We start from the raw sequence: 268,573 nt of genomic DNA on the forward strand, positions 1-268,573 counted from the left end.
CAATTAGAGACTTAGAAAAGGTCATTGCCTCGTGCGTCGATGCTTAAAACGTCGGCCTTAGTAACAGCTCAGGTCCAACTTTTCTCCATTTTAATCTGAAGAAAAACCTGGTTCAGGAACAGATGAAAAGTTTCCTCAGACTTTAGCTCTCAGTCACGACTGACATCCATCAGTGAAATGAGTGCAAAAGCTGAAGCAGAGGTAATTGATGGCAGAATTTATACATGAGCTATCAGTGAAATCGCAAATAACATTTTTATGAAGTTAATTGCTGCAGGCTGATAGCGTGAGAGAGCGAGTTCAGCAGTGGATCATTCCCTTGATCAACGATAATGTGAAGGAGCACGAAGGGAGCCTGATAACATCCCAACAAAGAGGAATGAAAGTCCGCGTCATCACAGACACAAAGCATCAGAGAAGATCTCAAACCTAATCATGCAGACAGAAGCACCAACACAAGGAGATTCATTCTGAAAAGCTTGATGAAACAACATCCACTGGAGAAACCACGATCACCAACAACCTGCCCAGAGATTTCAACAAATTAATCAAGTGATGTGCAGAAAATGAATTCAGCATTTCAGACATTTCTATATTTTTTTTGATCAATTCAGGCTATGTTTAGTACTAATTAGCAACAATTAGCATGCTAACAGGCTAAACTGAGACAGCGAGCGATGATATACATTATTCCTACGAAACATCAGCATGTTAACATTGTCAGTGTGCGTATGTTAGCATGTTATCGTTAGCATTTGGCTCAAGGCAAAGCTGTGTCTAAGTACAGCCTCACAGCGCTGTTAGCGTCACTGTGGACTCGCAAAACAATTTTTTTTTAAAATTTCAAACATGCAGCTTCTCATTTCCAAACGGGTTGAAATGACAGACTGACATGACATCGTATCAGCTGTAGCTAGCTTGTTAGCTCCTTAAGTTAACGTCCATTACTTGGTTGAAGACGCTGTCTCCAGCTGACTTTTTAACATTTCCAGCTGATTTGTTTTTGGATGCTAACCCTGCAAAAGCATCATGAATATGCACTTGGATGCTACATACAGCGTGTGATGTCATGCTAACAGATTAATGCTAAAGCTAACACACCAGGTGAAAAGTCAGCACCCTCATGAGCTGATGATTCCTGTGTAAGACAAGGACATTATACTGAGGTGTAATTTAGTAAATAGGAAATTGCTCTTTCAGTGAGTAAAGTAATTGCTTGTTGCGCCACAGTATCTCATTTTCTGTCACCTTTGAGGGAGCAGTGTTACCGAGCTTACAGCTGCGTGTGTTCTGAGCATACACATGAACAGATGTTGACTTCTAATTCAGTCGTCTAAATGTAAGTGATGATGGAGAGGAATGTGCTGAAGCTGCTTGAACACTGCAGTAATCCTCCACATGGCGATCACTGATGGAGAAAACCGTCATGATGCTCTGTTATCCCCACAAACTGCACCATTCTCCACATTTCTGTCATAAAGCACAGATGAAACGCGTCCTCCACGCTGCTGTTGCTGCAATGAATCCTTAACTGTGATTCAACAAGCGAAGAGTGAACACAAGGATTCACAAGCGCCAGAACTCTAAAGACTGTCCTGACAAGACAAAGAGAGAAATCTAGTGAATTGCATATATTACGTATATTTGTCTCTCTTTCTGCACAGGGACCTGATTCCAGTCCATCTTCCCTTCAGGTTCAGCACTTCAAAGTCTGAGAGGCCTGGCTGCTGTCCAGCAGCTGCAGCAGCTATAGGTGAGTAACTGTACATCATCAGTTGCTGCTTAAAGAGCGAGTCCGTGCTCAGCAGACCTTCCTGTGGTAATAAAGGTTTACAGAAGAGCAGTGACCGTTAGCACTCTCTCCTGTGGCTTCCTGCTGTGTCGACACCTCGTCCTCAGAGAGTCATTATTGTGAGCGGCAGGCCGGCAGGAGGCCTCGGGATGAAACAAGCCTGGTCTTTACAAGCTGCTGCAGGACCAGAGGTGCGGATATAACGAGATCGAGGAGATGGATCATTATGGACTGTGTGAAGTGTGAGTGGGTGTATGACGGGGGATTTGACAGCAGTGGAGTGCTGTGTCGAGGCCTCCGGACAGACAGCGATGGTTAGTTAAATGTGTTTAAGTCTCCAGAGTGTAGGCCAAGAGCTGAAGACTTCAGCTGGTAATCACACCACAGTCAGTCTTCACATTTAGAGACAGCATGGTGTTATACAGCGTTCACGCGACTGAATGTGCACCAATTCATTCATTCTGTCGCTCAAACTAATTATAGATCACTTTGCTGGCGGTTCGGTTCAAACACATCCTCGTTCATACGTGTGTGACGATCTGCTCTGATTCTGTCCTCAGCTCAGGGGTACGTTCACTCTGGTGCTGGTTCAAGCACAGTTCATGAGGTTGACAGAGTACACTGCATTGCTTTTATCACTGCTCTCCTATGACATCCCAGTTTGGTTGCAACATTCAATACTGATGCAACAGAACCAGAGATGCTTTCTTCTTCCTTGTCAAGACTCATGACTGCATTTCCCATAATGCAACACTACGGCCAACAGTTCATTTGGAGATTTGAGTGTGTTATGCTAGAATCAGCTGATGTAACCTTGAGCTGCCACCCTCGAGCAGCGAGTGGGCGGACGTCTGATTAACTCCACACGCGCTGGTATTTGGTTTTTGGATCTTGGCAAACGTCTCAGAGGTACCACCAAAACGTGGTGCCTCTCAGATCAGGATCATAGCAAGAACTTCAGGGACACTGAGGTCAGAAGTCTACCAATACGTCAGGACGCGTCCTCCTGTTCACTGGGTGTTGTTTTAATGTGAAAAAGCTGCATATTAAACCCTAAATCAGTGTGATAACAGCTTACTTTTGCGAGCTGCAGCAGCTGAGCTGAGCTGCGCCGCCTGCTTGTCCTAATGACGCTCTGTGGACACAGACGGGAGCTTTGTTTTGGCAGCTCCATCATCAGCACCATTACAGAAGCTGCAGTATTTATTTAGTTGTTTAATTAAAATTGCGTGTTTGATGGGGATGCTCCTCTCAGTTTGATAAGACTCGGAGAACGTTATTTGTCCGGACGCTCTTATTGGGTTTCATGTGAAAGATGAAAGCTATTCACCTCGTACAGCATCTCAATTATCATACTTCAACAGTGGAGCTGTGCTAAGAAAGAAAAATGACTCATTATTGAAACTGTTGTGGTGTAAACATTTGATTAAAGACACTCTGCATTCTGCTCTGCTGCCCAATAACCTGCAGCGGCCTAACATGAATCCTGGAGGAGCTTCACACCAGCTCCATCTGATAATCTGAGAAGCTCATTCGTTCAGAACGTTAAATAACTTAAATAAGGAAAAAATGTGAGGAGAGGTTTCTGGAGCTAAACAATTCTTCATCGTGAAATATTTTACAATTACAGCAGTGCTGCTGCACACAACTGTGTTTGGCTTTTTGCATAATGACTACAAGTGTGCTGAATCCAGAGAGAGAACCGCTCGTCTTCTGTCAGATCACAGAGTTTAAAACAGAACGTGACGACGCTTAAGCACCTTGAAATCTGTGCAGCGGAAATTAAAGTCGGTTAACATCATGTATGCAGTGAAACACCTCTGGAGATGGAAAATATCACAACACACTGTGTTCACATAAGAAGGGCGGCCGGGTTTCTACATGCGTGAAGCACAACACAAACAGAGCTAATTTAAAGAATTTTAAGCATTAGCACACACCAGACCTGCCAGGCTGAAGGAGTAATCAAGGTACTACAGGATGTCCACTGGGAAGCGTGTGCGATAACATTTCAGCTCGTCCTCACCTGAGAAACAGACGTAAGAAGGTTATTAATGACCTGTTTACCTTTACTCTTTGGCAGCGACCTCTGGTGGCCGTAGGAATTATGACAGGATCAAAGGAGGAGGTCAGTGACGTAGCATAAAGAGCAATAAGGTCAGCGGGGTGGGGGAGGTCGGGTCAAACAAACACTCGGGAGACCGCTGCTCGTTGTAACAAATGTTGTAACAATGACGTTTTGGTGCTTAAACCGAAGGAAACTGTGACTGTTTCACAACATTCACCACATGAGGCCGAAGGTCCAGTATGACGAAGGTCTGGAAGTCTGTGGCTGGCGCTCTCCAGCAGTCATAGGTGTCGTTTGAGAGTCACTGCCAGTCGACCTATTCAGTCGTTTCGGTGTGAGGGTGCTTTGGGCTTTTTGAATGACACACTGAACGTGCCACCAGTGTGTGGGCTCACGTGCAGATGTTTGACGTCCTTCGTCTTGTGCACCTTTAAGACGTTCAACAGTAAAGCAGCCCCTCCACCATCAGATGCTGTGAAATCCTTGTGAGCTGTTGGAAGCTCAACAAGCCCTCCTGCTCCGCGTGTAATTGAGGCCTTTCTTGGTTCGGACAGAACAGGATTTTTGTTGCTTTGGAAACTGCCTGAAATCATTTCTGGATCTGCCCTCCAGTGTGACACGTCAGCGTTTCCTGATGGAACGCCGCCATCAGCAGGACCACATCGTTTGTCATTGCTTTCCAAAACTGTGGCGAATCACTGTCAGCAAAATAAATCAGTTCCACGGAGTGACAAGGCTCTGGTTAAGGATTGTTTAGGTTTAGACACCACATAACTTCATCAGGTCTATGGAGGCGCTGTGGTTTGGGTTGAAATGATCGGAGTGACTGTTCTGGGGCGCTGGCTGAAATGACTGATGGTGCTGCTGTTCTCAGGAGGAAGACATCACACCACCTCCTCCTGTGCTCCCACAGATGGCCTCTGTCACCTCAACAACATGTTGTTTTTGGCCATTTCCTGAAATACTCTGTTGCTTTTCTTGAAAGTCGCTCTCTGTTGTGAAGAAAAGCTTTGTGTTAACAGTGAAAGTTTGCTCCAGTCACAGCACAGAAAAGGTCGACGTAGAGCCCTGACGAGGAAAGTCCTCGACCTCCAACACAACTACAACCTGACGTGGGTCACGCCAACTCTTTCCATGTCCACAGTTTAATCTGTCTAAATATTTCAGTTTCCGAAATCCTCCAGACTTCAACCTGAACTGATTTTCGTGTTTTCATCTCAGCTGAAGGTTCCCAGGCTCCTTTGCAGGTGCAGAAACTCACTCAAACGTCTGTTGGCTGTTTTACTTCTTTGCAGCTTTAAATCACTCTGCAGTTTTATATCAGTAGTTAAAAGAGGAAAGATTTTCCCGAGCCTGCAGAGAGTTATGACAGAACTCAGAGTCTGAACTCCGCCGTACTGCAGAGAAAACTCCTCTATAACCTGCAGGTAATCTGCAGGAGACATTTTATCAGCATCATACAGATGTTCATGTTTGATTCGACTCCTTTTACATGCTTGATTGCCCTTTTACTCTCTGCCGTTCAGTCCTCAGTGAACTCACTTTCTTCGCCTCTGAAGTGACCCCGTCCCGTCCGCATTAATATTTCACGTCGCCTAAAAACTTTAAATGGGACTGAGGCGTGCCAGTCTTTAATTCCAACACGTTAAATAATTGATGGTGCTGGATTGTGATGCACTGCAGAGCTTCAGCAGCGTCTCCACTGGAGGAAATTTACATCCACTTACCCACTGATCTACATTTCCCATCAGGCTTAGAGAGCGGCTGCCAAATTCCTCACTAAACAGAGAGAAACATGAACAGTATCGAGTTAATTCTTTGTTCAAGTGCTGCGGTTCTTCGTGTGACTGCTGAACACTTGTGTTTTATCATCTGTGGGCGTTTTTGTGTGCAGACAGATTTCAGTAATCTGCAGATCAACTGTGAAACTCGACTGCTCAGATACGTTGATGGAAAAATTAGGAAAACCAGCAGAGGTCTGTGACAGGAAGTCTGGCGGTGACCTTCTGGATTTTTCCTCTTGTCAATCATCCTCACGTGCAGACCCAAACCGACGCTGAATGCATCTCCTAACAAGCGCTGTGTGTTTATCACAGGCTGATAGATCGTCTCCTCTGAGCCGCTGAGCTCCACTGTCCAAAAACTATTAAAAACACATCATTAAGCCTCAGTGTTGCTCTGACATGTTCCTTCATCACCATGAACACACACACACACACACACACGCACGCACACACACACACACACACACACCTCCTGTTTGAGTAAAGTTTGATAAAATCTTCAGTGACCAGCTGTTTCAGAAAATCACTGAAGCTTTTTAAAAGTTTATATTTGTGAGAGATTTTACAGATTTCAATCTCAGAGGGAACAGAATGAATGAGTAGTGAAGAGCATCGATGGACGGACTCAATCAGAATAACAGCAGATTCATCCTTTAAACCTTTAAACCGGTGATTTTGCCGACTTTAAGGACAGAAGAAGGGAGGCGGTTCACACTGGATGAGGGACGCTCCCCTTAATGTTTTCAGCACTTCATCCTTAAAGCACTTCATCCTGATGACGAAGGAGATTCTCATCTGCAGGATTGTGCTTCAGACTTTTAATGGCTGCAGGTTCACCCTGAAATTTGTTGACATGGTGTCTTTGATTTCAGTCAGACAAAAGCTCCCGAAACATTTCATCACGTTTGCCAAACGCACTGATTTATTTCTGCTTTTCCAAAATAAATCTTAATTCCTGGAAGTTAAATCACCTGCAGCTTTAAACCCAAACACTGATAATAAAGGTGTTTTTTGGGGGGCGGTCGTGGATTTGGATCTCTGGTTTCTCTCTCTGTTTACTTCTAACGTTCATATTTTTAATACACCACTTCTTACTGTGCAGCTTGGATTTTCTGCTCCCTTCAAAGGACGTTTGAACAGCCCTGAACCTGTTGCACTTCTTAGAAATGCTCTGAAATCTTATCTTGACACCTCATCTCTGTTTGCTCCAGATCATTCCTCTCTGCTTTAGAAGTAAAAAGATCGCTCACTCCAACCTTCTTCCACTATCGAATCATCTCTGCCAACATGTGATTGTGTGCAGCAGCTAATTTTATCACTGCAGAATATCTTTGGCCTTCAGAAAGAGGCTTACACAAGCTGATTATGTTCAGTTTTTTGACTGTGCCAGAGAGAAGCTGATTGAGCTCTGCGCTCATACTGAGCATGCAGGGAGTTGTGCTGTTGTGGTAGTTTGCATTATATTAAGCTCCAGAACTCAATAAACCTTGTGGTGAGATTGTTTTTGACAATGAAGGACTTTCTGTGTCACTTCCCTCCAAAACAACACGTCCTCACACCTAAACGACTGCATCGATTGGCAATGAGAGAACCAACGACAGGCGACCTTCGTCATCACATGACTGAAGGTGTGAAATGGTCACAGTTTCCTGAGGTTTGCGCATCTACGGCTACTTTGTTGTGGAGTATTTGGTTAGATTTCAGAAAACATCATGTTTTGGGTTAAAAACATTACTGTTACAGCGAATCAGTGCTTCACACGGGACATGACAGCCGTCCTCTGGAGGAACGTCCCGTGTTTCTTTGAGCCGTCCATCCACCCCACCCTCCTCCATCTGCAGACTTCAGGTACATCTCCAGGCTCTAATTTGATATTTCCTCGCTTGAACTGGAAGTTGTTCTCGTCCGCCATCTTGCAGCCTGTTTCGAAGCTGCTGTTTTCGGTCCGAGGAGTGAGAAGCTACGAGCCTTCACAGCCCGACGCGCCGCCTTTGCTGGATACCAGCTGTTGATTTGACGCTGTAGCATCACAGCGTCAGAGCACTTTCATCTGGAGAAAAGACAGATAATAAATGAAACTCGGGTGCGTCACTTGTGTTGAATCTCTGTGTGAACAACGGAAGGACCACAAACAACTTTCCTCATTATCTGTTACAAGTCAGACAGGAGAGAGTCTGTCAGTCAGAAAGAAACAGCTCATACATCATTAACTGTCATTTCCATTCAGTCACGTGAGCCTGATAACACGTGATTTCAATTTCCCTGAAACATTTAGTCTAATAAATAATTCCTCGTGTTCAAAAGACACCATAATCACATCCTGGGTTAATAAATGATGATTCCACACTTGGAATATCAATAAATACAGATGCAAATGATGAATAAATAATATCAAGGCGTTCTCCTGGCAGAAATGCTTCCTGTGCCTCTGAGCAGTATAAATACAGAGCGCAGGTTGTAATTCACGTGCAGGTGTTTGTTAAACAGCTAACAGGCTTCAGAGGGAAAACACTGCTGCTGTGCCGCTGATAACTGTGTCTGTACGAGTATTAGCAGGGTTCACGTGCATGCAGACACACTGAAGAGTCTCTGCAGCTGTTAAAGCCGACTGACAGCTGATCCAGCTGTGATCAGGCATGAGGGTCCAACTTCAACAGAAACAACGGCTCATTTCTCTAAAAACGAATTTCCTTCTATGGTTTCCGAGGAAAAGATGCGAGTGACATTTAAGGGATGTTCCCTTTTGCTCTTTACACTACATCACCTCACTCGCAGTCTAACAATAAATGTAAATACGGGTCAAAATCAAGGCTTAAACATAGAAGTGACAAAAACTACAGTTCCTCGAATGGCCACTGGAGGCTCCAAAAGCCAGTCAGTCCCCATAGACCCCCATATTAAACTTTACAGCAGAAACTGGTACAAAAACTATTTTGCTTGCTAATTTTCTAATTCGTGACAACTGAATTTGTATCTAACTCACTTGTTTAAATTATTTTAAGGCTTAAAGTTAAGCAGAATTAGGGGCATGGCTGCTTTGAGTGACAGTTAGCTGGTAGGTTTCAGCGACCTGGCCTCATTCAGCCCACCTCAGCTCCACCCACGCTCCACCTCTTCGTCCATTTCTGGACGAGCCAGAACAAAACAAAACACAGTGAGTTACTTAGTGAGCATTTTTACAAAGCTGAAAACACCTTTGTGTTCCAAAAGTTGAGCTTAATGAAGACTCATACAAAGCCTCAAGTGATGTCACTTGAGTCTGCATCAGTTGGGGCTGAAGACTTACCAAACCTCTGTCGAGGTCAGCAGCTTCAGGCTACTGGCAAAGCACACCTGAATCGCTCATACTGTTGCCGAGCTGCATCATGGGTAATGTAGGCATCAGGTATTGATAAGGAAGACACCCCCCCCCCCCCCCCCCCCCCCCCCGAAATATCCGCTATGCAAAGTTATGTTTCTAATTTCAATGTGAATCACTGAAGTTTTACCCACTCAGGACTGGAACCATCAGAATCATTGAGGATGACCCTGATGAAGGCCACGATCCAAAACATGCTGGTCTGACAATGAAATCATTAATACAATTAATTAATACACACACCAATCACTGGAGGATGTTTCTTGGTTTTATGCAGATGATCCCAGTGCTGATGCAAATATAAGAGAACTGCTGTCATCTAAGAATGATGAGTGGAGGCGAGGAATCGAGATCGCATTCCTGATACGATCAATCGTGCAGCCCTACCGTCACGACCATTGATTCGGTCATTTTACCGTCGGCCTCATTTGATCTGGGTCTTCATATTGAGTCGGCTTTGCAGATCTTTGGGATCAATGCACTTCCATTTCTTTCCAAAAATCTCTGCGTTTCGCTACCTTTGGATCTTCTGAACGGCGTCCCAAGAAGTCTTGTTTGTCGTAACATCAGGTCTTTTTCAAACAACTCTGTGGAAACTACACAGTGTAAAACACCTCGCCCTGCTCTCTCCACACACATCTGCTCCCATTATGTGTTTTGTTCTCGGAGAATGAAATGATTCAGGTTCCTGCTTTGATGCACGCTCGTGTTTTCTGTCTGTGAAATCATTTGAGGAGCTCCAGAGGTATTCCGACGTATCGGCAGGAAGCTGCTGTTCTACCTCCAGCGGGGCAGAAAATGTGAAACGCTTCAGGGAGTTTCAACAGGCTCTGAACTGAGACACAAACTCCTAAAGTGCTTTCATCACTCCAGGGACAAACAGGATTTCACAGCTTTCTGCAGCGAAGCCTGCCGCCTGGGACTGAAAATGGCTTTCTGCTGTGAAATACCTGTAAGAGCAGCAATAAAGGGAACAATGATGATGCACCTGCCTCAATACGAGTGACACAGATGTTAAAGCGTAGACATAAAAAGGCTCTGTGAAGTTAAAAATCAATAGATGCTGGATTCTGAATGCATTTGCCGATTATGTCGATCCTAAACGTTGTGGCCCATTTACTCAACGACACTCACTAACCTGCTGATTTCCAATCAAACAAAAGTCTCTCCATCGACATGAACTCAGTCGGTGAGTTAAAGTTTGGTTTGGGAGCTTCGGTCACATGTTACCGTTCAAAGAGCATTTAAACTACATTCAATCATGAATCAACTACCTGAAGTGGAACAAAGTACATTTACTCACTTACTGTACTTCAGTACAATTTTGAGGTACTTGCGGCCGATCACATTTCGTTTGATGTTACTTTATACTTTTACTCCAGTGCATCTATTTTACTGCAGGATCCAAATAAAATGACAGTTCATGACAGAAATCCGACAGTTTCTTGGGAAGACATTTGCTGTGAAGTTGACTGATTGTGTTTTTTCCTCAGGCTGTTAAATTAAAGTATTATGATATGGAAACTTCCAGCAGCTTGCAGCACCACGACCTCCCAGAGCCAGAATCTCATCATCGCCACGTGGAACCAACTGCTGGAGTCCAAACTTTCACCGTCTTCTTTTGTGCTTTTGGCTGATTCTTTTCTCGACTGCACTTTTTTCCTAATTGAATTTGGGGAAATGAAGAAGTCATTACTGGACTGTAGCTGCACTCCTCAGCTGGCCTCAATAATTCCATACCTGTCAACACTGGGATTTGAAAATAAGGGACATTTTCTGGCGCCCCCTACTGGATCATCGCACCACCCCATACCACTGTCCACATGACGTTTAGACAAGGGGGGCACACATTAAACCCCAAAATCCCCAAAGGGAAACCACTTGCTTTAAACTATCAGACCAACAAGGACGGGGTTTACTCGGTCCTCCATTCCATCAGTGGCTGCAGTGACATGGTCAAAATCAGATGCTTCCTCGTCTCTTGGATGCTCTGATGTTGGTATATTTGTTGTTTTTCCCCCCATGTGATTCACTAAAATCCTTCATTCAGTACAGGTAAGCCTCCTCCCATTGGATGAGACACCTGCACAGACTTCAGGTACTCCATCGCTCTCATGTTCATCCTTCTTCTTCTTCTTCTTCTTCTTCTTCTTCTTCTTCTTTTACTGCAGATGCCCTTTGACTGAATGATTTCTCATCACTACCAGCTTATGTCCAACATACTGCCACCAGCATTATGTATGAACGTAGGAATCACATCAAATGTGCTGGGCAGTTATGCTTCCTGTCAATATTACAACCTTTCCCTCTTTAGAAAGGTTAAAAATTTATGGGGAAATATTTAAAAGGGAGGTCAGAGAACAGAGGAGGGTGAAATACAGGAGAATCCTGGGAAGGATTGACGGGGTTGATGCTGTATTGCCACATATGCTGAACAGTATTTACATGATTCCACTCATGTAGATGGATGGGATGCAACTGTGTCCAAATTCTGAATCTTTTTTTGGACACAGCTAGAGGAGATGGACTGAGCTTCCACCTCTGAACAGAAACACGAACAGATAAATACACACTCTCACACTAATGCACACATGCACTGCATAAATAAACACACACGCTCTGAGCCACCCACAGACAATTACAGTATAATTACAGAGCTCATTATTCGTCTCTGCAGGAGGTTCAGATGGTTTCTCCGTTAAAGGAACATTTTTAAATCAGCAGCTGGAACGCAGAGAAAGAGACCTGCAGAGTGTTTACCACAGCTCAGAGTCACCAGAAGCAAGTCAAATCCTCGAGGAAGAGGCTCAGAGGTCAGAGCTGTAGGCGACAGAACTGCGCTCATGTGAGGAGCATCTACTCGTGTGATGAGCTCTGTGGAGCAGTGCTGAGTTAGATGGGGACACACATGCATGTGCATGACCATGCAGGTGGTGCAAAATACATTAGCTCCAACGGTTTCACCCAATTTCACTGATCTACAGGTGGGGATAACATACAAACAGCACACAGCAACACGCCGGCAGAGGCAGTGAAGAAGAAGCAGGAAGCAAGTAAACAACATGTAAACAATGCAGGTTTCAAAATGCGTCTCTGAATGGATCAATACACGCTGAACTTTTCTTTGTTTACAAGAAAACTCCACAGAACCCTTTAAGATCCTCCATCCATAAATGAGCTGCTCAGAGCCGCCAGGTACTGCCAGTATTTGTGCACTTGAAGTATTTTGTACTATGAGTTAGTAATTTACATCCTCAAATGAATAATTCCTTTGCATAATCAGCGTCTGCAAACGCTCAATGTGCCGCTTTGTAGGCTGCTGATTTAAATAAGAGGAGCTTTTAACTTGAACGCTGGTCTGCAGAGTCTATATTTCCATTCAGCTCAAACAAGACAAACGACAGAAAAACTCAAACAGAAGAAAAGCTCGCTGTGAAACAGTCAGCAGGAATGTAAAATAAAGCAGATTTACACCAAAATGTTCTTTTGTTTTCTGCTTGTTTTCAGCCTGAAGCTCTGTGGCTCTTCAGCTGACTCGTGTCTGACCAGAGCCTCAGCGTCCTTGAGGAGCTGCAGGACTTCAACCGTCCTCTCACTTCTCTCTGAAACAACAATTTCCTTTGTGTCAGTCGCGGGCTGCGTCACTGTTTTGACACCCCAAATTGAATTTCCACCTCTCGTCTGGCTCGAGGTTTTTCCCCATCAGAGGACTTATTGAAGTGTCACTCTGAGCGGCAGCACTGAACATTTATTTTTTCATTCCTCCTGATGATGAATATTTTGATCTCTGTTGTTGCGACACTTAACATTTAGTTTTAACAGACACGCTTCTAATCTGACTCAAAGCAAAGTCATTTGAGTGCAGCTGACACAAACAGTTAACAGTGTTTGACATCAGGCTTCATTACAAACAACACGTGGTCACTTTTAAATATCAGGGTTGCATTATTTATTTAGGAAAAAAGGTCAAATGAGATGCATCATTTCTTAATTCTTTTGTGAAAAGCAGCGATTACCACCAAGCTGCAGTTTCTCTAATGTCCACTGGATGCTACAGAAAACACGAAATGAAACTGAAATGAAGTCAGTTTCTGTCCTGGAACAGAATTATGGAAATTTTAACGTCTCTGTTCAGGGGCCGTTGGTTCATCGGTTCATTTAGTTGGCTGCTTGACTGGATGTTTGGTTCATCAGTTAGTTGGTTGGTTGGTTGGTTGGTTGGTTGGTTGGTTGGTTGGTTGATTGGATATTTGGTGCACTGGTTGGAGCTGTAAGTCAGGTGACATCGTTTTCTAGGCTGCATCGTTTAATTCTCCGGAGTCTGTATGTGTCTAATCTCATGATCACAACCATTAGTTTAGTTTCCTTTTGTGTTCTGAGCATCACATCCTCAAAGGGCTGCCAGCAGTTCACAGCAGTGACGGTATCACCTGTATGAAGTCTGACAGGATGTGAGTCTCATTCACTGCTCTCCATTATGGACTCATCAGGGTGGACGTGTTCCTGAATGTGCAGCTGGATGATCTTAATGCCCGATGGCACGAGAGGATTAAACTTTCAAAATTTGAACTTCCGAAGCGTAAATCATCAACACTTAAGTACGTAATTCCCTCCAGCGAATGTTCAGTGTTGTGATATCTGGTTCTGTTACAGTCAGTGATGGTTGTCAGGAGATGAAGCCCGAGAGCTCGAGCGGAGGGATTCCTCCTGACTTACCGCTGCATGTGACACAACTGTATTTACAGAGGTGCGTTTGATTTTTATGTACACGGACAAGACGATGAGGTTCAGCAGCTCCGTCTCAGCGTGAGGCGACGTCTGAAGACAACATGTCGGATGACAGCAGGAGACGACTGATGACTAACAGCTGAGCTAAAGGCTGCAGCGCAGCTCCACGTCTCATCTGCACTGACAGATTCAGGACGGCAACATCGCAGCGCATTGCGATCTGCATCAGCACGACGGGACAAAACAACAATAACTGCACGTTATTTTGGGATTGCAGAGTTCAGGTTGTGATAAGCACATTGCATAATGTTGAACTTGCCAGGTATAATAAGTGCAGTGAAAGTCACGCCGGTGACGCTGTGTAAAGACACCATTCACCACTTTTCTCTGCTAATTTTAGATTCAATTTTAGAAATGACAACACAAGAACTGAAATGATTATTTCAAGGAAACTCCAGAATATCTGTGGCTTCAGGACCTGAAGTTTCTTGCCTGAGTGTTTTTGGGTTTTGGACTGTTTGTTGTACAAAACAAGCGATTCCAGGATGTCACCTTTGACTGTTTGTCGTACAAAACCATGAATCCATGAATTGACAAAGTACTGGGAGATTCATCAAAACACTCATCTGTTATGTCTCTTTGTTTAAAGGAATATTTCGGGGTTTTACAACATTTGGTGCTCTTCTTCTGTTGATGTGCTGTCGCTCTCCAGACACACATCCAGATAATATTTGCCTACAGTTTTGAATCAGAGCTGAAGGGAGGGGAATGCTGTGCAAAGGCATGATGAGAGGGAGCATCACTGCCTTAATTTAGCAATCGCACTAAGAAAGTGAAGCAGGCCTGAAGGAGGCGGTCTGGAGCAGTTTGTCTACAGTCACAATGCACATGTTGGAATTTCAACAACATAAACACAACTACAACAATCGGCAGTACACGCTGCCGATGCTCCGTAATGAGGAGGGTAATATTTCTGACCATGAGATCAATTATTTACAACTTCTGGAGCTTTAACGTTCCTGAACGAGCAAAAACCAGCCAAGAGATGCATGAAACAAATAAAAAAATCCCTGAATCCGAGCTAAACAAATGAACCTCAGGTCTGAAAACGCTGTTAGATCGTCTTCTTTCATTCTACAGTTCAACCGGAGAGCTAAACTATTTTTAGTCTGGTACCAGGGGAGACTGTCCTACCATAAGACATGAGACATCCGTCCTCTTAACCCAAACATGACACTTGTTAACATGCAAGTCCGCAGAGGGAGGACGGCCGGGACGGATGAGTGGGTCAGCAAAGTGTTGGACTTTAACTCAGAGACTGCTGTTTGCTTCCTGTTTCTGCCCCAGACCTGAACCAAGAGGGTCACCATGAAAATGAAGGTGCTCTAAGCTGAAGGAGCTGTTCCATCACGTGTTGATCAAGGTGCAAAGAACATCCACGTTGTCTCCTCTTTGAGTGGACGTCCAAGGGAAAGAAACGCTTTGTGCTGCGGCTGCAGACACGAGACGTTAGCTGTAACTCAGACTGATCTGAGATCAGACTGAGCCGAAGTCCGTCTGTTTTTGGACGTCCTCGAGACGGACGACTGAAGAGCAGCTGAAACCAGCAGACGGCCTGTAAAGTCGTTTTTCCAGGTGTGCGACAATTATCATGATGACGCAATTTCCACATCACACTTTTTTTTTTTTTTTCCATCACAGTGACAGAAGATGAAGCTGCTTTGAAAACAAACTGCTCGTTGGATCTACAGTAAAAGTGTCCTGTCAGTGTGTTTCTATCTGCTGACTGTGGATTCATGTCCCTGCTGCATTCATGTGTTTGCTGCATTTTACTGCTGTAGATGTTTCAGCTTGAGCTCATTGTAATCACTTTATATCCTGTTGGCTGCTTAAATCTACAGCAATGCATCATATTCTATGAGAGGCAAAGCAAGACAACTTTATTTACACAGCACATGTCCTGCAGAGACGCGGCTCCAGGTGCTTTATAGTATGAATATTAAAACGTTGCTGATGCTATCGTGTTGACCTTCATTACACTATAATTCAACCTGGATCCTTTTTAATTAGCTGCTTCAGCTAACGTTGCTAATGAGTGAGAGAAATGGTGGGATGGGGGGTGTGAGCTTTTCACAGTCTCTGCCGGGGGGCGTGACAGTGAACGCAGCAGCCGCTGATCTGGAAGAAGTCAGAAATGAATTTAGGCCTGAAGCCACGAAACGATCTGAGGACGACGGGCAGAAATCTGAGAACGGGTCGAATCCGATTTCTTGGTCTTTGTGAGAATTTGTTAAGATCATCATATGTTTGGAGCGCGGCCGTCCTGTGAGAACCACGTATCTAAAAAGTTTGATGAGCTCAGAAAAAGAGCCTGTTTTCAGCTTTGGGACGATGAATTTTCAGCTTTTTAAGGAGTTTACTGAGCTGAGGAAGGAGGACGTCTTGTCTCCAGACATAAACCTTCAGTTCAGAACAAACAGTCAACATCAACACATCTGGAGATACGTGGTTTTCACTGGGCCAGGGAGGGAATAAAAAACTGTAATCTGAACAGTAACTAGTAACTAAATAAAGTACCTCAAATTTGTACTCGAAGGATCTCTCTTACTGCACATTTCACCGCTGTGACACTGACAAGCGTCTTTCGTCCGACGGAGACGTGAGACATTTTGACATCCTCCTGAATTAAAGACTGTAAAGTTTGTTTTTGTCTCGTTCTCTGGAGCTCTTTGTCCTCATTTGTCCTCTTCCTGTGGTCTTCTGTCTTCCCTCCTCCTGCTCATGGCGTTCTGAGACGTCGTCCTCGTCTGTCTCCTCAGCCTTCAGATTTAGCACACTCGGATCCTGATGTAGGCCAGCGTGCAGGAGCTGCGCTGAATGGCTGCGAAGGTGTAGCTGCAGCGTGTCGGCGGCGTCTCGCTGGGACTCCCATGATCCTCTGCTGGATTTCTGCACAATCACAAAAGCGTTTCTTTGTTGAATCTGTTTAGGTGTTACTCATCGCACTTATCTGTCCACAGCATGTGTTCTTCCGTCTCCTGCCTCATTCTGAATGCATTACACCAGAAACATTCAGCCCCTGTCAAACAGCACACCTGTACGCCCAGATACACTTCACTGATTCTCTTCTATCCCCGCTGTCCTATTTACATTCCCTCCACTGCTCATCTGCTGAGGAGGGAGAACAAGCTGCTGGAAGGCCTGCAGCCCAGAATTATTTAAGTGTTTCTGCCGGCAAAAATCAAAACACACAAGAAAACTGTGGAGGAATGCTGAGCAGCGAAACAAACGGCGCACATCAGCACCCTCATCGTGTTTGACTTGCAGTCACGTTGATCCGTCACTGAGCTGCAGGAGGGTTTCCGACCTGGTGCATCGCTCGGAAAGTTTCCTTTAAACTGTGTTTCCGACCATCTGCAGTATCAGGAGGTCGATTCATTTTACTGAACGCTCACAGAATCAGTTACTGAGTCACACGAGCAGCAGCTGCTGCAGAAGTGGTATTAAAGGCAAACTGTGCAGGATTTTTCTGAAAAACAGCGTATAGATACTAAAGTGATCCCTCTCAACCAGCACTTATGGCCCTCCAGAAGTGTGTGGTGGTGTATTTACCTGCAGAGATGCTTCTAGGCTGCAGCACAGGTGAAGTCAGGACTTGATAGAAAGCAGCACAGCAGCATCCAGGCAGGTGGCAGCGGTTAGCTTAGTTAGCTTGCTGACGTGTCTTACATTATCTTCAGATTACGTCACACTGAAGGTTTCTACAGTTGCAGCTTGTGGTGTACGTTCACACCAAGTCCTGAAATCAACTAATGCAAATAACGTTGTGAAAAAATAACCCCTGAGGTCTGCAGCGCTGAGTCTCAGACGCAACACATGTTGCTAAACTCTTAAAGTAGGAAGTTGACCGTCGGAGACTCCGTGATCGTGCTGGTTTTGTAAATTTGTGCGTTGACGTTTGTTCCAGTAAATTCAGCGCTGGAAGCTTTCAAACACTGCAGGCTGAACGTTTCGGTTTCGGCTGCAGACGAGGGAACAGTTCCTGCACCGGTTTCCAGAAATTTTGAGAAAAAGCAAATGAATGCACGTTGTCATGTGAACTCCATCAGCTACACCCGCTTCTCATGTTGGGAGGCTGCGGGGGCCGAGCTGATCCCAGGTGACTTTATGCTGCAGGTGGAAGCCCCCCTGGACTGGGTGGAGCAGCATAACATACAAATAATCACTCCATTCATCCGTTAATACAAGCCCATCGGCTGGAGGCTTGAACGCAGCATGAAACTGGTTGGAGGCGTCTCTAAAACTCCATTCTGCTCGTCCACGCCTTCCCTCGGTTTTTTTGACTTTTTTTTTGGTGTCTCAGGAAGACTTTGACCTCAGAGGAACAAATTACCTTGGTTTTTATCTGAAGGATCTGCAGGAGACTCGGAGGAAGCCTCGGCTCAAACCCTCTGAGTCTAAATCAATAACAGCAATGATGTGGAAAAGAAATGAAAGTGAGGGTCCTCGTGTTACGAGAAGGTTATCTTAATCAGAGGCGGTCAGGCTGGCTGCTGAGAGGCGGGTTCAGGAGGGTAAACGCTGTCATCTTCATCATCCTCTTCACCTTCTGTCCGTCTCTGTGAAGTCTGTCAATGCGTTTTTGGATGTATTGAGCGTATTAACATTTGAATAGAGCTTGTGGGGCCTGTGACACCGTGCTGTGGGAAGCTAACACCTAAACGAAGCTTAACACAGCTGATTTATTGAGTTTATTCTGCATTTTATCAACTTTATTTCATCATTTTGACCAGCAGGTTGTTGTTCAATGAGCCGGAAAGATAACATGAGGATGAATTCCTCACTGAAATGCTGCCAGTTGGTTTTCTTCTGCAGGTCCAGAGTCTCTGTTATCTGTCTGAATTTGGCATTTTCAACAACGCCGACGGCTCTTTGTGAATTAAAAAGCGAATGTCACTTGCAGCCTTTAGGGCTTCTGTGTCACTTTGGAAGCAGACTGACCTGCTAACACTCAGGCCTCCGTCTGTAAATCCACCATCAGCTCCCACATCACAAAAATTTAGCCAGTCAGATCAGCAGCCAGCTGCCCGCCTGTCACATGAAGCCACACTTCACCATTGACTGCCTGAACTCACGAATGGGCAAAAACAAGTTGATCACACGGCTCTTAGAGACTTTCCAAATGTTATGGGCCAGAATGGATCTAATTCGGACGATAACGAGTCGTTTCAGGAGGTTTGTGATGCTCGCAGCTGTTTCTTTTCCACTGATTGTACCAAACTTAGCTCCATAATCACCTCGCAGCCCAGCTCGGCTCCTGCAGGCTCGTTTGCAGTTAATAACAGAGCGATCGAGGCTCAGAGGTGTGTTTTCAGATGCCAGTCTGCAAAGAACGAGAGGTTTTCGAGCTTTAGAGGCCTCATCATCATCTGAGTAGGAAAAGCCTTTTCAGCTTAGTTACAAAGAACAGAGGAGTCATTGAACGCAGCGCTTTGTCTCCCTCATGTTCATCTGAGCAGAGGAGAGAAAAATTCATTCAGATTCACAGGAATGAACTCAAGTTCACGCTCGAACATGACAGATAGAGAACTTGAACTGGAGATGGTAATTCATTCAAATTTCATTCAAAAAAACAACAAAAAGTCGCCTCATTATCACAAACATCCTCCAACCGTCTGACCTGCTCGATCAAATAAAAACAAACGATGAAAAACAAAAAGTGAGCAGGAGACGAACGTGCAGAGAAAGTGACTGAACAGACTGTGGATCAGCTCTGTGTTACTGACGCAGACATAAAGCTTCTCTGAGTCAGTGCGTCCGATTGATTATTGCAGCTTTCAAGGTGAGTTCACCTGTGAAATCACATCCAGTCAGTCCTGTTCGTCACTGGTTTCACACCAGTTTGAAAGAGCAGCGTCTGCAGACAGATGGAGGACGGAGACCAAACCCACAGCCGTTAAGGCTGACGTCATGCTCGGATCCAGAGCCGGCGTCTGTCCCACAATCCTCGGGGTGTGTTTGTGAATAAACATTGTGCCTCAAAGCGACGCCGTGATGAAGAAAAAAGCAAAGCAGCGAAAGTTAACAGTAAATAAAGCACCGGGAGCGTGACAGGACAGCATGTGGATCATTAATTGCAGAGCATCCAGGATGGGTCATCTGCGCCTGCAGGGGCCCCAGGGGGCCGCCGTTAATTATAGCCTCCGCCCAGGAGGGAGATGATGAAGAGGAGGCTGCTGGAGAGACTGTGTGTGTGTGTGTGTGTGTGCAGGTGTGTATCAGCAGCAGTGTGTCTGTGTGTCTGCTGTGAGTTCAGCACCTGTGTGTATTTTTAGTGGCTCTCCATGTGAGGTGTTGGTTTTACTGTAAATCACCGTCATCATGAGCAGAATAACATCCCACCGCGGGCTGGCAGCTGTGTGCGCTCACTGTGACCCTGCTGACGTGCTGATGATCACGTCAACCTCACGGCGGCGCTGCAGGAAAACCAGAGGATCACTCAGCAGCACTGAAGGGTTCATCCTCTGGGCACCAAGAGTGTGCCTGCTCAGAGCTTCCTGTCCACCCCCCCAGCAGCTGATCAGACGGTTCAGTCTGGACCAACATGGCGGATCGACCAGCAGACGTTGACGTCTGAGTCGCCTCACTGGCGTGGCTAAAGACAAACACGCAGTCTTCTTATGTTTTCAGCTTTCATTCATGGCAAATATGTCAATGAATGAATGAATTTCCAGCAAAATGGAAATGAAGGTTCACTGCAGGGAGACAAAGGTGCACTCACAGCGTTCAGCAGACAGAGCTTCACTGGAAAAACACACTTTAAATCATCACTGATGAAGCGCCTCATAAAGCAAACACTTCCTGCTGCTAAATGTTGTGCTAGCTTGTGCCTGTTAGCAGCCTGAAATGTTGCGTATCCCATGTCTGGAAAGGGTCTCGTGTTCGAGAACAAGCGATGAAGAAACTGATGAACATTTAGCAGCTAAAGCCTGATTTCTGACCTGGTGGAGACCAAAACTGAGCTGACAGGAGCTGAAATTCAGACAGTAATCACTGATGCTCTCAGAGACGTTCTCGCCTTCCGGCTTCACGTCTGTCAGGAGAAGCTGCACTGACACACCTGACTTAGAGTCGGTCCTTCAGTCCAACAGACACCTCAGGGACCAAACTGCTCCTCTGCAGGTGAGCCCGCTGCTCCTCTGCAGGTGAGCCCGCTGCCCCTCTGCAGGTGAGCCCGCTGCCCCTCTGCAGGTGAGCCCGCTGCTCCTCTGCACCGCCTGCCAGGCTCATGTTTATGCATGAGTTTACGTTCTGAAAAAGTCAATTTGCTAAAACCATTTTTTTTCATTGTGCAGTTTATAAATAGTCGACGCCTGAGAGATGCAAACAGCAGATCTCACATGCTAATCATCCATCTGATTTACATGTTAATATCACATGAGATTCAGCTGATCGGCCTTATCTGAATATGAATGTGTTCAATCTGCGGAGACGAAGCATTCAGCCAGCGAGCGCCTCCTCCAGCATGTGCGCAGGCATTATGCTCCGAAATGTCAACGTGTTTGCGAAAATGAAATAAATAAGGACGGAAAACAAAACGTGGCAGCGGCTTCGTTTGGAGAGCAGAAACAGACGAGCTGCCATTTCAGGCACGACTGCAGTTTGATTTCTTCAACTTCATTTGTAGCTTCTGGAAAGTTCAGAGCTGGAAGTCACTCCTGCAGCTTCATCACAGGTGACATTTACAGTTCAGGCTCAGGTGGATCTTCTCTGCTCTGCTCATAAATGTGTGAAAACGCAAAACTCAGCTCTTTGGGATTCACTTCGTCCAGCTTCATACGCTTGAAATTCTCCGTTCAGGCCTGTTAAAAAAGTCAAAAACTGGGATTAATGACGACGATTTGAGTTATTATTTGTGAAAACATGGCTTCAGGTCGTATTAAATGACCTCATGTACCTTTAGCTGCTGTGACTTTAGGCAGACTTTCACTCATGATTTCATTTTTCATCACGTGAACGAACATTAAGCAGCAAAGTGAAGCTTCGTCCCTGCTCGTCTGTCTGAGAGACAATCTGACAATTTGGCTTTGATTTCTTAAAGTTTCCTCGTCATCTTTTAAAACAGCCCTTTGATCCAGTCCTTCACTCATCAATCAATCAATCAGTTTTCTGAACTAAACGCGGTGAACTTTCCTCACCAGCGTTCAGTCCTGTGCAGCTTCACCTCCGCTCATGTTTGATAATGTGAATCCAGTCCAGGTGGATGATGAGCAGGTGTTTCTGAACAGGATCAGTGTTTTCTGGATGAAAGTGAAGCTGGAATCGTTCACGGTGACGAGTTTTTTTTTGCAGCCGCGGAGCGACAGGAGAGCAGAGTGAGGATGGAGCTCCAGGACGGAGCTGAAGTCAACAGCCGGAGTCGAGTCGTAAACATTATAATGAAGCAGGAGACGACCTTTCCTTTAATTCGTCACACGGTGCAGTGACAGAGGGGCCCTTCAGGGGCCAATGCTTTCATTATAACACTCAGAGTGACACACGGTTCAAGCTCTGCTGCTTCCATTTCAGCATCATGACGCTGACTCGGATGTAAAATCAACCTGCGTCCATCTCCACCTTCACCTGACCTCCGTCTGTCTGAGGGCCTTTCAGACCCTCAGAGTGAATTCACTTAAAGAGTGAGAAGGTCTGTGTGGACGGATCGAGGGTCAAACACAGGATTTCCATCCAGGAGACCGAACTCATGTGAAACCAGAAGTCAACACGGACTCATTTTAACGTTCGTACAGAAGCTAACATCAAACGCCACGTTTGTAACGTCACACACGCACACAAACTAACCTGAGTTTTGACGCCCGCACCTCGTTACCAGGTGTTTGAGATGAAAGGCTTCCTCACACCGATGAAGACAAGACGTCACGAGAACAGATCAGCTGACTGACCTCCTCTGAACCGCAGCCGCTGAAAGTGCCCCCGCAGCGCAGAGACCACCTGGGACTGAACCCACCTGCAGCCAATTAAAACCTGCAAGAGTCAGAGTCACTGCGACCCCCTCCAACACACACACACACACACACACACACACACACACACACACACACACACACAGATCCTCGGAGCTGTGAATCGATGCCTGCGAGGTTAAAAATAACCTTTGTTTTGCGGCGAGTCGTGGAATCAGCTGACGGGTCGGATCCTGTGAAAACGGAGGAAACGTGGGATCAATAGTTTCAACGACGGTTGGAATAAATGTGGATTATTGAAGATGACGAAGAGTGAGCTGCAGATTTGATGACGTTATGATTCCTGCTTTGGGCGGCAGTTTGGAGGATGCTCGGCTGATGAAGCCTGTAAAGAAACCTGTGCTCGTGTTCAGAGCAAACAGCCTCGCGCTCCACGATTAAAACGCTTCACTGAATTAACTTTTTAATACTTTGTGTGATTCCAGACGTGTTTCTTCACGCGGCCTGAATGAACTGAATGAACACTGTTAATCTGCAGATCTTCACTCTGTGTCAAATATGAATACTGATGCAAACTGAACTTCTGGTTAACACGAGTTTAATGAAGACAAGTTACTGCTCAATTCCTGAAATCTGTGAATGAAATCTATTCAAATCAACAGACTGGAGGACATTTTAATTATCAGACAACAAACGTCATTTATGTGATGATTTCCTCCTGAAATGTTTCTCAAACAGAAACCCGCAGTCAGTGTGGTCGATGGGATCAGTCACAGGTTAGCAGTGAACATGCTAGCATGTTAGCAGAGCTAGCTCGGCCACCCTCTGGGGTCATGTGACCCTCACCTTGCAGGTCGTAGCGTTGTGACGGGACACAACGTAACTCCCACATTCACGTTTGATTCCGCTCGTGTTGTCGGGAAACATGAAATGAAACCATGATTTGCGGCTGTGGATCAAACATTTTGCGATCGTGTCGTGACCCAAACGTTTATTTAACGAAGAACGTTTGTGGTGTCGCGTAAACACGACACGCCAACAACGACCGACCCGGTGTGTGAAGGAAACCGTCTGTGGACGCTCCGTCAGCACTGAAGCAGAACAAAGAGCCTGACATGAAGCGGAGCTGCTCCCAGCTGTCCTTTAATACTGATGCTAATTTGACTGAAGGGCGGCTTCGTGTTCAAACAGCGCAGCTCCTCTCTGTCAAACTGTAACTGACGCCAGTCGATGTTAATCACATCAAACGCTTCTTAACATTTTGCCATTCGAGGATAAAACTTGAAAGCTTCTCTTTGCGGCTGATTGACCGCGGCCCCTCGTGTCTCCTCGTCTCTGGGATGCAGATTCGTTAGAACAATGTAAACTCTCAGAGAGTAATTGGCCCCGGGGCCACCTACAGCGGCTGGATGAAAGTGAAGAGAAAAAGCTGCATGGCGTCTGTCAAAGAGTCCAATTAAGCTGATGCGGCAGGATTTCCTGTCGGCGGCGGGCAGGTTTGCTGGAGACGAGCTGCAGAAGAAGAAGAAGAAGAAGCTGAACCTGCTGTATCGACTGCGATCCGTCAGAAAGCCAGCGAGCTGCAGACGCTTCCTGTCTGCTGCTCCAGCGCCGGGAGGCTGCGGCGTCTGCGTTACTGTCGCATGTACAGCCAATCAAAGATGCCTCAAACAGACTTGACTGTCGCTGATTCTGCAGTCTGAGCTCAGTCAGGTATTTGTTCTTCAGCAGCCAGACCTGCTTTGATATAACCTGCATGTTTCGGTGGCATTATGATATTTTTATTCAAAATTTGACCTTAAAATGACTTAATTTAGTTGTCAAATTGACTCTAAAATGTCTCCAAACTCCCAGAGACAGCACAGAGGACACAGCTCAGTGTTTAAGATGCAGCAGGGGTTTTCACAGGACGACGCTGCAGAGAATGACAGTGATAAACATCATGTGATGGAAACGGTTTCAGTCAGCGCAGCAGAGTTTAGTCAGAAGTTCGTCCTCCCGCTCAGATCAGTGGTTTAAGTGAGCGAGCGGTCGGCTTTATTTAAATTCTTATTTTGGACACCTCAGTGGGATGAACTTCATTTTCCTTTTGTTGATTATTCTGGCAGTGTCAGCCCTGGAGCTGATTACTTCCTGGCAGCCACTTCATAAATACAAGCAGTGTGTTCTGCCAACCTGCTCGCTGATTCTCCCTCTGTGGGAACAGATTCAGGCCGGTCTGTCACATTCCTGCTTCAGACGGCGGTCCCTCAGCCGAGCCCGGCCCGCTGCAGACCCAGGCGCTGCTGATTATTATTGATTATTGCTGCTGGATAAATTTGAGACTGTGACACGCTGGCTGCAGGATGTTCATCCAGCGGCTCGGTGTCGAGTCTGCAGAGGAAAGCAGAGAGGTCGTAGCTTTTCTCCTGCAGCTTTGCAAGCTGCCAGATTCTCCTCGGTGTCAGACTCTTTGATGTATTTTGGCATAAAATAATTGTTGTGTTACTTTATAACATTTGCTGTAAAATCAAGGCAACAGAACAAAAAGTAAGAATAATTTTCTTTTTTTGAGGCTGTTTTGACTCCTTATATTCACTTTGGACGCCTTCAGAGGACACACTGTATGCACACCACACCAGGAGCACCTGAAAGATGACGATGCAGCCTAACGTTAAAAACTTACAAGAGTAAGAGTCGTGAGAACGGCTCGAGATGACTGCAGACGTCCTGAAGCAGGAAATACAAACTCTCACCTGAAGGCTGTTCAGCTGTTAAACAGCCGAGGACAGAAAACACCTGAGAAAACAGAAAAGCAAAAATCAAAACCTGGAGAAATTCAGATGAGCCGTCTCATCTTCAGTGTATTTATTTCAGCGTGAAGATGGAGCTTCTTCGCTTTCAGTTGGCTGCGAGTGCGAGAAACGGGAGCTGTGTCGGGGGAAATAAAAGCAGGATGCCCGCAGGCTTCATCACTCAGAGTATACCTGTCCTCTTCTTCTCTGCCAGGAGATGCAGGAATATTCATTACATGCATGAGGAGCTCTGTGTGGCAGCTCGTATTGATCCCGCCTCTCCTGTTCCACAGCACGTATTGATCACATCGACTGCCTTTTCTTTCCAGCCCTGTAATGAGCTGCACACTGTGCTAAGTTTCCTGCCACACTCAGGTTTGTATGATGTTAAAGGTCAAATCCAGCATGGATGGAGTTTGTGCTCCGTTCCTGCTCTGCAGATTCATCATGTTGGGACGTGGAGACTGATGATGAGACAAAGAATAAACTTGCATTTAAACAGCTCGTCTTCGTGTGGATGCTGGAGTTGTCGTTTACTTGTAGTTTACTTGCTTCACTTCAATTTCTCCAGAATTACAAGACGTCCCAGTTTGTCTGGGATTGTCCCAGTTTCAAGTGGGGTGACCCGACAAATATCTGTAAAACACTCAGTTTGTCCTGGTTTTCACCACAATCAAAATAGTAATTTTAACATTATATTTGCACCACACATAATTCAGCACTGATGTGTGCGTATGTGTGTCTGTCAATCAATGCGTTAGTTAGTCAAGGCTGTGGCTGGCCTGTGAGTCATAGGCTACGACGCTCCTTCAGTGTTTATGCTAACAGTTAGCTGCCACGCCGGAAAGAAAGCTGCTCTCTTCTACCCGGCAATGAAGATGCTGCGTTCATGGTGTTGGACGTTGCTCTCCGTAGTTGTGCCAAGCGATAAAATAATTATCGCCTGTATTGACAAAAAAGGGGCAGCGAGCAGAAGTGCATATATGTGTGCATGCTTGAACATGAGGTACACTTACAGGTCCTGGTCTGAAGGTCTGAAAATATGATCACTCTATCCAGAATGAACGACTTCTGTTCACGCTGCTTTTTAATTTTATAGTGCAGGAGCACCAACAACCACCAGGAGGCCTCTGTGAGGTCCACCATCCCATCGTCTACCTTCACTACAGTGAAATTCAGAGTGAGACCACTTCTAGAATCAGTTCAATCAGTGGATTTGCTCTCAGGGAAGAAGCAAGTTTTTGGGCGAACTTCTAGAATAACAATGAAAAACTGTTCTGGCAGCGCCGACCTTCGAGGAAACAGTGACCTGTGGACTCCAAAATGGAGGCCGCTACCACGTTTCGCTACACGCCAACACCTAAAACAAAACAGCGCTAAGGTTTCCCGCCTCGAACAGAAAGCAGCACGGCACCGACGTGTGAAACATTCCTTTATTATAAATAGATCATTTGTATAAAAAACGGGCATGCGTCAATTCAACCATGGCATTTAGACATTTCACAACCAACAGCTACCGTTCAGTTAGCCGAAAACAGCGACGGACTCGTCTCTTAATGCAGGTCGACGGACGGACGACATGAGACAAGAATCAGAAATTTTCACAACCACAAGATTTTTTTTTTTTTTTTCAAACGTACAATTAGAATAACAACAAATATGGTTGGTCCCCACAATTTCTTTTTTGTATTTCTTTTTGAAGACTTGTTTTAATTCTTATTTTTTATCTCTCGGGTTGCCATCCTCCTGCTTCCTCAGCGTTTCTCGGATAGTTTTGACTTGTGATCCTTTCAGGTTTTTGGTGCCGTTCAGGCCTGTTTGCTGCTGTCTGTAAACATAAAAACACCACAGATGCGTTCAGTTTGATCAGTTCTGATCCTTCAGAGTGCCTCCTTTCCGTTTTGGGTTCTGGTGGCGTCTCCTCTGAGTCTGACAGAAATCGGCTTGTTCAATGTCCCAGGATGTCCTTGTGTCAAAGGTGGATTTTCACATGGCGTGGTTGGTGTAGCTGACGTAGGTGTTTTTTGTTGGCGGCACTAAGGAGAGAAAAACAAACAGCAGTTTTGGTAAATTACCTTCTTACTTCCACTTACCTTCAGTCCCCTGCAGGTCAAAGTGTAATCTACTGAGCAGACACACTAACATGAGACTCTAACAATTCTTACAAAGGTCTAGCGCCACCCTCAGGACAAACTTTACACTCTTTAAGCTCCACTAACGGTAAGCCTCTAAGAATAGCTGACACATCCCGGCGTTTGCATCAAAGTTCATTCATTACCTTTTGAACAGTATGTCTAAAGCCATGTGCAACGTCAGTGTACGTCATCGACCCTGTTGGCCCTCGTGAACACAGATCATGCAGTGAGCATGACAGAGGTTCTACGTGTCTTATTCCTATTGAAGAAGGGTCTGGAAGAATCCTGGTCCAAAAATCCTGTCTGAACCTTCTGGACCTTACGGTCTTGTGCAGGAAAGCCCTTGAAGTGTGGTGGACCAACGGTTTCACTTTGAACAAACTGGACTAAATTTGCTGAAGTGGGAATGAGGCCAGATTCATCAATCACCAAAGTGCTGGAGACAGTGGGAGGGGAGTTTCAGACTCTGAGGGAACAGGGACTGCCACATTGCCACCTCATGTTCTGCAGGTAATACTGGCCATGGAGCTCGAAATCATCCTAACAAAGCCCCAGCAGGCTGAGCGGGGCGTCATCTGGCCTGGAGGAGTCTAAATGTTTACGAAGAACCGTGAGGTCACCCTGGAAGGTGTGTCTGAATAGGTAGCAGTGAGCAGGATCAGTGTTGTGTCTTGCAGCTTGGCTGAAGTTAAGCTGGTACATATGAGGTGGAACCATTTCAGAAAGAGGCCAGATCCTCCAGATGACACTGAGGTTTGTCTGTGCACAAGCTTTTCCACATCAACTTGCTTACGCTTTTAGAGCCTCACCAGTCGTGGAGCAAGTAATGGTAAGTTTGTCCTCAGGAGGTGCTCGAGTAAAGTTCGTGGGAACACCAAAAACATCAGGACTCGTAATTTAAATGTAAAGGTAGGAGATCTTATGAAGTCTCACGAGCGTTTTCATCTCACCTAGTTTTTCGTCTCTGAACCTTGTGACGTCCTCACCTCGCACTGAGCAGTCTGCAGTACTGACAAGGACGTTCAGCCTCGTGTGAGGTTGGGACAATAAAACGGATGCGAGAGCTGCTGCTTGTTAGATTAAGCAGATCAGTTCAGTCAGCACGTTTCTGATGAGTAAACAATTTGACGTCTCCCGCTTTTCTGCTGACGGGCCGAGAAGTAGCTTTGAAGTGAAGCTCTGAGCTGTAAACAGTTTGGCTTCATCAGATCTGGTCTCAGGTGACGTCTAAACAAACTCAAGTCAACTTCCTGTTAAATCCTCATTACTGCGGAGAGGCTTCGCTCTGAATTCACCTCCACATGGTGGACTCCACAGAGGAGCTCCTTCTTACCTTTGTTCACAGAATAATTAACAGTATTTATTAGCAGCTTCTTCTCGTTCATCAGTACTTCAGCGTCTCTGAGGCACCTTAAAGAATCATTCCCACAGGATGAAATTTTTTTCCTCATTTTTGTCCTCAATGTTTTTTTCTTTTTCTCTGCGAGTGCATTGAGTGCAATGTTTAAACCGCAGTCAAACTCCTTGTATGTGCACACCAAAAAAAAACTTAAGCGTCTCATTAGAGTTCTCTAACGCATGACCCCAAACGCTGGTGGACACCCAGAGACCTGGTTCCACCATTTTGAAACATAATAAGAGGCTCCTCAGCCCACTCACCGCTGGCGTCCACGCCCTCGCACAGCTCCGTCTTCACCTCGCCGTTGGGCCGCTCCGCCGCCAGCTGGGACAGCTTGCTGGTCATGGTGGCCGCGGTGACGATGGCCTTGAAGCTGCGTTTGCGTTTGGGGACGTTCTGCTCGGGGTGGAAGATGATGATGTAGACCTTCGGCATGTAGAGCATGCCCAGAGAGACGGAGGCGCTGAGGCTGAGGGAGACGGTCAGCGTGGCCGTCTGGATGTACATCTGAGGAGGAAACAGAGGGAGGCGAGTGACGGGACGAGACGAGGCGCCGCCATGAAAATAATAATGCATACCATCAAACAGTCAGTTAACAGACTGGGTGCGTCTTTCAAACTGACTGGAGTAGAAACAACACCGGTAACTTTAGTTCCTCTGTGTGCCATTAAAAAAACCAACTTCCTCAAAATATTGATTTTTGTTTGCCTTAATGCTTCTGAAAAGATTTCAATTGAATTATGTCATGTTCTTATATTTACATTTTGTTTACTCTAAATGATTTAATTATTAATTGATAATTTAATAAAACATCTCCTGTGTCAGGCCGTCACCTTCCACATGTTCAGCTCCTTCTGGGCTTCAGTTTGATTTTCATCTCACTATCATGTCGATTCACTTTAGGTTTGTGCCATTAAACACAACACTGTTTCATCTTTGATGTCCATGAAATGTATTCTACAGAGAAAAGCATTAAATATATCAGATACAACTTTGATTCAGTTGTGTCTTGTGCTAAGATCTCAGTCTGATGAGTCAAGTATGTGTCATTGAAATGCTTCTTTTCTTTTATTCAGCTGACTGAAGGACTGTACCAGCAGTCATAATTCTATCAGCCTTCATTAAACCAACAGATGGTCGACTCTGCTCGGTTCATTTACTGGAATCAATCTAGTGACTCATGTTTGTGGCTGATAATACTGTCTGCTCAGGCAGATACTCTGGCTCAAAACCAGCCATCGTTTAGAGTTTTTTCTCTCCAGCTGACTGGTGGAAAAGTAAAAGTGGTGAATGTTGGGTTGCAGTTTCCTGTGGTGTCGTAGCGATGGAACTGATGTGCTGGAACACCGATTTTTCACATTAAAAACCAGGAAAGGAAGGGATTTAGATTCTGCCCTTTGAGACTCCAGAAGACTTTTAATGTGAAATATCTGCAGGAAGTGATAAGTTTCACTGACAGGCATCAGTCACGAGGCTTTTTAGGGTTATCGACTCATCTTTGGACTATGAGAGAAAACCCCCACAGATATTTTACACAATGATCAATATAAACAAGGGGAAGGAAGAAATAAAGGCCGGTCTCTAATAGAAGTCTCTTCTCATGAAGGCCGGATTCTGTCTGCAATCAAACAACTGACGTGAAAAAATATGCAAAAAAATTGCTCAGTGGAGGAAAAAAAATCTCATTATTTATCCGATTTTAAACCATTTACACAGTAAGAGTGAACTTACGAGGGCTCTTGCAGCTCCTCTAGGCTCATTAGCTGAGCACTGTTGGAGCTCCGTCCTGTGAGAAGCTGGACGATGATTAACTGATAATCTCTGTCTCTTTAAACAGGATTAACAGCAGAGAAAAGAAACACCAGGACTTTCTCTCCTCATCGCAGTTTGACAGATGACCCTGAATGCATCATTAGGCTCTGTGCTGCGTTTGTGAGCCGGTTTGGGACTATTGATTCTCTGTGTGGTTATCTTTGGCTGCGGCGTACTGTGAAAGCTCTCAACTACGTGTTTACTGACAGAAGGAGGCGTTTGCAGGGTCACACTAAACAGAAATATCAGTCACTTTATTCTCACAAACAGCCATCAGTACTCATGATTTAGCATCTTTTAATGCCATTTACGGTCACAGCGGCCACTGCTCAGTAATATTAGAGTCTCACTTTAAATTATGAAATGAATGAACATTTAGTCATTCAGAAAAACAGATCAAAGCAACTAATGAGCAACTGAACTGACTAATAAAACAACATTTCAGGTGTAAGCACTCTATTTAACTGTATTCGAAGCTATTCGATGATTGGACTGTCAATAAGATATTCCAGATGTTTCTTCCACGACATGCACGTACTCCAGGTTTCAGTCCTGACCTCTCATGTCCACTGGAGACGAACCGAAAACGTGTCTGCAGTTTGCTCCTGATGGACGTGGTAACAGACGCTTTGTGTTTGTACTTTACTGGTTTGAATGACTGTATGTAGAATGATGATTAATGATTATTAGCAGAGGAAAAATGAGTTCAATAACTAATGATATGCATTAAATAATCTACGCAGTGAGTATTGATTTCATGTCACTTATCGATCAGCCGGGACGGAACCAAAGCGAGACGCTGCTGCAGCGTCATGGCGGCTGAGGGTGAAAGGCAGAGAGCATCTGTGTGCGTTCAGCTGTAACAGGAAGCACTGACGTCGTTTGTGTGCTCTCCTCTCGCCACCGCTGACGCTGATAAAACTCGTTTTGAGGTGAAAAACAACCTTCTGCTGCGGCAGGAAGAGCCATCGACTCAGCTGAGTTATTGGAGATTCAAGCTCGCTCAACCACGCACACACACAGCAGGCAGAGCCCAACCAGGCAGCTCAGACCCGTGTTTCCTCCGCCCACCCTCCAGCATCTGTCACAACACACCTGTCCATACGCTCCCACGCGCCACCTCACAGAAGTCGGGACCCGGGTTAATGGTCCTCTGACTGAGTGGCAAACTGACAGCAGGGAATCCTCGACGGGGCCTCGCTCAGCCACCAGGACGGGGAGCGAGAGGAAGGAGGGGAAAGTGGCGACAGATGGCGAGCGTCCCCCCAAGAGCCCCAAACAACGGCGGCGGTGTTTCCAGCGACACATCAAGGAATCATTATGAAAATGTATGACAGACAGCGAAGCATAAACTCATTTGTGGGCCTGAGAGGAAAAAACACGCGCCGGAGTGATTTATGTGGTCTCTGCGACACAAGCTGTTAATACGAAACCAAGGTGACGAAGAGTGTGAAGGTCGGAGGAGTCTGAAAACACCTTTTAGGAAAGAGTGACGAAGAACGTGCTGTTGGCCCTGATCCCGATCTCAGTCCCTTAACCTTCGCTGTTAGCATCGTAGTTAGCATGCTAACATCAGGGAGTGGACGGTGAGCGGGCGTGTGCGTCTACATCTCAGTGACCCCCTGGATACTCCGAGGATCAATGAGTGGAACGGAAATGAATATTTCTTCAAAATTTCTCAGTTCAAATTTGGATCCAGTTCCAAATCAGGAAGATGGTTGTGAACATATGGAGCAAACCAGGGCAGCAAACAGGTGGATTATTATCATTATTATCACTATTATCTAAAACGATGCACAGAACAGAATATTTCCATCTAACGAAGTCTCCCGTTTCACTTGGTGGAAGACTCATCAAACTTTAAATCCTCCAAAAGGGGAAGTTTGTGAAGGTTGGAGAGGTTAATGGAGGCTGAATCCTGTGACCACACAGCTCTCCGTCTCCGTGACCTGGACGCCACCTTCCTGCCTGATCAAAGCAGAGCTGCTTTAAAGCTCTGGACTGTGGGAGTCTGATCTGAGACCAGCGGAGGCCCGAGTGAAACTGGAGCATCTGTAATCTGAAAGTCAACAGCAGCTGCAGGACAGAAGAGAGCAGGTGGATGAACCAGGCTGGATCATACAACGCCAGTATATTCAGTATAACTATGATATTTAGTCTTTTCAGAAGATAAGAATCGACTGGTTAAGCATCACCACTGCAGGATGTTCATCTGAAGGGATTGTGAGCCCACTGCAGCCCAAAGGTTCTCCATGTTCTGCTCCAATTACGAGGCAAAGAATCTGGATGTTCCCGCAGTTTTAACGTCACTCAGCTGTTATTTGTTGGAGTGAAGCCAAAGTGCCTCGAACCCCCTGAAACTGCAGGTTCATCAAGTTCTTTAGAAAAAAAAAAAAAATGCCTGCAGCACCATTGATGGCACACCAATCTGATCCGATTTTGATGCTTGTTGAGCACATCGACCGACCAGTTGACCAGAGGAAGTCAGCCCGACGGTTTAAGGTGAAAAACCTGGTTGCGTCCATACGATTCACGGTTCATCACAGTGGGAATTAAACCACCAACCGTGGCAGTGTTAGTGCCTTGCCCGAGAGCAACTGAAGGAATAAAACTCCTGACTGGAGTCACTGGTCCAGTTGGAGGTTGTCTGATGTATAATCCCTGAGACGCTTCAGCTTTTGTCGACATTAGCATCCAGTGCATCCCTGTTCACCTGTGACTGTTGTCAACTGGTAATATTTTCTCTTCGTTTGGCCTGTAGCCGCCTTTCCCCTCACACGAGATTAAAAAAATGCCTCTTAAACGACAGCTATGGATGGTGGCCAATAACACCGAGGTTAGTATTGACTTTCTCTCCACCAGTCTGAGGCTCGTGAAGAAGATGAGCAGCGGAGCAAAGCTAATGGCCGCTCACACAAACAGTTTTTAGAAAGAGAAGCGGGATGAATTGGAAGCATTGAAAAGGCATCAACAGCAGGTTTTTATGTTGTTCATCACCCAGAAAACATCTCCGAGCTTCATGGTCGACTCGACAGCTGAGACTGGAGTGATGGTGTGACGACAAGCTTTACAGAGGCCTCAACAAACTATCAGAGAAATTAGACTTCATCAAATCATCAAATCCATACGTAAACCAGTAAATTAATACTTTGATATTCAGCATAAACAGCCTTTTTTCTGATGTGCAGCCACAGAAGTGACTCAGCACATTATTAAGTTTATTAAAAGATCTTTTGTAGTGTTTGTAATATAGTGAAGATCATTATTAACATCATTCCAAATGTCTGCTGGACAAAAGCAACGTGCTTGACGTCATGTAATGATTTTGACTTCCTGTGACTGTTTTTATTTGTCCCGTGTGTTTTTCTGTCCCTGGCAGGAATGGACTTCTGTTCATACCAGTGTGAATTTCATATTCAAAACTCTTTATTGATTCATTTTTAAATTTTCCGACTGAAGTTTTAGTTGTGAAGATTCGATGCAACCGGCACATCCTGCTACTGCTGCTCCTTCACAATAAAAGCCACCCCGAGTCCTTCCAGGTTTTTCTGTAGCGCCTTCAGAACCTGAACGTTTCTGGTCATTGGTCATTTCAACGTCACCGAGCAGAACTTAACGCGGCGTGTCAGCTGAAGGGGGAGAATACGGTGCAGCGCCTAACCAGACGTGCTGAACAGGCCATGGACGCAGCTCTCATAAGACCTTTCAGCGTTTGCGTGGCTTCAGTCAGCAGAGGACTGCAGCTCACTCCATTTTAATGCATTTTGCTTTTACTTTTCTACAGTATCGTTCTGATAACATAATGTCCTGGACTGTCCACTAAGGCTGGTCTGAAACAAGTGCGATTAATCTCTGAATCTTACAACAGTGTCGTTCAGGTGTCATTGAATGCACCACAGACACATCAGCCCTGTTGTTGCGTTGGTCGTCTGTAGCTGTGCGTCAGATTATTTCCTTTGAGTCTGTCGAACGCCTGCAGCGTCACACAGCAGCTGAAGCGATGCTGCGCTCAGATTCCACCGGCGTCACGAATCCTTCAGCTTTAAATGAATCAAAGTGATCCATGTGCTTTAATATCATCGCATCACCTCCGAAAGGCGGCTGAGTGAGTCCAAAGACATGGCGCGCTGAGTTTAAAGACGAGGCTTTGAGTCAGCACTGTTCCACCTTGAAGAACAGTCCAGAGCGGCTCCACTCGGATCTCGGGGGTCTTCTCCAGTCATCTTGTGTGGCTTGTTGAATCTGCATCTGGAGATATTTCTTACACGTGTTACAGAGCAGTGAAGCATTTTTTTGTGGGGTTTTTACTCTCCAAGATAAATCCTGGCTGCAGACGTTGATAATAACACCACTAATGACACCGTTAGCGCATTAATATGATAAAGCAGCTCGTCAGCTGGGGTCAGAGGAGCTGGGTTCCCCGGAGGAACGGCTGAGGGCGGAGGCTGCATCTTAATCTTCTCTGGGATCCTCCGCCTGAATATCAAAGCCTGTTTCATTATGTATGGAGGCAGCGTGAGTCTCTCCCAGCGGCCCTGACTCCTCTCTCTCTACCTGTGAATGTGAACGCCTCCTCGGGCAGCCGGTGCAGCGTTCAGGGCCCGGCCCCTCAGATGTGCTTATCAGTCATTCTCTGGCTTCAGCTGCAGCTGGCACGCCATCGAGCGCCGCTGCTGCTGTAAATGTGAGCGTCCTGCTCCAGATTCACGAGCTGACCTACAAGATCAGCTGATCGGTCGAGGTTCACCACATTTTATGTGGAGTGTAACTGTCCTTGGGTTTACTTTGACCAGGTCTGCCCGTCTGTTCAGGTCAGGTCTCTTTCTTTGAAATTTAATTTGTGGACGTCAGAGTCAGGGAAGTTTCTGGATTGGATCCACAGTGAGTAGACCGGCACTTCGTGGTCAGAGCAGTGGAAACTGGAGCCTGTGTGACTGCAAACACTTCAAAAACATTCACCGTGCTTCGCTATGAAATCCACCTGAGATTAATTTGACTGTGATTGTCTCAAAGCAGACAGTGAATATTTTACCGAGCGTTCGTCACACGCTGAAGTTCTCACTCCACAAATAGACATTCGGCTGGATAAATGAAGCGGTGAGAGTCTGACGAAGTGACAGGTGAGCGTATGAGGAGTTAATGACACCGACACAAACCCTCTGCTGTCATCTTCATCGACTGCGAGGCGCAAACCCCTGAAAACTTCAAGTAGGAATGAAGATCTGCGGCGGGGACAGGATCAATGAATGTTTCACAGCACTGTTTTAATAAGCCAGTTTAATGGAGGCTCTCATTAAGTCACTCTCGCTGCCACAAAGTGACAGAGAGGAGGCTTAAAGCGGAGACGCTTTGGCTTTGATATGATCGGCCTGCTCGTCGCTGGTCGCACTGACTTCACCATTAGCTAGACGATTAGCAGCTAATGGCTACAGATACGCACTGATGCTTCAATTCCTCTTCTAGCTTAAATACATATAAGTTATCACTGCACACCTGAACTCCCTCATTACCAAACATGTTTGACATTCAAACATCTCAGTGAGCATTCCTACAGAAAAACAGGGGAAGTGAAGGATTCACAGGAAAAACCTTGAAGCTGACTCTTTTCTGCTGCCTCACATCTTCCTGAAGGCGGAACAGACAATCCACCAATCACCTCCACTGTGTGCAGCGATTGGCCGGCTGCACGGAGGTGTGAAACGACGCGTGGTTTGAACATCTCCAGAGCAGCCAAGTCCAACAACATAAAAGACTCCTGTTGCAGGGAGCGATCAGGGAGGCGGTGGGATGCATCCAGGAGGAGGCGAGGACAGCAGCTTTTCACTGTGTGGACACTCAGAACAGGCAGAAACCCCACCTTCCTCCACCTTCCTCCACCTTCCTCCACCTTCCCCCACCTTCCTCCACCTTCCCCCACCTTCGCCTGGACCTCAGGACAGCAGTGGGACAGATAACGATGAAGGACGTATTCAGATGTTTTAGGTTGAAGTAACTACAACTGCAGGCTTCTCCTGAGTGCAACCAAAGTCATGTTAAGGCTCTGAGGTCGGACACTGGGCCTCAGTCTGAGGCAGAACGGCCCCTTCAGAGCGTTCAGTGTTATCACATGATCAATTCTAATGCATTAACGTTAAAACAAGTTTTAACACATTTTTTTTCTTTTGGGATGTTCATTCAAAAACATTTCATATCTTAGTGACTCATGATTCATTCTGTGTGTCAAATATTAATCTGCAAAGTAAAGATAAACTCCAGCTGTCAGATAGAAGCTGCAGAATAACAATTAGAAATATTAGCATCTGAAATGCAGCAGAAAGGAAGACGAACGTAATGAAAGTACTCGAGTAAATGTACTTAGTTACTTTCCATCTGCTCGGGGCACAAACTGATGAAAATGACTGCATTCATGGGAATCAGTAACGTCTTTAGTGTCAGGATCAATACGCTAAGATGGAGACTGCAGTGAAATCAGCACATCTGCATTTTCAGAGGCTGATGTGATGAAAGGGGAGAAATGCTCGACTCGACATCAATCTGCGTAATCCTCCTCAGCACTCACAGACGATCGGTTTAAAATCAAAGCTTCGTCTCAAACCGACATCCAGCCCCAAACTTTCCCCGTCAGGAAAGCAGCGACGCGCAGAGCAGAGGAGCTGAGCTCGCCTTGACAAAGCGCCACTTTCACCTTCAGCTCTGCAGTCTGTATGTTCCACAATGATGATGATGAAACTCCAGGAAATTATTTTCCTCCAAAGAGGATACATGGCATTGTGGAGTGAAGCTTTTCTGTTGATAGATGAAATAAAAAAACAGTCAAATGAGTGTGGAGGAGGCTGGCAGAGAGACGAAGAGCTGCGGGTGCCGAGAGGAAAGAAAAAGTGTCTGCAGAATTCACCAGAGAGCGGAAACTTCGCCGGCGCTCTCACTGTTTGCATAAAGTTTTTCCCGAGACACGTTCGAGTGCAGCTCGTGGATAAATTCTCACCTGTGAGTCCGATTCCATCTGGATCATTAAGAACACGCTCATGCATCTACAACACTTCTGACAGCTTCATGATTGGATTTTTTCGCCAGCAGCTGCAGATTTTATGCGAAGACGCCGAAGCGAACCTGGCCGAGGCTCTCTGAGCTGCCGAGTGGGAGGCAGAAGGGCTGAAAAGGCCAAACCGACAGTCGATCAACAGCGCTGATCCCCCACTAAATGAACAGGCTGACCTCTGACTTCCCACGTATTTCTAGCCCTGAATGAAGTCTGTGATCTGTCTGTTGACATTAAGCTTTAAGAGCAACTCCAACATGAATTCAGTCTTTTCTTACCTTTGATTTCTGAGCTAAGATTTTCAGCTGGTTTTCTCTACAACACCTGAAACTAGAGTACAAACAAACTGTCGGCATCACAGGCGCCTGAGCAGTGGAGCGAACGCAGCCCCAGAGTTCAATTAGAAATAAACGTATCGCTGCACAGTCCCCGCAGTCAGGTGATCACTTTACCGTTTCATCACGTGACAAAAACCAGTCGCAAAGAGAAAAAAAGAGTCCGACTGCCTGCAAAGGTCAGAAAACCAGTTAGCTTAACCACGAACGCAGGAAAAGATCAGCTAGCGTGTGTTAAATGAACGGAGCTTTAAATTAGCTGAAAGCAGGATCGTGCTGACGCTGGATGGATTTACAGGTCAACGTTAGCTAACGCTGCCGGCCCGCCCGCCATCGCTAGCTCAGCCGTGGAGATGAGACGTTCGCGAAGGAATCGGACCAAAGAATTGGCGGTTAGCATTTTGGGCTAGCTCTGCTGAGTTTCTTATCTGGGATGTTGGTGGAGGGTTAAACATGGTTTACCCTCCTTTCAGCCTTTTTGCAAAGCTTGTCCTTTGCTGGGATTTAGTCACTTCATCGCCTGAGCTCGCCTCCCCACGTGCAAAGATCCCACCAAAACCAAACACAGGAGCACCGTCGCTGCATCCTGGGCTTCGTGCCGCCCAAGACGATTGTGATTGGTTTAAAGGACAAACAGACAAAGCAGAGCGTTTGATGATGGTCACGGGTGCAGACAGACCTCTGTGGCAGTGTGAGACTCAGAGGTGGACGAAGAGTCGAACGGCAGACACAACAGACAGCCTGAAGTGTTGAACAGCGTGGATGGCAGAACAAACACTTTGTCTGCTGTGTGACTACAGAAAAATATAAAACACATTTCATTTTTCTCTGTTTAATGAACTTGGAAAATGTTTTCTCTTTCTTTTGGCTGCAGATTTTCAGTAAAAACCTGAGCTCTGCTGCAGAGGAAGAGAAGCAGCTTCTGCCTGCAGACTTCTGTTCTCTGATGCCTCGGGGGGGTTGGGGGGGGGGGGGGGTCACCGGCTGCTTGCTGTGACACCTCAGTCTGTTTGAGGACAATGATGTAATCTTCATCTGAGCATGTGCGATCGTTCAGTCGAAATCTGCTGCTTCAGTCGTTTCTCTGGGTAAAAATAAGCAAACCTGAAACTGCTGTCGGCCGTTTCTCGTCCTCATCAGAGAACCTTGAACAGATCTGATCCTCAGTTACTCTTCAGACTGTGTAACAAAATAGCCTCAATTCAAAGGTCCACTTCGTCAGCAAATGGACCTGGCTCAGGTGGGACTCAGGTATGGTGCTGTGCGATTCATGGTGGTGGTGGTGGTGGGGGGGTTGTCAGACGGCTGCAAGTGTTTCACCTGAGCGAAACGTTGACGTGAATCCCTGAGATTTCTGCTTCTACCAGGAGGACGGAGAGAAACGGGGGGGAATAACAGGAAGAAGTGGAGTTCGTGGTCTGAGGTTTCGTTCAGAGGCTGAGAGAGACACAAACACACAGATCTCAGGTCAGTGTGTCAATTGCTAGCTGGCCTGCAGCTAACGTGCAGCAGAACACGACATTGGCTCAAAGTGAAGGAAGATGCTTTGTCAACTGTTGTTTTCAAGGTCAACAAAGAAGAAGCAAACACGACGTTTAAGTCACTGCGGACAGCGAGTCCGTTTGACCTGCTTCCAGCTGGGAAACAGCAGTTTGCTGAAGCGCAGAACGTTACAGCTCTCCTTGTTGTTGTGCATTGTCCCTGTTCGAATACAGACAGATGATGATGATGATGAAGATGCAGTCGTACAGGTGCTCAGAATCATGCAGAGTTTGAACATCTACATTTTCATCTCGGCAGAGCAAAATCCACCTGGTCTGAGCAAGATTTCACGTCGATCTATCGGATAGTTATTGACGTATTTCATCAAAAACAAACCTTTGAACGTCACAGTGGCGCTTTAGGAAAAGTCCACCGGACGCCATGAATGTACCTACAAAAACTCACGGCACTGCATCAAACAGCCGACCTCCAGACGGACTGACAGCCGCCATTTTAATAACGTACATGTGGAACCAGGAGAGGGAAACGTGCATCAAAGCCTCAGAAGGCTCTCAGACATTCAGGCCATGATCAGGTCACAGCTTACGTTCCTGCCGGAAGACGTGATAACTGCTGCTGGACCAGCTGTCAATCTAACGTGCACACAGAGGTTTGCAGGCCCATTTTTATGCCTCGATGACGACTCTGAGAGCAGAGAGATGGAACACACGAAGGACGAACGACGGGCAACAAAAGTCAGACACGACGCTCAGGATCACTCTGAGAAGATGTTCACGATGACTTCTGCCGCTTCGTAACTTTAGTTTGAGGCTGAGATTCAAAGCTCCATGTTTGCGTTATCAGAGAGCAGAGTGCTCCCGGTTTCAACCTAAAACAACTCCTCAAATTCTTAGGAACTGAACAGTAGCAGCAGAAAAAAACCCTTAAACTATATTTAGAGGAGATCTCAGTGAATCACTCCACCTGTCCTCTAGATCTCCCCACAGACATGGTAATGAGCAAAATCCTCCATCTGGCAGCTCGCTTACAGCAAACTCAACCCAAAACTGTTGTCTGAATGTGCTAAATTTAATTCTGCTCTAATTAGTTTTGTGTCGAGAGGCTGCAGAGCAGACCGGGCTCTGCCTGTGGTGATCAGAAACTAATCAATCATCAATCAGTCAGTGAGAACAGAGAGAGAGTTCCGGTTCGCAGGCTTTGTTTTTAACGCGTGTGCAGGCAGAGAACGAGACACTGTCTGAAGTTCACTACAGCAGCTTGATGTTCGCGAGTTTCAGCCTCAGAAATGACGGGATTTCAACACGCCATCATCAGTGTGTGTGTGTGTGTGTGTGTGTGTGTGTGTGTGTGTGTGTGTGTGTGTGTGTGTGGATTGTGCTGACAGTGTGTGTTTCCATTTATAAACTGTGCTGGAGGGCTGAACATTACATAAAACATGTGAGTACATTATTTATCAGAGAAGAACACTCACCCGCTCCTCCGACTGCGCCGTGCCAAAGAAGATGGGGATGAAGGCGAGCCAGATGATGCAGGTTGTGTACATAGTAAATCCAATGGGTTTGGCCTCGTTGAAGGTCTCTGGCACGCCGCGCGTCTTGATGGCGTAAACAGTGCATGTGACCATCAAGAGGATGCTGTATCCCAGCGAGCAGATGAGCGACAGGTCGGAGATGTCACACTTGAGGACGCCGCGGGCGTTCTCGGGATCCTGCGTGCGCTGCTCGCCGTAGTCCACGAAAGTGTGCGGCGGGTCGGCGGCGAACCACACGAGGACGCCCAGCAGCTGGACGGAGATGAGCGAGAAGGTGATGACCAGCTGGGAGGCCGGTGAGATGAAGCGCGGCGCCGTCACCGCCTTCTTGCCCTGCTCGAAGATGCGGTGGATGCGGTTGGTCTTGGTGAGCAGCGCGGCGTAGCTGAAGCACATGCCGAGGCCCAGGAAGATGCGGCGGAAGGAGCAGACGACGATATCAGGTGCGGCGATCATGGGGAAGGTGATGATGTAACACAGGAAGATGCCTGTCAGCAGCACATAGCTCATCTCCCGCCCTGAGGCGCGAACAATAGGCGTGTCGTTGTAGCGGACGAAGGTGACGATGACGAAGGTGGTGGCGATGATGCCCAGGATGGAGATGAAGACGGGCAGCAGCGCCCAGGGCGAGTGCCACTCCAGCTTGATGATGGGGATGGCCTGGCAGCCCGTGCGGTTCCGGTCGGGTCTCTTCTCGTAGGGGCAGAGCTCGCAGGTGAACTCGCTGGCCTGGAAGTGGTAACCCTCGCAGCGCTCGCAGTGCCAGCAGCACGGGACGCCCTTCACCACCTTCTTCCTCTCGCCGGTCCGGCAGGGCAGGCTGCACACCGAGGCCGGCAGGGAGGAGTCGCCGCTGGTCCACTGCAGGGCCTCCATCTGAGGGGAGGGAGAACCAGGCCGGTCAGCATCAGCATCCACCTTCAAACCGAGCAGCTGAACGAAGAGCTCAGCGACATCATGATGAAGATTATACAATGACTTCTTAGTTTGACCAGCTTTAAATCAGAGCTCAGGATATATTCAACTGCAAGTATCCACAGCAAGAGCACTGATGCTTCTGAGGGTTAAACTGACACAAACACACTCTAAAGCGTCCTTTTGTTAAGAGACAGCCAGCTGTTTGTGACAAAAGTCACAGTGGATTCATGGACTTTATAAAACATGGACGCAGTCTCTGTGACGTCACCTCACAGGTCTCCGAAGAGTCACCGTGGAGCTCAGCGACAGCGTCCGAATGAAGCCTGGTTGCTGAAACTAGCATCTAGCCGTCATTCAAAGCAGCCACGGCCATAGGTATGCCTATTTTTAATCCTTAATATAATCTAAATGAGTGAGTTAATAAAAACTCTCCCCTGAAAAGTTGTCATTAGCTCTAGAGAGAAAAACTTTTTTGTACCAGGGCGTAAACATTTCTGCTGGACAGTTTTAATATGGAGGTCTATGGGGATTTTGGAGCCAGCCTCATGTGATCATTGGAGGAACCTTGCTGGTCAAGAGTCAAGTTACAAATGTGAAGAATTAAACATGAGTGAACTGCATGTTGGGTCTCAACACCGCCGCCGTGTTTATTAACTTCATTGATTACATTATGAAAAATGAGACCAAAATATGTTTCAGACATTAATTTAAATAACGAAAGTTTTTCACAGTCATGATTTGACTCCTGACCAGCAGGGGGCGGCTCTGCCGGCTTTTCTCTGAAGTGAAAAAAACCCCCCAAAATTTTGGCATCGCTGGCTTTAAAACTCACTCCTCATGTGTTTGGTGCAGAACAAATCAGTGCCGCAGGGCTTCAGACATGACTGCACACCAGGAAATCATTTCCGTCTCTTATGGAACAAACGTGTGTCGTTTAGTCAGCGGACCTTGACTTGAGATTGTTCTGTTGAGCTGCAGAAGTTAATGCATCGAGTCTCCTAAGCGGCTTCTTTTGGTTTGCTAATGAAGAGGATAACTTCACGAACCGACTGGGAGGAGCTGGATTTGGATCTGGAGCATCATTCAGGGTGATGACTCACTCTGGTCGACTTCACTGTTTGACAGATTATTGGTCCTTACGTTCAGATGCAGCTGATTGGTCCAGTGTCCGATGACCTTGTACTCTGCCGTCGACCTGTTGTTGATCTGATACTGGAAGATGTCGTAGCGTCCGGGAGCGTCGCCGTTCTCGTTGAAGGTGACCGGAGTCCCTGCGCTTCCTGTGAAAACACAAAGAAAAGAACAGGCTCAGACGTGGCCGACACGTATTTATTGAGGCTGGAACAGTAATTCCACCTCAGCACAGCTGCCTCCACCGGGCTGCGTGGCACAGCTGTAATAAAGGAAATTGATATCTTTGTTATTGTGCGATCACGCTGTTTTTCAGCCTGAGAGCAGCAGTTTCTAGATGCTGGACCACTCGTCTCCTCTTCCATTTGTCAGAACTGCTCTGTCATAAATCACTCACAGAAAAGTGTGATGAAGGTCTGTCTGAGCCGCAGCTCTCAGACTGACTGACTCAAAGTTTCCTCTGCAGTTTCAACCAGCGAAGGTGGGCGATGAACTGCACTCCAACATGTTCGACCATGTTTTGTAAAGCACGTTATACAGCAGAAGGTTTTACAAGAGTTACATCCATTTTTCTACCACATGCACACATCTGGAACAATTTGCAGTTCAGCGTCTTGCTCCGGGACACTTCTTTGATCAGCTGTTTGGCATTCAAGCCGAGAACAGCCCTGCTTTGTTTGAACCCACCACCGCAGCCCCCGAGTTGATTCAACGCATGCGCCGTGTTGTTTGAGGGACTGATGAACAAAATCGACCCAGGACGTTGAGTGGGAGTTTAAAGGTTTCTATCCCGTGTTAAAGCCTGACTGACTGTCATTGTTCTTGGGAGGACGACCTTAACGGTACAAGTGCTAAAGGACTATCTAGAACCATCACAGTTTTATTTCCACGTAGAGTCCCAGGAGCCCTGAGGGCCTCCAAGGGTCGATGGCCTGCTTTGCCTTGTTGGTACTCCAGCCTTGCCTTGACTCCTTCGACTGAAGGAGCAGCATGAGTCCAGATGTGGATGTGATGCAAACAGTATGTTTTTTACTTTGTTGACCAAAATCGGACAAAAGTGTTTCCTCTCAGTTTGAATCATCTTGTCACAGTTTCCTCGTTGTCTCATCACAAAACAACATAATAATAATAAGAATAATAATATAAAAAAAAAAACATCTGAAAGCAAATGTAAAAAAAACATTTTCAACTCAACAGGGGACCTCGGTCGGACCTCAAAGTTCTGGTTTCCATCATCAGTTCAGATTTCCATTTAACTGTGATTTCACATGAATTTTGAGTGATAACAGCTAGCTTAGCTAGCTGATAGCTGCAGTGAACAGCAGCGAGGACAGCGAGGGAAAAGCTCGTGCTCAAACACTGAGGGGAAAATGTGAAGGAGCTGTTGGACATCCTTAAATGTAAATGCACATGATGTTGATTTTAATGTCACGTTTTTCTAATTAAGCTCAGTGCAAATGCGTCCAAGAAGCCACGTTTACATCTGATGGTTGAAACACCTCCGGAGGTGGTTTGAGACAAAATCTATCTTTCTATATAACCTGTTACTTCATTCACGGCTGCGACACAATGAGGACTCGAATCTTCCAGAAGAAAGCGCTCGATGTTGTCGTGTTTTAACGCTCAGATGTTCCGTTAATCCTCCTGAACTTGACGTTTTGTTTTCAGATTCAGTCTCTGGGTCTTACTTCCTTCCCGCTGCTGTATTCTCTGTATTGAGTTGTTCTTGTACAGTCGTGCTGTATTCCTCGCCGCAGGGCAAATTTAACATTGGACACAGCGGAGTCTCGAACTTGAAGTGGATTAGTTTGGAGCTGCTGAAGCCGAGAGGAAGAGCAGCAGATTGGAGTTAAAGAGCAGAACAACAACAACAACAAAGAGAGAGCACATTTATAATGAAGTGAGTGGGCGCTGGTTTGATTCTATCCTGCCCCGATTTCCTTCTTCAACATGAATAAAAGCATCACAAATCACATCAGCATGGCGATGAATCACCAAAGCTCGCCTCGGGGCGTAGATCCCCAGCCCCCCTCCCACCACCACCACCTCGCTCTTTCCACCCCCCACTTCACTTCAGAGAATCTGTGTTGATACAGAATTAACATCCTCGCTCGGCATTATTTCCAAACACGGTAATCATGGTAAGTCTGTGGTGGCACAAGCTGCAGCTTTGTCATTTAACACAATGAGACGACCCACAAACAAAAGATCCGCTTTGTCGGACAAAACACAGACGTTCCAGTCAAATCCAGGACAAAGACCTCTTCGAGTGTCTTAAAGGGCCACTCCGATGGTTTCACATCCTTATCTCTTTTGCTTTAAATAACACATACTTTACAAGCAGTAGCTGCTAACTAAGGTTCAAACCATGAGGCGTAAACCCCCCCGGCCTCTGAGGGAGTGAGGCAAAGACACTGTGTGAGTATTCTGACAGGAAGAGAGTTATTGTGGTTGATGGGAATGAATAAATGTCCATAAATTAGCTTAGAAATCAGCAAAAGATGTTTCACAATGTGCCTGAGAATCATCACGTAATCCAGTAATCCAGTAATCCAGTGACAGTCGTCTGAGCGTACATGAGTACATGGACGGGATCCACCCCAACTCATAATTCCACACAAGAAATATCCAAATTCATTGGTCAGCTTTCCATAAAACATGGTGTCATCTCTATTTGGGTCCGTTCAGATCCACCACCACACAATCTGGACTAATTATCAGAGGACTTCTTCACATCAGGGGCCTCGTTTATAAACCAAACTTATGACCTATTTTGATCTGAAGTTTCAGAAATCCATGTGAAAGTGGTTATTTGTAAAACCTCACTTTTACCTCTAATCAAAGTCTGGACTTGACCGAAGGGATTTTCCAGGGTTAGGATCAGGGTCAGGGTTATGGAGGGGTACTGCAGTCTGCCTGTGGTGAACTTCACCTGGAAATTACCTTTAGTTTGGGGTAAATTTTCCACCACTCATGAACATCTCTCTTACCACTGATGCACCACCTCCAGAGCACTGACCCATGGAAAACTTACCCAAACTCAAGGTACATGAAGTAAACCTGCATTAATCGAATCTTGCTTATAAAGTAGTTGTGGCTAACATGTTATGGAGTCCGTCATACTGCACCACCAGGTTTCTACAGTAGCCCAGAATGGACAAAGCAGCCTCACTACTAGACGCCTCTAAATCATACACACTGGTCATTTAAATCCCATTCCTGCTCCCCTGAAGTTGAACATTTGAATATTTTCTCTAAGTTGACACCAGACCTCGCAGTTCTCAGTGCTACAGATCTTTGCTGCCTCGTTAAGCTTCTTCTTTTAGTTTCATGGCACATTTACTGTCTGTTTCAGCGTGAGTTTGGGAAAGTTGTCCATGGGTTTGTTCTGCATCAGGTCCAGCTCTGACGCTGGTGTCAGGTTGGGTTTTGGAGTAGTAACAAAGCGGAGATGAAGACCTTTAGTCAGGAAGTGATTGAAATTGTTTGGAATCAGAGAACTCTAAAAATCCAATGTAGATACAATGGAAATCAGCCTGTAGTTGGAACAGACCAAAGCGTCGTTCTGGTGGATGGACGTCACCACTCTCAGGCAGCAGAAACAAATACTGGAAGAACCAGCTGTGAGATGGAAACAGCTGGAAGAGGTCTGGTACAGGTTCCACTTCAGAACCACCAGGAATGACACTTTCGTCGGCCTCTCTTACGTTCCCTCCGTCCACACTCCACTGAGATTTAAACCATAAATACTCAGTCTGGGTGTTCTTGAATTTGATTTCCAGGCTATTGATTCTTTGCTGCCATCAGTGATGTCACAGCTGCAGTTTGTCATCAAATCAGAGCAGAGGGAGTCCCGACGCTCCATTAATCCACCTGTTTGATGTGAATGGATCGGACAGCAGCGGCTGTTCTTCACCCCTCTGATGGGAGGCGTGTCGCGCTGAAACACAGCGGGGCGAGCCATCAGTTATTGAACCAGTCTCCTGTATCTGTTGTTTCCTGAGACCTTGGCGGACGGCGTGGGCGGTCAGAGCTGCAGCCTGGCAGCTCGTCTATTCTTCGGTGCGATAAAGCCTCCGAACATGCACATTCACTCCGCTCTTACCTGCATCCTCCCCCTGACTGCAGCTTTACATTTATTCAGGTTCGGTCACACCTCGTTCAGCGGTTCAGCTGTTCTCAGTGAGTTTCGACCATTTTTGATTTCACACCGAACTGACGTGTTTGTCCGTAATTCCCTCCAGATGCTTTGATCTCACATCGATGGGTCTGAATTCTAATTCTGGTGCATGACAGTGTGTGATTGTTGATAACAAACAGTCAAAAATGAAGTTTCTCATTTTCAGAAAGAGTGATAGAAGAAACCCTCTATGTGAATACACACAGAGAGCTGAAAGGTGTGCGAGCAGAAGGTAACCTGGAGGAAGCTGCGTGTCACTAAAATGGTTATGGATCACCTCATGCAATGATGTCCGTATGCAGTACATACAAACTGGTGACATTTTTTAAGAACTGTTTCTGCTTCAGCCTTCAGTTCACACTGTAAACTGGCATTTTCTCACCCAGAAGCAAGAGAGAAAATGCATCTTAAAGGCCCAGCTGGGTGTTTTCATTGGGCGAATGGTTAAAAAAGTCAGAGAAGAACTTTTGCTGTGATCTCATTAAAATGTCGGTATATCTGATCACGCAGGGCAGCTTCTCATTATCCTGCATTTCTGCTGATTGTGTCCGACGACGTCGTGATCATAAAATAAAGATTTAATCGTTGCAGAAGAGCAGCTTGGGGGTGACTGCTGGTTAACAGGTAGTATTTATGAGACATGATTAAATCCTTATTTACATCACACTTTCACACTTGGCTGCATTACGACAGGACGGAGGTGATCACAGAGAGCAGGAGGGGACTGATCAGAGGCTTAACCAGCTGAGGCCCAATCTGAATCAGATTTTGGCTGCGATTTGCAGTTTTGCTGTTTGCCAACTGAAAGGAGAATGAAGAGGAGGGAGAGAATGAACACAGAAGTAACACAGATCTTTACGAAAGAACCTGGAAACTGTTGTCACAAACGAAAACCGTGTGTGGACGTAAATCTGCAAGCAGCTCTTATATTCAAGCTGCTATCAACTCGTTCAGATGCACCAAAATCTCCCTGTAATTTCACAAAGCGTTCACGGAAGCTGCTGCAAAAAGAGGAAGAAAACTCATTCAGAACAAAAGCAAAGGAGAAGTTTGAGCAGGGAGGGTCGGTGGTTGGTTTCCAGGTGGTCACACTCGCAGTAATCTGTGAGCTGGTGGTGGCCTCGGCGCTCGCGGCAGCCTCCGCCGCTCGCCGTGAGGTCGGCTCACTGAGAGGCATCGCGGTGTTTCCCCAGATGTTGAGCTGCTGCTTTCATCCTGAAGTTCACACAGTGCGCGAACAAACAGCTGAGCGCTCGCTGGTTGTTTCCTGCTTTGTTCAGCAGTTTATAAAAAGCTGCATATTTGAGGTGAAGTCGCAGCGGGAGAAGAGCTCTTCACATATTCATCACTTCGCTCACCTACAGTATCTGCTCCTCCTCCTCCTCCTCCTCCTCCTCCTCCTCCTCCTCCTCCTCCCTCCATTGCTGATCTGAGTGTACAGGGTTTCTCGTGCTGTGGCTCCACAGGGTCAGTCCTGATGCATCCCTCTTAAAAACGGCAACAACAAGCTTTTATCGCCTCTTAGTAAGCATCCGCTGTCAAAATGAATTGGGGGGGTCTCCCTGATGTGCTCCCCCCTCTGCCCCCCCTCTGCTGCTCGTGTTCAAACAGGACTTGAAGATGGCTTTAGTACAGCAAACGCTAACATTAGTACGAGCGTCTCGATTAGACTCCTAACGCTCCTCTAAAAATAAGCGCACGGGCGAGGAGCGCACGGGTGAGTTAGCGATTAGCCCCCCGGCTGCTGCCGCCACGGAGCCACGCTTCGTCCTGGATTTCATACATGGAATTATGGGTAACCACGCTGGCCCGTGTTCAGAGAAGTGAAGCGTAAAAAACAGAGAAGCCGCCCGAGTTTGATTTATGTCAACGTTTGATGTATGTGAAGGTCCAACCGAGCATGCTGTTCACAGATTTACACAGGAAAGCCCCAAACACAGTGTGACACGAGCGTGTGTGTGTGCGTGTGTGTGTGTGTGTGTGTGTGTGCGTGTGTGCGTGAGGGCCCTAATAAGCTCAATCAGGCACAAACCACATGAGCCACATGCTGAGGCAGGACTCAGCGATGATGCACGTGAGCTGATGCGGCGCTTCAAAGCTGCAACCTGGACCTTCAGCGAGGAGACGTTTTCTGAGGCTGCAGCTGCGCTCATGTCATCAGAATATCAGAAACATCGTCACCGAGCTGATCAATGACGGCTTGAAACTCTGCAGGCGTCACTTTAAAAAAAAAAAGATCAAATCCAACATGTGAAGCTTCAACAGTCAGCAAAGGAATAAAGCAGATTTCTGTTCTTTCTAAACCGTTCTTCTGTTTCATGGCGACAGTGATGGTTTTCTGACATCCGCTGGGCTGAAGGATAGAGAGCAGGCTCGAAACAGAGCCTCTGAGTCACATGACAAAACACGTCGAAGCCCTCCAAGGTTTGGTTATGTTGAGGGACAAAAGCAGTTGGTCCTGGTTTGGGTGAAAGAAACCAGCTGGAAGCAGTCTGAGGTTTCGATTTCTCCTCTGAGGACTTCCCAGGTTAAAGAAAGACTGATTCTCCAAATCACGTATTTACTTACAGCAGTTCTGCACTTCATTTTTAATAAAGTTCTACATATTTTATTCATTTTGACAGAGCTGAAGGAGACATGATGTCTGAATCAGCTGTGATCCTGAGAAGAGACCACGAGGTTCCCGCTTTGTAAAAACGTCCTGAGAATCAAACTCTGGTCCTCACAAAGCCGCGAGAAGACGAACGCACGAACGCATCGCGCTCCTCCACAGTGAGGTTCCTCCTCCAGGCTTTAATCTGAAAGACGACTGACTAATCTTCCTGTTTGTGACACGTTTCCTGTTTCTGCCCTTGTTTGCTTAATTCACTGAACGAGGCAACAAACTGTTTAATGTTTAAAAACCACGCCTTGCAGCCATGAAGCGGCTTTAACTGAGCACAGATTTACTGTTTCAGCCCTGCAGCTCGAATTCGCTGCTGATTCAGTGTTTAATGTCTCTCCTCCTCCTCCTGAAGAAATAACATCCAGCAGCTCCTCACATCCATCAGGTACCACCAGATGAATCCCTGAGAGCGCATCAGCCACAAAATCTGCTCCAATCTCCTCCTCTCTGTGTTTTATTTCTGTCCTGCATCTCTCTGTGCTGAGCTGGTAGATAGAAAAATTATTCAAATTGAATCCCTGCAGGTAGGAGGCTGGAGGGAGGGAGGAGGGAGAGGGGAGGAGGGAGAGGGGAGGAGGGAGAGGGGAGGAGAGGGGAGGAGGGAGAGGGGAGGAGAGGAGAGGGGAGGAGAGGGGAGGAGGGAGAGGGGAGGAGAGGGGAGGAGGGAGAGGGGAGGAGAGGGGAGGAGAGGGGAGGAGGGCGAGGGGAGGAGGGAGAGGGGAGGAGAGGGGAGGAGAGGGGAGGAAGGAGGGGAGGAGGGAGAGGGGAGGAGAGGGGAGGAGAGGGGAGGAAGGAGAGGGGAGGAGGGAGAGGGGAGGAGGGAGAGGGGAGGAGAGGGGAGGAGGGAGAGGGGAGGAGAGGGGAGGAGGGCGGGGAGACGTATGGAGATACGAGGGAAGATCTCCTGTCTGAAGTATTAAAGTTTACAGGAGGATCGTGGAAAGAAAAGGTGCTTTCAGCAGATCTTCTGGGCACAGGTGACGGCTGTGCTGAGGAAACTGGCTGAATCACACTGAATTTAAAGGGAACATTTACTGCAGAACGTGACTGCAAAATATTTCATGAGCTCTGCAGAGCTCGTCCCGTTTTCCTATTTAAAATTACATAAACTGGAGTAAAACCATTTTCTAAAGATCCAGACTGAAACAAATGACTGAGATGAAGGTAGAAAGTAATTTAAAGGTTTGCTCTGGTTTAAATCCCAGCAGGCTCCATCATTTTTTAGGTGTGATTGGAGGTAATTTCCTTTATTTTCACACTTCTCTCTGTTATGAATGATTCACGGCCTTTGATTTGATTAGATTTGTGAAGGAGTTATATCATGTGATGGTGTGATTGGTCCCTGAGAGGAGATTAACAAACACGCTCACCTTGACGAACAAAAGGAAAAGTCACATTGAGCGTCGGCCTTCAGCGGGAGGAGAAACTGAACACGCGTTCTGCTTTTCCACTTTAAATGGGAGAAATTCTCTTTGCAGAGTCGTGAAAAGGAAGTCAGCCTTGGCCATAAATGCCTGCGCTCAGACGCCAGAGAGGGAAAATGAGCTTCATCAAAGCTTTTGTGAGACCGACAGACGGCCTTGATTCGACCGGGGAGAAAAGGTTCATCTGACACGTTCGAACGCAGGACGCTGCAGAGGAAAAGCAAACAATCACCGATGATCCTTTTCATCGGAGCTCCGGTCGTTCTTCGCGGTCCAGACCCGGCACGCCGCCCTGGAAGGTTTATTTTTCTTTTCACTTGCTGCCTCGCAGAAGTGAGAATGTGTGCGTTAACACCTGCTGCTTGTGGTCGCTTCACACCTCCAGAGATTTTTGTTCCTCCTCGCGCTCAACCAGGTGCTTCTGCTTGAGGTGGAGAGATGAGTTTGTCATATCGTCCCCTTTGGTTGTTGCAGTCTTCATGCACTTTTTGTAAATAACCACATAAAATGACAAAGCTACAATATCATATTGTTTTGGATGCGTACGTGTTCCTCACAGCTGCTGCAGCACACTGAGCTCGCTGGAAGCTAGTCAACGCTGAATCTTCTTATCTGATATCTGCGGTGTATGAGCTGTTTCCAGGCCAGACGACCTCCGAAGAGCTGTGTGTTCTCAACTTTAACAAATGCATAGCAGGCTGTCTGAGCCAATCAGGACAGCGGCTTTTTACCCGTCTTTACTAAAGTCACCCGCAGCCAGAAGCTCGCAGATAAAAGCAGAAACAAAGTAAAAAAGGGTCCGAGGTCAGTAAGAAGAGGCATAAAACTCCAAAAACAAATATTTAAAGTATTCAAAATGAGTGACTGGCGTGTTCTGACCCGTCAGTGAACACAGTGTTACTATTACTGATGAAGACGAGGACAAAACTACCCGAACGAGACATCGAGACGTCGTAATACAGTGGAATTATCCTTTAAAAACATCCACCACCACATACGAGGAGCGTGAGCTGTGTGTGTGCGTGTGCGTGTGTGTGTGTGTGTGTGTGTGTGTGTGTGTGTGAGGTTTGTGCTTATTAAGGTTACGTGAAAGCAGACGGGTCGTCGGACTGCAGCAGCCCCCGCTGAGCTGAGTTTAATGAACGTGGAAACAGGAGGAAATAAACGCCGGCGACCGTATTTGTTTAATAACGAGCGGAGGATTCCCTGATGACGGCGTCAGCGTTCTCGCTTCCTGCTGACAAAGGCCTTCACCGGGAGGTCGACCGCCACGAGAGGGGCTCGGACCGTGATGACGAGGAAGATGAAGAAGATGGGGAGGGGGAGGAAGAAAGGGGAGAAATAAAAGAAGGGTTAATGAGGGGTTGACTCCTCCTGTTGGGTGAGGCTGCAAACAGCTGCGCCGACAAAAACAAAGATGATGAAGGACGAGGCGGTTTGTATCTTCTTCTTCACGTCCTCTTTCTGCCTTTGTCTTCTCTTTTCCAACATTTTTCACTTCCTGTTTCACCATCACACATCAGAGAAACTGCAGCCAATCGCCTCGTCTTGGTTTGGTAGTTCTCCCTTTTTGTTTGACGTTCTGACGTTCTTGACGCCTCATGAGAATTCAGGGATTCATGGCCTCCACACAGGTCCAGCACAGGTGAAGAAAGAGTCCACGCGTGGAGCTGCTCTGCCCTGATCTCATTTCCATGATAGATGCTCGATTCGCAAACCTTTGTCCTGCTGCTGAACAATGAACAGAACGCCTCACCTGACAATATGAGGTTTGTGGCTCCTCCGCTGATTTCGCCTTTGAATCGGACCTCATTGTTATCACTGATTCATTTTTAGCAGATGTTCCTCAGACAGTTGATGAGAATAAATTTGACTTATGCTCAGTGTTCTTGCTTTTGCTTGTGTGCATGTGTTGTGAAAGGAACAGTTTAATTCCTATAATCCCTGAAAGCCACATTAAAATAAACGTTAACAAGCTCAAACACACTGCAACTGATGACGATGGTGATGAAGATGCTGAGAATCACCCGGCGGCAGCTCTTACCGTTGAAGCTGACGGCGCGGATGTGGGCCAGCAGCTCCTTGCCGTCGATGTTGGCCATGCGGGGGCACAGGCCGGGGTACCCGGCGCAGAGCTCGCGGTGCATGTGGTGCAGAGCGTGGGCCATGGCGTACACGGCGTCCATCACGAACTGAACCTTCCCCTCCTGCTCGTAGGTCGAGTCCCGGCCAACTTTCTCCAACCCTGGAACAGAAACAGTGTCAGGTGACCAAACACGTGACAACACACCGTGGGCTGAGACTGAACGCTCAGTCAGCCTCTGACCTCCAGCGTGAGACACGGTCGACGTGGACCTCATGGTGAGAAGACTCCACCTGCTGATGAAGGTCATGTGTTGTCACAGATTTTACAGATAATAAGAAAAATGAGATAATACTTTAATCATTTCAAGGTACTTAAAGGACACTTCTCTCATAATCATTATGATATACAGACCTGAAATGATGAGCTAATTTTCTCATGATTTTTTGATACTGAAGTCATAATTATGAGACACAAACCTTGTAATTAAACGTGGGTTTTCCATATTTATGAAGAAGTGATATTGGAAATGTGACATCTCTTATTGTAATTCCAGTTTTCTCAGTATGTGGATCTCAATCGTGGAACTAAAAAACAAAAGTCACAGTTGAAAGATGACTTCTTGTCTTCTTCTTTTGAAGCACCTGAAAACGTTCCTCTGTAGGATTCATCCTCGGGGGATCGCAGACATGAGATCTGACTGGATTTCATAACAATGTGAACAGTGTTGACATTAAAGTGATGGACGGACTAATTGATGGACGTCATCATCTCCAGAAAACATCACGTTCAGAGGATAAAGGGAAGAACAGTTAACGAACTTCACTTCATTTCTGGCTTTTTCAGACCAAAGGCCTCAGAGTTTGTCCTTGCCGCCAGGCAGAAAGTAACTCACAAAGGATTATGGGATTGTAAAATGAAACACATTTCCTATAACTAACCCATTAACACGAAAAAAAATTACACTTGGCTCCATCTCATTAGATGTGATTAAATAACATCGTGGAGAAGACATCGTCATCTTTTATTTGAAAACTCTGTAAAGTCCTTCCAAAAATTTTCACTGAGTAATTACCATTATTAGAGCGGCGGCGCTCTGCGCTCACGCCGCCGGCCGGAGAGCAGGGAGGAGGAGGAGGAGGAGGAGGAGGAAACTAACTGCCAGACTGGACCCTCCATCAACAGACAAGACTTCTCTGAATTAATAGGAGCTTAGAAATGAAATCCAATTTAATTTTAATAGCAGGCGGGCAGTGGGGGATCTGTCCGAGGGGAGACATTTGCTCCGGCAGTAAAGACTGATTACACGTCTGCACGGCGGTAATGAACGAGCCTCAGACGGCGGGCGGAGAGCCGGAGATGTCAAACAGCCGAGGCAGAGAGGAGATGTACGGCGGAGCGGCAGATGATCGCTGCTGCTGCAGATGATGAGTGTCTCCTCAATATTTAAAGAAAACAAATGTCGGGTGGTGGAAATTCAAATGGAGCCTGAACGCAGCGCTTCGAACCTACGAGAAGCTCAGCGGCTCCCAGGCCGAGTCCGACGTCTGAGGAAGAAGCTTCTCCGAGCTGGAGAACAGTCCAGTTCACAAACAGGCATCAAGGCAAAAACTAGATGTAGATCTAAATCTCGTTCTTGGAGCAGCTTGATCATCTAACACTGATTAAAGCAACGTTATCTGACTTTAATTATCACCTGAGTCTGCAGCTTCCCTCGGCCTGACTGAGCTTTGCAGCGAGTTTCAGCTCATTGTTTGTCTGTCCGGTTCTGGTTCTCGCTCAGTCCTCTCTGAGCGTCGCTTCTCGGCTGCAACAGGCAGAGAAAAAGCTGAGAAACACCACTGTTCACTACCTGCTCAGTCAGAGATCAGCTGGTGAACATCGTGGACCAATGAGCAGCGAAAGAGTCAGATACTTCCCACGGGGGGTTGGTGGAGCCCAAAAACAAAGCTAAAGAGAGAGAATATTGAACTTTTATTGATCACGTGGACACACAGAAAACTCCAAACGAACGCTAATGTCGCTCCATCACTGCTGGATGTGGAAATCAGCAACTGTTTATGATGATAAAACGATGTAAAGACTTAATAAAAATGGACCAACGTTGATCTAACTCATGGTTATTGGTCAGAGGCGTCATCAGGAGGTGGCAGACTAAGAGTCTCCATGGCGATCCCTCCAACAGCTCTGAAGATACTTCAGTCTGGATGTCTCCTAATACAAACACCGTCCTCTCAACATGCCAGTGTTCATAACTTCCTATCAGTGACAGCCAATCAGGTTGGAGCACTTCCAGAACTTTTAGTTTACTGAGGCGTGAGATGATTAAGAAGCCGTGTGTTCAATGAGCAGAAGAGCTGGACTCTACGTTTCTGCAGCTGAAGACAGAATTCATTCGGAGTATTAAGAAGATGCTCGCTGCTGGTGTCACATGTTTCTGTTTGTATGCGTGTTTACGTTCAATATGCAAATATTCTACGTGCAGCCCACAGAGGTCGATTAATGCTTTAATTGTTTGACACTGCTTGGAGAGCAAATGTTGAGTAAGACTTTCTGTCACTGGACCAAAGGGATGCTGGTTCAGTGGTGAACTCACACACCTCCCATGTGTGCGAACATGGAGATATCATCAACACTATCGATACCGTCCACCCTGTGGTCCCATTGGCCTCCTGGTTAAGGTGGACGCCACATAAAAGCAGCGTCCTCTCTTTGATGACCTCCATCTCTCTCCAAGTCACTATTGAATGAAGACAAAAATGTCCAAGAAGAAGAAAGTATAAAAATTCAGCTCTATAGTTGTCCTGCTATCGGACAACTGGTGTTAGAGGAGGGGTCATGGCATCGTTAGAGTTCATCCTCTAAGGACCATGAGTGTCTCTGTTCGTTAACGCAGCCTGATGACCGCTGATGACGGTGATGATGATGAAACTCTAACAGCGACTGAGGTGAGGCATCGCACTTGACAGACAGCTTCATCATGGCCGCTGGCATTTCAATTACACGTCACTTAGAGGGCGAGTTTAATTCCCTCCCGACAGGACAAACGCGTTTCTGTTCTCCCTCTTTCTCTCTCGCAGGCGTCCTTCTGTTTCAATTAGATTTGGAAATTAGATAAACAGCAAACTAATTACAGAGGTTAGCGGTGATGAGTTCAGGGGTAAACCAGCCAAACTGTTGCGTCTCACACACCTGAATGTGTTTACACTAATGGTTTTTTCATGGGCTCTGTCGTCGATCAGGAGCGTCTGTGTCAGACTGAGCAGGATTAATAACGTTTCCTCGCCACAGAGATTCTGACTGAGAGTCATAAAACATGACAGGCACGTCCGAGCTGCTCAAACATTCATGAGTTGCTCCTGCGTCCATGTCAGAGCCGAAGACTATTTCTTACAATCAAACAGCGTGTCACATGGAAACAAGTGACCCACAGCACATGAGAGGAGAAGTGACATAAATCATCTCAGCAGTCACTCAAACGTCCGGCAGCAGGAGATTTCTCTGCTCTGTGACATTTATTACTCAGACTGTGACGTCTGCTTGTCGTTTCGGGTTTTTCTTATTAAAAAACTGCATGACGTAGTGATTCAAGTTCAAAGTCAGAGCCAGCAAGTCGTGACCTGTAAGCACCAGGTTCCAAGTCCAGACAGGTCAAGACAGGTGAGCGCCTGCAGTAGCTCCAAGTCAAGATGAGTAAATCCAGAGACTGGTCTCAAGTCAAGACCAACAATTCCTAAATCATGACCAACAAGATCCAAATCAAAACCAGTCCTGAGTCAAGCTCCAAGTCAAGACAGCAAACCAAAGTCAAGGCTGACAAGTCCTGCTCCAAGTCAAGACCAACAAGTCCAGAAACAAGGCCCAAACAAGACAAACAAGACCAAATTCAAGGCCAACAAGTCCCAAGTCAAGTCAACTGAAAAGTCTCATGTCAAGACCAATAACTCAAAGCCAACAAGTCCTGAAACAAGTCCCAAGTCCCCAGTCATTGCAGGTCACTTTTCCCATCAGGGTTCTGTGATTCGGCTGCTGGTCAGACCTCCTGATTGTGACTGAGCACAAACAGCAGATGCTTCAGCTATCGTGTGGTTTTTTGATGATAAAGTTCAGATCAGATCAGCCTTTTCAGAAACCAACAGCTCTGCAGCTCTGTTCACTGAAAAGGTAAGAGAGCTGCTCACAGCCTCTTCCTCCTCTTCAAAGCAAAGTGTTGACACAAAAAAAGTTCTGCTGCTGAGCGCGAAACAGCTGCTGCATCCCGACGTGGAAGCAGCTTTTCCCTCAGAGATCCCTGCTGCGTTCAAGCAGAGGGGAGACGCCCGGCCTCTGCCGACATCACCTCTTCATCTGCTGACGTTTCGAACCAAACCAACTGCAGCGCGACGAGAAAACACACACCAGACAACACACAGAGGTGTTCCAATGCAAATCCGGCTTTCATCCCCACTCAGAGGAGCACGACGGGAGGGAGCGGTGGTGAAGAAAGGTGAGGAAACAATGAGGCTCTTAACTCAGCAAACACGACATTCAGGAGAACAGACTCAAATATTCATGTTTTCTGGTGAAACTGTTTGTGGAGTCCCCAGGTGAAAGAAATTATCCTCGGAGCGAAAGACGAGGTTTCACCTGAATTCAAGAAACTCAACATCCTGCACAGCTGCATCCCTGCTGCTGAGGGAGCAGTTAGACCGCGAAGAGGTTTCGTCTTCTTTCCTTAAAGCGGCCGAAATGTTGGCTGCAACCGCACACAGCATCCCGATGAGTTAGCTTACAGCTTGACAGCAGTGCAGCTAAATATGCTAACAAAGTTTGCTCTGAAGTGGCGCTAAAGGAAATCAAACCTAGATATTTTACAGAAACTAATTTATGTGTTGAAATCAATTCTCTCGTCTTCTTAAATGTATTTTATACTGTATATTGTCTATGAAGCGGGAGGTAAACTGCCTCTGTGCAGCGTTTTGAGGTCAAAGCCGTGATCTCTGTTTCTCAAACTGGACTTCATGGACCATTTTTAATCTTATCAAAGTACCTGAAACAACAGGACAGCTTGAGCTTTTATGTTAGCTTATTTTCGCTGTTTTCGGTATAAATGGTCAGACATTAACTGATACTTGTACTGGATATTTTAGGGTAGTATTGATGTTTCTGGGTACTTCAACTGCTGCTCGGACTCAAGAAACTGCAAAGTCTGAAAACAACAAACCTGACTAAGTTTTTAGAGCCAACGTGACGGAAACTTTTGGAAGATAATAATAATTTCAGAGGAATTGACTTTACGGCACCTTTCATACAAGACTGCACTGCAATCAACTTGCAGCTCAAAGAAATCACAAGAAGACATCATTAACTCTGATTGTCTGTGAACAAACGTCCATAAATCTACTCAGAAATCAGAGAAAAGGAACAGATATGAGCTTACTAACATGTTTCAGTGGTGCAGATTTATCAAAATGTGTTGCCTAAAAGAAGCAGCATGCAGATCATCATCTATATATTCATAATCAGATACACACAGACATTAATCAGGATGTCCGAGGTTTAATCTGATCGAAGCAGTTTGATCGCTGAGCATCCTGTCAATGACCAAAGTGCTTGTCAGGTGGAGGTTTTGTCGTGATTCATGTCAGACGAAAGGTCAGGGGGTCACCGAGATGATCAGTGGACTTTATGTAGATCAGTCCTCTGAGGTCAAACATGAGGATAAATAAGCTGTCAGGACTTTGTTCTGCGCCACAGCTACAGCCAATCAGAAAGCGGCCCGCTGTCATCAGGATCTCAACCGCTAAATCAGGTGTTCAAACGACAAACGTGTCTCCATTATCCAAACAAGCCTCTCTGCCGGCAGCTCACGCAAAAACAAGCACAACACTAATTATAGATCTGAATCGATGGAGGGCTGACAGGGAATCCATCGGTTGGAGGCTGCAGAGGCGCGAAGGTTTCACATCGCGACCTTCAGAGAGGAAGAGGAGCTCGGCTGTGAAACGGAGACGGAGCTCCTCAGACCGATGCAGATGATCTGTCCGTGTCAGCAGCTGGAGGGGCGTGTCACCGCCTGCGTCTGATCGACAGCAGCAGAGCGAGAACCAGACAAACGGACTTGCTCAGCGGCTTCGACGTCACGAGCCGACAGCGTGTCGTTAGCGGTGCTGAAGAGCGAGGACGACGACGGCGGCGTCGAACTGAACCAAAGGGACATCTGCAGCTACGTTTGCATCCTGTTCAACGTGCTGCTCGTGAGCAGTCGACCTGTTTGAACGCTGCTCAACGCTGGTTTGGTTCAATAAGTGCACGAGACCTGAGTGCAAGACTTCAGCAGGAAAGCCAGCATGGGATGATGTTCAGGGTGACCTCCTGCTACGATTCAACGCTGACATCACGGCCTCATCAAAGATTTGATTGGCTCAATCAAAATAAGGCCTCCATCCACACAGACTGGTGCTGCGTTCTTTAAGACAGGGATTCAATAATGCCCATAATGCCATCTGTTAATAAAATAAAACCTATTGTGCACGCAGAAATCTAATTTAACGAATCCATTGATGAATCTGAGTGAATCTATCAAATTCTATAAGAATTCCTGAAGAGTTGATTATTTCATTCAGAGCTCTGACACGAAGCAAAATCCAAACCTCAATGACACCTTAAACGAACCGTCAGTGGATTTCTCAAATATTTCAAATGAGAGTGTAAATTAGAGGATCTCTGGCCACCAAACCCAGATTCAGACGAAGGGGTTTGCTGTTTAAAGGGGTAAATTAAGGATGATTCAAGGGTATTTTGGGGATTATCGTTTCACAGCGACAGTCTCAGTTGTGAGGCGGCGATTATGACGTGAAAGTGTGACAGAAGGAAGAGAAGGAGGAAGAAAAATTGATTTTCTAATTTACTCTCATCCCAGCGTTCGGGAGGAGCGAGGGGCTGCTGGTGGAGTGAGGTGGGGGGGGGGGGCAGTATTGGATTTCTTTTTAAAGCGACACACTCTATCTGGCAGGAAATGAGGTGCTCAGAGGTGGCGGCGGCGTGGCGGAGCGGCAACATCATCCCCGGGCGGAGGGTGATGGAACGTCACCCTCAGACCTCAGGCCTCCGCGTCTCATGGATATCTAATCATCCTAATTAATTACCATTAATGTGCAGGCTTTCCCGACTGCCCTCTGGAGGGATCGCACCGAGCGCGCTAATACGTGTCAGCTGGTGAGACGCTCCCGAGGCGGCGGCGTCTTCTCTGATGGAGGGTGGAAGCCTCGCAGCTGGAGGCACATGAAGGCAGACGTTTCGGGGTTCACAGACGTGTCCGGGGTTTCAGGTCCATCATAACTGTTCCTATGATGACGAATGTTTCACAAAAACACTGACGTGCGAGCCAACAGGTCCAACAGCTGTCAGGACATTTCACTCAGAACCACACGTCAACATCATCAGTACAGGTCACCTGACAGACCAAGCGTCCATACAGCTGCTAGCATCAATCAAAACACCACACGTTCACAAATGTGGCTGTTTTTTCCCTTTTTGTCTCAGAAGCGAATCAACAGGACTACAGAGCTCCTAATTCCATCTGATTGTGCAGACGGCAGGTCAGAGCTAAATGTTCAGACTGACAGCAGAGACAGAAATGTGTTTGTGTGCAAGACGCTGTAATTTTCCTTGATTACTACCAGACCCTCCCCAACACTGAACATCATCATCATCATCATCATCATCACGAAGGTCTGATGATCAGAGTCCACGTCTGGAAGTGACATATAATCCAGCAAAGACGTGCACGTGCTAAAGTTAGCGAGCAGCCGCTCATCTGCCATCTTTGGTTGAGCACCAGAAAAAAAGGTCACTCATCAAGTTTTAAACCCTCGTCTGGAACAACACACGTTTTAATTTGGCGGTGTGGCTTTGGTCACGTGACACAGACGCTCACAAACGCCTCCTCGGCAGAGCCTGAGACCCTCTGGGGGAGCTGAAACATGGACATGAGCAGCTGGAGGATGGAGAACACTCTCATGTGTCCACAGCCAGCAGCCGGTTAGCTTAGCAGGTAATAAAATAAAATCTGCCTTCCAGCACCTCGAAAAGTCTCTAATTAACACGTTATATCTTGTTTGTGTAATTCAAACAAAAGCAGAAGCCAAAAATGCTCCGGTACAAACCCCCATGAGTCCGCTTGGTGGATTCTATCATCACTGGACAGAACCAGGCCAGACGATTACCTCAGTCTCCCTTCTTTCAGCTGAGCGAACATCATGTCTGGAGCATCATGTTTGACAGACATGTGAGCGTAGCATCAATGTCCATCTGACTCTTTCCCAAATGTCAAAGTATTCCTTTAAGTTCATTTCCTGTTCTTTATCAAACACATTTCATTTCATCGAGGTGTGCAGACGACGAACCAGCATGAACTTCATTTGTCTTCTTACATTTCTGTGTTTGTTTCTTGAGCTCCGCCTCCGTCAGGTGACACCGATGTACAGTTTCATTTGCATCTTTATCATCTTTATGTAAATGAAAAGCGATGTAATGCATGAAAATAGATTACAGTGTCGCAGTGTGATACACACACACAGGCAGACACACACACACACACACACACACACACACACACACCTGCAGCCTTTCAGCATTCTGAGCTCACATCTTCACAGCTGTGAAAGACACTGCGACGACACAAACATCTGTCTCAGCACTCGCACGCACACACACACACACACACACACACACACACACACACACACACACACACACACACACACACACACACACACACACACACACAGGAGGATGCTGACCTGCTGACTCAGCTGTTTGTTGGTGTGATGACTCTCCTGCAGCTCCTGAACCACAGGCTGTTAAGACATTTTAGACTCCTTTTAGGGGCGTTCACACACCCTGAATTTCATATCAGCACCCCGAAAATAACAAGATTTTTTTTCCACACACACAAACAGTGGAGCAAAGAAGACAGGTGAAGACAGGATGGACAGACGTCGACCACAAATGTCTGAAATGCACTTGACCTGAACATGGTGACAGCGAGGCTGCTGATGGGAGGGAAGCTCGTCCTGGTCAGAGAGCTAACAGCTAACAGCTAACAGCTAGCAGCTAGCAGCTGATGCAGTCACGCACAAGCACAGGAGGACAGACATGATCCTTCTCCATGTCGAACAGGAGACACTCCTGGCTCGACAAGTCCAATACTGGTCAGGTTACATGCAAGTGTTCGTATTACTGTAATTCACCGGGTTAGCAGTTGATTTATTTCATCAGATTTGATGAAAATCACATTTTCTAGCTGCATTCAACATGTTTGTGAGTGTTCAGCCCGTCCACAGTATTATTTCACATGTACAGAGCCTGAGCCCCCCTGAAGGTCTGATCCTGGAATCGCTCCCATCCGAAACTCAGTCTGGAGCTTCCTGCAGTTGTTTGAGAGATGCGTCCTGACAGCAGCCGACCAATCGAAGCCGTCCACTGAGCTCAAGACTCGCAGCTTCATCAGCAGTCGGGATGGAGCGGCTATTCTCAGAGCGCTGACGCTGTTGTTCTGTTGTTTCAGCTCTTTCTACACACTCATCTGTGTTTACCCAAAACCTCCCGCAAATCCTGTTTCGTGTGTCGGACATGTTTGTAAAGGATGTGGCCCTCAGTGGCCCCCTGTTCTCCAGAGAAAGTCCTCCCGAATCAGGGAGGATTAAACCCTCTGCAGGGGTTCTGAGTCAGCACAGAGGGACTCAGCAGACGAGAGCTGGACTGGATTCATTCAGATCAAACAGCTTCTCATTTACATCTGCTTTCAGTTCAGGTCTGAATCCACAGTGACTTCAAACAAGCAGAGAAAGTCACTTTTTGTTCAACTGCAGAAACCACCAGAATCAGTCGAACTGACGGGTCACTGTTCCCCTGAGCTCCAGGTGTTCTTGTTGCATTCGAGTTCCAGAGTTAAACTTTCATTTTTCTGAAATCTAAATCTCTTAAAAAGCCCAGATGTTTGGTGAACCAAGGACTCATCCAGAGCTGCATGTATCCTCTGATTTTGCTATGACTGGTTTCACCTCTACACAGCCCTGGACCCTGTGTTGTCTCTGATGAGCCACTTTTTATGTAAAGTTCAAAGTAACGTTCATTCTATTCAACGGTCCACTTTAAATAGTCCGTTAAGACCAGCGAGACATGACATGAGGTCCAGGAGGTCCAGTTTGAGGAACACATTCAGAACTCTGAAGCTTAACAAATGCTAAAATAGACCTTTCTAACAATCTAACACCGGATTTTACAACTTTGCAGGCAAGTACTACATCTTTAAGCCCTGACGATCACGAGGTGAACAGCAGAAACACTTTGCTCAGGCCGCAAACTGATTTCCTATGAATGTGCACTGACATGTCCCTGATTCACTTCAGCAACGTTTTGACTAATACTGAGCCTGCTTCGGCGTTTTTTGCCAGACTGGCCTGCAGCACCTCTGCAGCGTCGCCGGACCCTGTTCATAAGGGGCTTCACCCTCGGCTTAAGGGCCGGCTCATGCTGAGGTGGACCACAGAGGTGAGCCGGTCCCTTCACAGCCCCACAGCTAAAGAAAGCGAGTTAATGTTTATAATTCTGATGCCACTGAAGCAGCATTGTTATTTGAGATGTTGTTTTTGAATCATTTTGTTGGTTTTTAGTTTGAGGTTGTGTGACTTTCAGTTTCCACTGCAGGTTGTGACTGTTTGCAGTTTCATGTGTAAAGTCTGTTTGCTCGTTCTCAGACTTTGTATTTGGCTTGTATTGTACGTTTCTGTTGACACGATGGGACTACGATTTTTGTTTTTTTTATTGTTGTTGCTTTGAACGCACCCCAGGTAGACTTGCAACCACTTGTGGAAGCTAATGGGGATCTGAATAACAAATAAAGAATCAGATGTATTTCTCAGACTGCCTGGCCGTTGTGGAACTGGTTTGTTTTGGCATAATTCAGCTCCAGCTGGGCAAAATGGGCACAACAACAGCACTTCTGCTCATTTGGAGAGCTTTTATCGAATGTGTACTTTTCGTTTTGCATCACTTTGAATTAAATCCTATTGTTGTTCTTCTTTTTTCCTCCAAATTCTTGTTTCATTTCTGTTCTGCCAGCTTCGTAGATGCGAGTGAGAAAAGGTGACGCTTTGCTTTCAGGCTTCCTTGGAAATTCAATAGATCTTTGTACCCAAGAAAATCATAAATCCCAAACGGTCTGGCAGAAAGTTCAAGAAAGCGCTGCCCTCTTCTCTTCCAGCCGACTGTAGTCACTACAAGATCATTCATCAGTGTCAGGTGGGAGCTGCGAGTTAAACTACAAACTCTTTCTTCATATTCACTCTTACACTCAGCGGGATTGAGCAAATGCTGGATTAATCACCGGCAGAGGATGTCAGAGATGCTCAGAGTCGCGAGGTCGAGAGCTCAGGCCACGAAATGATTATCCAGCGTGTTAATTGGCACTCGGCGCCGGTCAGGAATCCATCTCATGAATACAAATGGAGGAGAGGTTGAGTGTCGGAGCGCTCCAAAGAGACAACAGACCCGTTAACCCTCCAACATGGAGAAGATCCTGGACCGCCGAGATGAACTCACACAGCAACGGCGTTTCAGCTTCTGTGGATTTTCACTCACACCATCCCATTCTGCTTCAGGAAAATATGTGGAAACAAATGGAGTAAATGATCTAGAAGTCAAGAAGACGCCATCTTCATGTCTCGTTTGAGGAAAGGCTCAATATTAAAACTCTTTCATATCAAAACGGCGATTTGAAACAGTGCGGCGTCTTCACTGATTAACGGTGACTGGCGAGTTCAGCCAGCTGTACTAACTACACATACATATGATGAAGAGCAGAAGCTCCACACGCTGCACCTACAGCAGAGTTTTCTTTCTGTCTCTGCCCCTAAAATCGCTCTCAGCCTCCTCAGAACAGCTGAGTCATGAACGGAGGATTTAACCTCATCGTGGTCCTGTAGTTCGAGGCTTTTGAGAGCAGAATGAAAGCAGAGGAACACATTTGATCTTCATGATATGATTTTGGCTTTTGCTTCGGGGAGATTAGAGGGGTGTGTGTTTGTGTGTGTGTGTGTGTGTGTGTGTGTGTGTGTGTGTGTGTTTGTGTGTGTGTGTGTGTGTGTGTGTGTGTGTTTGTGTGTGTGTGTGTGTGTGTCTGGATGCCACGGAGAGTTTTTGAGGCGTCTGAAAAAATGATTAGAAGGAAAATAAATGACTTTCTGAGTGAAGTCAGTTTTATTTCGTCACCCAAGATCACAAATCAGCCTCAGAGGAGTCAGAGAAGGAAAGGAGGAGGCAGAGGAAGGAAGCAGAATGAAAGGAAGATGTAGTCAAGGAAAGAAGGAGTCAGAAGAGGAAGGGAGGAGGTGGAGAAGGGAGAAAGACAGAAGGACACAGAGGAGGGAACAAGGAGTTATTGAAGGTAGAGAAGGAGATAGAGAAGGACATGATGAGGTGAAGAGGGCAGGAGGAGGAGTTAGAGAAGTTTGTGCTGCTGTGTAACAAAACTAGTTCCTTCCCTGATATAATAACATCTGTGTTGACCTTTGACCTCGCTGTTTCCACCTGTGGTTCTTACCTGTGCATTTCTTGGGGCTCCCGGGTCTCTTGCCGTGCATCCCCAACTTGCAGCCGAAGTTCTCCTCCCAGAACTCGGCGAACCAGACGTTCCTGCGGTTGTTGGAGAGGGAGCGGCTCTTGAAGTAACGGTCAAACGCTGTGGAAAGAAGGGAACTCTTCATCTTCATCTTCATCATCATCATCATCATCATCACCGTCGTCTCCTTCAAAATGTCCTCACACGACGTGCTGCTCTGAGCTGTTTCTTGACTCACCGTCCACGGACGCCCTCTTGGGGAGGATGGTGACGGCGCCCTCGGCCACCCGCTCCTGCTGCACCACCGGAGAGATCTTGGAGCCCCAGCTGTCAGAGCCCACCCACAGGAAGTGACCCGTCAGGTTGTTGTGTTTCGCCGCATCCAAGATCCGCCTGTCAGGGTCACAGGTGACACAGCCGAGACAGCCAATGAGAAAGAGCAGAGGATTGTCACGTCCTCCTGAATGTAAACTACATGGATATGGTTTGAGCTAATGCTAATGTCAGGATGCTAACATGCTAGCAGGTGTCATGTTTAGCATGTTCACCGTCTCCATTCAGCCAGCCTCAGCTCCACCCACGCTCCACCTCTTTGCTGTTTTTGGATTTGAAAAGTCGAACAGTAACAGCCATCGATCAGCTGAGACACTTCACCAACAACACAAATCCACTGTGTGTTTCCTGCACATGAATATTAGTTTTCATCGTGCGAGTTCAAACAGGAGAGATGATCCGTCTGGTCCTTTACGTCCTCGTCCTCTGCTGTCTGTGAGGTCTCAGGATGAGCCAGTTCCCTCTGTGTGTGTGAATCAGAGCTGCAGACTAACGTCAGCTGTTACACTGATATCGAGTGTGTGTGTGTGTGTGTGTGTGTGTGTGTGATGCTCTCAGTTCACTGAGATAATTGGAAGCTTGTTATCTTAATCTGCACTCAACAGTTGGTGGATGTACTGATTAAATACATGGAGAACGTACAGATACAGAATGTGTGTGTGTTTATACTGAAGTCTCACAGTCAGTGAGTGTGCGTGTGTGTGTGTGTGTGTGTGTGTGTGAGCCCAGTGTTATATTTGGATGCTCATGGCTTGTACTCAGTGACCTTCAGAAGACGATCGACAGATTATTTTCAGTCTTTTTTTCCCCAAAAAGTGAACAAAAGTCCTGCTCGTGACTTCGTGGAGCTGCATGTCTGAACAGATGTGTTTGAGCTAAATGCTAACATTAGCCTGCTCACAATGACAATGCTAACATGCTGATGCTAAGCAGATATAATATTTACCATGTTCACCATGTTAGTGTAGCATGTTAGCATGCTAAAATTTGCAAATTAGCACGAAACAATGAGAGCAGCTGGCTGAAGGGGACAAAAATGTAAGTTCCAAATTTCATGGAAATCCAGCAGTTCAGACGTTTTGCTCAAAACCACAAACCTGATGGTGGCGCTAGAGGAGGACAAGTCTACATGTGCATTTTTTTTTTTTTTTTTACCGGATGTCGTCCTCGTTTGCGAACATGATGACAGCGCGGGCGTTGGGCGTCTCCAACAGACGCAGGACGATCTTGTTGAACTCGCCGGGTCTCGGCTCCCGAGGAATCTTCAGAGACTGAGCGATACAAACACCACCTGAGAGAGAGAGAGAGAGAGAGAGAGAGAGAGAGAGAGAGAGAGAGAGAGAGAGAGAGAGAGAGCGATAGAGAGAGAGAGAGACAGAGAGAGAGAGAGACAGAGAGACACAGAGAGAGAGAGAGAGAGAGAGACAGAGACTTAAACCAGCATGAGTTCAAAGGGTTTCTGAGCCGTCATTGGTCAGATCAGTCGATCACACAGTCATACTTTGTTGCTGTGCATCCAGCAGTGACACGTCAAACCCCTGGTGGTGGTGGTGTTGTTTGAAAAGTCACGGGATCACCGAAGCGATGAGGATTCATCCTGTGGGCACCATGAAGGGAAATCCACTGCAGATATTTTAGTTCAAATTCTGGACGAAGGTCACTCCTACAGCCGTTCGGCCTACGATGCTAAAAACACGCTTCCTGTCCTGAGCGCTGATGCTTGACGTGGAGCTCCGCTGTGTGTTCAGCAGTGCGAACACGTTAACACGTCTGTTAATGAACACGCTTCACCCTCGCTCCTGTTCGTCTGATGTCATTTCCTCTGTGCGCTTCGTTGTGACTCAGCTTTAATGTTTTAATTATCGTCACTGTTTGTCTTGTTCTTATCTTCACTCGGCTGCTGTGACGTGTCACCGCAGGGATCATTAAACTTTCATCTGCAGTCACTGAAACAAAGGTCGGGGGGGGGGGGGGGGGCTTATTAATGCTGTCAAATTATCACTAACATCTTACTATTGACACTGAGTAGGATCCCTTCATGCAGCACTAACTGCAAAACAGATCAAATACTCCGAGTCTGAAAACTAATTTTTCTCAAAAAACGAAGGAAAAGAATAAAGAAACAGGCTTTCAGCTGAGTTTACTAAGACATATTGTTTCGATCGGCTTTACTCGGTCTTGTCAGGCTTCAGGGCAGCTGAAGAGGAAGACGAGGAAGTGGAAGAAGCAAGTTGATGGTGAGAAAGACGAAGAAGTCAAATTTATTCGTTTGGTTTCATGCGCTTCACACGTATGATGAACCAAATAAAAAAGAACATAAATACATATTCAAACACACATAAAGAAAGAAAATTATTCATCCCCCGCCCACCAACATGAAAACACCCACACAGGCAGCGGGGGGCCATCGGCCTGACAGCGGCGACGGTCTTAAAGCTGTTAAAGAGCTGTGGTTCATCTGACATCATCAGGCAGGTTGTTCCAGAGAGTGGGCGCACAGCACTGAACGCACCTTCACAGAGTCACCTGTGATCAGCTCGGACAGCAGTGTCTGCTGATCTGAGAGCAGGTCGCAGACGTATTCAAGAGCTCCACCACTAAATGATTCCTGGACGGCGAGCGACCTTTTGAAATCAATCCTGCATTTAATCCGAAGCCGGTGAAGGGATCTGAGCGTGGGAGCGATGGGTTCTCCGAGAAGGAGGGCCGGTAAGGTGAGGAAGAGGAGGAGGACAGAGTGGAAGAAGAGGAGAGAGGGAAGAAGGAGCAATGGGAGGATAAAAGGTGCAAAAACTACTCAGACTGACATGTCTGACCTCCAAAAACACTGGATCCTACATTTCCCATAATGCAACTGGATGCCATCCTTCATCAGACCTTCCCTGGTAAATGTCTTTCAAACTCTTCACCTCCAGCTGTAATAAATCTGCCACTTTAATTCCAGTTTTTCGTTGTTGTTGTGCCTCTGCAACTTTTACAATCGCGTCTTGAAAAAGACTGATCTGAGAGCAGGCTTTGTGTTTGTGGAGCAGATGTTATCTGGACAGCTGAAGCCACAGGAGGAGACCATTATTAATATGAACAGGTCTAACAGCAGCTTTGACAGTTTGACAGCAAAGATTTTCACATGAAAACAACAGAGTTCGATCCGACGGTTTTCTTCTTTGTTATGTTTTTATTCGTGTCCTCGAGTGTTACGATTGGTCGTTCTGCTTCGTCCTCGCTGAAAACACACCGGGAGCTTGTGGTGCTGCTCCTGCAGCGTCGTCCCCGGGAGAGACAAACCAGAGCCGTGCTCCTGAAGACCAACTCCGTGTCTCTGATGGAAGTGAAGTACAGTGGAGGCTGCAGAGGAACAAACCTCGCACTGTAAGCTCCTCAACTTTAATTGGCTCTTTGGTTCTGAAAAGATGGAGCAGCTCTCGAGGGGGGAAGAAAACAGGAGTCCCAGCTGGAAATAATCACGGCAGTTCGGTCTGACCTCTGTAGTTTAAAAAGTGGACTGAGAGCGTTTTGAAGGAGAACTGCAGCTGCAGAGTTTAAAGATTACCTCAGCAAAAAGAGGAAAAACGTAAAACTATTTCCAAGACAGACTGATGGCATCTCTCGTCTGACCTTCCACCTGAGCAGGTAGTTAAACCTCGTGTTTCTGTCGCCTGTGATGTGATTTCGTGTGTTTGACAAATGAAAGCTTTGTTTGTTAAAGACTGAGAGGAAGACAGCAGAATGAGTTTGTCATCGTGTGTCCTCCTGCCATCCACTCAAACTCACCATCCTCTCCTCAGTGCTGACATCACCGCTGGCACTTGGACCTTTTCGGAGAAGTTGTGTGGAAACCAGAATATGTCAGAATGTCAGAATATGACTTCTTACTCGGTGTGAGATTACAGCCAAACTGGAGGCTCTGAGGTGTGCTCTGAGCTAAACGCTAATGTCAGCATGCTAACATGCTGCAGGTGTAATACTCACCCCGTTCAACATCTGAGTTTAGCGTTAGCATGCTAACAACTGTTAATTAGCACTGAACACAGAGCAGCTGCACCTGCGGCTGATGGAAAGCCATCAGTTTTGCAGGTTTTGGTCATAAAACAAAGTGTTGGAAATTTAGATCTGATGAAAAGTTTAGAGGCTCATCAAAGTCATTAGAGTTCATCCTGAGGAGGACGTGAATGTGTGGAAGAACTTTAATGGCAACACATTCAATAGTTATTGAGCCATTTCAAGCAAAACCACAGATGTGAACCTGCCAAACAGCTGCTGGTTCCAGATTTTTAAATATAAAGATTTGCTGCTTTTCTTTGTCTTTATGATGGTAAATGAAGATTATTTGGGTTTTGGCCTGAAGACGTGACTTTGGGCTCTGTGACGTCGATTAATCATGAAATGATTGAATGATTAGAAATCATATGTTCTTGGGTTTGAATGGAGCAGTCTTCAAACAAAACATTCCTCTAAATTATCCTGAAAATTAAATTAAATCCTTCCAGGAAACTTCAGAATAAATTATTCAGAAATGACAGACCTGTAGAATAAAGCCGGACCCTCACTGTAAAGACACTACATCAAACTCCAGAAATGTCACAGAGTTGAAGTTTTATCTGTGAAGAAAGAGGAGCCGTGTGAGTTCAGGCTGCTCTCAGAGGCTTCAGGCCTGGATGGAGATAAAAACATTTAAGACCCTGCTGCCATTATCATCATCACGCCATCCACAGCGAGCTGAGAGGCCGTCCTCACTCTCTCCCCCAAGACCCGGCTTCTATCAGACGCTTTCAGGGTAAAATTGATTCCATTGTGAGCTCATTTCTACATTACACAGGCCCGTCAGGCCATCAGGATGGAGCTGCAGCATCTCCCGTACAGGCGCTTTTGTTAGGGAGGGTTTGGGATTGTGTATCTGAAGATTTGAGGGTCGGGCTGCTGAGAGCATGACGGCAGCATCATCACCTCTTTACTCTTCATTCAGCTCAGGTTTTCTTGACACTTGAAGGTCGTTAATTTCAAAACCACAAGAAACAGCTGGTGGAAAAACCAGTCAGTGAGTTTACCATGAGGTGTGTGTGTGTGTGTGTGTGTGTGTGTGTGTGTGTGTTTGAGAGAGAGAGACTTGATTATTGTCACCAACAAGTCCAAACCATGACAGAGTTCTGTCCAATACCTGCACGTTAAAATGCTAACATTAGCATTGGCTAAGCTCTGTTGGCATGTTCGCGTGCGCTCAGACTGAAACAACTCTCGGCTCTGTGCTGGTGTTGTTTCAGGTACAGGTGAGACGCGACGTGCAGGGCAGGCAGTCTACTCTGAGTGACAGATCCATCAGTCTGCAGGCTTATCAGACACCAAACAACCTCATCCACGTTAGGCCTTCTTCACTGAACACATTTTGTCCTTGTCACTGTGGGGAAAGCACTGGTGGAGATAACAAAGGGTCCTGGTGCATGTTGGCTCTCTGTCACACTGTCATGACTTACTGAGACACTTGAATAGAAGTAAGGCGTCGTTAATGTGATCATCAGCACCTGCTGGCTGCTTATTTTTCATTTACTCTGCTGTGAAATAAACATCAGAGCCTCAAAAAATACGTGTTGGTAAAATAAGGCAGCTCATTTGACTTATCAGAAGAAACGAGTAGAGGTCTGCAGCCACATTAGCAGCTCAGTGCTAACTGCTAACATGCTAACCTGCTAATGTTTAGCAGGTTAGCATGTTGACTGTTATTTTCATCATCTTAGTTTAACATGTTAGCATCTAGTGAGCACAGCTGAAACATGAATGTCCATGAAAAATCCACCGGACAGTTGTTTCAGAGTTATTTCAGTTTGGACCAAAGTGGTGGACGGATGGACGGACAGACGGACAGATGGACAGGCAGGCAGGCAGGCAGGCAGGCAGGCAGACAGACAGACAGACAGACAGACAGACAGACAGACAGGCAGGCATCCTTGAATGACAATAAAACTGAAAGATGCTACAACAACAACAAAGCTCTTCAGCACTTTAACATCTCTGGCGACATCTTTGCTCAGAGCCCGTTTTCGCTCTTCGCGTCACGTTCGTTGACATCTGCTCCTCTGCGGGTTCAACAGCTGCTTTTCTCATCTGCAGCCAAATGACTTGAAGCTCCTCTCCTGTTTGACCTTATTGTTTTCAGCTCTCCTTTGTGTTGAAGCTGCATCCATCCATCTGCTCCTGTGTCGTACCTGATAACTGCTCCAGAGTGCAGATTTTAATTTGAAAGTGCTGCTGCGGCGAGCTGCTCAGCAAAGTCAGGCACCTCTCATTTGTATGCAAATATGAACGTGCAGAGTGCAGAGTGAGACAATGTTCACCTCAGTGTGAGGAGTTCATACAGAAGCCTGACATGTTCAGATGGAGACGCGAACACATGATGGCAGGTTTAAGACGAGCTGTGACCAAACTTCACGAGTGGCTGAATGCTGCTGTCACTGCCCTGAAAATCATCCGCGATGTCACCTTTTACTTCCCCAAAAACACTTTTCTGGCATTTTACTTTGTCCTGTGAAGCCATCAGGATTCATCCTCTGGGTACCATGAAAGTCTGTCAGTGTCTAACTCACTGATGTTGTCGAAGGTGCCTACTCACTCCTTCTCGTACTCCTGAGTATGTTTTAGTGTATAATGGCCTGAAAATGGAACTGTTTGAATGTTTTTTCGGTTTACAGCGACTCCTTCCTGTTCCTGTCACCTTCATCTGACGCCCTTTGTTGTTATGGTGCTGCGACTTCATCAGTGCTGATGACTGACATCCTTCACTTAACATGGTTTGGTTGAAGCAGCTCACAACATCATCAAACACGCACAGATGTTATTGGACACACAGAGCTGCATCAGCAGAAACACAAACATTCGTCTGCCTGTGTGGTAAAAGCTTTATTTTGACAGTTCTGTCAGTCATTTCTATCAGTTATACTGCTGCTCACCAAAATAAAAGCCTTCTGACTGTCCCGCTTATGTTTCTTGGACAGCTTTCTCAAAATAAGACCGAAGTTGTAATAAACCTGAATTACCCCTTTAACTCTTTTCTCGTTTTTCCTCTTTAATTTCGAATGTTTATCTTTATTTGTCATCTTTTGTGAAGCATTTTTCGGTATAAACTGAATGATTCTTCTCGTTTGGGCCAATTTAAATCACTGGATTTTCTCTCAGAACATCTTTGAGATGATTCCCGCTCAGATGTGAGCTGGTTATTTATATTCTATGAAAGACTGAAGGGCATCTCTGCTGATACACAACCATGTGCTGTTATTGCATCAGGTATCACTGACAGCTCCACGGTGGACTTCACAGCAGGCAGCTAACGCCCCTTTAACATCTGTCAATCATCTGTCTGTTAAACAGCACTGATGTTTTCCTTATGATTCTCCTGCTGCTCCGTGACGTCAACATGATGAAAACTTTTAACTCCTCAATCTCTGCTGAGGTAAGATAAGACTTTACTGATCCCACGCCGGGAACATTAAGTCGTTACAGGCGGCAAGTATGACAAAAAGCAAAAACAGTGGCACAGAAGGGTCCAGACAAAAAGCATACAGGACACAGAATAAAGAAACTGTGGATATAAAACTACTAACTGCCATAAAAATACTACTGCCGATACTCTAATGAGAAAACCACCAAGGTCACATGTTGTATTTCACTTTAGAAATACTGTTGGACAAAAGGACAAATCTGTTATTCTAAACTGATATCACTGTCACCAAACTGAACGTGTGTGTCCATGGAGGTGAAGGAAAATGTCATCCAGTGCGACAGTGTGGTTCATCGGCGTGTTTTAATTGAGCAGCCCTTCAAAATAAAGGTCGTGTGCGGCCCTCTGTCTGCGCTGCCTCTGTGACTGCTGACGTCTTTTAAAATGTCCACAAAAATCAGTAAAGAATGCACGCAGACATTTCACATGAACTTTATCCTCAGAGATCTCACTGATGATGATGATGATGATGATGATGATGAGTGTGGCGGCTCTGTTGACCTTCACTCTCCTGAGCTGACTTTATCTTAACACAACAGACCTCTAAACTCTCTATTTTCACTCCGTTGTCACAGCAGGTTTTTGACTATTAGAATAGACAAAGAGCACTCTGAGATCTTCATCCCTCCAAAACAGATCTGTCTCCCCAGGACTTCTGTATTTTATCATTTGTTTTTTCACCTTTGTCCTTCAACACCCTTTTTCACGCTCTATGAAATACGATGCAGGTTTGTAGCAATTAGCACACAGTGTTTCCCCAACACAGAGGCACCGAAGCACAAAGGAATTGCCTTTCTGAAAGGTTAAGTGGATTAAAAACAAGAACCAGGTCGTCCACGAGAGGACGGAGCTGCTTTCAGAGACATCCGTGGAAATAACCTGCATCTATCCATTATATCTACAGGTTTCTGAGAGGGTTTTACCAAGAAAGATGGCCCTTTAAGATCATTAGGACAGAATTCAGCCAGAGGACAAAAGCCAAGAGTGTCCAGCTGCAGCCCTTCAGACCTCCATCCTCAGACCTCCATCCTCAGACCTCCATCCTCAGACCTCCATCCTCAGGCCCCTCAAACCTCCATCCTCAGGCCCCTCAGACCTCCATCCTCAGGCCCCTCAGACCTCCATCCTCAGGCCCCTCACACCTCCATCCTCAGGCCCCTCAGACCTCCATCCATGGGCACCCTTCATGTGGGTAGTATCGCCCCCTGCTGGTCAGAGAGTGACCATGTTGGTGACTTTTGGCGTAATGGTTGCTCATATGGAGGGCAGGTGGTGTTGTTTTTTTAAATTTACATAATATAAAGACTAAAGACTCAGACTGTGAGTAACACATTCTTGGCAACCACAGATGTAAAGTCACTGGTTGACACGGTGACTCGTTACCAGCACACCTTACGAAAGTCGGACCAAGCGTTTAAATAAGACCTTGTTGATCTGAGTGAAAATTCAGTGACCAGATTGCTTATTTCCTGTTTGAATTTGTTCAGGAACAGACTTTCATGGACTGCTAAGGTGACGTGAATGTTTATGAAGCCTACTTCTGACAGGACGTGGTCTCAAACAGCACTAAGGAGCCTCAGCGATGCCCACACTCCTCATCCTGAAGGCCATTTTATACACTGGAAAAAGGGGATTGTGGTACACAACACACGATCCATTAAGCCATCAGATCAGTTCTATGAGGGCAGCTAACCCTGCAGCCTGGATACAGATCTGGCCTTTAGCTTCCATTACAACAGCGCGGTTAGCTCGCAGGTTCCTCACCTCATCTAGTTTGTCTTTGTCGGCTACATTCAGGCTTCCAGTTGTCTGTGTGTTGGTGTAAATGGGTTTATATTTATCAGGTTTGGCAAAACACAGAAAGAGCGTCGAGCTGGCAAATTTTCCACCCAATCACCAAACAGAACCGATATTGGACAATTCTGCAAAGCCCCAGATTGCATTCAATTATATTTTATTACTGAACTGTGTGTGATAATAAACGCATTTATCTGTATAAAGGAAGCCAAGGAGAGTGTGAAAAACCAGGTTGGCGCTTCCCGAGGGAGCCACCGCAGATAAATGTGGAAATAATAAAGATGGACACACAAGGCAGGATTTTAATGAGGTTTAGCTTCGGCTGAGATTTTTCCAATAGAGGAAAAACAAAGCGGAGAAGCAGCCGCCGAGGATTCTCCCGCTGCGCTCAAATCCACCAAATTAACTTTGGGTGACAAAGTGGGAAATAATCACTTAACAGACCCTGCATGAAATGTTGTCATCTACAATTTACACTCCAGTGTACAGCACTGTCCCACAAACACACACACACACACACACACACACACACACAGATGTGATAATGTGGGAATATGTTCCCATTTCCTGGGAACAGATAAGGAAATCCCTGCTGCTTCTAACAGGATGAGGATTTACTTTAAGCTCTGCCGGGAACGTCTCCGCTGTAAGCTGCTGCTCTGAGCTGAAGGAGTTAATTCACTAAACGCTCGAGGTATATACGTCTTTTAGAGAAGACAATGGAAAGTCAGTACCTGGAGCTTATCCTTCAGCATCTCTTCATGAGGATCATTTAAGGTACGTTATTGAAATACTTTGTTGGAGCTGGTGTCGCCTCTTTGACAGGCAATGTCAGTCTTTACCAACGCTGTTTAACTCATTCAAGGAAAACGAAGGGAAGACTTTTTGGAGATGTTTCTTGTGATGTTGATGTTTCATCAAAGCGAGTGGAGACAATCAGGGATACAGGTGGTGAAATACAGTAACGGCTTGAGCTCATGGGAGAATATTGAAAATGCTCTGAAATATCACATCATGGCCACGTTAAAACACTCTGCTGGTGATATGGAGGAAGTGTCAGGTTTGCATCAACAGCGAATGAAAAACAGGAAGGTTTCTTACTAAAATATGATCAGAAAACAGGAAATTAGAAGGTCTGTCCGTGATATAAGCCTGTTCAAACACAGGCCTGGTACCCCTGCAGTCGAGATAAAAAACAGCCACTACTTAACAGTTTCGAGTCGTAGTCAGACGTTGGACATGTGTGAGTCTTTTCTGAATTACGGCAGCTGAGAGGACGTCGTGTATGAGCAATATGTCAAAATGACAAAGTCTGAGCAAGAAGCCTGGATTTCTCAAGCCGATGCCTTTGTCTCTGACACACGAACACAAGCTGCGACGCGGCACAGTTTTAATGATGTGGAATCAAATAAAGCGCATCAGAGGGACCAATGAGAGGAAATAATACAATTTCACTTTGACTTTCAACTCGGTCGAGGAAAGTCACAGCGGGAGTCACTGAACTCAAAGGCGACCAAATAAACATGGCCGGAACATTCAAAGGCTCGCCGAGTAATGGAATTATGGGTAATAACAGATGTCATTAAAGCTAGCCTCTGGCAGAGCCTTTACACTGACCTTTCAATTAACAGTTCACCATGGCAGCGACTGTTTATCGCTGTGTAACTCCCACTGCTCCTCCTCCAAATACTGAGCCCGAGTGACGGATAGAAACAGGACGTATGCGCCCACTCGCCTCTTTCATTCCTCGCCTTTGAACAGCTGAACGCCGGACCATGAATGGTTTCCCGGGTAACACATGCACAGCCTCGACTTGAAAGCCAGATGAAACAAGCGAAGCAGTGTGCCCACAAAGCTCTCAGTCCACCTTAAAGGCAGCATCAGCCTTACACTTCAAAGCGTCCTCCTGGCGTCTTCGTGAGTCTTCTCCAGCGTCACTTTCATGAGTTGGAATCTCTCAGTTCAGCTCTGATTCATATAAAATCAACAATCAATAATTCTGAACAGCTCGTTCAGAGGAAGTGCCAAAGTAACAGGGCTGCATCTGCCATGTCAACGTCAGACAGGATTGACGCCGTTTTAATGGGACACCTAAAAAAACTGTTGTGTTTCTTCCTTCTCAGGCAGCAGAAGGCGACGTCTTGACAGAAATGTGGTTACTTAAACGTTTTAAAAGCTAAATGTAGGCTGGTTACATTCAATAAGGAACAGCAAGGAACAGTGAGAGGACTGTGGATTTGATCAGAGTCAAACCCAGAGGAACTGGTCAAACCATTACCTGATTTGCATAAAATTGCAGAGTCCAAAATGGAAAAATAAACTCTGTTAGCTGAGCCGAAGGCACCTACTGGTTAGTTTCGAGAGCTACTGTTGTCCTGGGTGGTTAGCATGTTAGAGGCTAGCTCATTAACTACAGCAGTGCATCCAACTAGACGTGTGAGCAGTTGCTAAGTCACCAAGCTTTTAGCTGTGGAACTCACACTGCTGGAACAACATACAACTAATTAGCAACAGCAAACACATTTGGAAGGAAATGTAAAGCAGGTTTCGATGCACTATCCACTTGTAGCGTCTACAGCGTTACTACACTTCTTTATGGTTACGTGTGGGCACTGTCAGTGTGTGGTTCATGACAGGAAAAAGAAAAGATCAGCACTGACTCCAGACATAACATTTAAACAAAACCATCTTTCCCTAAGCCAAACCAAAGCGCCTAAACCTGACCTCAGACAGGAGCCTGGACGTGGATCCTGGACTCTGGTGTCACCGTCCTGCACTTTGTTCATCCACCATCCACCCCCCTGCGACTCCAGCACAGTACATAAATGTAGTGTTTCATATATACTCCACAAACACTAGCTCTACTTTGATGTAAACTCTACCGCTCAGCTATGGATCAGGTATCATGAGACACAGGAACTCTGGGCTGGAACTTCACACAGCTCTAAAAATATCCACGGCACAGAAGAAAAGTCAGAATTGGGACACTTTCAGCTGCAGTGTGAAAGGTCTTCTTTTAGTCAGACTCTGGGCTCTTTATTAAGGGGAGCAGAAATTCTGGCTCAGGCTTTGGCTCGGACCCAGTGGCCCACATACAAAACTGCTTACAGTGTTATAAGTCCTCCGAGTGGTGCCAGAGGCAGGCCGCCCTGCCAAAATGAGCATCATGTCTTAATATGCAAATGAGAAGGAGAGTAGTGCATTTCACCTGCAGCGGATTTAGTGGAAGCAGCTTGTAGGTGAAAGTGAGACGAAAACTCTACTTTCAACTCTGACAATCAAAGTTCATAAAATAATTCAGGACAGGTTATCTGCTGGGAGTCACCGAGTTCACCACGAAAGCCCAAAATTACCCACAACCACGTTGACGGACTGAACCTTGGCTGACCCGAATTTAACTGTTTTAGCTGCTAAATGTCACAACTGTGCAGACGGGGAAACAAAGAAGCAAGGGGTCAGACCCAAATACGGTGTCAGAGCAGGAGCAGCTCAAATATTTATTTACTTATTCACTGCAGAGAAAAATGGCGATTCACAAAAGGCTTATGCAAAGACGAGGTGAACAAAACCCAAAAAGGGAGCAGAATGCATCCAGAGTCCAGAACCAAGCGAGGCCCAAAACACTGTGAAACACTGGGGAGGGCTGGAACTCTGCACAAACAAGGTCCAAGGACGAACTGGCACAGACTGAGGGGAAAACAGACTTCAATACTCTGAGGAGGGAAAACTAATGAGGCACAGGTGAAACGAATCAACAATCACAAAGGCGGGAAAACACAAGAAGTCGAGCAAAAGATGATATGTGAGGAAAACTTTCAACATAAAACAGGAGATAACAAAACTAACAACACTGAACTCGTACACTCAGGGCTCCACTGGTCAAAAACCTGGAATTCACTGCATATTAAAATCTCATTTTCCAGGCCTGCAAGGTCATGAAATTAAACGAAATCATCAAAAGTTTTGGAAAAGTCATGGAATTTAATTTGTTGTCTGAAGTGATATTAATCAATATCAAACAACCAATAAAGAAAAAGATGCTGGATGTGCTACATGAAGAAGGCAGTAAGTGGACCCGAGTCTGCTGCAACCAGAGTACAGCGGGTGCAAACAGAGGCACCCAGAGCCTGTCCACAGGGGTGGACAGACGGGGGTGGACAGACGGGGATGGACGTCTGTCCACAGGGGTGGACAGACAGGGGTGGACAGACGGGGGTGGACGTCTGTCCACAGGGGTGGACAGACAGGGGTGGACAGACGGGGGTGGACGTCTGTCCACAGGGGTGGACAGACAGGGGCACACAGCGCGGGGTCAGTCACTGATTGATCAGGGTGCATCACAGGGTTCTCCTGTTGCTTTTGGGTCCTCGTCCACAGACGGGACAGTATGTTTCTGTCCAATAATGTGAAATGACAAAGGGTTTCTCATGCATCACTGAATGTGCTGCAGCTCGACTTGCAGGAGCTTGAAGTCGTTAATATCCAGCTTATGAGCACAGAGGAGAACAAGTCTGTGTCCAGGTTTCTGCAGTAATCCACGTTTTTAAACCAAACTGTCCAAATATGAATTTCAAACTTCATCTAAAGGACATAAGAAAGTATGTTAAGGTCCTGCAAACTTTGCATCTGCTTGAAATATTAATCAGAGGAAGCGAGGCAGCTAACTTTTCTTTCCCCATTAAAGTTCACTTTCCTTCAGGTTTCACCTAATAACTCTAACGAGCTCATTTAGAGCATCATTATATGAGTAGTGAAGCAAATGAGGAGGAGGAGGATGGTGGTGGTCCATATGTCTGCTGGCTCTGGCTCTGTCTCCCAGCCTGCCTCCACATCTGTCCAACCTGCTGACAAACGGGGAAATTGGACGAATAAGAAGAAAGCAATCAGACCGAGAGCCGCATCCTGGCATGTATAGGTGCCAGTGGGGGGGGGGGGGGGCAGCGTCCAAGGGAAACACACAAAAGGCAGTTTGCAGAGGAAGAAGCCCCCGAAGCTGCCAGCTGATTGTGTTCATTGTGGGTTTCTGCCTGCTCAGACTGGTGCGGTCAGGGTCGGGTTAAAGTCGTGTAATTCCGACACCATCTTCTTTCATGGGAGAGAAAAAATTGGGGAAAAAAAGCTCTGATTTGTGTGTCTTTCATCGTTTCCAGAGGCTTTTCTGTTTGTTTGAAGCCTGCGAGCGTCCTGCAGCATCGCACTCATTACACTCGTCACCCTCCATCTGCGCTTCAGATGCTGCGGCGGCTGGATGAAGCGTCAGGGCGGCGTGAGGCGGGTCTGTCCTCTCGCAGCGGGAATGGGTGATGAAATCCCCCGAAACAGCTCAGCACTGTGACTCAGTCAGGACCTGCGTGAGACTCCTCAAGGTTGTTCCGTGTGTCCGTCACAGGAGGTGAAAATCATTCATCTCAGTTGAAACACAAGAAGCTGCCTGCTGATGGAGCGAAATCCCGTCCTTTGATTCACAAGTTTCTGACGTGCTGCAACAAGGACTCGTCCACCGTGTTTCATAACGCTGTCACAACTCCTTCAAAGGCAGCTGACGCGTGTTGGTGGTGGGAAACAGATCAAGTGGTTTAGCCCAACGCAAGGAGTCACGTCAACCCTTAAAGTCATGTCGACAGCAGTTTGGGCTCACGCAGAATACACGTCATGCACTGCAGCTTATCCTGCGTGAAAAACAGTATTCAGCAAAGCTGTAATTAAAAACCTGACAACATTTAGGTGCTTGAATAAATGTCACGACCTCAAAAAGCTTTTTAATGACTTGACTATAAACTCTTGTTTGTGCCATTTGCTCTGGAAGCTAACGTTTTTCAGTGGATGCTGGCTGATAACTGTCGTCAATTTCTGTTGAATTTCAACCCAGAAGATACAGATAGAAGATACAACCAACTGCCTGGTCATTCAGACGTCGCATTCACAAGTATAGACATACAGCTTATGTGTTAGCGGTTGGGACCTCAGTCGTAAGGTGCTCCGGGATGACTGGCCTTTTGTTTTTCCTCAGGTGTGTAGCTTTTATTGTCCTGAGGATCAACTGAGCAGCCGGACCGCAGACAGTTAACGAGACATTTTTTCTGTCATTTTTCGGTCAATTTCTTGCATTTTTCACCCTTATGAGCAACAACTTTTGGACCTTGATGAAAGCTCGTTGTGGTTTCTCGGTTAGATCGATTTGAGTGACAGTAAATGATGCAAAACACCCGCATTTTACTGTGTTATCGTGTTTCCTGTGCAGAAAATCACCTCCTGCCCTCCATCTGCAGTTCACGCCACAACAAAAGAGTGACATGACATCATACACAAGCAACCTACAGTAAAACATTCTTATTTGTATTTTGTTGTGAATGATGTGTCTTCTCATGATTAATAAAGACACGATCATCTTAATTAGAAGCCATGAGGAGTTTTAACGGGACAAAAAGATGTGAACAGTGAAACCTGTGATTTGTGGGAGAAACACATTTCCCTGTTTCTGCTGTTGACAGAGGCGGACAAAACGAAACCTTTGTGCCAGTTTGCCTTTCAGTGCTTCATCGTTAACGAGCTCGGGATAATTGGAGCACTCGCGGTTTCCTGCAGCTGATGATGCTCGTCCCTCGCTCCGAGGACTCGGATACACAGAGAAAGATCCTTGGCTTACATTTGTTTCTGCCACAAAGAGGCCTCAGATTCTGATCTTTCACTTCCTGTCATTGCTGCAGACGCGTCACTGAGAAGCTGAAGAGCAGAGGTGAAGCTCTGAACGTTGGTATCTCAGCACCGTTTGACCAAAGCGTTTGCACCATTGTGGTGGGGTCAATGCACGCCAAGCTGAAGGGTATAACGATGATATTTAGCTTCTTAAAAGAAAGAAAGAAAAGAAAGAAAACCGCGACAGACCCGTGCTGCCTTCTTGTTCTCCGTCTTTCAAAGTCTTTGAACAGAAACTGATTTCTTTTCTGACAGAGAAACACTTTTTTTCCACTGCATGAAATTACATGTTTGGTGTGCAGGACGCAGCAGAAACGCCAGGATTTAACTACCTGTTTGGTTTCATACAAACATTTCTCTGGAAAACAAGGTCAGTCTGTTCCAGGAGGAACCTCCTGAACGAGAAGCTTCTTCCTCTCATCGGCCCCTCACCTCGCCGTGTTCGATTGGCCACCCCTAATGGACGGCTTTATTCGTGTCACGAAAGGTGAGCTGCTGACTACTGATGAGCTGTTGTCCTCTGTTAACTTGTCCTCAGGGGAGGAGAGAGGAAGGAATCCCTCACCATGAAATATTCATCCTCATACTGTATGCGGAGCAGGAGGTCGGGGGGGGGGGGGGGCTGCTGACCCGAAAAATAAGAAGAAATAAATAACAGATAACAAGAAAATCTGGGAAAAAGTCACAATGATGGAGGACCGGAACGAGAAATAACACCTTCCTTCATGTGCAGACAAAAGTAAATGTCAAAAATGAAAATCAGCAACTTAACAGAGGCAGGTGAGGTGAGACAGAGAGTATTTATGTCTCATTGGCGAGAGAAAGAAATAGTTTCAGGGATAAAGAAGTACAGAAGGAAAGATGGAAGAGGATGAGGAGCTGAGAGAAAGAAGAGAAAGGAAAGCAGATTATCTCCTGCGAGCTTTCACACTTCTGAGGGAGAGTTTCTCCACAGCGACTGATCCGACAGAACGTCAGCGAAAATACAACACCATCACCTCCTCCATTTAATCTGCTGCACACACACTCAGGACCACACCGAGGAAAGTCTGCTGCCGAGTTCAGAGGCAGAAAAGACCTGCATCCTGTCACGCTCTGTCTTCATTAAAGCATCAAACGCTCAGTCTGAGTCTGACAGCAGGTAAATAAAGTCCCTCAGCTGTTTCTGCGTCTTTCCGTTGGCTGACAGACGGCTCAGGCTCTCGCTTCCTGTCCACCTCTGCTGCGCGTTCAAGGTGACAAATCTAGATTACATCAAGACTTTGGAGTTCAATTATGGAAACTAACGGTTCTTCGTGTTCTTAAAGAACTTTTCTGGACACCAGAACTGCTGTAACACAAAAGAGTTCTCTGAAAAACTAACCTGGCACCGCTGGCTGACTCTTAATTCAACGCATGCATGTCACCATCAGGGCTGGAAAAACACGGCCTTCACTCAGTGTAACTACAGTTTTATCACTGTGCAATGAGGGCGAGACATCCAGTATAAGTCCCTCTAAAGGCCAACAACAGCAATTTAAATAAAAACGGTAAAAATAGTATGAATTACCACAAGATATTAAATCTTACGAGCCTCTGGAGGCTCTTTTTACCAACTTTCAAGGCAATGATTTTTGTCTTTGATGTCAACTTTTAACTGTCCTAACTCACGTGCTCGGTTTCTTTTTTTAATCACAAGCTCAGCTGGAAATCTGATTCTCATTTTGTCAATTTGACAAAGCGCAAAGTTGCCAAAAATACAAGAAAAATGACACCATAAAAAGTTACGCATCCATCCGTTTTCTCCCGCCTGTCAGAGGTCACTGTCAGATCCTTCTCCGGAGCGGCGTTTTCCAGATCCTCGTGCAGGATCCCGAGGCGTTCCCCGGCCGCAGGAGGTTTATAATCTCTCCGGCACGTTCCGGGTCTGCCCTGGAGTCTCCCACCAGTTAGACGTGCCCAGAAAAGGCGCCCAGGATGCATACTGATCACATCCACCTCAACTGCAATGTTTCAATGCAAATTTACAAAGCTTCAGTTCTAATCATGTCACTGAATGTAATTACAAAACTGTTTGTGAAACATACGGTTTTATGCACGACTCTGAGCATTTCCACTGACATACAGCAGAAATATGTTCTGTAGCTATAATGCAGTGAATGTACATGTAGAGAGTTCAGTGTGAAAGGCTCATTTCAGCACTTTTAACTGGTTTTTCTCAGCTTGATATTTAAATAAAATTCTGTTCCTGTTAATAAAACATGTTCAGTGAATTCACTGATGAATAGACAGACTCCAGAGGGAAAAGCTGAATATTAAAAACTGCCATGACAGTGCAAAAACTACAAAACTCTTTCCTTTCAATAAACTTTAAACATCACTTTAAAACGCCTTGAATACTGAAGTCTTGGTTCATTTCTCTCAGACTCACATTTCTAAGATTAAAAATACAAAAGCCTTCAGTTTGTTTCTTACGGGAGTGAATAATTTACTGGTTGGAGTCATTTATTCAGAGACAATGTTAGGTGAGTCACAGAGCACCTCTACAGCTGGGATCAGGTGACACTCCTGGCTCAGTCCTCCTTTATGTGAATAAATCTCCCTACATGGCGGCCTAAATCTTGTTAAGCAAGTTTCATTTGAATATTTTTACTGTAGAGAAACTTCCCTCGATGAAGGCTGCGTGACGATAATGTGTTTGATGTAATCCCTTCATTGTTCAGAGGTTCTTCTGTTTCCAGGTCTTAAACTTTTGAACTCCTCGCAGAGCTCCTCCAGTCATAAAGCAGCTGTGATTGTCACGAACCATTCAGCCTCAAGACGACGACGAACGACACTCGGGAGACAAACAAACAAAAGGCAGCTCCCCGGAGAGCCGAGACGAGTCGCGGTATCAGCCGACAGACGCCGCCGCAGCCTTTCAAACCGGCACCTGCTCGTAGGTTTTGAAGACCAACGTATAATTAACAGCTGCGCGGCTGAATTCAGCTTCGTAGGCGGCGGAGCGTCGTCTCGGTCTGATGCGAGTTCAAACAGGAGTCAGCCCGCTGTCGGCCCAGAGTTCCCACGGAGAGAGCAGGAAGATCCCGGTCCTCCTGCTGAGGAAGCTCTCAGCTCGAGTGAACGGCGGCGAGACGGCGACAACGTGCAGAACGACTGCTTTGTTTCTGTTCTGTCAGAGATCAGTTAGCCCTGCTGCTCCCCCTCTCCTCCTTCACTCAACACTCTGCAGGAGAAATTCTCTGATTGTTTTAACTTTCACTTCACTGTCGCTTTGTTGAATCATCATCATCAGCACTGGCAGTTTCACCTCCGGTTAGCATCATTAGCGGCTGTATCTGGAAACATCTCGAAGACTGACATAAGACTTCCAACAAACACACAACGCAGTTAAATTTCACTGTGAAGAAATCTCATAAAAAGACCCAAACAAACAACGTCGCCGTCTGCTTCTCTGTACTTCGACTTCCTGCTCTGGTCGTGGCTCTCAGCTCCAAGCCCATTGGCTCTCACCGAAGACGTTCGTCTTGAAAACACCTCACAGATCTATCCTGAAACTCACTGTAGTTTCTGTCTGACAAACAGGAGGAAAAGGGGACTATTTTCAGCAGCGGATGAATCCATTTGGTACCCCGGTGAGTATTTGAGGCAGCAGGACTGTGTGTGTGTGTGTGTGTGTGTGTGTGTGAGACTGACTCAAAGTAACCTGAAGTGTGTGTTCATGGTAATGAAGGAACATGTCAGCCGATGCATCAAAAGAACTCCAAAGGGTCCAGATAAGGCTGAGGGGTTGTGAGATGATTAACGAGGAAGAAGAAAAACGCAAAGTCAGATTTGGTTCTTGGACCTTTTCTGTAATCTTTGCTTTCGTTGTGAAATATTGGATCATTTGATGAACGTCTGACATGGACAACAACCCCAACTACACGCTGTTTTTCTGTAAAGAGTTACGTCCCGATAAATCACAGGAACATGGTGAGAGTCTCAAATACGAGCATCAGAGAAGGTCATGACCACGAGGCCACGAAGGCCTCCAAATGGATTCTGGTCCAGCAGAGTGGCTCCTGGCTGTCAGCACTGCAGGAGTAAAGCTTAAATATTGATGATGTTTATTAATAACAGTCGCAGCGGTCCACGGCTGCCTCTGTCAGTGTTTGTTTACCTGCTTCATCAACTTTCTCGACCTCCTGATTGAGAGCGAAAAGCCACGTGTCGGGTCTGCGCAGCGTCCGAGAGAAAGCACTTCTCCCAGCTGACAGTGGGTCCCTGAACGCATCCTGAAGCCATTTTCCTCCTGTGTGGTTCCTGCTGTTTTCTTCGACACGACACCTGACTTCACAAAGAGGACAGCAAAACCTTTCCTGCGATGGAACGAGAGGATTCACTTCCTGAAATCAAACTCTTGGGCTTTGGCGGAGTTACATCCCAACGTTAGACGAGCTTCCACTGGATGAAGAGTATTTCTGTTTCACTTAAATTATCCAGGAGGCTAAGTTTCCTCACCTCCACCTCAAGGCTGGAACATGATTTTCCAGGCAGACACACTATTTTGCAGCGTTGTGCTTCACAAACGACTCGTGCATTTGAGAGCATGCCGTTTGCTTTCAGCCAGGCGAGCAGCGTACAGCTCTGCGGTCGGTCCCCCCACCGTGAGCGTGTTAGCAGGCCGACGTTAGCGTTTAGCTAGTACGTCCTGGCATGTCTGTAGACTCTGACTTTTCCTCGCAGCACAGCCATGACAAAGTTTGATTCTAGAGTCAAAAGTCTGAAGAAGTAGTTTGTTGGATTGCTGTGAAACTGGTTTCAGGGATCATCTGGTCGAAACCTCAACATGTCCAGCACGTTGATTTATGACATTAATAACTAAAGACATTCAGCCTGAGCTGCTCTTCTGCTGTACAGACTGTGTTTAAGTTGTAAACCCACGTTTGATGTTTAGAATTTGCTTCAAGAGAGAAATGAAACTTAACGATCGTTCGCCTCGTTTGCAAAAAGGTTGGAAGTGACACACTGTGACATCTGCTGCTCTATAAAAAGCTCAGCCTTCATTTTCACTTTTCAAAATAGAAAGTGTTTTTCTCTCCTTTCAAAGTGTCCATTGAAAACCACATTAACATTTATTTTTCACGTCACAAAAATCAGTCACGGAGCCGAGAGCAGGTCACCTCAGCAGAAAACCGTCGCTGTGAATCAACGGCAACGAGCGGCACAGCGACTGAAACAGGAAGCGAAGGGACGACAAAGGGAAGCAGACTGCACTGATGGAGCTGTGCGATGCCGTCTTTCTGTTAAGGACAGTATCAATAAAGCCAACATAAAGCAGCTGAAGGTATCGTGTGGCGGTGACTCAGCCGAGCGCGCAGAAGGTCGGCGCTTTCTGGAGTCCAGGCCTCGGAGGAAAAACCCTGCGGCTGATGGCAGACAGACTTCAAAGACTTCAAAGGCTGGCGGACAAGAAAAGATATTTAATCTATGGCTGATAGGATTACCCAGCCGGGGAAATGATTACTTAAAGACATTTTAATATTTCCTCCATAATGTCAGTGAAGTGCGATCGGGGGCAGCTCAGACGAGGAAGTTCCAGGAGTGATGAAGACTCCGATCCTTCGGCGGTGACATTATGTAAATGCTCCTTTAATCTGTGACAGCTCCTCTCTGCCAATGAGGTCACTGACTCTGCTCCCCGGGAAACTCTGCTGTCATGTGCCAGCTGGCCCGGCTCAGCACGGCTCGGCTCGGCTCGGCTCGGCTCGGCTCGGCTCGGCACGGCTCGGCTCGGCTCGGCTCGGCTCGGCTCGGCTCGGCTCGGCTCGGCGCGGCGCGGCGCGGCGCGGCTCGGCTCGGCTCGGCTCGGCTCGGCTCGGCTCGGCACGGCTCGGCTCGGCTCGGCTCGGCTCGGCTCGGCTCGGCTCGGCGGAAAGCGCCACCTACAAGTCAACCCACCTGGGCTCATTACAGAAACACGCCACGAGGAAGGCTGGCTGCGGCTCGGAGACGTTTTCTGGGGGAACGAGCCGCCGCGGGGATCCGGTCCAGGTGTCAGCGGTTGATTACGAGTTGGGTCGATGCTCCGAGCAGCTGTTTTCTTCTGGAGGATGAAAAGAGGTGAGCGGGCGCAAACGACGGCGTGCCGGAGAGCATCAGGACGAGATTTAACAATGTCTGCGTTTAGATGGAAATAAAGAACGAGTATCGGGAGGATAAACGAGCTGTTTGCTTAATGCGGGTTTGTTCTGTGGATGTTCGACAGATTAAACAACGCTGTTATCTCTGACAGCCAATCAGAACGCTCCGATGTTCATCCTGTTTGTCCACCTTCTGTTACAGCTGGAGAAACATCGTCCTCTTTGTTAAAGTCCTCGAGTGTCAAATTATTTGTCGCTGTGAAACAACCTCCCAGCAGCCCAGAGGACCGGGTGGTGACATCGCTGATGGCGAGCATTTCGCTCCACCTGTCAGCTGTCTCAGAGCCCCGCCCCCTGCAGGTTAACGCACACCTTAAGCTGCTGACAGGCTCGGCTCGGGGGGAGGTCACAGTGTTTGAATCCATCTGTCGCCGGGCCGCTCGGCACGACGCAGGTGGGCCTCAGGTTACAAACATCACAACATCTGTTCGCGTCTCAGCAGCTGGATCGTCACACGGCGCAGTGACATCATCAGAGGACGCAGGACGTGACCTCAGAGATGTACTTCCTCCTTTACTCCACCACCTCCTCCTTTCCTTTCTTTCACACTTCTTACCTAGCTCCTTCCCTTCCTCCTTCCACTCTCCTCGTTTTATCCATTACATCTCATTTCCTCCTTTTCTCCTCCTCCTCTATGTCCTCCTTCATTCTTGTTACCTTCAGTTCTTCCTCCTTCTGTTCATTGCCTCCCTCTCTTTTACCTCATCCATCTTTTCTTTCACCTCCTCTTCCTTTCAACGTTCCTTTTTGTCCTCCTCTACCCCTTGTTTCCTCTTTTACTTGCTCCTTTCCTTCTCTCCTTCCTCTCCCATATCCTCCTTTTCTCTTTTACACTTCTTTTATTTTTTTCTCCATCCTTTTCTACCACTTCTTTGCCTCTTCTACCCCCTCGTTCCCCTCCTCCTCTCCTCCTCCCTTCATCACATGTTCATCACCTCTTTTACTGCATCATCAAATCCTGTTCCACCACCTCTTCTCTTCTCCCACCTCCTCCTTTTCTCCACACACCTTTTCTTTCCTTTACTGCCTCTTCATTACCTCCTCCTCTCCTTCATGATTTCCTCCTTTCATTTTCTAATTTCTTTCTTTACTACCTCCTTGTTTTTTTTTACCTCCATCCATTCACTGCCTCCTCCTTTCCAACAATTGCCCCTTTACTTGACGACCTCCTCTGCCTCCTCCTTCCTCCTTTCCTGATGTCTTGAAGGAAAAAACACAACACCAACACAAAACACGGCCGCCATCAACCCAAAAACCTTGCAATGAGCCCGACCCATAAGGGGCACCACAAACACCTCAAAACGCAGCGAACAGAACTTCATGTTTTGTGATCACTGCTTGTTTAAACAAAATGAAACTGCCTGAAGTGACGTCGCTCACCGCTGTGACGTCTGAAAGTCGCTTGTCGCTGCTCGTCACTTTCATTTTGGTCCATCGAGAGCAAAAGGGCTCAAACCCAGAATCAGTGAGTTCAGTGCGCCGTGAGAACCACGTGTCTCCAAACGTGTCACCTGTTCAGTTTCCAGCTTTGTGACGACGCACTTCCCAGCTCCTCTGAAAACTCCATCCTTCAGTTTAGTGGAATACAAGGTATAAAAGTACAAGTACCTTGAATTTGTATGTACTTAGTTACATTCCACCACTGCGCCGGCATCATATCAGGACACACTGCGTTTTAATTACATCCCCATACAAACTTGCTTGCAGTCTGTCCTCCACAGAGCGGGGGCTGCAGTGAACAGATGGTTTGCAGATCTCTTTGTTAGATTTGTGTTTGTGAAAAGCAGAAGATAACAGAGCCTTTCTTTCATCTGCCTTCATGTTTTCTTCACTCTCAGCGCTCTGCACCAGTATCACGAGCTTGCAGGAGAAAACACAAGCAGGCCGAGCTACGCTATCACAGTTTGTGCTGCCTCTATGTGGCATCTCTGTAGCAGCTGGAGCCCATCTCTCCAGCTACAGCAGCTATGTGCACGTAGGCTCCAGAGCTACGCTTTAACCCCTAAATGCACGACCATAAATCAAAGTTTATGCATAAATCAAACGCCTTAATGTCCTTGGTATCTGTAGAAGGTGTCTGATTTGTTTGATGGATGGAGAACTGGGTGTGTTATGCTACTAGCGGCTAATGTAGCCTCGAGCTGCTGACCTGCAGAGACGAGGAGGGGGCGACAGAGTTCATTTCTTTCTCCACACATTCATTTTACTCTTAAAGTTTTCAGACCCAAGCGAGGCAGATTCACACAGCTCCTCCTGAAGGCTTTACACACCACTTGTGACAGCAGCAGCGAGACCAGCAAACAGACTACGATGTGCAAAACGTGTGGAACAACGCTGCCTTTAAACAGCACAGTGAGGCTTCTTCGCACCAGCAGTTTAAAAAGTCACCGTAATGAGTCTCCTTCTGTTGGGCAGACATAAAACGTGAGGTAATTTAATCAAGATTACTGTATACTCCACCAAGAAGCGCTTTCCCAAAATCTGCTCATTAGAAGCTCATCAGCTATCAGCTCTAATTAATACATCCTCCGCTCACGGTGACTCTGTGAACTGTGCAGCCTGTGTTTCCTGCAGCAGCTGAGCGGCCTCACACTATCAGAACGCACTCCTGTTGGTATAAATACATCTTTGAGCTGCTAATGAAGCCATTTCCACGAGCAGCAGTGAGTGTGTGTGTGTGTGTGTGTGGACATGCATTACTCATAGTGTGTGGACATAAATCTCTTTACGCTGTCACAGCATGGGGACAAAATCTAATTTATCGATACTGTAAATCGTTCAGTTTTAGGGTGAAGACTCAGGTTAAGGTCAGGGTCAGACTGATGGTTACGGTAAGTCTCCAGGAAATGAATGCAAGTCCATGTAATGTTCCCAAAAGTGATGGAAGCGTGCCTGTGTGTGTGTGTGTGTGTGTGTGTGTGTGTGTGTGTGTGTGTGTGTGTGTGTGTGTGCGCAGAGACATCAGCAGCAGAGATGAAAGCTCACTGATCCCACAGAGGAGCCACAGCTGCTCTCTGCACAGCGTCTCGTTATTAATCTGAAGCCCTTAAACGCCTCGATCACAGCCATTCTTCACGATTACCGCTTCTGCCGCCATTTACACACAGATTACAGCGGTGTTGCAGGCGCAGGTAACTATGTTGGCATTACAGCAGCTTACAGTGACGGAGAGGACAAGAGAGCGTGGCGGGCAGGCGATGAAAAATCCGATTTCGTTTTGCATGTTGTTGCGTTTCTGTTTTTTAAACTGTAAGCTCACGTGAGTAACTCAGCTCAGAGTTGCTGGTTGGAAGAGGAAACATGAGCTGCAACATGATGCTCATCAGAGCTCAGGTAAGTGCGTTATATACGTGTGGCCGACGAATTGAATGCAGAATTGATTTTTCCTAATAACCCATTAATGAATGTAAATTACAGCATGTAACTGATCTGTTCTGGACACATTTTAGGCAAAGTGATGGAATTATGTTCCATTTAAAGCAGCTAGTAACTGAATCTGTTTCCCTCTGACATGCAGTGGAGTCGAAGTACGACATGGAGGAACTCCAGTAAAGAACAAGTATCTCAGATCTGCACATTCGCAGTGGATCATTTGAGCAAATGGACTTCCTGTCTTTAAAGTTCCATTGTTCTTCGTTTGGTGCCCCATCAGAGCCTGAACCTGGACTCAAACAGCACACACACATACACACGGCTGATCTGAACATACATGTTACCGCTGATGAATTTCAACACGCCTCGTACGGTCTAATTAATGTCGCAGCTCGACCGGCTGCGATAACGTTTTAATCAGCGAGAGCCGGCTCTGATTGCCTCACGGTGACCAGCCGAGGAGAACAACATCGTCGACCTGTGCTGTAATTAAATCAAGAGTCAATTACACGACCTCTCCTCCTGCTCGCTCGTCAACACGCATCGAGCAGGAGTACGGCCACTTCAGCAACCGGCAGCTTAAAAACCTCAGCGGCCGTTCACTCGGCCGGTCCTGCATCACTCTGCAGTCTGTCATGTCGGGAGATATTTGAGCATTTACGGGTTTTAACTCGTCTCAGGTGACTTTCACAGTGGAACTAACTCACATCTCACTGATGTTGTGGCGAACATCCAGCTCTCGAGGCTTCTTACCTGACTCTCTGGAGATCTGGACGAAGGCCTCGACGCCGCTCTCGCCGTAGTTTCCCTCGGAGGCGAGCGTGGACACATAGTTCCAGCCCATCGCGGTGACGATGTCCAGCATGGCCTGAGCCTGGTAGGAGTCTGGAGGGACCACGCGGGAGAAGAAGTCGTAGCGCGTGTTGTCGCTGAGCTCCGGAGCCGTCGAGGCATAGCTGATCTGAGGAATCTGTGGAGACACGGAGGGTCGAGCGTTAGCGTCACAGCAGCCATGTTTACGCACTGATTCAAGGTCAAACAACAGCAACACATCGGACCCATCAGACTGTGGTGCCTCATTTAGAAGACGACACAAAAACACAGAAGAGTCTGACATAGAAAACAGTCGTCCAATGAGTCAGTGACCCTGAACGCTTCCTGCACACGTTTCACTTTAAAAGCCTACAAAGAGGGAGAGTATTCAGATCCACGTGTGAATATATGAATGCGGAAATACTCGATTACAGGCAGAAAACTGAGCCAGTGTGTTTTAAAAAACATTCGCTTCAGTCAAAACGTGTTTGCCGTAAAAATCATTTATAGAAGGGAAGCTGAAAACCAGCCAGAGGAAGAAAAAACATCTTCGCTTTGGAAAAGCACTTTTTCTTTTTGCATTCTTAGAATTACTGTTTGTTGACCGTCTGAAGTCTGACACCCAACCTGGAGGCAGGGAGGTTGGAAACATCACCAGCAGCTGCTTGCTGAAGTGTCTTCACTCTGATTCTTCAGTGTTGTTCAGCGTCGCTCTCAAACATCCTGCAGTGTATTTGTGAGATTTAAACAGCTCGAGTTTGAACCTTAAATCCTGACCTTCTTCGGCTTCCTGTTGTTCAGTTTCTTGTCAGAGTCGAGTTAGCGAGCTGTGCTGTGTGAATTAGAGAGGCGGATCAGGTCATAGATCCTGCAGCAGACAGGCCGACGGGCCCGGCGGGGCTGGATAATGGTCCTTTAGAGAAGGATTGAAGGGCTGATTGATTTCGCTTCAGTCAGAGGCCGGCGTGTTGGACCGAGCGCCGCCGGACGCCTCATCAGGATTCACAGAGGAGGAGGGAAGACGGACGGCCTGAGGGCCTGACAGCAATACAAATGTCACTCAGCCAAACTCGCTCAGCGACAGGCGGCAAATTAAAGGCCTGTACTGTAAATACAAGCCTGCGCCAGAGCTGACGTTATCGGAGCGCTGCAGGCCGAACCGCCGGAGAGGAGCTCAGGTTTATTCCTGCTGCGCTGAACACAAAGAGTACGTCTGAGTCCTTCCAGGTTAGACTTTAAACGCTTCAGAACGACGCCTAAGTGTTCTCTGATTGGACGCCTTTTCTACAGGAAACACATAATAACGTGTACTTGTATTTCACTTTACTTCTTTGTTTTAATTCGTGCGTTTTAAGTCGTCCACTCATGACTCCCTTATGAGATCCTCAGAAACTGCTCTTACAGTTTTCAACTGGACGTATCACCTGATTCGGCAGAAAATAAAGTCAAACATGTTATTTGGAGACAGACTAAAGCTACAAAAACAGCGGTGAAATAATGGGGTCAGGGAAGTATTGCAATATTAATTACTGCATTCAGGCAAAAAGCATGTAAGCACCAGCCTGCTGCTCTGCATCTCAAGCTGCTTCTGTCACAGCGCTGACAGGTAGATCAGACGTCCAGGAGATTCACAGAGGTGACCCAGAGGTGAACTATGATATAACACACACACACACACACACACACACACACACACACACACACACAGGGTTAAGGCTAAAATAAGTGCAGCTGCATGAGAAAATAATGGGGACCCTGCATTAGCATTAATGATGCATTGTGGGCTGAACAAACAGCTGCATCCGTTATTGAAGCTCCGTCAGCTGCGGCAGCGTTTTCACACGTCGGCTCCTCGAATCAACACGCAGCTGTTTCTCAGCGTTTCAGCCCATTTCATGTGAATCATGTGAAGAACATCGGTACCTGTATTCAGGACAGATCTGACCACCCTGTGATTTGTCAAGTGAACGAGGACTCTGTCATTTCATTGATCCAGTCTGACCCATCGAATCCCAATTGGCCGTGACTGGAAAACCTCCAGCAGCTGGCTGCGTTCTCTGCAGCGTGACGCATCGCAGCATCACCACAGATTAAAAAAAAACATTAGGAGTTGAGCTTTGTGCGTAAGAAAACTGACATAATAACGGCTGTGATGCGCTTTGTGAAATGATTAGTCACACAGAGTTCCAAATGTGTTTTCAAAGAAATCGAGACTGAGATGGAGAAACCAAACTTGTGCCCTGCTGGCGGCTCCTGAAGGAGTCCCCGCCACGACCGGAGGACTGTAATTTTAATTAGAAGCCTTAATTGGACACCCTGCCGATCAGCCCGCCTCCAGCTCACGTCTCCATCCTCACAACAACGAATGGCCAGCTCAAAAACATCACTGTGGATGACACCGAGGGCAGTGAGGGCTTTTACTTTGCCAGCCACTGCTCAACTCTGCCGCTTTTATTTTGAAAAACGGACAGAAGCGTCTCTTTTCTGCAGGTCTTGAGCCAAAATTCACTCTTCTCACTGAATTCATGTTAGATTTTGGACTTCAATTCAAGACTGAAAACAAAAACAACTCACAAAAGCTTTATTTAAAATCCTGGTGGTCTCAAAATTTCCAAAGATACTGAATCTCTGGACCACCAAAACACAGCAGATCTGTGTGGAAACTGACCTCACGGAGTCATTTCAGCATAAAAAAAACATTTCGTGGAACCCTTAAAAAAATAATCAGAAATATTAGAATAAATCACGACACACATCGAGCTCTAAAACGTCAGATCTGAGCAGCGAAGAAGAGATTCAACCTTTTAATTAATTCACAGAAACGTGGATTAATTCACGTTTTCTTCTGCCACTTTCTGTGCTACGTTTGGATGAGACCTGGCTCACGAGAAATGACCTGAACGACGTTCAGGCGGCTAAACGCAGTTTAGATCGACTTTGTGAAGTGTCAGATTAGCGAACATGGAGATCAGGCTGAAGCTGGATTTACGGGGAGATAAACTCGACGTCTCAGCGGACCTCCACACTGAAGGGTGTTCTGGGTAATGGCAGCAGGCAGAGGCTCAAACAACCTCCCACATCTCAACACAACCTGTGAATCTGCAAGCTGATTGGCTGATTCACCTCCAGTCCAGAGAAAAAAATGAAATGTTACAGAAGGTGTTAATATGAAAGAGTATAAAAGGAAAGAAACGTCTCCAAATGACCAAAGTGCACATCTGACGACGTCCACCAGCCCTGAGACGTCCTTACGCTCTTCTGTCTTTATTACGGATGAACAACGTGTAAATTTGGAGATTGTTTGCAACGTGGAGGTGCCCGAAGGGTCTCGGTAAACGCTCTGCACAGTCAGGAGGGACCAGGACGCCGGCCTGCCGTGAAGCGACAGCAGCAGCTGATGGACGTGTCATCTCCCGGCAGGCGAGCGGCGTGCTGATAGATGGCGTCCTGACAGCACTCATTAGCCTCCACACCAGACCTTTACTTTGAGACCCGGTGAGCCGCATCAGGCCTGGTCTCACGCCGAGGACAGGTTTCTGCGTGGGGACGTGTTTGCACACCTTTACCTCTGAGGACGTTCGCAGGTTTCTGCCGTCTCAGTGCGTTTGCTGCGACAGTGACTGATGCTCATCATCCTGCGACAGCCTCAAGCTTTCTGCCCGGCTGAACGATGAAAGAGGAAATCCATCTGAGGTGACAGCACACGTCCATCGTGGTTCCCTCCGCGCTCTGATTGTCTTATTTAAAGTTAAGCTCTATTTACTGTCATCTGTCTCCTTCCTGGACAAGAAACAGCTTCGCCCTGGAGGTGAAATCCTGCGACTCCTGCTGTCACGGCTCTGTTTCTCGAACGTTTCTCTCTCGCTGAGATCAAATTCAATTCACTAAGAAGTCAGAATGACTCACTGCCGCGCTGAAAAGCTCCTGCTGCAAACAAAATAACAACGACCAGATTTTGGTTTTCTTTTTTAATTAAACATGTAAAAACTGCAAAATAAAGATGTGTCATTTATGCTCTCTGGGTCTCTGATTTCCCAGTGATTCTCTAGAAGGAGCTTATTCCGTACTGTGTCACCTCCAAGTACATTTACTGATTTCTGACCCAGGATCAGTCAAAAATACATGCTTTGTGTTTATGAAGCACCTCAGAGTCAGAAATCAGCCCTAAGCTGCAGTGACACATGTTAAGTGCTGCCTTTAAGAGCAGCAGGTCACCACTTTATCAACACTGTTAATATTTCATATTTGGGAGAGCTCAGAGGATTCTTAGCCTGTTGGGAGTCACCAGAGATGGAGGTCATGATGCTGAATCAAACACATCGCTTCGTTTCTGACTGACTTTGTGCAAGATGCTAAAGATCGTCCATGATTTCTCTCCAACAACTGAGGCCGTTCTGTTTTTTGGCAGAAAATGCAGCTTTGCATCAGTGAAGATTCTGTCACAATCAATAACTTCAGCAATAATAAATGAAACTGATCACACTGACAGAGCGTCAGATAATTCACAAATGGCTCTTTGTGATGTTCTGGAAAAACGAGCTGCATTCATGCCAATCATGGCTTCATTCATTCATTTGAAACTGACGATGGCTGATGGATATTTGAGGTGTTGTTATGGTGTGTTTCCCAACACTGGATGATATTACAGTATTAACCTCGAACTTAAATTCAATGTCCTTTCTATGCAACAGCATTTCTCAAGTGCAATCCAACATGTGACAATAATCAATAAAGTCTTATCTTTTCTGTAAAGACATGTAAGTTAACAGGTGCAGCTGAAGTTTGATTGGACAGTGGAAGAAAATATTCAGCATGCAGCATCATGACTGTGTGAAAGACATGATGACACATCTACATTTATCGTAAAAGTCTTTTATACAGCAGACTATAAAAGCAATTATGGAAATATCAGGATGAGTTCGAAGCTTTCTATTCACTCCACGGCAAAGCTAATCAATTTTGTCCACAAACCTCGATAAGCAGTTTGTCAAATGGTTAGTTCAGGTATTTTCTTTTCTTTCTGGACGTTTCACAGCTTCCCCTGAACTCATCGCCACACATTGATAATTGATTCAAATATTAAATAAAATCAAAAGCAGGTACGTGTTAACTAAAGCAGCAGACCTGTTTCTCAGGTGTTACCTCATACATGACTAATCCAAGCAGAGGAGCATTTTTCACTGAGTGACCCCATCACCTTTCCTACAGCACCACCCTCAGGACAAGCCTTTCCCTCCGCTGTTGGCTGGATATCGGCACAGAATCAGCCTGATTCGGTTAAAAATAGACTCATCAAACTATTTTAAAAGGCTTTCAGTACAAATCACAGCCTCAACTGTGAACACGTTCTACAGTTGTAAAATTCTGAGATAAAGAAAATAAAACTGTGCCAATTATAATAATTACACTGATAAACAGCCATGAAAATGTAGGCTAATGGAAGGCGGGGAATATTAATGATTTATGTCACGGGACGACAAAATCCCTGCTGCTCCAAATTCAGTCAAGTTTCAATGCTTTAAAGTCAAATTTTCCAAATCTAAGGGTGGATACAACATTAAGTCAACGGCTGAGGGAAAAAAGGAAAGTCTGAAGCTCTTAAGAGGAAATCAGATCCTCAGAGGCGTCTGATTTAAGAGGTGAAAACACACTTCCTGTAATGCAGCCTGACATCAGCCGGGGTCACGCGTCTGATGGAGGAAACAAGGTGAGCTGAAGTTCAGGTGTGATTAGAGAGAAGCTCAAACAAGACCCGACCCTCCGTCAACATCAGATGAGGGAAATAAACTTCTGTTTGTGTTATTATCCCTGTCTGAAGAGACTGGAGGCGTCTCTGAACTGTTTCAGACGGCACAGAAACTCCTGAGCGTCTGCAGTCAGATCACAGTTCAGACTAAACTCAGTTCAAGTTTCAGCAGCACAAACTCTGAAAGTCCAAGTGCAGACAGTTACATGTCAGCCATGTTTTAATAAGGCTGCCAGCTGACTGAACGGGTGATCCCGTATTCTTAGAGGAGAACAAGCAACAGTCACGAAGGCAACAACACATGAAATCCCTCATTAGGCTAGCAGCTATGCGCCGCAGACGCACACACCCACACAAACAAACAAACAAACAAACAAACAAACAAAAACGCTTCAGTATTCATTTGGAAAGTCGCTAACTTTACAGCTAGAAGGCCTGAACCGCTCCAACACGGCGCCAGCGGGCTGGAGGAGAAGTTACGGTTGTTTATTTTTCTTCCGGTATATTGACACAAACGCGACGTTCACGTTAACGCTCATATACGCACCGCTCGAAAGCTAAGACTCTCCAGAATCGATCCGCGCAAACCATGAAACGCAATCACAACATGAGGTTCAATAAACGCCAACAGCAGACAAACAACCGTTTACAACATGGACGCAACTCACCCATCAGGTCTCTTGGTGATTCAGAGTGAAAACACCCCGACCAAAACGGACTGGTTACGTCGACAGAAGTCCAGAAAACCCACTGCAGTGAAAATATTTAGTCCAAAACATGATAATAATCCACAGAAAGTTGTTTTCTCCTGTCAAATTATCAAGCGACGTCCTCTCTTCTGTGCTTTCTCTCACAACCAGAGACATACACAGCCAGCCGCCATATTGTCTCCAATTACTTCGTAGAGTCTCCTGTTGCACGTGAGACCTCACTTGACCAATCACGATCTGCCATATTTAGCCTAGCAACCAGAGAAGCCAATAAGAGTCTATATTGCTCAAAGGAACTTCTCTTCCATTGAGCCAATCGTAACCAATTTTGCAGATGACTGACGCTTTGAATGGCCAATGAAAATCTGAATATGCCGATATGCCACTTCAGTGGATTATTTACTGCTCAGTCACCTCAAATCAAGGATTTCAGTGTAAATAGTGACATTAAACACAGTTCCAAGTCATAAATGTAGTAAATGGCCCCAATACAAACATACATGCACAAAATATGAGTATACATACCTTAAATGTGGATATCATGCCCAAAATTTAAATGTAGATATTTATGTAGATAGATATCTAGTAAATTACCTGTTTTTTAGGGAGAACGCCTAAATATATCATTAAAGAAAACATGAAAATATTCAGTTTCTGTGGCATTGTTATTAGTTTGTATTGAACTTGGACTAAGGTAAGGCATCATGCTGTGGTCCCATTGTGTTTTCCAGCTAATAAGGCCCAGACATAGTCATCTACAAGCATCGATTTGAAAAAGAAATGGCAGAAAAAAGATATTGAGGCAGAAAAAAAGCCTTTCTACTTCAGGGTGTTCAAACTAATATTACTCAATGCCAGCAGCACTTACAGTGACTCTGACTGTTACCTTTGAAAAGAGACCAAAACCGTGCATGAACTCCACGTGGTTCAACAACAGCTATCAGTTTACTTTGGGTCTGCCTTGATAGGCTGCAGATACAGCTGGACTGGTATGGGGTTTATTATTTCTATTGCATCCAAGATTCTGTGCTATTGCCACTAGGGGGGCTGCAGACCTGGCGGCCCCCCACCCCTTCCCTCGGCTATGTATTCAGGTCTTTATTGCTAACAAATCCCAAAACTTTTTTGTATTTACATGTCCAGAGAGAATTTGAACCTATAACCTCACGTAGGGATGTCAGTTTCAGTGAATTTGTGCTGTGCTTTGTCTTGATAAGCTGACAACCATTAGCAGTCACCAACAACTCTGATTTGGCTGAAATAAAAAGAGTATTTTCACATTTAATTCTGGAAATGATTTTCATTATGACTGGCGAGTTATTTTCCTTAAACAAAACATAATTACTAGATAACAAAATCTCTGCTCCCAGTCAGCACTGATGAAGTGACGGATAGTTGTGATGTTGCGTCGGTGGTCGGAGTTAGCTTGTGTGCGCTGGCTAGCTTCACTTTGAGCTCATCTTTCTTCTCAAAGTGTTTTAAATGCACTCAGTCATAGTAACTCTCAGGCTCAAGGTACCAAACTAGCTCTTTGAATCTTTTGTCCTCTACCACACAGATTGGCAACGGAGGGTCAACCTGATGTCTCCCAGAAAGTACACTTATATTCTACTCCTTTGGAGCATCAAATACATTTTGGGCCCATCCACTCATCATCACTAAGCATCCAGGAAGCATTCGAGATGGATTTAACTGTGATTGCTCACAACACCTCAGCACCTGGTTTTGACGGATTCCAGCCAAATGTTAAAAGGTGTAAATGAACATGAAGTATGTGACAGAAACAGCTTCTGAAGAGACGAAACATCAGATCCCTGTGAGGGGATGAGGAGGCTCATGAAACCAACAGATGCCATATTTCCATCATGTTTTCCATATTGTTTTCCACTATCTGAGGTTTGACTGTTGCTGCTTTGATGATCTTCTGCAATGACACAACGTTACTTGTAGTTCATAAACACGATTCATGCATGTGTTTCTTTATGGATAGTGTTTAGCTAACTGGACTGTTATCATTGTAATTCAAGTTATTCTTCTTCTTCTTCTTCTTCTAAGACTCCTTCTGGACTGCAGTGGATCTGACTCTGATTTACATGTTGCCAGGAGAGACCAATACAATCAGATCATGATCTGGCCTATGGGGACAGATACAGCGTCTGTGGATGCGTGTAGATTGTGTGTCTTAAAATCTTATCTGGATTTCAAACAAGACACTAGAAATCCAAAGTATAAAGGTTCATGAGCTTCATCCGATACAACACAGAGAATAATTAGATCTGGAGTTCAGATAACAACGTCCAACCTATTGTTTATGTGCAGTGTACCATTTCAGAACATCCACCATCATCGTATGTGCAAAATGTTCACTGATAATGTATTTAATTTGTTTTTCGACATTCTCCCATGAAATGTTTCTAAGATCTGTTTAAAAAAGCCAAATAACTCCCTTTTGTTGTCTAAGGCAAACCACAGGCAGGACGCATCATCCAGGCCGCACATTTCCCTCAAACTGTATTTGGCAAAACAAATTAGATATAAAGACAGTTTCTAGGAGACCAGCTTGGACCATCAGCTGATCAGAATGCAAATCAGAATCATGTTTCCACCGACTGAAAGATCTGAAATATCGGCATCATTCCATCACATGGAGATATTTGACATGTCCGCTGCATAATTTAGACTCATTCCCCCAAATTCAGCCTGACAGATTTAGAATATTCAGAAACTTTTGGATCTCCACTCGAATTTAAAATAGAGTTTGTAAAGATGTTGAAAAGTCTGAAATAAATATCAGAGCGAACATTCTGGTTTTCTCCTCAAAGACAGCCAGAAAACAGTTGACTGAACTGTCCTCCTGCCGACTCTCTGAGCTCCGTCCAGTGCCGTCTCGGGCCCGTCTGAAGACACCGTGTGACGTGTCCGTCCTGCTGCTGACTCAGTGGTCACAGCCAGCTGGTCCTGACGCAGCCGGCTGGCTTTTTGGCCTCCAAAAACCAGCAGGCACCAGCCCTCACCTGGTGTCAGCAGTGAGGAGCTGGAGCCTCTTAAAACTGCAAATGATGCCCGGTCTCAGCTGGCTGGTCAGCGTCCAGCCTGCCCGCTGCGGACACAAACAAACACACCATCCTCTCAACATCTCAGACCCAACTTCTCCCTTCAGATTCTGTCCTTGTCCTGCCGAAGACGCCGAGCACTCATCTCATTTCCGCCCTGTGGGGATTATGTAAAGTGCTCAGCTTTAAGCACGGTCCTTCAGTTCAGAAACACTGTCTCCACTCGTGTTCAGCGCATCAGCTCAGTGGAGTGTGGAGAGGAGCTGCTGCATTATGGATATACAGTCAGATGTGGAAGCATGTACGTGGGTGTTTTACGCCCTCAGACGGTGTTGAATGCAGTGGTGTTTGAGGAGACGTGAACCCGAGCAGGAGACTGTGTGTGAACAGCTGTTGTGCAGATTGTCCTCACTGTGTTAACGCACTCGATCTATTTGGATTTTGGAGATATTTAGCTCTCTGAAGGTATTCAAACTAGAGATCTGCATCGAAATCTGAACCTAATCTGAACCAGACCTCTGGACAACCTACCAAAATACAAAGTGCATGAATTTTCATGAGAAAAGGGAACAGAGGAAACTCAGAAGCAGTAAATAAGAGTCCAGGATCATCAGACTGGATCCAAACTGCAGGATATAAGAGGTGCCATGAAGACCTCTGATCCAAACCGACATGACAGAACTAAAACCAGACACACAGGAATCAACACGTCCTCCAAATTAACACCACTTCTGTTCAGCTTTGGTTTAAGAACAACAACATTGTGGTTTGGGCTCATGTTACGACTTTGTTAAGAATAAGAGACCTTTGTAATCATGGTTACAACCACTTGGTTAAGCTGCCTCCCTCTGTGATAGTTTGTCTAACTATTTTCAGATCTGCATAATAAATGGTCTTTTTTGTCCTAAATTGTCTGACTGACTGGCAGGTTGTCTGACTCCTAAAGGGTCGATCCATTAAATGGTTAAAGTGGAGACTGTTTTGCTCTCGTGGTCAGTTTTTCTCACAGCGTGTTGAGTCGACAGGGAATAACCAACAGAAACAGTCTCTCTGACAGCAGCTGACAGCGGAAAGAAGCTCCAGCAGCCTTTTCTGCATTGTAAGTATATTTTTACATATTTTTTTATTTGGGCTGTCCCACTTTAACACACCAGGCCTCAGACGCTGACTGACCCGCTTGCTGCTGTGAAGCCTGAAACACTTTTTCATTTATTCAGATGATTCTGATGATCGGACAGAGGACAGAATGTTGTGGCATCAGACCTGTGAGCTGTGAGTCTTCTTACTTAAATATTGGTTTGTACACCAACACACACTCAGTATTCACTTCGTCCAGTCAGAATAACTTTCACATTCATAGCATCCTCAAATGCACCCTGAAAGAAAGATGAGGACAGTAAATAAAACAACAAGACTGAGTCTGCAGCCATGTTAGCGACTGTGTGAGGCTGAACTTTGGCACAGCAGTACGTTGTGCCAAAGTTCAGTATAACAACAATGCTAACACACTGATGCCGAGCAGGTGTAATATTTACCGTGTTCGCCGTCTTTGCTGAGCTTGTTAACATGCAAACATTTGTCTGTTAGCTCTAAAAACAGAGAAGGCTGATGGGAATGTCATTAGCGTAGCAGGTATGCGGTCAATAAACAAACTATTGGGCAAACAACATTTTAACCTGATGATGGCGCTCAACAAAAAGGTAAGTGATCACCAAAGTTATTGCATTTCCTCCTGAAGGTGACATGAATGTCTAAAAATTTAAGTCGACAGGCGAGGGAGCAAAAGAGCTTGAAAGGGGCTGTTTCATGAAGTCATACCAACTTCATAACATAGTTTTTAGAATAAATCAGGATTTGATCATTATTCTTGATGGACGTTAATGGTTTGAACATATTGATCACAGCTGTGTTGGAATGTGGGCAGATAAAGTGTCAGTGCTGCAGAGAGGAAGGATTACAGCCCAGCTGAGTCAGCATCGAGCAACAAACAGGATTACAAGAGCTGAAACAAACACCGAAGTTCTGCTGACGACAATTAGTTTCAGTCACCGCGTGAGGACGAGCGGCTTCGCAGATGTCTCACTTCATCCGAGAGTGAGACAGTTCATCAGAGAGACAAATCATCGACACAGAGTCAGCAGGTATGAAGCCACAGGCTCCCCATTTCTTCTTTCTTTGACAGATGGATGCACAAACCTTCAGTCGGCCTAATTGGAAACGTGCTGAGGCTCAGAAAACATTAACATATGAAAGAATCATCTCTCAGCACTGAGGTGAAAACATCAGGAAAATACAGTTTAACCATTTCAGCACCTTTTCATGCTCATCACACAGCCCGTGTACAATTCTGAAGAGGCCTAAATGAGATGTTGTCGGTTTTTCTATCCGTTCACCTTCACACGAGGCGGGCATGTTTTCAGCATCTATCTTCATCCCTGCCACTCATTAGCTCCAGCGTTAGCGTCTCCATGACAATTTTAATTTATGAGCTTGTGAAGCACCTGCCTGCCTGCTCATTCTCTCTCCCTCTTCTTCCTCCTGAAATCCATCCATCCTGCTGATGGAAACCTCTCTGTCAGGTCAGATTGTTTCCCTGCTGAAATGATTATCTGGAGCTGCTGCTTTGGCTCGTCTCAACAGGAAGTCATTCAACAAAGTCCAGACTTTTCCTCCTTTTGGCAAATGTGACCAGTTTAGAAAAACTTGTCCATGATGCCTGTTGCTATTTAAGCATTGGAGCATTTTTGCACAGTTAACCTCATTTACTATAAAATTATGTCCTGTTCAGTCTCAAATAGTTCATCTCAACTGTGGAGAAAACCAGGCTTCTATTTGAAACAGACTTACATTAAAGGTTAGGCTGCAGGTAATACTGAGAAGTCTGCCAATTATTTTCTCGATGAATTGATTGATCTTTGGTCAACATGGGTTTTCAAAGTCTGATTCTGGGTTGGAAGTTTTGGAACTACAGCTCCCATAATGCTTTGAGAGATATGAGAAAGAGATATAATGCTGCCATGGAGCCAGTTAGCGCTGGGCTACAATTTGAACCATTCAATTTATCAGTGAGGGTTGGCAAAATATTAAAAACACTTGTCATTAGAATATACTTAAGGATGGATTTAAAAAAAAAAAATGTCAAGACGAGACAAAGATGTTTCACTTATCAAGTTGTCTGGAACTGTTTTGTCAATTAGCGAGGAAATCATTGGGAAACTATTTTGATAATTGAGTCATCATTTCAATCTTGATTGCTCAAAATGCTGAACATTCTCTGGTTCCACCTTCTCAAAGGTGAGAATTTAATGTTTTTTGTTGTCAAATAGGACAATAAAATAAATAGATTACTTATCAGCTGATTGGCTTACTCCAATGTATTGTATCAGTCAACGTGTCAGTGAATAAATACATTTAGAAACAGCGTCTCCATTACAGCTGTAAAACATCCAGCTCAATGTATTTTTAAAACATTACAGTCAGCACATATATCGTTCCCAGATTGGTTTTTAGCTGCCAAATATCGATCAATATCAGCCTCGGTTGAGTGATGGTCCAACAACACAAGCAGTTTTACTTGAGCTGTGGGGAATTCTAATGATTATTGTTCACTATTTCCTACATTTTACAGGCCAAACGAGTAGTTGATTAATTGAGAAGACAGTCGGTAGATAATCAGGAATGAGGTGAATCGTGACTTGTAGCCCTAAAGCTCTGCTGGGTGAAGATTAGGATTTTGGTTTCCACTATGTGGTATCTTCGGCAGTGAAGTACGCCTTGGTCTCCAGAGGAAACAGGCAGTTTCTCTGAAAGCTTGGTTCAATGCAGCTAATTACTGACCATTCTTTAAATGACAATAGGCTCCAACCACAGGCAGATTTAATTGTGGGGTTTTTGGGGCGACTGTGAGACAGAGCAGAGGCTTATTATGTGTGGGCGATCACTGGATTTCAGCAGGTTTGGAGGATTTACAGAGGAAGAAAATTAGCACCTTTTAGAGAGAAACAAGGAAATGTTAAGTGCAGCTGTGGGGTGTTTCACATTTTCAAGTAAAAATAACTTGCAGGAAAACTTCCCCTGAAACGCTCAGTCTTTTAAACTGATCTGATTTCAGTCTGTACTCAGGATTTGTTGTCTACTCCTTCTTCACATGACTAAAAAGATCAGTGCTGTGATCAGATCACAATGGCCATTTATTTCCACATTTCAAAATGTCTCATCAAATTGGCGGGAAATGTGTCAGTCCTGAACTAAAGAGTGAAGAGCCGCTAACGATCAGAGAGAAATCCGTCAGAGGAAACACAAAGGAGTTAGCCGGGAGAGCTAAAACCCAGCAACAAGAGGAGATGAGTCTCGACAAACATTCACTTGTCTTGACAATAAATTGGTGGAAAAACACCAAATTCATCACTGAATCCAAAGTGGACAGACTGACTGACATCTCTAGAGATTCATAGCCGACTTTCCACTTTACTACAAATGTTCACTCTTTGCCTTTACTGTGAATATAATTTTCTTCAACAAGAACACCCAAAGCATCCCAATTTTCTAAAGCAACAAAAGTATTATTTTATTATTGAGCACTTTTTTCATCATTTCCTTTAATTTCTTAAATGCTAGCCAAAAACGTTTTCTTCCTTCTTTCTTGGTCTACTGTTAGCCAAACCTATGCTAGCAACAAATGCCCTGTTAGCTAAAACGATCCTTGTGTTAGCAAAACCTTCACTCCTTTCTTGTTAGCTAAGCGTTCCTGTATGCTAGTCAAACCTCGTTGTTCCTATTTTACTCTTTACTCTTGTATGTCAGAGCAGCCAATAAAATAGCCAAACCTTCTTTCCTGTTAGCTGAACATTCCTCGTGTTAGCAAAAATGTCCTGTTAGCTAAACTTTTCTTTATGCTAGCAAAACTTTACCGTTCCCCTATTATGTTCTCTTTCATTATTGTATGTGAAACATCCCTTATTTTCCTCCCTGTCCAGACTAGCAAACCATTAGCCAAGACTTAACTCTTTGAAGTAAAACCTGCCCTATCTTCTCCAAGTTTAGCGGTTTGCAAACAGTACAATGCACTAAAATTAAAGATGCCTTTGTTACAGGTTAAGGTTAGCATTTTTGTATCCTGGCATCATCAGTGTGTAATTAGTCAATGCACACATTTCCATGACAAAGTTCATTAAGTTTGAATTCAACACTAAAAATTCTGCATGAATTTGTGTTGCCCTGCGAGCAAATGTATTAATTTTGGCAGTTTCACCTGAATCAAGCAGGTGTGACCAGGTCTTTTCTCTTTTTTTCATATGCTTCTGATTTAATTTCCTCCACATATTAAACTCTCGCTGTGACATTATGGTCCAACACAACAGATTTTAAATTCAGTTATCTTCCAGTCTGAGCCTGATCCATTACACCACACTGAGACCCTGTTCGACAAGTTTCCATCTTCCTGCAGTCGGTCTCCATTTGATCCAACATCTCATCGCTTCCTGGGAGGCAGTTTAACTGGATTTATGGGATACTTTTTGTCCTGCTGATATTTTTTGGCCAGCTCGATGGCTTTCTAAAGCTGGGCTTCTCCTCCTCAAGGACTCTTTGAAGTGGGCTCTCCATCCTCCATCATTTTGTAATTATCAGGGAGGAGTTTGATGGCCGAACATAAAGTGATGTTGCCCTGCTGTAAATCCTGCTGGATAGAGATCGACAGACAGAACAAGCGAAGAGGGAAAACAAGACGGTCGGTGGGATCACTGGTCTACAGAAGTGTCAGTTTGCCTTTGAAGTCATTACGAAATTCATCTGGAGGAGTCAGATGATGAGTGATCGTCCATCAGCCGAGGAACTGGAGAGGCAGGACGGATTCACACATCCAGGCTGACAAGCACAGGCAGCAGGACAGAGTTTAATCTAAAGTCATTTAAAAGCAATAATAATCAGCAGATAGAAGACAGAAACCAGGCAGATGCAGAAGAGGACGAAGACGCTCACCTACTTGACACAGAAAACTGAAAATCATAAGCACTAAAACAATAAACAGCTGTGTTGTCAATGTAGTTGAAAAAACAAATAGAGGAGGAGAAGCTGGACAAATGAGATTTTCTCTTTATGTAAAACCTTTAACGTTCTTCTCGCACTTCGTTCCCCGTCAAACCAACACTTTGCTTCTTCTGCAGCACTGCTTTCCATTCCCGCTGAGCCGTGTGACCTCCCACCGCACCGGTTTTAAAGGATGTTTGAGTTGAACACGACTCACAGCTTCACACCTCTTACAGAACACACAACAAAGCTGAAGTGGAATATAATATAATACAAGAGGAAGCTGCCAAATGGCTGCACATGTTTTCAGTGCGTGGAGGCGTGAGTGTAGGGTGCTGAGGGGGCCGCAGACCCCCCTAAATCATGCATGATTGAAAACATTGGCTAATACTTAACGCTTATGTTTCCCCCAGTTTTTACTTGGATATATACGTGTAGCTTACTCGTATTTGGGACTGTTTTTTCTCCGTTAATGTAAAGTGATGCAGCAGGTCGTTTCTATTGCTCGCCAACACACTGAGGTTTAGTTCAGGTGAATGAGGGCACTGATTAACGAGAGAGAGAGTGATGTGATACAAAACCTTCATCTGATGATGAAACCTAATGTAGCTCAGCGTAATCTCAGGTTTAGCAGCGAAGCGACTGAACTCGGCTGCAGACTGAGGCCTCAAGTCCTTCATGAACTCCTCACTGTGCTGCGTCACATAACCTCCTGTATGTTGGTCACTATAAACAAACAAAAAAACATTTCAAAAGGAAAATATTGTACTTTTTACTTACATTACAGCTTTAGTTACTCATTAATTTACAGATTTTACATTAAAAAAAACATTTTAGGCTATTAAATTGAAAAAGTAGTGGCTTCCAGCCTTTTATCAGGTCTTATAATAAGTTTCCTTGGAGTCCCTCACAGTCCCTTCAAAGAGACCTTTCCCCCTTTGAATTCCTCACCTGGTTTCATTTAAACAGTTTGAGACACAAAGAATTCAAACTCTACAAAATGTTTCCCAACCCATCAAAAATTGGAGAAATATCCACAAAGTGGAAACAGCTTTTTGTATCAGAGCTCTGTTTTTTGTTCTTGTCTCTCATTAATCTCAAGCAGAGTCAAGCAGTTTAAACAGTAAAATGCTGTTTACACACTGACTCATTAGTGTTAATAATGTGATTTATTAGATCAGTCAGACGAGCTGATTACTTTTACTTTTTATTGCTTTAGGTAAATCTAGGTGATAATATTTCTACACTTTTAGCTAAGTATGATTTTGAAGGCATCACTTTTGTTAATGTTTGGGAAAGATGGTCATAAAATCAACACGGTCCTTCAAGCCACTGTTGATGTTTTACATGGACCAATTATTCCTGAAGCTCAGCCGAGACCTTTGAGCGTCTAAACAGAACCGTGAAGAAGTTTCATCACCATCGTAAGTTCAGTATGAACATTTCACATTTATATGTCTTTATGTTGATAAAAAATGGTGAAAATGTGGTTGAATAGAAATGTAATTTCTACATTTCTATGCTGCAGACACACTGTCTGTTACCTCCTGTTCCATATGTGACCTGAAAGTCTTTTTTTGCAGGTTGTGCGTCTGACTAAAACTCATTTATCACAGGAATGAGGACATTAACGTCTCTGTCGAATGAACCTGATCTGAGTCAGTCTGCAGGTTTTGCTGAAGGTCTAAAAATGTTTTTATCCTGAAGAACAAACTGAAATGCCACTGAAATGCCACCGCTCTGCTCTTTATATTCGGCTCGTCATTTAGAACGCTGAAGGAAAACGGCGCCTCGTCCTCGTCCTGACTTCGTCTCTTAATGATGTGTTTTAAATGAGCGGCAGTGGCGTGCAGGTCAGAGGTCAGCTTGAAGGAAAAAATCCACGAAAAGCTGTGTGATCTCCGCAGATTGTTAGCGTGACTCACGTTAGGAGCTGTTGAGGAAGTGACATCATGTACAGGTAAAGTGCCTTTTAGCAACTTACTGATGTGATTGATCAGAGCTTCAGGTAGAAGAATAAAAGGTCACCTGTCTTCTGTGTTCAGCTTTAGATGCATGTTTTAACTTTCAGTGACAAGCAAAAATCTACCAAAACAGTCAGACTTTGATTAAAGTTGCTCTCCAGTTATTGACTGAACCCCTAAACACTCATCTCTGTTCATCAAATCCAGCCTTTCACTGGCTTACATGTACCTCCACACCTTTGCTTACCTGTAGTTTTCTCCCCGACTCACCTGCAGCTTCGACTCAACTCATCCAACACACAGACCTCATCAGCAGCTTCGCTGTCTGGCAAACGCCTCCAAGAAACGGTTGTGTCTTTCTTCGTCAACACCCCCGAAGCCATATGAAATGTCCTGTCAACATTTGTCATGAATCATCACGTAACTTGGCAGGCTAATGTTGGCTAACATCATCCGCAGCTTTGTTTGGACACAGTCAACAGGCAGAAAAACAAACCGACATGCTGGCTCTGACTCGCTGTGTGTGCCCCAACACCAGGTGAGGCGTCCTCCCCGGCTGCAGATACCTGTGCGACAGCTTCACACGGCCACTGAGCCAAACACTGATTCTGTGCCAGGCTAGCTGTTTCCCTCTGTTTCCACTGATTATGCTAAGCTAGGATAACCACATCCTGACTCCAGCTCCATACCAAACTCACAGACATGAGACTGGCATCCATCTACTCATCTCACGCTCAGAAATAAAGACAATGGGAGCAAAAAATTGAACCATTCCCTTAAATTAAAACAGTTTTTCCTACTTCTGTTTTTTCAAACGTGCTGGAGACGGCAGAAGCCGAACCCTCCTCTGCTCTGGCTCACTGTGAAGTTGTTCCTGGTGCTTCCTGTCTATAATCTGGGATAAATGAGGATCCACTGCTGGACCGGGCCGACGTCGACTGACGTGAATGTGAACTGTTGGTACATTCAGTGTCTCTTGCTGTGTGACAGTGACAGTGTGATGACAGGCGGCAGGTTTACAACTGATCTGCAGTCAGGCGGGAGGATCGCCCCCAGGAGGGGGAGGAGGGTTAGCAGACCAATCAGCAGCGGGGAGCTGTCAGGACCAATGAGCATCAGTGCTGAGGGAGAGCTGCAGAGGATGATGGGACAGAGAACAGATTTGACCTACGATCAGCAGTGAATCCTCATCACTGAGACACGTCCGAAAACGTCAAAGACGCAGCTTCCTGAGCTCAAATTAGGAAACCAGGGACCGGTCAATTTAATCTGAGCCTCTCTGAAGGTTACAGCCTGAAACAGATGATTCACGTCTACTTCAATATTTCACACTTTATATTCTTCAGAGCTGCAACGTTTTTGTGAAGGGACGACAATTTGGGACCCTTGTCAACCAATAGGAGAGCCTTTCATCACTGTCTAAATTGCAGAGTTGAAGATTTTCACCTTCTGAAACCTCAAAGTTTGAGTGATCAAACATCTCGTTAGCTGTCAGTCTGAGCTGTGATCAGACCTGTGCAGACAGACAGTCGATGACCAGCTGCTGATACTCGGATAGTACTCAGTTTTTTCCTGATGATGTGAAATTATGTGAGAATAATCCTCAAAAGTCAGAGGTAATATTTTCTGGAATAAAAGTTGGTATTCGCTCTCAACAGCCTTGAACAGACTGAAATGATCCTCTAAAGTTTAGAATCACCCTGAAAAGTCCAGACTAAGGCTGGGAAAAGAGTTAGAAACAACCCAGAAAGTGTGAAATAATCCTTCCAAAGTCTGGGAAAAAAGTCAAAGCTAACCTTGAAACGCCTGGGAAAACCATAACCCTGAGAAGACAGCCATGATAGAAGATTTAGGAATAACCATGGAAATTCCAAAAACTCAAAAAGTCTGGGATTAAACTATGAAGTCTAGAACAGCAGTGAAACACTGATCACTGCTCTTGATCTGTGGCCTTTGCTCTGCAGATTAAATACAGTATTTTTGCAGACTCGGTGAAACACCCAAAGCCTGTAAAATCCAGCTCAGATTTTCAGCTCCTGGGGACCAGTGACCGTGTCTCCGTCCACCAGGCGGTCCAGTTTGTGAACAGTGAGCTTCTGCTGAACCGGACGTGAACGGCGGCTCAGTGTCGGCAGACGCCTGTCAGCGAGCATCACGTCCTGCGGCGCGCGGGGAGCGTCGTCCTCCCACAGCTTAACCCCAAAATGTCACGCTGACGCGCGCCTGCCACAGAGAGACGCGAAAGACGATCCGAGGAGCCGGTTGACGATAATCTGGAAGAACAACGGTTGCGACGACATGCTGTGACATCATCATCCCGAGGCTCGGACAGAAACGACGCAACGCGTTTTGATTTTGACCTGTGACCATCTGCAGCCTGCAGCAGGAAACATCAGGATTCATGTGTTCACAGCTCGGTCCAGCACACACACGTCGTGTGACTGGTGCTGCGTTCAAGACCAAAGAAATCCAGACCAGATCTTCTGTCAACAAGCTGGAACAAAGCAGGAATGAATGTGTCTGACAAACTGATGGAACCTCTGAGGGGAAGGAAACACAGGACCAATCAAAAAAATCCAAATTACATTATGGATCAAAAACACAAAAGAAAATCTCACAGTGCAGCACACTGTCTGTACACTGAATGCTAGGAAGTCAGGAACGGCCCTGAAATGTAAGAAATAAGCCTGAAAAGTCAGGAATGACTCTGAAAAGTGATGTAAGAGGACGAAAATCCAGAATAAACCCAAAAGAAAGCAGAAATGTCGAAATAATCCAAAGAAGACATTAATGACAAAGAAGTCCAGAATGAGCATAAAAAGTCAAGAACAGCCCTGAAATCACTCAATTTAAACTGTCAGGAATGAAGCAGCCACGACTCTGGAAACACAGAATAAACCTGATAAGAACACACCTGAGAGGTCAGAAATAAACCCGATAACTCTGAACAGTCCAGAGGAAGTCAAACACAGCCAGAGAATTTAGGGATCATCCCAAAATGTGAAAAACAAACCCTGAAAAATCCCAAATAACAATGAAAAGTCTTAGATAGCTCTAACGAGTCCACCATGTCTGTAAAATAACATTCATATCACATTTAAAATAGGAATGGAAAGTCCAGAATAAACAATTAAATCCAATCCGACAATACTGACAAAATGAAGCCATTTAAGGAAACAGAAAAAAAATTTCAATATAATAATAAGTAGCAGGAGTCTGATGTGCGAGAAAGCGTCTGGTGAAAAAAAAAACGGGGGGACACGGTGATTAGACCGTCACTGAAGGACCGTCCAGGTAATAGCCTCCTCCGCACAGGAAGAAAACCATTTAGCTGAAAGCCGGAGGCGCGGCGGGGCGAGCGGTGATTTGTTTGGAAGCTCGGGAAAATGCTGTTAAAAGGTTTTGTCTCTGTTGTTGAATTACTTTGTCTTTTCTTTCCCCGAAGCATTTTTTAATAAAAAAGAATCAAAGGACAGACGTGGAAAGGTCTGTTTAACAACCACCAGAGCTGCTGTCAAAACCCACATCGTGTGTGTGTGTGTGTGTGTGTGTGTGTGTGTGTGTGTGTGTGTGTGTGTGTGTGTGTGCGCACGCGCGTGTGGAGTCTCGTTTGGTGAAGACACATGAACCCTGACGTCCTGCAGAGACGTTCAGACCTGCAGCTGTTCACTTCAGCCTTCAGATGTTAATCTGCTGCTGTCAGACCGTCGTGTCTTCAGTTTGCAGCGTTTTCTAAAAACATGAAGGAGTCTTCTTCAGAAAACCGGCAGGGACCTGAACCTCAAACTGTCCGAAGTCGAGTCAGAAATGATCACAAAGTGCTGCAAAGTGTCCACGTGTCAGGAGGGTTTCAGCTCAATCTGCCACCAGGGGGCGTCCAAACAAGGCGATTAACCGGAGTGAGAGGCTACAGCGATGCTAGTGGCACTGTGAGGCTTTGCTTCGAGCTAAATGCTAACAGGCTAACAGTGCTAACATGATGACGGTAAGCAGATTCACAATCTTTAGCATGTTAGCATGCTAATGTTGGCTAATTAGCACCAACCACAGAGTATGAGGCTGATGTGAGCGTCATTAATTCAGCAGGTAACGGGTCATAAACCCTCTGATGGCGCCTGACGAAAAGTAACGGGTTCACAAAAGTGAGTGCGATTTATCCTCCGATAGGCAAGCTGAGCATTAGCGAGAAAATAAACCAAAAGTAAAAGTACCACAGAGCAGTCTGTGTCACTGCTGTATTAATACATGATTGACTACTCAGATTACTTATTTGATTACCTCAGAGACTCTCAGCAGTGAGTCGAGTAAAAACACCCGTCGTTAGCCCGGCTGGTTGTTGTGACCACTCAGCGCTATGCATTGTGGGACACAACTGCTCTGATGTGTACTGCAGATGTTTTGCTGAATCATCCAGGTATTTTGGCATACTTTACGTACTGCATATTACAAGATACATTTTGGCCAAATCAGTATGGACTGCTTATATAGTTGGCGGATTCGAATATGGCGTAAGACAAGATGGCCTCCAGGTACAAACGCTAGTCATTGCTGCCCTCTGGTAGTGATAACATATAAATCAGTGTCTCTTTGAACACTGTGCGACAATACACTAAAAAAATCTAGCTACGTGTGCATTAATAATAACTAATTACTTTCAGATGCAATAATTAAAATATTTCTGTTACTTAGAGAGAAATAACTAGTAACTGTAACTTATTGCTAATTTTCCATTTCTCTAAGAGGATCTGCAGCTTCTCTGTTTTACATCATCGTGAACTGAACAGCATATCTTTGGGTTTTGGATTGTTGGTCAGACGAAACAAGCCGTGAAGACTTTGGACTCTGGGTGAACATGTTTTCAGACATTTCGTAGACTGATTATATACAGATAATGAAAATAACCACCCCCGGCTCGGCGTGTCCCGCCCCCTCACTCGGACACACCTGGCAGCACCGAGTGCAGAATAAAAAGCTTCTCCCACAGCAGTCTGAGCCTCTGACACGCTGAGACGTGACAGCAGCAGCAGAGAGGAAGAGATGAGTGTAGGAGTGTGGAGGAAACACAAATGAAGCATGAAGTGTGTACAGAGGCAGGAGAAGAAGAAGAAGATGGCTCCTCCACTTATGAACGAGCCTCCCGAGATGACAGCTCCTCCTCTGACCGACTCATTCATGCAAAAAACGATTTCCATCTGCAGCCAAATAAATGTCAGGTTACCGTCTGCACTCGTCAGCGTCGCTTCACGCCGTGACTCAACGCGCCGCACGTCACCGACGCGTTTCACAACATGTCAGCGAGGACGGGCGGGACGAGAGCGAGGCCTCAGGGTGACCTGAAAAATCAGGGAGCAAAGACGACGACAAACAACCAACCAGCACAAAAACTGCTGCTCGTGAGCCTCTGAGGAGCTGCCTTGCTCAGAGGCTCAGTTCGAGGCTACGTTTAAACCAGCTGTCTTATACATTTGGCCTTGATTGATGCGTCCAAACGTTTCTCTCATAGTGCTGATCTGAGCTCTGAACGTTTTCAGAAACATCTCCAGCTGTTCTGTCACTCAACACATTAGCATCCCAACAGCCACAGTGCTAATGTGGCTAAGAAAAAAAAAATCTGTGAGAGGGTCACAAAAAGGTCAAGGGTTCTTCCACTTCATTTATTAAGTACATATTTATCAGCCTAATAACACATTATGGTGAAATTGGTTATCATATCTACCACAATTATGATAAACGTCTGACAAAAAAATGCTTTAATAATGCATGAAGCCTGCTGATAGAGACCCAGTACATGATGATAGATAATGTTTTTGCATCTTTATGAATAATAAAACCGTCCTTTGCATTATCTCGATCAGCGCTTCACTGGTGTCTTTGTCAGAGATTATAATCACACGATTATCTGTAAATCAGATACAGGTTTAAGAATTGTCCCCTAAAACACACAGAGCCTGCAGATCTTCTGAATCCTCAGTCCCTCTTCTGTTAATTCTGCCTGTTTTCATCTGCACGTACAGCTGAATACACCGTTAAATCAGTGCATCCACACCTTCGGTTCATTCAGTTCCATGCAGCTATAAAGAGCAGGAAAATAACTGAGGCTTTATATTCAGTCCCGAAAGCTGATTTGTCCCGTAAACACAGATCAGGATTGAAGCTTCTTTAACTTCTCATGCAGGAATTTTACACGACAGACAAGAAACGATGAAACAGTTGTGCAAAGTAGGGCAGCTGGAGCAACGTTAAATATCAGCATGTGAGGATAATGTGCATGAGAGGAAATGGTTATTTTATTTTCTAAGGACGACTGACTGGGGAGACGGCGCTAAGGGGACGCTACAGTATGTCCCCTTAAAACGGATAAAGACGGAGAATAAAACCTGAAGGTGTCAGCAATGCAACAAGATGGACGCCAGCTGCCGTAAAACCTCAAAGAAGAAGTTTCTTAAACTTTTCTTCTGTCTGCACCAACTGACTGAAACCAAAACACGACTAACAAGACGAAACACGTCCAGCTTGAGACTGCTGCTCGTCTTCAGCGTTTGTTAGCAAACATCTGCTAACGTTAAACATCTGCTAAAAGTCTGCAGACGTGCTAGTAGCTCCATTGGCCAGACATTAGCATGCTAGCATGCTCATAAATTATAAGCTAAGCTGCTTACGTTTTCTATTCCTCTTAGTTTAGCTTGTTACTAGCAGGCTAACATTCGCTGATTGTTGTCAGTTTTGCAGGTGTTTGATTGAGAAAGTTCATGTCTGGACAAAATCTAATGTATTTAAAATTCAGTTGATTCACAAAACCACAAAATCTGTCCAAGAGTTCAGTCTGAACCAAAGTCTGGTGAACACTGCTATCCCTTAGCCACAACATGGCTAAAAAGCTGGAAAACTGAGAATGATGGAGAACAGACTGCAGATCAAAAACAGCTCGGAGCTGTCCTTCATCATATCAAACAGTGACGAAGCTGAGTTGTTTTATCATCTCTTTATCCTGCAGCACAGACGCTCAGTGACTGACAGGACCCACCGCGGGAACAACGCCACCGACTGTAACCACAGAGCAGATCCACGAGGCAGAGGGGGACGGCCTGAGACGGATCGGTCGGTGGTGATGAATGAGCCACAGCAGCTTTGACATTGACAAGGACGAGAGACAAAGCATGTTCAAGTCCCACAGGAGGAAGAGGAGGAGGAGGAGGGGGAAGAAGAGGAGGAGGAGGAGGAGTCAAGTTCATCGTGACCGAACAATGAGAAATAAAATATTGTGTCCTGGATGTGAAGAATTAAATGCAAACTAAAAAGCGTGAAGCAAACAGTTGGTTTCACCAGAGCTTCAATCAACCAATCAGCTCTGGCGAGCGACGGCATCGCATAGCATCACAGGTGAAAGGTCGGTTCCAGACGGTTAAACCACCTGTGAGCGCCAACAGTGTTTGAACTTCTGCCCATGAGGCTGAAGCAGGTCAAAGGTCGCCATCTCTGCCCCGACTGCTGTGAGTCACAGCAGAGGGATTCTCCTCCTTCACCGTGTCCTGAACCAAATCCAAAATAACAGTCTGAGGAGACGGAGGGGGGTCGCGATTATTCGCGTTACGTAAGCGGACGCCTGTAGGGCTCCCGTCCACCGATCCGCCAATCAGGAGCCGAGAAGGTTTTTAGTGACGCTTAGATTCACCGCAGCTGGCCGGGCGGCGAGATCTGCAGGAAACCAACGCTGCTGAGGGTGGAGGAGGAGGAGAGGCGACTGGTGCTGCTGTCCGGTCGAGATGAAACAACAACCTGAGAGACGGAGACGTTCACAGCCGAGGAGGGAGGAGACGTGACCCCCCCGTCCTCCTCCAGCCTCCGTTTGTCTTCATCCACACTGAACCAGGAGCAACGAATCTCCACATCTGCTCCAACAGCTCATCTATGCACAAATAATGTAATCAAAGCAATAAAAGGACATAAAAAGAGGGCTAGAAAAGGAATACAAAGTAAGATTAGACAGAGAATAATTATGAGAAGAAGAGGAGGAGGAAGAAGAGGAGGAAGATTAAACTAAGGGTGAAAACAGAAGCATCAAAGGTCTCCAGAATCTTATAAATAAAATATATTTATTACTATTTCTTAGTAGTTCTTTTCTTAATTTATGCATATTATTGTTAATATACACATATATTATCAACCACTACCATATATTCATAAATATATAATCACTGTATACACATTGTTATTATACACATAAACCTTCTTATACTGCTGCATTATTGGTCATATTTATATTATTATAGCAGTCGCCCACTCAGAGTCTGGTTCTGTTCGAGGCTCCGTGCTTCCCTCGGGGGGTTGTGTGTCGACCTGATCTATATGTGAAAAGTGTCACGACATGACTTTAGTTTTAGAAAATAAGATTGAATTGAAACTGAGATTGACCAGAACAGATCAGAGGGAACAATAAAAACAGCCTGAAATGTTCAACAATGAACCTCTAACCCGGCAGAACACGGGCCGCGTTCCGAGGCCTGACCGCCGCGACCCGGCTCGGTTCCAGCCCGGGGCCTTCGCTGCATGTCATCCTGTCTCCCTCCAGCTGTCGCCATCAAAAACAAAGCAGGAGTGCTCTGAAAATAAAACCTCTGATCAGTCGTCAGACGTCCTTTTCGTGCTCAGGCTGATATTTTACAGCTGATAGTGAAAACTGTTTATTTATTAGATTTATTATCTTCCAGGAGCTCAGAACAGAAGTGTTACAATCATACAATATCATTAATATTTTAGTGAAGCAGCCTGGCCTCACATCAGACCAGCTAACCAATCAATAAGCAGCTTTCAACTGAAAGGGCGTTACATATGTATTCCTCACGACGAGGCCTTCTGGGAGCCTCCTCGCTCCTCATCCCCTCCAAGACGCATTTGGGGGAACATCCTCGATGATGCCTGACCTTGATTGATTTCTGGTCACGGGTCGCAGGGCGAGGAGGAAACGTAATTAGCATAAGGGAAAGCACCGAGGGGGGCTGACGATGACAGAGGAGACGGCTCGCCACTTCCTGTCGAGTACTGTGAATTTCTCTCGGGAATGAAAAAAGTATCTATCCACCAACACTGGCGTCTATTATCCACCATAACCTCTCTAATGTACCCAAAACCTGACAGCAGCTTAACCTCTCAGGAGTCGCATTTGTTGTTTGGGTTTGAGGCTGAGGATCAGGGTAAGGCATCATCATATAAAAAAAAAAAAAAAAAAAAAAAAAAACACCTGACAGCCAATCGGGCTATAATCTACTTTCTGCTCTGTCAGTGGTTCTGGAAACGGGGCACCAGACTACATGCAGAGTCCAGGAGAGGGGTGACACCTGATAACAGGTGACCCCCCCCCCCCCCCCCATGAAGAGACGATACAAACACTTCCTGTTTCGTCTCGTCTGTAATCACTCAGCAGCAGCACGTTGCACTGAATGAAAGATGGAGTAATTTCTCGAGTGTGATAAATGATGTGAACACATAAACCTCCATTTTCCTCCGTGATTAATGGAGTCTGTCGGTAATGAAACCAGCTGACCTCTGACCTTTCTCACCACTGACTCCACAGCAGAGTATTATCTGACCTCCAGTCTGGACTTCTCTCATCTCAGATTTCTCATCTGGTGGCAGAACGACCTTTTTTCTCACAGCACAGAAATAAACCAAAGGAGGAGATGAACCGAGAGCCAGCTGAGCGCCTTCGCCGTGAGGCCGCGAAGGTCCGAACACACGACGGCCAAGAGAAGCTCCAGCAAGTCTCAGGTCATTTGAGACAAGCACGAGTCAAGTGTCAGGCTGTTTAAGACTCGCCTCGTGTCACTGGACAGAAGTTTCTCATCATTTGACAGTATTCCAAGTCCACATCGAGTCTCATCCAGCGCAGAAAGAAAGCCGATGAAGATATTTTCTGAGATGGTGAACTTCAGGAAAGAACTGGACAAGAAGAAACCTCCTCCACCGTTTTCATGTTTTAACATCATTTTGAGTTGAGTCATGTTCTCACAGCTTAGTCAGTCTGAAATTTCCAATGAAAGAGTGGATTATTGAAAACTGGATGGATTACAAACTGAGGCCTTCAAAGTGGGCAAAAAGCACAAAAAGCTTTATTAACACTGACAAAAAAACAAAGAGGACGATGACTTCAGACAGCTTAACGAGGTCGTTGTGATCAGACGCGCTAATGAATTGCCGCTACAATGTGCAAATTCTCCTCAATTGGATTCCATTATCCGCCCTCTCCTCCATCCTTTCCATGCGGAGGGAAATTACATTTGTTAGCCAACAATAGAACAGTCAGGTAGCAGAGACGGATCAGGCGGCGGACGCCTCCGGCTCACATTCATTTTGGACGATAACGTGAGATGAGTTTGCTGATTGGACGTGATGCCGCTGCTCGGACCGAGACGTTCAGGTCACGCTGTCAGTTAACGAGATACGGGAGGATGCGTGCAGTGACATCACCTGCCAAGTGATCAGGTGAAGTCAGGAGTAAAGTCACGTGAGACGAGTGTCAAATCGTTTGAGTCGGTCTCAAAATCTCAAGTGATTTGAGACAAAGACGAGTCAAATCTTAATTGACTGGAGTTTCATGTTATTTGAGACTGTTTGAGACAAAGCTGAGGACACTCAAGTCAAGTCATGTCTCAAGTCATTCGAGACGAGTGTGATTCAAATCTCGCCTCAATGGAGACAATTCAGCAGGCAATCTGAGACAAGTCTCAGTTAAGATTCAAGGCTCAGATTATTTTAAACAAGTCCAAGTCATGTCTCAAGTCAGGTCAGAGTTAAGTAATTAAGACATTAACCAAGTAACTGGTGACATGTCTAAGACAAGTCTCGGGTCTTTTGAGATGTATTTGCGTGGTAAAGCTTTGGGAAAATGCCTCTGAACACGTCTTCAGACTGAAGATCAGCTGCAAATAGTGAATATTTCTGAACGTTTTCCAGAGATGTCTCCGACTCACACCACAGGACTCTGTCTCCTTCTCGACCTGGAAACTTTTTGTATCATCAAGCACAATAATGTCCACCTGTCTGATCTTCATCACTTCAGCCTGTCTCTGAGGATGAGGCGCATCAGATGTGCCGGATCAATAATCTATCACAGTACAGAACGATTCGGTCTGCAGTGAAACACAATAAATCAGACGGAGAAAGAAAACCAGGAAACAAGAGAATCAAAGGCCGGGAAGATAAAGATCCGCAGGAGGTAAGAAAAGCTTCACATCAGCGATGTCCTCTTACTGAGAGGTCTTTGAGGAAAGCAGAGATGACTGGAAACACTCTGCAGCTGAGCTGTCAACAACATCTGACTGGCCAGGCTTTCAGCATACAGCAGGATGCCCGTTCACCCCAAAACCATCAGCTGTGAGTCACTACAGATCTACACTCAGCCGCATCAGGCTAAAACTACTGCAGCAATACAACCGTCCTGAAGTGAACGCTCCCTTCACAAAACGTTCAGGTTTTGTTCCACAGAGCCGCTGATTCAACAGTGCCATCATTTATAGTGCTGAGAGGCGTTTCTAATATTTTGTCCGCCCCCCTGAACGAGCGCTGATGATAAACTTTGTGAAGGTAGAATTAAGTGCAGGGTCGTCGTCGCAGACTGCTTCACCTCAGACTGGAGCCTGTGAAATCTGTGGCTCAGCAGGTGATGAGCTGGGTCGGTGCTTCGTCTGATGGAGGAACACAGTCAGACCGAACGACAGCTGGACGTCTTGTATTTATCAAACGGGTCCATTTTCTCTCATTGAACTCTGGGTAAGTGGCTATAATCGGTCTTTTTTTATTGCCAATGAATCACATGACTCCGTGTACGTGGAAGTCGTCACTCAGAGGCTGAAAAGCTCAGCAGAGCTGCAGAGTTGGACAGATTTCTCTGTGGGTTTGTCACTCTTTCAGCTCCTCCTGTTGCTTCTCTGCCATGTTTCCTGTTCAGTTAACGTGGCGCCGCCATGTTGTTGGGGAGCGCGATGTCCCAGGCAATGTCACGGATGATACTGACTGACAGCGATACTTTTCTTCTTCTGTGATTTGAGGCGATCGTTCTGCCGGAGTTCTCCTCCTCTCTGACAGTTTATCAGGGACGGTGTAGGAAGGTTCCCTCTGTTTTCATCCCTCCCTCTGTTATTTTCTCACCTCTTTCATTTCTTATTTTGTGTTTTTGGCTGAGCCGGCAGCGAGCTCATAAACAGACACTCGGCGGCTCTGCCTCTCCCACGCAGAGATGGAAATATAACGCAGCAGCGTGAGCGACTGTCGCAGCAGAGCATCCTCCTGAAGACCAGGCCATCCTCAGACTGTGCAACACTGTGTGAAATGGATGTGCAAATATTATGCAAATGCTCTCGGAGCATATCACAGTTTCAGATGGAGTATCTCACCTCTGACAGCCTCTGTGAAGCTTCTGAAGAGGGAGGAGAGAGTTTTATTAACAGCAGAACTCCTCCGAGTGAATAGGACAGACGTGGAGGATTTGTCTGTTCTCGGCTCTCCCACTCCTAAAAAAAAACCTGCTCTTTGTTTCTCGACGCTGCTGATTAAACAGCTCCATGCAAATGTGCGATGGCATCGATCAATCAATCTCCTGCTGAGCTGAAAACACAGATCCTGACACGTCGCATCTTATCACTGATAATTGTAAACTTTTACCTCATTAAACGCAGTATATGACCTTTGCAGTGTGATGGTTTTCCCTGAAGGTTAACTTTTCAGAAAAATGCAGCAATTTGTTGTGACGTTAGCGTGGGCAGTATTTATTTAAGGTGAGGATCAGTGTAAAGCACCGCGGGAGAACGTGACAGTTCGAACAGGAGAAATGTGGACAAACCTTCAGAAAAGGCCTGCTGTGAATCTGCTCGCCATGAACGTCACTTCTCTCTGATCGAGTCAGGACAGAAACCAGCGTTTAACTTCAAATACAGCAAAATCATTCATGTCAGAGCACTTTTTAAAACACACAGGTCCAAAGTGCTTCACACACGAAAAGACACATTGGTGGATAAAACACAGCACGATGAGAGACAAACAAAAAAGAAAATGTTTGTCATATCGGGAGGTGTTTTTTTTGTGGGCGGGGGAGTTAAAATATCTGGTGTTCTTGAAACCTGAAGCTGCTCTCAGAACCAGTGACACACAGTAGCTGCAGTCAGCGCGATTCATTAGTTCATATTAAATAAATCACAAGCGCAAATGTGTGAAAATCACATTTGTCTTTCACACAGCGTCAACCCGATGAAGCCTGTGGCGATAAGCACTTGTGATTTAATTCATGTGAACATATGAATCATACTAACACGACGCTCCCACTGCATGAACATTTTCCGTGCTGCAGCTTTTGTCTCAGAAGAAATAAGAACCAAACTTAAACATCACGCTGGGTGACCGCTCACAATGCACCTCAGTGGAAACTGTTTCAGGACAAAACATGAAGCTTCGCTTTGATAATCATCTATTCAGAAGATATATAAAAGCATAACACTCGCTGCATTTCTCTGCATCATGACTGCTTTTACTGAAGGGACATTTTCAAATGCAGAACTTAAAATCAGGTGTTTACGTTGAGGTACGGCTACTTTTACTTCAGGTCACAGCCCGTGAAAATGTTGTTTCAGCCTCTCACTCTGCTGCAGTGATGTGCAGGTGTACTCCAGCTGTGGTTATGGAGGTGCATCAGTGGTGCCGACCGTGTTCAATGGTGAAACTGGAGAGAAAATGTCAACCGAGAACAGCGAAACACTGCTTTTAAACTGGGTGTTAAGTCACTCTATTAGATCAGGGTCTGTCTCAGGGAGTGATGACACCAGAGCCCCCCAGACAGGAAGAGCTGTCCTGTTCAGCCCACTTGAGTGTGAATATTTTAATTAGATGAAATGCTCCCACCATAAAAAAACAGGGCTCCGGGAGTTTCTTCGGCGAGATGTTTGTATTACGTTACCTCAGCTGAGATCATGCTGCAGACCAAAAACCAACTCTGGCAGTCAGTCCCTCAGAGTCCCGACAGCAGCTGAAGCTTGCGAGCAGCGTCACGGGGAGGAAACCTCGGCATCAGCAAAAATCTGGCTGCCCCCACCCCTCCCGCCTCCTCCCACCCGGAGGCATCTCCAGCTAATTTTAGATAAGTGATGTTGTTGGGCCTTTCTGTCCTCATTAAGCTGGCCGTGCTCTAACACATACACATGAATCATACAGCTCATCACTAATTTAACAGAGTGGAATTTGTTTGCTGCTGCTCACAGCAACACGCCGCCTCCGGACGCAGTTTGTCTGCACGCGGCGAAGAAGACGAGGCAACAGCCGGGATCATCTTCTTGTGTCAACGCACTGCGAGAAAATCCACCTGATAACGTAATCTTTGCTGCGCTAGCTCAGAGCTAACGAAGAACTAATGACTTCACGCGGTTCCTCCAGCGCTAAATGACTCTTATGGCCGCCAGTCAGGTCCGTCTCAAGTCAAATCCTCAAAGGACTCGTGACTAAAACCATGGAGAGGAAAAAAAAAGTCACGGACTCCCAACAATGACAGAGCGTGGTAAAGGCAGCAGAGTGTCGTACTGATGGAATCTGTGCTGTGGATCAGGTCGGATCATCCAATGTTTGCATCATCAGCAAACGAAAACTGAAGCAGATCAGAAGAGGATCATCCAAAATATGATCAAATGCAAAACAGCTTGAGCTACAGTATAATTATACTTAAGTGTAACCTCGGTGACTGTTGAATAGAGATCTTCAATGCGAACCGACTCTCGGCCTCACTGGGTTGGGTAGGTTCTCGTTGTTGTTCAGTTTAGCACCGGTCTGTGGTGAAATCCTGAATCATACTGCCGCCACGTTCCTCTGATTCTGACTGTGTTCAGCGGTGCGTTCAGTCCTTTGCTGGTTCAGGTCCATGAAAGCACGACACATGAGGTGAATAGCTCAGCAGTCAACTATCACTACAGAAATCAGAAATCATGTTTGTTTCTGTGGCTTTCATCTCTAAATAAGCAAACCACATACAGACTGTGGCACTGGTATTGAAAACTGTAAGACCCAGCTTTAAGTGACGGCTTCGTGATTCAAACTGAATGTTTTCTCAGCTACGAGTTAACCAGCTAAGGTCACTGCGCTGTGCTACACTAACAGCAGACAGACGGTTTACATTCACTCGTGTTGTCAGAGCATCACCGCCAAGAAAGCGGTTCACCTCTTTTCAGTTTGGCTCGAGCAGCTTCAGGATTTTTTAATCCTCTGAACACAATATTTATCCAGACTGAGGAAACATCCACCGTCTGCTCACACTGATTAAACACTCCATATTGACATCTGTCTCCTTTACATCGCTCCTGTCTGTCTTTGTTGGGTTAGAGCTGCTGTTCTGCTGCCGGAGAAACAAAAGATGCTGTCATAATAATGAAGATGTGGTGAAATTGGAACGTGGGGAAAGGAGGAACGTTAATGATGATTCCAGAGCGAGGAGACTGAAAAGCTCTGAAACTCCTCCTGCAGCTTCAGAGACACAGTTAATAAAGCTGACAATTCCAACCGCAGCCACAGTAATAAAGAGCGCATCAACACGCCAACCCAGCGAGTGACAACACCTTGAGAAGACACAGCACACGACCACACCTGCTCTTCAACGGGCTGTGATCGACCAGGTTTTCTCCACCTTCACAGCTTGAAAAACAAACTTCCTGTGTGACCATTTTGCAAAAGGTTTGTGCTTTTTATCTTTGCACAGGCTCTACTGTCCTGATCAACTGTCAGGTTCAATGTACTCATTTTACAGCTGCTAACGGACGAGAAGTCCTGGGACTCCTCTGGCAAAACAACAGAAAGAGAGAGACGTTAGCAGCTGCGTCTCTGATCGTTCATCATTGATCACGGCTGCGGCGACAAACCAGATGTTGACCAGTTTAGTACAAAGGAGCTGCAGTGCAGCAGCAAGCTCACGATTCTAACCACAGACAGCAGAAACGTCAGCTGACAGCATTCTCTTACCTTGAACAGTCGCAGGATGTTGGCCACCATGATCGACACAGAGCTCGCCGACGCCCCGATGACGCCCACCACTTTATCCGGCTTGGCAAAGATGGGGGGGTCTCCGTTAGCACAGCGGACATCAGAGCCATCCCTCTCAATGAGCGCCTGGACGAAGGTGAGCGACTGCTCGAGGGCGTAGGTGTCACGTGAACAGGTGTCCAGGATTCGCGCCCCGAGCGTCACGTTGGGCAGCAGCTCCGGGTCCTTGTTGATGAGGTCGATGGCGAACAGCATGGCCTCCAGCCGATGGATGCCCTTCTCCTTCTTCAGTTCGCCGCAGGCAACACCCCTCTCGCCACGAGCATGGACTGGGAACAAGCCGCCCAGGATGATGTCACCATCCAGCCGGATGGAGTGCGCGTACTCCTGCAGGGGCTGCTGGGAGTCCGTCAAAACAGCAGGCTTCTGGGAGGTGGCGCCTAGCAGCCAGCAGCTCTTAAGCATCAGCAGAGAGAGGAAGCAGTGGCCGGTGATGCTCGGGGGCTTCGAACCCCTCGCCATTTTACGGTGAGTCGAGCTGCAGGGAAAGGGAGCGGTGATATGATCGCACAGTCGACGGGCAGGTGGCTGCAGCGGTGATGTGGCGAGGACGGGACGAGCCAGACCATGGAGTCTCCCGTCACTCAAGGCAGGGTCAACCACGGCGGACAGTCCCACCTACGAACAATGGCCCCGGGGTTTTCCTGCGGTACAGGTTCCTCGGTCGGACATAGCTGTTTGAGGCGGCGAAGGAGGCGGAGCTTCAGGGTCTCAGCAGCTCCAGTTTCACATTCTTCCAGAAACCTGTTGGAGATTCAGACAGAGGAGGAAACAAGATGATCAATAAACCAGAGTTCCCACAGGGCTGCTGTGTCAGTCCTCTGCTTTACACATTCATTTACACATAACACGAACCAGAAGAACCATTTTATTAAGTCTGCAGATGACCTCACACAAGTCGAATCGATGAATGAAAAGATCAAAGAGTGAAACAGGACTGAGCTCAGAGAGCTGAAACCACCTCTTAAAGTGCCCAAAACCACTGATGGTGAATCTTCAACACTCTTACTCAGCCTGAAAACACCAACTGTGTGTTGAACAAGACACCACGAAGGTTATTTTTCTCGAACATGTTTTAAGAAGTTTGTCATGTCGTCCAAAACTTTGGTTCATTTTCATCGGTTCTGGACCTGAAACTTTCCAGTTTCTGTCTGTCGTACCTGTTTATGCTTCCTGGCTTCATGCTTGACTCCTCAACAGACCAAAAGCTGCACAATTAGTTAAGATGGCCTCTTATGTACTCTCCAAGCAGGAAGTGGAACAGACCAACTGTCTTTGTTCAGGAGGGGGGTTCACCACCTGGAATCCTTTTCAATCTGACAGCTTCAGACTCCCAGTGTTTCATCTTTTGATCATAGTGATCGAGGTGTAAATTCTCTCTATTTTCTGAATTAAGTTTCAATCTTGTGGCAGGTAAATGTGCAGTAAAGTCCAATAAGCATGCATGTTAATCCCTTTTGACATATAAAAAATATATTTAATATTTAATACTTGACCTCATCAGCTTCACTGATTTCTGTAAATATCTGCTTATTGTGAATCTGATGCAGCAACACGTTTCACAGACTGAAAGATGTGGAACGCTCCAAAAACACCTGTTTGGATCATTCCACAGGTAAACAGGCTGATTGGTCACAGGTGAGAGGATCATGACTGGGTATGAAAGGGGCATCCTGGAAAGGCTCAGTCGATCACAGAGGATGGAGCGAGTTCACCACTTTGTGAACGCATGACTGGATGAAGGAGATGAACACATGAGCTCAGAGACACTTCAGGAAACTGTTTGTTTGTTTGACACAGTTTGTTTGTGTGTTTGTTTTTATTTACACTTCACACAGCGCTCCAGCTTTTCTGGAATCTAATCCAGGTGTTCAAAGGGGGCTCATTTATTTGAACTTCAGGGTCGACATTTCTGAATGTCACCTGATTAACATTCACTAAAATATTACTTGGTATGCGGGAAAATGTTGCCATACTTATGCTAATGATATTTACTGTATCTTAATGACTTTGGTGACGCTCTGACTTTTCCTTTACAGATGGTGAACATAGTAAACATTACATCAACTAAACATCTGTCCACGTACAGTCTCCTGGTATTGTCATATTATCATGTCCATCACCTGCATCCACCCATCATCATCGATATGACAGAGAGTTGGACTTCACCTCCTCACTGAGGTGAGAGGAGGAGACGATGGTCATGTGATGAAGGTTGTGTTGATGCTGTTAAACAAAGCAACGTTGGCTCTCCGGGAGTGAACAGCTGCCTCTGGTCTTTTGGCCTTTTGTGGAGCCATCCCTCCGACCCGACCTCCTCTCACTGACTGTTACTCTAACTGGAGGAGAGGAAACATGTTCTGGAGGGATGAAGCCCGTGTGGTCCATCTATCTGAGCCACCTTTGACCGGAGCGTTCAGGTGTCCACATACTTTTGGCCATGTAGTGTATCGAGATGCAGGTTGAGCTCTGAGTTTCTGTATGTCTGATCTTCGACACTTATTTCTCCACATCTCTCTCAGATCTTCCTTATTGCTTCTCTATTTCTCAAACACACACTCTTAATCAGGCAAACACAATTAAAAAAAAAAAAACCGAACATTGGCAATAAATAAATAAATAAATACTTACAGACCACGATGTCAAACACACCCGCGCGCACACATGGACCCTCCTCTTAGGTGCGCGTGGTCAGACATTTGGTTCAGTTTCTTATCCACACCCCGCGAGCACGCATACACACACACAAACACACACGCACGCACGCACGCACACGAGCCACTCAGCACGAGCTCAAGTTGCATTCCAGCAGACTCAGCTGGAATCAGAAAATCCTGAACCTGATCTGAAACCAGCCGAAACGCACAACCTGAGATCCACCCCGCAGCCTCATGATTGATTGACAGCCCTCTGATCGATAAATGAATTAATTTATTTTACAGATGGAAGACAATAATCTGAGGGATATGACAGTGAAAGCTCGTATCTCCAACATGGTCCCATCCCAAGAAATCAGGAACGACACAGATCAATAATAATAATAATAATAATAATAATAATAATAATAATAATAATAATAATAATAACATGCAACCTGCAATCTATAATTGCTATAACTGGAACCAAATGAGTTTTTAAACCTGGTATATCTTGTGAATGGTGAATGTTGCGTTCAGGTACCTTCTCTCTCCGCTGCAGGTGTTTCCTCTGTCAGTGTCACAGGTCAGACAGATGTTTTCTGTCTCCAGCTGTTTGTCACATCACACAAACATTTTCCACTGAATTCCTCCGCGGGGACTCGATCCCGTTCCGCATCAGCATCCATCAACCAAAAGATAAGATTTAATCCAAATCCACTTTTTCTGTCCCGCAGTTACAGAGGAGAGCTGTTCCCGATCCTGACTCAGAGGCGGTAAATTCCTCTGAACAGCGGGTTTCTGACGCTCCGGATCACCTGCAGGCGTCGGTTCGACTCCCCGCCGCTCAGTCAGGGATGAAGGCTCCGGAGCCCGGGTCCCTGTCCTCCCACAGACAGCACTCTCAGATCAGTGTGTCGGGCCGGTCACCACAGTAAAGACATGTTCACTACAGGTTCGAGTGATCACAGAGGACCGAAGTCACGGACGCGCTTTTTTTCCGCTTCTCGCAGCTCTCCGAAGTGCGCGGTGCGGCTGTCCTGCGTCACAGGAAACACGGGAGGCTCTCGGGCTCATCACACCAGCAGAGTCCAGGCTGATGGGAGTCTAGGGGTCTCATCAAGTTCCCCGGCCACGCAGACGGTCTAAGGTCTGAGCGGGAACAGCATGATCCCGGTCCCGATGGAGAGGAAAGTGCGCCTGAAACGCATGAAACCCGAGAGGAAGAGCGTGTGCGCGGTGAGTGCAGTAACATGTGAAGTTCATGAGCTTCATCATGCAGCCTGTCAGGGAGACGCGGCTCAGAGTGAAAGCAGCACAAGTGGAGGCAGGACGTCCCCCAGCGGACGAACACCGCAACTACACCCAAACCGCCGCATCAAAGGTCAGTTTTCCTCTGATCTTCATCGTCTGTCCAGGTTGGATTTGAAGATTTGTTACATTGCAAATTCTTTAAAGGATGGGTTCAAATCAAAACTTAAAATAATCCTCATATGGATCATATTTTGCTGACTATCACTTAAAATTGAGGAGTTTAAGTTCAAAAAACATAACCTTCTATAATACCTCCTATTTAATTCAGTCACTGATGTTTTTCCTCAAGCAGACAACGTTTGGATCTTCACACAAGCTTTAGGCTGTTTGGTGCTCCACTGCCTTCCAGAAATCTTGAAGCTCAGCATAGATCTGATCATAATTTGCAGGAGCATTGGTTGGAATATGAATGTCCTTCTCCTTCATGAATAGAGGCTTGCAGGGGAGCCGACACACACCTTCCTCTGTGGACATGAGACCAACCAAACTGACTGAATGACTGACTGCATACCAACATTGTAGCGTTTCAACAGTGATGGATCACCTCACGGTTCATGTGTGGAAGCTGCCTGGACTCTTTGATCACCGTCATCAGAGGGAAAAAAAAAATCTTCAGACATTTAGATAAACATTAAAACATTCGCAATAAGGATAAAGAAGTTAAAAGTCTACTTGATCTTAAAAAACCACCCGTCAGTGGTACAAACTTTCAAAGAAATCAGGTGATCCAGTTTGAGATCCTGCTGCTGTTTATTCCGCCTTTAAAGCCGAAAAACAGCTGTGTGTGAGATATGTAAAAACATGCTGTATGTTGGGTCAGGGGGCTCTAACGCTCCTTTTACAGACCCCACCATCGGTCAAAAGATGAGCTATAGAGCTATACAGAGATGGAGAATCCTTCTGATTGGCCCACAGCAGAAGGTCAACAGGCTTCTCTGTGATTCTCCCTTTTTATAAGTACTTAAAGTACAACCCTTTCAAAGTAAAAGTCTTCATCAGTTGCAGTAAAGTTGCTGATTTTAGAATCAGATCAAACACAGAAACATGTTGTCAGTCATCTGCTTCAGACTGCAGTGATTCATGAAGAGCTTTCCTCATGTGGCCACAGGCTGCAGTTTGTCATGAGCTCCACTAGAGGGCGTCCTCAGACGTCACTTTCAAACCAGCAGCACTGGTTTGGTCTTTATATCAGAGGCTCAGACACAACTCAAACCTTAAAAAACACCACATTCACTTACTACAAATCATCTCAAAGGTGATTGGCTGTTGGTGAACAGCTGATGGTGTTTTTAATCACGTGATTCTGTGGTCATTAGAAACACTGTCAGCTCTCCATGTCAACAACAACAAAACAAACAAATCAGACACAGAGCAAACTTTATTTTGATGCTTTTATTTGACACGAAAGCAGAGAAAAGTCCATGATTTCAGTCTCGTTCCTAAAATGCTCTTCAGTGATTTTTATCAGAACGCAACACGTCTCATATGAACAATGATTAGACAGTGAAAGGTTTGACTTTGACACTGAAGGAAGGTGCAAATGCTTCTTGTTTCTGACTACGTTGTTTTCTGGTGATTTAACGGTCTTGAAGGCAGGTGATGCAGTTACTAGAATAAGTCAGACGAGATTCATTAACATCAGTCGACAATCACATGAGAAGCATCAAACAAAACATCAAGTGAGAAAAGAGAAAGAAATGTATTGATCAGAAAATGAAAAACAACAGTGTACAAACAGAGTACATCACCGTTAAATATGTATTTCTCACATGAAATGATGGTGAATCGTTCTGGAGAAAATCAGCTTGTTCTACTCAGCGTGGCTGACAGCAGAGATGATCAGAGGGGCAGAGTTTTTACCTTTATCATTAGGACAGGGACTGAAGTATGGGTGGAGTTTCTCAGTGAAGCAGCAGCCAGTGAAGGAGTAGAGAAGAGCTGCAGCATCAACGTCATAAAAGGAGACCAGACCCTCCTCATAGTCCACAAACACCCCCACCTTCTCAGGCTGAGACTTCAAAGAGAGACAGACTGAAGGGTTAGCAAGAGCTTCATACTCATTTTCATTTCTCAACCAAATCGTCCAGTAACCTTTCTGAGGACTCAGAATGATTTTTCCCTTCCTGTTGATCGACTCTCTGGCGACTCCTACATCCCAGTCAGTCTTCCCTTTGACCTGAACCTCGAAGTAAAACTTTCCTGAAGAGAAACTCTGCTTTGCTAAAACATTTAAACAATAATTAAATCTCTCTGGATTGTCTGGGAGATTCTTCTTCACATCACTTGTATACACTTGTTTCCCATCATCAGACAGGATGAGCCAAGGATTTGCTGTATCAGGATCAAGTGTCACATCTGCTGCATACTGCTGGACCCTCTTCAGCTCGGCCTCAAACAGCTTCTTCATCTGTTCACTGAGCGTCTCCTCCAGCTCATTCAAAGCTCTCCTCACAGTCCCCTCATAGGAAGGTGGACGGACGCTGACTTCTGTCCAGTCCTTGGTGGGTGGAGCAGCGTTCATGGACGGGAAGCTTTGGAGGAGGAGGAGGTGGTCTTCAGACTGTGAGAGCTGCTCCACCTCAGTGCTCCTCTGCGTCAGCTCAGAGATTTCCTGCTCCAGCTCTTTGATGAAGCCTTCAGCCTGTTTCTCCGTCTTCCTCTGCTTCTCTGTGATCGTCTCCATGAACTCGGTCTGGCTTCTCTCAACAGACGCCTTCAGAGCTCTGAAGACCTGAACGCCGTCTGCTGTCTCTCTGTCTGCGTCTTTCTTGCTGAGCTCCACTGAGCGTCTGACCTCCTCAATCTTCAGTCGTCTCTCCTGGATCATCTGCTGGATGTCAGCCTCTGTCTTCCTCAGCTCGGCCTTCTTTCCTTCAGATTCTTCTCTCAGAGGAACAACATCGTGTGTCTTGTGGTCTGTAACACTGCAGAGCATGCAGACACACATCTGGTCGGTCTTACAGAACAGCTCCAGCAGTTTATCGTGCTTCGTACACATCCTGCCTTCCAGGTCCTCCACAGGGTCCATCAGCTGATGTCTCTTCAGGCCTGACTTTGTCCGGTGAGGCTCCAGGTGAGTCTCACAGTAGGAGGTCAGACAGACCAGGCAGGACTTCAGGGCCTTCAGTTTGGTTCCAGTGCAGACGTCACAGGGAACTTCTCCTGGTTTGGACGCTTGTTGCTCTGAGCTGCTGCTGCTGGCGTTCTGTTGAGCTGACTGTCTGAACTGAGCAGCCATCTCACGGATGAAAGTGTTGACCTGCAGCTCAGGTCTGGTGCTGAAAACCTTTTTACAGTTGGGACACTGACACAGGACGTTAATATTCCAGTGTTCAGTGATGCAGCTTTTACAGAAGTTGTGTCCACATGGTGTGCTGACTGGATCAGTGAACACATCCAGACAGATGGAGCACAGAAGCTGATCTTCAGTCAGCAGACAGCTGGCAGCAGACATATCTACACTCTGAGGACAAAAGGTGGACAAAAGACAATAAATTACACATCTTCAGATCATATGTTGGATGTGACTCTTAGGTTATGAAGACGAGCAATTTTTCACCTGAACTGAAAGATAAAACAACTATCTGCTCATTCAGACATCATTCGGCTCTATAAACCAAATGAAAGCAGACAGAAGTATGGAGACAAGCAACATTCCATTAGCGGTTGGGTCCAAGATGCACCAGGACGAAGCGTAGCTTTTATTGTCCTGTGGATTAACTGAGCAACAAATGTTCAGTGAAACGCCACTGAAGACGCAGGTCATCGCAAAAAATACAAGGTTCATTATTTATGTTCATCTGTCTGATGTGAATCTGTTCACACTGACTTCCTGTCTCAGTTAAATCACTTTAAGCTAACGCTAGCTGTAGCCATCGAACCTTAACTAACCAGAGTGCAGTGACTGTGGTTTGGTTTTCACCTCTGCTGTGTAGTTCTGGCAAAATATACATGTTTTTAATCAAAAATGAAACATTTCTATGACATAATATTGTTCACAGCTCATGTAGATAAAAGTCAGAGTCTGGTTTGAACTAAATTTTGATCCAGTATTGTCTTCTTGTCTTTGTAGGACAGTGGACTCACCAGCGTTTGGATGTTTTGTTGAGAAAGACGGGAATGATCGAGCTGAATTTTCCCTGAAAGAGAATCAGTGTCTTGCCTCGTCTGCAGCTCTGCTGTCACTCAGAAACATTTTCACTTTCTCTTTTGAATAAACGTCACGTTGAAGCTCTTCCTCTTGGTGTTGCTCCTCCTCTGAACTGGGCTCCAGTCAAACCTTAAATAACACCACAGTATCTGACACTGCAGCCTCAAACCTGGTGGAGTGTTGGAGCTCCTCACGTCTGAGATCAGCTGATGGTGTTTTTAATCACATTATTTGATCATGTGATACACCATCAGCTGTTTTGTCAGCTTTGATATCAATCAAAACAAAAAAACAAACAGACATTGTAAAAAGAAAATGAGAAATCGTCATAGCCAATAAAAGTACAACCCTTTCAAAGTAAAAGTCTTCATCAGCTGCAGTAAAGTTGCTGATTTTAGAATCAGATCAAACACAGAAACATGTTGTCAGTCATCTGCTTCAGACTGCAGTGATTCATGAAGAGCTTTCCTCATGTGGCCACAGGCTGCAGTTTGTCATGAGCTCCACTAGAGGGCGTCCTCAGACGTCACTTTCAAACCAGCAGCACTGGTTTGGTCTTTATATCAGAGGCTCAGACACAACTCAAACCTTAAAAAACACCACATTCACTTACTACAAATCATCTCAAAGGTGATTGGCTGTTGGTGAACAGCTGATGGTGTTTTTAATCACGTGATTCTGTGGTCATTAGAAACACTGTCAGCTCTCCATGTCAACAACAACAAAACAAACAAATCAGACACAGAGCAAACTTTATTTTGATGCTTTTATTTGACACGAAAGCAGAGAAAAGTCCATGATTTCAGTCTCGTTCCTAAAATGCTCTTCAGTGATTTTTATCAGAACGCAACACGTCTCATATGAACAATGATTAGACAGTGAAAGGTTTGACTTTGACACTGAAGGAAGGTGCAAATGCTTCTTGTTTCTGACTACGTTGTTTTCTGGTGATTTAACGGTCTTGAAGGCAGGTGATGCAGTTACTAGAATAAGTCAGACGAGATTCATTAACATCAGTCGACAATCACATGAGAAGCATCAAACAAAACATCAAGTGAGAAAAGAGAAAGAAATGTATTGATCAGAAAATGAAAAACAACAGTGTACAAACAGAGTACATCACTGTTAAATATGTATTTCTCACATGAAATGATGGTGAATCGTTCTGGAGAAAATCAGCTTGTTCTACTCAGTGTGGCTGACAGCAGAGATGATCAGAGGGGCAGAGTTTTTTCCACCATGATTAAGAAATGGACCACAGTATGGGTAGAGTTTCTCAGTGAAGCAGCAGCCAGTGAAGGAGTAGAGAAGAGCTGCAGCATCAACGTCATAAAAGGAGACCAGACCCTCCTCATAGTCCACAAACACCCCCACCTTCTCAGGCCGAGACTTCAGAGAGAGACAGACTGAAGGGTTAGCAAGAGCTTCATACTCATTTTCATTTCTCAAACAAATCGTCCAGTAACCTTTCTGAGGACTCACTGTGATTGTTCCCTTCCTGTTGATCGACTCTCTGGCGACTCCTAAAGTCCAGTCAGTCTTCCCTTTGACCTGAACCTCGAAGTAAAACCTTCCTGAAGAGAAACTCTGCTTTGCTAAGACACAAGGAGAAGTATCAAATCTCTCTGGATTGTCTGGGAGATTCTTCTTCACATCACTTGTATACACTTGTTTCCCATCATCAGACAGGATGAGCCAAGGATTTGCTGTATCAGGATCAAGTGTCACATCTGCTGCATACTGCTGGACCCTCTTCAGCTCGGCCTCAAACAGCTTCTTCATCTGTTCACTGAGCGTCTCCTCCAGCTCATTCAAAGCTCTCCTCACAGTCCCCTCATAGGAAGGTGGACGGACGCTGACTTCTGTCCAGTCCTTGGTGGGTGGAGCAGCGTTCATGGACGGGAAGCTTTGGAGGAGGAGGAGGTGGTCTTCAGACTGTGAGAGCTGCTCCACCTCAGTGCTCCTCTGCGTCAGCTCAGAGATTTCCTGCTCCAGCTCTTTGATGAAGCCTTCAGCCTGTTTCTCCGTCTTCCTCTGCTTCTCTGTGATCGTCTCCATGAACTCGGTCTGGCTTCTCTCAACAGACGCCTTCAGAGCTCTGAAGACCTGAACGCCGTCTGCTGTCTCTCTGTCTGCGTCTTTCTTACTGAGCTCCACTGAGCGTCTGACCTCCTCAATCTTCAGTCGTCTCTCCTGGATCATCTGCTGGATGTCAGCCTCTGTCTTCCTCAGCTCGGCCTTCTTTCCTTCAGATTCTTCTCTCAGAGGAACAACATTGTGCGTCTTGTGTTCTAAAACAGTGCAGAGCATGCAGACACACATCTGGTCGGTCTTACAGAACAGCTCCAGCAGTTTATCGTGCTTCGTACACATCCTGGCTTCCAGGTCCTCCACAGGGTCCATCAGCTGATGTCTCTTCAGGCCTGACTTTGTCCGGTGAGGCTCCAGGTGAGTCTCACAGTAGGAGGCCAGACAGACCAGGCAGGACTTCAGGGCCTTCAGTTTGGTTCCAGTGCAGACGTCACAGGGAACTTCTCCTGGTTTGGACGCTTGTTGCTCTGAGCTGCTGCTGCTGGCGTTCTGTTGAGCTGACTGTCTGAACTGAGCAGCCATCTCACGGATGAAAGTGTTGACCTGCAGCTCAGGTCTGGTGCTGAAAACCTTTTGACAGTTGGGACACTGACACTGGACGTTAATATTCCAGTGTTCAGTGATGCAGGTTTTACAGAAGTTGTGTCCACATGGTGTGCTGACTGGATCAGTGAACACATCCAGACAGATGGAGCACAGAAGCTGATCTTCAGTCAGCAGACAGCTGGCAGCAGACATATCTACACTCTGAGGACAAAAGGTGGACAAAAGACAATAAATTACACATCTTCAGATCATATGTTGGATGTGACTCTTAGGTTATGAAGACGAGCAATTTTTCACCTGAACTGAAAGATTTGCTGCTCTTGAAGCAGCAGATAAAACAACTATCTGCTCATTCAGACATCATTCGGCTCTATAAACCAAATGAAAGCAGACAGAAGTATGGAGACAAACAACTTCCCGTTAGCGGTTGGGTCCAAGGTGCACCAGGATGACGAGTAGCTTTTATTGTCCTGTGAATTAACTGAGCAACAAATGTTCAGTGAAACGCCACTGAAGACGCAGGTCATCACAAATAATACAAGGTTCATTACTTATGTTCATCTGTCTGATGTGAGTCTGTTCACACTGACTTCCTGTCTCAGTTAAATCACTTTAAGCTAACGCTAGCTGTAGCCGTCTAACCTTAACTAACCAGAGTGCAGTGACTGTGGTTTGGTTTTCACCTCTGCTGTGTAGTTCTGGCAAAATATACATGTTTTTAATCAAAAATGAAACATTTCTGTGACATAATATTGTTCACAGTTCATGTAGATAAAAAGTCAGAGTCTGGTTTGAACTAAATTTTGATCCAGTATTGTCTTCTTGTCTTTGTAGGACAGTGGACTCACCAGTGTTTGGATGTTTTGTTGAGAAAGACGGGAATGATCGAGCTGAATTTTCCCTGAAAGAGAATCAGTGTCTTGCCTCGTCTGCAGCTCTGCTGTCACTCAGAAACACTTTCACTTTCTCTGTTGAATAAACGTCACGTTGAAGCTCTTCCTCTTGGTGTTGCTCCTCCTCTGAACTGGGCTCCAGTCAAACCTTAAATAACACCACAGTATCTGACACTGCAGCCTCAAACCTGGTGGAGTGTTGGAGCTCCTCACGTCTGAGAACAGCTGATGGTGTTTTTAATCACATCATGTGATTAAAAACACCATCAGCTGTTTTGTCAGCTTTGATATCAATAAAAAAAAACAGACATTATAAAAAGAAAATGAGAAATAGTCATAGCCAATAAAAGTACAAACCTTTCAAAGTAAAAGTCTTCATCAGTTGCAGTAAAGTTGCTGATTTTAGAATCAGATCAAACACAGAAACATGTTGTCAGTCATCTGCTTCAGACTGCAGTGATTCATGAAGAGCTTTCCTCATGTGGCCACAGGCTGCAGTTTGTCATGAGCTCCACTAGAGGGCGTCCTCAGACGTCACTTTCAAACCAGCAGCACTGGTTTGGTCTTTATATCAGAGGCTCAGACACAACTCAAACCTTAAAAAACACCACATTCACTTACTACAAATCATCTCAAAGGTGATTGGCTGTTGGTGAACAGCTGATGGTGTTTTTAATCACGTGATTCTGTGGTCATTAGAAACACTGTCAGCTCTCCAGATCAACAACAACAAAACAAACAAATCGGACACAGAGCAAACTTTATTTTGATGCTTTTATTTGACACGAAAGCAGAGAAAAGTCCATGATTTCAGTCTCGTTCCTAAAATGCTCTTCAGTGATTTTTATCAGAACGCAACACGTCTCATATGAACAATGATTAGACAGTGAAAGGTTTGACTTTGACACTGAAGGAAGGTGCAAATGCTTCTTGTTTCTGAATACGTTGTTTTCTGGTGATTTAACGGTCTTGAAGGCAGGTGATGCAGTTACTAGAATAAGTCAGACGAGATTCATTAACATCAGTCGACAATCACATGAGAAGCATCAAACAAAACATCAAGTGAGAAAAGAGAAAGAAATGTATTGATCAGAAAATGAAAAACAACAGTGTACAAACAGAGTACATCACCGTTAAATATGTATTTCTCTCATGAAATGATGGTGAATCGTTCTGGAGAAAATCAGCTTGTTCTACTCAGCGTGGCTGACAGCAGAGATGATCAGAGGGGCAGAGATTTTACCTTTATCATTAGGACAGGGACTGAAGTATGGGTAGAGTTTCTCAGTGAAGCAGCAGCCAGTGAAGGAGTAGAGAAGAGCTGCAGCATCAACGTCATAAAAGGAGACCAGACCCTCCTCATAGTCCACAAACACCCCCACCTTCTCAGGCCGAGACTTCAGAGAGAGACAGACTGAAGGGTTAGCAAGAGCTTCATACTCATTTTCATTTCTCAACCAAATCGTCCAGTAACCTTTCTGAGGACTCACTGTGATTTGTCCCTTCCTGTTGATCGACTCTCTGGCGACTCCTACATCCCAGTCAGTCTTCCCTTTGACCTGAACCTCGAAGTAAAACCTTCCTGAAGAGAAACTCTGCTTTGCTAAAACATTTACACAAGTATTAAATCTCTCTGGATTGTCTGGGAGATTCTTCTTCACATCACTTGTATACACTTGTTTCCCATCATCAGACAGGATGAGCCAAGGATTTGCTGTATCAGGATCAAGTGTCACATCTGCTGCATACTGCTGGACCCTCTTCAGCTTTGCCTCAAACAGCTTCTTCATCTGTTCACTGAGCGTCTCCTCCAGCTCATTCAAAGCTCTCCTCACAGTCCCCTCATAGGAAGGTGGACGGACGCTGACTTCTGTCCAGTCCTTGGTGGGTGGAGCAGCGTTCATGGACGGGAAGCTTTGGAGGAGGAGGAGGTGGTCTTCAGACTGTGAGAGCTGCTCCACCTCAGTGCTCCTCTGCGTCAGCTCAGAGATTTCCTGCTCCAGCTCTTTGATGAAGCCTTCAGCCTGTTTCTCCGTCTTCCTCTGCTTCTCTGTGATCGTCTCCATGAACTCGGTCTGGCTTCTCTCAACAGACGCCTTCAGAGCTCTGAAGACCTGAACGCCGTCTGCTGTCTCTCTGTCTGCGTCTTTCTTACTGAGCTCCACTGAGCGTCTGACCTCCTCAATCTTCAGTCGTCTCTCCTGGATCATCTGCTGGATGTCAGCCTCTGTCTTCCTCAGCTTTGCCTTCTTTCCTTCAGATTCTTCTCTCAGAGGAACAACATCGTGTGTTTTGTGCTCTAAAACACTGCAGAGTCCGCAGACACACATCTGGTCGGTCTTACAGAACAGCTCCAGCAGTTTATTGTGCTTCATACACATCCTGCCTTCCAGGTCCTCCACAGGGTCCATCAGCTGATGTCTCTTCAGGCCTGACTGCAGTGACTGTGGTTTGGTTTTCACCTCTGCTGTGTAGTTCTGGCAAAATATACATGTCTTTAATCAAAATGAGACATTTGTATGACATAATATTGTTCACAGCTCATGTAGATAAAAGTCAGAGTCTGGTTTGAACTAAATTTTGATCCAGTATTGTCTTCTTGTCTTTGTAGGACAGTGGACTCACCAGTGTTTGGATGTTTTGTTGAGAAAGACGGGAATGATTGAATTTTCCCTGAAGGAGAATCAGTGTCTTGCCTCGTCTGCAGCTCTGCTGTCACTCAGAAACACTTTTACTTTCTCTTTTGAATAAACGTCACGTTGAAGCTCTTCCTCTTGGTGTTGCTCCTCCTCTGAACTGGGCTCCAGTCAAACCTTAAATAACACCACAGTATCTGACACTGCAGCCTCAAACCTCGTGGAGTGTTGGAGCTCCTCACGTCTGAGATCAGCTGATGGTGTTTTTAATCACATGATCAAATCATGTGATTAAAAACACCATCAGCTGTTTTGTCAGCTTTGATATCCATCAAAAACAATGAAAACAGACATTATAAAAACTTTATTTTTCTTTCATTTCCACAAACACCTCCACCTTCTCAGACTGAGACCTCACAGAGACGGACTGGATGGCCGGCGTCACAGCTGCAGAGGAATCTGCTGATTGGAGCTGCAGTTTTTTCTCTGTTCCAGGAACAAGCTTCAGGAAGACAGATGAACGCAGCGCTGAACGAACTGAACTGAGTTACAGAAGCTTGTGGAACAGAGGCAAGACAGGAAGTGATGTCATGACTTTAGCACTCTATTCACAACCATTTACAGCAACAACGTGCTTTCTACTGTAATAGATGCATGCATAGAAATGTGATTCACGGAGACATTTTGGTTCATTTTGAGCTTTATTCATGCAGTAACATGTTGTGATGGTACATTATGACAGTTAGAGAGTAAGAATTAAAGAAAGACTGGACGACAGTTTCACAAACAGGTCTGTCTTCATGAATCCATCCACAGAAAAGGTTTGGCAATGTATGAGTTTGAGCCTTTAATCAATCAGTAACTCCACCTGGTCACTGGCTTCTCCTGTGAGGATTTCATGCTTTTCTGCTTTGTATCAGTTAGAGAACATCTGAAAGGAATCTGTGAGCCATGTCAAGGTGGAGGACAGTAAACTTTCACTGTGAGGGCATCTCACCTCTCACCAACTGTGATCATGCACCATTGCCTGTGGGGACCATGAATGGCACGTTCCCTTCCTCGACCTCTAATTCTCCACAGTCATTGTACCGCCGTACAGATGCTCCCTCAGAAAGACCAGCGTCTTCCTCCAGGCGTCTTCCTGAGCGCGAGAATGAGCCACCGTCTCTCCGCCCCACAGAGCCACCACTGCAAAGACAACAGGAAGCTGAAACATCTGCCAAAAGTCGAACCTGCAGCTTCAGATCAGTTTCTGGTCTGAAGGTGAACCTACGCTCCTGATGGGAGTTGGCTGGTACGAAGGTGCTGGCTCGGGCGTGCGGCGAGTACGGAGGTTCGATCAGGTGACCGGCCTTCGGATACAACAGGACGGTCAGCAGGTGGCTATTCCCCGCCCGCTCCATCATGTCCTTCATCTGGAACACAGGAAGTAAGATGATGATGATGATGATGCAAGAACAGGCACTAAATTTCAAGACCTAAGACCTAAATTACAGGCAGATATTTTTCAAGTTCTAGAAATCAATTGTCTTTAATCTGGAAAAACATCCTCTGAGCATTGATGGAGTCTGACAACCAGAAGCCAGAAAACTCAAAGAACTATGGGAAATGACCATCTGAGTAGTAACCTCTAAAAAATCAAGAAGTCTATGGGATCACTACATAAATAAATGTTGTCGAAAATGAAGCAGGACACCTTTGGCTCCAGTACCAACGAGCTGTTTCATGAGTTTAATGCCTGACATTAAAACTAAACTTATTACTGACAGTGTGTGAGAATTCAATACGTTATTTTTTACATGAGATCAGCATAAACAACCCCAAATATTTGGTCCTTGAAGAAAATGCATATTTTATTGGACGTTTTTATTGAAGTTGCATAATGTCCAGAACTGACTTTTAGTGTCATTCTCTTTATTTAATATTGGTCATTTTGGAACTCCACAGGTCATAAGCTTGTTCTTCTCAGAGGACGCTGTCCTGTCAGTAAACTCACGTCCATTGCAGACTCTTGGGCGGGCCAGTTCTCATCGTCGTCACCGACAACCAGCAGCAGAGGACACTGGAGTCGACCCACCTGCTCAGAGACAAACAGCAGCAGCATTCAGCAGCTTCAGATATTTACATTTATCTGTGGATTTTGAAAATCAAGAATCAAAATAGGTGACGTGACACAGCTGTTAACCACGTCTGCTGTAAGACACCAAAAATGGGCGATGTTGGCTGAAAAAAAGAAATCCTGGCTGGTGATACTCACGTCCACTTTGAGGGCAGGATCAGTGGGGATGGGCAGCAGCAGATCTCGAAAGATCACCTGGTTCTCCTCGCTGATGCGAGTCTTCCCAGCATTTCTGTACATGTACACACATGCGCACACACATTATATGTGTGTGTGTATCGTTAGCCATTAAAATCTGAAGGGTTCCTTCTCTGGGAAGCAGGATCAGTACTGGCTGAGATCAACTTACTCTCTGCAGAAATTCAGCATTTCTTCCACAGATCCGTCAACCGGCTGCACGTGAGTCCCACTGATACACACTGCACACCTGAGCTGAGAGACCACACACACAAACACACACACACACACACACACACACACACACACACATTTAAGATATGCAGAGGATTACACAGGACCAGCTGTGAGAGAAACAAGCACCATCGCTCCTGGAAAGGCATGGAAGGAACTGAGCAGCTGAATTTTATTGAGTCCCTTTTCTGGTCTGACTCGTACTTACCTCCATTTTAAAGCCGTAGCTCCATTGAGCCACGTCAAGACGATGAAAGTAACTTTCAGCTCTGTTGGTCTTACCTTGATAACTTGAGAGTAAACAGCCATTTTGAGGGTCATACTGGTACCCAAGGAAAGACCCATCATACCGATCCTGCTGCCCAGGACCTCGGGATGCTGCTCCAGGACTCTGTAGGCCGTCTGCAGCAGGAAAACCCGTCAGAAAACAACCTGCTGTCGCACAGAGGCCGTGCTCTGGACATTTTGTGATACAGTTCGTTTTTGGTTCGGGTGGATTTTCATGTTATATACAAACATCCATATCAACCAACACTGCCTTCCTGTGATGGTGACTGTATTTCGGTAATTTTAACTGATATTCAGTGTTAGATGTCACAGAAAGTCTTGGCAAAATGGAAGCTGACTGGATGTGACTCCACTACTATCAGTGCATGTGTAGTCACTTAACATCACAAACTGAAGTACAACAGTTCAGTCTGCTCACATACAGCACGGATCGACGGGTGGAATGAAATGCTGAACTGAACATCTGAAACTAAGTCGTGACTCCTATTAGCCCCTTCTGTCAAGCAGAAATCCAGCATTAGTGTCATTAAATGGAGGAATGCGTACATATGGAATTTTAGGTCTTCAGCTTCAAAAACTTGCAAGGACATGATCTCCGTATTTCCAAAGTCTTGTTTATGGCCCTTTGATTGAGGCACAGATGAACAGTGTGATTGATGACTCCTGTTCAGGTTCTGCTCATGTCCCTAAAGAATTTTGGCCCAGGGCAGTCACTGCCTGAACAAAGTCTAAGTGTGGTGAAAGCAGGAGTGGCTGTTTTGCTCGAGGCTGTAGAAGAGACTCTGAGAGCTGAAAGACTGTCAGGACCCCATTAAGTCTGAGCTCCTCTATTTATTTTCCATACATCTGAACATATACGTCAAGGTTCGGAAACTGTTGAATCTCGTGTTTTAGCATACCTTTTCACATACCTGTGGCTGCTCAGCCAGACTGCACCTCAGGCTGCGACATTCTTAAATGTGCAGACTTTTATGTTCAGAGTGAAGATCACGTTTGTCAGGTGGACAAAAACAGCTTTGCAATGGGGACCACGTTGCCCTGCATGTGCTGCACATGGAACCAGGCAGATGTCTGCTAACCTGTTGGCCTCAGCTACTTTATAAGACGTCAGATCTGCGTGTCCGGAGTTTTCTGAATGAACATCTTTCAGATTTTCTTTACCTCAAAGTAGCTGTTGTCCACTATTTTCCCAGTTTCTATGGTGATTTTAGGTGTCAGGTAGTCGAGGGTCAGGGAGGCGAAGCCGTGGGAGGCCAGCAGCGCTGCACGGTACTCCACCAACTTCCCTCCACCCCCCCACAGATCCAGGAGGCCGGGGAAAGGTCCTGGTCCTTGAGACGAGTCAAAACACCAGAAACAGTTGACAGTTTAGACAGTGATAGGGTGTATTTCTGATGTTCCTAAAACTCCTGCACTACTTTCCTTACTGCCTTTTGCTTTGTTTTAATTTGTTGTGTCCTCGTTGGCAATGAGTGCTTGTTTATACCGCAGTCAAATTTCTTTAATGTGTAAACATCCTTGGCCAATAAAGCCAATTCTCATCAATCAATCAATTCTGACATTTGATGAAACCTTTTTGAGTGTTTACTGCCTTTTTTTTTCACTTGGCTATTCCAACAGTACCGACCAGTTACAGGCAACTTAAAGTGAACTATATTGAATTTAACTTTCATGGTCAATGGTAGTCCACTGGTCAGTGTTGCTCAGACTGTCACACCTGACCTTCACCCACAGGACATCTTCCTCCAGACTCTCCTCTGGTCCTACCTGAGGGCAGGAAGAGGGTTGCAGTGAGTCCGCCCTCTGTGATCGGGACCCTGCGGACGCCGGGCGCCATGTACCAGCGCTCCACCACTGTACCAGCAAGTCGCACCTGATCCGTGAAGCCCTCAGTCTGGTGACCTTGATATACTGAGATTGTGACCTCCATGGGAGTCTGGACGTTCTCCTTCCTTATCCTGGGGGATGATGGGAAAGAGTCAACTTTAATAATTGATTCAGTATTGATTTATATCATCTGAACAGCTCCGTCCTTATTGGCCTACCTGAGCCCAGGTTTGCTGCCAGGAACTGGTCTGAGGCTCCACAGCAGACCCATCTGCTCAACTCCAGAATATGTCCCACCAAGACTGGGATCCTCTGAAACTGTCAAGTAAAAGGCATGAAAAATTATTTCTCATTTTAATCATTTCCATGATGTGCCATTATTTTATTAAAACCTGTTTTTTCCCCAGAATTTTCCAAATTTAGACATTGAACCATGTACCATTCACAGTCCCGACGGCATTGGCGGTGTAGTGAGCAAACGCCTCCCAGCTGTGTCCATCCTCACACTTGTGGAGAGCGTGGATGGTCAGCTGGAAACCTGGTGGGGTGTTCTGGACCAGGACAATAAACTTCTCATCCATGAGTCCTCTGGACGGCTGGACCGACAGCTTCACACAATACTGTGTCCTGTTCATCCTGGACTGAGCGGACAGCAATGCCGTTAACATCAAGCTTAAAGAGTAAGTTCACACCAGGCTTGAAAACATGGTTTCCTTGCCCTCGCTGGCCGAAGGTTTCTTGAACAATCTCAGCAAAGACTCGACGAAGCAGGTGAGATCACACAAGCTGTAGCTGAATTTACGTTTATTTTACATAAGTGAAAGGGAAATGAAGGCAAAGACAAACTCAACACGGCAAAATCAAACAAAGGGGAAGCCAGGAGGGACGGGACGACTGGCTCACTGCCAACATCTTATAGTTTTCAGTCAGACCAGTTGAGCCGAATCTCTAATGACCAAACTCCGCCGAGCAGGCTCCTGGTGGGAGGGTCCTGATCGCTGACTCTGCATTCTTCACTGACTCTGAATGGCTTGTTGGGTTCTTACATTGGAAACAAGTTGAGACAATAAGTCTTAAATGTACCGGGGTGAATATACCACCTTAACAAACTACCTGCTGAACGACGAATCCTCCGCATTTAAACAGACGTGTGCATCCTGGCGAGACTTCTGTGGAAACTTTCACAATACTAATTCAATTACAGACATATTATTGGGGTAGTATTCCACACCTGTTAATATTTAAATGTAGAATGGTGCTCATTACATAATCTGACTTACTTTTCTTCCTCCACCGTGTCCTTACAAAGTCAACATATTTTTCTTTCTTTAGCTGTGCTCATTCTCAACCTAACCAATAGAGATTTACTACATCAGAGTTGATATGCATGTTTGATCGTACCTAAAAACAATTAAAATATATGAATCTTCCGAAAAGAAGGCAACAAATTAAACAGTTCAACGACACAAAGAATCAACATAAAAACGGCAAGAAATTTCTTCCCCTTAATTTCCAAGTTAAGCTAACTTATCCCAGCAAAAGGCAAACAAAAAGGAAACACAACATTAGTTTTAGTCCGGTTATACATCAGTTCGATGCTGAAAATGACATCCACCATCATCACTCTTCTTAGACTTTTACATGACAAGAGAGATTGATTTGTATTATTCAGAAAGCAACTTGCAGCTCTAAGTTATTTATGTTCTCTGTGTAACCCAGCTGACACACTGGATATACTGTAGAGTTTGAACATAATGTCTGACTTGGAAATGGAAACTGAAATGGAAACTAACAAGTGAATATGTCACCGGAAATGTACTGAAAAACACAAATGTGAAGCCTGCCAAAAATCTTATTTTTCCTTTAGTGTTTGTTGTAATGATGTGAAAATTTTAAACAAAGTTATATCAATGCAGCCAGTTCAGCCTACACGCAGTAATTATCGTGATAATAAAGAATAAACTTAGAAACTAGTCACACAGACTGGCTTCTTCTTGACGAATGTCGCACAGTACAGCACTCTGAGTTCAGCAAATTACTGCAGTTTGATGGTGAAATAAACCTAAAACCATTTATCCATTATTACAAACCATTATTTCTGATTTAAAATACGTTGAAAAACTTACTGTACAAGCAGATTGAGAACAGATGCAGACCTCACAGTTGTTTTCTTCAGCTTTGGTGACGTGACACTTGCAGTGCATCTGCATTTTATTGGATCTTCTGGAGTTCAGCCTCATTGGGTGGAGCTCCTCTCGAGGCAACGCCACTCTGTGTGGACACAAGATGACGCCATCAAGTTGGCAGCTCCTCACTGGATCTCACGTGGGAGAAAAGCATTGGTGCACTGACCTCTGCAGGACGAAAGGTAGAAGTGCCTTTAACTTCTGACCTCACACAGCTGGATGTGCTCAGTTGTAGTTTGTGGTACTTGTAAAGTGACATTTTGTGACTGCATCTGACACAAATGTGACACTACTGCATTGACAAAATCTGTCCACAGACAGACAGACAGACAGACAGACATATATTCATGTTCTTGCCCAACAACTAATGGTTTCTCTTGCCAACAATGACACTTTTTGTGGTCATGAGAAACTGTGTCTGTCTCATCCATGAAGGGTTGAATCGAGGGCATCTGGACTTGGTTGTAAATTGAAATGTTTTGCCTCTCATCCGAGTGGCATCTTCATTTCTGACTGGGAGTCTCTTGTATTTTACCTTGGTGGGGTTGTTATCAGACAGTCGATGGAGCTGTCACATGAGGCCAAGTGTGAGTGGCTGTCATTCACCTCCTCCTCTGCTGAGGGATCGTTTCCACCGCTTTGATGTTAACAGCCTCCGATGAGTGTCCCTTATCTTTCAGGTAGACTGCCTCCTCTGTGCACTCCTCACTGCACTGGACTGCATTCACTAGATTATTTTTCCAGTGTTTGATGAATGGCGATGCTGTTGCATGTATTCTTCTTTGACACGTCCACACAGAGCAGCGTTGCCTCGAGAGGAGCTCCACCCAATGAGGCTGAGCTGCATTTGTACTGCACTAAATGTATGCAAAGGTATTAAATTCTGCAATACATGTTTATTCATTGTGAATTTTATTCACAGAGTGACATGTTACGATGGTACAGTCAGAATGAAATAAAGACGGATGACTGTTTCCTGAAGAAACCTGTCTTTATGAACTGGTACAAAGACAATTTATCTACATTTCAATCAAAACTTCAGCGTCTTCGTTTGATTCTTTCTCTGTTTGTATCACTGTAAACTCAATATGTTTGGGTTTTGGACTGTCGATGGGGACAATACAAGACAACTGAAGACGTCATCTGGGACTCTGGGATAAGCTTTTAATTTTTTTTTACTATTTTATGACATTTGTTTATACTAAACGATCAACCACAATCAATTAATTAAAGAATACATTCATCAATAACTGCACTTTGTTATCTGTAGTTTTAAGGTGCTGCATAAATAAAGTTTATTACTATTATTGTCAGATATTTCTTAACGCAGTTATTGATCTCTTCTCTCTATGATTCAAGTTGGAAAATGTGACAACAATTCAAGCTGCTTCAACTCCGATCACACAACATTGTCTGTGGGCAAAAATTAATGAGACTTTTACATCCTGAATCTCTTATAATCACTAGTTGTTGCCTTGGTTATTGGTGGAAAATGAGGCTGCACCAGGGTTTGTGCTGTACAAATGTTCCCTCAGAAAGACCAGCGTCTTCCTCCAGGCGTCTTCCTGAGCGCGAGAATGAGCCACCATCTCTCCGCCCCACAGAGCCACCACTGCAAAGACAACAGGAAGCTGAAACAGCTGGAAAAACTCAAGCCTGAAGTCCTGATTTTAGTGTCTAAACCTCGAATCATTCAGTTTCAGATCAGTTTCTGTCTCCAGCTTCCAGGTCTGAAGGTGAACCTACCCTTCTCACGAGTGTTGACTGTTCTGAAGGCACCGAATCGGGTGTGCGGCGAGTACGGAGGTTCAATCAGGTGACCGGCGTTCGGATACAACAGGATAGTCAGCAGGTGGCTATTCCCCGCCCGCTCCATCATGTCCTTCATCTGGAAAACAGGAAGCCAAAAAAACTCATGTTTGTCAGGTGGTTTCATTTATTTTTATGTTTGCACTCACACCCCAAAAATCGTGAGCGGTTCCTTGCAGCATTTTGCAAAGAGTGGCCTCAGCATCGGGTGGGGCAGAGGGTGCAGGGCTGAGAAGTCTTCACATTTCCAAAGAAACGTCAGAAAGATGCGTTCTGACTGGTGCTTTCACTTTCTGTAGTTCTGCTGAATATCAGACTGAGCTGGGCACATGAGCTCCCCCTCACGACAACATGGGTACATGGTAGACTAAAACCTTGGCCAATGAACGTCGAATATGGGACATTTCCTTGGACAGTGCACCAATACTGCTTGTACAGTTTGCTAACTCTCACTGATTTGGCTCAGGGCCAGTTTATGGTGACACCGAGCTGTGAGCTGCACAGTGGAGCAGAGTCTCCACTGCTTCTTTCTGAGTGACTCACTGGCCCCCCCTTGTGGTGACTGTCTTCAGTCTGCTCCACCTCATCAGCTGTCTTGTTTCTGCTGATTGGTTGGGTGTGTCCTCTGTTTTTTTCAATGGGAATCAATGGGTGACCCAGCTCAGAACCTCCACACTGCTCCACTTTCAACAAGGATTACTTTGTCCCTTTATCACTTGCTTTTTTGTCAATTTCTGTCTGTCTGTCACTAAACTTACTGTTCTGACAGCGTGTGGGAACTCAACACATTCTCCATCGTCAGAATATGAAATAATATGAAGGCATGCCAACAGAAAACATTTGGTCTTTGAAGGTAACATTTTTTGGAGTTTCTCATCTGCATAATTTTGTAAAAACAGCAGATTAGCTGGTGGGCAAAAAGAACAGAAACTGTTGCAACACCAGTTTGCTTTATTCCTTGTTGCATCCTTTTTTGAGTTTGCTGTTTGGGAAATTTAAGCATTCATCCTGATAATGATTAAAACAAATATGAATAAAACTTTTACTATATAAATAAATGGTTGAGTGTTAATAAGCTGATTTAAGAATTTTGCAGTGTTCATTTACAAGTAGCACCTGATCAAATGATTTATTGTTTGTTTGTTTGTTTTTTAATATTAGTCGCTTTAAATTTCCATAAATAAAAAAAAATTCAGCAAAGTTGAATCCTGCAAACCTTTGCTTATTTGGCTTGTTATTCTCACAGGATGTTGTCATGTCAGTAAACTCACGTCCATTGCAGCCTCGTAGGCGGGCCAGTTCTGATCGTCCTCACCGACAACCAGCAGCAGAGGACACTGGAGTCGACCCACCTGCTCAGAGACAAACAGCAGCAGCATTCAGCAGCTTCAGATATTTATGCATCACCAGACATCACCTGCAGAACCATTACTCAAAGCTGGAGAGCCACATTTATCTCCAAATACTTCTTGTAGATTCAGCAGAAAATGAAAGAAAATCCATCCACTTTGCTGTTAAGCCTCCGATCAAACATGTTTGTTAATGACGAAAAACAGCCATTAATCTGACAGAGAACTGTTCTGATTCAGAGAAAATTAAACTCATCTATTCTTGTTCTATAAAAGGTCTCGTAAATAAACTGAATCTTGCACAAATAAAATTCACAAATGTGTTTTGTATCTTACAGACGAATTAACCGAGAAGCAAATGAATACCTATGGAAGCCCAGAGCAGAAACGTTTCCGATCATTTGTTTTTCACCTCACTTTTTACGGTTAAGTATCACCGGCTTGAAGTTTTATTTGACAATAAAGGAAAATAGAAATTGCTGTTTTTACTCAAATAAACAAATAAATCCCACAGACAGCCGACTTGAAGCAGTCGTTAACCTGTTTTGTCTGATTCATGATGATGATATGCACATATTAAAAACTGTATGTATCTAAAGTGTGAAACACATCATTTATAATTTATGTAGAAAAATTAACTATATAAGAAAGAGACAGAGAGAAATTGTGTCCGGTGATACTCACGTCCACTTTGAACGCAGGGTCAGTGGGGATGGGCAACATCAGATTTCGATAGATCACCTGGTTGTCCTCGTTGATGCGAGTCTTACCGGCGTTTCTGATTGGACAACAAAAAGAAGTTTATTTTCAGTCTGAAAACAGCGTTCAAGCTCATCATCAGCGGTTCAGCTGTTGAGCTAAAATTATAAGGCGGCTGACGGCAGATCAGCTTACTTCTGAGAGTAATCCAGTAATTCTTGCACAGATCCGACAACGGGCTGAACATGACTCGCACCAACACACACCACACACCTGAGCTGGGAGACCCCACACACACACACACACACACACACACACACACACACACACACACATCCAATGAATGATGCAGAACTCTTAATATATCTATAATTGGGGAAAACAGAGAAATATGAGAATGAAAGCAGCTCATTTCAGTGGAATCAGCTGCGGAGCCACAGTGAACTGTTGCAGAGCTTTAGTTTGCAGTTCAGCTTTGGTGAACTCTGACATCATTGACCAGCTGGCGACTGCTTCTGGTTTGTCTTAGATGTCCCCTTGTTTCCCTCATTTGCTTCATTTCCTCACGTCTTAGTGCCTCCAACATCCTTTCCTCTCAGGTTTCATCTGAAGAGATGTGTTTCTGATGACCACGGGACATCTGGATCAACCGTCAGTCCACAGCTCTGCGATGTAATGTCCAAATGATCACATGGAAACACAGCTACTGCTGCCTGAGCTATTTGTTTTTATATTGTTCTCACATAAAAATCAATTGTGTGAGGAACGTCCACATATGCATCACCACTTTATGCTGTGTCCAACCACAGTGCAAAAATACATAAATTATTTGCATTCAGCATGCTGGAGAATAAACTGCTCAGCATGGTCTCCAGTCAGTCATCAGACGGGAGTCCATGGAACAAATAAGTTCAGCTCAGTTGACAATTTTAAATTATTGTCCCATTAGGGATCAAGCTAACTAGCTTGCTAACTGGCAGTTGACTGAGTGGTTGCAAACCAGCTAGCTTGGCAAGCTATGTTGCGGAATTAGCTGCAGAATGTTACTGCTAACTAGCATGTTTTCAGTTGTATCTCAGAAGCATTTTGCTATGAGCAAAGGTAGCCACACCCAACAGTAGCTACTGCACCACCCGACAGGTGGTTAATGTCACCAAGCTCCTAGCACCAACTATTGAATGAGGACGAGCAACTTGAGTGACGTTTCTGGTCTGACCACGGACTCATCTGACTGTTAGCTTCAAATGACCTTCATTAAAGTAGAGGAGTTTTGTCGTCTTACCTTCATAACTTTGGAGTAAGCAGCCATTTTGAGGGTCATACTGGTACCCAAGGAGAGACCAAACATGGCGATCCTGCTGCCGATGATCTGAGGATGCTGCTCCAGGACTCTGTAGGCCGTCTGCCGCAGGAAAACATGTCAGAAAACAGGCTGTCACAGCTGCAACACTGACGCCATACACGTCCCTAAAGCATAATGTGTTGGCCATTGAAGCAGCTCTACGCAAGTTCTCTCTTAAGTTTGGTTGCAAAGCCAACACTAAACAAAGCACTGACACAAGTTAGTTTGATACTAAAGCTGTGTCGATGGCATAAGGTTCTTAGCTTCCTGTGGCTTCACTTTGCTAAGCAGCATCAAAGAGGCTAACAGCTACATGTAGCTAATGTTAATCACCAAACAAGAAAAAGGTGGCGTATGTAAACTAGGTCAAAGCATTAGGTGATAACTATACAACCTTCCTATACCAATACCTGCTCACTACTACGGAGGAATGTACCTGTTTCTGCATTTCTAGCAATACTAGAAAGTCTGAAATCTTTTTCATTGGCAACACATTCCCAAAAAGCTTGTTCATCGGTATAAAGCAGACTGCTGGGTGTGATCTTTGACTCTCAGCTTTCCTCTCACTGTCAGGTGAGAGGAAATGCATGATAAAAAAAAAAAAAAGCTGTGCATGTTAAAGACTATCAGGTGTCTTTGCTTTATCAACATCTGGAAAAAGTAAAATAGGGTTTTCTTGTATGGGATAGAGGTCGTCATCTGTTGGACAGATTTTAAAGTCTTCTGAGTAATTTGTGTGTCTCCTGTCTCCTGTTACAGCTCCAGCCAGATCATAACATTCATGCTGGCTACTGATTCTTATTCTCTTTCATTCAGATCCTGCCACTCCCTCGTGTCCTGCAGTAACCCCCCTCCTACTGTTTCCACCACTTGACCTTTCCCATCCACTCAGTAATCAGCCCACCAGTATGTACCGTATACACCGATTCACTTCCATGAGGGCTCCACAAGGTTGGCTCCTTTGTATCTGCCCTGTCTTTAAAACCGTTATCAGTTCTGAATCCCTGATCCTACCTGTTCCCAGGTTTATGATTGATCACCTGGTCCTGCTCCAGTTTGCCTTGTCTGATTCATCTCCTGGTTTTGATCTTACCTCACTTTCAGGTTAAACATGTGAGAACTTTTCAGTGCCACAGTATTTAAACGTGCAGCCAACTGAGACTGCAACTGCTGCCAGGCTGTCAACCCAGTTAAGCTACAACTATATTACACCATGGAGGTTAATTGTTGATTTTAAGATTTTATTGTTTAATATCAAAGCCCTAGAGGGTCAGGCCATGGGTCACATTTTTAGTAGAAATGTATTCACAATAATAACTCTCTAACTGATGGTGAATGAACCTCTGAACCAGTTTTCATGGCTTTATTGACACATAAACACACAGAGATAACAGACACATATACTGGAGTGTGCGGCAAAGACTTTTAACCTACACAACTCAACACAATACTTAGGAAACATGACTCTATGTCACACCCAAAATGAATGATTATTACCAGTATGCAGGGTGCAGTTAATGATCTGCAACCCGACCCTGGGGCCCCTCATGTCTCCTGTGTTTTTATTGTGGAGTTTTTTTTATTGAGGAATCAAGGAGTCATGAGAGATTTAGTTTGAACAGGGATAAGACAAGTTACTAGCTGTAACTCCAATAGTATAAGTATGTGCGTAGCCCAATGTCACCCAATAAAAAGTGAAACAGTTACTGTGAGGAGTAAAAGTAAAGTACAATACTATTTGACCATGTACAACATACATTATATTGACAGGTGAAAACTGATCAATCAAAAAATATAAACCAATGCAGCTCTTTGCTAACATGTTAGCCACAGCCAGTTTATCAGGTTAACTGCTCCTTATTGGCCATAATATAAAGGTTTTTATGAAATCCTTGAGTTATTTTGAGATATTCTGAATGGACATTGGTCAGATTTTTTTTTTTTTTTTGGAATTTAGACACTTATTGGGTTTACCTCAAAGTAGTCATTGGTCACCATCTTCCCAGTTTCCATGGTGATTTTAGGTGTCAGGTAGTCGAGGGCCAGAGAGGCGATACCGTGGGAGGCCAGCAGTGCTGCACGATACTCCACCAACTTCCCTGCACCACCCCACAGATCCAAGAGCCCGGGGAAGGGTCCTGGTCCTTGAGATGAGTTATTACACCAAAAACAGTTCACAGGTTACACAATGATGAGGTATATTTCTGATGATGAAACCTTTTTGAGTGTTTCCTGCATTCATTTTTCACTTGGCTATTCCAACAGTACCGACCAGTTGCAGGCAACTTAAAGTGAACTATCCTGGAGTTAACTTTCATGGTCAATGGTAGTCCACTGGTCAGTGTTGCTCAGACTGTCACACCTGACCTTCACCCACAGGACATCTTCCTCCAGACTCTCCTCCGGTCCTACCTGAGGGCAGGAAGAGGGTTGCAGTGAGTCCGCCCTCTGTGATCGGGACCCTGCGGACGCCGGGCGCCATGTACCAGCGCTCCACCACTGTACCAGCAAGCTGCACCTGATCCATGAAGCCCTCAGTCTGGTGACCTTGATACACTGAGATTGTGACCTCCATGGGAGTCTGGACGTTCACCTTCCTCAACCTGAGGGATGATGGGAAAAAGTCAACTCTGATACTGATGATTGTTTCAGTACTGATTAGTATCATCTGATCAGCTCTGTGCTTATTAGCCTACCTGAGAGCTGGACTGCTGCCAGGAACTGGTCTGAGGCTCCACAGCAGACCCATCTGCTCAACTCCAGAATATGTCCCGCCCAGACTGGGATCCTCTGAAACTGTAAAGTAAAAGGCATAAAAAATTATTTCTCATTTTGATGATCATTCTTTTCATGTACTGGCATCATTTTTTTAGTGTTTTCTTCTGCGTTTCTCAAACTTTTCAACATCTGTATTAATTGAATTCATTTTCCTGAATTTTCCAAGTTTAGGCATTGAACCATATGTACCATTCACAGTCCCGGTGGCACTGGTGGTATAGTGAGCAAACGCCTCCCAGCTGTGTCCATCGTCACTTTTGTGGAGGGCGTGAATGGTCAACCGGAAACCAGGTGGGGCATACTGGACCAGGATGGTAAACTTCTCATCCACGAGTCCTCTGGACGGCTGGACCGACAGCTTCATACAATACTGTGTCTTGTCCATCCTGGACTGAGTGGAAAGATAAAATAATTGATATGTCAAAACATGGAAAACAATAAAAACAAGACTGTGTGACTGGACTGATGCCACTAGAGGGAGAATCGTTTCTTTCCTAACAATGTAAAATGGTGAATTCAGTTCAGACAGCATTTTTTGTTTTTTCACATTCGTAACGCCAACGTTACCAAGTCTCTCACTTGGTGTGTGGGACACTTTCAGGCTTCCTGTCTTGCTTTCACACCACCCACACAAATCCCACACCCAATAAGATAAAGCTACAAAGCTACTCTTTGATGAAAAGTTATGTATGTTCAATAACTTTTTGTTCACATTTTGGCACCAACATTTGTACATAAACTTTAGTGCATAAAACATTATTTGCATGTCTTTAGTTGATGCTTTAGCAGATTTTTAAGTATTTAATTTTTTTCTTTTTCATTTTGATGAACAATTTAACATTTATAACAGACTGAAATATCCATAAAAATACAACTCTGAAACATTTGAATAGCCTTCTTACCTGTAATTGGAAATATTAAAATATATTTCACATATTTATGCCAGGAATCTTTGTGTTGCATGAATCTTGCAGCATGATTTCAGTCACCTCTAAAGTGGACCATACCATTTCAAGTGGCTAGGTACCTAGCTAGTCCAGTGGTCGCCTGGGCTGGGCATTCGGGGCTGTATCCCCAAAGATTTTTTCTTTGGCCCTGAATAATTATCCACAGTGCACTTGGAGCGGTTTGTCACTACATAAGATGGCCGTGTTGAAATTTTGTACATTCTGGGAACGCAACAGAGGCCGCACCAATCAGACAGTGTTTACAGGTAAATGCATGGAAATACTTGTGTCTTATTGGCTGACGGGTCTGTCAGTTCTTCAGTTGACGGGTTTATCACCAAATGTTAGCTCAGTCCACCAAGAAAGAAACACAAGTAAATTGAAACAAAATGGCAGAATGTTCTGACAGAGAATGCAGATTATATGGTAAATCAAATCCAAACCCTTCCTTCTCCATTTTTCATATTTTTAATGTAGCCTCTCACATGCAAGAAAAAAAGCATTGAAACAATCTACTGCTAAGTATGTTTCAAAAAGGTTTTGATTGAGAAGGATCTGGGCTCATGGTTAACAGTCCGACCAACACCCCTGAGCTAGTCTAGTTTTTACCGTCAGAGTTTCTGAATTGGATTGTGTCAAGTGTCTATGAATGAATGCTAATCTTAGCTAGTTTATAACCTTTGCCTTTAGTTACAGTTTAGCTAATGTTAACTAGCTAAACCTGGCTGTTGTCTTTCAGCATCATGAGTAACAGGGAAGAAAGCCGAGGAGTGTTTACCAAATGTAAACCCACCGTGACGTCCTCCATTGGTTTGTGGACGGGAGGGTGAAGCTGGGGGCTGTGATTGTCATCTACCTAAGGTTAAAATTTTGAGGGTTCAGATTTGGAGAGATAAATTCGATGGAGAACCTTAAACTGGATTGGACCCAGATGGGCACAGAAGGAGGACTACATCAAGCTCTTACACACTTAATATTACAAGTATTGGCTTTTTTCAGTGCACCTAACAGTGCATCTAATATTTCTGGTACACAGGCAACAGGGTCAGTGACACACATTAATAGGTCATCTGCATATAAAGACAAACTGTGTGGAAGAATGTGGGTGGATTGCTCAGCTCAGGACACGATTTTGGTGTTCAGGTGAGAGTGGAATCCACGTGTTTCATGAAGGATGTTTATCAGTCCAAAACAAATTATACAGAGTCACACTGAAAGAGTCCAACAAATGTTGCGTAGATGTGTGTGTGTGGTTTTGCAACATAATTGAACACAGAGGCTGATTAGAATTCAAGTCAAAATCTAATTTCAACAAGTAAGCTCAACATAAATGTAGACATTGAGGCAATTAAAGACTATCAAACACAGAAAAGTGGTCAAACTGCACCGTAATAAACCACAGTCGCTGTAATAATCTCTAGTCAACAGGTATACACCGTATGAACAACATAAAAATAGCAACCAAATACACAGAACAGCAGTTCACAGACTGCAGTAACACAACTCTCATTCGAGCTGCTGGCTCTAAATCACGTCATATAAACAACTTAAAAACAACCTGTAACTTAGAAATACACTCTAATTGCTAACTTTAATGAGCGTAACGAGCATGACAGAAGACTCACATTATTATGGACGCACACATTAGGGGAAATCGGACGTAACCACTGAGAGAGGTGAGAGCCGCTGTCAGCGGTTTATTTCTCACCGAGATGCGTTGAGGGCACTCGCGGTGTAGGAAATCTGAGTTACATGCGCTGACTGAGTCCTGACCTTTTTTTTTTTACACAAACGAGGCTCAGTCCTCAACAACGAATGACTTGTTGAATGACGAGTGACAGTGGGAACGTATGAGTCTTACTGTGTGTATGATCTGTTTCCTTCTCTTAAACTAAAGGGTACAGAGAAATGTTCAGCAGCTGGGATGACGATACATTATCCAGTCAGAAATATAAGTAACCTCCTCCAACTGTATATAAGCACAATAACTGCAGTTAAGCAGATAGCAGCACTCAAAGTTTTATTGGTCATATACTCAACATAACTCTACATTGTGCAGTGAAATGCTCCTCCAACTGTGCTTGACATAATAAAAACATAAAATATTCAAACATCAATATATATGTATATAGCTACTGTATATATATGCAAAATATACATATAAGTGTTAAAGCTGTGGTCCTGAGTTGTCTTTTCCCCTGTTCGCATGCCCTTTTTTTCCTTTTCCTTCTCTCAGCAGGTCGGAGCGAGAGAGAGAGGCGGAGCCAGGTCATTCAGGTTGCGAGCGTCATGAGACGCACCTGCACCTCATCATTAATTACGGGGCTTCTCAAGCCAGCTCATGCTCTGCCCCGGTGCCGGACTATTCCTAGCTCCAGGTCGAACACCGCTCGCACTGAGTTCTTGCGCTTCTCTCGTCTCGCTCCTCCTGTCTCCTGTGAATTACCTGTGGTTTTCGCTGTGGTTGTTTTTTCACAGTCGCCTTTTGTTCTGCATTTTGATTGCTCGTTCCAGCTTAGCTGAGTTTTAAGTTATTTATTTGTTACTTTGTGCTTGCTTAGTTTTTTACTTTTGGTACCTTTTTCCCGTAGCGGTGAATTTCAGTTCTGCTTGCAAGCAGTCATTCCCTGGTTCAGGTGATTTTTTTGTTGGACATTCGTTAATAAACTTTGTTTTGCTGCCTCTGCATTTGGGTCCAGGCCTTGTCTCTTCTCAAGCCGAAACAATAAGGGCCATGTGCATGATGTAGTTTATGGCGTACTGGCAGTTATGGCAAACTGAAGACAGTTTAGGGTACTGGCTCATGAGGAGCAAATGTGGTCAAGGCACTTCATGGCAGTAGGTGCCAGTGGACACTAGTTCAGACAGGCTGGGCGGCTGATTTTCAGCACTGGTTCAGTGGTGGGCTTTTTGAGGGAAGAAAGACATTGAGAGGTTGAAGATGATCGTAACACCAGAGCTCGCTGGTCGGATCAGGCACTGAGTTTGAGTCTGGCCTTCAGAACGGTTCTGGGTGCGCTAAAATAGTTTGAATTCAACAGGCCCAGCATGATTGTTTGAGTGTTTGAAATTATTTTTGCATTCCCTGTGCATGAAGATGTTTGCTTAAACAAAGGTTGCGTGGACAGAAACTTTTTAAACAGAGGGGGAAACATCTGTTTTCCAAAATATCCGTATACAGATGGATAATAGCTTCTGTGGAAGGGTATCACATCAACCCTGTTATAACCAGTTAGCTCATGTAGAGACAGAGTACTGCAAATATTCATGGAGAAAATCAAGGCAGCATTTAGTTAATAAGGCAGATGATGAATATTGGCTGGCAATAAGCATCTGAAAAATGAGGCTGACCATAGCTAAATGAATTTGGTACTTTCTGTAAGTTAAATACTTCACAACTGTAATATAATACCTACTAAACTACACATTCTTGACATGTAATACACAAGTACTTGTGCACCTTATTGTTTTCTGAAACAGAGCTTCAACCAGGCTGAGCTGAAACTGAAATGTCGTTGGGCAGGTGGACAGCATCAACAGCACTAAAGCACGCACACCTCTGTGGCTAAAAGTGTGTATCCGACATAATAAAACCCATGCGTGCTTTGTAAAAAAAAAAAAAAGAAGTAAATTACAGCCTCGTTACCTCCCAGGTTTTGTAGAATCAGTCATTTCGAAAGTTGGAAAGTTATTTCTACTGGGTGACAACGGCAAAATAAATCATCTGGATCTCTGTGTCACCTCTGTGCTCAATAAGGTCCACAAAAACTTCTCATTTCCTCCCAAAGTACGTAATTATCCCTTTATTTACATAAAACTGTACTTACTGTCTGAACAGAGTGAGAACAGACCAAAGAGTTGCTGTCTTCGGGTTTGTTGCTTGTCTGTTGTTGTTTTTCTGTACTCATCACAGTAAAGACTGTGACTGAATCCTTATTTGACCGTCTAAAGTTCAGGTTCAGTCTCCTCCCACACCAACATAAAATTAGAGGAGATAATCCTTTATTGACCCCCCAGAGGTGAAATTTGGGTGTTACAGCAGCAAAGAGACAGAAAAAGAACAGATTAAACTTAACCAATAAGTAATTAAATCGTACATAAAATAAAAATAACAGATTAAGATAGAAACTACACAGAGCAATGAAAGTCCAAACTCAAAATCACAATGGTCAACAGGCAACAGCAGTACACATACATAGAGGTCAGAGCCAGGTGCAGTCAACGCCATAGCTGAGCATTTCCTCCCTGGGGCTGCAGGGATCAATTCAGAATTCAGGCAGCCAGGCTCTCATTTGTCACATACTTCAGCAACCAATCCCATCAACTCGGTATTTGCAAGCTAAGTTTTACCATTTTCACTATGACAGAGGCAGAGACATGCACTGTTTTCCACTTCAAAGTTGCAAAAGGAGAAATGGTGAGCCTTCGTGTACAACCAATGGACCTGAAATTCCAAGACAGGGAAAACTGAGTTTTGCTGAATCCATGTCCAAGAGCACTGTTTTGACAATTTCACATAAAATCAGATGGATTTTTCTGCAAAGCTTATATTGAAGCCATTTGCTGTTCCATTCATTGATCCTGGGGACACAGGGAGCATGAACCAGCATGTTGGTCGGTGTCCAGCAAATCTGCAGTGTGCTAGATGACATTGGCCTGTCAAGTGACATGATAATGCTTGTTGCTGACAGGACATTTTATATGACTATTGAATATAACCATCATCTGACAGTTATTGCTCACAAAGAAAAATGTCACGATAAAGGTCGTCCTCTATACCATCTGCTGGTATAGTTGTAATAGATGTATGTATTTAATAGATTTATATTTCACAACAAACCCATTACTGTTCACATTTTGTCGTTTTTCAATGTTTGCACCTATTTTTATGTGTTTATTTTGGGGAGCTTTTGTTTTGTTAATTAACTTTATTTTGATGCGTGACGTTTTACACTTTGATGACGTCACTTCCTCTATTCGCGCCGTTCTCCTCAGGAGACGCTGAGGAGAGGTAGAGTGATCTAGTCATTTGGGTGTAAAACAGAGTAACAGTGCTCAACTAAAGTGGTATTATTACTGTGTATAGGTCACAAATATTGTCTATTGTTGTTGTGATGTTTATTAAAGTGTGTATATGTGTTTAATATCGTGTACAGCACCGTAGTGTAACATGCTAGCTAGCCGACGTAGAATAAGGCTAACAGCATTAGTCTACATGCAATGTGGTCTCCGTGTGACTGTGTCCCTTGTAGCAACCCCAACGGATATGGACGAAACCAAGCTGCGATAACTTAAGGATCCATGCTACTGCACTGAAATACTGAATGAGGTCATGACTTTGGCTCTCTATTCATAACAATTTACCACAAGATAACACTAATATGCTTTGACTGTGTTTGTACTGCAGTAAATGCACGCATTGGAATTTGATTAAATTTGTATTTTGTACATGTAATGACATGTTATGGTGGTACAGTCAGAATGCAAAATAAAGACAGATTTCCTGAACAGATAATCGATACAAAACAATTTATAAACATTTTGGTAACTGATGAATCACTTGAGTCGTATATCAGTCAAGACTTCTAACTATTCTTTGCCATGTTTGTGTTTTGGACTGTTGGTGGGACAACACAAGACAACTGAAGACGTCACTTTGGACTCTGGGATGAGCATTTTTTAATATTTTCGAAGAGTTAATCACAAACAATTAATTTAAGAGAACATTAATCAATAATTGCATGACACCACATTCATATGGCAGGTGCAGAACATTCAAACTAAGATGGAACAAGAGCTAAATGTCACCAAAAACTCACCCTGCAAAATATTTAGCTAATGGTGGTGTGTTTCCACCCTTACTGCAAAGATGTGGCAAGGGAGTGCTATTATGGGGTGTCAAGATGTGAAAAGGTTGGTGGTTTTCAGCCTGCAGAGGAAGATGGGCACTGACTCTGCTGTCCTGCCTCTTTAGGGAACTTGTCCACAAAGGAAGCACAGATGTAATCAATAGCATTTATAATGGCTGCGTTCCATTTTGGTGAACCGCTTTGAGGGTACTGTATGAATGGATCCATCGTTAATGTGATTATTTACACTAGTGCTTTTCCTGCTTTGACGGGTCAAAATGTCTGCCGTGAAAAGTCTTGATGCAGAGGCAGGGGAGTGTAATGGTCTCGCCATGGTATGTGGTGTGACCACGGCTTGGAGGTAGAACGGAGCAGGTCCTGTCAGGGCCTTGTAGGCAATTACAATTAGTCTTTTGGCAGACGCTGTTATTCAAAGGGACGTACATATGAATTCACAGCATCGGGAGCAGTTTTGGGGTTCAGTATCTTGCCCAATCTTGCCAAGACCAAAACTGGACTTGAATCTTGACATTGAGTGCATGTTTCTTACGGAATCAACTTTAAAATTCTAAAGCTTTCAAAGCACTCCACAGCCAGGCTCCAGATTTTATCTCTGTATTATTGTGCTTGGATAAACCCGCACAGTCTGAGGTCGTCAGGCAGGCCATGTTGAAGTGTAAGATTGTATGGGACCGACCTTTTGCAGAAAGGGCAGCTGAACTCTGGAACAAACTGCCCCACCTACTCAGGCGTGCAAAATCATCTACTTTTAAAACACCTCTGAAACTTAAAATAGTCTGCATACTGTAAAAACAGTATGTGTGGACATACTGTGTGTATGTATTGATTAGTGATATAAAAATAAACTTGATTTACTGGTCTTCTGCTGATTGTAGCAGGAAAATTTAATGTCTGTTCAAGCTGCAAGTGCTCCAACTGTGATCATGCACCATTGCCTGCGGGGAACATGAATGGGACTTTCCCTTCCTCAACCTCCAATGCTCTATTGCAATGTGTCTCAAGTGGTGGGTCGCGACACAAAAGTGGGTTGCAGACCCATTTTCAGTGGGGTTGCGGGCCTTTTGCCTTGGCAAAAAAACAAAAATATTTCTAAGAAGAAAAAAAAATCCTGTGCTTTTATTTTAAAGAGGATTTTTTATGCAGTGTAGTGCCGTCTTTTTTTCCTCGATTTGGGTTGCGGCTTGTCATGAAGGGGTGATGGTGGGTCTCAAAGCCAGACCACTTGAGAACCACTGCTCTATAGTTTTAGCAGTTGCCTTGCTTTACAGGTGGGATAATGAAGTTGCACCAGGGTTTCTGCCGCCGTACAGATGCTCCCTCAGAAAGACCAGCGTCTTCCTCCAGGCGTCTTCCTGAGCGCGAGAATGAGCCACCGTCTCTCCGCCCCACAGAGCCACTACTGCAAAGACAACAGGAAGCTGAAACAGCTGGAAAAACTCAAGCCTGAAGTCCTGATTTTAGCGTCTTAACCTCAGTTTCTTTCTACAGCTTCCAGATCTGAAGGTGAACCTACTCTTCTCATGAGTGTTGACTGATCTATAGGCACTGGCTCGCACATGCGGCGTGTACGGCGGTTCAATCAGGTGACCAGCGTTCGGATACGACAGAATAGTTAGCAGGTGGCTGTTCCCCGCCCGCTCCATCATGTCCTTTATCTGGAAAAGCAACAAACTTTTTACATTTAAGTTTTTGACAATCAGCCAGCCTGTGGCGCAAGCAGATGACAGATAATTGGAGAGATTAAAAGGAGCTCTTAAGAAAGCATCATGTCCTGTGTTGTACTTCCCTTTCCGATATTCTACAGTGACGATGCATTCTTGCAGCTTGAGTTCACAACAAATTATTCACATTCCGTATTTTGAAGATCCAGTGGTCAGTGATGACAAACAGCATTCTCCCATTGTACAAATTGTTGGTTCCTTTACATATATCACCCTATCTACTCACATGATCAACTTGTTTTTAGTGTCTTGCTTTTTTATTAATTATTGGCCATTTTGGAAGTCCACACGCTCCAGTAACTATTTGATTTCCTCTCAGTTTCAGTGAAGTTTAATCCTGCGAGCGTTTGGACTGAGCCTGTTATTCTCACAGGATGTTGTCATGTCAGTAAACTCACGTCCATTGCAGCCTCGTAGGCGGCCCAGTTCTGATCGTCCTCACCGACAACCAGCAGCAGAGGACACTGGAGTCGTCCCACCTGCTCAGAGACAAACAGCAGCAGCATTCAGCAGCTTCAGATATTTATGCATCACCAGACATCACCTGCAGAACCATTACTCAAAGCTGGAGAGCCACATTTATCTCCAAATGCTTCTTTTTTGTAGATTCAGCAGAAAATGAAAGAATATTAATTTATCCACTTCGCTGTTAAGCCTCCAATCAAACGTGACTGTTAATAATGAAAAACACCTGTTAATTTGACAAAGATTCAACTCATATTTGGTCTATAAAAGCCTCATAATAAACTGAATCTTGCACAATTTTCAGAAATTGTGGGCACTGGCTGGTTAATTAAGATGTGTGCCATGTAGCTGCTACAGGAGTGCACATAACTTTTTTCATGTTAAAAAACGTTAAATGTTAAAAAACAATGCATTTAATCTATAAAATGTAGAATTAATCATTTTCAGGGAAAACGTTCTATCAAAAGCAAATTTGCCATAAAAAACAAAACAACAAAGACACTTTTGAGACCAGAAACACAATTACAAAATTGAATAACAGTAATTAATAATAGTAATTTCCGGCAGAGACTGAGAGAAATTGTGTCTGGTGATACTCACGTCTACTTTGAGTGCAGGCTCAGTTGGGATGGGCAGCGTCAGATCTCGACAGATCACCTGGTTCTCCTCGTTGATGCGAATCTTACTGGCATTTCTGATTGGACAACAAAAAATGTAACAAAGTCTTCATCTTCCCCAGGTCTGCCTGATGATGACTCCATTATTGGCAATTCAGACTTTGGCCAAAATGAGACTGACGTCTGTTTGCATCGTTATGTTTCCTTCCTTGACTTTATATGAAATCCCTCCACAACATGTTTCCCTTTAGATTCAGTCTGAAAACAACGTTCGAGCTGATCAGCAGCATTGAGTTGTTACACAACACAGTTTCTCCTTTTGTCTGATTGGACAACAGAAACACTGAAGATTCTTCATCTTCCTCAAGTCTGACCGATGATGACTCAACTCAGACTTTGGCCAAAACCAAAAGCAGATTCACGCTGTTTGCCTCTTTTCTTTCAATAATAATAATAACACACACACACACACACACACACACACACACACACACACACACACAGCAGGAATCATAAAGTAACTGGCAGTAACTTACTCATTGAAGGCATTCAGCATTTGTTCCACTGATCCATGAATTGGCTGCACATGACTCCCACTAATACTCACTGCACACCTGAGCTGAGAGACCAAACGCACACACACACATTTTGAATACAGGTTTCACACAGGATCAGCTCTGACAGAAACCTGATCAGAATTCATTTCAGTGTACAACCAAGATGCAACAAGTGACTCACAGAAAATCTGCTCAAGATAACAACCCTGCTAGAAAAACCAGCATAGACCAGCATGGAAATAATGCTGGTCTATGCTGGTCTATGCTGGTTTATGCTGGTTTGGTGCTGGTTTATGCTGGTGGACCAGCATGGTGATGCTGGTGATGCTGGTGGACCAGCATGGTGATGCTGGTGCCCATCCTGTGCCATATCCCATCCCATGCTGGTCACCAGCATAGACCAGCATAGACCAGCATAGACCAGCATCAAAACACAACAAATGCTGGTTTTTGCTGGTGACCTGCTATGCTGGTCTATGCTGGTTTTTCTAGCAGGGAAAGTAGATGATGTGATCGTCAGCTTAGAGCTTCATGAGAAGACATTAACTAAGTGTCACAGAGCCTTTGTGTGCAGTTCAGCTTGGGCCACACCCAACAGTAGCCAGTGCACCACCCTACAGGCTGTTCCTGTCAACGAGCTTCTAGCACCAACTATCGAACGAGGACAAGCAACTGAACTGACTTTTTCACTTATTGGGTCTCCACGTTCTCAACTGAAGCTCCATTTTAGACCGTTGGCTTCAATTAACCTTTGTTAAAGTAATGGAGCTTCGTTATGCTATGTGAAGATGATGGAAGTAACTTTCAGCTAGATATCTTACCTTCATCACTTTAGAGTAAACAGCCATTTTGAGGGTAATACTGGTGCCAAAGGAAAGACCCAACATGGCGATCCTGCTGCCGAGGATTTGAGGATGCTGCTCCAGGACTCTGTAGGCCGTCTGCAGCACGAAGATGTGAGAAAACAAACTGTTACAAGAGCTGAATGTTTTGTGAGCTTAAATACTGCACTCATTGCTATGAGCCTCAGGTGTGTGATCAGGTGAGTGGGCAGGTAGTACTGAGGGCACAGGTGAGCCGATGAGGAGACGATGGCAGCAGGTAAGACACCTGAATATACTGTGACAGAAGAGCAAACAGACGGGACTGAATATATTTCCTGCGCTGTTTAATGTGGAACCAGCTGATTTGCCTGAGAGTCTACGACATGAAATCACTGAGCTGGGCAGCTGTTTGTGAGCATGTTGGCTACAAATATTTGATATGGTGGTAATAGGTTTTTAAAAATCCTTGAGTTAGTCTGAGGTTGATTAGATTTTTTTTGTAATTCAGATGCTTATTGGGTTTACCTCAAAGTAGCTGTTGTCCACCATCTTCCCAGTTTCTATGGTGATTTTAGGTGTCAGGTAGTCAAGGGCCAAGGAGGCAAAGCCGTGGGAGGCCAGTAGCGCTGCACGGTACTCCACCAACTTCCCTCCACCACCCCACAGATCCAAGAGGCCGGGGAAAGGTCCTGGTCCTTGAGACAAGTTAAAACATCAGAAACAGTTCACGGTTTACACCAAGATGGGTATATTTCTGATGTCCCTGCAACTAAGATTACATTTGATGGAAGCCGTTTTGAGTGTTTCCTGCATTCATTTTTCACTTGGTTATTCCAACAGTGCCAACCAGTCACAACTAACTTATACTGAACTATATTGAATTTAACTTTCATGGTCAATGGTAGTCCACTGGTGATTGTTGTTCGGACTGTCACACCTGACCTTCACCCACAGGACATCTTCCTCCAGACTCTCCTCTGGTCCTACCTGGGGGCAGGAAGAGGGTTGCAGTGAGTCCGCCCTCTGTGATCGGGACCCTGCGGACGCCGGGCGCCATGTACCAGCGCTCCACCACTGTACCAGCAAGCTGCACCTGATCCGTGAAGCCCTCAGTCTGGTGACCTTGATATCCTGAGATTGCGACTTCCATGGGGGTCTGGACGTTCTCCTTCCTCATCCTGAGGGATGATGGGAAGGAGTCAGTGACTAATAATTGATTTAGTATTGATTGATATTATCTGAACAGCTCCATCCTTGTTGGGCTACCTGAGTGCAGGTTTGCTGCCGGGAACTGGTCTGAGGCTCCACAGCAGACCCATCTGCTCAACCCCAGAAAATGTCCCGCCCAGACTGGGATCCTCTGAAACTGTAAAGTAAAAGGCATAAAAAATAATTTCTCATTTTGATGTTTAATCATTTCTATGATGTGCCATCATTTTATTAAAACATGTTTTTCCCAGAATTTTCCAAATTTAGGCATTCAACCATGTACCATTCACAGTCCCGGCGGCATTGGCGGTGTAGTGAGCAAACGCCTCCCAGCTGTGTCCATCCTCACACTTGTGCAGAGCGTGGATGGTCAGCTGGAAACCTGGTGGGACATTCTGGACCAGGACAATAAACTTCTCATCCATGAGTCCTCTGGACGGCTTGACCGACAGCTTCACACAGCAATGTCCCCTGTCCATCCTGGACTGAGCAGACAGATAAAATAACTGATATGTCAAAACGTGCAAAATAATACAACCAAAAGTATATGACTGGACAGATGCCATTAGAGGGAGAATCGTTTCTTTTCTAACAGTGCAAAATTAAGGCAGAGACTGTAATGGGTTGTATTTCTAAGTGGTATCCTTAATGTTCTTCCCATGTCATTAATGTAATCCAGGATTTACCTGCAGGCATCATACAGGATTGATATGTGAGAAAAAGATCGAGTCCAAACCTCACCCACTTGTCGACTTCTGCATTGCCTATTAAAAGTTGTTAAAATTGACAGATACAGCCCTCATGACTCTGCTGTCGGAAATAAATGTGAGTGCCAGCAGGACACAAAGTTCAACACAATCCCAAACATGCCTGCAGCACATTCTCCAGTATCTCCAGGTATACCAGATGGCCAGTACACTACTGCTAGTGTACATGACACTAATAATAACCTGACATGAATCCACTTTCCTTGGTGCCCCCGACCATACCAACTTACTCATCACATATATCACACTAACCTCTGTGATGGCTGAACTGCTTCTCTTTGGCGAGGCGTCTAAGGTCAGGTAGTAGTGATGGTGATGATGATGCTACTTATAGCTGGTTTTCCACATTTGGGTCAGTCAGTCTTGAGCAGAACTGAGTCTTTACAAAAGTCAGTTTTGAAAGGAGCAGCTCAGAGTAGCAGGCAGTCACTTTGAAGCTCAATGAGCTTGTGTTGTTGCTTGTCGGGCACATCAGCTTGTTCCACATGTGTTCAGTTCTTTTTGTTTATTTTGCAAGTCTTGAAGCCTCTTGCCAAATATCGGAAGGGGTTTTGCACACTTGCCAGCATATTCAGACATCACTGCAAACTTGGTCTTGCAGGGTAGGCAAATGCAGTTTTTCCTTCTTCATCTCTATGAATTATTCCAGATTATCCAGACAATTTCACACTGTCTAGTGTGAGCAGGTCTGCAGCAGCGAGAAGACCCTCCTTCACAAATTCGCCTTCTGAATGAGGTTTTAGCTTGTTAGCTTTTAGCTCACTCAGCACAAAATCTACCTGCGGAACACTGTCTCTGTCAGAATGTGGTCTGTGAAAACTGTTGGGCATGCTTGTCTGTCCTTGCAGCTCATCCAGTTCAGGATGTTTCCAAGTGTAATGACACTTGAGATTGGCCTTTTTCATCACTGTGAGCTCGTCCACACAAACTGGCTCAGACAAACTGGCTTGGCTTTTACTTCAACAAAAAATAATTGCCCGTTTGGAAAGCGCGACACTCCATATCTACTTACATCCTGTTGACAAGCACCATCCTGCCCTAACGTGATATCAGCTTCTGCGTGTATGTTGCATTCAGGTACCGCACAGAAGAACATTTAAGTCTACTGTTGCACGTGTTTTTAATTACTGAAAAGTAATTGCTTTTTGTGTTTAGAAATAGCTTCATGGGCAGGATCAAATGGTCTGGTGGGCTGTTTCCGGCCTGGAGGCTGGAGATTCCCCACCCCTGATTTAGGGTGTCAATGTGCCAGGTTATAGTTCAAGGTGAAGCCTGTGTATACTTTAAAAGACTATTAAATATATTGTCATTTACAGTAAACAACATAAAGTGTTATTCATGTTGTTTTTGGTTTGTTGGTGGGTTTTTTCTGCTCAACTGATTTTTCATTATCCATGAAATGATATGAAATTAACTTGTCGCATTAACCAGTGGTGGAGGAAGTAAACATCTTTTATTTAATCTCCACTCATGTCTCTGTGACATCGTGTATGCAAGGCATTTTATTTCCATCCTCCAACAAGGACACCTCCAGCATTTCAGAAGCGGAGCGTTTTGCCAGCCTCATTTTGTTGATTTTGCTGATCTGGTCGTTTGTCCTTGACATCTGTTTTCCACAGGTAAACAGGTTCATTGGTAACAGGTGATAGTATCATGACTGGGTATGAAAGGGGGCATCCTCGAAAGGCTCAGTCTTTCACAAGCGAGGATGGAGCAAGGTTCACCACTTGTTTACACATGAATGGATAAAGGAGATTAGTGCACGAGCTCAAGAAACAATGTAAAACTGCTGTCTGTAAACACAGTACAACAACAACAATGTTCTACAGGCGTCTCAACTTTCAGGGTTGTAAAAGTAGCAACACCACTCTGGAAAGATACTCCAATATGTCTTGGATTCAACAAAATGTACTTAAAGTATCAAAAGAAAGTGTTCTCACTGGACAGACTAGCCCCTTTAAGAGTGTACATTTTTAGATGGATCATATAATTGTAACGTGATTACTGATGCATTAACAAAAATACAGTATTTTTACCACACTTTGTTGAGGTGAGGTTATTTTTATGGCAGTACAAACTGTTAGGTAGTTTATTCTATAGACATGCATAATACCTGATAAGTTGATCACATGAACTGTACGTAAATACATACCTAGTGTACAAGTATACAGTAGTTCTCAGATAAATGTATAAGTAAAAAGTACATTTCCCTATGACACGTGGAGTATAAGTATTGAGCAACAGAAAACAGGAATACTCAAGTTAAGTCCATGTACCTTGTAACTGCACGTACAGTACTTGAGTAAATGTACTGAGTGACATTCCACCAGTGACATAGTTCCCACAGCACAAACACAGAAGAATCTGTCATTTACAGAGGTTACTGCTTTGGAGTGAACAAACGGCTGAGAAATACATTTGTCGTGTAGACTCTGGACTTCAATATAAGATCAAAGCTCACAGGTGCGTTTCGCGTATGAAGTACACTTACTGTCCGAACAGTCCGCAGAGCGTTGACGTGCACCCGGTGTTAAACTCGACGGAGAGTCGAAACAAATCTTTCTGGTCTGGCACTCTTACCGACTGCTGACCGTCACTCCGCCGCCTGAAGGACGGCCAGGCCGGGTGGAGCTTCCATCCCCTCCCACAGCAACTCCGCGGTGACTGGACACAAGCTGACGCCATCGACTGGCCGAAACTCAAGCTTCTGTTTGTGTACACATCAACCGGAAGTTCTCATAAGCAGTATTTAAATAGACGGAAGTTTAGCTTTTTGCGGGTCTGAGCCGTGGCTAAAGACTACAAATGTGAAAAAAAGAAATCTGAATGTATGGGGTCAAAAATTGCTATTTGCCGTCCGGTGGAAACAGTTTAAAACCTCTGTGGGCTCCTCATCTCTCACCTTTCTGCCGCGGCGAGCATAAACATATCGGAATCTCCCGCCACTTTCTGCGGTCGTGTTGCATTGTGGGTAATGTAGGCATCTGGTCTTGCAGCGAAGAAGGCATGAAATAATAATAAAAAAAAAGACATCTCCGGATCTGCTGCAGTACTCTTTCAATGTGAATCAAACAGACTTTATATTTAACACATAACATTTCTCAATCTTGATAGTATTATTGTGCTATTTGTGAGTTTTTGTGTCAAACTACGGAGAGCAATCAAACCTTTCAATGATTTCTGAGGAGAATTTAGAGTTAGAGTTAGACAGCTTTTATTGTTTTATTGTCATTCAGTAGACAGCAAGTGTACACCGAATGAAATTTCGTTTACAACAAGCTCAGCACAGGGTTGAAAATCTTTAAAAAAGTGTATGCGTATGTATGTATGTGTGTGTGTGTTTTTTTTATTTTCAACCCTGTGCTGAGCTTGTTGCAAACGACATTTCATTACCGTTTTCACTATGACAGAGGCAGAGACATGCACTGTTTTCCACTTCAAAGTTGCAAACTGCAGACATTGGCCTGTCAAGTGACATGATAATGCTTGTTGCTGACAGGACATTTTATATGACTATTGAATATAACCATCATCTGACAGTTAATGGTCACAAAGAAAGGATGTCACGATAAAGGTCGTCCTCATGATCTGCTGGTATAGTTGTAATAGATGTATGTATTTAATAGATTTATATTTCACAACAAACCCATTACTGTTTACATTTCGTCGTTTTTCAATGTGTACACCTATTTTTATGTGTTTATTTTGGGGAGCTTTTGTTTTGTTAATTAACTTTATTTTGATGCGTGACGTTTTACACTTTGATGACGTCACTTCCTCTGTATTCGCGCCGTTCTCCTCAGTCGGAAACAGGAGACGCTGAGGAGAGGTAAATTGCTCTAGTCATTTGGGTGTAAAACAGAGTAAAAATGCTCAACTAAAGTGGTATTATTACTGTGTATAGGTCACAAATATTGTCTATTGTTGTTGTGATGTTTATTAAAGTGTGTATATGTGTTTAATATCGTGTACAGCACCGTAGTGTAACATGCTAGCTAGCCGACGTAGAATAAGGCTAACAGCATTAGTCTACATGCAATGTGGTCTCCGTGTGACTGTGTCCCTTGTAGCAACCCCAACGGATATGGACGAAACCAAGCTGCGATAACTTAAGGATCCATGCTACTGTACTGAAATACTGAATGAGGTCATGACTTTGGCTCTCTATTCATAACAATTTACCACAAGATAACACTAATATGCTTTGACTGTGTTTGTACTGCAGTAAATGCACGCATTGGAATTTGATTAATTTTGTATTTTGTGCATGTAATGACATGTTATGGTGGTACAGTCAGAATGCAAAATAAAGACAGACTTCCTGAACAGATAATCCATACAAAACAATTTATAAACATTTTGGTAACTGATGAATCACTTGAGTCGTATATCAGTCAAGACTTCTAACTATTCTTTGCTATGTTTGTGTTTTGGACTGTTGGTGGGACAACACAAGACAACTGAAGACGTCACTTTGGACTCTGGGATGAGCATTTTTTAATATTTTCGAAGAGTTAATCACAAACAATTAATTAAAGAGAACATTAAACAATAATTGCATGACACCACATTCATATGGCAGGTGCAGAACATTCAAACTAAGATGGAACAAGAGCTAAATATCACCAAAAACTCACCCTGCAAAATAGTGGTGGTGTGTTTCCACCCTTACTGCAAAGATGTGGCAAGGGAGTGCTATTATGGGGTGTCAAGATGTGAAAAGGTTGGTGGTTTTCAGCCTGCAGAGGAAGATGGGCACTGACTCTGCTGTCCTGCCTCTTTAGGGAATTTGTCCACAAAGGAAGCACAGATGTAATCAATAGCATTTATAATGGCTGCGTTCCATTTTGGTGAACCGCTTTGAGGGTACTGTATGAATGGAACCATCGTTAATGTGATTATTTACACTAGTGCTTTTCCTGCGGGTCAAAATGTCTGCTGTGAAAAGGCTTGATGCAGACGTAGGGGAGTGTAATGGTCTCGCCATGGTATGTGGTGTGACCACGGCTTGGAGGTAGAACGGAGCAGGTCCTGTCAGGGCCTTGTAGGCAATTACAATTAGTCATTTGGCAGACGCTGTTATCCAAAGCGACGTACATATGAATTCACAGCATTGGGAGCAGTTTTGGGGTTCAGTATCTTGCCCAATCTTGCCAAGACCAAAACTGGACTTGAATCTTGACATTGAGTGCATGTTTCTTACGGAATCAACTTTAAAATTCTAAAGCTTTCAAAGCACTCCACAGCCAGGCTCCAGATTTTATCTCTGTATTATTGTGCTTGGATAAACCCGCACAGTCTGAGGTCGTCAGGCAGGCCATGTTGAAGTGTAAGATTGTATGGGACCGACCTTTTGCAGAAAGGGCAGCTGAACTCTGGAACAAACTGCCCCACCTACTCAGGCGTGCAAAATCATCTACTTTTAAAACACCTCTGAAACTTAAAATAGTCTGCATACTGTAAAAACAGTATGTGTGGACATACTGTGTGTATGTATTGATTAGTGATATAAAATAAACTTGATTTACTGGTCTTCTGCTGATTGTAGCAGGAAAATTTAATGTCTGTTCAAGCTGCAAGTGCTCCAACTGTGATCATGCACCATTGCCTGCGGGGAACATGAATGGGACTTTCCCTTCCTCAACCTCCAATGCTCTATTGCAATGTGTCTCAAGTGGTGGGTCGCGACACAAAAGTGGATTGCAGACCCATTTTCAGTGGGGTTGCGGGCCTTGGCAAAAAAACAAAAATATTTCTAAGAAGAAAAAAAAATCCTGTGCTTTTATTTTAAAGAGGATTTTTTATGCAGTGTAGTGCCGTCTTTTTTCCTCGATTTGGGTTGCGGCTTGTCATGAAGGGGTGATGGTGGGTCCCAAAGCCAGACCACTTGAGAACCACTGCTCTATAGTTTTAGCAGTTGCCTTGCTTTACAGGTGGGATAATGAAGCTGCACCAGGGTTTCTGCCGCCGTACAGATGCTCCCTCAGAAAGACCAGCGTCTTCCTCCAGGCGTCTTCCTGAGCGCGAGAATGAGCCACCGTCTCTCCGCCCCACAGAGCCACTACTGCAAAGACAACAGGAAGCTGAAACAGCTGGAAAAACTCAAGCCTGAAGTCCTGATTTTAGCGTCTTAACCTCAGTTTCTTTCTACAGCTTCCAGGTCTGAAGGTGAACCTACCCTTCTCATGAGTGTTGACTGATCTGAAGGCGCTGGCTCGCACATGCGGCGTGTACGGCGGTTCAATCAGGTGACCAGCGTTTGGATATGACAGAATAGTTAGCAGGTGGCTGTTCCCCGCCCGCTCCATCATGTCCTTTATCTGGAAAACAGGAAGTAAAAAACCTTATAGTTGTCAAATGGTTTCCTTTTTTTCATTTGCTCTCCTTTTATTCTTTTATATTGTAGAAATAAACTTAAAACTCTATCTGGAAACCATCATGTGAGAATTGATTGAGTCTCATAGCCAGAAGCTAGAAAACCCATAATCTCTCAAAACTCCAGAAGCTCGTGAGCTAACTACTTAAATAAAGGTTGCTGTAGATTGAAAATGAAGTAGGAGACCAGCTAAATAAATAAAATGTATCATTTTTGTAAGATCTGGAGAAAATGTATTGATGTATTCATCAATACACTTTTGAAGCATGGGATTTTTAGTATGATTTGAGGCTTATGATTGTTGAACCTTCTCAGGCTTATATTATGGCCGTTTCACAAGCAACAAACTTTTTACATTTAAGTTTTTGAGCATCAGCAAGGCTGCGGCACAAGCAGATGACAGATAATTGGAGAGATAGGAACTCTCAAGTATCATGCATCATGTCCTGTGTTGTACTGCCCTTTCCGATATTCTACAGTGACGATGTATTCTTGCAGCTCGAGTTCACAACAAATTACTCACATTCCATGTTTTGAAGACCCAATGATCAGTGAGGACAGACAGCGTTCTCCCATCCAGATAAGAACACCATTTGTCTGACTGACTTGCTTGCTTTTAGAGCCTCAAGTGGCCATTTGAGGAGCTGCAGTTTTTGGCACTTTCGTGTTTTAAGCCATGGAAGTTGCTGCATGTTCAAAGATTTTGAAAAATCAGAAGCTAAATTTTCTCACATTTTTCTTCATTCTGTACTGGCCTGAATAAGCACTTAACTGCTGCACAAATTGTTGGTTCATTTACATATATCATTATATCATATATCATATAACTTGTTTTTAGTGTCTTCCTTTTTTATTAATTATTGGCCATTTTGGAAGTCCACACGCTCCAGTAACTATTTGATTTCCTCTCAGTTTCAGTGAAGTTTAATCCTGCGAGCGTTTGGACTGAGCCTGTTATTCTCACAGGATGTTGTCATGTCAGTAAACTCACGTCCATTGCAGCCTCGTAGGCGGGAGAGTTCTGATCGTCCTCACCGACAACCAGCAGCAGAGGACACTGGAGTCGTCCCACCTGCTCAGAGACAAACAGCAGCAGCATTCAGCAGCTTCAGATATTTATGCATCACCAGACATCACCTGCAGAACCATTACTCAAAGCTGGAGAGCCACATTTATCTCCAAATGCTTCTTTTTTGTAGATTCAGCAGAAAATGAAAGAATATTAATTTATCCACTTCGCTGTTAAGCCTCCAATCAAACGTGACTGTTAATAATGAAAAACACCTGTTAATTTGACAAAAATTCAACTCATATATTTGGTCTATAAAAGGTCTCATAATGAACTGAATCTTGCACAATTTTCAGAAATTGTGGGCACTGGCTGGTTAATTAAGATGTGTGCCATGTAGCTGCTACAGGAGTGCACAGAACTTTTTTCATGATAAAAAAACGTTAAATGTTAAAAAACATGCATTTAATCTATAAAATGTAGAATTAAACATTTTCAGGGAAAACATTGTTCTATCAAAAGCAAATTTGTCATAAAAAAACCCAACAAAGACACTTTCGAGACCAGAAACACAATTACAAAAAATTGAATAACAGTAATTAATAATAGTAATTCCTGGAAGAGACTGAGAGAAACTGTGTCCGGTGATACTCACATCCACTTTGAGTGCAGGCTCAGTTGGGATGGGCAGCGTCAGATCTCGATAGATCACCTGGTTCTCCTTGTTGACGCGAATCTTACTGGCTTTTCTGATTGGACAACAAAAAATGTAACAAATTCTTCATCTTCCCCAGGTCTGCCTGATGATGACTCCATTATTGGCAATTCAGACTTTGTTCGAGCTGATCAGCAGCATTTGGGTTGTTGAACTAAAAGTGATTGACAACAGATAAGCTTTCTCCTGAGAGAAATCCAGTAATTGTTCCATAGATCTATCAATGGGCTGAAAGTGACTCACACCAACACACAACACAGTTTCTCCTTTTGTCTGATTGGACAACAGAAACACTGAAGATTCTTCATCTTCCTCAAGTCTGACCGATGATGACTCAACTCAGACAAAACCAAAAGCAGATTCACGCTGTTTGCCTCTTTTCTTTCAATAATAATAATAATCACACACACACACACACACACACACACACACACACACACACACACACACACAGCAGGAATCATAAAGTAACTGGCAGTAACTTACTCATTGAAGGCATTCAGCATTTGTTCCACTGATCCATGAATTGGCTGCACATGACTCCCACTAATACTCACTGCACACCTGAGCTGAGAGACCAAACGCACACACACACACACACACATTTTGAATACAGGTTTCACACAGGATCAGCTCTGACAGAAACCTGATCAGAATTCATTTCAGTGTACAACCAAGATGCAACAAGTGACTCACAGAAAATCTGCACAACATAACAAAGTAGATGATGTGATCGTCAGCTTAGAGCTTCATGAGAAGACATTAACTAAGTGTCACAGAGCCTTTGTGTGCAGTTCAGCTTGGGCCACACCCAACAGTAGCCAGTGCACCACCCTACAGGCTGTTCCTGTCAACGAGCTTCTAGCACCAACTATCGAACGAGGACAAGCAACTGAACTGACTTTTTCACTTATTGGGTCTCCACGTTCTCAACTGAAGCTCCATTTTAGACCGTTGGCTTCAATTAACCTTTGTTAAAGTAATGGAGCTTCGTTATGCTATGTGAAGATGATGGAAGTAACTTTCAGCTAGATATCTTACCTTCATCACTTTAGAGTAAACAGCCATTTTGAGGGTAATACTGGTGCCAAAGGAAAGACCCAACATGGCGATCCTGCTGCCGAGGATTTGAGGATGCTGCTCCAGGACTCTGTAGGCCGTCTGCAGCACGAAGATGTGAGAAAACAAACTGTTACAAGAGCTGAATGTTTTGTGAGCTTAAATACTGCACTCATTGCTATGAGCCTCAGGTGTGTGATCAGGTGAGTGGGCAGGTAGTACTGAGGGCACAGGTGAGCCGATGAGGAGTCGATGGCAGCAGGTAAGACACCTGAATATACTGTGACAGAAGAGCAAACAGACGGGACTGAACGTATTTCCTGAGCTGTTTAATGTGGAACCAGCTGATTTGCCTGAGAGTCTACGACATGAAATCACTGAGCTGGGCAGCTGTTTGTGAGCATGTTAGCCACAAATATTTGATATGGTGGTAATAGGTTTTTAAAAATCCTTGAGTTAGTCTGAGGTTGATTAGATTTTTTTGTAATTCAGATGCTTATTGGGTTTACCTCAAAGTAGCTGTTGTCCACCATCTTCCCAGTTTCTATGGTGATTTTAGGTGTCAGGTAGTCAAGGGCCAAGGAGGCAAAGCCGTGGGAGGCCAGTAGCGCTGCACGGTACTCCACCAACTTCCCTCCACCACCCCACAGATCCAAGAGGCCGGGGAAAGGTCCTGGTCCTTGAGACAAGTTAAAACATCAGAAACAGTTCACGGTTTACACCAAGATGGGTATATTTCTGATGTCCCTGCAACTAAGATTACATTTGATGGAAGCCGTTTTGAGTGTTTCCTGCATTCATTTTTCACTTGGTTATTCCAACAGTGCCAACCAGTCACAACTAACTTATACTGAACTATATTGAATTTAACTTTCATGGTCAATGGTAGTCCACTGGTCATAGTTGCTCAGACTGTCACACCTGACCTTCACCCACAGGACATCTTCCTCCAGACTCTCCTCTGGTCCTACCTGGGGGCAGGAAGAGGGTTGCAGTGAGTCCGCCCTCTGTGATCGGGACCCTGCGGACGCCGGGCGCCATGTACCAGCGCTCCACCACTGTACCAGCAAGCTGCACCTGATCCGTGAAGCCCTCAGTCTGGTGACCTTGATATACTGAGATTGTGACTTCCATGGGGGTCTGGACGTTCTCCTTCCTCATCCTGAGGGATGATGGGAAGGAGTCAGTGACTAATAATTGATTTAGTATTGATTGATATTATCTGAACAGCTCCATCCTTGTTGGGCTACCTGAGTGCAGGTTTGCTGCCGGGAACTGGTCTGAGACTCCACAGCAGACCCATCTGCTCAACCCCAGAAAATGTCCCGCCCAGACTGGGATCCTCTGAAACTGTAAAGTAAAAGGCATAAAAAATAATTTCTCATTTTGATGTTTAATTATTTCTATGATGTGCCATCATATTATTAAAACATGTTTTTTCCAGAATTTTCCAAATTTAGGCATTCAACCATGTACCATTCACAGTCCCGGCGGCATTGGCGGTGTAGTGAGCAAACGCCTCCCAGCTGTGTCCATCCTCACACTTGTGCAGAGCGTGGATGGTCAGCTGGAAACCTGGTGGGACATTCTGGACCAGGACAATAAACTTCTCATCCATGAGTCCTCTGGATGGCTTGACCGACAGCTTCACACAGCAATGTCCCCTGTCCATCCTGGACTGAGCAGACAGATAAAATAATTGATATGTCAAAACGTGCAAAATAATACAACCAAAAGTATATGACTGGACAGATGCCATTAGAGGGAGAATCGTTTCTTTTCTAACAGTGCAAAATGCTGACCACCCAAAAGAAAGAAAGCTACCCAGAAAGCTACAAAGCTACTCTGATGAAAAACATAGTCATATATGTTAAATAGGCTTTTTTCCACATTGTAGCATCAGCATGTGAGCATAAAACACAATTTTCCTGGCTTCAGTTGATGGAGACAGACAAAATCACAAAAGTCTTCATATATGTTGTATTGCCTTTTTTCGTTTTGCTGTGAAATTTCTCATAAGAGAGATTGAAATGTCTGCAAAAATACAACTTTCTGCACAATTAAGGCAGAGACTGTAATGGGTTGTATTTCTAAGTGGTACCCTTAATGTTCTTCCCATGTCATTAATGTAATCCAGGATTTACCTGCAGGCATCATACAGGATTGATATGTGAGAAAAAGATCGAGTCCAAACCTCACCCACTTGTCGACTTCTGCATTGCCTATTAAAAGTTGTTAAAATTGACAGATACAGCCCTCATGACTCTGCTGTCGGAAATAAATGTGAGTGCCAGCAGGACACAAAGTTCAACACAATCCCAAACATGCCTGCAGCACATTCTCCAGTATCTCCAGGTATACCAGATGGCCAGTACACGACTGCTAGTGTACATGACACTAATAATAACCTGACATGAATCCACTTTCCTTGGTGCCCCCGACCATACCAACTTACTCATCACATATATCACACTAACCTCTGTGATGGCTGAACTGCTTCTCTTTGGCGAGGCGTCTAAGGTCAGGTAGTAGTGATGGTGATGATGATGCTACTTATAGCTGGTTTTCCACGTTTGGGTCAGTCAGTCTTGAGCAGAACTGAGTCTTTACAAAAGTCAGTTTTGAAAGGAGCAGCTCAGAGTAGCAGGCAGTCACTTTGAAGCTCAATGAGCTTGTGTTGTTGCTTGTCGGGCACATCAGCTTGTTCCACATGTGTTCAGTTCCTTTTGTTTACTTTGCAAGTCTTGAAGCCTCTTGCCAAATATCAGAAGGAGTTTTGCACACTTACCAGCATATTCAGACATCACTGCAAACTTGGTCTTGCAGGGTAGGCAAATGCAGTTTTTCTAGAACCACAAGCAAGTCCAGTTGCCTTTGGAAGCACTTAGAAGTACCATGACCTGAGTAAATGAGAATCTTCACAGACAAATGTACAGTGTTACCCCTTTCCAGTTGTACTTGCTACAGCTTTAATTTCACTTCAAATGATTTCACATTTGAAAGCAGAGAGCTAAGAAGCTGGCAGGTCTTGTGAAAGCTGCTTGTACAGAACCCAAACTCTGCCAAGCATTAACTTCATCCAAGCACATTTGTCCTTGCAACTCATCCACTTTAGCATGTTTCAAGCTGTAATGACAGTGGAGATTGTCCTTTTTCATGAAGTTTTAGAGGCTGGCTTCAGTAATGAGGGGTTCTTGGTAATGTTCTCCATGAAGGTCAAATCACACAGACACTTACTATCACTGAGTTTCCACACCAAGTTCTCCTTCATGTCGATGAATTATTCCAGATTATCCAGACAATTTCACACTGTCTAGTGTGAGCAGGTCTGCAGCAGCGAGAAGACCCTCCTTCACAAATTCGCCCTCTGAATGAGGTTTTAGCTTGTTAGCTTTTAGCTCACTCAGCACAAAACCTACCTGCAGAACACTGTCTCTGTCAGAATGTGGTCTGTGAAAACTGTTGGGCATGCTTGTCTGTCCTTGCAGCTCATCCAGTTCAGGATGTTTCCAAGTGTAATGACACTTGAGATTGGCCTTTTTCATCACTGTGAGCTCGTCCACACAAACTGGCTCAGACACACTGGCTTGGCTTTTACTTCAACAAAAAATAATTGCCCGTTTGGAAAGCGCGACACTCCATATCTACTTACATCCTGTTGACAAGCACCATCCTGCCCTAACGTGATATCAGCTTCTGCGTGTATGTTGCATTCAGGTACCGCACAGAAGAACATTTAAGTCTACTGTTCCATGTGTTTTTAATTACTGAAAAGTAATTGCTTTTTGTGTTTAGAAATAGCTTCATGGGCAGGATCAAATGGTCTGGTGGGCTGTTTCCGGCCTGGAGGCTGGAGATTCCCCACCCCTGATTTAGGGTGTCAATGTGCCAGGTTATAGTTCAAGGTGAAGCCTGTGTATACTTTAAAAGACTATTAAATATATTGTCATTTACAGTAAACATAATGTGTTATTCATGTTGGTTTTGGTTGGTTGGTGGGTTTTTTCTGCTCAACTGATTTTTCATTATCCATGAAATGATATGAAATTAACTTGTCGCATTAACCAGTGGTGGAGGAAGTAAACATCTTTTATTTAATCTCCACTCATGTCTCTGTGACATCGTGTATGCAAGGCATTTTATTTCCATCCTCCAACAAGGACACCTCCAGCATTTCAGAAGCGGAGCGTTTTGCCAGCCTCATTTTGTTGATTTTGCTGATCTGGTCGTTTGTCCTTGACATCTGTTTTCCACAGGTAAACAGGTTCATTGGTAACAGGTGATAGTATCATGACTGGGTATGAAAGGGGGCATCCTCGAAAGGCTCAGTCTTTCACAAGCGAGGATGGAGCAAGGTTCACCACTTGTTTACACATGAATGGATAAAGGAGATTAGTGCACGAGCTCAAGAAACAATGTAAAACTGCTGTCTGTAAACACAGTACAACAACAACAATGTTCTACAGGCGTCTCAACTTTCAGGGTTGTAAAAGTAGCAACACCACTCTGGAAAGATACTCCGATATGTCTTAGATTCAACAAAATGTACTTAAAGTATCAAAAGAAAGTGTTCTCACTGGACAGACTAGCCCCTTTAAGAGTGTACATTTTTAGATGGATCATATAATTGTAACGTGATTACTGATGCATTAACAAAAATACAGTATTTTTACCACACTTTGTTGAGGTGAGGTTATTTTTACGGCAGTAGAAACTGTTAGGTAGTTTAATCTATAGACATGCATAATACCTGATAAGTTGATCACATGAACTGTACGTAAATACATACCTAGTGTACAAGTATACAGTAGTTCTCAGATAAATGTATAAGTAAAAAGTACATTTCCCTATGACACGTGGAGTATAAGTATTGAGCAACAGAAAACAGGAATACTCAAGTTAAGTCCATGTACCTTGTAACTGCACGTACAGTACTTGAGTAAATGTACTGAGTGACATTCCACCAGTGACATAGTTCCCACAGCACAAACACAGAAGAATCTGTCATTTACAGAGGTTACTGCTTTGGAGTGAACAAAAGGCTGAGAAATACATTTGTCGTGTAGACTCTGGACTTCAATATAAGATCAAAGCTCACAGGTGCGTTTCGCGTATGAAGTACACTTACTGTCCGAACAGTCCGCAGAGCGTTGACGTGCACCCGGTGTTAAACTCGACGGAGAGTCGAAACAAATCTTTCTGGTCCGGCACTCTTACCGACTGCTGACCGTCACTCCGCCGCCTGAAGGACGGCCAGGCCGGGTGGAGCTTCCATCCCTTCCCACAGCAACTCCGCGGTGACTGGACACAAGATGGCGCCATCGACTGGCCGAAACTCCAGCTCCAACTTTTCTGTTTGTGTACACATCAACCGGAAGTTCTCATAAGCAGTATATAAAATGGACGGAAGTTTAGCTTTTTGCGGGTCTGAGCCGTGGCTAAAGACTACAAATGTGAAAATGAGAAATCTGAATGTATGGGGTCAAAAATTGCTCTTTGCCGTCCGGTGGAAACAGTTTAAAACCTCTGTGGGCTCCTCATCTCTCAACTTTATGCCGCCGCGAGCATAAAACACATGGGAATCTCCCGCCACTTTCTGCGGTCGTGTTGCATTGTGGGTAATGTAGGCATCTGGTCTTGCAGTAAAGAAGAAATAATAATAAAAGGCATCTCCGGATCTGCTGCAGTACTCTTTCAATGTGAATCAAACAGACTTTATATTTAAGACGTAACATTTCTCAGTCTTGATAGTATTATTGTGCTAGTTGTGAGTTTTTGTGTCAAACTACGGAGAGCAATCAAACCTTTTCAATGATTTCTGAGGAGAATTTGTGCTGTTGACGAATTACCTGTTGACTGCGGCTGCAGTAGGCCAAGTACTGCAATGATAATGAGTCAACGACAGAGACAACTTTTTCAGGGAGAAGTTGTCAACAAGATGCCATAGACAGCATCTGAAGCATCTTATTGAAAGATTTATTATATATTACTGTTACTTGTTGCGCACGATGAACTGGATCTTACAGTGTCTCATGTTTGAAGTGTCAGGAAAACAACTTCTCTTCCTGGTGACTGACAAAAAGTGTTTAATGAAGCAGAAAACACATGAACACATGCACAAATGATATGAAGGGATGAGTATATGATGCTGATGACATAAGATAAGACTTTATTGATCCCATGCCAGGGAAATTATGTTGTTACAGACAGGAGTAATAGGAAGAATAATGAATAAAGGAGACGTATAAGAGAATAAAAACAAAAATCAATAAGAAATAAAGAAAAATCAACTGTATACATACAAATATATGTACATTATATACAAAATTGTATAAAAATAAAGTTGCCTTTAGAAGGATGGCTCCGTTAGGATATGGATCATGAAAATACTGTGTTTGTGTACTATTGCACAGTACAAATAATATATAAGCACAGTGAAGAAAAGGTGTAATATTGCAAAGATACTTGCACAAATGTTAAACATAAACATAATGGAAATCATCGTCAGTCTCATGTCTCCAGACAACCCCACACACCCTCTGTCCTTTGACCTCTGAAGAGAATGGGGTCTGGCTGTTACCCACAACAGCACACAACAACAAAGTGTTGGCGTCTGGTCTGTCAGTCAGCAACAAGACATCCATCTGTCCCGTGGGGGCCCTCTGACTTTATGAGGGGGCAAAACATGCATGTGTAACATGCAGCAAGGTTCCTCCGGTTCTTCCGGTTCCTCCGGTTCCTCCGGTTCCTCTGCTTCTTGGTGTTGCTGTGGCACCTTTGTTTCATAAAGGAACACGCCTCTCTGCCGTCTTAATGCTTCAGCAGTAAAACAGGTTGGGATTTTGTATTTTAGATTCATGTCAGAACTCAGAGAGCATCACACGTATCTATAGAGACTGATAACATTCACATTAAAAACGGAGATAAATAACACAGAAAAAACTGTCTCCGAACAAAAACTACACACTTCCAGACTGCAGTGCCGCTGACCTTCTGATGAGTGGACTCTTCCTCCTGAGCTACAGCTGCCTCTACAAAGACACTCGCTGTCCGTGACCTCCACCCGGATGGACATCGTCAGTCACACATGCGACACCTTCTGTATCTCAGACTCGTGCATTACTTTACATGGTTTGCATTCAAATTCATTTCAACCAATTAAATGTTCGACTTTTTGAAAACGACTGCTCCACAGTTTAGTGTCTACAGAAGGGACATAAATCTGTCTCTCTTCATGAGAAAAGACATCAGTCATACGAGAACATGGTTTCACCACTGTGCATCCAGTACAGAAATAGGCCCTGAACAGGTTTCCATTTCCATTTATTTGTACATTTTTTCAAAGTGATGATGATCAAAGCGGCAGTAAATCGAAGAGAAACCTTCGAGAATAAGAGAATAAACCAAGCTTAGCACCAGGCTAAAATACACCTTCCAATCAGTGTGTCCAGCTGTGCTAGCAGCTCCAGAGTCAGTTCATGGGAGAATTTACAGCTATGAAACATACACAGGTTAGCTGCTCGCTAACTTAAATGTAGCCCAGCCCAGTTGAGTGTCTTTGTGGACGATCCTGATTTATATCAGTATCTTATCTCTAAAGTCAATACTCTGATGATGAATGAGCCTCAGCTCCCAGCAGCCTCACGGACGCTATCACGCTAATCACGCTAACAACAAGTCAACGTGAAGGAAAACATATTGAGACGAGTTAAGGAGTCAAAGTTCAGCTGTCTGCGGCCTGGTGAGAAATGTCTTGAGCCACACCTCCTCGCTGCCTCGCCGGCTGTCCACACGAACGCACACACACACACACACACACACACACACACACACACACACACACACACACACACACATTAAATCACTGACAACAGAGACTGGTTAAAGGAAGCAGACTGAAAATCTCATCTCTTTTCAAATATATTCATACATTTAATATTCATGGGAGTCACACATCATTGTCTGCTTATTGTGAAGGGGGAAGGCGGGATGAAGTGGGGGTTAGGGGGAGGGGGTATCTCATTCACAACGAAGAGACACAAAGGAGGCGACACCTGTTAGCATCAGGATTCAGCCACATCCACTATATTATGTTTTTTGCATAACTTTTACGCCACGTGTCCACACTAAATTTCTTGATCCACAAGAAATTGTTTAATTTCTTAATGTGAATTTTTTTGTTACTGCGTTTGATCTTTTTCACTAAATTTGTGTCTGATTGAGAATTCATGTGCGAGGATGATAGAGCATCTTTGGTTACAGTGTCAAACATGACCTTTTTATTACAGGAAGGTATTATAGGAAGCATAGTTTTATTTCTCTGGGGTTAGGGTTCTCAAACCGCGTGTTGCATGTTTGTCATGGGACCCTGCACATTGAAAAATGATGCTCCAGGGGCCTTAAAAAGAGATGCCTGTTCTGTCCAGCGGGGGGCAGTGTGAGAGGTTAGCAGGTTCATCCGGCTCAGTGGGTTCAGTCTTTTGTTTCTTCTTCCCTCTCTTTCTCATTTTTCTCCATTTCTGTCACCAGTTTATTTATCATTTCAGTTTTAAGACATTTAAATGTTTGCATGAAATTATTTGCTTTGTAAATTTACAAAAACACAAAAATATAACCTCATTGACATCATACGTGACTTGCCCTGCTGATTCATACCGACTGTAAAATCTGTGTGTTTCTCTTTAAGACCAATGAGAGCATTTGATGCTGAAGCGGCTCAGAGGTGAACCGAGGACACACTGGCTCTAAGTCCAAATTCACACACACATGCACACACACACACACACACACACACACACACACACACACACACTCAAATACATATACCACAGCAGGTGCAGAGGAGGGCAGAGCGGACGCAGCCAGAGCGTAATTTACTCAACTAAAAAAAAGCAATACAACAATTTAAAAATACTATGTAACAAGAAAAAATCCTGCGTTCAATGTTATGTTTTATTTCTTTTTTTTTTTTTATTAAGTAAGAGAACAAAAAAATTAGCATCAGAAGATCAAAGGTACTAATTATTCAGAATGGCCCAGAGTAATGTGTATTCCATTATTATTCATAGATTAATGTACGCATAATATAATATAATTGAAACCACTCGTACATCTGTAAGATAAATATGAAGCTACAGCCAGCAGTCAGCTAGCTTAGCTTAGCACGAAGACTGGAAACAGGCATGGATGTAATAAAGTAAGAGGAACAGGACTGGAGTCTCTACTGGATGACTCAGTCTCATGGTGATGACTCCTGACTGATAAATACATGTATTTATTACATATATATACAGTACATATTACATATTAACCTGCTGTAAAACTACAATGTGGCCTTTTTGTACCAGTTTCCCTCAGTCTTTCTGCTAAGCTAAGCTAAGCTAACTGGCTGTTGGCTGTAGTTTCACATTGAACAATTAAGTATAGGGACTTAGTCAATCATCTCATTTGATTATCTGCAGCAAAACAAATGATTTCCCAAAATGTCGAACTACAACCTTCTCTCTCCTCTCCTGCACAGACAAACACCAACAGCAGAACAACAGACATGCAAACGTGTTTTCTAAATGAACTGCATATTTGTGATGAGTTGACTCAACACACACACACACACACACACACACACACACACACACACCAGTGAGCGTCCTTAATGCCACATTTGTTTAAAGAAGACCAACTTCATGCTGCCTCACTCCACAGTCTATAAATAGGCCTTTTTCCCACTGAGAGACGACCGTTTACGGACTGAGACAGCGCTCGTCTTTGTGTCGAAGGCAGCGAAGGGGTGACGCTGGGGGTGGGTTGTACCTCCTGATGGATGAGCCTCTTTACATCTAATTCACGCATGTGCAGAGCTGAGAAAATCATACAATGCAAAATACCAAAACTTTTATGTATTTATTTGGAGAGGTTTTTCTAGTCTACTTTTCCTACTGCAGAGGTCAAAGGTCAAGCTTCCTTTCCTTCAGTGGGGATTAATGAATTTATTGAAAGGACATTTTGCTCTATTTCCTTCAAATTCCAGATAATATGAGAAATAGATACTGATACAAATGTACTGTAATGTGATGAAGATGTTTTTAAAGTTTTGCGTGACAGTCCATTCATCATTCATTCATGAATGGCTGAGATGTGAGGGGTTATGATCAGGGGCTGCCCCAGGGTCAATGGCACCACAGCAACGATGACATCACCGCTTCAGGCCACCAGTCTGTGTGTGTGTGTGTGTGTGTGTGTGTGTGTGTGTGTGTGTGTGGAGGCTGTATTTAGACTGACCTAGTTCCTCTGCAGCGCTGCTCAGATAAAAACACATCACATGTAAACACGGAGATCACGGATCACTGTGTCACCTCGCTGACTTCAACCGGCAGTCAAAACAAACACACACTTTCCTTTTACCAGCCCATCTGTGTGTTTTCCATCACTGAGGTAATACTGCTGTTTTTTCAAAGCTGTTGGCTCAGAAAGTCTCTGGATTGGCAGCAGAAGAAGAGCAAACATCATCCTCGTTATCCCGGAGGCATCAGAGCTTCAGTTTGATCCAACTTTACAGACGAACACTTGACCTTTGTAGACATTATACATTCACTGACACTCTGTTCGTGTTGTATTGTAATGACGGCAATCAGCTGAATAAACTGTTCACATCAGCATGTGGGTTTTAAGACTGAGTTGGAGGAATTTGACAGCCCTCTCCACCAAAACATCCGCACACGTTTCAACACACTGTGGCTATACGGCTGCACAGCCTCCATCACTACAGGTACATCTACATCATTCCAATAAACTCCAAATAACATTTCCAGTGAGTTCACCTCATCAAAAAGGAGCTCCACACTGTTTCTGTTTGGTTTTACTCATTAATATGTCGCTGCATCATGATAAAAACATGAAGGTGACGCTATCGTTCAGGCTGAAGAGCTAAGCTAATCAGTGATAACTCAGTGACGTTGCATTGATGAGACTTTGACTATAAATGGAAGTATTGAAAAAATATATTTTAAAAACTAAGCTATCCGTTATCCAACATCGGCTACCAGGGCAAAAAGTCAAAAACATTGTTGAGGCTATCAAATATCAGGTGACAATCCCTTTGTGTTTATTATTATTAGTTTATTATTTCATTTGTAAGCAAGTAAGTGCAACATAAAACATACATGTTACCATTTCATGTGCCGTGCCAGAGTTAGCTTAAAGCTAATTTTCACCTGCTGTCCCATAGCAGGTCTCAAACATGCACACAGTGAACAGCATGAACTAGACAATAGTTGCGTAGTTTAGGATTTTTTTCAAAAGTAAGGTGAAGCAGGACAGGTTTGACAAATGCAGATCATCTGAGAGTGAATTTTGACTTTGAAGGGCAGCAAAGCAGACCCGCAGATCACGCGCTCAGACTCTGAAAACCTGATTAACGTCCACAGATAGACGCTCATCCCTCACTGAGTCAAAGCTCTGGCTCCTGGCTTCACTCCTGGACTCAAACCGGAGGTTGCAGAGGGCGTCGGCCCAAGCGCCATGTCCCGGCCTGACCCCAGCGTCTCTCTTTATCCTGGGTCAGATTTAGCATCACTGCCTGCTGCTGGCGCCCCTCCCAGCGGCCTGTGGTGCCTGGCTCTGCCTGCCATTCACCTCCATTGTCATCATCCCTCAGTGCCAAGAGGAAACAGAGGCTGCTGCAGGAAACAGAAGCTCTGTGTGAGGACAAACACTGCAGTTCACATGCAGTCGACAGCAGTGAGACACACACTGATTCAATGAGATGAATCAGATTTACATTTACATCTTTTAAACACATCCTGCCAATGATGGAGGGCGTGTAGTCAAACAAATAATTCAAATCACAGTATGAATCCCATTTTATTGAAAGATTTAAGGAAAGATTTTGTATTTTAGATGAAAAATTATAATGGAAAATCAGTTTCTCTGCTTTATATTCAATAAGCTTTAACAGCATCAAAAAACTTTAATATCTCTAAATACAACAGACGAACAGAGCTCCTGCAGTCCCAAGCCAAGATAATGTTTATATTATTAATTATTATAGTTCAGGTGAAAATCTCCAAGAGAGAACAAGTATCTGTATTTGGTGGAGTCAGACACTGCTAAGATGGCGACGGCTGGAGCCACTGACACTGACCTTCACAATGGCTCTCCAGAAATCTGTGGGTAACGTCAGAAGGACTACATCCATGTTTCATACAGTCTAAGGTCGAACTTAAAAGTCCCTCAGAGAAATGAATCTCTCTGATTTCAAACCATCGGCAGTAACAAGAATACCTGGACTTGTGATGTGGCCAATGGAGACACATACCTTTGGATGAGTGTAAACCAAAATGTATCCTCAGAGTCAATGTGGCCTCTGTTGTGCCCAAGTATGTTTCCCTTTACCTCAAATTCAACCCAACCTTACCTCAGACCAACCATGAAGGGCAGCAATGCAGGAAACACTATTCACAGGAGAAACAGAGTTTGGTACAAAACCTTTTCTGACTTCCTTTTGGACATACCATGTTCTCAAGTCTCAACAAACAGCTTGGTGAGAAGATTATTATAGAAACGATAGACAAAACTACAAAGACCCAAAGTTGTAAGAAATTCCCTGAAGCACAGGTGTGTAGAAAATCCATGTGTGAGTCTAAAAAGATGTTGACAATCCAATAAATCCCTGAGCAAATGAAGCAGCTACTGCAGCATGAGAGAGTCTGGCAGCTGGAGCAGAAACGTCCACACAGACCCGCTTCTGGGGAAACCCTTCATTTGCCGTCGGGGCTTCCAGTTTTTACCATCAATGGTGTACTCCAGAGTCATGGTCCTGTTGAGCGTGAACACAGAGTCACCTCTCACCACCGCCGTGAATAGTGAACCTTTGCTGTTGGCAAAGTGTCCTGGCAGAGACGACCACTGGCCCGAGCTGAGACTGTAGCAGTCCATCAGGCATCTCAGGAAGTCGTCCGACGGCCCGTTTCTCATGACGTACAGGCTGTCCCTGTGGCCGACCATGCAGTGGCCATAGCTCTGGTGCCTGATCAGTGAGCTAACGAGCAGCCACTCGTCTTTACTTCGGACATACTCGTAGATCTCTGTGGTCTCCATTGGCCTCCATAAACACACAAATATCCTGTTCATGGCCTTGGTGCATGCTGCTCCCGCCGCTGGTCGAGGTAAGTGAGCAGCAAACTCCCACCCTCCTGAACTTATATCGTATATTTCCACAGATGACATCAGTGTTCGCTCGTACTCTCCTCCGATGGCATAAAGATGACCATCTACACCCACAAGGCTGAGATTGTATCGCAGCTGTGCCGGACTGGAGATCCTGCTCCAGCTGTTGTTTTCAATGCTGTAGCAGAAACAAGAGTCCACAACTTGTTTATGAAGTCCATGAACTCCTCCAACTATGTAGAGTTTGTTGTCTAAAACAGTCACTCCAGCCAGTGATGTGCTGGCCTGTAGTGGAAGATCTGTTAATACCTTCCAGTTATTGACAGTTTCATCCAGATAGCAGACCGTCCTGGAGGCAGCATGTACAGTTTCATCCACACCGCAGGTCACATGGGCCCCAACAGCCACGAAAACAGTCGGGGTCAAAGACTCCACGTAGGAGATCAGCTCTGATGGAAGGGTTTTCCTGACCTCTGCCTCCAGGTCGGCGTACATGTTTCGGATAAACAGCGCAGCAGCACGGTAAAGATCCATGAGGCCAAAGGTTGCAGCTGTGTGATACATCAGCAAACAGTTGTCAGAGTCAAGGATGTTGATGAGATGCTTAGTGAGCGGTGCCACCTGCAAGAAAGCGGCGCATTCGATGGCCTCAACAATGTCATCGGCGTCCAGGATGGGCATCTCACCCCGTAAGACGGCCAGGGCGATGAGGAAGCCTCGAGCACGCAGAGACTTGAGGTGGATTTCTTCCTGCCAACACTCTTTCATCCCAGAGCGATACAGAGCTCGGAAATAGTCACAGCTCTGAACCAGAAACATCTTCTCCTCAGAGAAGTGACTGTCTCCAACCACGATGGTTAATTTAGCTGACAGGAGTCCAGAGGCGCAACATGGTTGATATCTTTCGCCTGCACCGTCACAGCTGCTGTCGTTTGATCCACTGCTGTGCACCGACATTCCTATTTTCTAACAGTGACGCTTCAGAAAATATCCTCCATGAAAATGCCGAGAGGTGCGAGTGTTTCCAGAAGTCTGGAAGTGGAACTGGAGAGAAGTGAGTCAGTAAGAAAGCAGCTTCACTCTTCGTGGAGGATCAGTTGTTTCACACCTTTCAAAATAGATGAAGCTAAACATAGACGAGAACAAATGACCTGAGTCACATTCATGTTGTGGACAAGAGGGCAACGAGAGAACACAGGTTAGTGATATCTGCTGCTGCAAACAGCCAATCAGTTCAACCAACACCTTTTCTCACTCACTGTAGGGATATCGAGCCATGATGATGGTTTTGGTTTGATTCACAGTTTTGAGATCTCCACTGCCGAGCCGTTTGCTTTTCCCAAAATACAATGGAGTCTCAATGAGTGACAGCTGAAGGACCAATGAGCAGACTGCTGTGGACTCACTGAACACATGTTGAGACAGATTTTAAGTCAGTTTGTTGCGCTGCTGAGGTGTTTGTGGCACAGCTGTGAGTTTCTGTGAGCTCAGATCAGTTTGAAGATGTTTTCACTCCAGAGAACAGCAGCAGCTCCCTGTTTGTGTCTTTAAATCTATTTTCTGTCAATCTGTCTCTTTATTCACGTACAGTGAGGGAGGAGGGGCTGACCTAGATTTGGGCTCAGTGGGGCAGTAATACAGCAGGTCATGTGACCCGGCCGCTGCCTCCTCAATCAAAACAATCCCAGCAGCTTCAGCAGTTTGTCAGCAGGCAGAGGGGATTGTGGGAACATTGGGTTGCTTTGATCTGCCGGCGGCCGCAGGTGCTGCTCTGCTGGGACAGACGCACCGTTGTTCCACGAGGCCTTGTTTACACCAAGTAGAAATACAACATCTTATGTGGGGAAATGGAGTTATCTCGTTCAATAATCTTTGTTTTTCTACGGCACATTTCCAGCAGCAGCAGGCAGCTGCTGTCAGCAAACAAGCTCAGATAAACTGTGCATCACCTGCTCTGCAACCAAACAGCAGACACACGCTGGAGACGAGCTGGTGGACAAAATGGAGCTCTTAGCAGCTAAACAGACAAATGTTTTTTCTCCGGAGTTGGTGGAAACCAAAACCAGAGCTACAAGAGAGTGAATATCAGGTGGACACAAACACGTCTCCAAATGAATGATAATACCTCTGCTACTGCCGAAGGCTGCTGTAAATAAGCAGCTGTTTGCTAACATGTGCTCTATATCAACTTAAACGGTGACGATATATCAGTGTTGTGCTTCCAAAGGCGACTGGACTTGCTTGTGGTTCTAGAAGACGTTTCACCTCTCATCCAAAAGGCTTCTTCAGTTCCAGCTGACTGGTGGGAAGCCATTGGCACAACACAGGAGAGCCAACACCTCAGGTCAAGACTCAGCAGTCCACCTACTCCTCAAGGACAAGGGACATTCATCTGAGGACAACATTATACATATTTTGGCGAGAGAAGACAGATGGTTTCAAAGAGGAGTGAAAGAAGCCATCCATGTCAAACTGGAAAGACCACCACTGTACAGAGGCGGTGGTCTAACACACCACTTACCAGCCACTTATAATGCAGTCCTATTCTCACAGTGTGTGGAAAGTTACTCTCTATCAGGCACTGAATGTAAGTGCAATTTGGAGGTACTGGATTGCTTATTTCACGACTCGTTTACCAGTCACCTTTATGTTGTGGTATTGCTACTTTTACTCAAGTAAGGATCAAATTACTTCTTCTATAGATAAATATATTTAAATCAGAAAAACTGATTGAAAGAGCTGAACTGCTTGGATTAACCTGATTTCAGACTGGGTCAAGTGATAGATGAACTGCAAACCTTTAGAATCATCATTTACATTATTATGTTGGGTCATGTTCAGTTTCAATTGATTATATTTAAACTGGGTATACAAATTGTTATAATAATTATAACTTTTTTTTTGTTTTGTTTTTTTTAGTAAGACTTATATTATTATATATAAAATACATTATTATCCCCTCTGTGATGAGCCGCAGCACTACCGGAGTGACCCTCTCGGCATCCCTGCGCCTGTCCTCCTTCGTAAAATTAGTTCGCGTGTTTTCTCATTGGTTCAGGGCTCCTTTTTGATGTCACCGACTTAAAATTCCCGTGAACTGACACACCTCGGCACATCGCTGTTTGTCCAGGTGTGAACCTTTGGGTATGAAGAGCGGCAGGTTCTGAGGTGTTATTTAACGTTCGGCCGGGGCCGGGCGGAAGGATCTATCTGATCTCAGTAAATATTAACAGCGGCGGACGGAGAGGCAGAGTGGCGCGCTTCCTCTGGACGTTAGACCGGGCTGTGTGGATGACTGGATTATCGATGGAGTTTCATCGTGTTTTCGTGTTATTTCGCCCGTGAGAAGGGCCGAGGACCCCGCTGTTAACCTGCACTTGTTACGTGATTATTTTCGAGGTGTGTTTTCGTCTTTTGGGATAGTTTCGAGCAGCATGCTGCTCTCTAAACTGGGCTCCTTTCCTCACATCTCGTCCAGCATGGATCTGCCGGCGAAGCTCCATCTGCAGCAAGGTAACGACAACGTCCCGGTGTTACGACGTTTTCTGTCTCCCATTAGACTCTGTGAGCGGACCGCTGTTCTTCACCTAACCGGCATCTCAGTTAAGATCCTCTTAAAAGCCACATGTGTTCAAATTAACTCAGCCGATAGAGCCAAAAGCATCGTATCTTCACGTTGGAGGGCTGGGAGCGGCTAAATTTGGCATTTTTCACTGAAGAATTGACAGTCGTTATTTAAATAAATTAATTTTCAGTCGCTCAGTGGCTGGGTGCTCCTGTATGACCTTTAAATAACACTGTCTGGTGCCATTTTGAAAGCCAGGTGTTGTGCCAAAATCTGTGCTCATCTCGAAAAAAACAACAACCCTGATCTCCTCTGTTTAAACGGCATCTGTTTCTTCTTTACTTTGTTCACGTAACGTCGTTTGAAGAGTTGATGCTTTAGATGATCATGATGATGATCATGATGATGATGATGATGCTGTCGACAGTCCACCATTTTTAAACGGCTGACTCCAGAGCAGCAGGTCATCTGAGGACACTCGGCCGTGCGGTCGAGTGTGTCCAGTGATTGTTGGATATTTAAGGCAGCACTTTTTTTTTTTAAAGCCTTCTTATATTAAGAGATTTGTGTAAAGATGAAGATGCTAAACAACAATACTCCGAGGACACATGGACAGAGACGTGTCTGTTTTGTTTGGGGGGGTTACAGGTTTTGGCGCACCATTTGAGCGCCTGAACAGTCCAAATCACAGGGAACTGCCGCGATTTATTTGTTGTTCTGTGTTTTTCAGCCAAAGCGGAGAAGCAGCCGTTTGAGAAGCTGTACCGGCTGGGTTCGGTGCTCGGCAGCGGAGGATTCGGCACTGTCTTCTCCGCTGTCCGCCTCGCCGACGGGCTGCCGGTAAGAGCGGGGCGCCGCTTTGTTTTGGTCTCTCCACATGGCCGCAGCTCGGAGCGTCAAGGTGCACACAGCAAGCAGCTGCGTTTCCGGTTTAGGCCCTTAAAATAAAAGCCGCACGGAAATCTCATTAGAGGTGACCTTGGAAAAAGGAGGTGACGAAAATGTCACCATAAGGTCCTTTTTACTATTTCAGTGATCCTTCCGCAGCCATAGTGTAATATTAGTGGAATTAAAGATGTTCCTATTTCCATTTTATTGTGAAGCGTGAAGGGACTGCTTGTCCAAGTTGGCTGAAAAACTTCAATAGAAACCTAATTCTAGTCCTCAGAAAACAGCATCTTACAGTTTCACCACATTATTACTAGTAATTTGTATGTTAAAGCTGTTTGCCTTCCTGAATAAAGACTTCCTCCCTGACTCATTGGTTCCTCTGTTGTGACATTTTTTGTCTAGAAAGCGAACAGATTATCATTCAATAAACTATGGCTTTAATTTCCCTTACAATATTTCAAACTGTCTGTTTCTATTTGGACTAACATTTTCAGATTATAACAGCTGCTGTACCAAACAAGAAGCATATTTTGATTTCATGCTTTTATTTGGAAGGCAGAGTCTATTCTCTTCCTATTTTATTGTTATCAGCTGGGCAGCTTGACAGCACAATCTGGCTGGCATGTGGTCTTTGTTTTCACAAAGAAGTGTGGTTCTGTGAAGCTTTACTCAGTTCTTATATTGAAACAATAAGTTGCTTTATACTCTCTGGAAGCAGGAAGTAGTTTCACGTCGAATAACAATTTTATAGCATCACCTGAAACTGGTGGGAAAGTCATTTTCATTCTTCAAGAAAGAAAAACATGCAAAGGCTGAGGCAGCAAACACAAAGCTTCATGTTACAGAGTTGAACTATGGCTGCTGTTTATTATGTGTTTTACTACCTGTGTGTTAATGATGTTTGTGTTTGTACGCAGGTGGCGGTGAAGCATGTGTGCAGGGACAGAGTGACTGAGTGGGGCTCTCTGGTGAGATTTAAATGCATGTTCACCCACAGATTAACTGTTTCCTAATGACTTCCTGTCATTAATTACTACTTCAGCTGCTATATTAGTTATCAATTTGTTGGAAAAAGGGTCATTGTGATCAAGAATCTTTTTTTAACAGAGACCTGACAAAATTGTCAGGTGTCTTTGTCATTAAAGACAACAAGTGGCGTTCAGAGCACCTGAGTATGTTGTAAAATCTTCAAGTGAATTAAAGATTTTGATAAGTTTTGTCTGATCTGTCCAAAACTCAAATATGTTCCGTTCGCTCGTCGTATCTGACGAAGAAAAGCGTCAGATCTTCACGTCTGAGAGGCTGAATCAGACGTTTCCCCTCAGATTAATTTCAGGGGCGGTCAGTCGATGCTGTATCTTTAAATGTTCTTGTTGATGCTCTGGCAGTGCGGTGCGGTCGTCCCTCTGGAGATCGTGTTGTTGAAGAAAGTGGGCGGGGCGTTTGGCGGCGTGGTGCGGCTCTTGGACTGGTGGGAGCGGGCGGACGGCTGGCTGATGGTGATGGAGCGGCCCGAGCCGGGGCAGGACTTGTTCGACTACATCACGGAGCGCGGCGCGCTGGACGAGGCCGCGGCCCGAGGCTTCTTCCTGCAGGTGCTTGAGGCCGTGCGTCACTGCTACACCTGCGGCGTCGTCCACCGAGACATCAAGGACGAGAACCTGCTGGTGGATCTGAGGACCGGACAGATCAAACTCATCGACTTCGGCTCAGCGGCCCTCCTTAAAGACGCCGCCTACACCGAGTTCGACGGTGAGTCTGATCGTCCAATAGTTATAAAAGCTGCGTCGACAGGCTGATTGATGTGGTGCAGTCATGGATTTTACATAAAAACTCACTTCCTGCATACTGGCATCCTGTTAGCGTGTCTGAGCCTCGGCCAGATCGTAGTTGTACGTCGTTGGATATATAAGATGCCTCATGACCACTCCCTCCTCCCTCCAGGTACACGGGTGTACAGTCCTCCGGAGTGGATCCGGTTCCACCGGTACCACGGTCACTCGGCCACCGTCTGGTCGCTCGGCGTGCTGCTCTATGACATGGTCTGTGGAGACATCCCCTTCGAGCAGGACGAGGAGATCCTGAGAGGACGAGTCTACTTCAGGCGAAAAGTGTCCTCAGGTGAGTCCACGTGTGACGAGTTGGTGGCTTAGAGAGCCTTTGAATCAATGCAGATACACTATATGGCCAAAAGTATGCGGACACTCCCGTCCTCGCTTCTGGATCTTGTTTCCTGTTTTGTGACAGCAGTTTGTTTGTCCCTGTCCTGTTTCACCGTGACACCCATGAAGAACTGTTTTTCCCAGTTTGGTGCAGGAGAACTCGACACGACACTGATCTTAACTTATTTTGTGGTTGGTCTGCTGCCAGGCAGGAAGTTCTGCCTGAAAGACTCAGCTCAGGGCACAAAGAGCGTGAAGTCGACGAGTGACGTTCCCTCAGTTCGTTCTTTGGTGCCGTAGCGTCTCATTTCCGTCATGTCATCGTTTTTCTGTCACAGAGTGCGAGCAGCTGATTGGCTGGTGTCTGAGCCAGCAGCCGTCCGACCGGCCGACCCTGGAGCAGATCCTCCTCCACCCGTGGGTGACGGGCAGCGAGGGACAGCAGACACACGACAGTAGCATCACACTCCACGCCATCACGGCCGACTCCTCTTCCTCGTCTTCCTCCTCCAGCCAGCAGAGCCTCTGATTGGTCATATGGAGGCTGCCAGTGGGTGTGGCGCGGACTTGACTGACAGGTGTTCCGTTACCTTGTGATCGTGCTGGCATGAGTCAGCGTTCAGGATGTGGTTGACTCTGAGCGGCGCCCCCTCCTGCTCACAGACGATGGAGCCTCGACGCCGGCGTTGCCCTCCACCCGGTCTTCCAGTTTCAGAGTGCCTGGAGTCTGAAAGCTGCTGTGGGTGGAGCGCCGCCAGGGGAACTGCAGATCAGGAGCTGGACTGGGCCGTTCTTCAGAGGTTCCTTGTAGTTTAGATAATGAGGTCTATTAAAGAACCCAAATGAAAATGTGGTTAAATGGCAGGAGAACCCAGCCGGGTTCACTGGGACGCCGCTGGAGATGGAGATATGCTGCCCCCTATCTGTGGAATGGCCTTTCACAAGTGGCCACGTCCCAACATACTGCACCTTTTTTTTTTTTTTTTTTAATAGGACGTTTTTCCTGTCCTCTGAGGAACCAAACACCCACCCTGTGATGCCAGCGAAGGTTCCTCACCTGCTGATGTGGTGGATACTTGAAACACACACGCACACACACACGTCTGAGCTGGAACTGGTTCAGACACTGGATTCGAGTCTCAGTTCTGATACCAAAACATGATTTTTGATGCTTTACTCTGCTGAGTAGAAACGTCTCCTTCATCCAACACGTCTCACGGTCGACAGACAAGGACTTTTTTCTGGATAAAATTCAGGAAAATGAACAAAAATGTTGGATAGTGACAGCTGAAGAGATGCAGGAAGGCGACGCCCTCGGCTCATTGTTCTTTGATCTGTTTAGAAGTTGGTGTTTGTTCGATACCTGATATGATGATGAGTTTTTCTCAAACGGCCTCTGAGGCTCCATCTGTCTCCTCTCTTTTCTAAACGCACAGTCAATGCAAATATTCAGTTTTGTATATTGAATAAATGTGTATAAGTACATTTTTATGTTTTATATATTTAGTAAAGAGACATTCCTCATCCTGTGGTTATTTATTTAAGCTGTCTTATGTCTAACTTTTCTAAAATGTTTTGTGTTTTTGTAATTTTGTTGTTGCCAAAAACGAGAACAAAATCATTTCAGGTTTGAGTTTTCTCACATCCGGTTTGAGGGTTTTAACTCATTTTCTCATTCCATTTGTTCAAGTTTTTGGTATTATTTACATTTCTGACAGGAAAAAAGTATTTTTTCATGATTTTTTCCTCAAATTAAACCTTTTGTACAGAAACTGATTTCTGTCTGATGTTTTTTTTTTTCCTCTACCAATCACATGACTTAAAATTTACACCAATTTCTCCTTAATGCCAAGTGCCATTTCAGTTAATTCCTTGATTTAATAGGAAAATACACTTATTTTACACAAAGACCACCGTGAACAGCCACTTAATTAAGGATCATTAATATTAAAATTGTAAATTGAGGGAGAGGGAAAAAAGCCTCCTTTCATTTCATTGGTTTTTAAATTATTTCTAATCATTTAATAATCTTGTAAACTGCGTACAAACTTGGCAAATAAATCCCTATGTTATAAATTCTTTCATACAAAATAAATGGCTTTTTACCGCTTTAGCGGTGTTAATCTTTTCTACAGAAAGTAATTTCATGTGTCTGCAGCGACACCGTGTGGCCGCTACTGAGACGAGAAACCGGGAAAACCGGTAAATTCAAAAGGGGGAAAAAAAATAAAACAAAAATATATATTTTTTAAAAAAAGTTGAAAACTAGGTTACTGATGAATATACGATTCAAAACATTTTTGGGGAATCAGAAATTGCTGTTTGAAATACACATTTAGGTTCGGCTGCAGGTTTCTGCGACGTCATTCTGAACAGGCGCTCAGGGACAGCTATCAGGGTCCCGTCATCGTCAACACCGGAACTGCACGTGAACAGTAGGTGAAACACTTTGTAAATGGCTCATAAACTCGGTATAATGAGACATGATGTAATTGCTACACGTGTATTGTCTAGTATAAGTGTGTGTATATTTAACCCAGAGGCACACACGGACCTAACATCAGTGAGAAAGCTCAGGCAGCCATGAAATATGCCGTTTCTTGCGCATACGTCGCCAAACTCCGTTCAAAAAATGAATTAGACCATGTTAACCATTCTGCAGCGCGAAGACAGGGTTCATTAGATTACAAATACGTACATTTCTAGTTTCAATCAGAGGTGCCCTTCAAATCGGCTAACATGGAATAAACAAACACTACTCACATTGTAAAACTTTGACTGGAAGAGTTATTGCACACGTTGTTCATCACGGTGTAATTCGGTTGGGGCGACATAACAGACCTGACAGTGATAATGAACCCAGTTTATGCTAAATTGATGACCAGTTGAAGGTATTTTGCAGTGTTGGAAGAATTTGTATTTACAAGAAGCAGATTTTTTTAATGTGTAGATTTTTTTAACAATGAAATTATGTTCAGAAAAGAAAAACAGATGATGAATCACTCAGTGTTTTCAGATATAGTGAGATGAAATCCTGAAATAATTGATCCCATCATGACAGTAATTCCAGTTAAAGAAGAGAAACCAGTATAAACATAGTTGTTGTGCTGCTGGATCTACGTGTGTTTGCCATCAGAGGGTCAGAGGTCAGGATGGGTCGCTCCTCCAAAGACAAGCGGGACATTTACTACCGTCTGGCCAAAGAGGAGGGCTGGAGAGCGAGGAGCGCCTTCAAGCTGCTGCAGCTCGATCACGAGTTCAACCTGTTCACAGGTGAGACCCACAGAACACCTGAGACACGGCTCCGCTCGTACCTTCTGTCTATGGGTGGATTCTTAGAGGATGGGTTCCTCCCTCCCCAGGCTCGGTACAGGCTGATAGAACTGACTGTACTCTTATGCTGTCTTTTCTTAAATATTTAGTTTAAAAAATCATTCATGAAGGTCATTTTTCTCTCCCAGGTGTGAACAGAGCAGTGGATCTGTGTGCAGCTCCTGGCAGCTGGAGTCAGGTCCTCAGTCGGAAACTCAGGTTTTCCTTTTATTTGGATTTTTAAATGAATGTGTGGACGTATCTGGACAGAAATCATCTGTGTGGCTACTAATTGAACAAATGAAAAATATTTTAAATCCGGGGTGCAGCTTTGCATTTCAGTTACAGCTTTTATTGATTGCTTTGTTTCTGCATTCAGAGGGCGGGAGGAGAAAGGTGAGGAGGGTGAGGAGGTGAAGATCGTGGCGGTGGACCTGCAGGCTATGGCTCCTCTTCCAGGAGTCACTCAGATCCAGGGAGACATCACCAAGGTCAGGACAAGATGAAGAAAAGTCTGGTAGAACACCCGTATGGACGAGGACAAACCTTGTTGGACTGCTGACTTTGAATAGTGCATCATATGACCTGTATCGTCCTCTTCCTCTCAGGTGTCGACAGCCCAGGAGATAATCCGTCACTTTGAGGGTCAGCCGGCCGACCTGGTGGTGTGTGATGGAGCTCCAGATGGTGAGACGCTCACTTCCTGTCTGTCCTCACCAGCTCACCAGCTTTAATGTTTCCATTCAGCCGTCAGGAGCTGTTCTGTCCTGTTCCTTTTCTACAGTAACCGGGCTCCATGATGTGGATGAGTACATCCAGGCTCAGCTCCTATTGGCTGTAAGTACAGAGGTGTGTTTTTATTGGTCTGTCAGTCTGTGATGTCATGCTGAAAGTGGTTTGTCTCTCAGGCTCTGAACATCACAACTCATGTCCTGAAGCCTGGAGGGACGTTTGTGGCCAAAGTGAGTTTTTACGACTTAACATGCCTGAAACACATCCAACAGTTGCGTGCAGCGGTGCATTGTGGGCACCGTCAGATCAGGCTGTATTAACCCCTTCCTGTCCTGCGTGTCTCAGATCTTCAGAGGTAAAGACGTGACGCTGCTGTACTCTCAGCTGAAGATCTTCTTCAGTGGTGTGACCTGCGCCAAACCTCGCAGTAGCAGAAACTCCAGCATCGGTGAGCCACTGCCCTGCTGACCAATCACACGGCTTGAACAGGAGGCAAACCCCGCCCCCCAGCTCACGTAGTGATTGTTTATGCCAAAAGTGCTCTACAGCAACGTTACCCATGACGAGCTGCGGCACTGGTAGGACACGGTAGACACTTCCTGTCTCCTAAGTGGCCACTTTTGAGACTATGAACATGTGCTCATGTTCACTTCAACTGGAATCAATTGCTTCAGGACTGCCAGTGACAGAGACAGGAAATGAGTCTTCGGTGGGGTGTCTCAGGTCCTGAACCAGCTCTGTTTATACATCTGAGGCTTTTGTGCTTCAGGCTGTAGAAAGGAGCCGCACAAATAATCTTAATTTAAACTGAAAACTGATTCAGTCTGTGTTGATTTTGCCAGATTAATTCACAGCTGAGCCTGTGGTGTTGGTGTTACACTCAGTATCTGTCTGTCTGTCTGTCTGTCTGTGCAGAGGCCTTCGTGGTGTGTCAGAATTACTGTCCTCCTGAAGGTTACGTCCCCAACATGTCCAACCCTCTGCTGGATCATTCCTACGGTAACTCTGAGCCGTCTTCCATATGTGGTCTGAATCTGGACATTTGTCTGGACCAGGAAAGACTTGTGTTAGCGCTGATGTGAATGCATCCGAACAGATGAGAATCAGAGTGCCACTGGATCATCCAGAGCACATCTGGAGGTCCATACTGAGATCTGATCACAGTGTGGTTTCTCTGTCATTTTGAGTAATCGTACCTGTTTTAGTCACATCAATCCTCCATGGATCAGTCTGTACTTCCCTGCACGTCCTGGTCCTGGTTCTCCTCTGTCTGTCTCAGTCTGGGTTTTGGTGTCTGTCCTTCAGATGTGGACTTTAACCAGTTAGAGGGTCCAAACCGTGTCATCGTTCCCTTCCTGGCGTGTGGTGATCTCAGCGCCTTCGACTCAGACAGAACTTACCCGCTGCAGGTGATTCGTCCTCCTTTTCTTTGCTGTCAAACAGAAAGCTGGTTCTTATTATTGTTTTAACGGGTGTCATTCATTTCATTTTATCACTTCAAATTCCATTAATGATGTAATTAAGGTGTTTTATATGGATTTTGGTGGTATCATTAATATCCAAATGACTTGATTGTAATATATCAAAGTACTTTTGATGGATAATCTGCTCTGCATGAGTTAATGGCAAGAAAACCTTTCGAATTAAAGAAATAGCATGAAAGTCACCCTTAATTAGTACATTAGATTGACCTTAATCGATTTCAATGTCCCACACAAATGGGAGAAATTACAGTCAAATATTATCTGTGTTTATCGACCCTGTATTCCCACGTTTTTGTGTCTAAGACGTCTCATGACGACAACAATTTTTGATTTTTTTCCAGAATTGAGTGAGAGCGCTGCAGCCGGCAGCCATAAACAGTTGTTATGTCACTCTGGCCAAAGCCACCGCGCCCACCAGATGGCAAAACAGTCGGCCATCGCAATATGCAACCGAGAGCTGAATGCTAACAAAATGCCTGTAGCTAGCTAAAAATGTCAGATTTCTGCACGTCACAGGATTATTTTAGCGCTCTTCATCCACCAGAGAGGAGAAGGTGTAATGACAAACTGAAGAGCAGCTTTTAGGCATTTTTCTGTTGTTTGCTCGAAGACAGAAGTGACAAGGAGGCACTTCCACACAGTACAAAGTCAATGGAGAGCAATTAATAGTTTTTCCCTCCGGGGGTGGGAGCTAATCGCACTCTGTCTCTATCTTTCATATTCCAGGTCTGAAAAGAGCTCAAGGATTTGGAATTGGTGTCTTTTCAGGGATAAACTTAAGATAAATTAAGGGTTTCTTGTTTCAGAGTGATCTTTGTTTCCCCTTGTCTTGACACAGTCTCACACCTGTCCATGTCCATTTTTCTCACTGTTTATTTCTTCAGCTGGATGCTGGCAAACAGTATCAGTACACCCCCCCCACCCAGCCGCCCATCCGCCCCCCCTACCAGCAGGCCTGCCACCTCCGCAAGAACAACCTGCTGTCCAGAGAGGACGCACTGTCCCCCAGTCCCAACCAGAGACAAGATGAGACACAGCCACCAGCAGAGTCCACCTGACACGTCTGACTGCTGCTGATTGGTCGAAAAAAACTCCAGGAGAAAAAGGACAGAGTCGACATTAAAGGAACAGTCTGGATTTTTTTTTTTTTTTTTAGCTCAGTCCAGTTTCCTCCTGCCTCCAGTCTTTGTGCTAAGCTAGACTAAACCTGCTTATGACCTGTCGCTGTACTGGATGCTTGTCCAATCGGAATATGTTTTATTGGAGTATTTTGTGACAGATCCTTCATCCGTCAGGCTGGAGAAATGCAAATGTTTATATTTTAAAAATAAAACTCATTTCTTAGAGGCGAACTGGCATTGTGGTTTTCATGAATTATGATTCACTCTGCAGGAAGTTGCCACTACTGACCTTTAAAGTGACCTATTCAAATAGTATGAACTTGGTGGTCTTCTAGCTGCAACCAAAGCATTAAAGGTCACTTTAAACTCTGTGTGGTCCCATATTTCCTAAGACATTATAACTCAGACAAAAAACTATAAAACTTCTTTACAGGTCTTATTTTTTCCACAGGAAATATCCTAACATCTGATCCGTGGCTCTAGATGTAAGATGTAGCAGCACATAGAAAAAAAGGAAAAGCCCTCAGTTTTAGCGAGGAGAGCTCCTTCTCCACGCCAGCATCACGTCTAACGATACTCTATATTTTTCTTCTGGTCAGCAAATCCCTCATGCAGACCTGTGTGTGCACTCAAAGTCTGATGTATCTTATTTCTCTGTGCCATTGTTGTCCAAAAGCTATTAAAAACGCATGGATGAGTCTCACTGTTACACTAGCTGACATGTTCCTTTATCAACATGAACACACACAGTGGATTTTAAAAGAATATAGAATAAAACCAAAAGATTCCTTTAAAATCCCCCTCGTCCATTTACCTCACCTACTCTCAATGTTGAGGTTCTGAAAACGCACACACACACACACACACACACACACACACACACACACACAGAAATCCGAAGTGACTTCCTGGTTTCGCTTTGTACGCGATGACGTCACGGCGTAGAGACTCACACAACCGCATTGTTGTTGGGGGAAGAGAAGCTCGGGCAGCTGCTGAGCTCTGCCACTTCCAACTGCTTCTAAACAGTTCTATCGATCAGTATTTATCCTGATCAGAGTATAACACTCGAAACCAGCTCAGTCGCCCTGGATACCTGCCGGTTACCTTCAAGTTTAACTCGGTTCGGAGCGAGCCGCGGCCGCCGTTGGATGAGCGGACTGAATGTGGATTTAACTGTCGCTTCGCTCCACAGGCCGCGCCGCCATTGCTGCTGTTTTTATAAGCTGAATTAGTGAAAAAACTGAGGTAAGTTCACCCTCACTCTGTCCTCACCTTTTAATATCAACCCCGACAGCCTGGACAACTTGAATTCAAAAACAATTGGTGCTGCCATGGGGAAAGGCCACCTTTTCCAGTCGAGGCAGTTTCTTGTGTGTTGGTCGCCATATTTCCTCCCCCCTCAGCTTGGTGTAATGCTAGCAGGCTAACGTTAGCCCGGTTTGTGGACGGAGTGTCCTAATGCGTTTAATGGGTGACCGGAGAGGCCGCCGCCTGATTGGAGGACACCACCGGGCTGTCTTTTCCAATAACAAACCCTTGTTTGGTTTAACACTTTGAAGCAGGCTTCATTATTCACACAGATAAAGGTTGTGGTTCGGTTGAGCGGAGCTAACGTTAGCCGTGGCTAGCAGGCAGCGTTCAACAAAAGTCAGGGGGACTGTCAGCTGAGCGAGCTGAAGCCGCTGCTGCTATTAGCCGATTATATTTAACAACAACCTGCTCTCAGCGGGTCCTTTCAGGCGAGCTGAGAGGAACATAGGCTGGCTGTCGCCGGTGTGGAGGTGTGCTGCTGTCGATGCGCATCTTTCATTCATCCAGCGACGTTATCACAGCCTGTTTCCGCCCCCCGTTCTATCATTACAACTAGTAAGATACATAAACCAACAGCGGGGCTTCACCCAAAGCTGCTCGCTGAACTCCGTGTCGCATGTGAGGGTACAATATTTGCTGCATACTGATTTTAGCTGCACAACAGAGGAGGTTTAACATTAGCTTAATTGGCGGATTATGTGACACTTGAAATGAATTATGTTTTGCACACAGTGCAAAGAGCGCATCTGATGTTACAGGAGGAAGGTACACGAATATGTTTGAGCATCGGTTAATTATTAAAATTAGGTCATGGGCCAGGTATGTGCTGGTTTTCTTCGTGCTCTTGTGGAAGTTAACGTCTTCAGGGTAAGAGTGTCAGACATTTAAAAATGTCAGCCTGGACTCTGGGGAACTGGTGGACGTTTTCATTGTTTCCTGACATTTTATGAGTCAAACGAGTAATCAGTTAATTGAAATAAATACAGGATCAGTTTGACGTGAATAGTGGCAGCATTAATGTTGACACAAACATGGAGTCAACAGCGCATTAATACACAATGCAGGACAAATGAAGAAGTGTTGAAATCCCTCTTCTCTTTTCACTTTCACTTTAAGTTTTCATTTTAACTTTTCACGTTTGCACTGAAAGCTCCGTCAACATCTGAGCGTCGACTGACTTGTTCCTGATTTAGGTCAGGAAACCCCTTTAGCTGTACACCACCTTATGTTTAGGTACATTTCTCTGTTTAACACTGATGCGTTTAGCAGCAAAGCATATTTTGTTCATGGGTAAATGATCGTGTTTACATACCCTAAACTCAAGTACTGGAAACAGGTGTGGTATCAGTATCGATATGTTAATTCTCCCATGAAAAGTGTCCAGAAGCACGTTTTCCATGCTGACCAACAGGTGATACCACTCCAGACGACCAGATTAGGAGAAACGACGCTCACTCAGGAGACAGGAAGTGTATACCGTTTCACACCACTGGCACAGCTTCAGTGGGTAATCTCATTGTTGTGGAACATTGTTGGTGATATTAAGTTATTGGCATGACAGCAGCTGAAGGGACCCAATGGGAACGCAGCCATCAAGGCGAAGTGGGCGTGGTTGGAAAAATGATAGCTGCTTCCAAGATAAACGGGGCGTCGCTTCTTCTGCTTCAGTAAACTTAAAAGGACCGTCGCCTCGTGGGATCATCTGTGGGGAGGGACTCCTCTGCCCGAGGGTGTTTGCTCATCTCTGTTTTGACACAACAGACAAATATGTGGAATAAGTGTATAATTTATAAAGGACAATCACAAACAGCTGTGATTTCTAATAAATACTGAGGGTGAGAAGATTCTGACATTTCGTCATGGAGAACAACGGGGAGGGAGGCAGGAAAATCAAAAAGGTTTGCAAGCATGGGATGCATACTTCATGCTAGCTTGACAGCTGTGAGTACTGATAACAGCCATGCCCGCTGTTTCCGTTCATTATGATAATGTAGGTGAATAAGACGTGAGGCAGTGGTCAGTAACTGCAGGCCAGGTGGCCGATTCACACTGAAAGACTGAGAGACACGTTCATGACGGCTATTTTGTGTGTGTTGATATGATTATTGCATTTAACAGAGTTGTATGTTGATGCGTTTGTTAAAAGAACAAGTCTTCTCATGATTAATCCTCTCCCCAGCCACACTGATTGGCAGCATATAGGTCTGAACCCACAGACTGACATGCGTAACTGGGCAAAAATATTCTTGGTGGTTGACCGTTGGCATCCCATGTTAGTCGTGTACATGGAGAAATATTGTGGGAAGGTCAGAAATTTTCAAACGGATGTCTTTAAACAGTTCACTCACAGTTCAAGCATAAAACACTTCAGCTAAATGTTTTTTTGCTCTCTATGATTGAAGGTTGGAAGAGGTGCAAACACCTTTGTGTAAACACATTAGCTGCCCAGCATTGTTCCAGTAAGGCAGCATTGAGGGTTACGGCCATTAATCATTATTGCAGGAGGTTCTGTTAGATCCAGCACACACTGCTGCTGTTCAGGGTGAATTATTGACATGAAAAACTGTCCGTGTTCATAAATTGCTGTCACATCACCTCAGTGAGTCATTGACATTGTTGTTTCATCTGTTCGGCTTTCAGGGTCTTTACAGCTTCAAAATGAAGAAAAAGGGTCGACATCACCGCCCGGCGGTGCTGAAGAGGGACTCCTCTCCCATCAAGCCGTCGCCCAACCGGGAGACGCTGACATATGCACAGGCTCAGCGAATAGTGGAGCTGGAAGTGGACGGCCGTGTGCACCGGCTCAGCATCTACGACAAGCTGGATGTTATCACTGACGACGACCCCACGGCTCAGGAGATCATGGAGTGCAACAGCAACAAGGAGAACAACGAGAAGCCCCAGCAGGTCCTGGTGCGGTCTGTGCGCCTCAAAAACAACCAGCAGAAGAAGAACGCAGCACTCACGGCCTCGCACGGCGGCATTGGAACGCATGGCGGTGCGAGTGGCCTGCTCGAGCCAAAGGTTAGAATGGTTGAATACAATCTGCCGGTGGTGCCAAGGAGGCCGGTGGCGTATTATAAGTATACTGAGAGGACAGCAGAGGACCTTGATGAAGAGGTGGAGTATGACATGGATGAGGAGGACTACGCCTGGCTGGAGCTAATCAACGAGAAGAGGAAGAGCGAGGGCATCAGCCAGGTGTCGCACAACCTGTTCGAGTTCCTCATGGACCGCTTTGAGAAGGAGTCGTACTTAGCCACGCAGGGTCAGAGCGACCTGCAGTCACTGGTGGACGAGGACGCTGTCTGCTGCATCTGTATGGATGGAGACGGAGCCGACAGCAACGTCATCCTCTTCTGCGACTCCTGCAACATTGCCGTGCACCAGGAGTGCTACGGAGTGCCGTACATCCCCGAGGGTCAGTGGCTTTGCCGCCACTGCCTGCAGTGCCCGTCGCGGCCCGCTGAGTGCGTATTCTGTCCCAACCGAGGCGGAGCCCTGAAGAAGACTGATGACGACCGCTGGGGTCATGTAGCGTGTGCTCTGTGGGTGCCCGAGGTCGGCTTCTCTGACACGGTTTTCATTGAGCCCATTGATGGCGTCCGCAACATCCCACCAGCGCGCTGGAAGCTCACCTGTTACCTGTGTAAAGAGAAGGGTGCGGGAGCGTGCATCCAGTGCGACAAGATCAACTGTTACACCGCCTTCCATGTCAGCTGTGCCCAAAAGGCCGGCCTCTACATGAAGATGGAGCCTGTGAAAGAGGTGACGGCGTCCGGCGCCACCACCTTCTCTGTGAAAAAGACAGCCTACTGCTGCAGCCACACGCCGGAAGGCTGCGACCGCCGGCCGCTCAACATCTACGAGGAGCCGCACCCAAAAAATGGAGTCTGCCACAAGAGGGCCGACAAGAGGGGGAAGTCCCGGGCCAAGGGGTGGCAAAAGAAGAAGAGCAAGAGAGAGCCCGAACCAGAACCAGAACCCGAGACCCCTACCAACTCTGGGCCCAGCATCACCGCTTCAAGGTAAGCAAGCAACCGGGATGGACAGAGACATACAAAAGTGATTTTTACCAACAAGAGAAGATCATTCAAGTTTGTATTTCCCAGCTTCCTGATACAGATTTTGCTTTATTGATTCATGTAAGTCTGCTCAGTGAAGCCTGTCTCTGGTCATTATCCAGTCTTAATACTTGTTGATATCTGTGACATCACTAAAAAGAAGCCAGAGAAATGAAAGCAGTGAGACGATCAGAGAGATGACAGCCTGTTGCAGCTCTGAAGACGTAGACCGAGAATATAAAGGCTGTCAGATTGTGTTTCTGCTCAGGTTATCCCGTATGAATATGTGTGACTTAATCTCTTTCTGTTTCCACAGTTTCGACACCATCCTGAACCAGGTGGCGGTTCAGAGGAAGCGTCTCTTTGTTGAGCGGGTGCTGAGCTACTGGGTACAGAAGAGGCAGTCGAGAAACAACGTGCCGCTGATCCGCCGGCTGCAGGCCAACCCTCAGCCGCCCAAAGCCAAGCAGTCGGTCAGTGCTGCGGCCTCTCGGCGGTGTCTGTCAGTGCGGCGTTCCCTTTAATGCGCTTCTGTCTGACATGAAGTCTGTGTGTTTTGTGCAGGACCGCATGGAGACGAACCAGGCGCTGAAGGAGCAGCTGAAGGAGTGGCATCGCCTCCGTCACGACCTGGAGCGAGCTCGCCTGCTGCTCGAGCTCATCAGGAAGAGGGAGAAGCTGAAGAGGGAGGAGGTAGAGTCACCACACTCACCAAACGTACTGACCGTTCCAGTTAACACTGATCTGAACAAACGCCAACATTCCCTTAAAGAACATGAAGTAAGCTCACGGTCAGGTTTAGAACCACTGACCTGTGACTGTCAGTCGTGTCTGATCCTCTTCACATGTATTGAGACTTTCGGTCAGCGTCCGTTGAAAGTTGTTTGACTGTGTTCTCTCGTCAGATGAAGCAGCAGCAGTCGGTGCTGGAGGTCCAGTTGACCCCCTTCAACATCCTGCTGAGAGCCGTGCTCAGTCAGCTGCAGGAGAAGGACCACTACAGCATCTTCGCTCAGCCCGTCAGCATCAAGGAGGTCTGTGACTGTTTCTCAGTCTGTTCAAAAACAATCTGATTTGCTGTCCATCAGTGACACTGCAGCACTACTGTGGTCCCACAATGGTCAACAACCAGGATTACTGTATGTCCTGGGAAATCATTTAATGCAGCTCTACAGTCAAGTCTTGGAAAATAGCTCAATAGACAAATGCTTTTCACCAGTTCTAATACTAAAACCATTCGCTGATGCTGTGGGCAGAAGGGAATCGCCGTTTTACCCAGTGTCACCATCACAAGATGATACCCTTGGTATAATTTGGCTTTATTTGCCACAGCTTGAAACCAGCTCATTATGTTTCCTGCACTGTTCATTTGCTTCTGTAAGCAGAAGATGAAGCTAATGTCGATGCTAACCAGGGTCCTGGAAGAATTCAATGTCCCAAACAAATGGGAAATATTCCGGACAAATACCGTCAGTGTTAATGGATCCTATTTTCTCATTTGTGCCTGTGACTAATGGGGACAACAGTGTTTGAAATTGGTTCTGGTACTGAGCGAGAGCTCTGCCGCTGCACAATTGGCAGCAGTGTAATCCCTCTGGGCGCTTGTGCACCGTCAGCGTACGCCCATCGAAAGTGTTGGTTTTTAAGTGCTTGACAACATTATGAGAAGGATCCCTGCAGAGATAGACCTTTTTGTTTAAGAGTCAACAAAGAGACCAAAAGCAGCTGCAGTATCGCTCTCCCCAAAGCCACCAGACTCCATTTCCAGGAAGAGTGATTTTATTATTGTAAAGCACACTCCATTCAACGTCCACAAAACAAGTTAAAACTCACACCTGAGAAAACGTTCAGACAAATTTCCCCAGCGTGGGATAAGTTTTAGTCTGCAGCCTCCAACATGTCTTACCTGTCTCCTGCAGGTTCCTGACTACCTGGACCACATCAAGAACCCCATGGACTTCTTCACCATGAGGAAACGCATCGACGCTCACGACTACAGGAGCCTGGACGACTTTGAGGACGACTTCAACCTCATCATCTCCAACTGCATGTCGTACAACGCCAAGGACACGTTTTTCTACAAGGCAGCTCAGCGGATGCAGGACCACGGGGGAGTCATCCTCCGCAGGGCCCGCAGGGAGGCCGACAGAATCGGCTTCGACTTCCACAGCGGGTTGCATCTGCCCGAAGTCCCAAAACTGGAGCCGGCACCCCCCTTCTCCTGGGAGGACGGTACGTAGAAACAGAAAACGATGGAAGGAAAATCTCCAAACCTGATCCGGTTCCAGTTCTGGAAAGATTTGTTGTTTACATGTTGGAACACCGTAAACTGAATATTTGTGTTTGTTGACTGCTGGTAAACTACAGTTTGAGAAGAGGTTTTGAGCATATTTCTTTGTTTTATTGATCAAACAACTGATAGATTAATCAAAGAATTACGTGGTAGATCAGCCTGTAACGAATTGTCAATTTATGTGCAAGAATTGCAAGTTGTTGTAAAAGCTGAAAGTCATGTGACAACCTCTCTCTGTCTCAGTGGACCGCCTGCTGAGCCCCACCTACCGTCAGCTGACCCCTCTGGAGGATCAGCTGAAGGAGCTGCTGGAGAAGCTGGACCTGAGCACGGCCATGAAGCACAGCCCGTCCCGCAGCAAGAGGCTCAAGCTGCTGAAGAAGACGATCATGGAGGTCCGCAGTGAAATGAGCCTGAAGAAATCCCTCCCGTCGCCGCCGCCCGCCACCCCGGAGCCTGACCCGGCCCCCACCGAGTCAGAGGAGAAACCACTACCTGAACCCCCGACAGAGCCCTGCGCGCCACAGGAGGACGCGTCTTTACCTCCGCCAACGTTAGAGCTGTTAACCTCACTGTCGCAGCTCGACACGTCGGCCAGCGACCCCGAGCCGCCCCCTCTGAACGCCGTCAAACCCAGCGCGGATCACACTCCCATGGAGCTCGACAGCGACACAGACACATCTACCTCAGTGCCCCCGGACACCCCCAATGGGCACATCCCAGACCCACTGCTTCTGAACGGCGACCTCCACACCGAAGCCTCTGGCACCTGCAACCGACGGACCAACAACCTCTTTCGCAAGTCCAAGAGCGCCAGCCCCCAGAAACCCCCCAAGACCCAAGAGGCATCCGCTGCACTGGCCCCGCCCCTGGGCGCCAAAACCTTCCTGTCAGTGGTGATCCCTCGATTAGAGACGCTCCTCCTGCCGAAGAAAAGAACACGCAGCAGCAGCGCCGACGGCGAGGAGGACGAGGAGTCGCCGATAAAACGCCTCGGCACAGGTACTCGCTCAGATGACATCTGCCCTGTTTCGATTCGCCCAGAGACAAAACAAGTATTAGAGGAATCATTTCAAGAGCGCCATCGTACCGTAACCCTACACTACGCTGTCTCAAGCTCCCCGTGTCTCTGTCTTTAGGAATAGCGAACGGTTTTGTGGTGGAGGAGGAAGAGATCTCACCATCTCCTCGCCTGCTGGAGCCTCGCCGGCGCTGCGCCTCCGAGTCGAGCATCTCCTCCAACGGCAGCGTCCTCTGCGGCACGAGGTGAGTTCAGGAGGAAACATCCAGAGTCGTACTGCTGAACAGTAGCACAGCTACAGAGAACATGATGGAGGAAACGTGTCCGTTAACCTCAGACTAGAACGACTCACTCACCTTGTTACTTATGGATTGTGGTCCTTTGTGTGTTGGTGTCACGTGCTGGAGGCTGATCTGTGATCAGGAAAGAAAGAGGTTTAATTTAACACTGAATCTGCAACTCTCGTGTCAGAATTGAGGCCTTTTGAGGTGTTTCCAAACGTTTCCTCATCCAGCTTCCTCCCGTCTCTTTCAGCACCGTCATTCTGACGAAAGGCGGTAAAAGCCGGCCAGTGGCGGCGGCGGCTCGACGGAGCACCGTGGACGACAAAAGCACTCTGATGACCTGCATCGAGAACGGAGAGTTCACCAAAGCTGCCAAGATCTCCTCAGGTGAGTGGGTGACGAGGGTCGTGATGAATGTGCATGAAACGGCATGGCACGCTTTGATTGGTCAGTCTGCTGAAGACGGTCACTAAACCAATTAAAATCCCTCTCTGTAATGACACTAATGCTGTTTATGTGCTGCCATACGTCGGTTTTATTTCTGTCTGTCTTCCTGTTTGACCCAAAGAGCAGCGAAGTGGATGATTACTTTAAAGTTCAGATGTGGACGTCTGTTAAAAGACCAAACCAGCGGCTCAGTCCACCTCGCTGGTTCTCAAACTGAGGTCCAGGGGCCTCTGAGGGTCCTGGATGAAGTCAGCAGAGACTCAGAGATGCAGGTTTCAGCCACGAAGGAAGTAAAAGAACAAAAAGTCCAGAAACAGGAAACCTGTGATTGACGAGGTGGAAGTGAAGTGAAGTCTGTTATTTTCTCTGTGGGTTCAAAATGTAACGTCAGCAATGACAGCCTGTAAAAACGTGTGTGTGTCTGTATCTGTGTGCGCGTGTGTGTGTCCCTCTCTCTTTATCTGTGTGTGTGTCTGTCTGTCTGTATCTGTGTGTGTCTGTGTGTGTGCGTCTCTGTGTCTGTTTGTGCGCGTGTCTCTCTCTCTCTCTCTCTCTCTCTGTATCTCTGTGTGTGTGTGTGTGTTGCACAGAACTCTGGGTAACGTGCCTGTTGTTGTCCCTGTAGAGGTGTGGGATCCCACTGCTGCTTGTCCGTTTGTTCTGGAGCCTCTTAAACTAGTTTGGGCTAAATGTAGTGGATATCCGTCCTTTCCCGCCCTGGTGAGTGAGTGTCGGTCCCTTCTGTGTCTCATTACCCATCTGCCCCTCTGCCATTGTGCGTGCTGTAGCTCGTGATTTGTGCTCACGGCCGGCCGATCGTGGACTGCTTGGTGTGCGTGGAGTCGGCCGCTTCGCTCGCCGTTGCATGCTCGTGTGTCTGAAGCTTCCTCTGCTCGGCCGCCGCCGGCAGGAAGTCCTCCACGCTGTCTCTGTGAGGACGCCGCTTCACTCAGTCTCTGTCCTTGCCTTGTTTTTTTTGGCCATCACAGATCATGGACCCCAGAGCGCGGAGGACGACGCGCCCGCGCAGCGGGGCGGAGCTTCCCCAGCCGTCGCTGCCGCCGCCGCCGCTGGACGTTCTCAGAGCCGGAGAGCGGATGCAGTTCAGGTCCGCAGAGAAACTCTTCCTCGTCCTCTTCTTCGACAGCAAGCGCAGCTGGTGAGGACCCCACCAACTCTCTGTGAAAACAGTGGGGGTAAAATAACGTGTGCTGAGGAGTTAATGATGAATACATGACCGTTAACGCTGCAGGTGAGGTTAGAATGATGTGGACCCGGAGCGTCCGTCTCTTCTCTCCTCAGGCAATGGCTTCCTAGGTCCAAGCTGGCCCCCTTCGGGATCAACGAGACCCTCGACGGAATCAAGCTGATGGAGGCTCGCTCCTCCTGCGTCCGAAAAGCGGTGCGGCTCGCCTTCGACCGGGCGATGCACCACCTGCGGCGCGTCAGCGGCGAGCCGGAGCCGAGCGCCGACCTCGCCGTCACGGACTGACCACCCCCCCCCCACCAACATCACCTGTGAAACCCCCCCATCATCCATCTCTCCCCTCTATCCTCTATCCACCCCCCAAGCAGAGACGCTCAGTTTCTGCCTCATACGCACAACAAACACACACGTTTCATGTTTACCATTTCCTGCAAACTGGAACCGGATCGTTTTCACGCCTCCCCGCACATCTACCCCCGATGTCCAGAATACTGTAGCTTGTGACGGCCATCTTGTTTTGTCAAAGAGCTATGCAATGAAAACGACTCGGTTAGCGGGTGCAAAAAAATGAAAAAAAAAGAGAAACTAAAATCAAACCTGGGCTGTGAGGACCGAAAAATCACGGGTCTAAACCTGTTGAATGTGTCAGAGTTTGACCTCTGACCTCCTTAAATGTGCTGCAAGACCGCTGCAGCAGCCTCGGCGCCACGGCGGCGTCCACCAGTGTGCGTGCGACTGCGGCAGCTCCTGTAAATATCCTGTAACAAGGCCTGACACTAATTTATTCACTCCCTGGGTTTGTTTTGGTACACGGTGTTCACGTATTTATGGCGTCCGCGGTGGCGACCCCGTTCGTGTCGGCCTTTCTGCTGGTGCTATCTCTACACAGAGAAAAACGAACATGCATACTGTAACCAACGTTTTTATTTCAGCTCCTTTTTTACCGTTTTTGTAAGTTATTGAGTTCTCAAGCTTCAAGTTCTCGTCTTTGGCATTACATTTTTTTGTGTGTCTGTGCATCTTTTTTTTTTTTTTTTACCTGAATGTTTTTACTGGACTACTTTTTTTTGTTTGTACATATTTATATAAAATCTATATAGATGCTCTCAAAAGTTTAAAATGCCTAAAGTGCATCATTCACACCAAAACCAAAAAGTCTGCTGCCCACAACTTTCCCACTAATGTGTTTCTTTCTTTTGATTTTTTTTACAGTTTTGTTGTGTTTTTTTTTTTTTTTTTAGGTTTTTGGCCTTTTTGTTTGAGTGCTGTGATGAATTCAAGTCTTCTGTAAAATGTCACAGAATCGTCTTTTCCGCCTGACCTGAGCTACAGTCGGCTGTAGGAGAGAAGAGAACGTGCCTGTACTAATTTATTGTAAAGCAGAAAGTGTATATGCATTACTTTATAGAAAGAGTATTGTGAGAAAATACTTGGGGCACACGAGGAGGCGCCCGCCGAGGCCCTTCCTCTTCTGTTGTTTTGTGAGTTTTTTATTTTTGGAATTAATAGCATTAAATCTGAGCGGTGAGGTGACAGTGTTTAGTGTTTCTTTGGGCAGGGTAGCGATGGGTAGACTTCCTGTTTCCTTTGGCCCCTCTGGATGTGGATGTTGTGTGTAAATAGATTTGGTACTTAGCTGATTCTCTGGGAAAAACCACAGTTATAGCCAACGGGAGCGGAGACCGGCCGGCGGCAGGCCGGCGGGATTTTTATACTAAAACACTGAAAAATTAAAATATGTTATTGAATCACTGATTGAACGAGTCCTGGTTTTATTATCCTCTTTTTGGTAAGCTTAAAGTACATTTTCCACCTTCTGTTCATATTATTTAGACTCTTCATTACTGTCATATCCTATTAAATTTGTTTGGTATATTTTTTTCTTTCATTTTTATTTTTATTCCTTTTATTTATATTTGTTACTGCAAGCTTTTATTGTTTTATTTTGTTCTGTTTTAATGTATTTTTTAATTTGTCCTAATTTCATTTTTGTTACTGGAAGTTTCTGCTGAATTTTCTTTCATTTAACTTTCAAAAAATAGTTTATATATTAATTTTTTTTTTTTTGTAATTTCTTTTGTGTGAATGAAATGTTTTGGTAATTTTGTTTTTCAGTTTTCCATATTTTTCAGACAATCGTGAAACATGTTGCCCTCATACATTTTACATGTATGGACTTAATTATGCCTAATTACACGTTATGCTGTAAGAACACAAAGAAGTAAAACTGAAATTACAAAATTAAAAGGATTTAATTTTTTATTTAATTTACTGTAAAATGGAGGAAATTGATTTTGAATCCGATCAACATGAATCCAGGTGATCATAAACAGCTGTTCAGGTGTCCTCCCCCATAGAAGAGACAAACAAGCTTTTTCCGGGTGAAATCAAGTTAATAATAATTAAAAATACTCTGAGCATACTTTCATAAAATGCTTCCAAAACGGCCGTAACATGCAAACACTGATTAAAAGTCATCATGAAGTCCTAAAACAAATACCTGCATCTCATAAAGACCTAAAGACAAAAGACTGATGCAGACGTTCAGACGCTTTGCTGCACTTCATCAAGTGACCACAAGGTGGAGCCGCTGCTCTGTGAAACAGCTGAAACTGCAGGCTGAACGTCTACAGCTCAGCAGCTCAGTAAAAACTCAGATTTTTGTTAAATCAAGATTGTTTTAACATTTTTTGGCATGTGGGACTTTTTAAAGGAGACAACAGGGAAAAAAAGGAGGACGACAAAAGTCCCCGTTTCACATGAGGTCACATGGTCTGATTCAGACTCCGTCCTCCGTCACATCGTCTCTGTCCTCAGAAGCTAGAGGACAAACTGTCTTCAGCAGGCAAAGACATCACTGATTCAGAATTAGCCAACATTTGTACACGTTTAGGCGAATTGGCTCCATTCAAAGTATTCTGAATTAGCTCTTGGCTGAAGTACCCTCGGACACATCCTCCATGCTTCTTCGACGCTCAGGCCGTCAAGCTGCATGGCGGTCGTGTGTGATTGTACTGAGATCTGGGCTCTGATTGGGTCACTCCAGACACCGACATCGTTAGTTTGAAGCCCTTCCTGTGGAGCTTTAAGTTGGCAGCTTTCTTGCAGACTGTCAGATTTCCTGCGACTCTCCCCAAAGACCAGGCCTGTGATTGGATGAGGAGCTCGGAGTGGAACCACGAGTCCTCCATGTCCAAGTTCAGCAGCTCATATATGCAGTTTCAATTTGAGCATCAAATACCTAAAAGGAAATGCGGAAAAATATAAATTTTGCATAAATGTTTTTACGCTTGGTTGGACTCCTGGTGTTCACTTAACATTCGTGGATCCAAACGTGAATTAATTTGCATTTTGATGTGATTATGTAATTGCAAACGTGCTTTAGGATGACTCAGTGAACCTGGATTCAGCAGAAAGTGAGCAGTGATCAGTTCAAACGTGGAGCTGCTGTTGGCGTATCCCTGCAGGGCCACTTCTCACACTCCTGTGAATCTTGCGAATATTTGGCTGATGACTCATCGTTTTCTCCTAATTAGCAGCAGATATTTTGGGCGTCCTGAGCTCGTCGTCCGGCTCAGCCGCACACAGACTCTCTGGGTCTCGTGGGGGTTAAAATGTGTTTGAAGCTGGAGATAATTATCCATGCATGTGGGTAATTAACAGTGTCCAGCTCATAAATAAACACATTTCCTGTGCATACACACCATTAATGCAGCAGCCGCCGCTGGAACAGAGTCTGTCCTCTGCGAAGCGCTGAAAACCAGCTGAACCTGAACCAGCTCGGTCTGGATCACATCAGATCAGATCAGATCGCTTTTCGCTTGTGTCGCTGCTTCGTGCGGTTTCATCTGAAGCTGCGTTACCTCTGGAAGCTTCTTCTTCTGCACATCTGCTTTTGGAGCTGTGTTCAAAGGAGGCGTTTCCATTTCACTTCACTTCATCATGACAGAAAAACACGATGGAAGAAAAAAGAAAATCAGGAGAATGCATTAGATGGATGTGTGGAATAGTAGTAAAATAAAAATATTGCATCAGCGTGAGGCAAAGCACAAAGTTTCAGACGTGTATCAGGAAGTCAGAGCGAGTTAAAGGTGAAGAGCCGCTTCCCTCAAATCAACAGGCAGATGGTTTCACAGCTTTGGGGCATCCAAGATTTTCTTTTGGGCTGCTTTGGCCCGCCTGGTCCTGGTCCATTAAGGGCTTCGCATACGAGGAGGAGGACCTTAAAATCAGTCCTGAACGTTACAGGAAGCTGAAAGTGGACTGATGTTCTCTCTCCTCTTGGCTCTGGTTCACAGTTGAGCTGCAGAGTTTGGAGCATCTCTCAGTACATAATGTGTTACAGTCATCAAATCGGCTTGAAATAAAGGCATGAATCAGTTTTTCATCATATTTTTTGTTTTAAAATGGTTGTAATTTCGTTCCTCGGGTGGAAAAATTAGGTTTTCATCACCTTGTCGATGTGAGACTTGAATCTAAGATCTGAGACTTGGAGAGCATCAGGACTGTAAGCTCAGATTGAATCCAGGAAGTTCATTTCCCAGATTATCAAGAAGCATTTCCCTCTTAGTTTTAGAGCCGACTGGGAGGATTTCAGTTTTGTCCTCACTGAACTTCAAAAAATTATTTCTCCTCCATTGATTTATTGCGAAGAGACAGTCAGTGATGGAGTCTGCAGCTGCAGCGTCATCCGGTTGCGCACAGATGTTCAGTCGTGTGTCATCTGCGTAACCACTGAAACATGCACTGTGCAGTAATGGACCAATCAGCTCCCTGCAACCCCAAGACAGACGCCATGTTTCTCTTTCTTTGATGTTTGTTTGAAAGCAGTTTAGCACACAGTCAGACGTTTGATGACGATGGTCAGTCATATCAAACGCATGACGAGGACTCGCCGACAGGAAGGTCCCCACAAGGCGAGACCTTTTCTGCTTTAACACATATTTGCAGTCAGACGTGGAAACAAAACGCCGTCTAACTGAAAACAAACGAGATTCGCCGTGTTTGTGTGAGCGCCTCAGCTCGCCGCCGTCTCCGTCCTCGTTAATATTAATGCGCAGCAGCTTGTCACCTTTGATGTTTTGATGCTATTAGCAGCAGAGGCCTCTCTGCTGAAAACACAACAATGGAGGAGTAATTACACAGCAATTATGGCTTCATAATGAAAAGAAAACCAGCGTCCTCAGGCTGCATTCAGCTGCCGTTAATCGTTTGGAGGAAACAAACAGGTTTCAGTCTGCGAGCGGGACGGCAACGGCCTCGGCGAGCTGCAGCGGCGCCGGTAAAACATTTAGTGTTTGCATTGTTTAAGGCAGTCTGAGTGTTACAACAGGCTTTAATCCTGCTCAGCCAGGACTGGAACACAATCCAGCCAGGAACAATGAGGACTTACAGGCTGTGGGCGAAAAGATGACGTCCTGCGTCTTTTAAACACTTTTCCTCAACTTTAATGGAAAACATCATGAGGTTAAAGAAAGATGTGGAAGGACAAAGTCCGTCACAGTTTTCCTCTCTGAGAAACGTTTCTGAAGTTCAGTTTCTCTTTAGCAGCTTCAGCCTCCAAAGCTCTGATTGGTCGGTTGTTTTTCCATTTGTTGAAACACCTGTGGGCGAACACACGAGTACAAACACTGGACTCTCTTGGATAATGTGAAACTCTTCCAGGTTTATGTTACAGCTCTGAACACTACAATACCCATGATCCTCAGGGAAGGGGCCGCTCAGAGGTGGGAATTAGAGAAGCAGCAAATTCAGACTGGTTTGTTGTTGAGTTTGTGAACAAATACTGTCCCATCGATACGGAAGTTGTTTAAAAAAGGACGTTTTCTCAGCTCTGATCAGTGAACGACAGAATTTAAAGATCTCTGATTGGATGTTTCTCCCCAAAATGCACCTTTGAAAAAAACCAGAACCAGAGACCAGAACCGGGTTTTTCCACTTATTTGGACAGACAGAAGACCCTGGACACCCTGAGGCGTTTCCCGACTCTCCGGCGGCGTGAACATCCTGAAGCTGACGCCTGCAGCCCGTTGGAGCGCCTGCGCCTCGTCCCAGGTCTATTCCGTCCTGCCGTCCTTTAATGAGCAGCAAGAGAAGAAGTTTCAGACTCCGTTAGAAAGTCTCACCTTTTAACTGCTGTGAGAGGAAGCTGCTGGAGGGCGCTGATTGACAACACGCTAATTAACCAATCAAGGAGTGCAGGGCGAGCAGGCACCTGTGTGGTCACTCCGAGCTCAATTACCTTCTGCCCGCTCCCCCGTTTCCTGTTCAGCCAATCTGTCGGCCACGCAGAGCCTAATGACCCGCTAATAAGACAAGCGCTCCGGAGTCCATCTTAATGAAAATCAGCCGACCTGTCCCTCCTCGCTCCTCGCCGTTGATCACGAGGCCGGTCCTCGACCTTTCGCCGCCTCGGCCCGCCGAAGGAGTGATGATTTCCTGAAGAGGCCGCTGGACTTAATTCTCTCCTGAAAGAGAAATGAGTCGGCGGACGACGGCGACCTCTCAGCACGAAATGAAAAACCTGCTCTTTGATTTTCTTTTTCATCTTGATCTCCAGGTCATTATTGAAGCAGGTCCTCCTGTCTGTCCTGCTGCCTGGAGAGGAAAGACGCTCCAAAAAGTCCAAATCTGGACCGTTCAGCTGAAAAAAGGACAATAATTTTGTGAAGATTTGGATGTTTCAGCTTTCTAAAGGATGAAACATCTGCTGTGAACTCCCAGTATGAGAGCGCTTGTACTGAAGGATAAAACAAACTCAAACTCTTGGCAAAAACTTGAATTTGGGGGTTTCAGTCTAACAGAAATGTCTCAAAGCAGCACGTCCACGTTCACTGTGTTGCAGTTCTAATTTAGATGCTGCCAAAACGTCAGCGTCCATTCAGCGGCCGCTCCGGCGCCGTCGCTCATATCGGGGTCTTCCTCAGCCGTCCGTCACGTTCGGGCCCAAACACACAGTGAGTGGACTGACGAGGTTTGTCTGCACACACACACACACACACACACACACACGCACACACACGCACACACACACGCACACACACACACGCACACACACGCACACACACGCACACACACGCACACACACACACGCACGCACGCACGCACACACACACACACACGCACACACACGCACACACACACACACACACACACGCACACACACGCACACACACACACACACACGCACACACACACACACACACACACACACTCGATGTGGATGAAAGCTCCCAGCACCACTCTGTTTCCTCCCCAGCTGCTCCTTTCCTTCTCAAACTGACTCTCCTGTCTTTTCAGATGCTTCCACTCCTCCCTGACCTGCAGGAGCCCCCACTCATCACCTGCCGGCCCCTCCCACCTGTTCCCACCCCTGCGGCACACACACACTGGCCCATTTCCACCTGCCACATCGTCTTATGTGCTCCTCGCTAAACCTGCCTGAAGCTCCGGCTCCCGCCTTCCTGCCTGGTGTCCTGATGTCTTTCTGGTAACGAGTAAAGACAAACTTTAAACTTTGTTGCCCCCCCCCCCCCCCAACAAAAACACGATTTCTCCTCTTTGAGTGACGCTGTTAAAAACCACAGACTGCAGCTGTTTTAGGAAATTACTGAAATATTTGTGCAAAGTTTTTAAAAGTCTGTATGTTCACTGGGAGTCACAGACAGGAAGTCAGTCAGCTGAGAGACGGACGAACACGCTGCTGGTTTAACAGGATGTTTGACACCAGAGTTCTACTTTAAAGCTTGAGATGAAGAAATTCATGTTCACCACGAGGTCCTTTCACGAGTCCTTAACATGCTCAGAAATTCATGTCGAATCTGATTTAATGGACTTCTTTTAAAAATAAAACATTAATATTAATCATCTGTGCGGTCAAACAGTTGAGCTCAGTGGACAAATCTGAATCCTGAAAATAAGCCTGAACGACACAGAGAGCATCATGGGTAACTACACTCCCTATTACAGCAAGTCTCACACACACACACACACACACACACACACACACACACCAAGACAGGGTGCAGTGTTTTTGGGTGACAGTGATCAACGGGCAGTTTCTGTTGTGCAACCTGCTATTATATCTAATGGCATATTGGACTCTGTGTGTGTGTGTGTGTGTGTGTGTGTGTGTGTGTGTGTGTGTGTGTGTGCGCGCGCTGCTGTGAAGTGACAGTATATTTTGCAGAGGTATGAATATTTTATGGAGTGAACTCATTAGACGCTCGGCCTCTCGGGAGCTCGGGGGAGAGTTTGTTTTGTTCCAGATTATTTGCGTGATGAATTATACATCTCTGGGATTCAACAATATGAAAACAACACAGCGACAATTAGACGGAGGGTGGAGGGCTATATTTACACTCCACACATCAAAAAGCCGCCTGGCCCATTTTACTGTCCGCGGCTCACTTCCTGCCCGCGAAGGACGCTTACGTCTGCTGTTAAATCGAAATAATCAGAATAATAAAAAGGAACTGTTTAATAATTATGTCTGAATGATTCCTGTTTAATTTAACAAAGTCTTTTTATGTGTTCAGATCCAGTTTTCTGTTGGTTGTTCAGTCTGTTCTCGGCACCGCTGAGCTTTGCATTAACAAGTCAGAAAGCTGTTAGCGTCTCCATCAGGATCCACGGATACATTTGTCCAAGAGCCATGTTTGGTTTGTCCATTCTGGGCTGCTGTAGAAACATGGAGGACATGGCGGACTCTGTGGAAGGAGCTCAGGGAAACGCAATGATTCTTATTTTCAGGTTAATGAAAACATAATTAACAATATTTTATTCCATTTGTGCCAAAACAGGACGTGTGATTTCATGATGAGGCAGAAAAAACATGCAGTTAAACTTCATTTGGACTTGAACGCCGCAGGCAGAGCAGCAGTTCTTCCATCTTTATGGTTGACTGTACCTTTAACGGTGTGATGGGGGGGGGGTCCGTCTCCCGTCTCCACCGGCTCTATTAGAGAGCTGACAGGGCTGTGAATGGGCTGGAGGCCCCGTGGCCTCCGAGCAATCACCGCGGCCATTTCACACCCTGCTGATCCCCTCATCTGCCGCGGAGACGATCGGGGCTCCGAGGGCCCCGGAGGCCCCTGATGAAGTCCTGACCTCACTCTCTCAAGCCCAGGGGATTAAAAAATTACTCCTCCTCCTCCTCAAAGTGAAGACGGCTGCTCAAGTTAGTCGATGGACAAATTGGAAAGTTTTATTGCGAGAGGAGAAATTTGACGGTGAAGCGACGGAACTTCAAACATCCAGAGGAAGAAAATGAATCATTCATTCATTCACATGTCGCACTTTGGACGTTTCTGTTGGACCTTTAAAGCTGATAAATTGACAGATTAAGTTCTTAAACTTGATCGTCGTTTTAAAGTCATCATTGCTGATTTAACAGCACAGCCGCCATCATTGACTTGTATTTGTCTTTATTTTGGCTGATGAATCATCAGCAGCTTGATAATGACTGCTGGTCATCAGAGGAAGCAGCTGTAATATAAATGAGAACACGCAGTCAAACAGCTGTATTCTCCCTCCTCCGTCCTGCAGGGGGCGCCATGAAGACTTCCCTCTCCAGCAAACAAACATGAAAAACCAGTTTTCTGTGACAGAAACAAGCGAAATCAAACCAAAAGATTCAGAATGTGTTTCTCTAATATTTCCATTTTTTGTGAAACAGCTGAGAGTTTATCTCTGAGAGTCTGTCTGTTTATTTAAATTAGTTTCAAGAGGAAACGTCTCATTGGTGGAACTGCGAACAAGTCATGGTCACAAATCTAAAAGGTGAGGAGCAACTGGGCTAATCTATAACTGATAATTTAGTTATTAATTTATTTTTCATGTCTGTGTCAGGCCAAACATCTTCTGGTAACAGATACAAGAGCAGACTGAAGAGAACAACTAACAGTTCGTGTTGAAGCTTATTAGACATTTCTTACTTAAAACCTTAAATATAAAGGGAAAACTCTGCCAAACGTCCAAACTTTGATCTGCAGTTGCTTTATGTATTTTATAAAGTCAATAAAGAGCCACAGCACTCACTAAAACAGGCTCTTGTAAGGTCTTACTGCACAGATCGGTTGGAGGTTGTTCTCATCTGGAACACAAACCGTTTTATTTGTTGGGACAAATCTTAAGCGTCCTTCAGTGTTTCGGCCTGTTAGTCACATGCAGCCTCTGCTGAGGCAGGTCCACCGCAGGCTGCTCAGACCTGCTGCGTGTCCCAGGACCACCTGCTGGACTTTCGTGGTGATCGTCTCGGTGGGTCGACGAGCATTTCCCAGCCCCCGGCTAGGAGGAGCTCACTTTCCTGTTCTCTCCTGGAGGAACTGTGTTCGCTGTGGGAGGGTTGACTGGGCTTCCAGAGGCAGAGCATTGATTCTTCTTTTATCCTCAGGTTCAGCTGCCAGACCTCTCAGCTGTGTCAACTACTGTGACCATTTTCCTATCAATGGACCTCCAGGGAGCCGAGGCTGAGCCAAAGCTTCTGAGAGAGCCACACTTTGTGGACTTTTCGAGGCTTTTCATCGAGCGTATAAAAATCTCAAAGGACAAGTCATGTTTACACCTGCTGGATAATCACGAGCCTCCTCTTTCCCAAAGAAATGGGAAAACTGTTCAATCACGTGTCCTCTGGCTGCTTCACCCCTGAATTCCCAGGCTGGCTTCAGGGTCGCTGGGATACATCCAGACAGCATCCTCATCCAGCCGGAGGTTTCGGTTTGTGGTAGAAGGAAGGAGATCGTATGTGGAACAGATGAGGAAACTTATTCCTTTTTGTCTTTCCAGATGATTCATGTCCTCCCATCTCATCCGGTGGCCTTGCTTGGCCTTGGCAGTCCTGGCGGCTTCTTCATGATGGTACAAGTAAAAATGCTGCAATCAACATTTCACTTCAGCAAAAGTTCCAAAGTATTAGCATTAAGTAGCAGAAAGTGGAAATACTCAAGTGAAATACCTCTAAATGAGGTGAGATGATGTTACCTTGCCTTTGGATTTGTGCGTCTCATGATATGATGCTAATAAAGTTCATTTAAAATATGTTCCCAAAGCTCGGCCTGACAGATTGGGTGTATTTGGAAACTTCACTTGGATTGAAGGTTCTGGGTGTTTTTCTCAAATGTTGGCGCGTCGAGATCAGCAGAGTCGTGTTTGCTTCCTGTTCTGCAGGTTCAATGTGCTGGTTAACAGCAGCCTGACCGCGTGGATGCAGACGTTAATGAAGCTCCATCTGTGGCGTGGGCCCACGGTCACCATCAGGCCGGCTCGCCGCCTGCAGAAACAGGGAAACTCACGTCGCACATAATGCACACAATCAGAGCCGTAAATGACAATCTGCTGGCCGACAAAACCAGAAATGAGCTGGCAGAAGAGAGGAGAAGAAACGCCGCATTCAGGGCCGACGTGGTCCCGCTCGTGTAATGATCTCGAATCAGAGGCCACTAAAAGGACAATTTTCCTCCCAGGCTTTAATGTGATACTCATCAGCCCCTCTGCCTCAAATAGAAACCGATGTGCCGGCTCTCTGCCTCTTTCTGGGGAATGTGAGAATTTCAATTACCTCGCCTTAGCGGCGGCCAATCTTAATAACTTCTTTCTTAATTCGTGTCCACGTCGGCGTCGAGGTGTTGCATCCAGGCGTTTCCCCTCACAACGGGCCGGCGAATACGAGACTGGCACCACTTAGCTCCATCAGGACCCCCCCCGCCCCTCCCTGCTAGCTGCCCAGCTCCTGTGGAATAAAGGTCAAGTAATCAGGCATCTGGAAGGACAGCTCATTTGTCATCCCTTGATAAATGCGTCAGCGGCTAATCTGCGGAGCAGGACCCCGCCGCGCCGCCCCGAACAGAAAGGTTAACCGATTCAAAACAGGAAGGGAAGGAGGACGATGGCGAGGCGAGCAGCAGCGGGGGGAAAACAAGAATAAAACTTCACTTTGATTCAATTGTTTGGTGGCTATTTCTGTACCAGTGCATTGTGGGAAGGCTCCGACAATAACCTCCACCCCGCCGCTAAATGACAGGAGACTGCAGCGAACATTAACTGTGACAAGACATTAGCAGCGACGAGGCGATAGGTTTCACAGCAGGAGAGAAAAGCTGCTCCCTCCATCCCTCCTCCTCGGCCTCCAACAGGTTCTCCTCTTGTCTGCTTGACAACACTGAAAAAGGTGCTTTGAGTGTTTTTTCTCACCAGGAAACACATACACAGACACACACAGACACACACACACAGACACACACACACACACACACACACACACACACACACACACACACAAGGTCCTTAAAAGTTCAGGCGCTGCACACAATCAGTGGCTGCTGAGTTATTATAAGCAGTGCTGGTGTAAGCTGGTTTTGTAATGAGCAGCCTGAGCTTCGCTGTTGAACTGCAGAGGACGTTCAGGATCAGCACCGGACTGAACGCTGCGGTGATGCGTTCACTTGCTGATGTGAACTTGGCCTGCGACGCAAGAGCTTCAAAACAATTTGGATCCGCAGAGCGATTCGTCGTCTACGCCTCTGCTCACCTGCAGGGACGTCGTGACCGTGAGTTTGGTGGCGTCACCCAATGATGTCCGAGCGGAGCACGCCGCTCCAATGGCCTTCAAACTTTCTGAAGAGTTTCCAGAGCGGCGGTATTTTTGTCTCTGAATTACCTCTAACTGAATTACCTCGAAGCCCCTCACGTCGATGATTTATGAGAGGAGATCTGCGCCGTCAGTGGGCACGCAGGGAGCGGTTTCCTGGAGAAACATCAGCTGCATTATCCCCATCATTTCTGATGAAGAAATACAGCGAGCAAATTAAATTAGTCTTTATTACATTTTGATTGGATGGAATTATTTTCTCCTGTCTGTGGAGCTCTGAGTCGCCTGCAAAGTTTTTCTCACCGATTCCCAAAAGAAGAGAGACTTGGTTCGACGTGGCGAGCTCTCTCACCTAAAGCGTCCACTTACTGGTTTTTGAGGTTTCAACCACATTTCACGTCTTCTCCAGTAAACTGAACTCGCTCTGAGCCAGAACAGTGATGGACCCTGAATTTAGATTTTTGTGACACATTTGGCAGAGAGAGCAGAGCACTGACCGTCAGCCGGTGTGTCACGTCAGTCCAGACGTCCTTCCAGCTGAAGGATGGATTGTCATAAAGCTGAAGAGACGTTCACGTTCCAGGATGAAGTGTAGAAACTCTGATGATCTCGTAACTCCACATTTAGCCCCAACATCTGTCCAACACTTCGGTTTATGAAACTAATGACATCACCACCGTCTCTGTGGCGCCTGCCGCGCATTTTTGTTCCCGTCCTCCAGTGTCTCCACGCTGAACTTCAGAGCAGAAATCAAGTCCTTTCAGAACAACAATTTATTTATTTGAGAACAAGAAAGTGACTCATTTAAGAAAATAACATGAATTCTACACAAGCACAAATGTCGAATTTGACAACACGAGTGAAGTCAATGAATGAACTGTTGTTCTCTCACACCAGACGCCGGCGCTCAGGTGACCCAGGGTGGATCAATAGAGCTGACTGATGCCTCCTCTGCAGCCCTGTGGGCTTGTGTGCGCAGCTTTTGGACTGGCTGGTGAAGACTCTGCAGCCGGCAGTGACGGGCACGCCACGTCGCCGCCATCTTCACCTCCAGCTCTGGACCACCAGCACAGAACGTGCATTTATGAATTTTACAGAAAAAAGCAAAGCGTGAATAATTAATTTGTTTGAATGAATCATTTTTGCAGCCATGCTCGCCGCGCGGCTCTTCTGATGACATTATCAGTCTGTCCATCTGTCCGTCCACCAGACTGAAATACCTCATCGGCTATCGGTTGGATGGCCAGGATGGACTGAGATGACAAGACGATCATTAAATCACTCTTTCATTTTGTATGTACATATTTAGTGCTAAATAGATGCTAATTGCGTGCTAAACAAAGATGGTGAACATGGTAAACAATATACCTGATGACTCTCATCATTGTGTGTTAGCGTGCTGATGTTAGCATTTAGCTGCTGCCATAGATTCTTCTTGTGTTCCCATGACACCGCGGCTCTGTAAATGTTTGAGAGGTTAACTGTGCTTTCAGGTTTAAGCTGCATCAGTGCGAACATGGTCTGACTTCTGTAAATCCCCTCTGACCGGTTTTCATTTTCGTTTCCAAACAGGCTGTTAGTGTGCAGCACAGCACAGCAGCATCACTCAACTTAAGAAACGGCCTTTGAACAGGTGAGACTGGAGGTGCTTTTCAATCACCAATTACTTCTCCTCTCTTTTCTGTCCAGAGCCCTGCAGGCTGTGTGGGATCGATGTGTCCGTCCGTGCAGATCACAGCCTCATTCAGCTCTCAGTTGTATTCACTTATGTATTCACTGGAGCTTGTAAAGAAGCCAGAACTTAAGTAACAGCTGAAGTGAAAAGGTGGTTTAACCCTCCATCAGACGCGTCGACAAGGTGGGTCCGTCGCCGTTTTTCAGATGAGCGATGTTCAAACCACAGATGAAACCTTTTCAGACAAACAACATCTGATCTATTGTATATTACTAAGATGTTTGGTCAGGCCATAAAAACGTCCTCTTTGAAAAAGCTGCATGATCTAACGTCTTTATTCTGATGCCTGAGCGCTGGTTTCTAAAAGTTTTTGGAGACTCCTCTTAAGTTTAAGAAACTTGGTACGATGGATTTTATATTCATCTTCGCCTTAAGGCACCTTTAGGACACAGGGCCCAGGTCCACTTTCTCCTAGTCCACTGCAGAAGCTACAAAACCACAGAAGAAGTCATGTACGGCAGCCTGGATGTGCCAAACTGTGGCGAGAGTTTGTCAACAGGTGGGGGGGCGGGGCTACCGTCTTTACCTGTACTGCAGGTTGGTCAGTTTGTGTTAAAGCCAAAGTCACCTTTTAACAGAGCTGTCACTCACACGCATGCACACACAGCATCAAGTCAAATGACTTATCGATCAGCTGATTCATAAACACAGCAGGAAAATATTCAGCTGCAGCACATTTGCATGATGGAATGAACATTGAGTATCTGTCAGCCTCCACTCACACTCATTAGCATATTTCACACCCTCAATTAGCTCTGACACAACTGGCCACTGAGCTCGCAAAAAATAAATCTTTGTACAAGGTTACCCGCCGTGTGTGTGTGTGTGTGTGTGTGTGTGTGCGCGCTTTACAAACTGCAGTCTCAGCAGGTAACAGCAGCTGATTCAGTGAGAAAATGACAAACTGAGAGGAGGTTCGATGTTAATGCTTGTTTTTTATCACGTTAAACGGTTGCAAGTCGACAGTTAAAAGAGGCGACGGGAAAATGAGGGCGCCTCCGCCCTCCCGCCACCAGGGGGTCCCCAACTTTGGGAATAACAGTTGTGTCGGCCAGTAATGACGAACCTCGGGTAAAAAAACAAAGATTTTTTGAAGCAATAACTGGATTCTATGGGTCAGGCTGCACAAAACAAACTAATATGCACAAGAGTATGAGCTATCAGATAAACTGTCACAGTGTGAATGAAGCTGTAGACGTGAGCTGCTTTTGTCTGCCTAAAGATGCTGTTTCTCTAAGTTTCCACTGTGTGAGGCCACAGGACTGCAGGATTGTGTGGATCAAGGTTCAAACCAGGCCATCACACAGTAAGGATGACAGGGACTCCCCGGTTTACGAACCAGATCCGATCTTTGCTAATGTTCGTAAACTGATTTTGTATTTAAGTCGAGTCGTACACTCATAAGTACTGAACGATACACGATGCGTTTCAAATAGTGACATGCGGGAACTGGGACGAAGGCCTTCTTTGCTCAGACGACCGAGCATGACGCCAAGTACTTCTTTTGCAGTTCGTATTTACAAACTGCTGAACAACAAAATATACGACTTGATGAAGGTTCGTAGCGGCGAGTTGCCGTAAGTCGGGGACGTCGTAACCGGGGATCTCCTGTTCAACAAAATTATCTTATTTGCTAATTAGTCCATAAAGACTGTGAAGCTGTGAACGACACAGACATCAAACTAATATAAAAGCTACTGGAATATTATAGATTACACTGATTTGTCCACTGAACAGACTGCTGACAAAACACTGACGGCTCTCATGTAATTTCTTCTTATATTTGATACATGATTATTAAAAGTAGCTTCATGTCATAGAAAAATACATTCAAGGCAAACTGCAACTTCAAAGAGAAAACAGAGAAGTTGCAGCAGCGTCTTGTTTCCCGCTAACGACTGATCTTTGAGCATTTATCTTAACTTTCTATACGCCTTTCCCAGAGTGGTATTTAGGAGCGAGGGCGGTTAAGAGCTTCTTAATGTCGGCTGTTCGGGGAGCTGAATGCATTTTCCAGAAACTTTGCATATTAAACAGCCTGTAAGCTGCGCTACATATTAAAAACACACATCACAAAGTGTAAGAAATGTTTTATGCTTTTATTATTCAGTCTGAAAATGAAGCTTAATGTTCAGTAAACAGTCTACAGCTTTAGAATTCATGTTATGGCGGTTGAGGCTGCTGGAGGCAGGTGTTTCGCTCAAACCTTAAAATCAAACAGCGGCACTTTCTTTACGTTTGATGAATATGCAGGTGATCTGTTGTCACTCTGACATCGCTTCTGTATTAAACCTGCTGTGTTTAAGCCTGTGGGAAACAACCTTGGTGCCATGAATTAAAAGAAAAGAGAAGATATGGACCCTGGAAATACTCCATCAGGAAAATGGCACTTCAGCCAGAGGAGATGAATATTTTAGGTGAGAGGAGGGAGAGAAGGGCAGCCATGAAAGTAACTGTACAAATCAGCTGCTCAGTTAATTTTTAATGTGTGTGTTTATTTTTATTTTCTCATTTTCTGATTAAAAAACATATCATCATATATATGTCAGTTAGCAAGGAGCGCCAGTGTTCATGATAAAGGTCTAAACTTAAATTTGAATAACAGTAAAAATCAAACAAAACACGAACTTTTTGGTTCCTCCTGCAGATTCTGGAGCTATTTAAGACACAATAGACTCCTATGAGTGTGTGGGAGGCACTGAGGAGTAATAATCAGAGCTTCCTCAGTCACGAGGCTTTTGGGAAACATCTGAGCTGAAGAAGGCTCGTAAGATGGATTTTATGATCGTCTTCGCCTTAAAGACGCTTTTGGGAAACAAAGTCGAGGCCGGCGCAGTGTTGAGTTTGAAAACACCTCCCAGCAAAACCACTTAACTCATCTTTTATAATGTGCAGCATGTTCACACACACGCACGCACGCACGCACGCACGCACGCACGCACGCACGCACGCACGCACGCACGCACGCACGCACACACAGAGGAAATGTGAGTCACAATGAAAGGCGTAATGGCCACTGACCTTTCAACTGACACCTCACTTCCTTGTCATGTCCACATCCTACAATAACCAGCGAGAGTTCCTGGTCAAATAGAATATGAAAAATCAATGACATGTTTTCTAGAGAAAAAGGGGGTATTGAGAAATAATATTGCTAATGGTAAAATTTTGTAATTTTTTAAATCACAAGGATTGAATATTGCACAAATCTGCTCAGACCCCGTGTTAACCATTGTGTCACAACAACATCCAGCTGCATCCATTACTTGTGACCGACAGCTGAGCTGTGATTTAAGGATCCATCTCAGCAGCCACAAATCCATTTGTTGCCAGAGTCGAGACAGCCTGATAACCCCCCCCCCCCAGAGTCTGATAATATGACTTGACACCTATAGGTGACATATAACTGCAAGGCAGACTGCTGAAAGTGTGATAGCATCTCCACCATCGCCACCATGCTGAGCGAGCTTTGTGAGGAGGGAGGAAGGTGTTACGCCTGGGAGGCCGATAGTGAGGCTGTTTATTGTTGGCAGATGACATAATTAGGGTGAGGAGGAGGTGAAGGGAGGTATGGGGTTGTATCAATAAAAGCACCAGTGGGTAGGATTTAGATTTAAACTGATTCACAGTGCCCAGGTCACAGCGCCAACTACAGGAAACTCTCACTATCCAGCAAATATACCTTGTCAACTTCACCGAATGGCCTTAAATATCTCCACCTGTGTGTGGTCGACAAGAAAACAAAGAAATAAACTTAGATGTAAATTAGATACAAGAAACATATGATTGAGTTCCCATGACAAAGAAATTAACGACCAGTAAATACAGTCTGCAGTATTTAAGAGTTCAAGAAAAGCCGTCACCAAGATGGCGTCTTCAGTACGGCGTGTTTGCCGCTGGCAGGCTGAGCACCGGCAGGGGAATGAGACGACGCTTCCTGAATGTGTGAATGTTTGTTTGGTCGCTCGTTCAATAAGCTAAGGTCCAAGACAAGAATGTGCTCGTGTTTGTGATAGATAAGGAGACTGATGTGGGCTGTTGTTTCAAAGACGGTTTAGAATCAAGGATCCAGAATCAAGGTACAACGTGTGCTTGCAGCAGCATCGTCCCAGGTAGAATAACATGTCAGCAGCTAGCCTACTGCTACTTTAAAAGCACACACTATTAAATAATTAATCCTATGAAGGAGTGAATAAGTCATAGCTGAAATTGACTTACATGGCATCATTAAACACATACAAGGAACACACAGCAGCACGTCGTCAACAGGCACAAACGGTTCCTTTCTGCTGGAGCTTGATGACGTCTGAACGAGGGGCAGCAGGCTTCAGTTAAGCACACTTAAGAGTAACAGCCAATCCGCTGTCACTGCTCGTAACAAGGTCACTCCATGGCTGTGCCTTCCCAAGGCAAAGACAGATTTTCAAAATCAGGTTCGTGCATGAATGAAACAAACAGGATACGAGGTGTTACCATGGTTCGACGGTACAGTGATAGTTTTCTAAATTCTAAATCACCAGATGAAATATCTCGGTGTTGAACAGACACATGCAGGGATGCTGGAGCAGCAGTCTGACAGGGCTGTGTGGGGACGAGTGTTCAGGCTCCAACAATCTGCTTTTTTATTTCATTTTTTAACCACAATTCGCACTGAATTAAAGCTGAGGTGAAAAATGATGCTGAAGTCCTTCAATCACACCGCAGGCTGTCTGTGTCACCTCTTCGTGTTTTCTTTTTCGGCTCTTTTGGCTTTCAAATGTTCTTTTAATGCTTTTTTAAATGCTTTTTTTGTCCCTCAATCAAAACGTCCCTTTTTAACTTTCGTTTCTATCACTTCTCTGAAGTTTTCCAGAAAAGAAAACAACCCGCGCTCCGACCTCGAGGTCAGACTGCAATCTTCCCGAGAGGACTGCTGTCATCTTTTCGATATTCAATCGCTGACCTGCTCATTTTATCTGGTTTCATTTTTTTCCTCTGTAATGAAATGAAGTGCAAACAGGCCGGCCGTCCTCCATGCATCACTGAGGCCGCTGACGAGAGGATAATCAAATTGCTCATTTTCAATTTTTCATTTCTTTCATTATTTAAAAAGGCGCTGTCAGCTGCTCGGCCTCAGACTGACCTTCACTGATTATTATTTGTGCAACACTTTCTCTGTCAGTTCTTCATCTCTCACCTCGTCCCTCCTCCTCCTCCAACCCTCTGTTCATCATCTCTTTCAGCCGCCTGTCAAACCTTCATCTGGCCTCCCTAAACTGAGGAGTAAATAACCACCACCCCATAAATCTGTTCATTACTTTAGATATCATATTGTAATACAAGTTGGCGTCCTCGGGTCTCAGCGTGGCACAAACCGCACCATCATTTTTTCAGTCATTGCAGCTCCAGCGGCGTAAATCAACCACTTATGAAATCTGATTAAAAGTTGAGGCGGTTAAATGTGGCTTTGCTCACTGACTCAAAGTTTCTGTCAAAGTTTGATGAAACTGATTCGAGTCTTTGCACGATGTGAAAGTTCAAATCGTGAAAACTTGAAGCTTTGTCGTACAGTCGATGTTGTTCTACTCGTTTCTTTTTAGTTCCAAAGTCAGCAAATGCCAAGAGGCTCAAACAGCAAATGAATCCAGCCATGAAACCGATTATTAAACTGTTCTTTTACTTGAGTCATCTGGTACAGATCGTAGCTGCGTGTGAAAACGTGTAGATATGATTGGATGTTTTTGGCCATGTGGCTCAGCTCCTACAGATAAATAAACAAAATAATGAGGACAATCAAGTAAAAAATGCCCATAAAGAATAAATAAAAAAGCACAGAGCCCCATTAAATGATGAAGGCAGTCAAAGCAATTTGAAAGATATCTGAAGATATCGAGTGGTTTTAAAGATGGACGGTAAGTGGAGACTGAAGATCCGCTCCAGGGGTGAAGGGGGTGTCTTTCCTCTTCAGTGTGCACTCTGAAGGTCTGAAGGTCTGAAGGTCTGTTTTCGTGATGTTTCAGGAGGAATCATTCACATCTTTTAGTCGACAAAGGAGGAAGGAGATGACGTCTGATCTGACAGGTGCAGGTGGAGTTACAAAAAACAAGATCCAGGACGTCTTGCATATTATTAAATGGTGCAACCAAAAACCACTTAAGGTGGAATGACGTGAAACTATTCTCTGAGCAAACAAACAGGCCAACGCGCGTTAACGCAGCAGGACAGACGTCTCTTTTCTCTGTTGGTCTCTGCAGCTCCGAACGCTGACTGACAGATAAATGCTTTCATAACCTCCACCCCCCCACACCTCTGTGCAGGCGGGTGGTGATTGAGCGGGATGGCTGCAGAGGTCAGAGGTCATGTGATGGAGGGATACAGTCCATCAGCTCCACAGTCTGAGCAGAGAGGATAAAGCCAGAAAACTCCCAAAGGAGCCAAAACTATTAGATGGAGAGAGATGGAGGGAGGAGGTGCTGTAATATTTCTGTTCTCCATCACTAAACTCTGACGGTGTCTCCTGACTGAGAGCAAAGTCAGAGTCAGTGCAAAGAGTGACGTGGAAGCAAAGGAAGGCAACTAAAGACCTCTAAAAAGACTTGAAATTTCAACATCATTGAATTTATGACACTGTTTTTCAATTGATTTGAAGTTTCCAGAAGGTACTGAGACAGAAAATTCAATTGGACAATATTAAAAAATAAATAATAATAATAATAATAAAAAATAATAAAAAATAATTAAATTCAATGAATCAAATACTGATGAACTAAAACAAGACACTAAATCTAAAGTGTGAGACACATAAGTCTAAGATACACAAGATATTTAATGAATGAGGGCCTCTTTCCTTTATTTCATGGCGTATTTTTTCAGATGACACTCCTCTGTCAATCAACCTCCGAGGGCGGGGCCGACAGGTATGATTGGCTGCTCTGTCTGGTGTGTCTCTTCTGACGGTATCGTTTCATTTCTTGATTTCAAACAGATTGTTTACACTGTGTTCACACCTGAGACGGTCCTGCTGAGCGATGACATCACCGTGAGTCAGCTGTCCGTCATCCTGATGGCGAGGACGCCTCCTAGTCTCACATCACCTTCACAATCTGTGGACGTTCATGGACACTTGTCCCGCGGCGCTACAGGGAACTTTAAGGGACCAATATCACGGCCCATTAACCACACACACACACACACACACACACACACACACACACACACACACACACACACACACACGAAGCTTCTCATTACACTCGGCTGTTTGATGGCGGATCTTCACCACAGATCGATGTGAACTCAGGTTGTTTCAGGATGTCAATTCTGCTGCCGGCGTCCAAACAAACAAACAAACAATACTCCATATATATATACTCCAAATAAAAGTACACTTTCATTAAGCGTGCTAATTGTATGTATTATGTACTACAAAGGACTTAGGAAAGTAAGTACACTTTTCACGCTTTTTAAAAGAACTTTGAAATACCACTTAAAGTACTGTAGAATTAATACATCAATTTTTAATACATTTCAGTAGAACTTAATTAGATCTATTTAGAAGTACATCTTTTAAAGTACACATCAAACACACTTTGAATTAAGCACAAAAAGTGAAAATTAAACCTGGGAAGGGTCACGTAGCCGAGCTAGCACTGTCGTTAATACCCACACAAAGTATCTGAGGGGAAATTCTGTGTAAAAATCAATGATACAAACACTTATTTTGAAGTTTTCCTGAGATGTGGAGATTAAAATGTGAAAAACTAGAAGTTGTGTTAGTTTTCAACCAGCTGGACGAGAAATAAATACTCAGCGGCTGACTGTACACAGTAACAGGAGGGGACGGGGGGTCTGACGCCCCCTGAACCTGGTCCAGGTCCAGGTCCAGGTCACTAATATGTTCAAGTTAAACAGCTTAATCTGCATCACAAACATGACAACAGCAGAGATAAACACTGCGCTCATGAAACCCGAGTTAACCTGGCCAGTTCCTAATCCGCGTCATGATCCCTGTCTGGACCACGGATGTTGGCCTCAGTTTGGTCTCTTCATCCTCGTCCTCCTCCCTCACTGCTCCAGTTTGAAATTCCCCTCTTGTTCTGAGCTGCTGCCTCATAACTCAAAGCTTACAGATGAACGTCCAGCCGGCCTGTCTGAAACGGTTTGTGCTGTAATTTGTCTCCTGAGCTCATGATCGGCTGATGTAAGTAAATATGGGAACAATCCATAACCGATGACCTTGTGAGTCGCCTCCGAGGTCGCTGCTAATTGGTGGGAACGAGCGGGTAAGCGAGTGGCGTTCCACGGCAGACGTCGATAAAATCGCTCTCTGCTCCTGCGCTGTGAGCCGTTTACCGAACGCAGACGACCGAACAAAGGAAACCAATCAGAGTTCAGAGGTCAAAGGTTACGAAGAGCTGAGCAGATTAGAGTTTAACGATACGACGCCACAGCTGCACAGACGCCGATTTATTGGACCTGTTTCTTCTTCAGATATTGTGCTTCAGCTGCATTCACGCTTTAACGGACACAATGACTGAATGAATGAACGAGTGACTGAATGAACGGGACTGGAACATGGAGAGAGCCCTTCAAAGAGCCAGAGATTCAAGTCACAGCGCAGACCCACATCACCATCGTCTCCTCTTCACGCCAACATCTGGATTTTGTCTTCAGTGTGAACGATCATTTCCAGGTCACATGACAGCAGACTGCAAACTGAAAAATGTGTCTTCTGTTATGACTGCAGTCGTCAGTGAAGACGTCAGATGACGTCCTGTCGTGTCAGTGAAGCTTCACAGGCTAATTACAGAGTGAGTTTTCTGAGCAGCTACATGTTTTTACACCAAATCACCAGAAGCTACAACCAAGAAAACAACATTTTGGAGGTAATTTCTCAATTTGTGTTTGAACAGAAGAGCAGAACGCTGCGATCAGCAGGCGATTTTAGTGTTTTCAGTGATTTGTGGACACATTTTACTGATTATGACTAAATATTTGAACATTTTAAATGGTGCCGGTGTCATGTTTCATGTATTTTGCAGCTATATTTTGTTAAATTGACAAAATAAGTCAGACTTGAGCTGAGTTTGTGCTGAAAATAAAGAGTTTTAAAAGGTGTTAAAGGATACACAGAGAAAGACGAGCGACTTAAAATAACGAGCACATGGTAGTTATCACCATTTCTACTCTGACCTGTGAACCTAAACTCGTCAGATTTGTTGGGCAGATTCTTCACAGCAGCAGTTTGACTGAAGCTTCGAGCTGAATTTAAAACTGTTTGTCTTTCACTGTGAGATGCAGTGAAACAGAAATGAAGCTTAATGCATTCAGACTGGTGACAGTTTATTTTCCTGCAGGTGTGACTTCACTGCTGTTACGTTCAAAGACACACTTAGCATTCATGAGTCCGCCGCCGAACAGGAGACCCCCGACACACACACACACACACACACACACACACACACACACACACACACACACACACACACACACACACACACACACACACACACCCTGCAGGAGGGGAGGTAATGGTTCATTCAATCACCCTCACAGACTGTCTGCATGTTATGACAACCTATTAAACACTAAATTAAATGTGCCGGCTCCCCCCGGAGGACGGCGGACGTTTTGCTGAATGTTGCCTGTTTTCATTCTGAAAAGCTGTTTGTTCACCTTCTCTTCCTGCCGTCAGAGCGCCGAGGGGGCCGCCGCCGCCGTTTCAAACAGAGATAAATGGCCCGTCAGCACAGATGTAGACAGTGTGACTCGGACGACCCAGAATGGCGCAGCGTTGGCATGTGAAGGGCCGGCTGATTGGCTGTGAAAAATGAAATGTCACTTAACTGTAACCGGCTGGTCGGCTGGCGATGACATCACGCTCCAGCTGACAGTGCCGGCCGTCTTCTGTGAGCACATGACGGACAGCTGGGTGAGACTTACTGCTCTGAATGTTAACATCGACACATGAACGCCGTTACAACAAAGCAACGGAGCTGCTGTCCAGCCAATCAGAATCGGCCTTTTAAAAAACTTCAGCCGGATGCAGATCAGCATCCGAACAACCGACCTGCAGCCGTCTGTGCATTCATACATCCTCTCCTGGGGGGACGCGTCCAGTTTCTCATTAGAATCTGTCCAAATGGTGTCCGCTGACTGTCCAGCAGCTAAAATCCAGGTGAGAGGAGCCGACAGACCTGTTGGTACACTTACCTGAGTCTTCCTCAGTTATTAGTGGACGACTTCCATCGCTCATGTGAAGGTGAGTACAGGGTAAACTGAATGAGAAGCGCTGGAGGGACATGAAGATGAGGACTGTGAGGACTGTGTATATGCAGCCATCCTGGTGCATTCTGGGTAACAGTATGCATGTAAACAGTGCAGACAGTGTTTAACATGAGTGCACACTGAGTGTGTCCGTCCTGGTTAAGCAGCAGCAGTCCTGTTTAAAGACCAGCCTGATGTCTGGTGGTTCGTGCAGCCTCGCTCCTGCATCGTCCACCAGGCGCTAACAAGGAGAGCTTGATGTAAGTAAAGGTCATAGTACCACACTGTAAAAACACTCTGTCAGGGCAGTAAAGTGTCCCCTGTGACTGTTGTCCTCTTGTCTCTGATCTCATTACTGTGTCTCCTGCCTTCGTGTCAGGAAGTTCCTGTTGGAGTTGGTTGAGGTGGAGCTCATTCTTTTCATTCTGGATCAATCTGCTGATTTCATCTTCTCCATCAATCGATGGATCGTTTGGTTTGGAAACATTGTGAAAATAGTGAGAAACGTGGTCACAATGAGCTCAAAGTCACATTTACATGCTCATACTTCATAAAGCCTTAAAGCATCAGTTAAGACTTTACACAGCGGCTCTGCACCATCACTGCTGTGAAAAGATGGTTTCAAGTCTTCTTTGCCAGATGAAAATAAATACAGGAAGTTTTCACTTTTGGACCTCTAACTTTATTCAAACCTAAACCGACGTCCCTCCTGATCATTTCACTGTTCTTCGAGCCTGAGCTAACGCATCATCATGGAAACATTATATTTACAGCTTTCAGCACATTTTGAATGATACGGGGGACACATCTCTACTGGGAAAATGTGGACAATTTAAAAAAAAAAATTTGGAAATTTTTGGAAAGTGAAGACATTTTCAGAATTTTAGAAAAACTTTAGTAGCTGGAAACGTGCATATAATGTCGACATCACAGTATTCGTGTGTGTGTGTGTGTGTGTGTGTGTGTGTGTGTGTGTGTGACATATTGACCTGTCATCTGAATATATAATGAGGACCTTGAGAACACGTTTCCATGACAGATTCTGTTGCACTTTGACATTTAAACTGGACAGAAAATGTCAGGAAAGTTGAGGAAAGAATGGGTAATTTTAACAAAGCGAGCGCGTTTTGGAAAGTCATCTCTCATGTTAGGAAGTAGGGACGACGTAAAGTGAGAACAGGTTTGGAAGAAATGGAGAAATGCTGGAAAAAGGTCTTTTTTTTTAAATAAATAGCGTATTAAGGAAGAGCAGCAGAGCAGAGATCCCTCCTCCAGGGTCTACAGACGTTTTTGGTAAACTGAAGGCAACAAATAAAGACGAACATAAAACAGGTCGTCATAACCAAACAAAAACAAGCACTTTAACACACAAAATGCAGATGTTTTGCATCATTTACGCTCATTCAAATTGATCAAACCGAGAAACCACGAGGAGGTTTTGTTGAGTACCAAAAGTTGTTGTTCACAAGGGTGAAAAACTGACCAAAAAACACCGAAAAATGTCTTGTTCACAGTCTGCAGTCAGGAGGAGCCGAATCGGATAATGGTGGAAATGTTGTAACATTAGCTATTGTTTAAATCTATGGTGATAAATTTAAAGTAACAGCTACAAGCAACATGACAAACACTTGTTAAATCAGCGTTAACGGTTTCACGTAAGACATCTGAACGTCTCTTGTTTAGAGACGATCCCCGTCTTTAGTGGCGTTTCACTCCTCCAGACTTTTATCTGCGTTCATTTGGTTTCTTGAGTAAACTCCAGAGGACGAGACATTTCACGGGTTACTTTTATGCTTAAGTTTTCATGTTTTCAGTTATTACTCCCTCTCACAACAAGCAGCAGGGAGCGTTGTGGGGTGCCTACGTCATCCCTGGGCTTTGTCTCTCAGGCTGCCCTACATTAATGGGGGATGTTTTGGGGGCTGGATTCAGCCTAAAAGGAAGACTTGCAGACACCATACAGGACTGAGAACGGTAGAAGTCTCTATACAAAGCCTGTGTCCCTCTGTATTTCCGACTATATGTCACTATTTATGTATGCATATATCTAGATGCACAAATAAAACATGTAAACATATTTATGAGCTATGCCCTTGCATGACTGTTTCCTAAATGATAAAAAATATGGTTCTAGAACAGAAACAAACCTCCATTTTCAGGTGTGTGCACTAAAACCAGCTGCCTGTTAAGGTGCTAAAAGTGTGAAGGACGAGTCTGATAATTAAATGAAAGATCTGCTGTTAACAGAGAGTGACTTCTTGTCATAATTCAGAACTTTAAGATTAAAACAAATGGTGGCACTTTTATTTTAAAGGCACTAACAGGTGTCCTTGGCTGACATTGTTACGCTGGACCTCCATATTTTAGAGAGCTCAGACAGCCTCCCTCCCTCTGCTCCAGAACAAGTTTCCAGCGTTAAATCAAAGTGGAAAATTAATGACAGCGTACCTGAGCTCCCCGTCCGCTACCTGCTGGATGTTAAAAGAAGAAGAAGAAAAAAAAAAAAACTTTATTTAGGTCAGAGCGTCCCCTCTGGTAACAGAGGATCTTCTGGCTGCTGTTTCTGTAACAGATTGTGTGGGGATTTCAACAGGATGCCTCCATGGCAATAGAGATTAGGCAATTAACCTCGATGTCACTGTAATTATTAAGACACTTTAGCAAAAAATGAATTAATTTCCCAAAAGGTGCCAGAAGAAAAGGATATACTGGTGCTCGGCCACAGAGAAACAGAGAGCAATACTGTGCCGATGGCTAATGAGAGGAAATAAAGAGCGAACGATGAAGAGGAGGATTCATCTTTTCAGCATGGAGATCTGTATGAAGTCAGATAAAACTGGAGTCATTCTCCTCGGAGGCCAAAAAGAGCCGGGCGGCGTTCACAGTCCGTTAAAATATCGCTTTCATGTTGTTGAAGGTCATCGTGGAGATGATTTAAAGGCGAGGCAGTACTGTACCTTTGAGAAAATCAGAAACAGACAAAATTTATTTCCCTAGTTTTGCATTAATTCGACCATTCCGGTATCCACTGATGTCGATGGAAACCTCATTTCAGAACAACCAATCAAATCCGGCATAAAGCTGTGACATCACACGCCACTGAAAAAGCTTTTGGAAAAATCCTTCCAGGGTGAAACTCCATTTGTGGCGTTGACGTGTTCGTGTGAACAGGATTTCTTTTGGGTTTGGGTTCAATAAAACCCGCATTCATGTGGACTAGGCATGAGCTAGACCCCAGTCTGCTTCACACACTTTGAACAAAAAGCCACGTTAGCTTTCCCGCTAACCCGCTAACGTCTCCTTATAACTAAACACACGTCTGCAGCTCAACATGCTAAACAGTCGGCAGGTAAAAGTGAAATGCTAACGACGAGAGTCGAAGCTGACCGGTGGTGGAACGACAAAGATGTTCCAGCGTTTTAAATTACCAAAGCATGAAAATAATGTAGTTCACTCATGATTTGCTAACTTCTGTAGGTAGCAGCCGCACATGCTAACAGTTTGCTAATGAAAACACAGTTTTAACGCTCAGCTCTGTACACTTTTTGTATACAGAGTCTCTCTCACTTCGGTTGAATGCACGCTGCTTCAACATGTTCAAACCCTGACGGATCTGCAGGTCCTCGCTGTAGCTGGAATCAGCTAACCAGTCAAACTTTGCTCAACCTTTTCTCTGCATGTCACGCTGATCTCTACATTCTTTTCTGACACACATTTTGTGAGTTTCCTCAAAGGTTAAAATCACCTGAATCAAATCGCTTTCATCTCTCCTGTCGTCATATCGTGTCGTCGTGTATCATGTCGTCAGGCTCGAGTCACCGAAGTTCACCTGATGAAACCAGCTCAGCTTCTGCGGACGGTTCATCGGTTCATCGTATTAACATCCTGTCGCTGCTCTCTGTTTTCTGGACACATCTGAGCATGTGGGAGGACGGAGGAGCCTCCGCCCACATCATCACCAGCACTTCAGCAGATTGATATTCACCTCCAGCAGCTCCCCCAGCTCGTTAATTACATCTGAGTGCACTGAAGATTAATGAAATCAGTGTCATCATCGCAACACAGGGAGGTCAGAGGTCAAAGAAAGACCAGAGGGCTGTGTTAGTGAGTGGGAAGTGTGTGAGGACGAGCATTCTGCTGGATACGATGGTATTTTAATTAGTATGCTAATGTGCGACAGTGCGAATGTTTTCAGCTCACACTGTTCCATTAATTCTGCAAAGTTATTTATGAAGACAATGGGTGAGATGACAAAGCATGAAGTGAATGTCGACTAAAGGTTTGAGCTTTTAAAGCTTTTCTGCTGCAGAATGAATCTGGATTTTTATTCCCCAGGGGAAGAAAAACATCTCTAAATCTGTGTTTGAGCCCAAACACAAGCAGAGGAAGTTTAATTAAAATTCAAATATGTTTAATTCAAATGTTGCAGCCTTTTTAAAATCATGAATAGTTTATCCATTTATTTAAAACAGCATAAAAGTACACTAACAAAGCAAAGTGAGCATGTGCAGGAGAGGAAAACAGCGAAGAGGCAAAGACAAAGTTTATAAGAAATAAAATACAGTGAAGCAAGATAAAATAAACTGAGATCAAATAAAAAATGTGACAAAACAGGTGAAGAAACATGGAAAAGAGAAGCTGAAACTTAAAACAACGCGGTGCAGATGATCGGCAGCATCAGAGGGAGAAAACCTGAAACTTTCATGCTACAAAACAGCTCAAAATCTCATCAAAACCCCAAATCTGCTCTGGGTTTAGAGAAGTACTTTGAAAATACAGTAAATAATCATCATTATGACACAGGGGACCTGCTGTGTGGAGGTTCAGGTTCAGGTTCCTGAAGTCTTCCCTCAACAGGAAGCTCTTATTTGATGATATATTACCTTAAGCTGAAGTTATATGTTTGGAGGATGTAGCAGAAAATGCATGAAGGTCTGAGAATTGACAAAAAGAAACACATCAGGGATGATAGAGGACAGAAAAATGCATTTCCAGCAGACGGCTTTTTGCTACGTGACCAGACTTCTGATTTAAAGCCCTAAAAGAAAACTACTTTTCATTTTATTTGTCCTTGGTGTTTAGTCTTCTTAATACTATTTCACTTTAAGAAACAACTGAAAGACAAAGAAAAAACATAAAAAAAGGAAACATGAGAAACACTGTGAAGGAGGAAGAGAAGGGATGAAAAAAGGTTTTTCATCTGGACTTTTATTCTGAAACTGTTTCCTCTTGCAGCCTGTGAAGCATCGCGGTCAGCACAGGTGAGACCCGGCAGTGTAATCTCAGCAGGTAATGATTTCTCGTCCTTTCATTTGTTTATGCTAGCTGCTCATTAAATGCTGCTATGCTAATGAGGACAAGCCTGCATTCGTCTTAACAAGCACTAATTACAGCTACTCGTTAAGCGAGGATCTCGCTAACATTAAAATTCACAGAGACCTTTTGAAGCTCAGACGCTGGAACAGAGGAGGAACCGGTCGCTTCACTCAGAGACGGACGGCAGGAAAAAAATGGAGGTCAGAAAACTTTAAAATTAACTTTGCGGGATGAAGAAGAAATAATTTTACATTTGGTGTTTTATTTCTGGACTTCACATCGATTTCAGTTTGTAGACAAACTGTTTCTTCAGGTCATAAAATCAGCTTTTAACCTGACATGTAAATCACACAGACACAATCAAAACGTCCCGACAAACAAAGTGTCCTTGCATGTATCTCGTCCTTTCTTCCGACACGTCCTCAAAGCCCAAACATCTTCACAGACATGTCCTCCCAAACGGCAAATGTCCTCAGAAACATTTCCTCATGACCGAAACGTCACCATGGGCAAGTCCTTACAACAAACACTTGTCACAAACTGTCCTTTCAACCTGCATGTTCTCACAAGCTTTGTGTCCTTTATGTCCTTGCACCCAACATGTCTTTATGGACATGACCACACAATCAAAATGTCCTTGCTTGCAACATTTCCTCACATACATCAAGTCTTCACGATCAACATATCACAACCACCATGTCCTCATGAGCAACGTCCTGCAACTGAGATGTCCTCACAACCACAATGTCCACTGAGACATGCATGCATCTTGCAGCTAACATATCACAAGCAGCATGTCACACCAATAAAATGTCCTCTTAACCAAACTGTCCATGCAAACATGTCTTTACAACCAATATGTCTTCACAAGCAACATGTCCTTGTACCTCAAAGTCCCTGCAAACACGTCCTCCCAACCAAGAAGTCCACACCACCAACTTGTTTTCTAACATGTCCTCATCATTAAAATGTCCTCACAACCAAACCAACTGCTCACAACACAAAAATATCCTCACAAGGAGAACGCCAGCATGTCCTCACACAGAACAAGTATCGATGGACACATGCTTGTGACCAGAGACACGATCACAACTCATTTCACAGCTGACTGTTGATATCTGAGAGACAGTCTTTGAGAGGAAAAACGAAGTCCTCAGACATACATGTACAGACAAATACAGCTGCTGATGTTCCAGAGAAATGAAATGTTCTCTTTGGCCCAAGTTCACATCTGGATGATTGACTCTCACCCACACACACACCCACAAAACCCATTTTTCATAGCATATACATGAGGTCTTTTAACACCCCTTTAGTCTGATCATGGTCTCAGGTTCTTTAAGTGGTGTCTGGATTCTGGCAGCTGTGACGAGAAAAACCCTGACGGAGCAAAAAACAGCCTCCATTAGTCTCATCATTATCTTTTAAGTAACGCTGAGAATCCATTTAATCTGCCTGATGCTGTGACTGACGGAGCAGCACAGCAGGGTGTGTGTGTGTGTGTGTGCGTGTGTGTGTGTGTGTGTGTGTGAGCGGTGGAAGAAGTACTCAGACCTTACACTGAAGTGAAAGTAAAAGTACAGCAAATTAAAAATAGTCCTGCGAACTCAGAAGTATTAACATATTAACAGGAAAATATACTTAAAGTGTGAGAAGGACTCATTCTGCAGCCAAGTGGCTGCCGCCTGTGTTTTATTGAGTTATCAAATCAAATGTACTGAATCGCACAGCGGCGGCAGTTATGTGTTTTGAGCTTGTGGCTGTCGGAGTGATGGCAGCGACTCGTAATTTTCAGCCGCAGATAAACATGTAATGAATGTAAATGAATTTGCATTTAAACCTGCTCAGAGCTCCTGAGCACACACCGGGCTTCACGGTTTCATGGCTTTCTGCAAAGTACTACCTCTAAGTACTGCAGAATTAGCATATTCAAGTTGAATTTAATATCAATTTAGAAGTAGCACGAATTATCGTCAACTGCAGATCGATACAAGCATCAAAACACAACTGTCTGAGTGTCTGCACCAGGCTGAGCGTTATCAATAAAAAGTCATCCAGATATCAGCGAGCGTAGAGTGATCGGCGCTGAATCTTCTGCATGCAGCTGATTAAATGTCTGCAGCAGCTCACAGGAGAGAAGATGTGTGCACACTTTGTGCATGGATGGCAGAGCAGCTGCAACTTATTAATTACTGAAATCTCCCCATAAAGTTGCTCAGGGTCTAACAGTAACTCATGTTTCCTGCTCATCAGACAGGACGGCGGTAACACACTGATCCTGAGTTTAACAGGAAAATCCTTTGGAGTAGTGCCACCATCCTCAGGACGAGTCCTGAGCTCCATCAAAGCCGTCCGGACTTTTGCTTATAATGAAAAAGTCTCGAATCGACTATCTCTGCAGAATCAAATTATTTTACGGGGGATTACAGGAAATTTCCCGCTTTGCCTCCTGCAAATGCCCCTCAAAATACTTACAGCAGTGGATTAATTCTATAATTGAAGGCATACTCGCTTAAATAATAACAGAAGGCAGATAGAAATGATAAAAACAGTTATTGCCTCGCTGCACTGATAAGCCTTTCATGACTGAACAGGAACGTCAGGGTAAAATAAGCATACTTGCAGTCATATTTGAGCTTTTACATATTTGTCTGCAGCCTTTAAACATGACTTGTTGAACTGATGTCATTGGCCATTTCTGGACGCTCTGTCTTCCACCTGATTGGTGCTGTTGGTCCCAAAAATTGTAAACATTTGTGCAGTTTCAGGAAAGCAGGAACCTTCACGTTCGTGCAGCGTCGTGCAGCATGAAAATGGCTGCCAGCATATTTCCTGCAGACACACTTGACCTTCTTCTTATTTATAAAGTTGTTTTATTTTCTGTTTTAATTCCACGCTGTCCGACTGTGAACAGATTAATATTTCCCCGTCAGGACAAATCTTTACTTCATCATTTGTTCCTGTTAGCAGACTCGCAGCTTCGCTTCCAGCCACTCATTTACACTCTCGTTTTTCTTTTTTTCCTGTGAATTATTATCAGAGATGGGTACATTTATTATAACGAGGGGTTATGTTTCCTGGAAGCCATTTCTAGGGGAGTGGTTAGTTCCTGTTGATGAATGTTAGCTAATCGCAGGTGTCAGACGCCGTGTTCTCTATCATTTATCACATCTTTAAAGGACGTCCCTCTGGGAATATTAACCAGACCGCTGCCACCGCTTCACTCTTTAAGGAAGTCTTTAGTAATATTACAGCAGCTCTGTCCTGACATCAAATCAGGTGATGGAGGGAGACAGCTGCAGGTTAGACGAGGTGGCCGACGGGACAAATTTCTCCAAATCGTTTTATTTAGCTGCTACGTAAGAAACAGACTCACAGAGGGTGAATCCTGTTCACTGACCAGCTTATTTCAGATGTTTGTTTATCTGAAGGTCTCAGTCTGCTTCAAGCCAGTTTGGATGACAAGTCGTCCGACCGCATCCGAGGACGGACATTTAGGAGGCGAGCTGCAAATTAACATCAGAAGTGACACATTCTGCGTCATTTATGGAGGAATTCAAGAGTAAAGATGTCAGATGCGAGTCCTACCTATGCCAAGTAAAAATTTTACATGATATATGATAATAAAAATTAAACAATTCAGGAATCAATGTGAAACTTTGTAAAATTACATCAAAGGAGCAACACAATCATTCAAAGCAGCCAGGACACAGAATGAAAAATGAAGTACTGGAGCTTTAAGAGTTCATGATCACTGGTATAGATTAGTGTGGGTCAGCCAATCAATGCTACAGCTTTTCAATACCAAGAAAGGTCTCGTTTACTGGTGGTGGTTCACCCTGATAACAAGCCTGCCTGCATTAAGAGAACTGTCTGTGGTGGAAATGTAAAACAGACAGGGTTTAGGTGCATGCAGGTATGAGTTACGTACAGGGTTCAAGGGTACTATACTGCCAAAGTTTGATGGAAATGTGGTTCCAGCCATAAAAAAAAAGGCTCTAAAAACCATCAGCACACGACCTGCTCACAGTTAGACACCAGCTGGTGAACAGGGTGGAACATTTAGAAGCTTAAAAAAAAAGAGTTGACCAAAACAGAGCTTAAAGAGAGCGAATACTGGACTAACGTCCATCAGGTGGAAACAAAACACAACTCCAAGTTTATGAGTGTCGCTCCATCACTGCTGAATGTGTAACTAATAATTTCACACAACTGTCTATCAGCAAATTGATTATGTTGATCATCTCAAACCAGATTAGCCATATAATACACTTTTGGTGTGTATTATGCACTTTGAAGCTGGTGTCTGAACAAGACAGAGGAGCTCCATTCCACTTTGTGTGTGTGTGTGTGTGTGTGTGTGTCTCCATGTATGCCTCATGTTGTGAGGACATAAATCTGTTTACACCAACAGTAATAATGTATGGTTGTCGTAAATTGAATAAGATAAAAATTATGTGAGCAAGACTTTTACTAAATCTTTAAACTTGTTTGGCTAAATTACCTCTGTAGACGTGTGTGTGTGTGTGTGTGTGTGTGTGTGTGTATGATCATTGTAAAAGTTCACGTTGTGAAATAACAGGTTGCTGCTTCAGTAATTTCACAAAGCATCTTCATTTTAATTTGTTTTCTCTCTCTCTCACGGCTTCTGTCTGCTGAAATCTGGCTGCAGGTTTAACACCTACTTTTCTCAAGACGCAAAATTTCCCCCGAGACCTGAGAAGCAATTTTCAGACGTTCTCTTTTTCCCATTTTGCCCACGCAAAACCTGGTGAGAGGCCTGCCGTCACAGAGACGTGATGTACAAATGAGGATAAAAATAGTTGGAAAAAGAAAGAGAAGTTCATTGCAGGAAGTGGACGTGGTGTTTAGATTGTGGGTTTTGGGAAAGTGACAGAAATTATGGGATGCAGATTGACCAGTTCTGCCACCTGAAAGAGGGCTTCAGACGCTCAGATTTAGGAGAAAATGTCAACTAACAGGTGAGAAGTGTCCGTCAGCTCTCCTGTCAAACCACCTCAACAAACATCCCTTTAGAGATTTAAGAAGAAATGAAATTAAACCAGTTCCACTATCTTTGAGTCCAGCTGGACGTGTTTTGAAGCAGCTTTTCTACAAATTTTGACTGGATTTGAACAAAATTCAAACTTTTCTCCTAATATCACAGCTTTCTTTTCTTTAACCAAACTGTGGCCCTAATACGCTGTTGTAAAAATAGAGATAATTGGGAAAGAAGTCATTGAATGAAGAAAAGTGATACCGAACTCGTCCTGCAGCAGCAGCAGCTTCATCAATCTCTGATCTCTGAGGAGAAACCTTTCAGCTTTTGGCTCGCGTTCAGGATCTCTCTGTTCTCCGGCTGAAGTCTCACCATCCCCTGGACATTTCCAACCTGGTTACATCATGACTGCCTTCACCGCTGCTGCTTCGCCAGCATCGAACTCCTGCTGAGTTTCAAGCTCTTGCTGTCCTTTTATTTCAAACACTTTTTAGGTAAACGTTGCACCGTGATGACAAAAGCAACACTTTAATTTTCCAGTTTGCTCGTCAGAGAGAGACTCTTTTACTGCCACTACAGCTGCGATCTACCACACAGAGACAAATAAAAAGATCTGGATAATTAAGTGAAACTTTATTAATTAAACAAGCTGCTATTAGCAAGCTGTTGATGCCATTCAGAAGGCAGATTCCTGGACAAACTTTGTTTCGATCAGACAAAATGGAGGACTCTCTCTTTTCTCCACGATAAACCCGTGAGCTCCATGGCCCGGCCCGGCTCGGCTCGGCTCTCCTTGTCAGCTCATGATTTGTGGGTCTCACAGGAGAAGAACGGGAGGAACTCCTCTAGGTTAAAATCTGCAAACAATGAGTCTTCTGTGGGTGTGATGGATGGTGCACATCCCGGCCCATTTGTCTGTGCTTTACGCTCGCCGGTATCAATTGTTAAAGAAACTTTGCTTAACATGCAGTCCTGAATGTTGGCCGGTCACAGCAGAGCAGAGAGAAAGGAGACAAAGAAAGGAAGGAGATAAGATGGATGTTCGCTTGGGTCAGGGGGAAACTTAAAAGACTGGGTAAGAATTTTCAACTCAGTCTGGAGAAATTGTGTTTCTTAAAGATCATGGTAACGCAGCTTTCTACCACGTCAAAGTCAAAAAATAAAAACAAGAGTGATAACAGTGATTTGACTAAAACATCACAGCTGGAATTTGTCCCGATCAGCTCCCATCAACAGGAAGAAAGAAATCTGTCCAATCAGGTTACTTTTTAGCTGAAATCCCACAGAAGGAAAATCTGCAGTTTTACCGCAGCAAAGGGAACAGTGTGATAGCAAGTAGCATCAGTAAATAAAAGCAAGATATCATAAATAACTAAACAACATAATAAATAAAGCAGAGTGAAACAGACTATGGCTGAATTTAGCCTTATTGCACATAGGAAGTACTGACTTTGCACAGTTTAGTACACACTGATACTCAACATGAGTGAATGGGTAGGTTTGGTCATGTGTGGTCTACACTGATTGTAAAGGACGGATGGAGGTGCAGCATCTCTCTCCTTCACACACTGTGGGTGAAGCAGCCCGTCACTGACGGAGCTACCAGCTAACTAGATACTTTAATGAATGGGCTGCTGTGGCTCAGGAGGTAGAGCGGCTGTCCACTTAGCGCTATATAAATACAGTCCATAACTAGAAAATGCTCTCTGACCTCCACCGAGGAGGCAGTCAGCGCTCAACGCAAAACCCACAGTTCAACTGAATACCAATGAATCAGTCCTTCTCTTGACAAAATCTCTTCTGGTTCCCAGGAAGCAAAGATACTCAAATTGAGACTCAATACAACAGTTGGTCAATGAAAACAAACCCAAGTGACGCGTCTTGTATCTAATACACAAGCTTAACGACTCACCCGTAGGCCGGTGTGCTGCTGTTGGCTCCAGGGAATGAGCCACCTGAGAGCCGAGCACATGTCAACGTGGGAAGTTTGTACACGTTTGGCATTCATGTGGTTAAGTCACGAATACAACACTTGCAAGGCAACTGTGTCTAGAAGCCACTGAGGCACAATGCAGGAAATACAAAGGCATAATGACAGAAGAAAAAGATGAGGCCATTGGGAATGGACCCTTCTCGTGAGCATGGTAGACACGACCTTTGAAGGGCGCATTATGCTAGTGCTAATGTAGCCTCGAGCCGCTAGCTAATGGAGAGATGTTAAACAGGCTGCTGGAGTCTGGTAAGCTCACTTTTTTCTAACTCCACATCCACAGATGTGTTTCATTTTCAAACTTGTGCTCTTCAGCCTCAAAACTACTAGTTTTTCCACATGTGCAGTAGTTTTCACCAAAACCTGTGCACGGATTTTCATGTATAAAATCCATGGAGGTTTTTCTTCACTCCAATTTATGAAGGTCTAAACTCACAGTTCAGATTCAATGCTGAGTATGAACTGACGAAATGACGCCCTGCACCACCTTATGCTCATTTTGTATCTTAACTCAGCGTGTTAATTCAGGGTGTTATTTTCAGTCTTTGCTTCACTTGGTTTGAGTTTGAAACTTTCTGCTAGCTTACATTCGCAGTAGGAGGTTTGACTCTTGTATTACATAACCATATTATGTTCTGGCATATGTTTGCTGTTTGGTCGCTTGTGTGAAATAACAGAACTGCATTCAGTCATTCGCTAAAATAAAAGACGCTGTGTAGTCTTTAGCATGTTGTTCCAGTTTTTTGTCGCTTAAAAGAATCGTCACATCCGTGTGCCACCGCCGTAACAATTAAAAGTTTTCTCAGAGAAAATGAAAACTTTTACTCCTGATTTAAACATACAATTAGCTCTGAAATTGCATGAGGAAACCAAAGCAGTGTATTTTTAGCATCTTTTGTACCCAGTGTGCAGACAGCCAATCCATTGACTCCTTGCTGAACCACCGATTTGCTTCATGTCCAGCCACCGTTGGGCTAATTGGACCTCTAGAGGAATAATTAGGTGACTCCATGAAAGCGATGGGGATTTTTGGCTTCACCAACAAACGTCACATTTCTCTCTTTTGTACTGCAGATCATGGCGCCCTGCCGTCGCCGCAGGACAAACCGTCTGGACAGGAGAAGTCTGCCGAAACTTTGGTGACACCAAAATGCTCAAGTCTCCTTTTGTTGTTTAACTTTTCTCATACAGAGCGAGTTAAGGCGGAACATGATCGTTATGCTGTTACATTCACCACAAAATCAAATGGAGGGCAACAGTTTCAAGAGAGCGTTTCTAATCTCAACCTAAACCTTAAAAATCAAGACTGTCCAGGTCAATTTGCTCCACTTTGGATTGGAGCATGAAACAAAAGTTCATTTTAAGTTTTTAATTTTCTTTTTAATTAATGTCACAGAAGCTATGGTTAAAATCATTCCTCTAGCTGACAACTATGAGTTTCATACTTCGCACTCACCAAACCATCACTACCCTTTATCAACAAATACAAAACAGATACCAGTTTTATCTCTATGCACCCAGCACAGTGGTGTGGCTGAGCTTAGCACAAACACTGGAAATAGTGCACAAAAAGCAATAAAATACACACTTTACTGTAACACTTTCAAAGCTAGCACCTTAGAACCTGTTTGGCAGTCAACTCAGGTTAGCTAATGACTCAATTTAGCAGCTCAGGTCAGCTGACGGCTTTGTGTAGGAGTCAGTGTGCTTCAGGTTAGCAGCACTTCAGATTAGAAGGGAAAGAGTTCAGTGGCCTCACTGAATTCCACCTTTCTGATATCCAGCACGATAAACATGTTGGTACAGAAACTCTCTGGAACACTGAGTGATGTTGTGATGCTTTGCTTATAATGACGAGCATGAAACTGAAAAGTACACGATTCCTGGTATGATCATTATTAAATAAGCCTGACTGAAAACCAGGTAAGACTAAAGCAAGACGAGTACTCTCCTTCAGTGTTCTACCTGAAGATTTCAGCCTCCGCCTGCCCTGTTCTGCTGTTTGCCTGATTCACAATCCACAGACCAGCCGGCCTCCATCCATCGCTCTGGATTGCCTCCACTAACCTAACTGCTCTTGGTTTAATTTTTACACGGTCTCCGAGTCTGACTTCTACTTTGGGGTTTTGAGTAACTCCATAAATCTAAAATTAAGACTGTATCCTTGAAATACATGCCGTTTTCAGATTACTAAGAGTAACTTCCTGTCACGCAGGAAGTAGAAAGCCAATGCCCAAACACTGCTCTATGGTAAGTGACCACCAGGAGTCACTAAAGAACACTGAATAACTGGCAGCTACTCTAAATCAAAAGGTTGATTTTGGCACATAGAGCAGTCAGACAACAGTTCAGCCAAACAAGTCGGTTTGGTTCAGGTTCGCATGAAGTTCAGTTCAGCACATCACTTGGATTATAACATAACTGACATTACTGTAAGAGCGGTTACGAGTGTGGTCGCACTTGGTTGTGTGTTGATTTCTCTCACCAGTGCATGTTGTGCGACAGGTGTGTTTTTGGGAATGTGTGCAGACACATGTGTTCCAGCCTACAGAGGTGATTGGTCCATTGGCTACCGATAACCTGCAGGTTACTGGCTTCTTCCTGAAGCCCTCGACTACATACCGAGCCAAGATGGTCATGGTTTAAAGCCGGTATGAGCAGGAAAGCTGTAAATGGAGCTGGAGTCTGAAATCAAATTTGACAATGAAGACGAATAGAATAATTTCCACTGTGAGGATCATGGAAATGGCATGTGCTTAAGGTCTAACGGCCGTAAGCTATGTAGCCACACATGCTAACGTTAGAGCGGACACTGCTCAAACCATTCCTTACACTTCTACTCTTCTGTTTCTGGTTTTGAAAGGTGATTAAAAAAGAAAAAAAAAACACACCACCCTGCAAACTCTTCAGACTCTACAGTTCAGCTCATTTCACTTCATTTCAGGCATATTTTTAATCTGTCTCAGCAGTTTGACGACTTGTTTGCAGACTTGTGGGTGAAAGCAGGCTCGTGCTGTAGAGACGACTGCCTGCGGCGTGAACATGGTATATGTTTGTGTGTGTGCGTGTGTGTGTGTGAGTGTGTGGACCCCCGCTGATGATCTACTAATGACAAATGGATGGAATGAGCCGCAGGAGCTCTCGATGGGGAGTCAGCCATGTGAAGTCAAGTGCAAAATTGATATTTGAGGACAGCTGATGCATTGTGGGAGCCAGGTCTGCTCCGTGTCACCGCGATGCTACGCTGGCTCTGTTTCCATCACAGCTTCATCCACAGAGGTTTCTCTATTTCCCCTCCAAAGCGTGGGAGGAAGGTGTCTTTAGAAAACACTCTCACAGCCGCGGGGAGGACAGCTCGGTCAAGAGTTTAGACTTCTGTAAAATTACTCTGAATTACTGAAGCGACTCAAATTAATGTTAGCATATACCTAGATGACCTGGAAAATACTGGTGTTATAGAAGCTGCGGCTTCTGTTTCACCCAGAAGATTGGAAATAACAGCAGGACTTAATAAAAAATAGACAAAGTTTCTTGCCTACAAGAAGAATAAAGACAGATTTCTAACTTTTCTTGGTCTTACCATCTTCTAAAGATCATTTCCAGGATGATTTGACAGTTCTGTTGTTTTGGAAAGAGGCAGCTTCTTTTTTAATCTGCCTCTTTCCATCAGATGGAAACATTCTTGATGTCTCCTGCATTATTTTAGAGATGTTTCCCCAAAATTCAGCTTGACAGATGGAAACATTAGGAAACTTTGGGAGCGTCATCAGAATTTAAAGTAAAGGCAGACAGGATTAAAGTGGGTGGTCCAGCTGACAGTTTCACAGAACATGCAGCAGCATTAAAGAGAGATCAGTCTAACTTAAGGTTCCTCTGCCTTTTCTGCATTTCAAGGTTCTCAAATCCAACAGTCTCATTATACCAACATACAAGCAGTGCAAGCTGTTAAAATTAAGTATATAATAAATAATTGGTCGGCTGGATCGAAATAAGCTCTCCATCTACGTAGACGAGTGCTGAATTAAAGCAGAACTGAAGGGGATCAACATGATTTCAGAATAATTCCTCAAAGGAGAACACAGGAAGTGATTCACAGCAAATATATGTACTGAAGCAGATAAAATCAACAATTTTAATTGAAAATAATATATAATTGTGAGAACCTCATCTAATCTTCTTTGATGTATAAAAATATGACAAACAGTAATTTTCACATGAATATAAATACTGGGCTCAACGTTACCATCCACAAGGTCAATTAACACAAAATGATGGCATAATAATTGGCATAATAATGGCTAATTATGATGTAATAATATGCATCACATTTATGGGATACAAAAATCTATATTTATAATCTCAAGTAAATGTTTCATGTATTTAATCGTAACGGGAATGAGCTTCTGTTCAGGATCTGAATCCATCTTTGCATGTATAAATAAAATTAAGTAACAGTTAAATAAAAGTGAACTCTTCCTGCTCTCAAATGATTGATGAGACTAAATTAAACCTGGTTTTGGTGTTTTTCCAGCTGATAGAATAGGAGCGGGCTCCTCGTCTCGATCTGTGGAGTTGCTGCGACACTGAACGATGAAACTCTCCTCTGATTTATTTCACACAAAACGTTTATTTATCGCGGGAGCTCGCGTCCTTCTGCTCTTGTGTGGATTTAAAGCAGAAACCCGCAGAGCCACAGCTTTTCCTCTTGAGACCAAACAGCCCGCCGCCTCCCTCGGCGGCCTTGATGGATGGTGCGGGAGAAGAACGGGACACGTTTCCCATGAGGCCGAGCGCCTCACTGCAGGTTAAACAGCGCTCAATACAGAGCTGCTTCACAGATGTTCTGACAGTTTGAGTCTGAACCAGAAACAGTTTGAACAATATCTATAACGCAGCAGCAAACGTCACACATGTAACAAATATAGCTGCAATTCGTGGGTTCAAACCTGAAACAGAAGGAAACAGCTCATTCGGTTACAATTAAAGCTGCTAGCAGCAACGAGCGTCTTCCAGGCAAACACTGAATTTTGGGCCTTAATTACAGCGCCACCATCTGGCCGATTGGAAGCATCTGCACATCATTTCCAGCTCTTACTCATATTTAGTGTTTCCAGCTCACAGCAGAGGCTTGAACCTCCAATCATAAAGTATCTGATGTGACGTTCTGAGACAATAATAAAACCTCCTGCAGAAGGTCAGAGGTCGGACAAAGGATGATCGGACAAATATTCAAAAACATTTAATGACGTGTGATATAGACAGAATTAATATCATTAATTATCTGGATGTGAAACGTGTTCAAATGTTAAACCCACTGAAATCAAAACATGTCTCAGCCACAACAAATTTGACTATATGATGAAAGAAAACATTGTTTTTCAGCAGTTTAACGCCAGGCGGCATCATGATAACCTGTAGAGGAACGAAGCATTCACAGGCTCCGTCTCCAGCGGTGTGAACGACAGAGCAGCAACTAATATGAAAATACACGCAGGCTTTAGTAATGAGGACAAACTGCTGGAAAACATTACTTTCTAAACTAAGTTGTCACTGTGAGCATGTTAACACACTGACATCAGCTGCTAGCTTCACTGCAGACTCTTGGTCTTATTTTTATTAACCCATTATTTCTCTTTTCCTTCTTTCATCAAGTTACATTAAAACAATCAAAACAAAACAAACACACAAACAAACAAACAAAAAAAACACTAATACTTTCCCGCTGGAATTAGGAGCAGAAACTAATGTAGAACAACTAAAATGGCCATAAATACGTCACAGTGCAGAACTTCGCTGATCTCAGAGCAGCTCTGAAGGAAATAAAATAAATATAAATACACTGCAGTTCGGTTTGACTTCATTCCTTGATTTTGATTGGACGATTTGCAGCTCCCGGACCCTCACCCGCACTTTATTTATTGATGTGGATTATTTCCATTTTTGATGCAACATGGCGTGACATCAGTTCCCATTACCACACGGTCCCATGAAAGAAACATATTTTCCCTTTTAAAGCCGACCGCTCGCTGCTCGCCGCTCGTGGACGGCTGCAGAACAAACACCGCTGAGCTCTGCTCCTCGCTGACCTCCGTCTGCTAAGAGGAGGACTGAATCTTTTATGTTTATTTCTGGTCCATCTGCACATTTTCACCACCATGAGAGAGGGATCAGCATGGAGGAGGAAGGAGGAAAACATCTGTTAAAGGATGAAAACATTATGATCCAAATGTCAAGCAGCTTCCTTTAGTTTTGACAGGAAATGTGTACACTCCATGTCTTCCTTTCCTTCCTTCCTGACAATCTTACCTTTCTTCCTTCATTCCTCTCTTGCCTTTTTCCATTCTTTGCCTTCCCATCCTCGATATCTTCTCTCCTTTCTTCAATTTCTTGTGTTCCTGACATTTCCCCATCCTTTCTCAATTACCAGATTTCTTCCTTTTGTTTTTCCTCTTTGCTTTCCTTTCTTCTTGCCATCATTCCTTTTTCTTTCCTTTTTTGCAGCCCTTCTTTTGACCATTAATGCTTTAACTTCTTTTTATCCTTTTCCTTCTTCCTCTTCCCTTCTTTTCTGCTTTGTTTCATTTCTTCTTTCTGTCCTGTCTTCCTTTCTTTTCTTGACGTTTTCTTCCTTCTTCCCTTCTTTTCATTTCCTCCTCCCTTCCATTCTCACATTAACTTCATCTCCTTTTTCTTCCCCTCTCACATTCTTCACATTTCCTCCTTCCATCTTTTTGTTCTTTTCATCCTTCTTTCCTTTTCCTCCATTCTTTCCTCGTCCACTAGCCCTTCATTTTTTCTTTTCTTCGATACTTTCATCCTTCTTGTCCATCGTCCCTCATTTCTTCTCTTTTTTTTGTTTGTGAAAAACCACAGTGGATGAGATTGAGGAAAGTTCTTACTGTTCAACTTTAGACGAAATTATGAGGAAAGAACTGAAAATATGTTGGATTTGACCCTGAACTGTTTTTGAGGCAGTACATATAACCAACGACCCGCTCAAACCAAATGAAAGCATTTGTAACACTGTTCTGGTCTACAGGCCTTATGAACAGCACCCAGTTCTGTTCACTTACACTCACTGCAGTAAAATTACTGTATTATATGCTTCTAGTATGAAATGAGTGTGTTTGTTTTACTGTATTAAAGAAAAGTTACTCAAACTGTGTGCAGACTCACCTATGGAGTACTTTAAAACACATTTCAAATACCTTTAAATCTCTTTGTGTCCCTTTAGCTCACTGAACACCTTTGAACTCACTTGCAGTAAATAAACTAATAATCTAACAGACCTAGCAGGACTCATAGTTGATGCTACGCGTTTAACCACCGATGTCTGCCGCCGAATGTGGCCGTGAAGCGGGTTACTCACCCTCGGATGTCAGTTTTGCCTCTGGGTTCGAGTCTCCGTGCAGCGGCTCCTCGTGACTAACAGCGGTCCTGGCTCTCGTGAAGAAAACGGCTCCTCGCCTCGGCCCCCGGCAACGTGAAGAAAAGTCAGTCTCTCATCGCCGGAGGTACAACTGAGCCTCAGCTGGTCGCGAAGTGCGCAATCTCGCTTCCTCGTCTGGTCGCTGATCTCCTCTCGGGAGTTGGCTAACGGCTAGCACTGCGGTTAATGCAGTTTAATGTTCGAAAGCGCTCATTTGATGGAAGCGTGGTAGTTAGCCTTCAAGCTAATAACGCCAACGCTGCCTCATGCTAGCTCGATGTTAGCTCGGCTGTTAGCTTGACGTTAGCTGAACGCTCACACTAACTCTCACAGTCTTAATACACTTCATTCAACTCACACAAGCAGCGACAGTGATTTTCTGTGCCTAATCACTTCACTGTAACTCTTATTAAAGTTCAGAGACCAAATACTGACGAGCTGAATATCAGAACGTTGTCTCCGTCCCCGCTCCGAGAGGCGGTCAGGCCGCGACATACCGAGACACTGCCCGGTCTCACACACCCTTGCCCTCACTCTGACGCCATTATCCCGCCCCCAACCAATCAGAAACCAAGGAACTTGACGTTGCCTCTTGATTGACTAATTACAAGTAGACTCAAACAAACATCAGCGTAGCACGTTAGGTTTTAACACCGCTCCACCATGGCAAACGTTAAAGAAACGCAATATGATGGATTCATGGTCAGTAGTAAATAACAAGACTATTAGGGAAATAGACGTTTAACCACCTTTTATCCATTATGAGGCTATGTAGATAAACCCAAGAAATAGCCTCAGGTTTTGTGAACAACATAAACCAGGGGGTTGCACGTTTTTTACGTTCAGCTGTCTTATGTGGAACCATTAATGCAAATTTAACAAGTGTTAGTTGTGTTGCTTGTAGCTGTTACTAAAATCTGTCACCATAGATTTAGACAATAGCTAATGAGTCACCATTTCCACCATTATCCGACTCAGCTCCTGCCGACCGCAGATGGTTAACAACCCATTTTTCTGCCTTTTCTTGGTCATTTTTTTCACCCTTTTGAGCAACAGCTTTTGGTACTTCAAAAAAGCTCCTCATGGTTTCTTAGTTTGATTGATTTTGTGTCATGAATGACACAAAACATCAGCATTTTGAGTGTGTGTTATAGTGCTTCCTATGCCGAAAATCCCTTCCTGCCCTCCATCTGCAGTTCGCACCACAACAAAAGAGTGACGTCATCTGCAACCAACCTATTTGTTTGTGTGTCACACTTGAGTTAAGAAATTCTAGAAGAAAGAGCTCAACAAAAGGAAGAAGAGAAGGAAGAGCGGAAAACCTTCTCAGTGTGGAGGTCCACTTCATACTCTTGTGTTTTCCCATGTGTGACAGGCTGTTGACATGAAAATAAAAAATGCACTCGTTCATTATATATTTATTGCCTTTATAGTGACTATATGTTACATGGAAAAAGGAAATACAGTTGCATGAAATTGTCTTGTATATAGATTTTGTATCTGCAGGCAGTTTAGTTGACGGTTCCAGATGTTTAGTGGTCGAAACAGAGAGATTAATTTGAGCAACATGCAAACGGACAACAGGTGTAGAACAGGTGATTCAGATCAATCAGCTTTTCCTGTTTCCACTTTTTGTGCTAAGCTAAGCTCAACTAACTGGCTGCTGGCTGTAGCTTTATATTTAACATACGTATGTCGATCTTCTCCTTTCACACTCGAGTATTTCCCAAAATGCAGAATAATTGCTCGCAGCTGAAGAAAGAGCAAAAATTAGCCACAAAAACCCTTTATCTGAAAAAGTCTGAAATCATTTTTGTCAGTTTTAGCCAAATCTGCACTTTACAAAGATAATGCAGCTTGGACAGGATGATTTATGGTCGCATTATTCCTTGAGATGGAAATTTTCCACATGTCTCCTTCATCATTTCAGACACCCCAAATTCCACCTGGCAGATTTGTTATCTTTGGAAACTTTGAGATCTTCTCAAGAATTTAAAATAAAGTTCTGAGAGCTTAAAGGAGTTTGCAGTGGAGATACCAGAGTCTGTTGCTTCTTTGTCCTGTTTCATTTTGTGAAGGCTTTAATTCTGTTACTGCAGCAGCTCAGTTTCCTAATTTGTCACCGAGTTTCTGCATGTCAGAGTCCTTCAGGGGTAAAAATCTGAACGAGACCTCAGGCGATAGCTTGAGCTCTTCACACAGTCACATCCTCATCCCGCTGTTTAATGGTGTCGCGTGGAGTCAAATTCATATGTTTCTGTGGTGTTTATCACCGCAGGTCACTGCACTCGTCTTCAAAATAACTGCAGGAAAAAATAGCTTTTTAAAAATCTGGCGATATCAAAGAAGGTTTAATGAAGAGACATTTTAAATTTCACTGCTGAATTCTGCAGATGACAAATGTCTCTGGGATGTAATTTAGCACGTGGAGGTAAAACTGAGGCTGGGGAGGCTCAGGAGAGACGAGTGAAGGTTCATCTGCGGCCTGTTGGGAGTCCTTCGAACGAATGGACCCTCCGTCCCTGTCCACAGGTGTCATGGCGGCGAGCTGGGACCACTGCCTCAGTCCTCACCTGCCTCAGTCCTCACCTAACCTTCAGCAAACCGCTCTAACCTCAACATTAATCATCTGCAGGCAGCATCGTTTCTCTATTCCCCCGACATGTCTCTGAGGGACCGACCTGTCGTACCCGTCTTACCTGTCGTACCTGTCCTCCCTCCCCTCCTCCTCCGGGGATCTCGTCTCTTTTCGCCCGCTAACGACCTCGACCCCCTCCCCATCCTTCAGGACTCCTTGATGTCTCTCTGTGCCCGTGACCTCACCTGTTCTGACCTGCATAAACTCCCATGATGCCTCTTGTGTGATCCAGCTTCTCCAGTGTTGTTCAACAGAGTCTCTGCATCTACCTATATTTCACCTCCAAATGAGCATCGCATCAAGGAACAGTGACACAGGTAAAAGATGATGGAGGATACAGGTTGAAAAAGGTCTCATGAAAAACTAAACAAAGTAAACAAACGTTGACCTCGATAAGACGACAGCTTCTTCACGTCGCTGCTTCTGACATTTAATCACGATGGAGACGTCAGAGATGTAGAGCTGACGTGGTATCGACCACGAGGATGGACAGAGACAGTTGACTATGATGAATGGATGTCTGACACTGTTTACAAAGCAGCTGTCCGTCTAGTTTCTAAAGTCAGGGATCAGGATCACAAAGTGGATCAGAGACTTTCATCTGCTGGATCCTAATGTCCAAGCGGCTGATGCTCGCAGGGCTAAAATCAAGTTTTTCTCATCTTACACTGCACATATTATGAAACAAAGGAGTACTTTATTTCCCCAAATGTCCCTGAAAGCCTCTCGGGTTTGTGGAAATTTAATTCTGCTTTATAAATTCAATTAAATATTCATCCCCAGAACTTTGTGCTTAACCCACAAAGATCAGATCAAAATCTGCCAAAAGCCACTGACCAATCAGAGCAGTGGAGAGATTTCATCATCACCTCTGTGCCTCCCATTTGCACTGCAGACATTTATCACTGAGGCACTCATTAGGCATCATTCACAACCATTTAATTGTACAGCTCTGTGTTATATCATCCTGGACTATATTTTATTGCTTCTCTTGCACATGTACATAATTTACTGCTGACACTTTACTCCTATTTGTACAAAGTACAGTCACCACTGAGGTTGTTGCCTATATCTTCAATTCATTTTTCACCATGTTTATACAGGTTTATATACAGGCATGTAAATGCAGCCTTTCTACTCTATTTATTTATGATGGAGACATATCTATTTTATTTTAACCCCTGGGCATTTGGTAGTTTGGTAAATGATGGATTCTTTCATGTAACAAACGTGTAATATTTCAGATTACTTACCACTACTGCTTACTACTGTATGTGGCTGGCCTGTCCTCCTTTGTTATCATCTGTACCCCTCCAGTGTAGGAACGTAGTGAATGATTATTTTCCACCAAATCACAGCAGATTTATGAAATGCTGTGTAGATCTCATAACCCTTTCTCCCCCCAGACTTGTAGATTTGTTGCTCAAAAATGCCAACGGGATTAATTCTTTTTGCCACGTTTTTTGCTCTCTTATTCCTTCACTACATGTACTGTGTACATGTACTACACTTAGTATTCTGACTGAGATGCAGAAGGCTGAGCAGGAAATCCAGCGGCTCGTTCAGCTTGTTGATAGTTTGAGATGAAGCTGTCATCAGAAGCTCCTCCAGCATGTCGACTGCTGGTCAGCAGCAACACCCCGACGCCTCTCTCCCTGTCTGATAACACAAACCGAGTCTCCGTGACCTTCCCTCCTGCATGTCGGATAGTAAACCCTCCTCTGGGTGATGGAGGGACGGTGCAGCGGAGGTGTAGTAACAGGATTACAGGAGGCGAAGGTCTTTTGTTAGAAACTGGCTGGTTGTTACGGAGCTCCGGAGGCCAAAACTGATTGATTCACGATTGAGTGGAGACACCTGAATGTCACCTTCCTGTCGGCTTCAGTGGACGTCAAAGAGCCCGAGAAGACATTTACATTTACCCCGTCCAGTCTCACTGTCCACTGTCCAACATCTACTGCAGCTCAGTTAAGATCCAAAACCTCTTGAAATGATGATATAAAAAGTGTTTGTCCTTTGTTTTGTCACATTAGAGTCAGCATGAAACACCTTCAACCTGCAGGAAAAGCAGCTTTTTGTTGGGTGAAACAACCTGAACTCTTCTGATGTTTTAAACTCACCATCACAGAACTATGACAGCTCCTGATGAGAGGTCTGAGGAGGTTGGAGTGATAATCAGATCACACCAGGATTAATGAGGATACATGCATACAACACATGGCTAAAATGAGCACACTGATGCAGTAATACTATTAGTGAAGTGATTAAAAACCCTTATCATGCCTGTAAAATTATGTGTAATGTAAAAAAAAAAATACATTTAAATCTAAAAGTAACAAGTTGCTATGGCCCTGTAATGAATGTAACATGTAAAAAGAGAGTAAATGCTCACTCTGAACTGCAGTACAAGTACAAAGAAACATGACATGGAGATAAGCAGAAACATGAACAGGGAAACGTCCATTTCACCTTCCAATCAGCTCAGGGGCGAGCATCAGAGCCACAGGCATGAATGTTTGATGGCTGGAAAAGTTCTACATGAGATTATACTTTCAGAGTGTCCAGTATGCAGTATGAAAATCCCCTCTGTGTGCATGTATGTGTGTTTGTTTGTGTGTGTGTGTGTGTGTGTGTGTGTATACATATACAGTATGAAATCTAAAAAATTACATGCATCACATCCTGCAAACATGAAGCTCATGAGCTTCAATTATTCAAAGTGAAAACCCTCCGACACACACCTACACACACAGTATATAAGCACTGCGTGCCGTATTTAGTATGTCGCATAATTCAGGTTGATGGGAAATAGCATTACTCTTCGGTGAGAAGCCTGCAGAGTGTGTGTGTGTGTGTGTGTGTGTGTGTGTGTGTATCTCATCTTACTAATGTTACATGTATGAGAGTTTTAAGGGAAACTTCTGCATTTTTCATGCCTCCTGAGGGCCGTGTGCTGTATGTATGGTGGGTTATTAACATGAGGGCTCGTCCTGCAGACAGAATGCGACCAGCTGACGTAGCTCTGAGTGCATCTGCTGCATCATCCAGCCAGAGCTTCCTGTTTGTCAAAGAAATGGTGTTAAAATATGAAGGTTGAGTTATAAACTCAGCTACCAAAAAACGCTCCAGTAACACTCCCAGAATGTTCCTAACAAGTTTCTATTGGGTAACTTTCCCACTAAGAGTGTTGAGCAAAGGTTTCCTTCACAGAACCTTCACAGAACGTTCTGGGAACATAACAATAACGTTGGTTTTACGTCAGAACATCTGGAAACAAGGTGTTCAAAATGCTCAAAAAACGTTCCCGCGATCAAAAAGTAATGTTACCAGGATGTTTTGGGAACCAAATTTTGTAAATACATGTAAAGGGATGTATTTATGAAGCATTTCTGTGTGTGATTTTTTTTTTTTTTAACAATTTGGGGTTCAGTATCTTGCTGAGGGCAGGGGTCGAACCACCGACCTTGGTAGCTAGCTGGGTAGAGCTAAAACACGTCTGATCTGCTGCTACGTTAAGAACCAGGCAGACCTCTCTGGTGGTCTGGGTTCAGGTCTGCAGAGTGTCCACAGAGTCAAACCTAAACAAGAAGAAGCAGCAGTCAGTCTTTATGCTGCACACATCTGGAACAAACTGCCTGAAAAACATCGATCTGCTCCAACTCCAAGTCCTTTTAAACCCAGATTTAAGACTTTCCTGCACGCTGCTGCACTGAGACGCCGTCATTAAGGGTCAAACCTCAAACATGATGTGGAATTTACAGTTACAGTACATTTATAGTTTCCATTCAGGTTTTCTGTTCTGGTGAAACAGCATCAGTCAATCAGCGACCATGTGAGTGTGGGGTCACGTTTAAATAAAGTGTGTCTGCAGATGTGAGGCAGGGAAAGGTGAAGCTTATTTCTTTCATCAGCTCGAGCTCATGCACAGGAACACTGAGAGATTTAAGTTTTCTGATGAGGTCCGAGTGAGCGTGGGTGGCTAACGGTCAGGTGTTTCCTCTCTGAGCCTTAATGAGAGCTGACAGGATGGAAATGGGCTTTTTAAAGGAGCTGGCAGCGGGAGGATTTGTCTCATTTAGGAGTCCGATGAGCGGCTGCAGCAGAGGGGAGGAACGCATCACAGTGATGTCACACCACAGTGGGTGGGGCTAAACCACAAGACCCAAAACTTTCTCCAAGTTTTAAAGGCGACATCAGTTGGTCCGGCCAGACTGCCAGACTGGTTTCCATGGATGTCCATGACAGGACAGACAGTCGTGCTTTTAGCTACATGCTAATGCTAGCTTGGGAACTCGCTCACAATATTAACATGGTGATGTTTAGCAGGAATGATATTTACCATCTTATGCTAGCGTGTTAGCATGCTGACATTTGCTACAGTAGCAATCAATAAAGAGCACAGCTGAGGCTGATGGGAACGTCGTCAGTAAGACGATCTGATGAAAAGTCAGTCCAACATGAACCACATGGTGGAGCTAGAGGAACCCGGGAACATGAATGTCAAATGTACAAAATGTAATAATAATCTGTCAAACAGTTATTGAGATATCTGGAAAGTGTTGGAAGAACAGTGCTGTGAAGCTGCTAGCGTGGCTGAAACATTTTGCTCTTTTCACATAAATTCAGACTTGGCGTGGAAACGCAGCGCAGTAATATTTCTCCTCCTCTCTGCCCTCGACCAGGCCGTCAGATTTTCAGAATAAGAGTCTTCATTTTGTTTTTCTGTGACTGAGCTGAGCAGCTCTAAGCCTCTCTAAACATCACTGTTCCAGATTCCCACACTGGTCTTTACTGCTGAGAAACACTGCTGGAATATCAAATGTGAGGACACACACACACACACACACACACACACACACACACACACACAGAGCAAACCCAGCCTCTCTCAACACGGGTCACATTTTAATGGCATCATGTCAGTGGAGCTGGCAGGGCTTAATAGAGCTCAGCTGAGCTTTGCCAAGTCTGGTTTTAACATTCACAGACTGGTTCACAGACACGCAGAGAGAGTTTACGTCTGAACTGTGAGACTCCAGATGAAAACAGCTCCGATGTGTTCGTGGTGAGAAGAAGAAGAAGAAGAAGAAGAAGAAGAAGAAGAAGAAGAAGAAGAAGAAGAAGCAGCTCTGCCAGAAATGTTGTTTCTTTAAACCAAAGTGTGAAACAGAGCGATATTTATTTATCATTATGTGATTCTGGCGTTTTACAGCTCGGGCTTTATTGTTGTTTTGTCTATTATATCTGTCAATAATAAATAAAGGCTAAATTTATTCATTTCCATGGATTCTGCTCGTACCATTGAACAAACAGCACTGACGCTGCTCGTATTGTTCAGTCATGAAGACGACGGCGTGGAGCTGGAGTCTGTTTATGCTGATGGAGGCAGATCATGAAGCAGAACCTCCGTGTCCATAAAGCTGCTTCCTCCAGCTCAGACACAGGCGAACACAAATATACACAATAAATAAACATATAAATGAGAAATGAAAGTCTGGATCATCCTACAACAGTCCAACACTGAAATGCTCCTGCTGTTGGTATTTTTGATTATTGTGATGCCATTTGAGTATCTTCAAATGCTTCACATCCCTAAAACCTGTACAAGCTAAGCTAAAAGGTCAATAAACCATTATAACCAATTCAAGTATTTAAATTGTGTCATATGTGAAAATAATCATAAAAACATAAAAACACAATGTATCAGATCAAGTGTGATAGCCGTTAGCTTGTAGCTTTAATGCTGCGACGCAGGAACAGGCGACGTCTGACAGGTCAAGAAACACGAGCAGATCAGTGAAACTCGGTTATTTTCTTATCAGTGAATCTGCTGAACGTTCTCTCAGCTAAACACACACACACACACACACACACACACACACACACACACACACACACACACACACACACACACAGGGAGTCCCAGCAGCAAAGGTGTAATAAAAGGCGTTAATGTATTCAGGTTGTTAGTGATGTTAAATGGAGCCTGACGACTGGCTGACATCAGCTCAGCTCCCTGCAGCCATGGGTGTGTGTGTGTGTGTGTGTGTGTGTGTGTGTGTGTGTGTGTGTGTGTGTGTGTGGGTGGGTGGGGGGTGGGGGGGTCACAGCGTTTGTGATGTTACCGTTAAATATCTACATTACATCAATCACGACGCTGTGATTAACACACAACGCTGACGAATGCGTCTGCCACTACATGATAGACGGCAGCGTCGAATGTTGGAAGAAACCCATAAAAAAGGTGCAAATGTTTTCAATTTCACTTCCTGGGGTGGAAACTAAAGATTATTCTCATTATCGATTAATCAGTTGGTCGGTTATATTATGTTTTCTAATTATATTCATTAGAAAATACAGAAAAATCTCCATCTCTGTTCTCAGTTGACTCCTGGATTCTGGATTTTTTTATAGTTAATTTTATTCCACGTTGAATTACTGTTATTTTCTAAGCTATATTTCTTTATGATAACTTTAATTTAGGAGTCAAACGTATCCTTCAGTGGAGGAAGCAGCTTCACGGTGTGTCAGTGAGGCGGTTAGAAAAGCATCAGTCCATTCCTCAAACATGTGAAGATGAAATGCAGCTCGTTCTTCACACTGAGGTGTGTTTGAGAAATGCAGACACAGTTAGCTTTGCAGGATAGTTGGCTCGTGCCGGCTAACGTTAGCAGCCACTCCTGAGTCTGGATGTTTAGCCCTTTGGCTCGTTAGCTTTCACCAAAACATCCACAAACTCCGTATTAGGGTTATATTATGTTTTTAATAATAACTATCTACCACAGCCTCCTCGTAACCTGACGACTGGGTTTTGACTGAAAGCTAGCTTTATCAGACGTGTTTGTCCTACACATGGCTGTCATTAATCTGTGCAGCTCTCTGCAGGCTCACGTCTCAGCTGTGTCTTACGGG

General features: G+C 44.9%; 12 protein-coding genes across 20 annotated transcripts; 3 read left to right on the top strand and 9 right to left on the bottom strand.

Annotated features, from left to right (window-relative positions):
* Window positions 1-27,098: 27,098 nt before the first annotated feature.
* Window positions 27,099-130,396, bottom strand: grm8b (glutamate receptor, metabotropic 8b). The gene is made up of 11 exons (XM_076732851.1): window positions 129,633-130,396; window positions 126,372-127,196; window positions 92,828-93,044; window positions 67,715-67,850; window positions 66,465-66,619; window positions 66,209-66,346; window positions 53,584-53,784; window positions 43,280-43,419; window positions 41,162-42,097; window positions 29,262-29,508; window positions 27,099-27,503 (listed from the first exon to the last, which is right to left on the bottom strand). The coding sequence occupies exons 2-11, from the start codon at window positions 126,912-126,914 to the stop codon at window positions 27,454-27,456; spliced, it is 2,763 nt and encodes a 920-aa protein (XP_076588966.1). The 5' UTR covers window positions 126,915-127,196; window positions 129,633-130,396; the 3' UTR covers window positions 27,099-27,453.
* A 1,391-nt stretch (window positions 130,397-131,787) lies between these two features.
* On the bottom strand, window positions 131,788-134,581 carry LOC143322014 (E3 ubiquitin-protein ligase TRIM21-like). Its single transcript, XM_076732852.1, has 2 exons — window positions 134,489-134,581; window positions 131,788-133,865 (listed from the first exon to the last, which is right to left on the bottom strand). The coding sequence occupies exon 2, from the start codon at window positions 133,854-133,856 to the stop codon at window positions 132,213-132,215; it is 1,644 nt and encodes a 547-aa protein (XP_076588967.1). The 5' UTR covers window positions 133,857-133,865; window positions 134,489-134,581; the 3' UTR covers window positions 131,788-132,212.
* A 731-nt stretch (window positions 134,582-135,312) lies between these two features.
* Window positions 135,313-138,144, bottom strand: LOC143322694 (E3 ubiquitin-protein ligase TRIM21-like). Of its 2 annotated transcripts, XM_076734048.1 has the most exons (3): window positions 138,038-138,070; window positions 137,487-137,670; window positions 135,738-137,390 (listed from the first exon to the last, which is right to left on the bottom strand). In XM_076734048.1, the coding sequence occupies exon 3, from the start codon at window positions 137,379-137,381 to the stop codon at window positions 135,738-135,740; it is 1,644 nt and encodes a 547-aa protein (XP_076590163.1). In that variant the 5' UTR covers window positions 137,382-137,390; window positions 137,487-137,670; window positions 138,038-138,070. The 2 variants fall into 2 exon arrangements, with proteins under 2 accessions (XP_076590162.1, XP_076590163.1); XM_076734047.1 differs by lacking the exon at window positions 137,487-137,670 and having other exon boundaries at window positions 135,313-137,390; window positions 138,038-138,144.
* Window positions 138,145-138,911: 767 nt separating this feature from the next.
* On the bottom strand, window positions 138,912-140,770 carry LOC143322630 (E3 ubiquitin-protein ligase TRIM21-like). The gene is made up of 2 exons (XM_076733942.1): window positions 140,708-140,770; window positions 138,912-140,559 (listed from the first exon to the last, which is right to left on the bottom strand). The coding sequence occupies exon 2, from the start codon at window positions 140,491-140,493 to the stop codon at window positions 139,276-139,278; it is 1,218 nt and encodes a 405-aa protein (XP_076590057.1). The 5' UTR covers window positions 140,494-140,559; window positions 140,708-140,770; the 3' UTR covers window positions 138,912-139,275.
* A 901-nt stretch (window positions 140,771-141,671) lies between these two features.
* LOC143322631 (peroxisomal succinyl-coenzyme A thioesterase-like) lies at window positions 141,672-146,010 on the bottom strand. Its single transcript, XM_076733943.1, has 10 exons — window positions 145,803-146,010; window positions 145,582-145,681; window positions 145,304-145,494; window positions 144,698-144,867; window positions 143,531-143,650; window positions 143,187-143,269; window positions 142,976-143,069; window positions 142,715-142,795; window positions 141,992-142,133; window positions 141,672-141,906 (listed from the first exon to the last, which is right to left on the bottom strand). Exons 1-10 carry the CDS (start codon window positions 145,996-145,998, stop codon window positions 141,785-141,787), a joined length of 1,299 nt encoding a protein of 432 aa, XP_076590058.1. The 5' UTR covers window positions 145,999-146,010; the 3' UTR covers window positions 141,672-141,784.
* A 3,002-nt stretch (window positions 146,011-149,012) lies between these two features.
* Window positions 149,013-155,923, bottom strand: LOC143321775 (peroxisomal succinyl-coenzyme A thioesterase-like). Its single transcript, XM_076732413.1, has 10 exons — window positions 155,716-155,923; window positions 155,445-155,544; window positions 155,161-155,351; window positions 154,723-154,892; window positions 152,689-152,808; window positions 151,602-151,684; window positions 151,392-151,485; window positions 150,630-150,710; window positions 149,296-149,437; window positions 149,013-149,161 (listed from the first exon to the last, which is right to left on the bottom strand). The coding sequence occupies exons 1-10, from the start codon at window positions 155,909-155,911 to the stop codon at window positions 149,013-149,015; spliced, it is 1,326 nt and encodes a 441-aa protein (XP_076588528.1). The 5' UTR covers window positions 155,912-155,923.
* A 6,208-nt stretch (window positions 155,924-162,131) lies between these two features.
* On the bottom strand, window positions 162,132-171,193 carry LOC143322442 (peroxisomal succinyl-coenzyme A thioesterase-like). Of its 3 annotated transcripts, none has more exons than XM_076733636.1 (11): window positions 170,995-171,193; window positions 168,020-168,221; window positions 167,794-167,893; window positions 167,515-167,705; window positions 167,053-167,222; window positions 166,525-166,644; window positions 165,683-165,765; window positions 165,130-165,223; window positions 164,463-164,543; window positions 163,857-163,998; window positions 162,132-163,742 (listed from the first exon to the last, which is right to left on the bottom strand). In XM_076733636.1, exons 2-11 carry the CDS (start codon window positions 168,213-168,215, stop codon window positions 163,606-163,608), a joined length of 1,314 nt encoding a protein of 437 aa, XP_076589751.1. In that variant the 5' UTR covers window positions 168,216-168,221; window positions 170,995-171,193; the 3' UTR covers window positions 162,132-163,605. The 3 variants fall into 3 exon arrangements, with proteins under 3 accessions (XP_076589751.1, XP_076589752.1, XP_076589749.1); XM_076733637.1 differs by lacking the exon at window positions 170,995-171,193 and adding an exon at window positions 168,756-168,796; XM_076733634.1 differs by lacking the exon at window positions 170,995-171,193 and having other exon boundaries at window positions 168,020-168,389.
* Window positions 171,194-173,175: 1,982 nt separating this feature from the next.
* Window positions 173,176-182,857, bottom strand: LOC143322443 (peroxisomal succinyl-coenzyme A thioesterase-like). Of its 4 annotated transcripts, none has more exons than XM_076733640.1 (11): window positions 182,791-182,857; window positions 179,139-179,340; window positions 178,913-179,012; window positions 178,634-178,824; window positions 178,172-178,341; window positions 177,645-177,764; window positions 177,090-177,172; window positions 176,544-176,637; window positions 175,871-175,951; window positions 174,682-174,823; window positions 174,318-174,567 (listed from the first exon to the last, which is right to left on the bottom strand). In XM_076733640.1, exons 2-11 carry the CDS (start codon window positions 179,332-179,334, stop codon window positions 174,431-174,433), a joined length of 1,314 nt encoding a protein of 437 aa, XP_076589755.1. In that variant the 5' UTR covers window positions 179,335-179,340; window positions 182,791-182,857; the 3' UTR covers window positions 174,318-174,430. The 4 variants fall into 4 exon arrangements, with proteins under 4 accessions (XP_076589754.1, XP_076589755.1, XP_076589756.1 ...); XM_076733641.1 differs by lacking the exon at window positions 182,791-182,857 and adding an exon at window positions 180,140-180,195; XM_076733639.1 differs by lacking the exon at window positions 182,791-182,857 and having other exon boundaries at window positions 173,176-174,567; window positions 179,139-179,712.
* A 7,489-nt stretch (window positions 182,858-190,346) lies between these two features.
* On the bottom strand, window positions 190,347-191,783 carry kbtbd13b (kelch repeat and BTB domain containing 13b). The gene has a single exon (XM_076733738.1). It carries the CDS (start codon window positions 191,781-191,783, stop codon window positions 190,347-190,349), a length of 1,437 nt encoding a protein of 478 aa, XP_076589853.1.
* A 2,172-nt stretch (window positions 191,784-193,955) lies between these two features.
* LOC143322507 (serine/threonine-protein kinase pim-3-like) lies at window positions 193,956-199,219 on the top strand. Its single transcript, XM_076733739.1, has 6 exons — window positions 193,956-194,339; window positions 195,122-195,231; window positions 196,200-196,250; window positions 196,671-197,034; window positions 197,227-197,403; window positions 197,783-199,219. Exons 1-6 carry the CDS (start codon window positions 194,261-194,263, stop codon window positions 197,971-197,973), a joined length of 972 nt encoding a protein of 323 aa, XP_076589854.1. The 5' UTR covers window positions 193,956-194,260; the 3' UTR covers window positions 197,974-199,219.
* Window positions 199,220-199,834: 615 nt separating this feature from the next.
* On the top strand, window positions 199,835-204,805 carry ftsj1 (FtsJ RNA 2'-O-methyltransferase 1). Of its 2 annotated transcripts, none has more exons than XM_076732018.1 (11): window positions 199,835-199,879; window positions 200,581-200,717; window positions 200,906-200,975; window positions 201,136-201,247; window positions 201,365-201,443; window positions 201,541-201,593; window positions 201,665-201,718; window positions 201,834-201,936; window positions 202,404-202,487; window positions 202,794-202,897; window positions 203,857-204,805. In XM_076732018.1, the coding sequence occupies exons 2-11, from the start codon at window positions 200,597-200,599 to the stop codon at window positions 204,028-204,030; spliced, it is 954 nt and encodes a 317-aa protein (XP_076588133.1). In that variant the 5' UTR covers window positions 199,835-199,879; window positions 200,581-200,596; the 3' UTR covers window positions 204,031-204,805. The 2 variants fall into 2 exon arrangements, with proteins under 2 accessions (XP_076588133.1, XP_076588134.1); XM_076732019.1 differs by having other exon boundaries at window positions 199,860-199,883.
* A 239-nt stretch (window positions 204,806-205,044) lies between these two features.
* On the top strand, window positions 205,045-216,478 carry LOC143322202 (bromodomain-containing protein 1-like). 2 transcript variants are annotated; one of them, XM_076733214.1, is made up of 12 exons: window positions 205,045-205,341; window positions 208,048-209,435; window positions 209,788-209,944; window positions 210,036-210,164; window positions 210,377-210,505; window positions 211,391-211,703; window positions 212,008-212,766; window positions 212,904-213,030; window positions 213,320-213,456; window positions 214,142-214,236; window positions 214,506-214,675; window positions 214,819-216,471. In XM_076733214.1, the coding sequence occupies exons 2-12, from the start codon at window positions 208,066-208,068 to the stop codon at window positions 215,006-215,008; spliced, it is 3,576 nt and encodes a 1,191-aa protein (XP_076589329.1). In that variant the 5' UTR covers window positions 205,045-205,341; window positions 208,048-208,065; the 3' UTR covers window positions 215,009-216,471. The 2 variants fall into 2 exon arrangements, with proteins under 2 accessions (XP_076589329.1, XP_076589328.1); XM_076733213.1 differs by lacking the exon at window positions 214,142-214,236 and having other exon boundaries at window positions 214,819-216,478.
* Window positions 216,479-268,573: the final 52,095 nt, after the last annotated feature.

Source organism: Chaetodon auriga, chromosome 6 (assembly GCF_051107435.1).
Source record: "Chaetodon auriga isolate fChaAug3 chromosome 6, fChaAug3.hap1, whole genome shotgun sequence".
Classification (NCBI taxonomy): domain Eukaryota; kingdom Metazoa; phylum Chordata; class Actinopteri; order Chaetodontiformes; family Chaetodontidae; genus Chaetodon; species Chaetodon auriga.

Excerpts from the sequence above, each read along its gene's own strand:
- LOC143322014 (XM_076732852.1), bottom strand. The coding sequence starts at position 133,856 with ATGTCTGCTGCCAGCTGTCTGCTGACTGAAGATCAGCTTCTGTGCTCC.
- LOC143322442 (XM_076733634.1), bottom strand. The coding sequence starts at position 168,302 with ATGGCATCTGTCCAGTCATATACTTTTGGTTGTATTATTTTGCACGTT. Across the intron at positions 165,224-165,682 it reads ATGCTGAATGCCTTCAATGA|AAATGCCAGTAAGATTCGCA; the intron begins GTAAGTTACTGC and ends TTGTCCAATCAG. Across the intron at positions 163,743-163,856 it reads AGTCAACACTCATGAGAAGA|TAGTGGCTCTGTGGGGCGGA; the intron begins GTAGGTTCACCT and ends TTGTCTTTGCAG.
- LOC143322202 (XM_076733214.1), top strand. The coding sequence starts at position 208,066 with ATGAAGAAAAAGGGTCGACATCACCGCCCGGCGGTGCTGAAGAGGGAC. Across the intron at positions 211,704-212,007 it reads CCCCTTCTCCTGGGAGGACG|TGGACCGCCTGCTGAGCCCC; the intron begins GTACGTAGAAAC and ends TCTCTGTCTCAG. Across the intron at positions 213,031-213,319 it reads AGCGTCCTCTGCGGCACGAG|CACCGTCATTCTGACGAAAG; the intron begins GTGAGTTCAGGA and ends CGTCTCTTTCAG.
- LOC143322631 (XM_076733943.1), bottom strand. The coding sequence starts at position 145,998 with ATGAACAGGACACAGTATTGTGTGAAGCTGTCGGTCCAGCCGTCCAGA. Across the intron at positions 144,868-145,303 it reads AACCCTCTTCCTGCCCTCAG|GACCAGGACCTTTCCCCGGC; the intron begins GTAGGACCAGAG and ends ACTCGTCTCAAG. Across the intron at positions 142,796-142,975 it reads ATCCTGCCCTCAAAGTGGAC|GTGGGTCGACTCCAGTGTCC; the intron begins GTGAGTATCACC and ends GTCTCTGAGCAG.
- kbtbd13b (XM_076733738.1), bottom strand. The coding sequence starts at position 191,783 with ATGTCGGTGCACAGCAGTGGATCAAACGACAGCAGCTGTGACGGTGCA.
- LOC143322443 (XM_076733639.1), bottom strand. The coding sequence starts at position 179,421 with ATGGCATCTGTCCAGTCATATACTTTTGGTTGTATTATTTTGCACGTT. Across the intron at positions 177,765-178,171 it reads TGGACAACAGCTACTTTGAG|ACGGCCTACAGAGTCCTGGA; the intron begins GTAAACCCAATA and ends TTCGTGCTGCAG. Across the intron at positions 177,173-177,644 it reads TTTACTCTAAAGTGATGAAG|CTCAGGTGTGCAGTGAGTAT; the intron begins GTAAGATATCTA and ends TTGGTCTCTCAG.
- grm8b (XM_076732851.1), bottom strand. The coding sequence starts at position 126,914 with ATGGCGAGGGGTTCGAAGCCCCCGAGCATCACCGGCCACTGCTTCCTC. Across the intron at positions 67,851-92,827 it reads CCAGATCTCCAGAGAGTCAG|GTGGTGTTTGTATCGCTCAG; the intron begins GTAAGAAGCCTC and ends TCTCTCTCTCAG. Across the intron at positions 43,420-53,583 it reads CCGCGCCGTCAGCTTCAACG|GAAGCGCAGGGACTCCGGTC; the intron begins GTAAGAGCTGCC and ends GTGTTTTCACAG.
- LOC143322507 (XM_076733739.1), top strand. The coding sequence starts at position 194,261 with ATGCTGCTCTCTAAACTGGGCTCCTTTCCTCACATCTCGTCCAGCATG. Across the intron at positions 195,232-196,199 it reads GCCTCGCCGACGGGCTGCCG|GTGGCGGTGAAGCATGTGTG; the intron begins GTAAGAGCGGGG and ends GTTTGTACGCAG. Across the intron at positions 197,035-197,226 it reads CGCCTACACCGAGTTCGACG|GTACACGGGTGTACAGTCCT; the intron begins GTGAGTCTGATC and ends TCCTCCCTCCAG.
- LOC143322694 (XM_076734047.1), bottom strand. The coding sequence starts at position 137,381 with ATGTCTGCTGCCAGCTGTCTGCTGACTGAAGATCAGCTTCTGTGCTCC.
- LOC143321775 (XM_076732413.1), bottom strand. The coding sequence starts at position 155,911 with ATGGACAAGACACAGTATTGTATGAAGCTGTCGGTCCAGCCGTCCAGA. Across the intron at positions 155,545-155,715 it reads TGCCACCGGGACTGTGAATG|TTTCAGAGGATCCCAGTCTG; the intron begins GTACATATGGTT and ends TTTACTTTACAG. Across the intron at positions 152,809-154,722 it reads TGACCAATGACTACTTTGAG|ACGGCCTACAGAGTCCTGGA; the intron begins GTAAACCCAATA and ends TTCCTGCGGCAG.
- ftsj1 (XM_076732018.1), top strand. The coding sequence starts at position 200,597 with ATGGGTCGCTCCTCCAAAGACAAGCGGGACATTTACTACCGTCTGGCC. Across the intron at positions 201,444-201,540 it reads GTGTGATGGAGCTCCAGATG|TAACCGGGCTCCATGATGTG; the intron begins GTGAGACGCTCA and ends CCTTTTCTACAG. Across the intron at positions 202,898-203,856 it reads ACAGAACTTACCCGCTGCAG|CTGGATGCTGGCAAACAGTA; the intron begins GTGATTCGTCCT and ends TTATTTCTTCAG.
- LOC143322630 (XM_076733942.1), bottom strand. The coding sequence starts at position 140,493 with ATGGACCCTGTGGAGGACCTGGAAGGCAGGATGTGTATGAAGCACAAT.